General features: G+C 37.6%; 2 protein-coding genes across 4 annotated transcripts; one reads left to right on the forward strand and one right to left on the reverse strand.

Moving 5' to 3' along the window:
* The first annotated feature begins 4,853 nt into the window (after positions 1-4,853).
* DPP4 (dipeptidyl peptidase 4) lies at positions 4,854-46,981 on the forward strand. Its single transcript, XM_075028584.1, has 26 exons — positions 4,854-4,917; positions 4,989-5,073; positions 13,181-13,279; positions 13,852-13,946; positions 14,066-14,140; positions 16,112-16,164; positions 16,265-16,337; positions 17,499-17,619; positions 18,052-18,212; positions 20,136-20,239; positions 23,720-23,855; positions 24,000-24,044; positions 26,745-26,849; positions 26,953-27,020; positions 27,217-27,270; positions 27,738-27,862; positions 28,822-28,869; positions 29,383-29,481; positions 31,516-31,585; positions 33,172-33,366; positions 34,305-34,359; positions 36,449-36,548; positions 38,177-38,241; positions 43,452-43,524; positions 43,773-43,846; positions 44,708-46,981. The coding sequence occupies exons 1-26, from the start codon at positions 4,912-4,914 to the stop codon at positions 44,804-44,806; spliced, it is 2,283 nt and encodes a 760-aa protein (XP_074884685.1). The 5' UTR covers positions 4,854-4,911; the 3' UTR covers positions 44,807-46,981.
* Positions 46,982-50,281: 3,300 nt separating this feature from the next.
* SLC4A10 (solute carrier family 4 member 10) lies at positions 50,282-174,514 on the reverse strand. 3 transcript variants are annotated; one of them, XM_075028583.1, is made up of 25 exons: positions 174,434-174,514; positions 150,290-150,371; positions 137,457-137,603; positions 126,418-126,556; positions 118,381-118,541; positions 106,493-106,681; positions 95,116-95,204; positions 90,445-90,602; positions 88,562-88,649; positions 87,899-88,045; positions 87,168-87,268; positions 85,626-85,800; positions 85,313-85,446; positions 83,887-84,132; positions 72,050-72,155; positions 69,003-69,164; positions 68,642-68,755; positions 67,970-68,131; positions 64,933-65,184; positions 63,533-63,601; positions 60,985-61,158; positions 60,211-60,333; positions 56,708-56,775; positions 54,914-55,030; positions 50,282-50,348 (listed from the first exon to the last, which is right to left on the reverse strand). In XM_075028583.1, the coding sequence occupies exons 1-25, from the start codon at positions 174,512-174,514 to the stop codon at positions 50,282-50,284; spliced, it is 3,351 nt and encodes a 1,116-aa protein (XP_074884684.1). The 3 variants fall into 3 exon arrangements, with proteins under 3 accessions (XP_074884684.1, XP_074884683.1, XP_074884682.1); XM_075028582.1 differs by having other exon boundaries at positions 95,116-95,207; XM_075028581.1 differs by lacking the exon at positions 50,282-50,348 and adding an exon at positions 54,116-54,236 and having other exon boundaries at positions 95,116-95,207.
* Positions 174,515-249,416: the final 74,902 nt, after the last annotated feature.

Consider the following 249,416-nt stretch of genomic DNA (forward strand, 5'->3'; position numbering starts at 1 on the left):
CTCTGAAGGACAGGATTCCTGAGTTACAAATCCATTTTCCTGTGGTGTCTGTCACCAGTGTATTTGAGCACCTCCTGGTGATGGCTTTTTCAACTATGAAAATACTGTTTTCCCACATTTTTACAAATTATATGCTTTTAGGAACAGAAGGGTATAAATTATTTTCTCAAAGTTATGCAGCTTGGCTGGAACACAGCAAAAATATTTAATCTCTTATTTTCTGAGTCCCAATCTAGAGCATGAATCAAAAGACACCTTTTCTTCAGAAGTGAGATGAAGTTGAGCATGTTCCAGAAGTTCCAAATGCATGTTTTAGCTCAACAGGACTAGGACTTACACAACCTGAAATCACAGAGCAAGTCCATATGGGATCAAAAAAACTATGAGGTATGTGCTGGGTACTTCTAATATACACTAGATGAAATTCAGTGAATGGTACAAACACAGGGAGAAATAAATAGCAGTCACTTCTTCAAAAAGTGTCTTTACTAGAGAATAGCTACACATCTGCAGGCTGAGAGAGGGTAGAATAGCTGCAGCATTTGAGCCTAGAGAAAATTGCTATTTATGTCTTAATCTTAATTTTGTACTTTAGTAAGGGAGAATTCTAGGCCTTCCATGCTGTGAGTGGTACATTGGTAGAGAAATTTAGGAACAGAGCGGCCTGAAGATTCCTTTTAAATAATAGATGGTTTTCAAAGTCTTCAGGCAATGGAGCAACAGCTGTCAGTTACTATGTTGATTGCATTGTCTGTGGTGCTGCTGCTTGTATGAGGGGGCTTCAATTTGCTGTTGGCAAATAAAGGAAGAGAAGCGGGACTGCTTAAGGCAATCAGGCTCAGGAGCATGTTTCAGCATTACCTACAGGGCTACACCCTCATCCATTCTCAGAAACATTAATCTTCTTTTCAGTCAAGGACCCAAACTGTGTATAGCTTATTAAAATCACATGCCCTGGTGTATATGAGGGGTCTTGACTGACATGCTATAAAAGACGGCACTGCTGCAATGCCCCTCTGCACCTGATGTGAGTTTTAAGTCTACAAACGAGTTACGGTATGTGTCCCATCTTATTTGATATACACTGTAAATGTATCACAGATGCAGTTTATGGTGCATAAACTTAATTATTTTTTTGTTTTCATTCACTCCACACTGACTTCTTCACTCTACTAGAAAACTGAATCTTATGCCTTCTTTAAGCTGTATGAAAACAGTACCACTGGCCCAGATGTTTTGACTGTATGGTGTACGTGCACTTTCTACAATTCCGTATTCCATGAACACCCGTGTGTATCTGGACTCCTCTGTGTATTTGCACATGTGCTGCCTAGAACTTCCGGTTATAGTAAAAAGTGTTCTCAATATTATCTCCTTTAATAACTGTATTTTATATGCTGAGTGTGCAGCATCCTTCCTCTTCCACCCTATTTACTAAGTATCTGGAAAAATAAGCACATTGAAGCAAAACAAGACAACTAATTGGAATCAATACAATAAAAATGAACAGAAACCTGAGATACACTAACCATTCAACTGCGCTCTGAGGACATGTGGCAAGAATCTTCAGTGGCTGGGAAATTAATTTTATAAAGAAAAATACATAAACTTGAAAGAACTGCATGACAGCCGCTACTTGCCACATTGAAATGGTTGTCCCAATGACATAACCACAGAAAACAGGTTCTTTTCCTCATTTGCTCTCCTGATTTACAGTTAACACTCTCTTCACAATCTTCTCAAACAGAACCAGTGTAATGACAAATTACAAAACTGTCCTTATGCCATTTCAGCCTCAAAATGCAAAGAAACAAAAAGAAATTATTTCTGAAAAAACCAGACATTTTTAATATATTTGGTATCAAAAGACACACTTAGTTGAGTAGAACTCGAACAGTCCTCAGTGCTAACAGCACTTTTGCCTTCTCTTCCTCACAGCACATTTGAAGTAAGCCACTTGAATCAGTATAAAACTTTCTCCAGCACATATTTTGTCTCCCATAGGCACACATTGAGACATCTGGAACACATTGTTGCACCTGTAAAGTAGACTGTATACCTTTTAGTCACAAACAATAATTATATTTTTTTGTTCTGCAGAGAGCACTTATGTTTTCCATTTTTCCTGTTTGACTTCTCCAAATATTTCTGAGGAAAGACTCAAATATATAAACAGACTTATAAAAGTCTTGAGTTTCACTGAGGCTAGAAGTCTGAAGGGGACATCACATCTGGTAGGCCCACCAAGTGTTTGGAAAACCAAACTTCAGGCTGAAAGCTGTATTTTGGTTCTTTCTAGTAAGTAGCTCTTCTTAATTGTACAACTTCTTTATGAATATTTTTGTGTTCAGCATACAATATGATGAACAGCTATGGCTTCTCAAATTTTACTGTGTAGCAGCCACTGCTGGATATTCATTTCTTTAATCTCTTCGCATCATATTAATACACACCTGATTGCAAACGAACACCATGGTATAAAGTAATTTGAAATAATCAGCTGGAACAGCTTTTTAAGTCTCAGGCTATCACAAAAGACAATCTGACAAAGCACCAGAAGCACAACCATTACAATCATTTTTGGGACCATGGGTATTTTGATCAGACAGGAGGAACTTGAGATTCTTCCAAGGTGTAGAGAATCACTGCCAGGAACTATTGCAACTAAATGGAAAACATATTCTGCTATGTTGACTCTTACTGGATCACTCAGGTTGTTCTGAGTACAGAGTCAGGTCCCATAAGCCTCTCTGGCATGACCAGAGTCAGAAGCACTACAGATGATTAGACATTTTGGTCTAGATAGGTGAATCCAGATTTCCAAAGGTACTTAAAATTGTGTACCCACTGAAACTAGCAGATGCTAGGCATATGGTTTGTCAGTGTAGGTCTTTTTTCTTAGAATTAACCACTGAGAAGCATTAAAACCTTGCAGATAATATCTCAAAACATTATTAAATTGCAACTTGGCTACCAAAAGCTTGGTAACATTCAGGTACATTTTATCACAAGACCGAGATTATAATTTGACTGTACTATATTTTGAGAGACAGTGATGATCACTACTTAAATGTTTAGAAAACAAAGCATGGATTGGCTGAAATATATATATATATTGTGATTCCTACTCACTGGGGAAAGGAAAATTCATCCCTGGGGTGGGCGGGGGGTTGTTTTGTTTTTCTTTGTTATTGTTGTTGGTAAGACGAGAGAGTGCACAGTATACCAGATAGATATTTAAGTGGAGCTGTAGCTGTAAGACATTCTGAAACTCTGGTCGTGCATCTCACAGCACATATGGGATACTAGTTTGAAAAGTAATATAAAAGACTGTCATTTCACTGTGATTTTACTTTATAAAAGTGGACTTATCTATACACAGAAAATCATGTTAAGCAAGCTGTGAATTTGCAGCACATTAGATCCTCCGTTGTAAATTTACACTGAGCTGCATGGAACCAATGTCAGGGCACATTAATGGTATTCTTAAGGTAAACCGATATAGCTAGCACAGTGTAAATTTGTAACTAGTAGTAATCACTACCTTCAAGGAGAATGGTATACAATAGTGAGTAGAGCATAAGTTTGTATCTAGATGAAGTCTATTACCTTCCATATAGGCAAACCTTTAATATTTGTAAATACTTTGGGTTACTCTAAAGGAGATTATCTATTATAAAAAGTTACTAAGCCACTTCTAGAAACAGATTACTTAAAAAACAGCAGCAAAATGCTAAATGCTGTGCTTAATCTGCAGAAGCGGAATGAAGGAACAAGCAGCACAACTTTAATGAAAGCTCTGACAAGTATTTTGAAGGCAAGACTAAGAACATTTGCTGTCTCCCCCAGCTTCGAGTCTCTTCCTCTTGCTTTAGTGGATCATGTACGTTTTCTGTTCCATTTCTCAAGTTGTAAAATACCTGCCCTTCTCTCTGATAACAGCTAGTGTTCCGCAAGTAGAGGGGAAAAAAGCTAAGATGGGCCAAACCAAAAGCACAAACCACACCACTCAATAATTACATTTTGAGGCTAGAATTCTTCTCTTAAAATAATTCCAGAAACTCCCACAGCTTTCTGACTGCTTGGTGATACTCAGCTTTTTAAACAATCAAAGGCTTTACAGTTTTGATTCACAGGTTATTCTCAGTCTTTTCCACCAATTAGTCCTACTGTCTCAAAATTCTCCTTGGAAATGGAATTGTCTGATGTGATAACCCAGGGTCATCTTCAGAGCTAAATTTTAAACTTTTATCCAATACTTCGATTTTTCTGGTCTTAATTTAAAATTCCCTTTTGCAGACTTACACATCCACCTCTATTTTACGCCAAGAACCAGTGCCAAAGAAATAAATATGAGCCCCTCCTGCAATTTTTTCCGTCTTTCCGTGGCTTGATTGCCAGAGAAAGAAGTTCAAAGAGCAGAAACTTTACGAGAAATGCTGGTGTTACCAAAGCGTTAGGGGCTCTGCCCCTAGCGTCTGAAAGGCATTTCACCTCTGGGGCCTCCGGGCGGCCGTTACCCGATTTCCTACAGAAATCCTCTCAGTGTCAAAGCTCCCTCCTCTTTAAGGTACAGCCGCGTCACCGCGCTCCAAGCGTTTGAACCGAAGGAGAAAACCGCAGCTCAAACCCCAAGGCGCGAAGCTGCAAAGCCGGCAGGAAATCCGAGACCTCGCACGAACCCCCGGTGCCCGGCGCTGCTCGCTTCCTGCAAGGGACCGGCTCCCGCCCAGGCGCCCAGCGCCGCTCGCAGGGGAAGTCCCCGAGGGCAGCGGCAGGATCGCGGAGCCACCGCCCGGCTCCTGCGTCCGGGGCAGCGCCCGCGGCCCGCCCCGCTCCGCCCCGCCGCTCCGGTCCCCTCCGGCAGCCCCGTTGCTCCGCGCCGCTCCGCTCCGGCAGCCCCGCCGCGCCATGCAGGTGGGTTTTGGGGAGAGAGGGCGGGGGGGCTGCCGCGGCTGCCGCCTGACGGGACTGCCTTCTCCTTGCAGACCTTCCTGAAGTGGCTGCTGGGGATCCTGGGGGTCGCCGTCGTCGTCACGGTCATCGCCGTGCCCCTGGCTCTGCTCACCGGCGGTGAGTCCGCGGCGGGGCCGGGGGGATCCGCAGCCGCGAAGCCCACTGCTGGGGGCGGGGGAAGTTTTGCTGAAAGTTTAGTGCTTCGGGGAACGGGGTTGATAGAGCTGGAGGTCCTGGGAAGCTGGGAGGTACTTCGTCAAGAAGGTGTCTCACCTGGGAGGATGGGGGGCCCGGGGGGGCGTGGGGAGGGTGCGGGGGTGTGTGCGTGTAGAAAGTCCCTTGATCACCGTGTGAGCTGAGAAAGTAATTAGTTATAAGCATTATCGTTTTCAGCATTTTCCTTTCCTATTGCAGCTGCAGGCTGTAGAACCAGCAGTAAAATGCCAGTTAGTCAATTTTCCTAGGGTGCATTGAAGAGATAAGATCATATTCCCTCTAATTTGCTTTGTTTGCACAACTTTTGCTAACATTATTGAGTGAAATTATATGCACAGCACAGTTACAGAGGTCAGAAAAGTAGGAAGAGATCTGGAATGCAGTTTTGGACTCTGATCGGTTTGTACTTTCTAGGCTGTCCTTGTAGCTCTGGATGTTAATGTGAAACAGCATGGAATCCTAATCAAGCAAAGCATTACTTCCAGCTGGTAGGCAGAGCTGCAGGTTAATCACTCTTTTTGTGTTCTTACGGTTAACAGCTGAGCAGTTGTGATACCTAGAATTCAGCACTGCAAACTCTAAGGAAACAAAGTGTTTTTTCTAGACTAGAGCTTTGTCTAGACTCTGTTCGTGAGGTGCACCCCAAGAAGTGTGAAAATGTGTATGTTGATCTTGACAGCATGTTCAGAAATGAACACAGCAATTGCTTATGTGCACAGAAAGTTCTGGTGGCTTTTTTGTATGTCAGTTAAAGGGCCAAAGCTTGTGTCACTAGTGTTCATGTGGCGTAATTTATGTTAAACTTTCTTGCAGTTCAGCTCTGTCATTATTAATATCACAATCATTAAAAACTAGATTTTCAAAGTCCAGATATCTGAATGACATGTCTTCTGGGTTAAAACTTGCATCAGTGGATGCTGACTCTCTTTTCTGTTATTTTGGGGCAACTTCTTGCCACTTATCTCAAAAAAGCAGATTTGGGGGGTGACAGAAAATACTCTTAGTTTCAGAAGTTGGGAAGAGCAGGAGAAAGGGTCTTGATAACTTATCAGATGCATGTGTGCAGGCATAACACCTAGTGAAAGAATTCAGTATGCAGGCCTGAACTCTGCTGAAGAGTTGGTGCTTTTCTGCCTTAATGCCGCTGCTACATCTTACTGAAAATCAGATGGGTTTTCTTCTTTCATAAATTGTAGCATATAAATCCTTTTGCTGTAGAAGTAGCTGCAATTCAGAATCAGTCATTGAGTTATATAGTAAATAGATTTTACTTTAAAGAGGCACTTCTGTTAGATGACATACAGAATATCACCATGCTGTCAGCCTTGGCTTGCGTCATGTTGGTTGTAAAAGGGTAGGGCAATGCGTCACTCTTTTTACTGTTGGCTCAAATTAATGTGTGAGAAATTACCTAGCACGCCCAGGTAGTTCACTAGGCCTCTCTGGATAAAATAAGGATTGAGATGAAGAGGTGCTAGTTCAAAAACTTGAATTCCTATCTGTTCCCACATCAGGCCAGCAGTAACATCTGAATAACAACTGTGACCATTACAGTTCGGGAACTGCAGAGTGCTTTTGAATTTTTGATTGAAGGGTGCTAAAGAAATGTTTTCTCTTAGCTGAGAGTATGCAGGTGGTGCACTTGTAATTACTCCTTTACAGGTGAGACCACTTAATCACTGACGGTTTGATTATATGACTTTCATGAAGGACCTCGGGGCATCCAAGTCAGCTGAGGATGCCTCCTGGGTCAGTCAGTACAGGTGCTGGCCTGAGTACAAAATGAAAGGTGGCAAAATTGAGGGGTGGTGGGGAGGAGGAGCAGTTCACATGACTGTGATTATGTGAAATCATAGTCTGCTCGGAAAAAAGTCATTGTAATTGCAATCAAGTCTTTATTTCATGCCAATGGTTCAAGCATTGTGCAGGGAGTGAAAATGATGATTATTGATAGACACAGATAATTTTGAGTTTGGATTTCTTACCTTTGGCCTGCTGTTCTTCTCCCCTCCATGCTTCTCAATGTACTTTAATTTCTTAAGCTTAGTAGTCATGCAGCACAGAATTAGTTTGATAAATGGGCTTCAGTGCTGGGAAAGGTTGTGAAATTTTGCCACTCCAGAGGAGGTCTGGCCTGTTGGCTGGACTGTAGGCCTGGCAAGTGGAACTTCTGCTTTTTCTCTTGCAGCTGTTTATCACGGGCAAATACTGCAGACTTAAATTTGCAAAAGGGTTCCCTAATTTTGGGTGCAGCTCTTCACTATTTACCTTGAGGGTCTTCAGCCAGAACTGTGTACAAAATTCTATATTTTTTGTTTATAGCCACTGCCTATTTTGCTACCTTATTTTACATTTAATAACCACATGGGACTACTTGCATCAGACAGTTTAATGTCAAAACAGCCTTGGGGCTTGTGTTTGAAGTCTGTTGATGAAAGCATTGTTATGCTTTGAGGAGCTAATCAAGAGGTGACTACAGTAGCAAGTGGTTACCCTTAAAGCATGAGTATTTTTGAAAAAACTGTGGTCTGTCCATGATTCACTTCCCCATTTACTTTTGCTTCTCCCATTTTTTTCTCCTGTAACTTTCTGTGCAAAAGGCAGATTGAAACATCCAGTGGCCATACACCTTCACCTCTTCTCTAATAGCAGTTCTTGTTAGGGCCAACTGGGCAGGAAGGCCAGGAGCGAGAGGAAGAGTAGCCAATGCTGAGAACAGGAAGGAGACAGTGCAGTACCTAGTATCATTCTGCTGCCATGAGCAAGTCATAAACAGCCTTATAGTGGGGGGTCCTATACAACTGTCTGGTCGCAAACCAGATTCCTTTGCCCAGAGGTCTAATTCTCCAAGAGTGAGATAGTCACTAAATGAGAAGGCTCATCACTGTCATGATTAGATGATACTACGCGTGGGCCTCTGTGGTCTTTTGATAGAAATGTGCCTAGAAGAGGTGGGAAAAGCACAGCAAGAGCTGGGGAAGTTAATGACCTTAAGGTGCCTGAGGGTACTCTGTGAGTCTGATGCCTAACTGATCTGTTGGGAATTACTAGTGGCTGGTAGAAAGCTACTATAAATACAGATAAGACTTACTGGCAGCAGGAATCTGTTAAGTTCAGGTTGTCATCCTGGATTTGAAGTTGGAGAATGTTGGGACTGCTGAGACAGCTTTGTGCTTCAAGGACTCAGGTGAGGTTGCAGATCTTCCTCACAGCCGCGTTAATGTATAACTGAAAAGGAATAAAAGTCTCTGAAAGGCTGTCATCATTGTTCTGTTAGGGATGGTCCTATCTGCAGTCTTCCCCTGTTTATCCTCTCTGCATTCTGTCCTGAACTAAGCAAATTTGTGACTGGGTGGTGTGGAGGAGTATCTATTGCCAATGTCAACACCCTGCTCGCAACTGAACAGTATGTTTAAAATACAGAGAGGCTTCTGGCTGATAAACAACCATCATATTGGAAGACCTGTGCCATAAGATGAATGAATCTGGCAGCTGTCATCTGTCACGGTTTTCTTGGGATTAAGGGGTCATGTATTATTCCAGTCTCTGAAAGGCATTAGGTTTAAGGGTGTTTAGGGAGAAAGCTAGAAAATCTGTAAGGGAATTTAAATCTATGGATCAGAAATTGATCTTTGAAGTAGAACCTCTTTTAATCTATTTTCAAAAATTAAGGTTTAGATAAGAATCTTGACTCTGTGTGGGGTTATTTTTGGAGAACTGTCACATAAATGTTGAGCAGTAGTTAATTCCAGTAACCTAGCTTTGAAGGACTTCAAAATCATGGCTGAAATTCTCTCCAAAGTTGTGTTGGAGATACAGTAGGTTAATTGCCTTGTTGTGAGTATGCTGTAGACTTGTCTGACCAAACAGTCTTTTGGCTTGAATCAAACTGTTCTAACTATTCTCTTTTCCCCATGTATTCATGCACCTTGCACTGCATTACAGGATCCTTGTAGTCTTTGTGTTATGTGTGGGTATATTACTTTTTGAGCTAGTGAAGGAAAAGATAGCAAATGGAAGTGTTTTCCTGCTATATGTCCTTGACTTCTGTAACTGTCATTTAACTCGTTTATTTACCTTAATACAAATGTTGAGTAATGTAATACAAAAAAATTTACCAGCAATGGATTGCTATCTGTAGAACACTTCTGGTGTTTTTATTTCCTTGCTTTGCATGAGATAGGGAAAATTTAAGAGGGACTCTCGAGCTATTGATTACAAAGTTAATGATTACCTCCCTCTGGGGAAATCTCTGCAGCCCCAGAGAGTGATACCTGGGTGAGCTGCCCTGGGAGGTGTCGCAGTGCTCACCCATTGGTTATGGTCTCTCCTGGATACCCAGTGGCCGATACTCGGTATCAGGTGGGATTCTGGGTTAGGTGAACCTTTGGCCTCACCCAGCACAGTCATTTTTTACTTTCTTCTTTGCTGGAAATCCATTTCTGTGCTCTAATTGTCACATCTCAGGCAGTAACTGGGGGCTTGAGTGTAGGGGGGAAGGTTTTTGAGTGCTTTTTTACGCACGTTGGAAGAGAAACGGGAAGAAGGTTTGGAAAAAATAGCCTGAAATGTCACTTACTTTTCTGACTAACAACTGAATCAGTCAGATTTCCCTTCTTGCATCTCTCACGCTGCTCCTAAATTACATTCTTAGATTGCAGATCATTCTTGCTCTTGTTCTGCTGTCACTTAAAAAGGGTGATACTCATTCACCTTTTCTGATTTTTATCATTTCTCTGTCCCTTTCTTTCTCATTACTGCTGAGCATCATGCTTGTACTTGTCTTTCCGTTGCTGTGGTTCTTCCAGTCTCTCTGGGTAGTGGTGAAGATGCAGCAAAGGTTCTGTTATTACTGGTTTTATAGTTTTCCATCACTTTAAATTGGCTACATAATTTCTTGCTCTTTTTTATTATGTGTGGAAATTAGTAAAATGTGCCTTGACACTGGGGAATAAACAATACGTATACCAAAAGTAATTTGTCAACATCTTTAGGTTTTGGTATGGTGATTTGTCATACCATAAACCTTACACAATAGTTAACATCTTGTTTACTTTACACCTTACACCTACAGAAACTGACTGAATTTTTCTCTTGAGAAAGAGTAACATATTAAAAAAAAATAAATCCAAAATTGAAACAAAACTGTTTGTCAACTTCATATGAGTACTACTTATATAAAAGGTTAAGAGCCTTCTCCCCAGAAAGACTTACATATGTTTTTGCTGTTGTAACAGGGATATTATAATGTAAATATTTCCAGCATATCATTATGACAGTGGAAATACATATATGCTGTTGTGGGTGAGAATAGGGTAGAGATGAAGAGCTAGTCATTTGGAATTCAGAAAAATAAGTCTGTCTCTGGAATAGTCAAAAAAGAAAAATAGCAAGAAAATTCAGCCTTCACAGCCTCTCTGAGGAACCTAAGAGTGAAAGAAGCTGTTTTGCTAAAATATGAACATACATTGACCTGTATCCAATCTTCAAAGCCAGTAAAATGCTCTTGAATGTCAGCTACTTTTTTTTGCAAAATAAACCTGTTTGACACTTTTTTCAAATGGAATCTGAACAAGAAGCAAAATGCAGAATTCAATGTATCTTGAGTATCTTTGGTCGGTGGCATAGTGTGGTTGAGTAAGAATATACTGGTAATGGCCTGTCTCACAAATTAAGAAAATACTTCAACTGGGACTTTTATGGCTATACCCTTACAGCCTGGCGTATGTTTTCATATTCAGTTACTATGTGGAAGGTGTTGACAGAAAATGAAATTTTAATTTTATACACAGCCAACAAATCTTAATAGTGGCCTGATTTTAGTAATGAGACCTCAGCAAAATATGTATGTCACCAGGGGGAAAAACATTCATCAGTTTGGAAAAATCCCTAAACCTGTTCATCAGCCACCTGTCTTAAATTGCTCCTCCTTTTCCAAGAGAGAATTTTGTTGCTTTCTGAAGCCCCTCTAATGGAAAATGACACTTACTCAGTTAGGAAGGAGAGAAGTGATATTTCCAACTAGACAACTGTGCATGAATATCAAATGCACACTTGTTCATAATCCATCAAATTAAATATTCAGTTAATATAGAATAATTAACCTGAGGAATTAATATTCTCATGGAAACTTAATGAGCAAGAAATCTGGACTAGTAATTTTTTAGAGCGGTCAAATTTCAGGCAGAATTGAGCAAGCAATATTTTAACATTTGCTGAGCATCTTAGACTGAAATAATTGTTTGTTCTGGCTCTTGACTTTTATTGCAGCAATGGCTGTACAGTCTGTGCTGTGTACATGCAATGTGCTTATTGTTCGGAAATAAGAGTAAAACTGTGATAGCTAATATAAGTATCTTCTTGCTGTGTTCCAGACGTCTCATGTATTTAACTTGAAGAAAAATAACCTGAAAAAATTATTGTGAGATGTTATTATGTGTGTGTGTCCCCAAGGACTTTGCACTCTTTTTCTTCAGCATAATGAAAGAAGAGGCTGTCTGTTTAAAAGTATCTGAAAGACTGGGCCTCTCAGAATTGACAGGGCCAGGTTATTATCTTGGTTGATCAGTCACCACATCTGTACTTCAGTGTTTTTGTCAACTGTTTTTATCCTAGGTCTTTTGATTTACACTGGTAGTAACAAAAAAGAAATTATTTAGCCAGATGAATAAAAAATTGTTTCCCTTCTGGCCTGTGTAGATTTGTATGAGGATAGTTTTTTTTGTTTCCATTAAAAAAAAAAGGATGGGGAGGAAGCAGGGAGAGAATCACATACCTGAATTTAAAAGTTGTAGTCTTTGTTTTCAGAGGAAGAGATCATGAAGACTCACAAGCAGATGATGTTATTATGATTATGATTAGTATTATTGTTATTACCACCTTTCAGACTTTGGAAAGAGTAGCTTGTGCACTGCAGCCAGTAAGAAAGAAATATTTTTCATAGAAATTGACCACAGTGTGCTGGAGCTGATGACCAAACTCATTAGTTTAACTGAGTTCAAAGTTTCACTTAGTCTTTTCATAGTAATTGAGTACTTGGCTTTAATTTTGCAGTCAAAATAGTAATGTTGCAGTAAACATTAAGATACCTTGGTGAAAAACACATCAAGAGAGAGATAAATATTTAACCAGTTATTTCATCATAAGCTTATCAGTAAACGTTTAGGGTTTGTGGTTTTTGTTGGTGTGTTGTGTTTTTTGTTTGTTAGTTTGTTTGTTTGTTGGTTTTTTTTAGATCAGACCTTCCCTGAAAATTTTACTGCTCCTCAGATTTTTTGAGACATTTCTGAAATTTGAGTTTAATGATAAGCAGATGATTCCCAATTGAAGGGTTCATGAACAGGAACAGCAGTATTATGGAATATGTAATAAAGTACAGCAGCTGCTTTAATTTTAGGGTATCTTTCAAGGTCTGTACATCTATTCACATGGATGCCTCATTTCATTCATCTGGACAGCCTTGCCTGTCCAGCGCTCTCAAACATGAGCATGTACGTCTCTGCTTTGCCTGATCCACCCCACAATTGATGTCTGATGCAAATACTAGCAGTCAGGGCTCTGCAGTGAAGTTCCCAGAGTGAGCCTAGGGGGGGAAGGCACTAAGATTGCTTTTCAATTTTCGAGGAGTACACGTATGCGTTTCCTGAGATGAGAGTGCCAGCGGTCTTCTGTTTATTTTTTGTCACTTTTGTCACAAGGTATTTTCATTTACTCAAAAGGTAACAGCTGTTGTGTACCTTAAAGTAAAATAGCAGCAGAGAAAAGGCATCTATAATTTTTACATGAGTTTGCTGAGAGATCTCACTGATACCCCTTTATTTTATGCTTGCTGAATTTATCTTGCAGTAAAGCTATAGTGCCTTCCCACTACTAGTACTTTAGAGCTGGTTAGCTAAAACACATCAATAACCAGCAACAAAAACCCACTTATTTTAGTAGTTAGGTTAAGGAGCTGGGGTGGAACAATTTGCAGTCACATCAAAATCTCTCTTCTGTCTCTTTCTTTCAGAAAGTACCTCTGAGCCTGATTCACGAAGAACATACACTCTACAGAATTACTTGAACAATGACTATAAGCCCAGGACACATAATTTGCAGTGGATTTCAGGTAATTAGCTTCTACGTACAAAATGAATGTCAAGAAAATATGCTACCTTCAGTAAACATGTATCTTCATGCTGAGGTGACTACTGTATCCTGAAAAAAAGTTAAATTATTTAATCGTGCCATTATAGAAAGGTGCATAGCTCAAAGAGTTGTGATTTTATTGTGGGGGTTTTTTTCCCCCCTTAGATACGTGTTTGCATTCATGGCAAGCTCTATTCTCCCACTGCTAAAAGAGCATACTTACTTCTATGCTTTTTTGTAGAAGCATGTTATCCTCTGAAGTGTGCCAGCTTCCTGTGCATCAGGCTATCAGGGAACAGGAGGATACAGGGCGCTTTTCCTTTTGAATATGCCTAGTGCCCCAAGGGAAAGAGATGCCAGAAGGCGGTGGCTGTGAGTTCACTACTTCGTGAATGTTCTTGTGCTATAAGCACCCTTTCATTACAGAAGTGGCAAACACAACATGGACCAGATTTTTTAATTTTACTTCATGCTTAAAAACATAAGGGTGAAAAAGTAGTAACTGATGAGCATTTTACTTATTGTTTATTAGCATCTCTCTTGTTCTTCTAGGAAATCAGTATCTTCACAAAACAGCTGATGGGAACATCCTACGTATCAATGCCGACACCGGAACATCCTCAGTAATCTTGACAAATACAACATTAGTACGTTGACTTATGTATAATATATGCAGATGTTCAGAAAGTTATTGAATTTAACACTTTGTTCTGTGCATTTCTTTGGAAGCAGTGCTTAATGTGCTCCTTTTGCCTTTTGTTGACAGGCTGAATACAAGGCAACCACAGTTACATTGTCTCCTGATCAAATGTTTGCTCTTCTGCAGTACAACTATACAAAGGTACAAGTGCACTTTACTTCTCTGAGGATGAAACTGGGAAATAAAGGTTTGGGAACAACTGAGAGGCTGAGAGAATGTGAGGGAAATGCAGAAGGATGGATGGATGGATGAATGAGGTGGATGTCTCTAGGGGAACAGTGAAGTTGAGCAGGCAGGAGGAGGAGAAGAGAGACTGGTACTGTCTGTGAGCTTGGCAGAAGAGATATGACTGCCTGAGAAAAGAAGCTGGATTAAAAAGTGGATGGAGAGATATCACAAGGAGAGTGAGGCTGGATGGTTCATCTGCGAAGACAAGCTAGGAGAGTAGATAGGCATGACTGCTCAAGGAGTTGTGTGGGTAAGGAGAAGTGATAAGTAGATATGGTTGTATACATACGCTTGTACTTATATGCTGTGAATATATAGGGTTGTTACAGTGTGGTGTTAGGACATAAGAATTTAAAACTGAGGTGTATGAAAAGCAGCATGTGCATATAAAAGAAGACTGTCCTCTTGTGCTTGGAGTGGACTTGGGTGTCATTGTCCCCTACTGTCAGCAAGCACGTGAAAAACCTCCAGCATAATGGCTCATCCTGGCCTGGTGCTGAACCATGCAACAAAGGTCAACCTGCATTTATGCCAAGTGGCATGAAAACCTGACTCTGTGTGCCAATGGAGGACAGTTACAGAAACCTAATGGAGGTGATAATTTGCCTTACAGCCTGTGTGTCTAGAAACCAGTAACTTTGTTTCCTTTTTTTTTTTTCTAGTGAGCTGCCTGTTTTGGTTGTAAAAAGCTCAGTGCTGACTTGTGCAATGTACAAATGCTCAAGCACTGTGTCACTGACTTCTGTCTATGTGTTCTGGCTTTGCAGTCCAAGAATGCCTCTCACACTGTGCCAGCCACAATCCGTGCACTCAGTCATCACTTTTTTTCAATTTTAGCTTTCTTGCTAGGTACTAAGCCAGTTACATTTTGTCTTTCTGAATTGTTCAGAATTGTTTGACTTTTCACTGCATCATTAGTGGCCACAAAATGCCTCATGTTTTTCTAGCCACCTTAGAGATCCCCTCTACTCATGATTTATTGCTCTACAGTATTTTTGTTTGTTGTAGTCATTAGAGTTAACTTTATTTTAATGCTGAAGCAAGATCTTTTAACCTTTATATAATAGTGTGATAGAAAGTTATGTTATTATTAATCTTCATTGCAAGAAAACAGAGTAACAAAATGAATCATGAGGATGTAGACACTTCTTATGTAATAGCCATCTGGTTGTGTAGTACTAAGTTATTGTTTTATATCTTCGTACAAATCTTCAAGAACCATCATAGAAGGTAGCTTTATTGTGGCATGTCAACACCGTGGGCTAAATCAAACCTCTTCAGCCCCACGTAGTGAGCACTTTTAAATGTATCTGCATTATCATCGTCATCTTTCTCTCTGTCAGTGCCCACAGAGTGATACAGACTTCAAGAGGCAGGTTTCTGACAGAAAGTCTTTATTTCTGTGGCAATATGAATGGGAATAGGTCACCCTGGAACTGGAGGAACTGCTACAGAAATACTGCTGGGGCTTGTGAGGACTACTAAACAATAAGATGCCAAGTTAAATAACATAGCATGGAAAATGAGACAGAAAACGGCAAGTGCGCCAGTAAGGCAGAAGGAGGAGAATTAACTGTGCATAGCTACGATAGTCTGCCGTGTAGCTACAAGGATATTTGAAAATCTGCAACATCTCTGGCCTCTGTATCTCTGTCCTTAATCAGTCAGTGGCCTCTGTCATAGTATTTAAGTGATGATCCCAGAGGGGTGGCAATTCTTTAGTCTTTTCTTAAACCTTGCAGAGATCTGTTACCCTTGTACACTTACTGTGTTCTGTCTGTCTTAAGCAAAACCGTGAGGAGGGTTTCCGAGGTAATTCGAACTGTAAGAGATGTGAATCCTGGTGAAATTTATTTTCTTAATATTAAAATAATTCTTTTGCAGTTGTGGAGGCATTCCTATACAGCTTCATATCACATCTATGATTTCAATAGCAGGTCAGTAATTTTTGCACGAGACGTAGTTTTAACATTATTTTGCAATGAAATGACATTTCACTGATTTCTCTTAGCTGCATTTTGTTTTTGTTTTTTCCAGCTCTATCTTAGATGGCAAACTACTACATAATGATATACAATATATATCCTGGTCACCTGTTGGTCACAAACTGGTTAGTAAAGATAAGTGAAACTTATATAAACAGTTGGGTTTGTACATATGACATGGAAGCTCACATTGTCTGTACCCTTGAGGTTTTGGGACTTTCCTACTGCTAGATAAAGTAGCTGAATTAGTTTCCAAATTGACTACTGTTGCTGGAAAGACTCCAAAATCCCTCTGTGTGTTTTGTTATTTAATGAAAATGCATTCCTGAAAGTAGTAGTGGCCCCAGTAGTCATGCAATGCACAAATGCACAGGAACTTCATGTTTTTACAGTTGCAGAAAGTAGCTCATCCCTTTCAAAAGCAGCAGCATTACAATTGTCTGCTTAATCATCACTGTGATTCTTATCTCCTAGTTATACCATAATCAGTGAAGTTTTATTTGATGGATGCATGTAGCAGGGATTAGAGGTTCAAAACCTCTCTTGTGTTCTTTCCCACTGTCCTTTTCTTCCTCCTCTCCTCCCCAATCCATGGCAATGGTGACAGCCACTGTGTCTGCAAGGCTTGTGCATTCCCTATGGTGAGCATTGGATATGACTAAAGAGCTATCACAGGAGAATGTGGTGTTTATTCTTATTGCTTGTAGTATAGAGATTATAGAGCCCAACCACAGAAGCAAAGGATGTTGAAAAGAGCTTTCTGCATATCAGAGCAAAGCTCTGGAATAAAACGGTGTTGTTCAGTTGTTGCAGAGGAAAAATGGGGGTGATTAGAGAGTCAGGCAGGTGCCAAAAACTAGAAGAGTTCTGAGCACTACTGAAGTAATGCACCATCTTTGCAGATCTGTTGGCAATGCTGAGACCCCCATCAATGTTTTACCAAAGTACTGGTAGTTTTCTGTGAAAGACAAATTAGTGAAAACAATTACTACTGAAGATAAGTTCCTATCTCAACAGAAAATGTATCAAGTTTTGAAAACCTTGCTATTCAGTAATCATGTCATTTATCATAGCTGACTGTTTTTTGCATCTAGGCCTGAAGTTAGGTTGCTACACATGATTTGTATTAGTAATTAAAGTTTGTTAAGTACCAATGATGTTTGGTGAAATGCAGCTTTCAAAGACAGTAATTGTCATCTGATGTAAAAGTAAATTTCCCAGTAGATGATGCAAAGGAAGGAAGTAGGATTTACTCTAATAGTGATTTTTATCACAATGTTTTGCAGGCGTATGTTTGGAATAATAATGTTTATATAAAAGCTTCACCAATAGCAGAACCTATACAAATCACTGAAAATGGTGTAGAAAATAAAATTTTCAATGGAATACCAGATTGGGTTTATGAAGGTAACTATGTCAAGCATATTTTACTTTGCATTATGATGTAAAAACTTTTGTTTTACTGTAATTATTTTATTATAACTTATCTCATTTCTTATCATTGGAAAATTCAAAATAATCTAAGTCTGTATTTTAACGGAAGCCTGTATCCTTACCTGAGCTTAATACCTGGCTAGTGTGAGTATCTAAGAATGGAAATGAGTTCACCTAATTTGCAGAGCATCCCTGGAAATCATGATGTGTGAATTAGCTTCATATGATAGATTATAAGCATTGATCTAATGTCTCATTTCAGAACCCCAACAAACAGTCTGCACTTTGGTATCTGAACTTAAAATTAAAAAAAAACCCCACCTATTAAAAACTAATGAGAATAGTACCTAGGATAGAAGAGCCAACTTATCTGTTATAACTTAAATGAGTTTGCATCTCTTTCAGAGGAAATGTTTGGCACCCATTCTGCTCTCTGGTGGTCTCCAAATGGCAATTTTGTGGCATATGCAGCATTTAATGATACAGAAGTTCCTGTTATAGAGTATTCCTTTTATTCTGAGGACACCTTGCAGTATCCAAAGACCATTAGAATCCCGTATCCCAAGGTCTGTGTTACTTATTAAACATCGTTGTTCTGCATTTTCATTAAGAGAGTAGTCTCATTTAATCAGTTTCTGGTAATGAAAATATTGTCTGTCTCTCCTCAACAGCTTGCTGTGATTACTCTTTTCTGAAGTCAACAGCATCTGGCAATGTTAAAGTATTTTATTATCTCCAGGGAAAAGCGAAAAGCAAAAACCAAAAAAAAAAAGTATGATTGAAGGTTTTGTTGTTTCACCAGAAAATTTTGAGGTAGCAAGTAGATGTTGAGATAAAAAAGCTCTTAGGGAATTGAAGTTGTACATCTGCCAAATGCTTTGTGCCATTGTGTTAGTGTTGTGCATGGTGTTGATAATGGAATCTTCTTCAAATAATGTAGCATTTTTAGTTGTTGGATGCTTCCTATATTGGGATGAAGGGGAGGAATCTGCTGATGGAGTATCTTTGCCCACACGTAAAGTTCTTAGCTGTGAGAGTGAAGCCTTTATTGCATGCAGCTCCTTCTCCTCCCTCTTCCTCTCCACGTGACTTTGTGCCCACTGCTTGTAGCACAGTTGTGACTGGACTAAATGGTGTGAGAGTCAGAGTCCAATATGCCCCAAACAGGTTCTTTCAGATACTGCACATGTGGAGGGTTTCGTGTTTAATACAGATTTAGCTGTGTGAAGTTATTTGACATTACATGGGATTTTGATTTAGCAGAGCGATGCAGCAATGCACTTAAGACACGATACAAGTTACACTTAGAATACAATTGCACTATACTGCTGAATCGCAATACAAACATGGTTCTCAATGCCGATTTCCATAATATGCTCGCTGCCACAATGCTTGGCTTCCCCATTGCTGGGAAGGAATACATGAGTTGAAAGCATTTCAAGCCCATCACTTTCTTCAGTTCTTTTTGTTCATCATTTGGTTTTTATGCTCTGTGTTGGGCTGAGGCATCTATATATCCCCCCCCAACGCTGGTCTGACCAGCTCAGGAGGGTATTTTCACTCTTGATTAATGGAGGCAGAACAGCTGATACAGCCGACTGATCACTCAACTGATGATACACTGTCTGGTGGAAAAGCCGCCCTCTGGTCCTCTTTGTGTTGAGTTCGGCTTTCTGTGCAGCAGCCGTGGTCAATCACTCGCTACCCTTCCCAAGCTTCAGGAGCCCATGGCCTTTGCTTGTCCCCTTGGAGCCTCCTCCAGAGGGGTCACTGATGCTCACAGCTGGGCTCATGGACAGCTGCAGGTGCCCTGGCCTGAGCATGGTGCTTGGGAAGAGACCTAGGTGTGCAATGAACTGCCAATTTAAATTGCACCTTTTATTACAAACCTCACTTGTTTGGAATGTTGCTGACTTCTCGAGGTGGGTCAACTACAGCTACCTAACCATTACAGTGAGGACTTGGCTCGTTAACTTCTAGAGAAGAAGCTCTTACTGACACAGTTACATTGCTGTCGGTAGCACTACATTAAAAGTAGTGGGGTGTGTGCTGCAGTCACATCGTTGATTGTGGTATAGGCAGCTATTATATGATCACTTAATGTAAAGTATCAGTTTTCATAAAGAAGCACTTTTCTGTCTGTTAGCAATGGATTTGATTCACTGTTAGGTACTGCATGTAGCATGTAGGACAAGATGTGGTCAAATATTGCTTTGGGTACAGCAAGCCCTGTGTAGTTATGAATGTTTCCAAATGTAGTAGTCTTTCTTAGGTAGAAACACATAACTAACGCTTTCATATAAAAAAATACAAAGGATAATTTATGTATCAATCTTAAGAACTGCATTTAGGAACTTGTCTTTTCACATGTTTGAAGTTAGCTGGTTCTACCTGACTGTCTGTAGTAATTTCTTCGTCTATAGTTTCAAATGCTTATTTCACCAAGAATATTCCCTCTTCAAAAGTACAATGAAAACTTCTATTTTTAGGCAGGAGCTAAAAATCCAACTGTGCAGCTCTTTATTGTGGATACCAAATTGCTTCCTCATTTCCGCTCTGCTGAAATTTCTCCACCTGCAGAAATAAAATCAGGGTAAGAAATTTGGTTAAATGTTTGCTTGTTTCTTTTGGTGGGAGAGGAGGAGCTTTTATGTGTGACCACCCTATATTCAGTGTATATGGCAGTTTTTCCCAGTTATGCAGCTCTGGTAGCAACAAGATTTACCAGAGAAAATCTGCACAGAGATTATCCTCCTAGTGATTATATATAGATGGCATATTCCATGTATGTTATATTCAGAATGTGACAAGTTCTTGGCTCATCACATTCAGTGGAGTCTAACTATGGTGAAGTCATTTCACAGTACAACTTTAATATGAGCAAGTTTTGGTATAATCAAATTATAATATATGTATTCCAATTCACTGGAGGGGGGGGAGGGAACAAAACAAAACCTCAATGGTAAGTGAAGATTTGATTTCATTGGAAGCAGACTCCTTGCTAAGGCAAGGTATCATGGTTGTCTTCAGATATATACTTAAAATGTTTGTTTTCTTTGGAAACATGGTGAAAAACAGCACCTCTCACAGTAAATGGAAAATTGTATTTCTCAAAATGCCACTGGAAATGCACAACATGATATAAATGTATTTTGTAAAGAGCAGCTAAATTGATTTAAAATGCATGCACACAGAATTTGGTATCCCAGATCTTGGGTTTTGTTTTTTTCTTTTTAACAGTATTGTTGAAATTTTGTAGAGGTTTGCACTTACAAACATGATGGGTATAGAAACACAGGTTATACTGATAAACTTCAGAAAAAACAAAAGAGGTCTGTTAGCTAGTGCATAAAACCAGCATTTTGTGCATGGTGGCCAAAAAGCTGTAACTGGAATATCAGTGCTATTCCATTTTAGTCCTCACCACAGTGTAACTAACATCTCTGTGCAAGTTTTTATGAATATGTTGTTCTTCGTCCTTTCTCTACAGTAACACCGCAATAACTAGAAGTTGTATAGCTGCTGTTTGCTGGTTTTCTCCAGAATTTCAGTGCCTTGGAATTAAAAGCCCTTTATGTTTTGGTCAGTTCTGGTTAAGATCTCTGCTGTCTTAGAGTTATATTTTACCTTTTGTTAACACCTAATAAAAGCTGAACAAGGCTGCTGTGTGACCTGGGGAGAATAACTGCTACCTACCTTCCAGCCTTGTACCCATCTGGTTAACACAGGCCTGAGGTATATGGAGTTGATCCATTTTTAAATTAATGTAACACTCTGTGTATCGGGATTAATACAAAGTTAAACCAAGTCTTGAATGATGAATTCAAGGATCAAAACTTACTCTTTCTCCCAACGGCTGATCCAAATAATGGTTAAGCCTCAGCATGTGTGTCCTGCAAACACTGAGGTGGCCAGAACAAGTCTTGGGGAATTTTGCAAGAGCAAAAGTACATGAGTAGGAAAAGGCAAGTGATGTGCAATGTTGCTGCTGGGTAGTTTTGCTCCTGGAAGCACAAAGTAATGAATATTTGCACAGTATGTGTATTTATACCACTGTATGACAGGAAAAGTTAATTTTGGTGGTGGAAAATTCTATTTTTACTTCTTTGGAGCTAAATTCTGAGTAAAACTAAGTTTGAATTGGAGGCATACCTCGCTCCATCTCTTGCCTGGGTGGGGATTTTGAGGGGCAGTGCCCTGCAAATGGCTGCCTGTTGCAGCACTATCCAGAGCTCGTTGTATGCGCAGCAGTTGTACCCCCACGTTTGAAGGGGGGCACAGTGCACTTCTGTTCCAGAGGAAAATCTTTATTATTTGTCAAGGAAAGCTGCCAAAATCTGGAATGGCTGTGCTTTGCCACATAAGAGGGTAGATGAAGCTTTTTGCACGAATGACCAGCATGAAATCCATACAGCGTTTAAACACTACTTTTAGCATCATGGGTGCAGGAGGATGAAGGCAATGGATGCTTCTTGTCTGAAATGATCTGTCCTAAAAATAAGTTGTCTTTCAGAGTAGAAAGCTCCAGAGGGTGATTGCAGGAATATCCCTTCTAAGCAGCAAATGAGGAAGGGCAATGCAAAACTACTGTACTCTATACTTGAGTTAATGCGGATAGTTAACATTTCAGGGGTCGTTAAAAAAATGAAGGTGCATTCCTAGTTCTCTATCATAACCTTAAAATATTTATTATGTTATAATAACAGCATAATAAATAATTTGGGGGGGGGGGGGGTTCCTTGTACAGTCTGTCTTGTCTGATGGATGATTTATAGTCTCCAGAATTGTTAACTTCTCTCACTTTGAGGGAACAAAAACTGTGGGGCTAATTCCCCTTTTACAAAACAAGGGAAACCACTATTATAGGTACATGAAGAATGGCAGTTTCTTTTTTTCTTTTTTTTTTTTTTAAACAAGCTCCTGCAGAGTACTTTTATAATATTATTGGTCTAAAATATACTGTTTGAAGCCAGTGACAGTAGCAATTAAATGACCTACCAACTTCCCAGTCAAATATAAATGCAAAAATAGACCTTTTTCAAACATGATTTCTAAACTGCAATCTAGAAATAAACCTGAATGTGGATGGTAACCAGTTGGCATATATTTTTAATCCATCCACAATAATTGTAGTGTTTTCTTTTTCTTTTTTCTCCGCCCCCCCCACCCCCCCCAATGATCACGAAGATACTCATTCTCATCACAAAACTTCCCACATGTTTTTGTTAACTAACTTTGGGGAAAAAGGGAACATGAACTTGGAACTAAGTCAAATGTGCAAATTCCAGTTAAAAATGTATGCTTGCCTTGGAGGGGAGGTTTGTTTTATTTTAGTTCGTAAGGCTTCTAGGAGATAGGAGGGATCTAAAATAGGAAAAGACGAGTACATCTAACAGATCACAATGGTAAACAAAACCAGTAAATTTTATGTGGTGCCTTTTTAAAATTAATATACAGGAATATTCATGAAAATTATATTTTTTTCAGATACTCCAATTCTTCATATCAACTAGTTGGTATTTTGAAGATGAAAGTAAAATATTCAAATAGTAATACCTGTTCTTGGTATGATCTCTCACTCTATTTTAACTAATGGAAATAAGTACTAAATTGAACAAAGATATATATCACTCAGAAAGTGCTTACAAGCGACCAACTTGAAGCATCTAAGGATAAGATTCCAAAATCTAAGGCCCATACAGCTTAATATTCAGAAGAATTTCCTCTAGATGCACACAGTACAAGATTTATGAACAGTCTGGAATAGCTATTATTTTATGCATTAGAGGATCGTGAGCTGGCTGTTAGGATTTAATTGCAGTCTTTCTGGAAGCGGATATGTACAAACCATCTAATTCTTTATTGAATGAATGAAGATAACCAAGGCATCTACAGCAGCAAAAACAATTGACAAAAAAATGGCTCAATTAGGTTTGCATCATTGTTTATTGTTGAAGAGTAGATTGAAATGAAAATAGCTAGATGAGTCTCATTCAGTGAAATGCTGAATGCTGTTGTATAGTATGCTATTACAGAGAGGATTTTAAGTATCTAATGCTATTGCTGTTTTCAGGGATCATTATTTGAGTGTTGTAACATGGGTGACAGATGAAAGGATCTGTCTGCAGTGGCTCAGAAGAATTCAGAATTTTTCAGTCCTCACAGTCTGTGACTTTGAAAGTGCTACTGAAAATTGGACATGTCCACAGGTAAGAAAAAATGAGGTGGGAGAGTTGCAGTGCTTGATAAATGAAACTAGAAAGGAGCAGAGTATCTCTGAATGTTTATCTTTGTAGAAACATAGCCTGATGTAAAATAACATAATTGTTGTGGGATTGTTTTTTCTTTCTTAGGAAAAACAACTTACCGAAGAAAGTACAACTGGCTGGATTGGCAGAGTGAGTGTTCAATTTCTAAAACTGCTACCTGTTAATAACACTGATAGTTAAGAAAATTTCACATGAGCCTCTTGCCAGTTGCAATGCCTCTTGTGTGCAGGCCTGATCCATTCACTTGTTGCATTTTACAAGTATAGGAAAAAATGGTCTCAAATGGAGCCGCTATGCCACCCCGCTCCCGGTTTTAACCTTTTGTGGGTATGGGGTTCTGAACTCCCTGGCTGGGCTGACAGTGCAGCAAGGGCTGGAGCTGTAACTGTGTCCTCTGTGACCTGTGCATCATATTCAGCTTGCCAAAAAGCGGAGTCCTTCCTGATTCCTTTTTAATTCTGACCTACTGCTTTGGTAGCGGTAGGTAGGGGAGTGCAGGAGCCAGGATTCGGAATTCCCTTTGTTATGGGGGAGTCATCAGCTATGCTGGTTTGGAAGCTCTCCAGTCTTCCTGCCACTTCAAGAATGATCTAGGGGATAAAATGTATTAAGAAGTGTATCCTATAACCTTTGAATTGTATTGGAGGAAAGGCATAGAGGACAAAAGTAATTTTTAGTGTTTCAGGTTGCAACAAACTATTCCAGGTTCTCCTTCAGGGTTTTTATTTATTTATTTTTCCCCCGCTCAAAATATCCATTGAAGAGAACTGGGGACAAGATGCGTATAACTGACCAGATTAAAATTTTCATATGCTTCTGCCAAACCAGTTGCTACTGTTTGGATGATGCTTTTCAAGCTGCCTCTCAGTCCTTTTGTACATGGTAGAGAGTAGGCACCTAATGAACTACACAGAAGATCTGGGGGAAGTGAAGCAGAGATGCAAAAGTTCAGACTTGGAGGGAGAAATGAGTTTCAGAGTTTTTGATGAGAACACTGAGTACACTTTCCACTCCCGCATTTTCCACACACTGATTATGCTTTAGTCACTAATTCACTTTTGAAGTCAAAAATGAAAGTTTAAAGAAATGCAAAGAGGGAGGCAACAGCAGGGATGAAATCATCCGCAGTATGAAGATGAGAGATCAACCCACCTGCTGTCAAATTTGATATGGAAAGGAAGGCCTTAACGCTGACACATTTTGCTTCTCTGCAGCAAAGGCTTCACAATTAGACAATGTGATGATCAAGCTGCAGACTTTGTAAACAGTTGTGCAAAATGAGAGGGCAAAATGCAAGTCTGTGCCATTAAACTAGGTTGTTGGGTTTTTGTTTCTTTTAAAGACACAACCCACATCTTAGGAGCTGTTGGAAGAAAAAGATAATCTCACTGTATGGTTCTTGGATTTGAGAACGGAGTGGAAAGTAGGGAGGATTGAAGAAGGGATAGGAAAGGTATATTTGTTCCTTTCTTTTATTCTTATCTACTTAGGGATGATAAAATACAACACTTGACTGATATGGGATATTTTTATATATCTATGTGAGAGACGGATATATACACACATATATGTATATACAATTCATATAAGTGTACATACAAAATTAAGCAAATTATACATGTGTGTAAAATACAGACATAGAGTTCTGTCTTTATATGTATCTATAGTGGTGGGGTTTTTTAAAAGTAGAGATGAAATGATACTTAATCTAAGAACGCTCAGAACAGCCTGTGTTACTGCATAAGGCTTCCAGGTCATGAGCTAAGTTAGAGCTTGCCAGTTGAGTTGAAGGAAAGTCACACTTTGAAAAAGCAAGACTGCTATAAGGGAGAAGCTAGCAAAATATTTGCCAGGTTATTTTTTGCAAAAATATTGCTAGGGAAGAAGGAGAGATTGTCTGGAGCACATGGGTTAGGAAGACTCAAGTTCTATCATTGCTTACTGAGTGACCGGAGGCAAGTAACTTCATCTTTCTGTTTCACTCTCCATTTCAAAAATGGGTATAGCATCTCAGAGGTAATTGCATTGTGTCGGTTGGCTAATTAAAATTTAGATGTTTTGGACATTTATCAAAGAAATAACTTTTTATTTCATTCATCTCAATTTCATTCCTCTGTTTTTCTCTCTACCATGTGGAGCACATCCAAATGACAGTCAGGAGAAGGAATCCATTCATTTCCATCACTCCGAATTGATAAACAGATAGTTCCTTTGTGAAAATATCATTCCAGTTTGGGTTATCTGGCATTCTGTAATCACCTACTTACTAGCAAAATTTCCTCTTGGAAAGCAGCTTGTTTTCTTTGAATAAAGGGGGGACATTTTTCACTGTTAAGCTAAAAAAAAATAAAATTAAGAGTTCAAAGAATTTGTTCACAAATACATGTTTTAAAATGAGAAATTCAAGGAAACCATGTATTTGCAATTCTTACATTGCTATAGGTTACAGCTGCATGTTGGCGTTGGACAGAATAAAACAGTGACTTTAAAAGTAGATGCACATATTGTTTCCTAAAATGGTAGGAAACTAGGAACACCTGTGGGACTTCAAATTCAAGGGAGGTAGGAGGGGACATTGATCATTATGAGGGCTAATGCTCAAGAAATACTGCTGCCTAAGGAGGAAGAAAATATTTTAAGTGTGTTTACTTTCAGGGTAATGGCTACAGGTTCTACCTACTAGGTCAGTAGGCAAAAATTTTGCAGTACGTTCAGCGATGCATTGTTTTAAGTATTGAACCTCCTGTTTAGAGATATCAAAATCTAAATTATGATTTTGGTTTTGGAGTTTTGTTGTTTGCTTTGATAGACATCTCTCTTGTGTTCAAGTTTCAGCCATCTGTCCCTCACTTTGCACCCGACAATGCTACCTACTACAAAGTCTTCAGCAATATCGTAGGTTACAAGCACATCCATTACATAAACGGCTCACAGGTAAGTAATAAGGTTTGGGACAGTCACTACTGACTTGAGTTTCTCCTGGTGATCAAGGAGCTTCACTTTCTACTTTTTGCCTTGCCTTTTCCCCCCCATCCAGGCTGTAGTACCTATTACTTCAGGAAAATGGGAAGTAATCAGCATAGAAGCTGTAACTAATAACTTTTTGTAAGTATTGTAATTAAGCTATTGATTCCTATCAGGAGGGCTTGTAACAAGGGTTTAAGCAAGCAGGGAGGGAGAACAGGAAGAAGGTGTCATTTAACTCATTAAAAAAATCTGATCTAAACATGTAAGATAAACCTGTAAATATTGTAATGTACAGTAAATGTTTTACCAAAACCAGTATGTTTTGCTTTTATAGATACTACATTAGTAATGAAAATGGTGGAAAGCCAGGAGGAAGAAATCTTTATAAGTAAGAAATTTTTTCTGCAATATGAGTAAAATATTTGTTAATGAAAAAAGAAACTTTAAGAAAAAGCATTGCAAAATAAATGATTAGGATGTTCACAGTCTAATGTGGGATCCTATATAGGATATTTAATGAAAATCAGTGTAGTAGTATAAACTGTAAAACTAACTAAAATATTTTCTGTAAATTTAGTTAATAAAGGGAGATTGTGAAAAGGAATAACCAATTCTCAAGCAGCAAACCCCTAAAGAAAACCTCTCATGCTTTTTATGCTATGATTATAATTCCAATATTAATTGAACTCGAGTTTAAAGTCTGTTTTCTCTAATTTTTAAATCAGTTAGGACTTTACTGCTGAACTTTAACCTATTTCATTCGGTCATCTTCCTTAAAAAGCATACTTTTGTTTAGCATAGCTTAAAAAAAAAAGAAGTCTTTCATGTCTGAAATGAAGCTCATCTACTTTACAGAGTGCTCTTGGAAAGCAGTCCAAATTCTCCTAAATGTGTTAGCTGTGAACTGAATCAAGAAAGATGCCAGTATTATTCTGTGTCCTTCAGCAAAGATGCACAGTATTATCAGCTAGATTGTCATGGTGAGTATATCCGGAATTAATTGACATAAACATGACACACTGATTAGTTGGGTGGGGAAGTTCGCCTCGTCAAGATCTTGATATGCACTGCGTAACAATGATATGTGTTGATATTGTTGGATAAATGCATTGGCAGTGGAAAAACATATTCTGCCCTAGGCTCAAAAGCACCTTGACAAAAATTACAGGGATAAAATTTGATAGTTCTGTCTATTAGTGAACCCGAAAGAGGTGCAAAACACTCCTGTCTGTTGGGCATCTCCTCAAGAGCTGCATGGGGAGCTCTGTAGAAGGAATTTGGAGGCTCTGGGAGCAAGGCGAGCAACAGGCTGGGTAAAGAGAAGTGCTCTATGTGTGGGAATAAAATTAAGATAGATAGTGCTGTTAAAAATCTAATGAACATAATCATAAGTTAAGCAGCGGGACTCTAGTCTGTCTCTGACCTCTAAGTGCTTGTGCTAGACAGTACAAGGGATAAATTAATCAAAGGGTGGGAAAAATAAATTCTTCTCTAAAATTTCCCTTAGATTGAAAGGTATGTTGTTTTTTAAGATGCCAAGATCTTCCTTGATCTATGGGCTAGAAGGACAGACAGACAGCAGAGAGGGAATAGTTCTGTCAGGTTGTAAAAATGGCGGTTTGAAGAAGACTGCTGTGGTCTCTGTGACAAGGCTTACTGATTTCCAAACCATGGTCCACAACTGATGGGTAGACTTTGCTAAAGAGTGTAAGTTTAATTCTTCAGTACCTCACAATCATGTGGTTTGCCTGCGTGATAGTCTTGAGTATTTTACGGGATCCTGTGGCTTGAGTCTGGGACCTGCTAACTTAAAATCCAGCTTGTGCAGACTGGAGGGAAACAAGTTCTGAGCTTTTATGATTCACCCACTTCCAGTTACTTTACGGGGGTTGTGTTTTGAGACAGCATGCAAACATGAAGGTTTGTGCTCTATCAACAGGTCCTGGCCTGCCCATATCTACTCTGCACAGAAGCAGTGATGATCGAGGTATGGGGTTGTCTTAAAATATAATTTGCATTGAGCCAGAAAATTGCACTGTAAATTTATTTTAATTTTGTTCTCATTGCTTAGTATACTAATTTAAATGTCAGTTATAAAGGGTAAATTTAATTTCAGATAATTACTCTAGTATAGTTAACCAGAAGAATAAATTATATAGCTTGGCATACATTTATTCATAGTTTATTTAATACTATTTTACATTGTGCTAGGAAACAGTGAGTAATGTATGACTGACTGACTGGGTAATTGTTCAGTTTTTCTGAAATTGTGTTGAGATGAAAAACGGGGAAACTAGCTTTCTGGTTACTTAAATTACTGAAGGAAAACTATATTGTAAACATTGAATCTGAGAGGAAAAACAAAAAGTGCAGTAAACTAAGACTGCAGTGTAGGTTGTCATCATCTCAGATTGAATTTTTAAAGTGGTTCATAATTAAAGAGCAATGCATTTGAAAATAATATATTTAATCTTTGACTCTTACTAACTCTGTTATTTAGTCCTCAGATACTTGGAAAATAACACTCAACTGGAAAATTCATTGAAAGATATTCAGATGCCTTCAAAAAAAATTGGCTCCATTAGAGTAGGTGGATACAGTAAGTTCAAAAACATGTTTTACCTTTCTCTCCCCCTTCCACCAAGTGCTTCAAGGTCTTCTGCTGAAAAGCATGACAGAAAAGATGGGTGTATTGGGGATTATTGCAGTTACTCAGCACTCAGAGGCAAGACCAGAATTTTTATTTTTGCATTCTGTTTTTTTGTGAAATCCCAAAATTTTCTTATCTAAAACATGTTTTTTCCCTAGTGTGATATCTTGATGTTTTCATGATGAAGTGGTTCATTTTTTCCTTGATAATTACCTGAAAAACCAAAGTCCCTACCACATTAAATAAATAAACAAGAGGAATGGGAGGTGGGGCGCAAAGCTTGTAAGCATTGTTGAATTTAAATTAAATTCAAGTAGGTCTTAATTTACAGGTACCAAGTCCCTTTGGTTTGTGTTAGTAGGTTGGGACAGTGCAGGAGAAGTTCAGTTATTATAAAAAACCAGACATAGGATCTAAATGGAAAAGCTTGCAAAATCATTTAGGCTACATTTCAACAAGATCGCCTTTGACTTTGTGTAGGGGAATATTTGGATGGAATAGTCATGTTCTTAAAAGCACATTCACACTCCAAGACTACATAAACCTCTGAACACAGACGAGAACAAAATTCTAGAAATTGAACTGCTAATGCTTTGCTGGTGGTGCTCCTCTGAATTTGCATGTCCGGGTACAGAAGCTTTCTTGGTGTGCTCCTGGGATGGGGAACATCAGATGGACCAGCAGTGGGAGGCCTGGTACCTGTCTAAACTGTTCTTGTTCCAGCCTTTGCTACTAGCTTTTCTTTTCATGACAAACTTCCTCTTGATAAAATGAATTAATATTCTTAATGGCATTATATTTTACAAACTGTATTGAGTTCTGCTAGTCATTACCTGTTCTTTTTGATGCCTCCTTCCTTCCACTGCTACCTTATTTATATAATAACTCTCTTTATCTTTGTGTTTTCTGTCTTTTATTTCTGTCACGTTTTTACTAGGGCTAAAGATGAAATCTTGCAGGCAAGATGGAGGTTTAAAGATGTTCTTCATGCTATCAGTTGTATATTCATCTTTTATTCCTCTTTGTTCTTACTACTTCATCTCTTCAGGGTAAAAGCTTTTGGGTAAGGGGACTCTATTTTTAATGTCACAAATAGGAGAAATAAACCTATTTATGTAGTCTTACTTCAAGTTCCACGTCTGCTCACAAGTCCATGTATGTTACCAAAGAAGAAATCCACTCCCATGACTATAGAGAATGCCAAAAATTAAAATCAGTATTTTCATGTGTTCAGTTTAGATTGTTACTTTTTCAGTGTTTTAATGTCTTGCATATTCATATCTGGACAAATTTCTGTAAGGCTTGCACTCTGGCTATTACTGCAGTGCAGTCAATCAGCATTGCTTCATGCTTTCTTTGTATCATCAGCTCTTTCAAAATTCATGAGTGAACAATTGAGCCAATTGGTTTGCAGAACTTACATGGTGTGCATTTAAAATGTTCAGCTAACTCTCAGCCAACTTGGGTGGAATGAGTAACATGGATGGAACCGGAATCAATGTTTCTTGAGAAATAATAGATATTTGGATATGTTTCTGGGATGCTTTACAAAAAATGTCATGCAAAGCCTATCTGGCAGGTTCAAAATATTTAAAATTTCTTTTAAGTCCTGGGAGAGAAATTTGCATAGAGAAACATTTTTGAACTAGTGTCAGATTTACCACTGTAGAGACTTACCAAGTTTTACATGTAAGCTTATAATGTAGAATAACGTTACAAATGTTACGAGACACATGTTGAATCCCCAAATTTTATTATTATTATTGTAGACATTTCAGTTCCAGACTTTCTGTTAACTTAGCTGTAAAACATAAAAAAAAAAAAATTAGCTAGGAACTTTTACATGTATATATTAGGACAGTTCAGATGAAACTACTTTTTAATTTTTAGGGGGTGACTCAAATGTGCTTTTGTATGAATTGCAATGCATGTCAAATTACTTCACTGGAGAACTGACCTAGGTCAAACTCTTTTCACTTTTAGACCTGTGGTATCAAATGATATTGCCTCCCCATTTCGATTCATCAAAGAAGTACCCTCTGCTGCTTGATGTGTAAGTCTTCACGTTACATGGCAATGTTGTGTTAATAATCACTTTCATCTACTTCAAATGCTCTTAATAAGATCAGGAAACACAAAATTGGCATGTTTTCTAATTACTTCTTGAAGTAGTTTTAAGAGGGAATGGAAAAAATGAGGTTTGTCCCAATTTTGTGGTAGTCCTGTACCATAAGATGATGTAATGCTTGACAAGCACATATTTTCTGGTGGCAGTGAGGCAGATACATTCTGACTTAAAAGCCAGGATGTTAGCGTTAGCTTAGCTCCTTCTCTGCTCTTCTAAGAGTTCATTAGGAATAATATTCAATGAAATTATATTCCAGAATGAAACCTTGAATAAGCTGTGTGTCCTAAAGCTGAAGCAGTGAGTGTGATATTGCATTTTCTCTGTGATACTTGACTGTCAACTGGTACTGGCAAACTGCACCCTGTGGTCAGGATTGCATTTGCTGTTTTTTCATAAATTCAAGACCATGAGCACGTGCTGTTTGGTCCATTCTTCCTCAGGAACTTCTGGTCATGCTGGTATGTTTTCTTCTAACTGGAAATTAGTGACATTTAGCTATTCATTAAAATAGAAATGTTAATATTTTCCTTTTTTTATGAAAAGCTGAATCCACAAGGAAGTTAGTTGTTAATTGTTAGATACATCTTTATATACATAATTTGGTAGCACTATAATACTTTTCAATATACCTATTGATCATTTTAATGAGCAGCCAGTGGTTTTTGCTTCTTAAGACTTATTTTGGTTTTGATTCTATTTTTATTGACTTAACCTGGGCCTTTGTCAGGATCACCTCTGCTTCATGGTGATCTTGGTATCAGAATTTCCTAGTAGTTTTTTCTTTGCTTTTAAAACTGGGAAAAATGGGTAATAGAGCCATAAGAGCCACTCTTCCATTTCTTACTCTGTTGAACGGTGTCTAGAGAAATGCACTGCAAACAGAATTTTACCATCCAGGCACTCATGGAGTGTCATTTCGTAGTGCTCAAGTGCTTTCGAATATTTTAAAATAAAAAGTTATAATTTCAGTTTTGTTTCCTTTTTCTCAGCCTGTATAAGAAATAGTTTAGATTGTAGGAGACACTGATGAGACACTAAAAATGCAGGAAAAGATCTTTTTTGTTTTCCCAAATGAAGGCTGTATGTTGATTTCAGACTTTAACCAAATAAATTATGGGTAAATGGAACGGAAATGGTTAAAGAGCATTGCTTTGAAACTCAGATGACTAGATATGCCAACACAAAAAAGAATTTTGTTTGGATTTCTGTTAAGCTGCTTAAAGTCAAGATAATGGAAGTTTCTTTTTAGGGCAGAAAGCAATAAAAAAAATAAAATCTAGTCTGCTTTCTTGATTAACAGTTGATGTTTTAAAAAAGCATATCGCTTTTAGTGTCGAGGCAAAGCAGCAGTTTGGAGTCAGTTGGTGATGCTTTTCTTCTTTGCTCAGTTTAATTTAAAAGTTTACCCTTCTTCAGTGGCTGAAAATTGTCAGCAATAATTGTATTTCAAATGCTTGATGCGAGACTATGTGGAGAGTAAATGCCTGAAATCTGTGGCTCTTTTCACCCAGGTATGCAGGACCCTGTAGTCAGAAAGTAGATTATTCTTTTCGGATCAGCTGGGCTACTTACCTTGCAAGCACGGAGCAGATCATTGTGGCCAGCTTTGATGGCAGAGGAAGTGGATACCAAGGGGATGAAATTCTGCATGCAATAAACCGAAGGCTGGGAACATATGAAGTGGAAGATCAGATAGCAGCAGCCAGGTGAGCTACAGTGAAATGGTCAACAACCTGTTCCTTCTTTTCTGTGCTTATTGTGTAGGGGGGAAAAAAAGGTGAAGGTTTTGAATGGTCATCTTGAAATTACTGGCAAAAACATAACTGAATTCTACATGAATTTTGTAAGCTGACTTGTGTCATTTACAGGCCAACCATCATTTTACGCTTAAAAAGAGAGAAGCATTAATGCTGTAATATAAGTTTACTATATATCTGGTTTTATAGAGATGATAAGTGTCGCATTAGTACAAGAGCATACTAACAAGGAACTTGGAGCTGGAAGGTTCGCTCCAAGCTTTTTGCACGTTTCTGTTGTGATGGAGTTATTTGTGTAAACTATTCAGCCTTTACATCATAGTTCATGTTCGTCACTTGGTTTATGCTTGTAGAACCTCACTAAACCGAATAGTGCCAGTATGAATGTCTCAGAATCACAAAGAAGTGATCTTACAGAGTTTGCTGTTGGGGATTTTAAAATGTTAAGGGGTTTAAAGAAATAACATTTCAGGATCTTTCTTTTTTAAACTCTGACTGGATTTACAGGTGTCAGCCTGCCCCCTTACTACAGCAATTTGAGTGTTGCTGTTCTTTCTTTAAAACAAAAAAAAAAAAGAAAAAGGACAAAAAAAGGGTGAGGCAGGTTGTGAAATCTAACCTAATACAATACAAATGTCAGTGAGTGTGGTTTGAAGGCTTTTACAGACTGTCCAGGTTTTGGTTTTTCCCACGCACAGATGTTTTCCTGAATTTCTTAGACGCACGTGCCTGAAGTATTGTATGTTTTCATGTGCAGCCACTGTGATGAAGTGGGAAATGCTTATTTGTACAATAGAAAGAGGCAGACATGATGGAAAATAAGCACATCTGTATAATGGCAGATACCTGCAATTCATTAAGCATTTAATTATTCTGTTTGCTTTTAGAACATTTTCTGAAATGGGCTTTGTTGATAAGGACAGAATAGCTATTTGGGGTTGGGTAAGTACTCAAATAAATTTGACTGGCTTATTATTTAATTGTAACAACTGTTTGTTGTGCTGCTGTGTGTGAGGTGCTGGAGTACTTAGTATGAGGCACCTCTAGAGTCATGGCACAGTCTAATAACTGAACTGACGAAGTACATCTTACAAGTGCCTGTATACATTGTCCCTTTGCAAGCATTCAGGAGCCTTTGAAACAGAGATTAGGACTATTAGAGGGACTAAAAACAATTTAAAGGGATACTGCCAAGTTCCTGTGTACTAGATGAACCAATATTAAAAAAATAAAAATTCTAAGTATATATTCACTACTGTCTCTTTATATTAGTTGGATTACTCTAATTTTTTTAAAAAAGATGTAAAATTACATGTGAACCAGCTGCATGGCACAGTTGTCATGTTTTCACTAGCAGCCTGAAAATACTTAAATCTGCTATATTTTTGTGCTTGACTATATTTTATTTCAGCACTACTTCCAAACAGAGACCAGATTTCTCTGACTTGACGTGTCTTTGAAACCTGCCACAGTAGAGGGGAGTGTTTAATAGCATATACATACCCCATAGAGGGGAGTGTTTAATAGCGTATACATACCCCCTCAGCTGCCAGGCTAAGTGCATATGTACTGTTATAGTGATATCTATTTGATTCAAACTCTGAACATTTCTCTGTCCCAGGCTGCTGTTTCACTGCTTTTTCTGGTGTCACAGGGAGTATTCTTGCATGCTGTGTTTAAGCATACTATGTTTAAGTATATGCAGGATTGCATGCAGGATCTTGAATTAAATGGCTAGCTGAAATTTGGTCACTGCTAGTGACAGGCACCAGTGAATAAATTGCTTGATGGCAAGATGATGATGTGCCTTTAGTAGCTTTTCTTGTGGGGGTAAACATCTCTGTGTTGTATAAAGTCAAGTGTAGTAGTATTAACTTTAGTGGGAGGGAGATTCTTTCTGCAGAAACGGAGGCCTTAATGCATTCCCATATAACTGCTCATGAGCCTCAGGAGGAACAGTTGAAGAGCAGTCATCTTTGGAGCTCGGTTGGCGTTATGCATCATGGATACTGAACCTGTGGGCAAACAGATTTTCTATATCTCTTGAGTTTTCAGATTGTCAGCCTGCCACTGTGTACATTAATTTTGTTTGCCGTAGGTTTAGCAGTAATATCTTGACTGTGGCCAAGTTAGGCAACATATTTATACATGGATTTAATTACTAAGTACATGCATTACTTGCTGATCTCATTGGGAGGGCCTAAGTATTGAAGTTGGAGCAAACATTTAAGGACTTTGAACTAAGATACAGTTCCGTTTCCCTGTAATCTGGTTTCAAGACAGGAATGAGATCCAAAAATTGCTCTTCTTTTTGAATGTGGGTGGGCACATTCTCCGAAATAACCCCTTCAAACTATAGTGAGGGCAGTCATTTGGGCGGTCGGTGACATTGTTTAGGTATCTTGCTGCCTGGATGCTCAAGCGCGTCAGATATTTACTCATCTGTGTATCAGGCTAGACTGCAAGTGAATTTTCTGTGCACCGCAAGGAGTGTGTTGCTGCACAGTTCCTCCCACAGACTCAGCAGAAGATCCTTCACTCCCGTCACAGTCTTGCTCTCGACGCTTGGGAGGAGAGTTAGCAAGTGAGCTGCCGTAGGCCTGCTCTGAGGGAGTTGTAAATTTTCAGATGCCCTGGTGCAACTACTCATTGGCGCGTTGTGGGCCCGAGCTCTGCTGCCACCCACTCCCCCAGCACTGAGAGGGACGCAGCGGTTCAGCAGTGTCTTGTTTCCTGTCTTTCGCTGCTGCCTACAGTGCTACCAAACACTGTCATCCTTAGCTGAGTCACAGTTCAGCAGCATTTGCGCCCTTTTTCCCCAGCAAGTTCTCATTCATCAGCGCCACAGCTGCCATGCGCTGTTTGATGCCTGTTTCCCCGACTGAGCAGGCTGGGTGAGATCTGACCCAAATTCAGAATGGAGTTCATTAATATGAAAAACGCTGAGCCTATAAACGTCTGATGAACCGTTCAGCAGATGGGCCCCATCCTTTTCTTTCCGACTAAAATAACAGCAATGTTTTCTTCTCAGTCTTATGGGGGATATGTGACCTCCATGGTGCTTGGCTCTGGAAGCGGCGTGTTCAAGTGTGGAATAGCGGTTGCCCCCGTGTCACGTTGGCAATATTACGGTATGTGATGGCTTCCTCGTTACAAGGATTCCCATATGTCTTGCAGTGCACATGCTGCAAAGTGTTGATTCATAGCGCAGAACTTTGATTATCTACTAGATGCCATGTAAATGCCACTTGGTCTGTTTTTATGAACTCATGGGTACTGCATTTCAGAATTAAAGCAATTCCCTAAATCTTACTTTCCATTTTAAAAAGTCAGATCCGCAATTCCAGGTAATCTCTTTAACCTTTAATGAAGGCTAAATTATTTGTTATATTTGTAGTATTACTGTAATGTGTCTGTGTTTGCTTTCCAAAGCTGCCACATGTTCTGAGACCAGTACCGTGTGTCAGAAAACCATCGCTATTAGACTTTGCTTCTCGAAAATGCCACTTCTCTTATAACAGTGAACTGTGAGACTTAACATAGAACTTGCATTGTAATTTATTCTCTCAAAGTAACAGAATAGGATTTGAATTGCCGCCTTTTTTTTTTTTGCCTTTTAGAGCATAAAATTTGGATTTTATAAATTAATTAATCTTAAGAATAGCTTAATGTGAGGAAAACCTGAACAAGTGGACAAGTCTGTACGTGCTTCAAGCTTATACTGTGTGATGTTGTAGTTGCATGGGGCTATAAATACAGTTACAGGGGCCATCCTCCCAGATTAAAAAAATTATATACAGTTAAAAATATAATATGTGCTGGTACAGTGTGACCACATTTTGACATTTTTCTGGTTTTGATTTGTCCAAAAACATTCAAGGGTAAGCTTTTCCTGGCTAAATTAAGGTATAATTTATCACTCTGCAACTAGCACAGAGGCTGTATAATAGCATATTATGTGCTCTGGCTAATTCAACAGATCAAATCATACTGCCAGGTATTAGCAGTAGTCTGTTGAGGACGTAGGAATGTTTTCATGATGTCTGGGACATGAATATTACAGTAAGGCAGGAAATATTTTTTTTTTTATGAAGATCAAGATCTCTAAAATTCCACTTTTAGTTGGTTAGATAAAGGAAAGGATTATGGAAGCATTCATATTCACCATCAAAAAAACCCAGTGCAACAGCACTGATAAGGAGTCAAATGGACATTAGAATATGGTAACAGAATGTTGATTTGTATGGCTTAAAATAAAGCAACAAATCTGCAAAAATGTTAATATGATATCATGCTGAAAAATCTGTGGAAAATCAGAGATACTTGATTTTTACTATATATAACATCAAGCCAAGCGGAATCCTAAGCTACTGCTACATTTTCATTTTATAGATTTTTAGTAGTAAACATTTAGATAAAATATCTAAGACTTTTTCAAATGCTAGTCATTTACTGCAAGATATTCTGTAATTTTCTTAGGATTACTGAAAGAATAACAATAAGGTAACATTGACACAAAGTACTTTATTAATATTCAGCATTCAGGTGTCCATGGCAACAAGAAGATTAAATATTCTGAATAATGATGGTTACCTACATGCCTCATTGTGGAAAACCTGATTTTTTTTTAATTATTATTTTATTTTTTTTTATTTCCAGTATGCATTCTTATTGTTTGTATCGGTGGGTAAAATTTCAGATAGACAGACAGACTGAAAATTAAGTAGCAGATTCTGGTTTTGTTTTTTTTTAATTACAGATTCAATATACACGGAGCGATACATGGGCCTTCCTATAGCAAGTGATAATCTGAAGAACTATAATGTAAGAAAGAAATCACTTTATTTCATTTTTTTAAGTGTGTTGTTTCTTTTCTAAGCCACTCCATTTTTCTTTATACAGTCTACTTCCTTCCCTATGGGAAAAAATAAGTTTGTTTCTTCTTTCCAGCTATAACTGTTGCATTGTGTTTTTAGAGGCTGTAGTCTCATGCATGTTGATTTGCATGAGGCAGTTACTTCTTGCTGTATGGTGTGGGTTTTCTGTTGTTTGTTTGGTGTGTTGGTTTCGGGTTTTATTTTTTTACATTCAGTTCCATTTGGCTACTTTGCAGACTGTAAAACAAGCTGTAAAAACTGTTTCATTTTAATCACCAAGAAACAAATTTGTTTTTAAAATTTAATATGCTCGTGGGCAAACTATGCTTTATCTTAAACAACATTTCCACCAAAACAAATGTACTCCAGTTCTTTCTGAAATGTAATTTTTAAAAAATGGGTATTGTGTAAACTTCCTTGCTTTAGGAATCTGCAAGATTTTTTCAGGGAAAGCAAAATCCCCTAAATATTAGGAAACTTTGACAGGTAGGCAAGCCTGTCTATACTGTGATCCTATCAAACAAATTGCAGACCAACTGAGACACCGGGTGTCCAAGGTTTGGTCTAAAATGACTAATGTTTGCCCAGAAGTGAGGGAATTTCCAGGTGTTCTAATGGGAGCAAAATACCTGTAGATAGATTTTCCTCATTATGGCATGATGAAGTGTTTGACTTGCTCTTCCTTGTGCCAGCTGCTTTTTGTTGCCTCAGGGGCTTTTTGAAGTCACAGGTAGCTGGGCGTAGGGCAGAGCAGCCCAAGCCTTCTGTAAGGTTTTGTTAAATTTCAGATCTAGGTGGAAATAGAGCGGCTTTTGGAGAATTGTGAGGGATCTGAGGGGTACTTTGTACTCTGGTTATTGGGATGTTTCACAGAGGTGTTCAGCCATGGCAATGCTGGAACCAAACATGGGTGTTAGATGCAAAGAGATGGGGCATTCTCCGTGTCTGAGTTGGTAAATAGGCTAGAAGACAGTTTAGCACTGATTGTGTGTCTTGATGTGTTAAAAAAAAAACATTGGGGGGGAAGAAGGAGGGTGTTGCGTTGATTTAAAAGTATGGTAAAACATATAAATACATATATATGGGACTGAAACATCTGTTTTGACATGTCAGTACAATAATCTAGTTTTGCCAGCTGCTATATCAGGCGTTCTGGTCAAAATTGAGGACAATGGCAGTGACTGCTGGAAGACTTGGTACTGCATCTGCCTCTTCTAACCAGCGAGCTGCTCAGGCCCACTGGGGACTGACCAGCAGCCTGCAGCCGCCTGCCTGCCTTTTTTTCAAATGTGTTTCTTTAAGGCAGTGGGAACAGTAGGAGGTCTGCGAGGTAGCAGTGTAAATAGAAGTTACTGTCGTCGTGCAGAACGAACGTTAACGCTCTGGGTGCACAAAGTCATTCACCAGCTTCACGGCACAGATGGCAACAGAGGACTGTTTAATCCTTTCAAGCCAGGAGTCGGATTTTCTTGGCATAGTATCCATTGCTGGCAGTGGCCACGTTGAAACTGCCAGTACCAAAGAGCTAAAGGTTTCAAATGTGTTACTCAGAGGACTAATTGGGGAGAATGGTGGCTAGATGGAGGAGGGGTAGTGGCACAGATCAGATTGTCACACTTCACTGCTGCTTCTAGAGATAGGAAAATGCAACTTAAGTCCTCATTTGTTGTTAAAAGCCCCAAATAATGCATTACTTGGAATTTACTTTTCCATATAAACCTGGAGGGGTGGGGTAGCTTGAGAAGTGAGTTTGTTGCCTCTCATGTAGCACCAATGGAAGTGGTGTGGGATTTTGTTGTTGCTGAAGATCCTTGCTGACTTCAGCCCAGCACGTTCTGGCTTACAGCCCCTTTGTTCAATGTCCCAGTCCCAATAGCCAGCCTCCTGGCCCCTTGTTGCTGATGAGAGCCGTTTTCTGAACTGAACGTTTTTTAGCAAGTAGATGCAAAACATGTACCGAAAGCTTTCCTAGCTGAAGCAGTTAAAGCATTTTTTAACTGTTAACTTTGTACTGTCAGGTTTACGTGCTGCATTGTATATTCTCTATCCTACTGCATCCGCTCTAAAGCTGGCTTGAAAAGTGAAAGGTTGCATAAACTCTGTACTGTGTGCCCCAATTTAAAAGAAATGAGACTGTGTACGTACATGCTTAGAGAAGATATACATGCTGCTAGGTGCCTTCTTAATGCGCGGAGTATTATTAATGACTGTGAATGTATAGTCTCAAGAAACTAGTTGCGGTAAGAGGGGTACACCTTACCTTTGCACTACTGTGACATGAGGTTTCACAGTTATTGAAGGAAGAGAATCCGAGATGTTAAAAACTCTGTCAGGTCTGAGGGATGACTCACACTCCTCTGAGTAGGCTAACTAGGTCTGATCAGTGCCTTTTAAGGTAGTTGTGAATTATTAAAAATTAGAGCTTTGTAAAAGAAAGGAGCAAGCATGGGTGGAACTCCCAATATAATTATGTAGGGATCCTAGGCTGAATGGCAGAGAAGCTGTCTGCTGGGGAAGCAATGTCCCTGAGGTAAAAAAACTTGAGACTAAATCAGGGCAGAGCGCTAGAGGTCAGATACAGTAGCCATGTAAAGCATACCGAAGAGACTGTTCAACTTGTGAGAAGATTATTTTGCAGTTCACTCTGAATTTGATATGCTTTTGGCAAGTGTTTGAAACAGTCATAGATTTGGCAATCTTTTTCTAGCAGATTTGAAATGTTCAGTCCTTAAGAACTGCTGCATCATTAGGTTATGCAAAACAGGGTACAATTTTGTAAATATGCCATCTTGTACTGATTTGACATTTGTTCTATTATCTGAGAATATGCTAAAGGGAGAAAGACCTTCAGTTTCAGCCAAACCTTAACTTGTTTGTGGAGTGCTGGTAAAATGTTGACTGCCGTGTGATTTTTAGAAAAGCCAGTTACACTCAGCAGGGCCCAATTCTCAGTACTTGTACATGTTACCTTTTCAGAGCCTTTGTCCCAGCAGCGTTGACTATGAAACAGAAGGGGTGAATTCAGTTGTATTTATTTGCTGTCCATGTGAGGTTTGTTCAGCTGATGTAGCTGTTGCTTTGTGCTGTAACTGTGCCTAACTTGAGATTGCTCCCTATCTTGCAACCTTCTTTTTTGCCAGAAGTACTGTGTCCTTAAAGTATGTTTTAGGGAAGGGACTCTTCATGTTGAGTATGGGTACAGGTTGCAAGTGATAAAAAAACCTGAGAAAGTATCTCCTTTGTGTGCTCCTTCTTTCAGAAGTATTTTACAAATAGCTTTATTTTGTTTAATGCTTGGAGGTGGAAAATAGTGACATCCTTTTTCTAAAAGTGCTTTTGGAAAGTTGAGTTCTCGGAAGCATAGCTCAAGTCAGGGTTCCACTCGCAGAAGGTTTGCTGTCCCTTAAACCAGCACTGATTTGCTGGAAGAAAGCTTATAAAGGCAATCTATCAAGTCTCCCTCTGCACATGTGGAAAATGATTCACTCAAAGGACACTGCTTGGTTTTTGTGAGGTTGGTTTCGGGGCTTTTGGGGGATTTGGGGGGTTTTTTGTTTGGTTGGGTTTTTTTATATCGCTGGGCTATTACTTTCTGAATCGTTCTTTTGGTCAGCTGCTGTACCAGTGCTCCTCACTGAATCAAAGTGCTCCCTCCAGATTTTGGCACTCTCATAACTATCTGTTCTCACTGTGTGATACCAACTTCTTTCAATGGATAGCGTGTATGGATTTCCACATATTAGATGGGATTTCTGGTGCTCTGCAACCTTTCACTATCAAAAGAGGGCAATTGCAGTGTCATGGATTGGAGGGTGGTTTTTTCTCTCTGCTGAACTTGTTTTTTAAATTTGGTTGAATAACAGCAAAGAACTCATTTCACTTACAAGAGGGTTGTGGTATGCTATTCTGCCATGACAAAAGGAATTTAATATTTATGGTTGCTTTAAAGATTCATGAGTGTACAACGCATAAGGAAATTAGAACAATTCTGTGTCTTAGTAATATAATGTATTTGACTTTTTGGGGGTACTATATGCAAATCCCTGTCTAAGGATACAAGCCTTAGTACAAGGTAGGGAAGAAAAAAAACAAAACAAAACACAACACCACATTTTTTTTCTAATTTTTACAATTTTTTTTCTTTGTCATGGTAGCTCTTAAGTTGCTGCAATATAGAAAAAATTTCCGCATTATTTTCAGCAGAGAACCCCTATAATGTTGCTCATAGAAGGAAATTTAATTCAATGTATATTTGCCCTATTATGCTCATTGTCTTATCAAGCCTGAAAGGGCTTGTCTCTTGTCCCTTTTCTTCTTCCCACTCTCATGGCAGAGCACTATCCTATTCCCTTTCCTTGCCCAAATTAAAGATCTTACCTGCAATCCTTACTTTCCTCATTCTTTAGTACCTAGTCACACTAGCAAGTCAGGTGGCTAGTATGTTCTAGGGAATATGTTGTTACTGTATTTTTAAGTTTCTTGATTAATCTTGGTTGCTGATTTTTTTATTTTTTTATCACTATATTGTGTTTCAATTCCACAAATGTAGCTTGATTTCTGTTTATAGTTTTGGTCTAGTGTTTTTTTCCTTCAGGCATTTCTCTATCATATTTGGAGAAGAGCATTGTGTTAAACTTCTTGTCAGCCATTTTTAGTTGAGACTGATGAAATATTAGCTCTGTTGACTTACCTGCAGGTAAACTAGTGTACATTTTGGTGGAGAAGATAACGCGTGTGGTCTCTGCAAGATCTACTCCTCGCTATCATAGAGTGCACTGTTGCCATGGCAACATTTTTTAACTTGCCTGCAGTCGCACAGGAAACCTATGGCAAGTGGTGTGCTGCAGGCTAACAACATGTTAGCAATGCATTAAATGCGTATCTCACTCACAAAACTCTTCCCCTCTGGAAATGCCTGTTACTTTGCAGACATAACCCTTGGTAATAATTGCAGACCGGTGCAGAATGGTTTGAGTGCGAGCACAGTGCTGTTGGGTATGTGAACATGCTACTTAGGCGTGTGAGGGGGAGCAGGGGTTGTTTTTATCTGAAGGACCCCAGACTGTGTCAACAGGAATCAAAGTCAGTTGGTAGCAAATCATCTTCTAATAAATAGCACCTTTTTTCTTTTTCTTTTTTTTTTTCCTTTAATTTCAGAGTTCAACAGTAATGGCCAGAGCTGAAAAATTCAAGGAAGTTGAATATCTCCTTATTCATGGAACGGCAGATGGTGAGTTGCAGTTAATTAGACATTTTAGTATTACAGACAGGTTCGCAATTCTACTACTGACAAAACAAAAGCATGAAGGGGCAAGGCTGTTACATTTACGTCAATAAAATAATACTGCTTTCTGCAACTAATTTGTGTTTCAGTCAGCAGTGCTGGGGAGTTGACTGTATTCATTGCTTTGCTTTTCCCCCAGAGTGGTATGGAAGCAATTTTTTGTTTACCTTTTTCTTTTTTCTTCCACTTTTCAGATAATGTTCACTTTCAGCAAGCAGCACAGATTTCCAAAGCTCTTGTTGATGCTGAAGTGGATTTTCAGGCAATGGTATGGTTCTGTTTTGGTTTATCATCATACAAATGAGTTTGTATTATGAGAATAATAGCAAAAGCTCCCTGTTGTTAGGTATAAATCCATTGCTATCTTAAATGAAAGTTCACATACTGGCATTTCGTGTTCAGTAGCTGAAATTTTAACGTAACACACCCGTGTGTCTTCTGTGTAAGAAAAAATGTAAAGCAACTCCTTCTTGTATTTGACCCTGTTTACCTAATCTTTCATTTTGTTAATTTTTTTGTGTTCTCAGACAAACAGCCAAGCCAATCCCAATCTTTGTATACACTGAAAGTCCAATGAATAATATCTTACGGATAGGATATAACTTCAGCTAAGTCCAAGATAACCTGTCCATCACATTTGGTGTTTCTCTATTGAACTTGTAAGACAAGTAGTTATTTGCCCCTTCTTATGCTGTACATGGAAACTCTTGAACTAAGGTGCAAGCTCTTCCTTTTCTGCCTTCTCACAGCCCTTGGGGAGCAGTGCTGAAAGGGATGAAATATAGAAGGAAGCCAAGTGCACCAGTGCATGGTTGTCCTCAGCCAAACTTGCACGGCTTAGAGGGTGCAGAGATCAGGCACCACCCTAAACTAAGGAGCTGCATCTACCCTCCATGTGGACAGGCTATGTATTGTACTTGTACTTTTAGCATGAATAGATGGTATATTCCACACACAAAGCAGGGACAAAAGTATCATAGCAGCTTGCTACCACCATTATGTCTTTGCCTCCACCCTGAATTAGCCTCATGCTGGGATAATTTTAAATGGCTGCACGTGGTTTTGTGTCTGTCATGTTTGATTTAGATGTAGCTAGAACTAACATTCTCTGTATTTTTCTTTCCCACAGTGGTATACTGACAAAGACCACGCCATCACCGGTCAAGCACATAAGCATATTTATACCCATATGAGCCATTTCATAAAGCAGTGTTTCTCACTGCCCTAGCACCAGCATTTTGGTTGTTAGCAATGATACTTCTCCAGAAAACACTCTAGCTAACGTACACCGAGCCAGTATAAACTTTGATGAATCAAGATGAGATAAGGATCAGCTCTTGGGATACCTGTGTACACAATGAAATGCTAATCTTTATAATGATTTCTGTTGCCAAGCAACTATTGCATTTTTATTGATTGTGTTTAATAAGGTCTTAAAATCACCAGAGTGTAGGTATGTTGCAGACTTCTAGAAAGCATGGTACTTGCTTGAGTCAGTACCTTTTGATATTTCAGTCTAAAAGAGAAACAGTCCAGTTTCTATATTAGGGTAATGAATGATGAAAACGTCACAGAGGAACCAATGTGGAGGTCAGCTGAGGAATAAAAATAATAATGTTTCCAACAAAAAAACAAAATGAACCCTGTGATCGTTTCTGTGAAAATACTGATAAAACTTCAACCAGATTTTGCAGAAACTACCTAATGCTTGATCAATTATTAATTTAGAAACAATATCAGTAATTACTGCAATGTTAATATTTTCTATGCAGAATGAAACACTGTTTACTGCGATTCCTTGAGTTAGTATTTTCTCTGCAATCTCTTGGATTACAGTTGTAGAAGTCTTCCAAAGAAAGCATGTAACCAGCTTTCATCACAGATTTTTGAATGATACCTATTCAAACCAATGGCACTGAATTTCTTTGTTTCCTATCATTGTACTGTGATTTTTGCTTACTTTATAATCAAAAAGGCCGCTACTGTGGGAATCTGCATGGGTAAGATCTTATCTGGGAACTCTAGCAGCCCACCATTGTTTCTCTAAGGGACAGAGAAATTTTTTTAGAAGTTTCCTGTTTACTGATGAATAGGATATATTCCTTGCACTCAAACACAGAACATTACAATGCAAACTAGGAGTCACTTACTTAAAGCAAGGGCTGGACTGTAACTCTCATGTGAACATGCTATTTAGCAAACCTGCTCTTCCTTGCAGCCTACCAGTAAATTTCTGCTTTATCTTCAGCACTCCAGGTAGGCTTCTTGATCTGAAGATAAGATTAGTTTTCTTAATGTCACATAGGTAGAAAAAAGGTGCAACCCACTTGTGCTACAACCTGTGCTCCTTTAAAATAATAAAGACATTAAGTTATGAAAAGTGTAGTCTGTATCATTAAAATGTTGTTCAAGAAACTAACTCCTAGAATTTTACAAAAAGCCATTAATTTTGAGAGAAACTTACAATGACGTTTCTGCTTTTGTTTAATGGTATCATGTAATGGAGTGTGACATGATTATCTAACAGTTAGCTTCTTGCTATTAGATGCCAGCATGTGATTATGTATGTATTGTGGGTTATTAGTGACATTAGGTGTGAATGTAGAAGTACTCATACAGACAGATAAAGCATGGGGAGAATGTCAAGACAGTTGGTGCAGCTTGTCCTTAAATGAGAAAGAGAAGGGGGCCTGAGATGGAAAATAAGGTTTTGGGTTCACAAATAAACTAAAAACTCCTTGACTCACAAAATACGGGTTGGGGGGGGCAGAACAAACTGGAGATGGGTATTACAGCTCTAATCTTGGGCTCAATGCATGAGTGGTTCTAATGTGTTAAACTGTTCTGTTAAAGTTCTATAGGATACAGGCTGTCACTTGTCTCTAAAAGGTTATAGTATCTGTGTCTCTGGATTCTTTTGACTCAAGGGAAAGTAACGTAAATCAGTATAAAGGTAGATCACAGCAATGCAGATAAGTTATAAAAAAGATGATCATTGTGAACTTCTGGATGGCTTGTGTATGCAGGGGCAAATAATCGGGGTTTTTTTTTAAATGTTATTACAGACACCATCATATAAAGTTATTTCTGTAATCCAAAAGCTACATTAACTAGCCTCTCATTAACTGCAAAGTATTCCCTCAGTGTAATCAGAGAAGGATAAAAAAAAGAAAACCTTTCTAACTAAAACTAAAAATTATATGGTCTGGATACATCTTTCATTAAGTAAAGATTCAGTTCTTTGTATCTCACCTACCTTACTGATTGCTAGCATCTCACTGGGAAACTCTACTCTCAAGACATAGTCCTGTTTTAACTGTCTAATCTGTGAGGCATAACAAAGTACAATGCTAATTATCTTATTTGTCTGGAAAGCACTTTCTAAGCTATGCTGCTAATAAAGCATGATGCAACTTTTAAAACAAAAAAAATAATGTTTTATTTCTATAGTAAGTCTCCTAATAAACATCAGTTGTGTCTAACTTCCTCTCTGGTAGATCTCCCTCAGCTCCAAAAATAATTCAGACAATAGGACAACAGAGTGGCCTCAGGGAACTGACAACTTCCTTGAATGCTGGAGCACAGGTAAATACCCAAAACAGGCCAGCTCATTTCATTAATGTACAAAGCCAGCCCTAGGAACCACTTGTGCCTGAAGTAGTACCACATGCTAGAGTTAGTTAGGCACCTACCAATTACCTTTTTTCCTCTGTAGTTTTTTCCATGCGAAATGGATGCTTAAGTTTGTTGTACAGTACACTTTGTGCTAAATCCTAACAGAAGCAGCTGAATCCAGAGGTGTGAGAACTGTTACCGTTCCCAGGCTGGGAGGCTCCCTGTCTTTGGTTTAAAAATTGGTGAAGAAGATTAAAGGGATTTAGTAAGATGGAGTCAGTACTTTAAGTATTGGGTTTTGGCAGCAGTACTAGGGTTTAAGGCCTAAAAGTTTTTCAGTAGCAGAAATTTAGGGTCCTGAGAATAGTAGAAGCTCCCACCAATAGGCAGTCGACTAAGCCGCTGTTCAACTATTGGACACTTTAAATATTGTAGCTTAAATTGTATGACCTTACCTCTTGAACAGTAAAAAGACCCAACTACTGCTCCCTGGTCCACATAATCTCTCTCAGGAGCAAGGGGAACCAGCTCGTGACCAGTAAATCAGATTTTAACTCCCACTCTCTTTCTAGAGCAGGCCTGTTATGTGCTATCCCTAACAGCACGCTCACTTACAGTTAGAGACAGACCAAGTACACCGCCATCAACTACACACAGCAAGCCAACACTGACGGCATTGCATGTTTCAATGAGATTCCACTTGGAAATGAAGCAGGACTGGGCTCTAGAATTCATTAACATAGGAAGCACATTCAAGTGTCAGGTAGACATTTAAAATACCATACCCATACTGCATGCTTGATCTGGATTTTGCAGTGTAAAAATAAAATTGAAAATTAGTTAGGATAAATATTTATTTTCACATAACATTTCTTAATTGTGAAAAACACAATAGTCTATTCACATGTACACATAAAGTTTTGTAATAAATTACATCCAAGAAATTGAGTAATTTTGACCAGGAATATGAAATTAGAAGTAAATATAGCACTACATTTCCTTTATATTGTGTGTGATTTCAGAATGTTAAGATTAACATTGTAATAGCATTTAAATTCACACAAGAACAGAGTGACTGTTTTGAAATAAAACCACTCTGAAATACTGAACAGAAATACAGAATGCCATTGAATACACCGATGTCTTAATATTCTAATGGTTGGTCAAGTGAAACTAATATGTTTCGATTGTATACATTATCTGTAACAAAGCAACATATTAAAACACCACCAGGCAGCTTCCGGGACAAACCAGTATTGAACTGCTATACTAACCTTAAAACAATTGGAATCTTACAATTTATCATCAAGTACACAAAACAAAGCATTTAACCTTAATGCATTAGCATTTTTTTACTAAATTTACAAATACAAACATTTAATTCAAATTCAATGTAAATCCTTCTTTGTGTCCATTAGATTTTTTTTTTCTCCATAAAAATGACCTTTAATGGGCTTTGATAATGCTAAGTCAAATTTAAAACAGTGACCCTATTAGTTTGCAGCAAAATGCAGTTATCATTTATGGCTAAAGTAGTAAAACACACTCATACACACAAAAACATTAGAAGGAATACTTTAAATGTGCTGGATGTGAAAAGTTGCTCACATGAGGTCTACAGAAGGATTATTGTATTTTGGAAAGCTGGGGAATGTTAGAGCCCTGTGGATGAGTTGTTATAAAGATTACAAGACTGTAATTCTTAGTTGTAGGATTCAAAGTAATAGCATAATAATTGAGAGTTAGCTTTCATTTAATAATTTAAAAATTTATTTTAAAAAAATTTAAAAATCAGTGAATTCCAAATAACGCAATAAAACTTTTGCTCCACATGTCTATTAATTCGATACCTGATCTCGCAGTCCTGGTTTTACACAAAAGAACCGCTTGAAGGATCAGGCAGTAACAAAATCCATTATGAAAAATGTCTCTGTAATGGCTTTAAAGGCCCATTTTTCTTTGCAATGTTGTTTTTATCTTTCAGTCAATATGTATGTGATGGAATAATGAAGAGCTGTAACTAAACCAACAGCAAGATACCCATTCAAGTATTATACACAACTAATCTCTGAAATTAAGAGGTTGATAGTTGTTATTAGAGAGAAGACAATATAAATACGCCCTTTATGTGGCTGTATTTTAGCTAATAAAGAGGAAGATCATTGGGCAGGTAATATAACTGCATGTGGGGTAGTTTGTATCAACAAAATTTTCCCTATTATAAAATAATGGATTGATTAATGACATAATGCGGTTGTTTGGCCTACCATGGCAACATTCATACAATACAAGATAAAATACTGTAATCACAGATTGCATTTTAAGAAATACTGTACCCCTGTTTCACATCAAAGGATGTGGTGGTGGTTTTCAACTAAGGTAAGAGAATGTTTTAATATATATATTTTAATATATATGTATATATATATATGACTATGTTCCAGTTACATACAAATTTGAATATTAAATACACTGTATTAAATCAAGGAAAACTTCACAAATACAGAATCTGACCCTGCAATCCTCATTGCAAGAGTAATCCATAACTGCAAAAGGACAGCTTGAGGAAGAAAGGATTATCCTTGTTAGTTTGTTCACAGGGTCAGATCAGTTGTTGCTTTAAAAACTTCTTTAATGTTTGCTTGTCAGTTTGGGTCTCCTGAAATCATTTACTCAAGTTCGGTGATTTAAAAAAAACAAAAAAAAAAAAAAAGAAAGAAATTGGAACAAGTGGTTTCAAGTTCATCTTGAATGAAGATTATTAAGTATTCTCACGGAAAAAGTAGCAAAATACAGTACAAACCTATTGACAGGAAATTTGAAATAAACTTTGCTTGTTGAATTTATGATACGAATACTAATAAATGGCGAATATCAGCAAAGAACATGAAGATTTTTTGCATTGACTACTGCAGACTTTTTCACAGATACTAGACAATGTAGACAAGGTGAAATGAGACAAATATTGCACTACATTACCTGTGCTAGTTTGAGATGAAAGACAAAAAGTTACAAGGTCAAATCATTTATATTTAGTCATTGTGGCACTCCTTTCATTTGTTTGTAAAAAAATTAATTGAAGAATAAGTCATAGACAAGTCTCCCGGTCAACACCTTTCCCTGAGTCAGCTTTCTTCTCTTTTCTGATTTCAGCACTAGGAAAAGAAGGAAAAAAAAGTGTTACAGCAGCACTATCATATATATTAATCATCTGCCCGAAAACCAACATTGCACTGGTATTTTAATTAATTTTTCATGCTGCGTAGCACAAACTGGGAAGCAAGTGAAAGTTGCTGTGCTGAATGGTGCAGAAGACATCAGCCAGCATTTTAGTAACAAGGTAGGTACAGAACTTAAGATGTACAGACAGACAAGTCAGCCAGCATGCAAGCAAAGATAGCCACTTTTTTTTTTTTCTTGGTTTTTGGCAAATACAACTGTTAATTGATTAAATAATGGTAATGGTACAGTTCTCAGACAATACCAGCATTTTCTTAAATGGCACAAACAAGAGGTCACAATAAGTATTTCTTGTCTTTAAAATGTATTCTGTTGCTTAATGTACATTTAGAAGGAATGTTTCTGAACTAGAGCAGTGCAAGCCAATTTCCAACTGTAATATTTGGCTTTCAGTCTTGACTGGGGAGAGCAGGAGAAGGCCACGGTGGTGAGGAGTGACAATATTCCCCATTTGGAGCTTGATATATACTTCTTCATGCATACATTATAAGGAAATAACTTTTTTTTTTTTAAAAGCCTGAAAGATCATACAAAAGCCATATCACTAAGAACTCTGAAGCAGAGTTCAAATTTGGATTCAGCATTTTTCCACTTAAAACACTGTTGATTTGCCTACAGAAAGCAATATATGTGCAAAGCAGATGATTTTTTTTATTTTAGTGAAGAGGGTCCTAATTTACAACAGCGTAAATAAATAAAAAGTCATGTTCTTGCAATGAATTTCAATCACACTAGGAAAATGCAGAGGCTTCCACAACACAGGCAAATCAAGCCTTCAACAAAGAGTGGCAGGGTATCTAAAAAAAAGATGGTTCTGAAAACAAACCTGTATCAAGCACATAACCTACCAGGTTTCATGGGAATAATTCCTTAACTAGAATGAATGAGAAATAGGCTGTTACACAAGGCTTAAAGAAAGCAAGATCAATTCTCAAATTCTTAAGGTGATTCATGCACAATTTTACAATCATCTGACATTTTTCTTCACATAAAAATTGCTTTAAGGATACAATTCAGTTCAGCCAAAGCTTACTTCTAACCCTGTGGCAGCTTCCAGAGGTGTTAATGGAAATAGCTAAAGAATACCAACTTCTGCCACTTCAACTGCCAAATCTGTCACCTTCTGTAGAACAGTGATAGAATTGGGTATGTTACACTTTTTGCACACAAAGGGTATGCAAACAAATTCCTGGGGGGTGAATTTAAAGTGCAGCAGTACAGCAGGCAGTTACCTGTGCTTAATAAAAGCAAACACTGAGGATGTGTTGTGTGCCTTACAGTCTATAATATTTCCACATTTCACATGCCTCTGTGATACCAGGAAAGTCTTACTTCTATTTAGGATTTACATCTCTGAGCATCTCCTGCGGATGTGGGCTTTAATGCCTCAAGAAATTTGAAAAAAAGAGGACAAGTCCAGTCTTCTACCAGTAAAACACACATAACTGGTGGATCTGTAAGGGACTTAGAGCCCTCTTCCTCCCTACCAAGGGAGTAGTCTAACAAGCCTGAGAAGGAAGGTTTGGGATGTGGGATTTGCATATCTTCAGGTAGAAAGGGGAACACATACCATCTACAAAGTGATAGATGCCTCTTTCTCCAACATTTTAAAAGACCAGCTAGGACTACCTTCTACACATCGTCAGATCTTCTGCATATGTTTTGGAATTGCTATCTGAAGGGCTTCATATTATAAGCAAAGACAGAGGAATACTTAATTACATGTACCAAAGAGGGCTATGTTTCAGATAGGTGCCTTGGTGTTCAATTCTACGAAGACAGGCTCAAAAGCAGACCTTTAGGTAGGTCCCTAGGACTTCTAATAATGAAAAATTAAGGTTGGAAAACTGTAAAGTTCATGTGCCTCTACGGTTAGACAACAGTTCACTAAATTTAAGTCCCCTCTTCAGACCCTTAAATCCTGTTAAGAGTCTGGGATGTTAAGAACTGTCACACACTACACTACTACACAGAGCCGGGGCAGGGCAGAGCTTAAGATAGATACTATCCATGCATCAGGCTAAGAAGTCGTTTGTATAATTGGTTAGCTTTTCATTGGCCAAGTCAACTCAGTGTTTAATTAGTATGAAGAACTTCCAGATTTTATGTATTCCAAAAATCACTCTATGTATGTTGTTAATCAATCAGTGCCTTACATAAAAGGCATTACATGAAATCATAGTACAGTATCATTTAATTATCCCCATTTAATAATATTTTGTGATATTTGTATATGAAAATAGATGTGACAACAGGAAAAGGAGTACTAAACACTTCTGTAGTTGAACTTGAAAAGGCATCAGTAAAATTAATTTCAAAACAATGTGATTTTTTTTCCCCTATGGTAAGATACCCTTCACTGCAGGCAACTGTGTAATGTAATACTGGTGATCTTGATCATTTGCAAAAATTATCCTTATGACTGCTACCATTCCAAGCTTTCCTTTTTCTCAGTACTTACTTAGGATTGAATTATATCTTCATGTAATGATACATGCATTTAGGTATATAATGTTTTTTTAGCTCTGTCTCTAATACGATTTAAGATTAGTATTGTCTATGGTTTTGCTTATCAGAAAGCAAGCCTTCCAGGTTTAAAGTTCTTTGAATCTACTTCTGTCTGGCAATCTGAGACAAGTTAGAGCACACGAAAAAGCAGGATTTCAGATTCTTTAAGAGCTTGTTTCCTTTACAACAGAACACTCATACCTAAAACCATAAAACCTGTGATCCCTTAGTTCCTTTTCACCTGAGTGTTTGTTTTCATGAGCAAAGATACAAGAACAGATTGAAAATGAGCTCATTAGAGAATAAGTTTCTATTTTACTGCAGTGGAAAGGCCAAATCACCTTTTACCAATGTTGTCTGAACCAGAGTCTATGAGGATGCTCTTTGCTCAAAGCATCTTTGGAAATTTCAGGTAAAAACAGTACATGTATACATAATCTATCATAAAATCAAAGCATGCAACATCCACCAGAAGAACTACAACTACTGCACAGCCAGTGGCTGTGAATGTACTGCATCAGTTTCTTCTTTGTCCAGGCTGTGAAAGCCTGGACAACAGAGGCACAGAAGGTAAGAAAACCCTACTGTACATCCTTCTCCCATGCACCACACTGATTTCACTGTGACAGGATCCTTTTCAGTCCATGTTTAGGGTGGAACACCAATCAGAACTACACTGCTATTTTGATCGTCGGTGAAATAGCATTAACATGATCACATAAGTGGGCTGCTCCATGGGTGTCTGAAATGAAGATTCTCTGGTCATCAACTGTTCCATCTCATTTACGCTGTTTCAGGAAAGGAACAACACTGACGGGCAGCATGCCATTTTAGGGTAACAAAATTTTAAAAACGTATTTCACTACAAAATTTTTTCTCTTACTGTATCTTTTCACCATAAAACAATGACTAGCTGTTTCAAACATGGAGCTTGTTTTGAAAACTAGATTTAGAAATGGGCAGAATATAATTTTATATTTTTAAAAAGTCAAAGAATTCATGAAAAAAGATTCTAGGAATAAATTCAATTTAATATTTAAATGCACTACATCTACAGTTTCTATTTTTAATACACAATAAATTTCAAATTTTCATATTAAGGACTTTAATGAAGACATTTTACATTCCTATTTGAAATTTCTTTTCATTCTATCTCCACCCAAACTACACAAGGTCAAGTCATTTGGGTTGCTAGGTGACACCATTTTGAATTGCAAGATACAATCAAGGAAAAGGTTGGGGGACAGCGTCTTACCTTTGGGCAATCAGCTTCTAGGGTGATTAGGAAGGGGGAGCTTATGATAAAAACGTGATATGAAACAGTTAGGTAGAAAATAGTTAAATTTAAAATTTATGGGAACAGAGAGACAATCACACTTGTGCTTGTATATAATATTTTCTTATTCCCACAATAATTCTGTAGCACAGATGAAACATCGTTGCTTCATTTTACATTTGTCTGGACTAAATTTTAAAAGTCTTTAACTGTTTTGAGGACAAGTGAAGTAGGCAGAAAAATGAAAAGTGATGCAATCTTAAAATTATTTTCATTCCAAATATTAGTAGATTGCATTCAGAGTACTGGGTTCTTCATACAGATATTTCCAGGGCAGTGATGACCACTTCTTTTTCAGGAGGAAAGAACAAAAGCAAGCAGATCAAACACAACAGCTGTTGTGCAATATCCAGGTGTAGGCTGGTGGTTCATTACACAAGCATCAGGCATGCCCAACTTCATTTTCCACTGTAGCATAACTAAGTAGCATGCAAATACCTGTGATTTTTTTTTTCCCCATAAATAGTGTGTTTGTGTTTTGAGCTCAGAATATTATGACTGGACATAAATAAAAGGAAACCTCAAGAAATAAAACTGCAAGATGCTAAAAATCTTTCTAATCCCTAGCAAAATATTCTAATACTGGTTTGACACCAATATATTAAGTATAATGCAATAAAAAAAAAAAATTAAAACCTTTTAGAAGGAAAGCTTGACTCCTTATCTTTTGCATTCTCTGAGGATATCAACAATGTCTTCCACACAGCAGTTTTTGCCATTTCATCAGAAATGTTTATCACAGATGGGTCATCTCTAAGCAAGAATAAAAGTAAATACACAATAAAACAATGAGCAATCAGTCTTTGTTACTTATTAACTCTATAAAAGTCCTTGAAAACTGATAGTGATGACAATAAATAAGTGCAATGTAAGTTAAGAAATTGTTAAACCTCAAAAATCCTGAACAATGACTTAAATATTCTCTTAAAACATCTTAGCACTTTAGTATTTTCCTCATCCAACAGCAATTCATCACAGTAACATCAATAAAATATATCGTGTCACTTCCAACTAACAGACAGAGAAAAATGAGGAACCGTGAAATTAAATATTGCCCAGGATCTCACAGCATGCCAGTGGCATAGTTGGATTAAACAAGAATTGTAAGAGCTCCTAACAGTTCTCAAAATACTTATGCTCTGAAATTCCACCTGCTTTTAAAACAACTGTAATCAAAAACCTTGACAAAGTCAAAGATTTAAGAGATCTAATAAAAATGCCCCAATTAAACAAGCTAATCAGTAGCTTTAAGCAGCACTTTGTAGCCATTATGCCCTTAGCTTTACCTAGACTGCTCCAACTATGTATTCGTACACTTAAGAATGATAAAGTCTTAAATGTTTTAAGGGCCTGCCTGTACATTATTCCTGACTTCATGGTTTACATATGGCTTGATATTCAGTAAGCCGTCAGTAAACTTGTTTTCACAATGTTTTGGGGAACCTCTTTATCAACCAATGTCCTGACTCTTCTTTTTAGCTGTAGGACTGTGACCCTTACAGTACAGAAAGTCAGATATTATCCGGGCAACTGTACCTAAATAAACACACTACAGATCAATACAGATCACACCCCAAGATAAATGAAGCTAAGTATTGCTAATATAAAACAGAACAAAAGCTGTGGACAAAAGAAGAAAAAAACCAGACCATTAGAAATGTGATGAATCAAAAGTAAGAAATAGGCTGGGATTTTTCAGAGACACAGTTAGTTGTTTGCCTTAGGAGACATTAGGGTAACTTCATGTTAAAATGTAAGAAAGGAGGCCACTCTGAGATAGTGTTCCTATGAACTCACATTAATGCAGAGGTTACTATTACCAGATATTTCAAATCTTTATTAAGAACTTTATTTCTGAAAACTGTAAATGACAGCAAGTGCTTATGGGCTGGCTACATGTTACTACTATCTATAACATAGGTTTTCACACTTTTTAAGTTTTGTCAACCCTGCATTATGCCTTATCTACCCTGGACAGCTCTTGATTCACTTACTATCTCACATAGATAGGATCTTAATTAGAATGTTTTAAAATGTTACACTGTAAGAACCTAGTTTTTCTGTTGTGTCTTCAAAACCTTTCCTGGCTCCCTGTTAGCATCAGGGTGAAGGGTTTGACCTGCTCTACATCTTTGTTTCACACTGTGCATGTCAGAGGCCAAGGTTCATTATGAACAACCTGATCCTGCAGTCCTGCCCAAGGGAAAACTTCAGCTAGTAGGTCCTTTTCCTAGGCACTGTGAGAGCACGTGGAAACACTAGAAAAGGGCTGAGCTTATTAAATGCTGCAGTATATAGTTCAGTTCACCTATCTGTACTCTACTACCAGACAAACATCCTCCTGACATTCAGTAAGCATTAAGAATAAATATTGTGGCATGTTTATTTGTTTAATTGCAACTCACCTAAAAGAGGAAAGGTATATTTTACCTGTAATGTCCTTCTAGTGGTAACTGAACAGTCCCTTCCTCTTCCATTGCTAACATACTTTGCTCTTCCTAGAAGGAAGAAATTTAGACGTGAGACAGGATATGATGTTGTGAAAAGTGAAATTTATGTACTTTAATCCTCTTCCCCCTTCTCTTTAAGTATTTATCTGAAGTTCTTAAAGTAAGGTACTTTTCAACTCTTAATTTAAATATTTGTCATTTAAACCCCTGTATTTTAAAAGACTTATCTTCACTTAATGTTATTTTTCAATGTCAAATAGAGGTGACACTTGTAACAATAAAGAAAGAGAAAAATTAGTAACACTGAGTGAGCAACTGTATGGTGAATTTTAAATATCATGCATAACAGCATATATACATTACAATGTTAACATGCAAAATTAGGGAAGTCAAGTTTGCACACACACAGTTTTAATACTGATAAAAGTTTTATTGCAACAAAAGGTAGTGAAACAAGACACCAAAATTAGTTTTCACTTGAACAGGGAAAAAACTTCTGTGAGCAACAGGAAGTGAAGAGAACTAGGAGACGTATCTACCAAAAATCTTTTTGTGAAATAATTACAACTTTAGAAAATCTATTTTAGGGGGAGGGGAGAACAAAACAATACCCCTCAAGCACCATGTCCTGCCTGCAAGAACAAAGGAAAACAAGTCTCTGTCTTTCAGACATCAACTCAAGGCTCCACAGGAGGATTCTCAAGGCTTACACCCCTGTCAGGTCACAAAAAACACAGACAGGAGGTTAAAGTGCCTTCACATGAATGTAACCATCAAATCCTGCCCTAAACTGTTGCACTGTGTGCGTGTGAGCATTAGCAGACACCCAGAGACCTCCACATCTTTCTTCCCTTTATTAGATGGCTTTGTAACAGTTTACCCTGATGCCTGTTTGAAAGTGTGAGTTGGCTCTTCCAAAAAGAGAGCTCACCATTTTTCTGGTAGACCACCCAAAACCCTACATGCATCACACACACACTGGTAAGTTGGTATTAGTCGGAAAAGCCAGTACAATTTTCCAAAATAGTAGAATTTAAGTCCTCTCTGCACAGAAATTTGTTTCTTCTATGTTTTCCTATTATAACTATTTTAAAAGTCACAACAATTTTTTCTCCAAATGGGAGAAGCCACTTCGTTCATTCCTGTCTCAGGAAGACTTAATTGATTAACATCAAAGTGGCTTCCAAAGGAGGTCTGTGAGGAGAAGGCATGTATAAGATCCACTATAAATGTACAAAGCCTTGCAAAAACATGGCCTAAAAATATAAAACAACTTAAGTGATGAAATTAGGATCCAATCAAATAAGTTCCAGATCTTGTCAACTATATTTCTGAATATTCTTGTGGGTAGAAAACTTCTATTTTTAAAAGCCGTGTGATAGCAACTCTCCAATTAATTCCTTAGGCTACATGTCAGAAGTTTTATTACTAGTTAATTTTGTCATTTCCAGGCTTCACAGCTTCATAAGTTTTTGACAGTTGAACAGTTTTAATAATAGCTCCAAATATTTAGAAATGCCAAAATATGTAAAAATAACCTCTCAAAATAGACAGTGAATGAAATAAAGTAACACCAGTACATTTTCCCAGTTTTGTTTTCTGATGCCATCCTATCAAGCATGGGAAGGAAAGTGACATATAACCAAAACATAAGGATAACAAGGAATCTTTCCAATAACCAGACCCACAAGAAGAGAGCTACCTTGGTTACTTTTGGTTACTCTGAATTGTGATGACAACAGATAGTGTGATGAAACAACTCTCTGGTCTGCTTCAATTCAAGGGGGAAAACAATGACTCATGTATTTTAATTTCAGCCTGATAGTTTTAAAGGCACATACTAAATAGTAAATAATCCTCATGATGTTTATCACCTAGGTAAAACCTTTTCCCCAAAACATATTCTATGAAAGTATGTTGAATGTGTCAAGGAAAGCAAAGTTGTAGTTCTCCAGGTTTCAGATGAGGCAGTGAGTTGTCAAAGGTCACAGAAGAATCCTAAAGGCAGAGGAATCTAGTTTTCCTAGCTACCTGTTCAAATTATTGGTTCATGTTCTCTTTCTGCAAATAGACTTACCAGTGGGAATCCTTACACACACCATTTCACTGGTCTCAGATCACATCTCAGGGCATCCCTAAGGATAAATTACTGATTTATCCATTCACATTGTCTAGTTTCTGCAGTACCCTTGTACTACCAAAAGGTTATGTCTTACAAGTCCTGGACTTTTGCAGAGGTCTGCAGGGCATCTTAGAGGTCACATGCACAACTGTCCCCAGAGCACTCCCACCTAGAAGTGACCACAGCCTGCCAAGACCGTGTGGCTTCACCTCCCACTGCCACCACAGCCTCACACCATGCTACTATTCACAAGTGCTGACACAGGACACACGACTCTTATTTAAAATAACCTGGCACCAACATATTCTACCTGCTGCTCCTGCAGTTAGTGTTTCCCCATCGATACTTGTCCCTCATTCATTTGGGCCCAGTACTGAGGTTCCCTAACAGGTGACATTGATCAGGTGGCTAATAACAGGGACAAAGGACAAAGACATCCGTCCCTTACACATACAGTTACTTTATGTTCCAACAGTTTTATATCATATGCAAACAAGCAATTCATGAAGCAGCAGCTAGATGAAAATACTATCAAATAGATGCAAAACTGTTAGAAAGCTACAATAAGACAAATAAGTGTTTCACTGTCAAAATATGGGAACATTCTGAGTAGAAATGTGTAAGAATCTGTCCTGTATCAAGTTTATAAGAAATTATCTGAAATGCATATTCTTTGAAAGGAGATGAGGAGTCCAGATCTGAAACAGTCAACTGGGTGGTAATGCCACAGGCTGTAAGTAGAAGTCAGGATTTGGTTAACAGGGGTAAGCAGCGTCACTGACCTTTTCATTAGGAAGTGGAAGTAAATTGTTTCTGCAGCAGCAGAAGGAAAATGCTGGCCCAGAGTGTAATAGGGATACTGCACAGGATTATGACACTGCTGAGCGGAGAGGGCACAGAGTGATGGTGTGTGACCTATGTATGGCTCAGATGTAGCTGGACATGCCATGCCCCTCAAATTCTGCAGTGCTCTCCTCAGCCTCTCCAGCAGGGACGAGACCAGTCCCAACACAGCATCAAAGTGCCCCAGGCATCCGAGGGCTTTCCTACAGACACAGGTTCATCCCTGCACATCATCTGAGTGGGTCTCAGGAGCAATCCCCAGGAGCTCTGTAGATACTATGTTATATGACAGTATGGCAGCATAAGAATCTACATCTAATAGACATCCCCACCTAAGCCTATTAGATTTGTAACCTTAAAAGGACTTATGTAAAATATGACAATATTACACTTTGGATACTGTTAACAAGTCTGCCTGTTGCATGGAATAGGCCTTATTTACAGAATGTTCTCTAACTGTCTGAAGGAGAAATTGATAAAGTGCTACACAGCAAAAAAACCCTGAAACCATGACCCACCTCTTTCTCAGCATCTTCCAGTTTCTTTTTCTTGCTCTCAGGCATCAAATCATCTAACCAACTGAGCTCCCGCTTAGTAAAAAAAAAATCCATGAGTTTTCGGACAAATACCAAAGCTAGGACCTGTAAAGATGTTAATTCAAAGAATTAGGAAATTAAGTAAGTAAAACTGACAAATATGCTTGTAGAGGAATACTTTCAAAAGTGACCACAGGTTACAGTTAGAATTTTATTCTTTAATTTGGATATGCCAACAACTGGTCTTCCTTTGTTCAGATGAGTATGGCTTTAAGCATTTAACAATCACTGAGATCAGTAGATATCCTTTATTTTCAACTAGTGAAATGATCAGAGAGAAATCACTTAAGAAGCAGAACAGATTTGTCTTTTATTTCCAGCAAGACACAGAACTATCAGTAAAGTTCCTCAGTGCATTGAACGATCTTCCTTAATGAATGTTATTTCTATAAAATGATTAAGCACTACTCCTTAAATAAAAACATCAAATAATTTTTTAAGAGAAGAATTTTCCCTAAGAGAATATACAGTTGGGCTATCCACACATTTAAACAGAGTGCAACCTAGACTATATGTTATAAGACTATAGGTTATATGTAGAATTTTTCCTTACTTAATACAGTATGAATTGTCCTTGAACATTGAATCAAAGCAATACTGTAATTACCTGCCCACGTTTAATTTTTTTCTTCAATAATAATGATCCACAAGTGAAAAGAAAATGGATTTTTAGAGGAAATAAAAAATATTTCATACCATCATAGGAAAGACAATGGCAGCTCTTGAAACCTTTATAATCCACAGAAGCACAAGACAACTCAGCTGAATTACAGTGAAGAGATGGACCTTTCTAAGAGGAACATGCCTCAGATAAATAAAATCTGGCTGATGCTTTGCAGGCATCCAGAATAACTTTATCCTGTCAAAAAGCTGGAAGAGAAATTTTTAAAAGTTTGCATCAAAATGAGCTGTAGGATCATCTATGCTGACATTCACACACTGCCTAAAAGATCCTGAATATCTAAGAATTTGGCATGTTATTCTAAAGGCAAAAACTATGTGGAACTTCAGGAGCACAGAAAAAGACTACCTCAGTTACAATCATAAGCCATGAATCTATACTCGTCCAAGGGTGTTATAAGGACTCATCTCTCTGGCTGAGCCACCAGAGTAAGAATGAGAATTGTATTATTTAAGTAAAGTTTAATTATTTGGTTAGTCATACTTCTTAAGTTCCTTTCAATTTTAATACACATTTGTCTCCCTAGGTATTTCTATAGCAGATGTGCTGAGATATTGGATTCTGCTGAATTACATTCTGTATAGTCATACTCCAGGAAACATCCTGCTCATAACTGCATGTTATACACAAAGAAAATAGTTACTTTAAAATAGTACTGCTAAGATTTCAAGTCAAGAACCCTTAAAGTTAGGCAAAGTCAGACTTCAAAGTAGACGTGAATCAATCGTGAATCAAACTTAATGGAAGCTGGTTGATCCTGTTGGGCATATGCACTATTACACCACCTTTCCAATACATTCTAAACTTCTGGTTTTCAACAACTGAGCTCTGCTTCCTTTAGCACACAAAAAGCTGATCATGGAGGGATCTCTTCAGTCTTTTATCTCCTGTGGATGAAACTTTTTCTTTCCCCCCAGCTTACTTCACCAGACACTTTATCCCAGGCTGTTTTCTTTTCCCTATTGCATTTTCTTCACACAACCAGGAACAAAACCAAAAAAATAAAAAAAAATAAAAAAGAAGGAAGGAATGCCAGAAAGCCAAGTGTCATGCCATCAGGAACATACATGAGAGGTTCTTGTTTTTCAGACCTATTTGGCACACTGACCCGAGGCTTTGTGTCAGCTGCTATGGCACAGTGATGATGGTGATGCACCATTTCTCCCTGCATGGATGAGCCATGCTATATTCACACAATCTTCAGGAATTTCAAGTTTCAGGAATTTTTACTGAGCATGTGCAAACTGCATTTTTTTAAAGGCTTATAATTTGGCCAGATTTGAGCAGATTTCATTTTCACAGAAACAGCAAAAAGCACATCCTCCCACAAAAGCCATCTTATCAAATCTCCATTCCTCGTCCCAGCTTGGGGGAGGGAAAAAGGGAGGGGGATGCTATCACTTTTCCAAGTAAAGATAGCCAAATTTTAGCATGCCTTAAAAACACTCCTCAATAGTGTACTTTCTCATACCCTTGTTCTGAGAAACAGCTGAACCATATTAAGTTGAAATTATCTAAACCTCAGTAAAAGCCAAACTATCAACCCAAATGATAAGAGCTAGGTAAAGTTACAAAAGAAGTCTCTGAATAGAAAACAGCAGTCAAAAACCAAGAGATGTTGCCAGCTTCGCCTATAAATAATAGAGAGGTAAATAAAGGCAAGACATTTTTAACTTGCAATCAAAAATTTAAATATAATGAAGGAAACAATCAGGCATTTTCTTTGCTCTTTGTACTTAACAACCTTTTGCACAGTGAAATTCATGTTTTCATCATGTGATTGTTCTTTCTCAATTGTCTTGGAAGATGTATCAATACCTCAACTTTCAATAACAAAGGCACACCTGAAAATTTGAGTCTTTGTGTCAGATGGGCTAAAAGATTTGACACCATGACATTTAATGCTGCAGTCATCCAGGAGAAATGGTACATGGGATACCATAACCAACCCTGACCTGAATGCTGGAGCACCTGGCTTCTGCCAGGGGCTCCTACTTAAGGCCACTGCAGGAATGCTGCTCTTCCACTAGACTTGCCTTTCATCCCTGAGGCCAGAAATTAAGTAGCATGGGACTTGCAACAGTTCCCCCCTGCCTAGGGCATTTATTTTCACAGGAAAAACTTTCAAAGTCTTGCCTATGTTCGTTTGAGGGCAAGTTAGCCAAAAGCCTCATATAGGCAAAGTTCAAGATCAAGTGTACCCCTACAAAGGCACTTACTTAGAAGCTGAAAAGGCAGCAGGCAAGCAGGTGAACAGCGAGGCAGGGGAGAGGTAAGATAGTTGTTACTCAGTTTTTATGCTCAGCCAAAATTCCCTTGATAAGAAGGGAGAACAGAAAAATCGGCACATAAAAAATAAAAAATTGGAGCACACTACCTAAGGGGAATAGTCTATTTAGAGAGAATCCATTTTCCTTTTTAAGTGAGTCACTTTCAAGAATTTAAGGTTGGCAACATTCTTTTAAGATTATACATAAAAGATAATAAAATAATATTATAAGAATAGCTACAGATTTTATAGAAAGCATCATCAGTAACAGATTCTTCATAAATCCATTTTACCTGAATTCCCTTTAGAGATGAAGCACCCATGTAAAGAAATACTCCATAAAGTACTGGCATAGGAATAAACTGCACAAACAAGCAGAGAAAGGGAAGAGCATATTAAATACCATTTAACAATTTTAAATGCTTCTAGAAAGACATTCTAAACAGTTGAAATTCAAAGTGCCATATGCCTGCATTAATCAGACAAGTTGTAAATTCAGAGTCACTCAATTACAAATTAATAATGTTTCTCAGAGTATAAAGCAAAATGAGAATCTGGCTCTATAGTTTTATTTTCCTCTCACGGCCAGTTACTACAATATACTTTATTCACTATTAATAAAATTAACAGAACTACACAGAAAATAAAAGTGTTTGATACATACTTAAATTCTTTACTTAAAAGACTGTGCAGGAGAGCATCTGAATAGTAAAGCTATAATCCTCAGAAAAATATTCAAGACACACACAAAATACTTCATACTGCTAAAAGAAATGTTCTGTGCTGCAAGCATTCAAAAATGGGTGAATTACTTTTATAGAATGACTTTATAAGAGCCTATTTTAAATGTTCAGACTCTCAGTATACAGTGTGTAGGTAAAGGAATATTTCCATAGATAAGTATCTATTTTAAATACTAAATACACAAAACACATATTCCGTGTGTTTTCAAAGTGAAGGTTTTTGATATACTTAATAAAATACTACTGGGAAGTACAAGTTCTAAGGGCTTATTGCTTTCACTGTGACAACATGCAAGTCTAAATTCTGGTCTTACTGAAGCCAGTGGCAAAACTCTCACTGATTTCACAGAGGCCAGATAATTCTTAAAAACAGTAAGTATTATGTATATAGATTGTATTATACATGCATGTAACTAGACACCCAGTTTCAGGACACTGGTGAGCTGTGTTGAGTATACTGGGAGCATGAGACAATTTTCATGTTCATTTCCAAGAAATGAACACAGAAGTTCTCTTGCAACTGTGAAAATATTTTTAAATTATCCAGAAATCACAAAATGTTTTTAAATTTTCTAAATAGATTTACTTACTGGTATAACTTAGCAAGACTGTTTCATGATAATTTGCCACAGGCCCAAAATATAGACAAAGGGTGAATCTTCATATACAGGTCAATGGCAGAATTCCCTTTGACTTCAGTTAGGCCAGATTTTCATTACAAGGTTTTTGTTTTAAACATGTTAGATGTCCCTAGTTAAAACATGTGTTTTAAACATGTTAGATGTCCCATTTTATTACGCAAAATCAGAATTTCACTTTAGATTATCATTGTGTAACGTTATGCTAGTTAGTAATGTGCCTGGAAAGGGCACTCATTAAACAATACCGTAACAGTGAAATGTTCAGTGCGATGCGGTATTCTTTAGCTTTTCCTTACTTCCCCAAATTACCTTCAGGATACTTGTCAAAAAGACAGATGAGCCCATAAGGATAAAAATCATGAGCCCTGTGACTCTTTGCTCCCGGATTCCAAGAAACTTTGGCTGCTCCCCTGGAGCGGAGCACTCTGATTCCAGTTTTAAGCTATTCACATGGGAAATAGAGAGGACAGTGGCTGCAACAAACCATGGCAATCCCATAATAGAGCACACTCCAAGCATGACTGCCACCATGAGTAGGTCGAGATGGTATCCACATCCTTTCTGTTAAAAAAAGTAACGACAGCAAGAAGATATAAAATGACATCTGAATTAAGGAGAACACTCCTGGCAGGCATTCCTAATGAACACTTAGAGACAATTAAAAAAATCGTGACTTGTAGGAAAAAATAGCTTTCTTCTATGTGTTATCCAGGTTGGGTCAGTAGTGATGGTAAACTGGTTATCTAAGGGGAATTCCTACTAGTTCACAAGAAATGCTTAATGTTATTAGACTCATTCCAGTTATGAGTTAAGTGTACATATCATAAATCCACTTTACAATGGGCAGCAAATACCCTTCCTGCTTATAAAAGAGATACTAGTAAGACAATGGAAAATACATAAGTTTTCTGTTTTAACTAAATCCCTCCTGTGGATAACAGTAAGCAAACATCCAGCTGCACTGCCAACTTTCCACTGCACTAATCTTAATAGACCCTCCATCCATCCTCACAGAGGAGGCAGAAAATTTTGATTCTTTCCTACACAAAAATTCTTAAGTTAATATTTGCAGTCAGTTTATGCTATAGAAGGCCATAAACCCACAATGATCCTTTTAAAGTTTTTATAGATGGTAAGCACAGGATAGTAGTAAGTTTTCACTAACGTACTTGCATCTTATCTAAGAACAGATAGCTAGAAATGAAGAGAAATTAAACTATAATTAAACTGTACATGAAATTAAATTATAAAATAATATTCATCATCAGGTACTGTTTTACTGGTTTCCCTATTCAATACTTGAAAGTGGCACCATAAACACTCATATGAGAAGTCGGTACAAAACCTTTGGTGTTGGATCATCTCTGTAGTAGTCAAATACTCTGTAAATTTACCAACAGGAGGATGTTGTTTTGCTTTTGTAGTAGTAGATAAAACTCTTTGGTCAAATCTCAGATGTATTTAAAAACCTGCAAATACAACCTGCACTTGAAAATGACCAATGATCTGCATCAAGCTTGGTTGCATACATATCTGTTACCATAGCTGAGAGGGATACTTCTTTTCAATTTTAGTAAGCATCCAGGACCACCACACAGCTGCAAGCAAGAGCTCAAGCTATTTTCCTTTAAAAAGTCAGGTATTTAGTTATCTCCACAAAATTTTGCAATATGGCAACAAATCCAGTGTCATGGTCTGATGAAACAGTGATGTTCATGCAAACAATGTGAATATGTTGAACCATAATTTTGCCTGTAAACCCATGCAAATGCCTTTTGACATAAAAAAAGTAACTAAACTAAACTTGGAAAGGTTTGCTACAGAGACTGCCAAAAGCTGAAATGTGCACTATTCAGAATTTGCTATGGGAAGTATAAAAAAAGAGGGGAAAACGAGTTGGAAGCAAACAAATCATTTCTTTCTGAAGACAACTTTTACTTCTAAAATGGGAAGCGTCTGGGTTTATGAAAATGTAATCCACATAGCGAAATGAAAATGCCATCTTATTTGCTTACATTATTTAAAAAGGGGAATTCATATAAAGTAAAGAAAATGAAAAGAATCAACTCTAGCAACCTTCCCTCACTCCCCAAAAGTGTTTATGAGTCTTATCTCCAAGACACATCTTGACAAACTCAGAGATGTGTCAAACACAGATATTAGTTACATGCACAATGCACTCAAAGAAAGAGTTTCATTCTAAATCCTAACAGAGACACCTTTTTTTACCTTCTGACACATTTATGAGGAATGTATCTGCTAATGCATACAGAATCCGAGAGCATTTCCTCACATTCATACATGATCTGAGGAACCTGACATATGGGAAGAAAAGGAAGCATAGCAACAGGTGATGCTACACCAGACCCCAGCAAAACTAAAACGCAGCAAGACAAGGGGGCAGCCAGGAGGACCATCTGACTCCCAGATGCCAGTGCTGAAAAAACACATTCCAAAGCTTGGCAGCAAATTCCTGCATCTGTCAAGTTAACCACATGCAATGCTATGGATTGACATGAAGAGCCAGGCTGACAAAGAGGGCAAAAAAAGAACATATCAAATGTCACAATCATCCAAGAAGAGGCAGTGCAAAGTGAAGGTTGCAAATGCATTTGCTAAAGCAACTTGGGATTGGATTGCTGCTTATTAAAAGTATGTCAAAAAAAGCCTAAGCTCGCTGCATATACATGTACAGAAACCTGCTGCTAGATTTTGCCCAACAGTTTTTCAGAGGGGTGATGTCCCTTTTTCTCTCTCCATCTGTAGGCAACTAAAGTGTTAGAGAACAGAGCAGGAAGCTGTCCTATGTTGTTTTAAGAACCCATTGTGCCTCTAAAGCTCAGTTTTATTCTTCTCCCTTCTTTAAGATAGGAAGGGCATTAAAAAAAAAAAAAAAAAAAAAAAAGATGGGTAGAACCACAGAGAAGGATAAAGAGGGGGGGAAAAAAAAAAAACTTACATTACAAAATAACCCCTGACTAGTTTTTCAAAATCCAATCCAGTAGAACAACACTGTCAATATCTGATGAGGCAATTAATATTATGATACTTCAGGAAATTATTAAATTCCAGATTTTTTTCTTTAGGTGAATGGGTATCATACTTCCAATACAGCACAGAGGATAGCACTTTTTTGATTCAGAATCTCTGTTCCAAATTACATTCATGAAGTCTTCTGTAAGGCAGCAAATCACTGACACAGGGCACAGTGTCCAACAGAGAAAAAGCATAACAATTTAAAGGGGTGCTATATAACATATAATAAACTAGCATACTCTAGATGAAAGTACATTACATAACCTGAAGCAGAAAACAACAGTGAAAATACAACTATTTGACTGAATACCTTTAGTTTGTGTTCTTTTCTATTGATAATGACAGCTGTGATCTGCTGGTCCATAAAGATAAGGATAGTGCAAAGCAGGGCCGGAATTACAGCAGCTATCACTGTCCACCAAGGATTCGGCCCCAAAGGAGTAATAAACCAGCCACGATCATCTCTGGTGGGCTATAAAAAGAGAGTCATGCATGACCAGTCAGAACTCTAAGGATTACTTACATTTTAACTTCATAAGAATACATACAAAAACATTACTAGGATATGATTTCCTTTAAAATCAATCTATGTACGTAAGAGCACAGAAAAATGCTAAACTTCCTATGATACCAAAAAGAGAAATTACATATAATAAAATCATCTGGGATATTACAGACTTGGTTGTATTTGATACAATGAGCCCAGAATTTGGAAGGTGCCCCAGAACATTTCAGTAGTCTAGGATTTGGGTAATTTGAGCCATGTTGGTCCTCACACAGAAGACATTAGGAAGCGTGGAGGGGCCTGATGGGAAAGGCTCACTTACATGGGCCACTAATCAGAGAGGTTGCGTAGTACTTGGTGAACATGAAAAATTCAGAGTAGCATCACTACTCCCTGATGAGAAAAAAATATAATAAACCCACGACAGCACACTACTTTGTGAAAATAATAAGGCAGTGCAATTTATCAACAAATTACCTTAAAAGCGTTTGGAACCTGAAGTTTTGGTGATGGAATCCCAATGGCATAGTCAATTAAAACCATGGACAAAATAGTGAGAAAGACAGCAAAATCGCTGACAACAGATCGTACCTATGATTATTGAGAGAAACAACAATTTTAACTAAAACATTAATGTATGACTTAGGATTTATTTTTCTTCCCTGTTTTAAGCCAATTTGTGCTTACAGCTAAAACTGTGCTTATTCTGATACAATTTTCTAACAGAGAAAAGATGCAGTGTCCACTACACCAGCAGTTAATTGAATTTGCAATGCAGATGGAATTCATGCTTACACCTGACTAATGACAACTTTTGAATTAAAAAAAAGGCACATACCTTTGTTGGGAAGTATCGGCTAGTTTTGAACTGCTTCAGTGTGGATGACAGTGTTACCGTAGAAAAGAATAAGATGACAGACCAAAAGAGGACATCTGGAACATAAGGGCCATGATGACCACAGGCTCGTCCAACAAACTCTCCATGAAACTTTTTACATTCCTATCAAGGAGAGCAAAGTAGTATTGTTCTGAAAAATATCCATGCTTACACTGATATTTTCTTTCCAATTACCTCCCTAAATTGCAAGCAGATTGTATTAATAGAAATAGTAAAATAATTTTTAGATATTTATTCTTTTTAAAATTAAAACTCCTAATGTTTGTATCTAGTCTGCATGGAAAACTCTCAAACCTTCAAAAGAATCTCTTTTTTAACCAGTATTAAATGATGAAGTCACTAAGAGATACCATAAATAAAGTCATTAATATAAAACCAGATTTATTTCAAATTGAACAAGTATACTTATTTATTTTCTGTTTACAAACACAGATTTGCACTTCTTAATTCCTTCCAAGAGAGGAAAGTGAAGTTCAAAAGCTACTATGAGGAAGGCTGCTCGTGGTGCATTCTCAAGAACTGATTTTTTGTTTTAACTTCACAGGCCAAGCAATTCATTAAAAACTTACTTAGAATGTACAGTATTAGCCTAAAATGAGACCAATAAATTTAATACCACATGGGGGCAGCACATTCCACAAATTATCTTTCTTAAAAAAAACTGATCTGATAAAATGCAGCAAAACCCAAAATCTGTAACATTACTTCTATCCAATATATGATCAAATATGCAGATACAGTAGAAAACATGTCTAGTAGTTCTCCAATACCATCCTTAGTTGTCTAAAATGATACTTGTTCCAAGTTAACAAGCACAGAATTAAAGAGTAGCTCTAAAAATGTGAGTTACAAGCTCTAGACTCACAATCCTTTCCTCCTTCTTCCCAAATCCCTCCACACTTACTAAGCAAAAAGAAACACAGCACCCAGAATCACAGATTTCAAGCAGCAATATTCTGCCAGATCAGGATCTTTTAGTATCAAATGAACTGGGTCATTGACTCATCAGATTCACGTCACAATACTGTGGTTTGACATGTTATGAGAAACCTTGGCTTTGAACAAAGGCTGGCAAAAAAAAAAAACCAACATACAGTTGCTATTTGATGACTGTGAGACAAAGGAGTACAAAACTTTTTATACTTGTAGAGCAGTAAACCTGGCATAAATATGATGCACTTCTGACTGATGAAATAAAGGTTTCAGGTGGGGAAAAAATTTTTCAGGAAATCCAGAAGAAATTCTCAAGATTCTGGGACATCAAATAGAAAACTTGTCCTGGCCTGAGCTAGACCTTGATGTTGGCACAGCAAAGGGATGAATTTCATCACATACCTACTGAAAAGGATTTTGTCACAATCAGAATAAACATTTTGCTCACTCTCATTTTGTCCTAGATAGCAAAAAAAATTGTTGGTCCTACTGTTGTTTTTAAGAGAGAGTGCCAATCTAGATCTTCAGAAACCTGAAACTTAAATCAGACACAAGAAACAACAGGAAGAAATGAGCAGTAAAAAAGACAGTGGGGTGAGACTGACCAAATATTTATAGACAACTAGGTCTAATCTTTTACCGCAATTCTCTAGAACAGGAGAACTGAAGTTTCCTGATGATGCTTTCAAGAAATAAATACATGAAAGTATGAAAAATTTCAGTTATTTCTTTGACAACTATAGGGACTCATGGGGAAAGTCGGTCAGTTATACTGCTACCCATGTAAATTCAAGTTTCAGTAATAAGCTTTTACAGAAGTTTTAAAGGGTTTTACATAATGCAGCCGGTCTTTTACATTTATAGTTAAAACAAAATCTGTTATTTTAAATCTCCTCAGCTGCAAATGTACTCTGAAAAACACTGTCAGAGATCTGAGAAAGTGAGAGGAGGAGTCTGCCCCTGCACAGATGCTCTTAAGAGTGTGCTGCAATTTTGAGAATATTCATTCTGGATTGCTGGAATCCCTCAGGCCAGCAGTTCTCAACTTTCTCTCTGCTGTTGCCACACCAACAGAGTTGAGGAGCAGTCCTTGCTACCAAGACAGGGCAGCCATGGAAGGCAGCTCTTGCTTAACTCATGATAGGAAGACACCAGTTCTTCTGCTTTCCTGCCTTTAGAAGAAAAAACAATATCTGCAGGAGACAATCCCCGAGATTGGCTTTTAAGCATTTCATTTGGTTATGCCTATAGAGGTTAATTCAGTTACATTTTTGAGAGAACCCTCCAGTTTTGTGTCTTTTGCACTCAATTTTCTTTGACTGTGTAATGAAATGATCTATTTGTGAGAAAAAGTGGTGGCCTGATCTCAATATGACATTTTAATCAAGTTGTAAATGTTGCTTTGAAGAAGGCAAACCTGAAGTAATAAATCTTTTAAACCTAGAGAAGTATACCATTTAGAAACAAGTTACATATATATCCATGCAAGCTCCCCAAACTGCTTGTAGCTTGTTCCCCCACTCTGGAAAAAAAAATTACAGAACGAAGACATCATTAACACTGAAGGCCTACGTAAAGAGAGAAATTTGGTCACTGAACAGAAAAGGTTACAAAATTTCTCCCCTTCCTCTCCTTTATAGCCTGAAAAGCTGTAAGAATGTTTTAGGGGAAATAAATGCTTTTGAGTCTTTCTACACAAGGGAACTTTGGTTTTGCCATCTGGCAGAATTTAGGACAAATCCGTTGTCATTTGACATGTTTAGACTTAATCTCAGTCAAACTCTTGTGCTAGTGTATCAAGAAGTTTCCAAAGCAGGGCACAAAATGCACATACTTGCTTTAATGTGTACCACCAAAGGCTACAAAATGCTTACAAAAGGAGATAATGCTACACAGTCTATGTTAATCTTTGTTCAGTTAAATGTATTTTATGCTTTATCTAAACAAATATCAGAAAAAACCATGGCATTTTTTCCAATATATTTGCTGCAGTAGGAGAGACAGAATTATTTATGCTTATGCCTTTATTTATTAAGTTCCAATATTTCACTTACTGACACAGTTAGGTTCCCCCATGGCACATCAGATGCAGATATATTGTAGTCCTGCCAGTATTGTAAGGTTTTATTGCTAGGATGTTCTGGTTCCACACAACTGCATCTGAAAAGACAAAGTAATATTTTTTTCCTTAATAATAAAAATTTGGATTAATATCTGATACATCTATCAACTTTATGACATATTGAAATTATGCTCTACTCTGCCAGATAATTTTAGTTCAAATTAATTCAGTAAACGCATGCTTTGAAGCAGTCTGTAGTTCAGTAGCTAGCGCTATTACTAGAGTATAAATTGCCGTGAGGTGCATGTGCATATATAGTACGTAACGTGACATATTTAAACCACTGTCCACAGCAAGTTTTTCCACCTATTTTCTTCCTATTTTATTGATACTTCAAGCACAGTTTGTAACACTGAGAATGTGCCAGTCCTGTTCCACCCCCTTATACCTAACACTTCCCTACATGGGGATTACATGCTATGCACAGTTCCAGGCTGATCCATTTCTCAAATGCAAACTGTATGTATCCTCTTTCTTTCTCTTTACCAGAATGCCTTTGCATGCAAAACTGCCAAACTGCCTGGTCAACCATCAGGGCTCTGCAAGACCGCCAGCACCAAAGGCTCTGTGAACTTCTGTGTCCATTGTTTTTCCTTTCCCCACAGCTGCTTTAAAAGCGTGCTTTTCATTTTAAATGGTGTATTTTAAGATACAAAACATGATTAGGTAGTGTGGGAGGACAATACTGAAAATAGGCAATTTAAAATCAAAATTAAGTTCTTAAAGCCTCTGAAGCAACTGTGGGAGGCTACTCCTTTGACAAAGGCTTCAAAATATGCAGGATACTCTGTAGGTTCCAAGATGTCAAGTGTGCTTTGCAGTTACCTTTAAATTAATCCTACTTTTAAAATGTATAGTACTATCTATCCTGCTAGTATTTTAACATACTTATGATGGCTGTAAATAAATTCTGTACTCTCCTTTATGATGAAGTTTTCAGGAGCAGCTGGGGACAGGGTAACATCTGACTATAGAGTGGAGAGCCATTAAGCATACATTCGCATTCCAGTTCTAGAAAAGTATCGGTTTATTCACTTACATACACCATGTATTTTCTCTGTGGCTGTTTGTTTCCACAAAATGACAATTCTCATCCAGATTTGTAATATTTTCTATATAAGAAATTCTACCACCTACACTATGAGTACAGAATAGTGCCATTGTATTTCAATTACAATACTATACATGTGACAACAGCTGCATTTTATATATACATAGAGAGAGATGCAGGTTGTCTTTGTGCAATTCCTTGCTTTTATTTTAAATGCAGCTATTTATAAAAGAAAAAACCTTACAGCCCATGAACAAAAACAAAAGAAGAAAGAAAAAAAAAAGCAACAGCATTCAGAGAAATAGAGGGCCTGAGCCAAAAGTTCTTGATGTAGACTGGACCTTTCAAACATATCTGATATGCTTTTGATCAGGCCCCAAGTGCAGAATGAATGCGTGTTCAATGAGTAGTTTAAAATACTACAAAATGGGTTAAATGAAGCACATCACTACTAGTGAGCTACGGTAGCATAATAAAGTCAACAAACGGTATGTCTATGTTATCGCAAGGGAGTATTTGAAGTTCATGCAACAATAGAGAGGTGGCTATTTCGGGTTACTACTGTTTCCTGTGAGCACAGGAGCTCCCTGCCCCCCGATGTCCATCGCCGATCGCAGACTGGCCAGATGCTGGGCGATGGCCCACTGGGGTTTGATTACAGTAGGCCAAGGTGACGTGGGCTGTTCAATCACAGTCACTTTCTCACTAGAAGGGAAGACTGTGCATGTCACCAACACTACATGGTACAGTTACACTTGCTGCAAACTGCAAAATGACATTTAAAAGTTAGAGAAGCCAAAATTTCTATTCATTAGTCAGAAACATGACAATTGAAGCTATAGTTTAATACAGCTCAAGTAGTTCACCTTCAGATGAGATCATCACCTTGTTTATTTCTATCTCAATACCAATTTCCTCCTTCACAGCATTCCAGTATGGCCTTTACCGAGTTTCACAGGCATTTACCAATGGCAGATAGTTCATCAGCAAGTAAGCAACTTGTGCAAACTCCACCCATGCAGACCAAAATCACCCTGCACCCAGCTTTTGTCACTGAATGGGTGCAGAATTAGGCCCTAACTGTAAAGATCAGATCCTGCTTTCTACCAGAAGATCATTCAAACAACAATCTCAGTGTTTTGATATATATAACATTACATTGTTTTCAATATTATATGTCTTTTGGCAACACTGACGTTTTGATGTGAGACTGTATCATGGTAAAACTGCCTTCCAGCATCACACTAATTGCTTAACATTACAGAAATAAGAGATAGTAAGACACTCCCTGTCCAGCCCAGAAAACACAATTGGAGGTACCGTTCAGTGCCAGAACATAGAAGATTATCTACTAAAATGTGACATTTCATGACAGATGTCATTGCTTCAATGATGACTATTTCCCAACACAACCAACCTGCAAGGAGAAACTCACATTAGTGAAATAAGGCTTTCTACTTTAATCTTTTAAAACTTTTAGTCTCTTTCACTGTCATTTTTTACTCTAAGAGGTCAGGTCTCGGAAGAAAAAGTAAAATACACTGAATTGTTAACAACTAACACATCTTTCTATTTTCTTGATAAAATATTACTCAGAAGGTTGGAATAAGTAAAAATGTATTGCCTCTTGGAGGTTCAAATGCTCTTAAGTTCTCATAAAGTTGTTAAAAGTGCTGAGCACTTGCCCACTACAAGAGATCTATATGGAGTTTATGCTATTACCAATGAGCAAGAGACTCTACATACACCTGTAAGTATATTTTCTAAGCAACTTATTCAGCTCCAAATACAGTACCAACTTAGCAACGTACTCCCATGCTTTTTAGTGATAAGGAGTCAGCAATCATCTTCATTATGCTAAAAGATACAGAATGATTCATTTGATTCTCTTTCATCATGGCTAGGAAGAAACAGCTTTTTTTTCATGACTAGAATATAGGCAGGGAAGAATCTGACATTGGTTGTAGTGGCAAAAGCATAGGTGTCACTATAGTGAAAAAAAAAATCTCTGCTGCCAATCTCACAATATACCCATTTCATCACACTGACGACAGAACAATTCTTATTGCATCTTTACACTTTTGGCTACTGCAAGATGTTCTGATCTCCTGGGAGCAATTCAGATGTCAAAACATGGGTGCCTACACACCCCATGGTATCTGTGACATCCATGATGGGTTGGCACTTATGTGAGAGGGTCTATGGTGACTCATACCTTTGTTTTCACAGCAGCTGGAGGCTGAGAGATCTAAAATGGCACTAGATACCCAGTCACAGGTCACTCCCTTCTGTATTTAAAATGTCCGTATTTTGCGACTAGGCAGAAAACAGTGGAGCTTGCTTTCTCCTAGGGTATTTAAACATCTAATACAGCCTATTACAAAATGGCTTATAAATCTGAGGTAGACTAATAAACCATTTCAGATGAGACAGTCTTCAGGAAATTGCTGGAGAACTGTCGTAAGATTAGAACCAACAAAAGGAGAAAGTAACAGAAAAACAATGGCCTGAAGCTGCTAGCTAGAAAAATAACCAGAGCAAGGAGTCCTTATTGCCTTCACATCTTCCAAGGTACTCAAGAAATCTCTGGCAAATCAGGATGGGGAACAAAGGTAGATTAGAAATAATGAATTTTAGAACTGGCTAACAAACTGGTATCCTCTGGAGCTTGTACCTCTCTTCCTTTTACAGGAGGATCAAGACTTCAGCTAAGTCTTCAGCACCAATCCAACTGTAACAATATAGGCACCATAGGTCACTGATGGCACCCCCCTTCCCTTCCTTGTCCTCCCAACCTCCCCACATTTTTCCTAGCTCTTTTTGCTTTTCTTTTGTAAGTCTCAATTTCATAAATCTTTCTTTGGACAATGGGAAAGGGAACATGGGTTAGTAAATTAGAAATGTGTTATTTTATATGTAAAGCTGGGGAATAGTTTTCCCCTCCTTTGTAGATCAGCAATAAAAGATAAACATCATTGTTGCTCAACTACCAGTCAGGTGAAAGGTTCTGTATTAAAAACACTTTCATCCTGACTGTAACTTTCTGTTTACTGCAAAACAAGAAACATGTTTCCTAGGCCTATTTGTTCAACTGAAATTAACCTGGGTCTGCTGGGGGAATTCCTCTGATCTCCACTTCTTACCCTCCATTCTTCGGGCTTGTTCTTCACCATTTTCTTCTCTTTAACCTGTCATGCACGCTCTCCTCCTTGCACAGACTTCAAACATGCAGCACGGTGCTAGTCCATTCTGCTGCCATTACAGCCAGAATAAAAGCTTCGAACAAGAGCTTTGCACGGTGTTTTTGTCAGTAAATAAAACACACCTAAATGGTGCAGCTCCTTTGAAAGCCTCATGGTCATTCATCCCTAGGCAGTTGCCATTTTTCAGTATGTGTTTTCAAGAATAGGAGGCACTTACTATTGATGATTTTATCCAATTCATAAGGCACTGTTTTGGAGCTCCTGTTTTTCCAGCATGTACATGTTGCAAGCTACACCTATTTAGTCTAGGTAAAGATCTGATCTATAAAAGATGCAACTGCAGCTTCTTCATGATTAGCCAAGATACCATTTCCCCTTCCTAGAAAGGAAAAATCTCTTTCTGGCTCATTTAAGGTAGAGACTGAGATTTGCTCTATATGAATATTTATATTATTTAAAAAACAACAGGCAAGTATAACAAATAAGTTACAAAATGTGCTTGTTTAAACAATGTGTCTCATGGAATATCAGAGAACATATTTGGTAATATGAGTAGGAAGTTTTTCCCCTAAGACACAGAGTATGCTCTATGAGAGTGCTGTGCACTGATCACATAACAGAGACAGATTAAGAAGATGGTATGAAATGGAAGGTAACATCACCAATTTTCTTTTAAAAGCAAGGTATTAGAATATATGCATAAGTATTATTTATGTTGCATTTACAAGGTTGAAGGAAAGTACATCAATAGCAGAATGCTATGCATGTTTAGGTTGTCTCCAAATACACCATCTTCATCTGAATTATGGGCACTCGCAGAGTCTTTCTGTTTGTCTAACAACTTGTATGGGAAGGGGATGACAAAAATATCATAGATGACTTTTCTCTGCTGTCCCATACCTACAACACCTGTATATCCCTGGCATTATTTTTACCATATTCCTTCTCATGTCAACATTCAGAATGATGAAATCAAAGTCTCAGTGGAGAAGAAACTGGAAACAAAATAATTAATACTGATGGGAAATGGACTTGTCAGATAAGTTCTATTCTCAGTATCACAAAACCCTTTCAAAGCACAGCTGTCACAGCAAGACAAGATTTTTTATTCATTTATTCATGAGATCTGCCACCCTGAATTAGACCATTGAGTTAAGTAGCCCATCTCTGACAATCACAAACATCAGTAGGCATCCATGTATATTCTCTTAAGTTGGAAGTCTATGTAGATTAGTTGGTGAAGTTGAGGAGGAAAACAGAAAAGCCTATAAAAGTATCTAGACAATGCACTCAGCAGCACAACAGTTTCACACACACACAGAGAGAGATAAATCTGAGAGGGGGAAACTGATATTAGAATGAAGAAATCTCAAAGAATCAGGTTTCTTTGGATAGCACATCAGGAGGAGAATGTTGTTCTGTCAAGGGGAAAGTCTAGAAAACAGATTTATAATCCCATCGTACTTTTGTTAACCTTGCCTGTCACTCATAAAGGTTGGTCTTTATTAGCTGCCTGGTGCAGTATGCAGTCCATGCATTCTTAGCAGCATTATGGTATGTACCTGCCATAAACAGAAGTTAACGTGCAGAAAAGTAGTGTAATTACATGGGACATTGACAATTCATCTGAAAGCTTTCACTGAGAAATTGTCTAGGATGTCACTTTACCCTGCTTCCAAAGTTAAAAAAACATGCACCTGAAGAGAAGAGATTCAGTATAATGCTGGTTCAGAAATAATATATTGTAATATACTATAATGCTATATGGTCAGCTTAAGTTTCTATTGTTCAGGTGTAGTGTATCAATACACATAAATGTCCTGTAACAAAACCACCCAAGGATTTTATGTAAGCCTTTCTGGATTTTGAAGGCATTGTGTAGACCAGCTATCAACTACAGACTGAATGCTGTGGAGAATTGCTTAATGAGAAGATCTGTTTCCAAAGTGGAGGGGATGAGTAGTAGGAAAGAATGGAGCAAGGTGGGCACTCCCTGGGCTCAAAAGAGAGAGAAAGAGAAAAATTAGTCAATTGGGTTGGGCAGACATAGAGAGGTCCTTGATAAATACAATAAAGAAAAATAATTTCTGGATTCCAGGGTTTATCAAGAAGCAAAAGGGAACCAGCAGTTAAACTCAATGATGGCAGTTGCATAATTCTGGGAAGAAGAGGGACAATCTTAGGGAAAAACACACACGATACAGCACAGTTACTTAACTGCTAAAAAAAAAAAGAATACCCTATAAAGAAGGGAAAAGAAAAACTATATTCATATCTAAGTTCAAAGAAATCATTACAGGAATTGGAATTCAATTGCACGCCTGGGATCCTAATGAGAAATTCTGTGCTTATCATCACTGACTCTTCTCATTCCACCTGCAGCTTTACACAGGGTATAAACCAACATAATTTGCATCCAGTAATAATGTATTTAGATTAAGTTATATAGATAATGAAAGATTTAAAACTTGCTTATGTAAACAGTGGTATGCACAAAACTAATCTTCACAATGACTTCTAGAAGCAATGCTTTCTATACCCTGCAAAAGATACTGAGATTGACATGAACTTGGCTCCTTAATTACATCAGAGTGGGATTTTCTACTTCTAATGCTTAAGTGCATGTCAATACCAAGACAGATTGCAATATGCATATTACTATGCCAAGAAATCACTTTAAAATTATTCAATGTAATCTGTTAATAATTGAGTAACTTCTGGTAAAGAATTATTAAAAACAACATGAATTCATCACTCTGAAAAAAGAATTAATAAAAAACAAAAGATATATAAAGTCCCAAGATCTAAGCAACCTCACACTGAGAAAGAATTGATCTTCTGTATTCTGAGATAACTATCTTAAAATGCTTGGTTTTTAAAGAATACTGGATTGCTTTCTAAATCATGTTCCTTTCATCCACAATGCTTATTTTGTTTTCCTTTTGAGAACCTCTGTTTCTAATCCACCCAGTTGTAGGGTTCTCCTTTCCTAGCAAAAATGGTATCCTAATGTTTTATATACACATTAAAACTGATATGTATCAGTGTTCCAGACAGGATTCACTAACTGAAGATATATTTGCTACAGAGTAGGAAAAAGCAGGAGGAGGAGAGTACAGAAATAAGAGAGTTGCTATGCCAACCTACAAATGCTAATGGCATGACAAATACAAAAAGGTCACAGTAAAAAAAAAAAAACAAACCCCAACCAAAAAAACAGATCAAAAAGTATGTGTATTTTATGTAATAAACAATGCAGCTACTGTATTTAAATTCCTTCAAAACAGTGCAGTTTAAAAAGAAAAAAACTGCAGCACAGTAGCACACTGAAAATCAGGTTGTCTTTTTCCTTCTTTTGATTTAGCTCTTAAATGCCTTATTCTTTACTGTCCATATCGTAAAGTTGGTGTTTTAAGAAAAAGTTACATATGAACACTGAATGGGTTTGCCTGCAAGTAGATCACCTGATGATTAGGGCCAATATTTCAACAGAGTAACAAACAAGTATAATAAAGAAAATGAGTAAAAAGTGCATTAGGACTAGTTCTACATTAATTAGATCATGGAACAAAAGATATTTTTGTCTTTTTGAGATAGATTTCTGTAACGAACTCAAACTCTTCTCTTCTACCTAAAATGGTAAATACAAATTTTTAAGAAATCTTTTAGGACACTTTCAGGTGATTTTCAAATATTTGGGTCTGCTTGATTTAAACAAAAAATAATCATCCCAACTGTTCTGAATGTTCTTTCTATAGTCTTCTAAGGTTTGTTATGGCAGATACTAGTAATGATTCGTATACTCTTAAATATAAGAGGAGATGCATGCAGTACAGCCTTTTACATCAAACTCCTGCAACAGAGACTGTTTATGACAGAATTCAAACCCACCCAAAATACAGAATGGGTTTTCTTTCTCACTTGGAATATGGTTCCAATCTGGTTGAAATACCAACCATTTTAAATTACTATTTTCTTTGTCTCTCAAGTACTCCAAAGGACAGTACTAACAGCGTGCCAATGACTTTTCCTGAGTCAAACTCATGTCTTCACCAGGGCAAAGGCAACAGGACTGGGATGTAGACGCACCTGTGGACATCAGAGCATCCTCGGAAAGCCCATGGCAGAAGAGATGAGGGCTGGGCCACAGCATACACTGGAAGCTTCAAATATATACAGTGTCCTGACCTATTTATCATCAACTTTTCAAGTGAGCAACAGACAGAATACAGAAAACACAGAAATTTTACAGTATAACCTGAGTTTTCCAGCATAGAATTGCAGATCCAAGATAAAGTTTTACATAAGCTTTGGCTCAGCATTCAAAGAGAAATGAGTTGCTCAACCTTTTGAAGTTCACCCATTGCTAATTAAAGAACTGCCAAGGCTTTACTAACAATTAAAAACTTGTCTTTAAAATCCCCAAAGAGGAAAATGCAAACAGCTGTTTTAATTAGCAAAACAGCAGATACTAATTAGCTTCTGTAACAGAGTATGTTGGTCCTTTAAGGACAGGACCATTTTCAGCCCAAGTTTGTTACCCATTTAAACTGCAAGTAGAAGGATTGGAGTCAGATGCTGCAGAAAAAGCTTCTAATTCCTTGTGAAAGGAATATTCCCAACTTCAAGTACGCAAAGAAACAAGATTTTTTTTTTCAAGTGAGCTTTTATGCTTATTTGTCTTCTAGTTTCTGATTTTTCTGGAACTGAGACGTGTGCAGACATTTGAGCAGGGACCAAGGGGTATTTGAAATGTCTTGTCTTGTGGTGATCCCATGGGGATGATAATTGTGATACCTTCATGTTCTGGGCAAATGGTTACTGTGTCTGGACAGAGTAGTATGTGCATATCTGCACTGTGTCTGGACAGAGTAGTATGTGCATATCTGCACAGCAAACCTATGGAGTTCAGGTTGCACCAAGCCTGCTGTCAAAGCACTGGTCATTTGGGCAGCTGATTTAGAGCTGCTCCAACAGAGCACATCTTTCCATTCTCCCAACTGTTGGGGCAGTCTTGAAGAACTAAGAAAAACTCAGCTGAAGGAGAAGGGAAGGGAGAGAACAGAAGAGGCTGGAATTACTGCTTTGCTGTGTTCAGAGCACAAATGCTTGGAATCAGCAGATGTACTCTTACAAGATAATCGGTATGTGTAGTGGTGTTTCCAACAATAAGTTTTAAGGTTAAAAAAATATAAGCCACATCCCATAAGAGCTATGCTGCCTATAACTATGTCTACAGCTAGTCAGTTTGGTATTAGTGGGGTCAGTTCCCATGGACATGATATCAATAATAAACAGGATATTGCTGAAAGTAGAAGATATAACATAAATGTCAAAAGTGAAATGTAATGCAAGAGTTTAAAAGTCAATTTATTTGTACTATCTACACAGAGTGAAAGAATAACTGAGAATATAGGTATGAAATGATGACCCCATAAATAACTACAAAACTATTATATCAAATAATTTTGATAGCTATATATGTGTTTGAAACCACCAGGCAGTGGTCAATCTTTCTTCCAAAGACACTTGTCCTTCAGGAATTGTGTTTGGAAAATCTAACTCATGTGCTGGTATTCCAACACTGTAGGACAGGACAGGTCAATAGCTGCAACTGGAGGACAACAATTGCTGCTCTTATACCATTCTGCGTGCTCTGCACGTTCTACATTCAATGAAGACAATTACCAAGGGCACGCAGCAAGTAAACAACACACTTCAAAAATCAATTTGGGATTCTGATTAATGAATGGAATTTTAAATAAAACCAAAAACATTTATTTGCAAACATAAGGACTATGATAAAACACTTCCATAAAATACAGAGATACCTATCACTGTGCCCCTGTACAATTAAGACTGTTAATCTTATTTCTCCAAAATCTCAAGCAATATCACAGGATTCAGCTAACCATGAATAAAGCTAACTACCCAGGAATCAGTATTTCTATTTGTGTTTATGCTTTTCATTACATATTTTAACATCTCAGCTCTACCTGCTAAATGGTTTCTGAATATTTTTTTGTCTTTGTATAGTATTTCAACATCATATGAGAACATTGTATTCCCTTTCCCTTTGAGACAACTACTTTCAAGTGGTAAAGGAAACAAAAATAATCCACAAACACTGTGCTATATGAGGCTCTTTAGGATAAAATACTGACTTTATAGAAGTTAAGTGAAGTTAAATAAGACCAGAATATAACCTCAACAGCATGCATGGTCTATTCTTGATGTTTATTGCTCTCTCTTCAAATTAATAGTCCTTTGTCTACTGATTAAACTATTATAGAGAAATAGTATTTTTTTCAGCATGATGAGAGAGTATGTCACAGCAGAACTATAGTTTCTATAATTTAACTTGTTCTGTATATTAAGGTATATAATGTGCATTCAGATTCAGGATTTGCTAACTATTTTCCTAGTGATATCATATACTAAGCTCAAATGTTTTCTCTGTTGCTGCGTTTTGTTTTTCCCAGCTTAAAATGCAAATGAGACATTTGGTTGAGACACTCCTGTTTTTCCAGTGAACAGAAGATGTGGCACTGTTCAGGCATTGTTCCTTTTGGGGCCCACCCTGCTCATGCAGAGGGTTCAAACGGGTTCAGTGAAATAAAAAAGACATTTCTGGAGGGGGTTCTTCTCTGAAAATGCTTTTTAATGACATTTGAGTTGCTGAGGTCATCAGGCTTAACTGGCCTCAGGACAGACTAGGATCTTGTCCTTTACTAGAAGAACATTTTTGTTCTCATATCAGAGAAACAAGTCTATGAGTTTTTATTTCTAAATGAAACTATACTGATTAAAGCCATTCACGTTTTTATTCCCCAAGTAGAATACTACCTGTCAAAACTCCACAATAAAGTAAAGCTGCTTAAATGGAGTCATATTAAAAAATCTTGTTATTAAGAACAAATTGATTATGACAAAATCCATCACTGCTGGGAAGCACCTAACAATTCCAAATCCACTTCAGTTCTTGGAGCTTGAACTTTAACTGCCAGAGAGGTTAAAATAAAGGAGGTACATCAAATTATATCCTTTTTAGATAGGTCAATATTTCAATTTGGGAAAAAAACCCAACAGATAAATATGATATAAAAGTGTTGCCTGAACACCCAATAAAATATTATAAATCATCAGTACAAGGTTATAGTAAGAGATCACTGACTTACACTTCACTAAATAAATATGTGAATAAAGACCTAAAGCTGAGGTCCCCCCAAGTCCTATGTTTTATTCTAGGACTTCCAAGTTGCGTGTGTGTAAGCTTTTCCAAACTCCAAGTCAAGATATTTTTACTTATCTTAAGTAAAATTTGTACTGCTTGTACACATACCTCCAGTAACTACTGCGTCCATATGCCAGCATCATGCCTAACTCAATAGCTTCCACATGTTAAGTTTGCAACTACTGCAAACCTTTCCTGCTGTGCACTGGTTTGCATCCCTCCCAGAGAAAACATAACCTATGAAAAAAAACCCCAGTGTTAACAGAAGAAATCTTACTTACGAGTACTTAGTCAGCAGATCCAAATCATTATGCATGTTGATTGGATATGTCTCACTGAGATGAAATAGCTTCTCTAAGGCCTCATAAATGAAAATGATGCAGATAAGAGAAGCAAAAGCTTCTTCAGTAAACCGGGTAATGTAGCAGACTAGGGAGCTTGCATCAGTTGCAACAAGGATGATGCACAGGATTGCAGTCCACAGTCCAATGCTAGCTCTCAGAGAAAGGTATGACAGCCCATACTCTCTAAAAAAAAAAGAAAACAAATTAAACGCAGTTTATCTTTTGTCCAGCCACAGTAAATCGAGAAGAGGCAGCTCCAAAATTTCCTTTGCCTAGGGATGGGAGATTCTGGGGACAGTCTGAATGAGAAATTATTTACCTATTGTGAACTGAAGATACTGTCAAGTCACCTCTTGACCTGAGCTCTCCTCCCAATTAACAGGACACAAAGAGCTTGCTCTCTCTACTAGAGTGAACAAGTGGCTTTGAGAGTAGTCACACACATGAAGTGTACAAGCACCACCCATTTTTTATCCCATATCCTGCCTTGTGAAGAGGCAACACCTGCCAATTTCTTCTTAAGCTGCAAGAACAGCTAAAACAAAAACTTTCATCGAAATCCTGTTTGCTTATTGAATATGATAATAGAGCTCCAAACACAATGGGTGACATTAGCACAGAGAACTGAAAGGTCTACCTGAAGGTGATAAAAGAGCTTTTGGAGTGCTAAGCGAGATCTCCTACTCTGTTCAGGAGATCTTGGTGCAGAAGTCCCCATCACAGCAATAAAGCAGAAAAGCAGAAAGGATCAGAGAAGCATGATGGTTGCCAAGATGCAGAGATAATTTTTACCCACACTGTGGCAGAGGTATGTCACGTACAGCTCATTAATATAAATGTGGGAATATGCTGTTCTGGCATGACACTTCACCCCTTCTCTGTTCAGGTGGAAGAAGGGCAGGGTCTATATTAGTGACTATTGAAAGATGGCACCACTGCCACTGCACTTGCTTCCTGGGTGAGAGGTAACACCTTCTGCATGAGTTAGGGATGAGATTAACCACAGATCTAAATGTATTGTGTCAGAGTAGAAAATGATACAATTAAAAAAATAAAACAACCAAACCACCATCCTGAAGCTTGCATTCCCTTCAAAACAGGTTGGGGTTTGTTTTTTTTTTAAAACAAACAAAAAAAACAACAATTAAAAAAAAAAAAACCCAACCCAAACATCAACCTTTCTGCATTACCACCAATTTACTTGTCTCGGTCACTGCATAATTTTCAGACTCTGAAAGCTTAAGCAATGCACTCCAAAACAAACTGCTGATCTTACTCTGCAGATGTTGGAACTTTGGGATCACTGTCTCTACTTTTACCTAACACCACCTGAGGGATGATGTATATCATGATCTTCACTTACTTGCAAAATTTGAATAAGATCTTCTCAAATACTAAAACTGGTCCTGTGCTGCCAAGTATAGTGAGAGGCTGTCCACCAAAGAGAGAGTAGGCAATTCCAGTCATGGATGCTCCAAACAGCGATTCTATTGCACTCTGAATATGAAACAAAGAGAAGTGTCCATAAATTTTCAAACAGGTTCTTTTTGCAATGTCTGTAGCCTTCTAAACATTGAAACACCAATATTTAAAGGTGATTCATGCAACAGTAAGAAAATACTAAACACAAACATAGGAATTTAAGTTTGTTTTAAAAGTTCAGATTTAACACATACTATACGACCTTCAGTTGCTTCTCCAAGCAGACCACCAAATGTGATGACAGGAGACATGCAAGCACAGTAGAGAAACAAAAATGATGCCAGACACTGCAGACTGAGAGCATCCCTGAAGTCACTCCAGAAGAAGGGAGCTTTTCTTTTTATATCTAAAATCAATCCTCCAAAAAATCTAAAAAACATAAAACATATCAAATTAATGAAAAAGGCATACCAAACTTTCTTCCACAGTACTGCCTTAAATATACTGCAGAGAAGCTATCGTTCCTTGATCAAATGATACATACTCTTATAATTCACCCTTCCCAGCAAAAGTTTCTGGGAACCCTTTCTTGATAACTTTCATCAGGAAATTGTGCTTTTAAAACAAACTAATTTGCATATTTCTTTTATAAAGTCTCCATCTAATCATCCAGACCCAAAACTTCTGAACAGTTGTTAGCTCCCACACGTAAAACCCTATTATTTATTATGTGAAGTGATTCTTTGCATTTGTTTAATCAGAGCTACCACAGTGCCCATTTGCCGACACATCTACATATAGAGCTTCACGTTCTTTATTTGAGAACCTGTTCCTAAATACACTTGATGATAGAATTAAATATAGGCCACAATTCTCCAAGAACAAGAAATGTCACCTTTTGTCATTTACACTATGCTAACTACAATCAAGTATTTAGGAACAGAGTCTCCCTTACAATATACCATACAGTTAAAGTAAATATCCCCGCAATGCTCTTTTTCTCACAGGCACCCAATATATCAGATGTTGCTGGGGTAAAGAGGAAGATGAAGTGCCACCATCTTCTAAATATTAGAACGATCATTTGAGCTGTCAATCACCAGGTTCACCACTGAGGGAACGGCTTACAGCCAGACTAGCGATCATCTCCTCTGCCCCACTGTGTACACTAACACTGCACCTCAATCTTTAGCCTTATGCAGGTAGGAACGATATTCTAATATCAAGAGGCAGCAAGGTAAAAGAAAAGTCTGTCACACAACTACACTGCACTAAGGCAACCACTAACAGCTGATGCACTTAAGCACACCACATTAGACCAGAGAACATAAGAATTCCTTGGGGCAAATTTTTCCTTCCAATGTATGTATACAGCAGCCACCATCGTAATCATAGCCTCATGTACCGGGACATATCATGGCTTGCTGAGGTAAAAAAGAAATGCTAGAGCTGCACAACCCTTACAAAATAGTTGTAAGCATTCCTAATATATGGCATAAGACTATTCCCAAGTTTCCCTTCATGCTGTACAAAAATAAGAAATGTTAAACTTTAACAGAGGTCTGACCTTTATAAATAATAGAGAAAGGAGCTTGCAATAAATACAATGTGAAAACTCAAATCCTCTTGCCCTCTCCTCCTCTCTGCAAGTTAGCATGTATGTGGTATGCAAATCAGAAAAAATGCCTGAAAAAATTCATATGCCAAGGCAGTCACTTGAGAGAGAACCAGATCATCATGGTTCCTTTGGAAGTGCATCACTTAGAACACTTGAGATTTTGCACATTTTCACTAACTTTCCAGTGCGTTGCAGTTCTGGTCCAGAGTGTCCTCCAGGTTGTTCTGCATCCCCATGGGCTGCAGTTCCATTTGGCACTCCCGGGATCTTACGCTTCTCCTACCAGAAGGAAAAGATACTTCTCATGTGTCTTAGTAACTAAAACATAATTTTAGCAGAGGAAAACAGGCTTTGAGAGTTGAAAGACTAAACATGTAAATTTTATTGTAAGATTCATCAACATAACCTCTTCATAAGCTGTAGAGGAGTTCTGTAACAGGAAATAGTAGAAGGAATTGTGGTCTAAGAAATTTAAAGAATGGATCACAGAAAATCTTGTATCAGAAAACATTTTAAAGAGTAGCAAGCCAGGTTGCTTTGACCAATTCTTGCAATAAGCTTAAAACAAAAGCAAACCATGGCTGTTCAGAATAATCAAAGATGTTTATGACCAACTACCCCTGAATTTAAGATCTTTAGATGCAACTATCTATGTTTATTCAGGAGAGAACTAGTATTGAGCTACACAAAATGTCACCACTATACCGTATGCTTGGAAGACAAGGGTTCTCTTAAAGCAAATTAACAAAAAACAAAACAAACAAAAAAAAAAAAACAAAAACCAAAAAAAAGAGCATGCAAAATGTCTATATAGTGACTCTGCTAAATGCTAAATTAATGAGACTTAATTCTACCTAGCAAAAATTCATCACAACGTTTAAAAGTGTCTGAATTTTGCAGTGTACAAACCTGAGAGGGAACATTTTTAGGTGGTTCTATTCGAATTGTCGGGTCCCACTCTCCAGGAGGGAGAACAGTAACCTGATCAAGAAACTCATCAATTCCAGACACCAAGTCATTGCGGTCCTTTGCTTTGTAAGCAACATCATGGAACACCTGTGAAAAATGGAGAAGTGTATGTGGGAGGAAAAAGAGATGGAGAAAGGAATACTTTCATAACATTTTTTTACAATGGCCTCTTTTCTCTGAAATAGAACACACTTCCTGCAGTACCCACCAAACAAACAAACTCAGCTTCAAATGACTAGAGTTTCTGGTACATAGTTTTCAAAGAAGCTCAAGCTGCTATGGAAAAAAATGCTTATGGGTGCTAAATGTTCCAGAGATTTTACAGTTTAAAACACAATTAATTCCACTGGAAAGTAACTGTGTAAAATGGAATGTTCTCTGTGAAGATATCCGTGCATGTGAATATTGTTTCTCATTTTGTTAACTCCTTATGGCAGCATAATCTGGGCTGTTACAGGATCATGAAATGAACTAGAATGCTATTTGTGCATCATCAGAATGATTAGCCACGTTTAATCCGGATGATTCCACATTGGAGATTCCCTATTACACACCTCCTCAGTCAGTATAAAATGACTAAAACCAAGCCATGAATAAAAATACCTCATCTGTCATTAGTGTTGCAATTGACCTTCCAATCTCATGGTATTGTTGCCCTTTACCCAGTGGTCCAAGAAGAATAAACAAAAATCTACAAATAAAAGATAAATAAAAAAAAAAGTGAAAGATAGATGGTTGAAAGTAACTATACATACTACAGAAATACTTATTTAAAAATTAGACTAGAAGAACCTCCAAGACAAATATTATATATAATCTCTTTCAAGATCCTCACACATGCATTTAAACATGAAGCTCTGGTTAGAAAAAATGTGAAAATAACTTCCAAAAATATATCATAAGCTTCACAGTAAGACTTGATTGAGACTATCAAAACCTTGTTATATAACAAACCTTATCTTACATAATAAATATATGCAATTATAATCTACGTACAGAACACATTATTTAATTCTGTTAATTCAGCAAAATCAACTGGTTTATGATGATAGTATTATTGCAATATTGGGGAAGGTAAATTACCCCGAATAAAAATCATTTTAAAATCATTCTTATTCCCATTAAGGCTCTAGACAGCCTCTATCTAGGCTTGGGGCTAGTAGGGTTCTATAAAATGCAGAGGACAGGTTCAAATGAAATAACTGAAGTTCTCAGTTTTGCTAAAATGCAAAAGACAATTTTTTGACTAACATTATTACCTTTTTTTTAATAAACATTTTTGCAGAAATTCTTAATTATCCTAATTTTTAATTATTTAATTTTCTTTTGGCCAAAAATCAAGAAATCTGTTGTTTTCCTTTTGGTGGGGGTTTTTTTGTGGAAAGTTGGGAAAGGTTACAAGGAAAGGCTTCAGAAGATTTTTTCAAAGTCAGCTCAGTCCCTCAATGTTCCTTATACACAGGCAAAAATTAGAGAAGACCAAAAAAGTCATATCCAAACTAACTACAACTTAAAGAAAATTTTGTACTGTTTATCTGACTGGGAGCAAAGATCTGAGTCTCAGCATTGCATTTCATAGCATAACACTCCTTCCTGAGTGTCACAAACAACTGGAATACAATACTGCCTTCTGTCGGAATTCTACTTTTACAGAAACTAAAAGAGGGAAGGTGAAAGAGAGACAGAATAGGTGTACAAACATATGCACAAATACAAAAAAAAGTGAGAGACTGCAATAATAGTTAAAGCAGTGAATTCAGATATGGGAGAATCACTTCGGAGTTTTGATCTGAATCAGCCCCCGCAGGAAACCATGTATCTGCAGATCTATTTAAATGCTTTCTGTTTGACTACAAAGTCTATTTTAGATTTTTTTTAAAATTCCTCATAATTTGTTCTCAGAACCAAAGTACTTCATCAGAAAAAGTTTCAACTTAGAAAAAATTAATCTAATAAAAATTTATCGTTAAAAGTCACATTCACTACCATGCAAGTATCTACAAAGTAACTTTTAGAGGAGCATGATATTTACAACATGTTTTTCATCCATTCACTGTCCTTAGTGAATAAAATCACAGTTTGTTTCTTCCCTTTACTCAATTCCTTCTTCATTTTTTTCTTCTGGATATACTTATGCAGTATCACACAAGTAGCTTCAGCAGATGAAATATCCTAAGAAGCTGAATATTTCACCTTAGTATTTCATCTGCAGTATTACCAGTTTGTATAGGATAAACTGTGTATTGTAACCTAACAAGCTATCATTTCTACTTCTGCAAAGAATGATTATCTGCACACACAAATGGCATGCCTCTGAATATACCCATACATCATTTAAAGGATAAGTGGAAAGATGTCTCTAAGAGATATCTTTGTTAAAGAAGGAACCAAATTCATAACTCAATAAATGACAAAGTTGAAGGTCACATCACCCTGTCTCCACAAGGTACTCAGAAAAACATGAAGAGAAATAAATCCAACTGTACCTTGTTGGAATCGGAACTTCAGCTAGTCCTGTAAGCAGCACTGCAGGAGATAACCTAACAAAAGCAACAACCGCACGGTCCAGGAACTCTAGTTCACCAACTAAGATGTTTGATGCTTCAGCTCCAGGTGGTATCTTTTTCATGAAGTGTAGGTCAACCTGGGAAAGTATATTAAATAACAACCTGAAAGTTATTCACAGGGACTTTTTTCCACCTGATTTGTTGAAAGAAACTTTCTGGTCACTGCACTATAATCTTAGTTATTTCAATTATATGGTTTCTACTGTTCTTGTCTGTCGAGTAACCTTTTTTAAATAAAAATGTTTCTCAAAACCAAGTAACTGCTCTTTCATTATTTGACTAATTTTTCTTGGAAACATAGTTAAATTACTGCAAAATTAATTTATGAGGACAACAAATCACATTCAAAATCTTGTTAAGAATATAGTATTAATTTCCTAGTAATACTTTTTATCAATAATCGTAACAGCATCAATAATTTGTAACAGAATCAGTAAGTCATAACAGTAGAAGAAACGCAGACACTTTATTTTTCCATAATTAACAATTCTGGTGATCATGAATCCATAGTTGCTGTATCCTAATTTCAATGAGAAGAACAGGTTCCACTACATGTAATTTTCCTTCTACTACACTAAGTGGGATGTATTTTTGGTTTTGGATTTAATGGAAGACAGTTGCCCATCTGCTGAAAATAACAGAAAATAAGCTATGACCGTGACCGTCTCAAGAGAAAACTGAAAGAACAAAGCAGAATAAAAACCTTAGAGTTTTAAGGCAGTGATGTTGACTTTTGCAGGGGCAGTAGGAAAAAACAGAGAAACAGCTTCATCGTGACATTGCTATACAAGCTCCAGGTATTTGCCTAGGAACGTGTTAATTTGTATTTATTTCCTCAGCAGCAGTCTAGAGCTTACTCTGTAACAAAGATTGACATGGAGTAATAGAGTATATAATGTATGTTTGATTTCATTATGCACGAGTATTGTCTACATTTCAAAATGCATGAATTTTGTCATTTGCTTTCCTTTTATTAATCTAAACACAACAACAGCAACCAAATCCAATATAAACTGTTAAAGTGGACCATTTTAATGTCTATCTTACAGCCATCTGTCAGTACTAGTTTGCATAGTTTTTGGTAATATTTAGAAAATTGTTTTCTTGCAAATGGCTCTGGCACTAAATCAGAATTCAGATATAACACAGTTGCCTGTGTAATGAAATCTTATTTCCCTGAGATCACAAAGAGATGTCTAATGCTACCCTAAGCTAATCTAGAACAATGACCAAACACCTCACAAAGTTAAACAAGCATCAAATCAACCAGGAAGATTGGAGACCAAGTACTTTTTCAAGGTAAAGTATCAGCGAGACAAATTCTATTCCCCATTCAAATCACAAAATAACTCGTCAGGATTAAATACAAAACCCAAACAGATTCACTTCGCACCTAATTTTGGTGTCATAGGTCATTTATAGTTGAGAGAAAGGAAATAGTCTTTCAGGCACATAGCAATGTGCGTTCTGTGCCGATTTTACCTTGTGAATGGATTTAACATTTAATAACTAGTGTCTCACGTACGTGCTACAGTTGTCACCTTAATGTCCCACTAACATACCAATCACAGGATCAAGATTCAGATCTGAAAGAAACATTCAGTCTCCTGTCTACCAGAAAGTATTTCCAGATATGTTTCCTGTACTATTTATCAGCTTGAGATTCCAAAATCTTTTAGGTAGTGAACAGAGCCCCAGTTAAAAGAAAAATAGCTGACAGAGAAGCATCAAACTGGGCAAATACACCTGAACCCCGGGTGTTGCTTCCACTACACATTGAGAGCAGAGGTGGCCCTGGAGTGAATCTGGGGCAATGGCAGAAGCTACATCCTTCAAATGCTTCATCTAACCTATCCATCATACGTATCTTATCCCAAGAGGTCTTTAGCTGGAGAGAGCTCTCATGCATCTTAATCTGCACTCTAACCTGAGCCACATTCATGACCTGGCACTAAATAGTCCCAGTAAGCTCCAATTAAACATAAAACTAAATAACTAATGTGGAGGTCATTCCCCTCCAGGGCAACTCAAGGACTGAAAAGAGTGGTGGAGACCTCCCCCAGAAGCAAACAAACTGACATGAGGACAGACAGAAGATACCCAACATCACTTCTTAAGAAAGCCGTGACACACATTAATCAAATTTATTTATAAGCAGGGCCAACCAGTATTCAAAAACAAGTCAATTATTTCACATGGTATTTGAAAGACCAAACTCTGTCAGTGTGGAACCAGGGTTTGATTCAGAAATACTGTTTCCACGTGGAGCATAGGAACGTTGCCATGAGAACGGATGCGGGTGCAGTCTCTTTATAAATTTCGTATTTCAGGACAACTAGGGTTCCCTTCAGCCTCTGGCATAAGAAGCAGAGACCAGGCAGCTGCAGTTGTTAAACTGCCATCCCCATCCTGCTCAGACATGGGATAAAGTGGTGCTGTGACAGATCATATCCATATCACCCCCCAAATACAAAGTCCTCACCTTGTCCCCAGAGAAAGAGGAGTGACACATTTACAAGTACAAGCATCAGAAATGATGTCTCCCTCTCTGTGCTACTGAAGTAATATTCAAGACAGCTTTTAGTGCCATGTCTCACATTATTCATAAACAGATACCAATACAATCAACACAGTCTCAGTGCTGTACTCAGATTAAGTCAGCTTTTTGAATCAACTCCAAAATTTGGAATATTAGAAGTAGCCCATGGGAGACAGATTAGCAAGAAGATAATATGTGAGGTAGTCAAAGGTGCTTTTTTGTAGAAGATAAATGAAATTAATATGTGGAACAAAATTGGAGCAAGAAATCGCAATACTCAAGAGAAAATTAGTGCACTGCTCTACTTTCCTCTCAATCTGTGCCTATAATTCCAATTATAACCGTTGGGATTTACTGCAATAGCACATTTCAAGGGGAAATTGTACTTTACTTATGCATCTTCAAAAGGATAAATGGATCTTTTTAAAGGCAGTCAAAAAAGGTATTTAGATTACAATCCTTTACTGTTATTTCATTCCTGCAAACAAAAGTTGTTCCCTTCATATTCCTGACAACCTTGTTGGTATCTAACACTGCCGAGCTAGCCAAAAGAAGACATGTTGATCTCTGCTCAGGCCAGTTTAATTAGAAGAGCTCTTTTGATCAGCAAAGCTGCAGCACTACAAAAATAGTGAGTGAAAGATCAAATGATGCAGCCCCCATTCTTGTTTAATACAAACATCATGCAGCTAGATAACGGACTGGGATTTTGATCCTACAACACTCAAAGAAATTGGGGAAAAGTCCAAGAAAAGCACTACTGAAAATCATGTCATTCCCTTTGGGTTGTTATGAGCTTCACCTCTGCACAGCTTAATTTTGAATAGATAGCTTTATTTATATTTGATATCCTTTACAAAATTTTACATCTTGATATTAGAACACTTGCCAGAACAATCAGTTTTAGTTAACACTTTTAATATAAATATCAGGAAACCAAAATCATACTTGACTTTTGAAAGCATTATAATCTTAGTTTTAAATATTTTAAAAGTATTAGCATTAAATTTTTAACAACTTGTCACTGTTTATGTATCTCCTTCCTACCTCTGCAGAACTGTGGTCCATAACACATCCCCAGCCAGCCTCCTTTCTTCTCACTCTCTTTCACAAAAAGATCTGTTTCCCATCTTTATTTCAGCCATATACCATTCCTAGTCTAGCATGTTCAGTCAAGAATTCAAATGGTGCAAATAGCTACTGCTGCTAGGAAATAAGTCTGGCACCAGATGGAGCAATCGCATAACTCTACTTTTAGCTCAGTTGCACTAACATTAAGATTTAACAGACTCAAAGTGCTGTTCTTCAGAATTTTGGTTTAAATCACCTTTCTTCACTTACTCAACCTTTGTTGTATTAATGTGTCAGCCGAAGTCATCTATCCCTGTCAGGTCTGTCATCTGTATCTAATGTGACAGTTTGTTTTAGGTACATACAGACTTCTTAAACAAATTAGGATTCTCCTTTACATTAAAGCTGAGAAGCTGTTTGCTTTTCTTTGCTATCTAACATTGAACTGTCATTGCAATCTCCACTACTGAACAGTTAACATCTTTTGTGAAGTGTACTGAAATATCTTGGCTCGCCAGAAGAATTAAGTTATAGGTTTACAGAAACACATTCTGTTTGAGACATCTGGAATCCACGAGTTCAGGTTATAAAAAGCGTAGTTTGCATTCATACATTACTTCTACAAAAAGTAAAAATCTGAGAGGTAATCTGAATTATAAGAATTCTGAATTACTTTCCTACTTAAATAATTTTCTGTTAATTTGTAAAAATTCCCCCTACAAATATACACCTATGACATTGTCATGCAATAAATTTATCTATGTTCCTAAACTGTGATTTCCTGTTACCAGTAATTTATCGAGAAAATGAAAAATTCTTTTTTGTTATATACAAACTGTGTTGCAGTGCACACAAAACTTTAATGCTGAAGTAAAATTTGCACTTCACAGCTTTTCCTGATACACATGGATTCATTTTATTTAATTTAGAAAATCTATTTGGTAGTCAGGAAGCTCTCTTCACCATCAGTGAACACTTACCTTGCTAAAGTCAACAGTGCTGTTTTCTCTGCTCACATCATTTTTGTTTTCAATACAGGCTGGAGCAGACTGTGGGGAAACAATCTGACCTGCTAAAAAAAGTACCGTTATTACAGAATACTAACAACTACTTCTATAAATAAAGCAACATCTAATGAAATAGCTGTTAAAGAACTACATACATTTCATATCATATGCGTATGAAGCATCTAAACATGGCATTTTAATTAAAGACTTATTTAGAATAACACATTCTCAAAAGACAGAACATTTATCACATGCAGTTAGGAATGGGAGAACATAATTTAGAAAATGCAAAAGATACTCTTGAATACTGGAAGACAAACCTTCTATGCCAATTAAAGCTTACAATTTTTAAGATATTACATTTGAGGAAAGTCCTGCATTCATATAGTTTTTCTAAGTAATTTGAGGAGCTGCCAATTTTGGGCAACACCTGTCTACAAGAATACTCCTCACTGAGTAAAACAGGATTACTAATTTTCATAAATTTACGCATAAGAACATCCTGATTTTAACAACAGCTATAAACCTGAGCACAAAAGTGGGCTGCTATAAAAATAGATGTATTTGAAATTAAAATGATTTAAAAATTCAGTATTAAACAATGTGATTATTGACATGTGTAAAACAAATGTTTCATCAGACACATTTTCAAAGAATTCCAGTGAGGATTTAGTATTTTATAGAAGTTTTTAAAATATCTCAAGATGAGAAGTCTTTAAACATGCCTCAGTCTTGTGTAAGCAAACAGTAAGCCTTGTGACCAACAAAATTTTGCCAACAAAAGCTCAAAAAGAAAAACAGGATTAAGTAACAAGTATATGTCACATAAAGCACATTTTTACTTAATGCGAACATTGTCCCTGTGCACGGCCAGAGGCCACCACGCACACACCGAGGGTGTGGGGCTGGCAGTAGGGCAGCACACAAACCCCACAGGGTGACAAGCCATCCCCTGCTTGCCTTCACTCTTCCACCCTCCCTGGCATGGCAGGAGCTGTGCGCAGCTCTGAGCACCACAACAAAGTACAGGAAAAAGTACCAAATATATGAGCCAACTATCTCTTACTGCCCTAACACATATCCAGGAATAACTACAGAGTCCAACTGGCCCAGAGTCAGCATCTCGTGCCCAGCATATATTTGTTTCCATAGCAAATAAAGTCTCTCATATGACTGAGAAATGATGATGTGAAAACATTGGTTCTGGTGAAAATCAACCTAAACTTGCACAGTAACAAAGACCATATGTTCACGGTACTTGAAGATGAAGACAGTCAGAAAGTCCTAAGCTAGGCACATTGTCTGGGCAATTCAAAGAGCCACGGTGTGTCCCCTTCACACCACTGTCACACACACTTGCAGTCCAAGCATGTCCCCAGCCACAGCCAGGAAACAGAGTGCTTCACGGGAGCCAGTCTGGACAGGACAGGAGACTTGCAAGAGTATCTCAACCATTGCCAAAATACTGAAGTATCCAGCTTCTGTCACAGCTGAGCACTACAGTATCCCCAGTTGAAACACTTGCTCAAGGAAAAGGTTGGTTTTCATGAAAATCAACATCTCATTTTCCACTAGACAAATCTCCCATGACACAAAACAATTTTTAGACTCTTGTGCTGCATCCTGGTAGCATAGCCAGAGAGATTTCACTTTGATTAGGAAGTACAGAACAGAATGTTTTAAAATGTATTGCTAGAAATCTTATTATTAAATGTATCACTTAAAAATGTAAATATTTCCATTTTCTATTGACAGATCAAAACAAGAATAGAAATTAGGGCTTTTGTTCAGCACTACAGTGAAATAAACAGAGAATGGCAAAAAACCAAACATGACAAGCATGTTAACCCAACGAAGTAGATAAAAATAAATCAGGATTAGAATTTACATATGACAAGAATAAAGGCTTGATTTCAGAAAGCAACGTATTAATGTAACATAAAGGAATTCACATTAAAAAAAGACTTAATTCCTAAATGTCACAGGAGACAACTTTTGCAAATCGGAAGCCGGAAATTACTAAGTATGCGAGATGCTTATAAATGGTCATTCAGTTTGTCTGTTTTAATTAGAATCTAAAGGAAAAACAGAGTTTCATCATTGTTACACCATCACCTTTACACTATGTATCCCCATACACTACTTCGCACTGTAATTTTTCTCTGTATTGTTTATTTAGCAGTCTTAGATTATTTTACAGGAATCATCCTGTAGTATTAGAATTATTAAAAATAATATATACATTTTATTTCTGTACTATAAGGGGAATTACTTGTAATAATTACTCATACTAATATACATATGTTATGAAGATGTTACAGGAAAGCAACAGAAGTAGTAGTTCATTATCTTTCTGTTGCTAATTGAGGATTTACTTCTTTTTTTTTTTTCTGGACCCAAAAATTCAAGAAAATGAGAGCAGGGATATCTGCCAGGGAGATAAAAATATTGACCAACAAAGGAGTTGGAGCATGGACCACCTGTTATAAATACTGAAGTTTTAACATAATAATCAGAGGTGTCAAAAGCCTCTAAACAATTAGCATAACAGTCCAAAGGCTAACTTTTAAACATTGTGTCCATTTTTCTTTTAGGAGAAAAATATGTAAAAATATACACAGTAAGAAATAAAAGCCACAACCAGTAAGTATGTGAAGTTTATAAGAATAGCATATGTTCTTTTTCTGTGCCAACAGAAGACCTCAAACTTTGATATACCCATATGCTGGAGTAATCTGAAAGAACACAAGTTTTACCTTGAGGCAGTAAGAGATGTTTAAATAGCTCTGCAACTTAAGACAGCTTTCTGGATCTTGGAACAAGAAGTTTGCTTTTTTACTGTATTGAATAACAATCAAAAATACAAGGTAGGGAAGACAGGTAATTTCACTTTTCACGTGACAGTCATGGGGAAAGTTTTTTAAAGAGCATCTTAAACACACTGCAGGAATGCATGTTTCTTATGCACCAATACAGTCAGTAAAATGCAAATCTGGAACTTGGTCTCTGTGTGGCCCTTCAGCAGAAACATAAGACAAGGAGTACCGGTTTTTGGAGAGATTTTTGCTCCTATATACATTTAGTTTGTTAAATGCCTGTATATTTTGCACTAGATAGTAGACAGATGTAGTGCTATGGTGGCCCTCTCCATAGGAGCAGGACTACAATCCTACATGGTTATTTTTATATTTGGTAGCTTCCTCTACTTCTGAGCTATGAAGCCATAAAAATTCATAAATTAATTTAATTTTGTGTGTAATTTCATGTTGACTTAAAGGAGATGTTTTTGGGATGAATACTATTAAGTACATGAGCAATTCCCAATGGGGAAGGACCAAAAGCATACTGATGGCAACACCTAGTGAACACTGGCATCACCACGCTACGCTGGTTTTCCAACATCATTAAAAATACTCAGTTTGCTAAAGCATGTTGGCAACTATACACATGCTTTATCCTCAAGCCACTTTTGATTTCAGCAACTGATTGTTTCCTCTGAATGAAGGATGCAGTTATTGGCACCATGATGGTCCCATCAATTAAAGAGCTATGTGAATGAAGAGGGGAGCTGTCACATCATACCTAAACTAAAACAAACAAACAAAAACAAAATAAAAAAAAAACAAAACCAAACAAAAAAAGCATTTCCTTTCTGATTTCCACCAAAACGTCAACAGTCACCACTGCAAACTGCCTCTGGGATACAGGTACATTAAATCCAAGTTTTCTCCAAATTTTACCTTTATGATATGGGAGCCTTCAAAGTATTATGAGCAAAAGAAAAAAAAACAAAAAACAAAACACAACCACCACCAAACAAAAACTAACACCAAACAAAAACTAACACCAAACAAAAACTAACACCAAACAAAAACTAACACCAAACCCTAGCCAGGCTTTAAACATCTGGTCTGAGAAAAAACACTTGCGATGGTTTATTACTCTTTGAGTTGGTAATATGGGGTTTAGGCTGGTAGGAATGGTGAAGGCATAAACCATCAACTGCCTATAAGAGGGAATAAGAGCAGCAACAACCTTGCCATTTTATTCAGCTCTTCCATGCCCTGTCTTTGACAGTTCCATTTCAGCGCTCTCAAGCAAAATGTTTATTTACACATTGTATGGGGTAAATACAGCATTTTATTTTTTAAGAGTGCAATGTATTACTTTGAGTCTTTAAAAACCTTGATTTATCCTGCAGTCTATCTACATTAAGCATCTGAAGAGCTACATTCTTGGAGAATTCATCACAGAGCCATTCAGATTTTTTAAAGTATCAGTCAGACAAATGCACAATGTGGTGTCATTGAAATATCCAGCCTACATACAAAGGAACTTACACCTAAGAGATAAAACCACACTGAAATGGGTGTTAAGGCTTATCTATCTATGTATTAAAAAGCCAGTATCAGCACACTTTTTAAAATCTTATTTTAAATTGTTGTACATAAAAAAATAGTGGGTTTTTTCAGATAATATGAAATTGCCAGAGCTTTGAATAGAGCAAGAATTCACACAAAAAAATATTATGTCATGCAAAGCCAAGCCACTTAAAAATCAAAATCCATCAAAATAAGGTCCATATTTGTTACACTAATAGAAGTTTGCATTTGAAGATAGAGCTCAGCATTTTGAGACTATTAGTCCTGCCAAATTAAAAAAAAAATTAATCCCGGTAAATTAATGTCACATGCAACATACTCTTACTCTGTAAAATTTAAAGCTCAAGACCTTTAACTATGTGTATTGTACTTATTAATAAAAAATCCAAGAGGTCTCCAGAATGCCAATGACAAAAACCAAGAACAATGTATTCAGGTACAAATCACAGTTAATGGAAACAAATGGATGCAACTGACATATCAAACGAAATTAAATCAGAAAAGAATTTGCTTATATTTCTAGACCATATAGATTTCTTCTCATTCGGAAAAAAAAAAAAAAAAAAAAAAATCTGATTTGCAAGCCAGCTATAACAATCTTCAGACTTTTCACTGCAACTAATCACCAATTTTCCAAATCTAAATGGACACACTGTCCAGATCAAAAATCAAGGACTGAAAAACAGTAAGTTTTCCTAAGTATATGGTAAAATTCTAATATAACAGAGCAGTGATACCATCTTTGCAGGCTGAATTGTATATGCACCTTCAGGCCTCTTGGTGCATAACATTTTAAAACGGTAGAGAACCATGTCACGCCCATTGTACCTGTGTAACTGCAAGCAGATTTGGTGCTTACTAATGATACATAATTTAAGAGGATGAGGAAGAAGTCACTTTACCTGTTTTTCTAATGCTACACCTGAATCTCAAGCATAATTCACATGAAGTCATGCAGTTTTAACTAAAATGCTATGATATGCAGTTTTACAAATTGATGTAAGAAAATGAACTTATAAAGAAATAGCACTTTTTTTCCCCAAAAACAATATAATTCCACACAAGCTTCTCTTAAGTGTGCCCCAGCTGCTGACAAAGGCCTGAGGTATTTTTTAAATCACTATAGCAAGAAGTTGCATGCTGTCAAGAAACTGAGATGAAGACATGGGTGTACATTTGAAATGTTCTGAAGCCCAAGCAAGAATAGGTATTTATACTACCTCTGAACCTTCAGGGAGTTTACAGAACCCAAAGGATAGGAGATGAGGAAGATACAGAGATGAGATGAGCCTGTTAGAGACAGACACAACAAAGACAGAGCAAAATAAAGAAATACAAAGATGAATGATACAGTTTTATACATATAGATTACACATTTTATCATGGGTACAAGGAAGTGTGGAGAAAGAAAGAATAAATATCAGATGAAAATGTTCATAAATACAAGTTATATTTCAGTAATATAAAAACCTGGGGATAATACAAGTTGATTAAATTATATACATTTGAGAAGAACATAAAACAAGAAATACAGCATTAGCTAATCTAAGCTAGAATTAACCATCTTTGAGTTTGCCTTCTCTTCAAGGAAAGCTGGAGCAATCCACCTGATCCAGATCCAATACTGCCAGAAAACTTGGGTATATATATGGCATTCACTGTGACTTCTTCCCAAAATGAAGGAACACGGTCATGTACCTAGGAATACCTCCCTACCCTTTTCGTATGGCTCCAAGTAATGTCAGTCTCTCTCCACATCGTAGCATTGACGTCAGAGTTTCACATGCTGTAAGCTAGCTCTGACTTACGGTATAAATGCTTGAACTGATGTTTAGGAGAGATTGGGAAAATGAGGAAAGTAACGAACAACATCACATAACTGGTAATTTAGACTTACTGGGATACTAAAGCATACTGTCCTAAATTAGACACCCAAGCACAGTCTTAAACCCCTCCATGTGTGCTCATACTAGCATAAAACAATCAAGAAGTCCAAACCAGCCCATCATACTAACTGAAATAACTGGAAAAAGGCTTGCAAAAGAATATGTCAAAATGAACTGCTCCAGCAGCTCATGCTGTTAACTCTGAAGATCCCCAATTTAATATGCCATTGCTTTTCTTCAAGCTCTTTGGCATATTGATAAACTTCTCCTTGGAATTTCAGAATTTCTCAAAATCAGACATGATATATAGCATAATGCAATTTTTACACTAAAAACATGTCTGCTCTGACATCAAGGGAGAAGAAGCGGTTATAAATGGCATATGTATGGCACAGAAAACAGGCACAAGATCATGTTATTATGGATAAAGAATACTTCAGAAAGGTGCATGGAAATATAATTTACAAGTCACTCAATCGGCCATGCTCCCCTACTTCCTTCCTCTTCAACTTTTATCAGTAAAAGGTCTATTAGATCCCATTACCTATATATATACACACACACACACACGCGCGTGCTCATACTCTGAAGCCTAGATTAAAAGTGAAACAGCCAGTCAAAAACACTTAAAAAGTTTACATGATGAAAACTTCTTTTCTGAACTACATTTTCAGCACATCAGCTACTTTTCCATGCCACACATGCTTAAATTCTGAATTGCAGAACCCTTTATAAAAGGGGAGAGGCTTATGTAATTATTTCAGCATTCCTCTAACAATAGAAAGGTATTATATATTTGCAACTGTCATTAGCTTTTTAGACCATGTCATAGGAATTTACAGGCACAGCTCTCAGGTGTCAGAGTGAAAAACCTATTGATCTCAATAAAAATAAGTTAAATTGCTTTACAAACCAAACTTTCTAAAGATGATTTACTAATGACAAAGATTCATATTTTTACCTGCCTTCTACAGTATTTATACTATAATTACTTGCCACCCTCTACTTTGGGTATTTGGTGTCAAATTAGATTTAAAAAAAAAAAAAAAAAAATCATTTTTCCTGCTCTTATGCCAAATTTGACTGTCGGTTTTTATTGGAACATCAAAAGCAGGCTTTTAATTCTCACAGTTTTGATGCTTAATGAAAAGTGAAAGTTAAACACAGCATGGCAGCATAAAAAATGCATGGTAAATCCATAGCACCCTGACATCTTAGCCCTGCAGAGGATGTGAAGAAAAGCCATTGTAAACAAAAGATAATACTACTAAATACAAAGCAAATTAATTAGATGGTCTGACGGACTCTTAAACAAAGAAAAAATGGAGGGAGAACATATGTACAACTATCTTCCAGCAAAGATATCACAGTGGTCTGTCAGCAGCACAGCCATATATTGAATTTAAGTTTTTGTCTTCATTTTCAGACTTTGCTCCTGAATATCTGGAAATTGATACATTAATAAGCTAGCATAGTCAAGAACTTGGACAAAGAAGGGGGTTTGCAACCTCAGCTGTACCACACAACCCAGATGGCAAGGACTTACGGCTCTGAACCACCTATTTTACTTTAAACTAGACTGCTGAGGATTGTTATCAGTTAAACTATCTACACTAAAACCAAATTTAACCAAACTAAGAATTTCCTTTTGTGCAGAAAAAGCGTCCAAGTTCCCCTGCCTCATTTCAACAGGGGCAAATAAGTGGCCCTTCTAAAGCTCTGGCACTTGCAGTTTCTGAAAACTGATCTCTGATAGGGGTGAACTGAGCTGTAAGCTCATCAGTAGTACCTGACATGATCTGGTTTTCTCCCTGCAGTTTTCTAGGAATTAAGCTTCTCATCCAGAAAGTAAAAGCGATAACAAAATATTTTACTATTTTAATGCAGTTTTTTTGTATTAAAAAGAGAGAACAATATTGCTACTGTTGGCAATATACAGAATATTTTATGTTTAGACATTCTACACAATGTTTGTGCACAAATGAGAATAAGCAGACTAAAATGATGTCTTGATTGCATTTTACTAGTTTGTCCTCGGGAAACAAAGATGTGTCTCACAGCACATTCTTGACAATAATATAAGGTATTTACATCCCTTAATTTTACTTTCTTTTACACACATTCAGCTGATTTTTCTTTCTAACCTGATCCAGTTATTTTTTAACAACTCATTTTTGTATTGTTATGAGAAGCTTGTACAGACGCTCCGTGGCAATCGAAAAAGAAATATATAGCTGCACGGAGCCTAACACTGTAGCTGAACCCTAGCATTTGGGTCATAAGGCAATGGCAGAAGAAAATGATCAGAAACCTCACTGCTATACCTGGTCAAGCTTCTAAGGATAGCAGAGTTCCTGAAAGCTGAGCATTTCAGCGTAGATTCCTGCATAATTTACACACCATGTACTATGCCAAGTTACCCAGGGTAAAGAAATACCTAAGAGTATGCCAGAAGAGGTAGCAGTCAGTGTGCCTGAAATTAGGCAGCTCTCCAGAATCATCTCTTTCCCCATTCCTTTAATCCTGGAGTATTGGGGCAATAGCTGCCACTCAAGCCCATGAGCTACTTATTTGCTGTTGTCTTGAAAAGGGAAAAAATTGTGATTCCTTTTAAAACCAAAAACTTCAGACTAATTTTTCCTCTTCTAAAGCTAATACTGATTTTAGTACAGTTCAGGCAATAAAATAAGATTCAGACTTTTTAATGTAACAGGGTAATGGATGGTAAGAGAGAAACTTAGAATAAACAAATACCTCTTTGCTTTATCACAGGGCCATCATCTATTTGAAGAGGTCAATGCAGGAGACTGCCAAATGTGCATTAGCACTTAAAGGATGCAAGTAGAAGAGCAATGCTTCAAACTGATTAAAAGACATCTGTGTCCAAAAAGATTGAGTTTGGAACTCTTCACTGTAATTTAGATAAAAAGCTGATTTACTTTTATATAAATGGTCCTGAAATTATTTAGATTTGTATTGTTTATGGTGCATTTAACTTAATTTAAATTAACATAGTGAAAGTGACTAAGTGGTTTTTTTAACCAGGGCTTGGAGCGCTCTGAGGCATCTCTACATACGCATGTGAACTGGAATTCAGTAGTTTTTCATCTTGCAAAATAAGCACAGACAAATGAAAACCTGTAAGAATGTGTCTCCCTACTTACAGAATCGCCTAACCACTGAGTATATAAAATTAGTGTGTTTAATATGGACTTAGATGCTGTGCTGATCAGAATCTATTTGGAGGGGGGGAATTAGATAGAGAAACTTAGGCAAAAGTGAGATGTTTCTGGAGTGAATTACTGCATCAGTTCTACTAACAGACACAGAAAGTTACTGAAATTGAGCTTATGACACTTTCACAGCTTGCCCTGAGGGGTCTTTTTAAGGACACCTACTGCTTATTTGTTATGTAAGATCTAGAGCAAAAAGCTTACAGAATGCAAGCTGTCATCTTGCGTCCTGTGGAAACTGAGGAATAGAAATATTATAGCATTAACTTTCTTAAGCGTATCCTTAATATTTGTTTGAAGTCATCAGCAAGAGTTGCACAAATCAACAGGAATGTTGCCTTAAAAAGGATGGACAATCATCCTACTTACTTTTACTCTTATGCATCCATATGCATAATCACACACATCTTAATAAATATTATTTTTTCCTTACTCTTAAAATGATATTTTGGCATAATTAATATGTTTCTTTTTAATATCCTTTTCAGATGAAATCATATGTTGCCTTGTAGGTCTGAGAGTCTTCCCCAGTGAAGTGGCTAGATTTAGAACTACCTATTAAAACTATACAGCAAACAGTGAAACAAAAGGTCCTTCTTTGAAACCAAAGTTAATCTTTATACCAACAGCCCCATCTTTCCAGATCAGCTGCACTACTACTCCTTCCCCCTCTGCTCTATGCCTCACAGCACACAGGTGCCTCTTGCACCCTGCACCTTCCCTGTGCTATGGCTGTTTCTTCACTCCCCACCTCTCAGGGAGCTTCCCAGGGGAGCTCGGTAGGGCCCTGAACCAGAGAGACAGCAGAAGGGACTAAGATTTCACTAAAACTAAGGTGATTTCTGGAATAAGAGCCACTATAGTCCAATGGTGTTAGGACAAAAATGTTGTGGGTATCGTGATGATATGGGATACAGAGGCTCAGTAACTCTGCAATGTATAATTCTAATGAATTAATTGTAAATATTTGCAAAATTTGGCTGCAAGTTCCATAACACAGGCCTGTGTTTATGTAAATAAGGAAGGGGCAACAAGAAATATCTTTCATTATGATTAACCTATAACAACAGCACAACTTATAAAGGCTTCTGTAAAAGCAAAAAAGAAAAAAGTTAAGCCAATATTTTACTGTAGAACCGCTCTGCAAATGTGCTCTCTCATTTTCATGAACATGATTTTCCAAAAAGTGATTTTCTGAAAAAACAAGGTACAGTTCTTGCAGCATCTCTCCAACAGTGTCATCTTGAAAATGTTTTTCTCATTTTCCAACCTCTCAAACTCAACTATGAAATCTGAAGCACCAGCTGAACAATAGCTAATGCATACACTGTCATAGACCTAGAAACTATTCCAACAATCCATGACATTTTAACTAAATAGGCCCTGGGTAGTCAACAGAAGTCAAAAATAGACGTATCACATTTCTGGCACTAATGGAGCATGTCCGCAGTTCAGAGCAACACTGTGCAAAGACGTTCAAGCTCCATCCAAAGGATCGCACAGAGTGCCTAAAGGACAAGTGTTCTCACGCTGTGCTGCACCAGGGATAATGTGCCATGGCAATTACCCAGGACAGAATGGCATGCTAACACACCTAGCCTGCTTCCAACACCTGAGCTAGTTCCCTTGAACAGCTCTGCACAGCCCTGAATTGTGCAGCATACCTGAATTTCAAATTTAGACAGGTATGTTACTGAATGCATAAGAGGAACCACTCTCATGTAAAAGGTACCATTTTTACACAGTAGCTTTGCTGAGCAGAATCACACTGAGTTGTACAAAGCACATGCAGTACTGAACAGGCAGATGTTATTGAAAACTCAAAATGCAAAACAAAGCAACACGTTACCATTTTTATCCATGGAATGGGGCTCAGACTGCTTCTTTCCAATATCAGCAAAGGATCTCACAATTGGGATCCTGTTGCTCAGCTTCTTCTGGTTCTGATGGTGATGCTGTTTTAGTAATGCCTCATGCACTCTGTGACGAACATCCTCACTGAGCTGCCCAGAACCCACCTGCTGGTCCAGAATCATATCTGAAAATATATACATAAAAATAATAGAAGAGGGGAAAGAGGAAATACTTTATTTTTTTAAATTGCAATAATAAGAATTAGTACCCTACAGGATTACAAATGAAAGGTATCAGTTCCTTTAACACAACAGAATTAAATGGTGAGTTTTATCTAGAAGTGTTTCACACTTGGGAGAAAAAAATCAAAAAGGATGCTATTAATGCAAAAAAGTCAATCCCTCAAAAGATATGCAGTTCCCAAATTAAGGTCACCTATGTAACTTTGCAGTCAGTCCCTAAGCACTCCCATACATAATGTATTTAAACCCAGTATTATGATGTGTATAAGGTGTCTTTTTCTTTCCAAATAACCCCTACCCCATTTGCTACAAAGGACTGGCATGCTGTGAGGGAACAACTTTTTTATTCCCTTTATACTTACCACAGGAGATCACAGCCTAGCTCTTTATTTCTTATAACTATAATACTTTCAGTACAATATAAAGAAATCTCGGTTAAGACAATACAGGAAAATTTGCTGCATTATTTGCAAATACTTAATAGGATCTCATTCTACTGCCAGATGTACATGTTCCTGCAAGAGAATCATTACATGGAGGTGTCAGTGAAAATGATCCCCTGCTAAGAAATTACAACAATTTTTGCAGTCCACTGGCAGAAAATATTCTTACATATTCACATTCAAAACTATTTGTAAATACGTGCATTATATATGTTTCAAATGGGAAAGAATTGTTGAAAATTTTGTGGGATTTTTTAAATTATTATTTTTGGAAATCCTGCTAGCAACAGTAATAACGCTTTAGAGAAAAAGAAAGGAAAAAAAGAAATTCTGTATCAAAGCAAGTAAAACAGCATTTAAGTACACACTGTCCTTATATAGCCATTGGAAGAAACTGTACTGCACAAAAATAGTGATATAATAAGCTGAGTCAAAAACTCCTTGTACTGAAAATTCAGACAGCTAATGATTCTGTGCTGCAGTCAGATTCATATCTACCAGTAAACTCTGTGGCAAAGCAAGCAGATGAGAAAAAAATAAAAAGCAGATGCATCATCAGTAGAGACATAATTTGTCAGGTCTTTGATTATTGCCAAGAGCAAGAGAAAAGAAGAGAGATAATAAAAGGCATTAAATAGTTATGCTGGTTAAAAGCAGAGTTTAATTGCTAACAGTCAACTATGCACTGTATATACATTTAAAAAACACAACAGTTTTTCTGAAGTTCCCAATATCCACATAACAAGCCAATGTATCATATACATAATGGCTTTAAGAGCTGAACAACAAATTACCTGCATGTTTCACTTACTATGAAGAGGCTACCAACAAATCTACATCTCTATGACAGCACACACACAAAAAGACAAGGCTCAGTCCACATATAAATGCAGCTGCCAACAGATGCAAACATGAGCAGTATATCTGCATCCTGCAACTGAGTGATGCAGAGGTTTTCGACGTTGCCTTTGACCCTCTCCAGCAATTACATTCTGCACAGTATTAACAACAGTGTTGACCGAACGGCTCATACCAAAGAGTAATACTGCCTGGTGGTGTGCCTAATCTAATAAAATGTCTTTGGGGTGCTTCGCCTGACTCTGAAGGGAACTTTTATCTCCAGGGTTAACTCAAACACCACCAGGTCAGTTATCTCTGCACTCCCAGTCTAGACAAACACAGTTTTTCTATTACTATCAATTCTAATAGAAGAGAGAGAGAGAGGCATAGCAGCAGGGTGAGTGACAAAAAGGCAAAAGAGAAGGTAACACAAGTTCAAGAGAAAGTCTTCAGTAGAATTTTTTCAGAAGGAGCCAAAAACTTGTAACACGTGAGAAAAAGAAAAGAAAGCTCCAGCTCGAAAAAAAAAAATAGTCATTTTCCTACTGAACTCTACTGCCTTTTGAGGAACTGCCTCTGCCCTGAGGATAAGATTATCTTCTCTTTAGATAGCCTTAGTACATGAATTCGCATGTCACATTTCCCAAAACAGGCCAGTACTTTCTGTAATGTGACAGGGTTCTTTAGAGGAAAAAAATAAATAATAAATATATAACTTAGGGCATCTGTGCTATAGCACAATTGAAATTATCTTCTCCCCACTCCTTTATAATTCTGCCAACCAAAAGAAAAATTCTAGAAGATGCAAAAACAAAGATTACCTTCTTTGAGTTGCTCTAAGACAGAAATCAAAAGGAAGAGCTGAAAAAAAAGTACTCCTCTAGAACAGGCAAAATTAGGGTTGTGGTCATCACCTTGCTTACAGATCAGTGGAACTCCACTTGTATGGTGTCACTCCTGGAATTACAGTATTTTCCATATTAAATATTAAAATATATTAACTGCTGAGGATATCAATATTTAAGATGATCCACATGATGAGACAAAATGCCAGGAAAAAGAAAATCATATCCCTATCCTCTTCCTTGCGTAAATGCTCCACTAGACTAGTTAACAGTCACACAAGTCATGGAGTTAGCACCAGCCTGGTGACTAATGATTTTTATTTTCTGCCAAACTGAGAAGAAAGTGGCTTACCTTGAGTTTTCTTTTTTTTACAACAACTTCCCCTTTACTGTAGCACCTCTGCCACATGTAAAAAGGGAAGATGCATTCAGATTTGGGAAGAGTGAAGACGTGTTTTCTTGCCTTGATACTCCCCCTCCAGTTGTCATTCCTTTAATACAGACCCACTTGCAGTAGCAGCTACAGGAGTTTAAATGCAGTCAAATTACTGCCATATTGCTGTATTTTGACCTTTTTTTCCAAGACCTGAACAGATTTGAACAGTAGTAAGAAAGACTGTCTCCATCAGCACCTATCATTATGGGATCCCACTTCAGTTTCTTCCCAAGTTTTTCAACTATCTGTTAAAAGTCCAAGCCTCTGCAATGTCAGTGATAACACTCTTGATTGCAAAGATAAGCTTGAAAACAAGAGCAACATGGTTAAATTCCGAAAGTAAGTAGCAAACAGGAGCATTTTAAACATCTCATTTTCAAAAGACTCTATTTCCTTAATTCTGTGAGAAGATGATCCTACATGTTCCCACCAGTTAAAGCTGCACCTACTTTTCTCTGCTGGTTTTGGCTGGGATAGAGTTAATTTTCTTCATAGTAGCTAGTATGAGGCTATGTTTTGGATTTGTGCTGGAAACAGTGTTGATAATGCCGAGATGCTTTAGTTACTGCTGAGCAGTGCTTACACAGAGTCAAAGCCCTTTCTGCTTCTCACCCCACCCCACCAGCGAGCAGGCTGGGGGGGCACAAGAAGTTGGGAGGCAACCCAGCTGGGACAGCTGACCCCAACTGACCAAAGGGATATTCCAGACCATCTGATGTCATACTCAGCATGTAAAGCTGCGGGAAGAAGGAGGACAGGGGGGACGTTGGGACTGGTGGCGTTTGTCTTCCCAAGTAACCGTTATGTGTGATGGAGCCCTGATTTCCTGGAGATGGCCTGCCAACGGGAAGTAGTGAATGAACTCCTCGTTTTGCTTTCCTTGTGTGTGTAGCTGTTGCTTTACCTATTAAACTGTCTTTATCTCAACGCATGAGTTTTCTCATTTTTACCCTTCTGATTCCCTCCCCCATCCCACTGTGATGGAGGCAAGTGAGCAGCTGCATGGTGCTTGGTTGCCAGCTGGGGTTAAACCACAACATTTTCAAAGCCCTGTTTTTCACTCTTGTATCTACAGCATATGGCCATTTCTCCAAACTCCATATGACAAAACAGAGTAAAGAATACGGACCTGAAACTTCACAGCACTGTATCTCAGCTACAATCCTGTGTAACAACAGAGACTCTCCAGGGTTTCTATGCTCAGCAGCAAAGGTTTGGGGATAGTTTTGTTTGTTTGTTTTAAAGAATTTTCCTCTTGAATGACCTTTTAAATTCTGCAGAGCCCCCTTCTAGCCAGACACAGCTTACCATTAGATTTTCACAAGGATGCTTCACAACCATATGGAGCTTTCAGCAAGATGCAATGTGTGGAATACCCACCAGCATAGTGTTACCCATTCCATTAATTGCTCACACCATACCACTTCTGCTGACACCAGGAACACTGAAGTAGGATGTTTCTTCTGTAAGGAATCTTGAGTCATACTGGAACCATGAAATCATTTTTTCAAGACAGACATTCTTCCCGCCCTGGTCATTTAATAAGATTCAAAGAAACTTGGGGTTTCATATAATTTCAAGAATGTTTTCTCCATTCAGACTCAAGTTACAATACGTCATTTACATAAAATTGATTATGTGAGTAAATGTGAGCAATGCGAGTACTTAAACAAGCTATTGTAGTAACTCACATGTAACTCCTGATCACCTGTGAACAATTTACCCAGGCTGTGAATTAGAACATCAGGGGTGCAGACACTTCAAATCAGTTCAAATGCAGTGTGGCTCATGCGTTGCCCAACATAGCAAACTGCATCTGTCCCACCTCTAGGGTCAGCAAGGATGCAAAAGCAGGTTGGCTGCTTCCACTCACTCTGGAGACATCTATTACATACTGCAGCTTTGTACAGGGACATGCAGCCAGATCCACTTGGAGTCATCCCAGGTCCAAGCAAATGAGCAATAAGGAGACACTCAAGTGTGGCCACAGCTCATTCCCCATTGCTCCAGCTTCACAGTGTGCCCATCACTTCACATGCAATACTACATGAAACTCCCAGGTGAAACACTGAATAAATTTACAGAAGGTATACTGCATTTGCATCAAAATACCTGTGAAGTCCAAAAATATATTTTTAACAGATAAACAGGCCAAACTGGGCCTGACTTTTGCAGTGGTGAGTAAAGAAACAAGATCCAGAGTGCTTTTTTTGTTTTGTTTTGTTTTGTTTTTTAGCTGTGCACCAGATGAAATATAAGTTTTGAATTGCTGGGCTCATATTCTCCTGATATAGGTTGACATTGACAGTTTACAGCAGAAGAAACTGAGCCCAGCATATACCAGCAAAGTTGCCAGTATTTACACCTCTCAATCTTCCAAATTTTGTAACTGTGCAGTTGCAGGACAAAATGAGAGATTAATGACAAAAAATATAAACACACGGGCTTTTGTGTGCATCATAATTGCAGTGACAGCTGACTACAAAACCTAATTTAAAAGCCAAGGTTTGTTTGGTTTGTGGTTGTTTTCTTTCCCTTAAAGACACAGAAGAAGAAAACAAAAGCAACCCTAAAGCAGTGCTTTACGGAAGACATTCAGTTGAAATGCTGTCCTTCATCTTAACCTGTCTCTAATGGGAACCTGAATGTACACTTCCCTAGTGAGTTAGGCACTAGAAGCAATAGAAAACTAACAAGTAGGATTCTTGGGCTGCGTTTGTGAACCAAGACCCGTTTACAGTGTTTACAAGGGTGATTATAAACAAGCTATCTAAGCCAGCAGATTTAGCCCGCTCATCCAAGGAGGCAGAGCATTCCAGTGCACTGAGAGACAGATTCTATTTCCAGCTCCACCTGAAATTACTTTGTTCAACTCCTCAGCTGAATGACTTGAAAAAGAAAGACGGAGAGTGAAAAAGGTCTGCTTTTTAAAGAGCAAGTATTTCACAAAACTGTCAATACTAGAGACGAGGCTAAAATTCCCAACTTACAGCTCAGAGAGCAACCACAGTTGCCACAGTGAATGCTACCAAAAGAAGAACAGAGACCTCATAAAACAATATATTTTGCACCTCTAAACAGAACAAGAGCCATGAGTTACATTGGTTCTGTCTCTAGACACAAAATGAAAGCTGAGGTTGACTTGTGCAATCTAAAAAATTCCCAGATTTGTGGCTAACATGGGAAGATACCAAAAAAACCCACCATGCTACTTAGAAGTTGGTATGAGATTTACAATTTACCCACAGACAAAGGAACAAAACCTCATAGAGATTTCTCTGTAGGGGTAATCACCGCATGGTAAGCTGTAAATAAAGAAAACAAATGCAAAAACCTGGGTAAGTAAGAAGGTGAAAGCTGAACGAAAGACAGGTGTTGGGTCAAACAGAGAAACAGACTGTTCACAGGCAACCCCATGCTTTGTTACAGTGTCTGTAATAAAAGTTAAATTTACCATAAAAGCACTGTCATAAACATAGCACAACATGGGTGTTGCAGCTGAAACAAAAGGCTCCAGTGAAATAAAATCTAAACTGGAGCCAGTTTAAATATATCATTATTATGGAGTAATATAGCTTAAAGCAAACAAAGGCTTGTTCAGATTGAAAGCTTAACATGATATTACCGAAATCAATAAAATTGCACACTTGGGATGTAATGCCCTGAGTTGTTGAGCACAGACTCCAGTGACCTCAATCACAAGATTAAGCTGTTACACAGATTGAAAATTCAATCGTGAGGAACATATGAAAAACTGACTGCTTAGGAAAAAACAGTCAGCTCTCTGGATTGGAAAACATGGGAATATTTAAAATTTAATTTAAAAAATAAACTATTACTACATTTAAGCTATTTAAAATAAATGGGACTATCTATTTCAAATGTGCAAGTTGCCAAAGCACCACTGTGCAACACTGAGGCCACAGTTTGTATCTGACAAGGTTTGACATTTGTTCACAGTACACTCTGCACAACTACAAGAAAATGCGAGATCTGTGATTCATGTTGTAAAGAAAGTATTGCCATTAAAGGCTGGACCGAACTGTTTTTGAACCAAACAACAGAAAATGGCATCATATGCTAAGTAGAAGAACCTTTTGGGTTCATTCAGTGGTTACAATCAAAAAACCAGATGGTAATCTGAGAAACTACATTGCTTCAAAGGAACTAAATGAAAATATCAAAAGAGAACATTTTCATCTGCCAACTTGAACAACACAGTGAAGCTGCTCTCTAATGGTGCAGCCAGATTCTGGCAAATACCTCCTCAAGAGACAAGTTCCAAAATAAATTGTTTTGATTACATAGATTTTTCAGACTTCCTTTTAGCATATGTTCTATACAGAAGTGATCGATAAAAATATTACTACATCAAATGTTCAAAGGAATTCCTTGTGCATGGTGTGCTAGCTTACCGATATAGGAGCCTCTGCAAAGACATATGAAAAAAGAATGTCACATACTAAAAATAGCAATAAAAAACCCTGAAATATGTTTAATAAAAAAAAAATACATTTTTAAAGAGGATAAAGTACAGCAGAGGAATTGAGCTCTTTTCAAGAGAAAAGTAAAATCCATCTTGCAAAAATTTAAGAACAACTTGAGAAACTTCAGGAATAAACATGCTGTTTTGCTGCATGATGACAACATTGGAAATTAATTTCAGAAGTCTCTATTATGATAAGATATTGTCTGTGAATTCAGCATCACGGGTACCAATAAGCTTTTTATCAACAAAGAAAACTGGGTGGCTGTCCAAAGAAATTTACAGTCTTTTAGATCAAGTCATTTTTTAATAAGACAGTTGGAATAAAAAAGAATCTAATAAAGAATGGACATGCTGGAAGACAGGATGATTTAAAAATTCTCACCACATCACTGGTGCCAAAATATTTTTACACAGAACCATCAGAGTTTCCAGGGATGGAATAAAAAATGTTCTGAAAGCCATGCAAGCAGTATAAAAGATGTTTTTCATCTGTAGATTTTACCACAAGCCCATTCAGGTCTAAAACATAGACTTTAATAACAGAAATTTTCAAGGGCTAAGTGCTGAGAGTTTAATGCCCTAGTGAATAAGTGTTTATAGATTAAAAGCCTTGACTAAAACAAATAGGAAGTCTTTGTCTGAATTTAGCAACGAAGATTAAGTATACCTCTTTCAAGGATATGAAATCACTGCATTTACAGAAATACAATTTGATATTGGATTATAGCCCAGACAGCAACACATTACCAACAAATACACACACCACATTTCTCCCTAACAAAGTGTTAGGGCAAGCAAAAAGAAAGTAGGTGTGCACAGTTAGTTTACTTGTTCTCAAAAGATATGATGCGCTACAGTAATGCAGTAAAATTTATCAACAGATTGCATTAAAAACCAAAACTCATAGTAATAAACTATGAATCAGAAGTACAAGAACCAAAGTTAATTTAAGACAACAAGGTATAATCTATTTTTGCAAATTCTCCAACATGGGATATACACAGTAGCATTGAAAAGAACAACCAGAAGTGACCATCAGGATCACTGGACCAGCCTAGCATGAGAATGGCTAGCAAGCAAAATAAGACAACAGTTAAATATTGAAAAAAAACTGAAGCCAACAGGTGAGAGCAACCATTTCTTTAAATTCTAAAGTGTCAGGACTGTGAGATACAACTGGAATACATACCAATTCCAGGGTGAAAACAATGTTTGCATTGTATAGCACACAACAGTAGTATTGTAACTACTGACAGTGAAGAGCAACTGAGTAGAACAGACAAGAAAGGATTTCCTGAGAGACACAAGTTCTGCCTAATCTTCAGGTCCAGCAGCCATTTATATGGAAAAAGAGCAGCCTGTCATATTATTTGGAATTATCAAATTTCTAACATACTTAGCACACCTATCTTGGTGGTGAGCTTGTCACTACTACTATTAGTCTCTCCTCCTCCCAGTGCTGCCCAATGCCTGGCACATTCTTTGTAACATTTTGTAAGCACTGGAGAGCAGGAACTACATATGTAGCATCAGAGTAACAAACTACAAAGAAACTTGATTGAGGAAAACAGCACTACTACAACACAAATAATAGTAATAGAGAAAAGCAAATGGAATAGGAACTTTATTGGGGGGGGCAGAATAATCTCTTCAAAGAAACCTGACACAGAACGTGGGTAATTTACAGAATGATTCACCTGTCAGAAAAACCTGCTGCAAAGTTGTTCAAAAAAACCAAATACCCTCTCCCCACCCCAGCCCAAAAAAAACCAAAAAAAAAAACCAAACAAAAAAACCCTCATTGCTTATTGAATCTGCAGGTGGAGAAAAAAAATCCTGTCACAAAGCAAGACCCATGCAAACCTTATCATGTGTCAGATTACTTTATCAGAAAGGGATGCCTGTCAGTTCAGACAAATAAAACAACAAATGAAATACACCCAAATCTGCTACAACAACAGATACTTTTGAAGTTAAAATGGTACATGCCAATTCACGAAAGTCATCCTAAAGCCCCTTCTCAGAAGAAACAAGTTGTCCTAATCAAAAAATCAAGATATCCCAGAAGTAAGACTGATTCAAAATAGCATTATAGTAACTCATCAAATCCTCTACTGAAGGACAACTTATGTTTGTGATGAGTTTCAAAACAAAATTAGTATTGTGAATGCTCAAATCCTTGGACACACTAACTAAACAAACAAACAAGATGACTACAACTAACTAGGGATTAAGACATTATAAACACGAATTCATTGTGGTGTCACTATACAGTATCTTCCAAAAACAGAAAAAAAGGAAGTTTGCTGAAGTTATTTTTATTGCATTAATCCTTACTTTTTTACCTACTTAAACAAAAACAATTCTGGAAGGGATCTCTTAGCTGACTACAGAAGTTGAGTGATTTCTGGATTAAAAATGTAAAGCTCAAGCTTGAAAATCCTAGTGTACTATTTAAGCAAAAAAGCAATAAAAGAACATCAACTTGCTGATCTAAGTACTTCTTGATTATTTTTTAAAAATCAATAAATAATAAAGCAGCATACTGATAAACACCTTTATTCTTTCAAATCAGCTGTTAATTCTTCATGTTTATCTTTTATCACCATCAAGGCAAGTTTTGAAGCTCTGATTCAGACCATGATTCACGGGAGAATCAGATCTCCGCACAGCAGAAACCCACACAAGTTTCTGCAGATTTGGATTAATAATATCTTGCGTCAGTTTGACATAAACAATTTGGGAAAGGTAAATGCAAAAAGCAGCTACCACTATCTGAGCCGATTTTAATTCCACTGTTAAATACAGCCCACTGGACAATATCTCACTTACCTGATACTGTAAATAACTAAAATAAATTTTATGTGGCCCTTACACCGACCTATATATCACCCATAAAGCAGTTTTCTTGATAATCCTGAGTGTTAGAAAATTTTCTTGCTCTGCCTTTTGTACCTTTACATAGACAAAAGTTTTCTATTTTCATTTCTGTATGTTACATTTTCTGTTAACACGCTACCTTGTGCCTGTGACAAGCCAACAAGGCAGCCCCAACAACCACTCATGCACCATTTCTCTGTGCGTGTGCTCTTTTCCTAAATTTACATCTATTAATCATGTTTGATCTTCAAGCAAAGTTTGCAATATGGAGAATACCATAAATCTAATATAATATTTGTATAAAATAGCAATATTTGTATAATTTGTATAAAATATCAAATCTATGATTTACAGATACAGCATCATTTTCAGAAACATTGTGAAATACAATAAGGTAGAAGCAACATAAAACTTTTAAGTAGATGTGAGATATGCAAGGATACCACTCCAATAACCATCATGAGCATGAGACTACCTCTTACTAAGGGTAGATAAACAGAAAATTAGAGACCTCACATTACAACATAGTACAGCTCTTTGCTCTGTGCCTTTTCTGCTAGAAGGGACAGATATTTTTAAACAGCAGCAGCAAGGACACAACACTAGAAACTTGCTAAAGCGCATGAGCCCTTGGAGAGGGTCTTATTTTAATGATGAGTTTTGAACTCTAATGTAAATATATTTATAACACATACATTATCCCTGCCTTGATAGACTAGAGAAACTTACTTTATCTTCAGTTCTTGTCTACTAACAAATTTATTTATAAATTATCTAATTCAAATTAGCTGCTATATTTGGGAAGGGAAATAAACATATCAGACTGTACTGCACGATTCTAGCATAGCCATGCAACCTTTTTAGTTTTAGGACTCCTTGAGGCCGTGCATTACAGGTCTGTACTATACAGCCCCTAACAACCTGTTTTATTACAGTAACAAATGCACTACCAAAACAAAAAGTGCCCTGCAGTAATTAGTTATAGCCTTTATGGGAAACACCAGGAATGCAGAAAATGGCATTCAGTCGCAATCTCACTTATACTTTTGGAAGACAAGACTCATCCATTATGTTCTCTCTTGCTTTCTGCATCTGTTGTTCTCAAAAGCTCTAGAACTGCAACTGCCAAATACACGTTTACTGGAAAAAATGCACTCAGCTTTAATTAAAGACGTTTACGTACCTTAAAATTTTTAAAAACATACACTTAATACTACTGTTCTTGATTTCATTCTCAAGTCAGAGACATGTTTTTTAAACTGGTCTGTCTTCATGTTACATAATTATGATGAATACTTCCCTATGATTTAATTTTTTTTAAGCTAGATTGTCTGCAATTAGCATAGCAGTAGATTCAGTTTGTGGAAGTTAGCACACACATCATTCACAATGTGAGGTGGCACAGTAGAAGCAGAGAACATGCCAGTTCTAATGAAATGTATCCAAACTGTCCTCTCTGCTCCATTTTAATTTTCTCCTTTACATAAAAATTGATTCTGAAGATAGCAAAGTCTATACAAAAAATAAAAAATATTTACCAGTTGTGTCAGACATTAGATTATTTTCTAATATAAACTGAGTAAAATATTTCCTAAGAGTTTCTAAACTGAACTGATTATTATGCAATAGCTTTCTTGTAAGCAGTCTTGTAAGCACTTGATTTTTATGATTAATTTTCATAACTAATAAATGCAACATCAATACATACCTGCAATTTCTTCTATGGAGTTAGCTCTCATGTCCAAAAGAACTGTGCCATTCAGGATACAGCTTCTCAGCTCAAACAAGCTGTGAAGTGACAGTGTGGCAACATATGGTTTGCTCCACCTCTCTCCACCATCCTCTACATCTTCCTCAAACTTCAACCACCTGTACAAACAACCAATTTTATAACTCCATTGTGCATAAGAAATGAAAAATAAATTAATTCCATGGATATTGAAAGATCATTGTTAAACTTTATTCTTTCTTTGTAGGAAATACGAGAAACTTCCCTTGCCTGCTTCTTCCCACATAATGCTGTATTATGCCATCTTTTAAGATAAATTCCAACCACGGAGATGAAGAGAACTGTATTAAGTAATCATTATTGTATTTTGAAAAAAACTTTGAGTAGTTCTTTGGCATACAGTGATATTTCTATGATAGAACTAGTATGAAAAGGATAGAAGAGAAGAATTTGTGGTAGAGAAAAAGAAAAGCTATATGTAATAAGAACACTAGAGACAACTTTCTCCATTTAGTCTTCACTTTGGACTAAACACAACAGAGAAGAGACATTTTTCATTTAAAGTAACTATATTGACATATTCACACTTCACAGAATCTGCAACCATTATCACCACCACAATGTTTTCACAAAAGACACTGTTACAATCTTTCTTGGTTTAAGTTAGTTAGTTACTGCACTAAGCTACTCATAAAGGCAGTAAAACACTATGCAAAATTTAGGCTATTTTTCATTTAAAAGTTCAGTCAATCAAAATGAAAAACCTCACAGGCACATACATGCACACACAAGCAATATGCAAACACTTGTGAACAGTCTTTCAAGCCCCAGAATATGGGCCTTATTCAGGTAAAACAGCCACGTGAATGACATGAAATAGCACTTCAGAATCTAGTAACCACATCGTATCTCACTATTTTGAGTGTCATTTGCCTGTTCTCAGGTTCAGCGTAAAACTGGACAGATTTCAATAAAGTAAAAGGGTACATGAAACTGGCATGAGAAGATCAAGTCTTTTCTTACTAGCCAGCTGGATGAACTTTCTTGCGTGACTTAATTGTTTACTGATAAAAATTACACTAAAAATGTTAAAAGAATACTAAACAAACAAACAAAAAAAAAACCAGAAAAGTCTGTTGACACATGCAAAAGTGTCTTAAATTAAAGTTATTAAGTCTTTCAAGCATACGCAGATGTTGCTGCGTGAAGCCATGCAGCCTGCCAGCTTGGCAAGGTTTGAACAGCTGTGGCCACTGCACAAGCCTCTATCACTTGACTCAACAGCACTCAGCTATTTTATATGGACCAGAGATAGCAGAGAAGTCAAGCAGAGTCTCACACCTTGACAGCACCTTCACACTTATTTCCAGACAGCAGGGAAGCACAGAGCCTTAACGCCCCTAAAGCTGAGCAATTTCCAGTTTTACCAAGCCTCGCAGCCCAGTAACACAGCAAACACAGCTGTCCTGGCTCACCTGCCTGGCTCTGCTCCTACTTGTAAAACAGCCTGTGCACCCACATTTTAGGTACTTTCCTCCCTTCGGTCCCTGCGTACCAGATACCTCCCCTTCTAATGCAATCCTGCAAGCAGCCACCACTTCAGTGACCCACTCATCACCAGCATATCTGCTCCCTTCGCAATACATTCCATTTCTTCTAACTGTACCAGCTGCCTCCTGATCACTCTCCCATTATTTGCATAGACAATTTGCCCCTAACTCCTCAGCTTCTCCAAAATCTCCAGTCTCCTGTGTCTAGCCCTCTCCTCCTCTTTGTATTGAAACATTTTTCCCTCCATTTCTCCTGTGCTGGCCAGTTCCTGTATCTCAGCTTTGCACATGAGAACTCCTTCTCCATCAGACTTCTGTTCTCCACTCCCTTCATTGCAACCTCTCTTCTCTTCCCAGCCTAGCCAGGCTATCTCCTTTACCTTTTCATTCTTCCAGAGAAGCAGCAAGAGGGACACAGCACACATAAAGATTTGCTTCCACAGAGTTGAACTGTGAAATTGAATTTGCATATGCAAATGAGGTTTTCCAAATAGATTTTCAAAGCAATGTCCAAATGGACATCAAACACAAATTAACAGACCCCATCAAATTCAAAGCCATGGTTTGAAAGGGATGAGCTACAACAACTCAGGAAAGTTACCAAGAAGCATGTGAGAAGGAAAAAAAAGTTCTTCATTTTTTCCATTTTGCAATTGCACTTGAACTCTGTAAGAAGATACTGCTCCTAGCTTACTCATGGTGCTCATGTTTCCAAGCTAAAAATATGCTAGACTTATTTGTGGCCATAACATCACAAACACGGTGCATTAATTGTCCTGCGTAAACTATTGCCTCCTAAGACACTGTGAAATATCTACATTTTTATCTTCTCATACCTCTGGTTTTGTGTATGTTTCTAATCTCATGAGGAGTTTTATAAGATTATGACCTTCGCGCTTGGGCATTCCCAATTATTTCTGATGTAGCATCATCTTGGTTTATGCTGATTCAAAAAAAGTTTAAAAATCATGCTACGTATAGCCTAAAAACAATGATCCAAGCACAGATTCTTACAGAATATCATCAGAAACCCCATACTGTCATTAGCTTCTGTTCATGTAAATAGGCTTCAACATTGCTTATCTGATTATACTGCTGCAGTCTGTCCTTGATATTACCTATTTTGAATATACTGACCAATTCTAAACAGATTTTAAATGAGAGATAAAAGACAAACATGTTCTTAAGAGTTTCATTAAGACAGGTGACTGCACAGAGGCAGGCTCATAACCAGAGCTTGTAACTTACTAGGGACACATGGACAAGAAAAGTCTAAATCATAAAAACAGCTTTAATTAGAGTTTATGGTGTCAATCAGATATCAAAGCTTACGCACAACATAAAAATCCATAGGAAACTATTGCTACTGCTCAAATAATCATACTTGACATCATGATCATCTTCATCTGAGTTTCAATCAATTTGAATAGTATAATTCTATGGGTTGCGTCCAATTTCCTACTGTTACTAAAACTTATGTGTTTAAACACATTATTATACATTGTTACTTAATGAGCCAACAGGCTAGTACATAAACATAAATCATACTCAGCTGAGAGAACTCTACATTTGGAATTAACTTCTGGTTTGATTTCAATAAGCATTACATGAGTTTACTCATCAAGGGAAAGTCATGTTTATCATCTTTTATCTTTTCAGAAATATTCCTCTGTTATGTCAGATAATCCTTATTTAACATATCAAATGAGAAACAGCAGCAGAAAACAAACAAATCTCTAATCTTACACATAGTCATTCAATTCTAAGTGTTCAAGTGGTTTTAAAAGTCATAATACCTTTTTAACAACCCTCTGAATCCATGTACAAGATTCTAGAAATGGAATCCAGATTCAAGTATGGATTCCAAGTTTTTTCTACTCTTTTTAGTTTCTCAGAGAAAAAGACAAATTAGAATATATTTACTTTTGCAGTTTAACCCCTTAAACTGATATGGTTGATAAATAAAAGCCTTTCATAATTTCCCAGAAAACAACACCAACCCCATTTGTATATTGAGCTCACATGCATCCCATGTGCCAGTAATACATTTAGAGCTATTTTAGTTGTGTCTGATCACACAGAAGAGGAGCTTCACTCATGATTTTCTTTGACTGGTAAATACCACCACAGGTATATCAATCATACCATTTTAGTTCTTCTCATAGCATACTTGCTGGAACAAAACATGCCAACAAGAGTTTCAGCGAGGTATGTTACTATAGGAAAAATATTACTCAGATGTGTGCGTGTACACATACACACAGATCCATGTGTTACATCTTCTAAAGTCATCTCCATCAATTTTTCAAGAGTCAATAAAAGAGTGTGCACACTTCACTGTATACTCAGTTACAACATTTTGGTGCACAATACAAAGTGCTGAGTTGAACATAATCTATTTTACAGTCTGTTATGTCTGCAGCAGCGAGCTGGAGTATGTACTTACTCACAGCCTGCTCAAGAGTCAATGTTATTAATGTAATCTTACAATCTGTATAAATTTCCATGAGCTTTTGCCTGCCTATGCTGATTAGAAAATGAACCAAAGTAAACAAGCATGTCAGAAACAAAGCAGAAGTGACAAACCTAAGTTTTTTGTGACCTAGTTTCTTTGGAAGAAAGTTTTGACCCAGGGGAGATGCATTTTCACTTCATATTCGTAATTTTTCCCTAGTACATCCATTTTCTAGTCACTATTAACAATTTACTTTCTAAACTATGGACAGAGGTTTGTTTTCATAACTGTACTGTTTCATTAAAATTCAAGCCTAAACACTTTCCTGTTGGGTCCAAAGTGTCTATTTCTCCCTTACTACATATTCTTTTCTGTTCCAGAAATGTAGTGATATTCTCCCAAAATTTTCATTTGATATTAGCAGATAAAGAAGTCCCAACAGCTTGAGTAACACTTGCTACTAATCAGGCACTACTTTCCAGCCATGACCACAAGAGGCTATTAGGACAGATTTGAACAAGAATTGCTTTCCTAATAGCTGCAATTTGCACTATTGTGTGTATAAAATAAGCCCAACTGTTACGCCTCAGTGTGTTTCTCCACAAACTTACTGGAACCATTTTTCTTGGAATAGAAACTATAAGTCATGCATTCTCTACACAATTGTACAGCTGGGCCACATAAAAAAATTATTATAAGACTTACTATTGATTTTAAAAGGTATGTATTTCTTCCGGCTTGAAATCAATTAATGGGGAAAAAATAATTAATTTTATCACTACATCAACATAACTAAGCTATTCCATTCTGCTCACTAACTAATTCCATGGATGGGACAGCCTAAATCAGATTCTGGAATGGAACAGGCGGTAACAGCAGTGCACTTTCTTGCTCCTACTAATTAATCTGCAGGAAAGTTTTTGCTCAATGTTATGGGAACTGGAGAATGGCAAACCTTGGAGTCCGACTGGAAACTGCTGAGTGAAAAAAAAAAAAAACCAAATAAACAAACAAAAAAAAACTAGAAAAGGACTTGCTCTTCCACACAAATGACATAGGAATAGAGATTTACCTAAAGAACACCAAGCATCAGTCAAATCTTATCCACAGCTCCCTTTGATATGTAACTCTTTTGATAAACCAAGAACAAAATGTCTCACAGTTTCATGCAGTTTGCTCAAGATATTTTTAAAAAATTTAAGGCTCAACTGTGCATGCACTTTCAATCAAACTGAAAATAAGAAGATACAGATTTACTGCATCAGAGTCAACCCAACCTTTCAGTCCATGCAGAGCTTGGTGACATGAATACAGAACCACTTAGTGCCATCACTCACATTAAATACAATTAATGACCAAGTCTTCCTCTGTATTGTCTGCATTTAAATTCATCTACCTGGAACTATGTCCAAAGCCAGACAGTAAGATTTACAAATACTTCCAGTGGCATTATCCACACAGATGGAAAACATATAATAAGGCTGGAACAGCAACAAACTTGGGGTGTATCCTCTCCATACCATGCTATTAATCAAATCAATATTTCTTAAGTCCTGGATCAACCCCCAGTATTGAAAGTGATCCTCTGTATTAGTTCGTAAGTATATGATCTTGCATATTAAACACCATCCCATTTCTATTACCCAAAGTCACCGTGTTCTTTGTGTATGGTATCTTTATCTAATTCTACAGTAACAATACCTAATTTCTTATCATCAGTAAGTTTCATTACTACAAACCTATTTTTTGTCATTAAATAATAAAGCTATTTACTAAGACTAATTCTTCAGAAGTTAGTTGTCACTACCTTCCACACTAATAGTTTAATCTTTCAACGTGACCTGCTGCACCTCTTCAATTTTCCTTACCCACTAATAAAATTTTTACACTAGAACACAGTTTCATTGCTGTATCATATCAAATGCTTTACATTAAAAAAATTAGATCCACTGGTTTTTCTTTGTCAGAAAAACAAAAATCAATTATCTGATTAAATAGCATTATTAAGTTAGTCTGACATGATACACCATTGTATTGCATTTTATCCAATTTTCCACTTAGCTCCAAGTCTACAATTATTCTTTCCTTCAAATATTGTTCTAAGCCATGCATAGCTCTGAAATCTGACTATCAAGCCTGTTTGTTCCAACCATTTTTATCCTTTCTTGAATAGTGTTTCTGTGTTTGCTATAGTATAACCACCCAGCTGATAGATTCACAGTAGACGTGATTTACCATAATCATGAAACACATGTTCTTTCAGCTTTCTAGGATGGAAATTATTGCACCCTCTTATTTGCACAGATAAAGCACTTTGACTCTTGCCTTTGTCATTTGGTTATTTCACTGCCATCTTCTCCTTTTCTAACAGCCAGCCACCTCATATCAAATGCTGTCTGAAATTTTTTGATCCAAACTGAAAAAGATCATTTATTTTGACCAGTTCTTTCTGCATGGCAGCCCCAATCTTTGTTTTCACCTTTTTTCTAAAGCTAAAGAAATTTTTACTATTAGCTATTATACTTCACTCTTCTATTTTCTGAGCTCCAAAAACACAGTTTTCTTGGCTGTTTTTTCCTGTCCTTTGTCAAGAATCTCATCTCATTTCTGTTAAACATTTTTGATTCTTTTGTTCCCAAATGACAATTGGAAAGGCTGTACATTACAAACAGATCAATCTAAATAAAAATTCCTTTATTTCACCTATTCTTTTCAAACTCTAACTTGATTAAATGTTTATGCTAAAATTGTTATAATTTTTCAGAAACACAATTCTTCAATGATTTGCAAAGGGACTTTTTTTTTAGTTGAACTAAAGAAGCTGCTATTTCCCTGCTTAAAAAGAACATAAGCCACAGTGATTTTTATTTTTAATCACAATAGAAGCTGATACCCTTCCTAGCAGAGGTTCTATATATTCCTCATCAGTATGAGAACACTGCAGACGATTAACTTGATTAGATTTTTCTCTCTCTGAATATTAATAAGATTATTTAGGAACACTACTACATTCATTTTAGAGCACAATCTCCATATGAGAATTTTCTACATGTAAAGATCTGTATTTAGCATCTGTCTATGCCTCCTATGGACACATAAGGGAAGGGAAGGTGAGAAAATTCTGTGGCCCTCTCGGACAGCAGGAATTTGCAGTAAAATTACAGGGAAAGCTAACAGCCATATTCATGCCAAACAGCCCACATACGTAGGTCCCCACAAAATCCATTCAGAAATTCCACAATTTTTATCCTACTGACACCAAAAGATGTGGTCCACAGACTTCTGGACACCACTGAGGAACACTGTCAACAAATACTGGCAGGGAAAGAGAGAATTAAGGTTCTAAGAAGAAAAATGAAGAAAGGATTGCTGGGAAAGGTAAAGTCTTAATGAAACTAACCAAGTCATCTCCCATTTAGGTGCTCAAGGAAACAAATATTAACCAAAAAAAAGTTCTGCTCCAATATTAATTTTTTTTCAGCAGAAATGCAGTCTAAACAGTCTTATCACACTAAATTTGCAGAAACAAAATAATCCAGCACTGAATACTCGAAGTCTCAAAATCAACTGTTCATTGATAGTTAGAATATGTAAAAGTTTTATTGCTCCAAAAGTAATCACATTCCTTGCTTTAATCATTTTATAATGGTAATTTTATCAGTTTCTTGAGGATTCAAACAGAATATGAAGTTTGAAAGTTTCTTAAAATGATGAGCTAAAGTATGAATAAACCCAGTAATTTTTAATTCATATATATGATATGTTTACTTTGATTTGTTTCCCTTGATATTCATTCTGACCTATATTTCATAAATCCAGATGAAAACATTTGGCTCTGGGAAACAACAAATGCTGTTGTAATACTAGCAGTCTAAGGATTAAAATTATGGTTTTATTTAAGCTTTATATCCAAAATCTGTTCCTGAGCTTGCCACAGCTTTGAAATCATTCCTCAATACAGCAGCAACCAATAGCTACAGATAATTTTTAAAAACTCGTGAAAACACTCACCTTGCTGTCTCCCTCCACTCTGCGTCCTCTCCTTCACGCCAACAAATTTCATCAAGCTCAGTAAAGAGATCATGAGGAATGTGTTCCTCATCATCATCTTCTGTTCCAAGAATAAACTGCACCCTTTGTGATGGGGTATCTGGGGAAAAATAAAAATATCAAATCCAGAACACCAATTTTTTTGCCCTGAGCAAGCAAATACCTAAAATTTCATTAGATTATCCAGTCCAGACTCTTTCATCTGTATCACTTACTGCCACACAGAAAACGTGACTATAGTTATGCTGTAAGAACATTCATACACAAACACCTTCAGACTGAGACCTCTTTATTTACTGTAGTTGTCTAGTCTGCTTAATTAAACAAACTCATCTAAAGATAGAACATGATGTACAGAAGTAGTGACTACTGGAAGCTGGAATGGTATCTCACAGAAAAAAAGGCAGCACAGACAGCAGCATAGATAGAGCTGATAAAAGCCTTTTACTCCAGTGTTATAAAAACTACTTTGCCACATCATAAGTCTAAATCTACAGATCTAGCTCAGCTCAGAAAGCTGGTATACTAAATGTGCATTCTTTGTTTTACCTAGCAGGAGAAAGACACCATAAGAAACCTCTCTAATGTCAATATACAACTGGAAACTTCAAAAAGAATACATCGCTATCTACACCTACCATCCCCTGCCCCTTCATAAACTGTTCCTACATGGTTAGGCTGTTCCAGATGAACAAGGTGTGTATCTGTCCCAACTTCCCCATTTTATTCTTCCTGTCTCTCTCTTCCCTTTACATTCCTCTTACCAGTTATTTTTCTTCATAACTTTTCAGTGCAGACCACTAAATATATTTTGGAGACATAGTATTCTTTTTTTGTATCACTCAGAAAATTTCCAGAACTCACAGAGCACCTTAACCTATGTGTATATTCAGTGTTCATAGCTCAAATGTTGTTAAGTCTTAAAAAAAAAAAAAAAAAAAAAAAAAAACCAAACCTATTTGCTTATTTAAATGCAAATCTCAAATGAACAAACTCTAGATGAAATCCAGTGTCTCTAGAAATACATAGTTATTTCTTCTGCTAATGTATTTCAGATTTCTGAGAGAAACCAAAAGTCCTTTGTGAGAGCCAATAGGGGCCAGGCTGCCAGTCAACTGAACAACTGATTATCCAGCAGAACAGTTCAGCTATTCCTTAACATTGTCTAAATGAAGGTCTGTTCTACAACCATATCTGTAAAACAAGGTAGAGTATTTTCCATCTAGCAGTGTACAGCATCACTGCATAGGATCCTCAAGCTCTCTGAATTTTGGAAAAACTGAGATTATAGTACTCATTGAATGCTAGTTAAAGAGCAAATACAGCACTGATCAAAAATAATTAAATGGGCCACTGATACAGGAGATTAAATTCAGCAGTAAATATACCTTTTTGGTAGTAAACTTGCTAGAGCAATGAAACACAAACAATACATGACAGTGTTCACCTGAGGTCTATTTGCTTAAACAGAGTGTAAAGATGGAGTATGGTCAAGCCTACTTACTCCTTCACAAAGCAAGGAAATGAAACCCAGGAAGAAATACAGGGGTGGAGGGAGAGAGACATGGGCTCAGGTACTGCTAAGCTCTAGAGACTGGAACTGCAAGGGGACAGAAATTACTTTTGGTAAATCATTAAAGAACCTCAACAACCTCTTCCACTTCACCCTTTCTTTTATTATTCTTCTCACTGTTCAGTCCTCTTTTTTAAGACCATTTCAACCTCTATTCTAGACCCCCTTCCAGCCTCTCTCTACCTTTTTTTTTAAAAAAATTCTTTATGTTCCTCACATCCACATGTTGGTACATTCTAGAGAAGGATGGAGTAAATACAAACATCAAGATTTAATCTGAGACTAGAAAGTACATTCCAGTCAAGAAGCGTGCAACTTGTTAAGACTATTTCCCAGAAGGACAAAATTCAGCAAGATATGAACTTGCAAACGACAAGTGCACATGTCTAGTGACAGAACATGGAAAACAAGCTACTTTGGTAGAGAGTTGGACTGCAGTAAGGATCTGAGAATAAGCATTGCCAGGAACATCCTGTACTCTTGATAAAATCAGCACTAGAACTGATTTACAGCAACAGCTACTGTTAAGTAATAAATGAGTATCTTTGCACAGCAGAGCTGCAGTTTTTTGACAGTTATGATACTCATGCAAATGCACGCTTTCAGTGTTGGAAGGAAAACAGAGGACCAGAAATCTCTTGAAGTCAGGTGAGTAGTAACAAGGAATCACCTTACTGCTGTGATTTGCTCTTACTGGGTCTTCTGTGTAACATACAGCTACTTGACTGACAACAGTGAAGAATCTATATAAAAGACAAAATATGCACTAAATTCTCTTCTTCCTTGTTAACACACCAGTAAAACTAGCTGCTAGATTCTGGCTATCTTTCTTTGGTGCTGTAATTTGTATTGGTGTCTGAAACCTGCAAACCACAGATTGATTTTCAGATACCAAGCTGGAAACCAGGAAAAAAAAAAGTTATTGTTTGCTTTATAGTACAATAATTTAATTTCATTTCAAGGACAAAACTCTAGGAGAACTAAACAATAGGGACACAATAAAATAAAAAAAAAATCAGATCTGTTGGTTCTACTTATAAAAACTGAGTTAACAGGATTACTCATATGAGCAATGCCAGATGGATTTGGCTCTTATTCATAGGAGTAATAAATACCAAATATGTCATCAATGTGTTATATGGAAAATGAGTAATATGCGATTCAAAAACAGTATGAAAGAATACTTCAATTGCTGACTGTCAAACTGTGGGAACTTAATCCTCAGTGTAGAAGCATATTTGCAAACTAGGACACACAATGTTTTTTGAAGTCTAGGAAAACAGAAATTGGCTTGAATATTATCTCTGTCTATCCCTATTTCAAGTAGTACAGCCAGCATAAAAAAAAAAATCCTTCACATTATTATTGCTTTTTTAAAAAGTAATGAAAGTAATCTAGATTAAGCTAAAAAAATTAAAGGAATGGGACTAATTGGTTACATTAGTATTTCTATCACTGCTGCTGTTTTATATCAGAGCACAGAGATATTAGAAGCAACGTGAATTTAAAGTTCCAAAATAAGCAGCTGATGATTCTCCCAAGAAAATGGCTCATCACCAGTTCAGGAAATCCTCCAGGACCAGCTGGGACTGGGAAGAAAGTCTGGTACAGGAAAGGAGCAGGAGTAGCATCCACAACCACCCATGCTTGGCTAATGAGTCATCTCAGTCAGGAAAAGTTGAAGCAGCTTTCTGTTTGCTGTGGCTCCACCAGCTCATGGAGCCTCCTGCCAGACTTTGTGTTATACCTGGGTTTCTCTAGGCTTCTGCTCACATCATTCGTGCAGCCCTCACACAGACATCCAAACTACCTCTGATACCTCAAATTCACTGCATGCATGGAAAACCTGAGTATTCCAAGTTTAAAAATCTGTAGAACTCCACTGTACTGTTAAAAGGGTAAAAATTAAGACCTGGCGGATACACTATTGTTGAAAGCACAAATTCACACGGGGATTCAGTGCTGCAGAAAGTAACCCTGCAGCAACCCGACATACTGCTCACTACTATAACTCTTTGTAAAGTCATTAACATCCCTAAAACAAATGCAAGATATGGGCACAGACATGCCAAAACAGCAGTACTGAAAGCCAGAACTGCTAATAACCTAATTCCCAGAGGGCAACCTGAGGAGCTGCCCCCTTGAACAGCGCTGAGTGCAGGCAGGTGGGAATGGTGGCCTACATCACTATCCCACCTTGCAAAACACATGTAGGAAAGAACCGTAACTGGCACTTCCCCCATTTAAAATGTCCCTAAGTGCAACCACAATTCTGGGTCAGGACTGCTCCCTCTTGCCTAAGGGAACAAGGTGAAATCAAGACTTGGGCTGGGGTAAGAGAGCAGGATCATTCAGTCCCTCCACATAAATTCAGCCCAGCAGACAACCTGCTCCACTGCATATTCAGAGTGATCCACATCTCCTCCTCAATGCGTGCCAGGATTTCGCCTGAAACAAACTGCCCTGCCATCAGGCAGAACAGCAGGCAATCTGTCCAAGCCACACCTCAAGCAAAAACACAGCCTTGGGTAGGTATAAAATGTATCCAGATTCTGTCCTCTGCTCTTGATAAACTCTAGAAAGACTGCAAAGATGTATTTCTGGTAACACTCTATTAGCTCAATTGTCAGAACAGGTTTCTGTATTTCTAAGCCTGTTGAGAATCTGCATTTAAGGGTAGTAAGAGTAGGCTAATACTTCTTATTGGGGTCAGTAGATGTAGGGGTGAAAAATTACTTTTTCTACATGCTAAATGTTAAAATAAAATTTACATTACAGAAGTTCACGTAAGATTGCAAACATCATAGACAAGATTTAATCCATGCCTCATGCTCTTGTACATTCACATTACAGTAATAATAAATATACAAACTTTTTTTTTATTGCTCACCGCACAGGACAGGCTGCAGACAGGGTGTGAAGTGGCGTAACACAGTTTATATCTGTAATAACTCCTTTCAAACAAAGGGGAAATGGTGTGAAAAATTCACAGGATCACAGAAAAGAAAGGATCATTTCACACAGAGACAAAACATTCACCAGCCTCTTGCTTGCACTCACTAAGAAGGGGTGGATGGGGGCTCCCCGACACCTCCTTCCTGTGCAGATTGGACTTTGCCCTTCAGCTCAGCAACCAGTAAAGGTAGGGATCATAAATTACCTTTTTTTTTTTATTAGAAAACATGGTAAAAATTAAAACAAAATTTAAATTACTGAAGTCCACATAAAACAGTAAATGGCCATACAGCACACTTCTGAAAATCTCTCCACAGACCTTAGAAACCATGTGTTATGTTGGGAGAAATTATTCCCTTGCTAGCTCCTCTAGCACTTTATCCCTATATGTATAATCTTGTTTTCAGGAAGTCCTCTCTGCATTTTCTTCACATGAATTGTTTTCATCACCTCAGGGCTATGACAAATAATGTTATCTTTTGGATCTGACAACATAGACAATTCCCAAGCTTCAATTCTCTTCTTTTTGTTAGACTCTTAAAACTGCAGTTATGATACATTATTTTAATCCAGATTTGCTGCAATCTGTTCCACAGCTGCCCAGAGATTCAAATTTCCAAGTTCATCCTTCAGCAGACAAAGTCCATAGTTAAGGGTAGAAGAATTCTCTTAACAGCCATACTCTTCACAAAAAAATTAGATTTGCCCCATTAATACCCCTTCAAGGTTTGAGGTTAGCTACCAAATAGTCAGCTGAGTCCTTTCATTATACTTTCTTCAAGCCCCTCTAGTAACCAAGAAAAGTGCCCCTTTGCAATTCACTTTTTCACTTGCATTACCTTTGGAAAGCCTTTCCTGAACCGTGCATACAGTCCTCTGTTAGGCTTACCTCCAGGGCTGCTCAGCTTCCCTTGCCACATGCAATATCATGAATTACAAATTTAAGCCTCTTTTAAAAGTAGAGATTATTAAAGCCAGATTTCTTAAAAGAACCAACCAAACCTTGCACAAGCCCACAGTGCCTAGTCCTAGAAGACACCACAGGAGGCTGAAATCAAACCCCAGTCCTCTCAGCTGTATTCACTTCACCCTCACAAAACCTGGCCTTAAAGACACCCTGCTGAGAGCTAAAGTCTTCCTATTCTACCCCATTTTAAAACAGAAACATAAATATCTTTAAATTGTTAATTGCAAGTACAAGAGAGTTGTTTCACTGGTTACAGGCAAAAAACAGACATCAAAAAAACCACTGAAAATCGCCACTGAAATCCACTTGCATACCAAGCCAGAGCAACCCTCCCAGCCAAAGGGAAATCTGCACCAGACTTTCAGTGCCACCATGACCCACAGTGCTGATGGAGCAGTCCCAGCCAGCTTGTGGCCCTGCAGCCCAGCAGGGCTGGCACCCATCGCCCCCCCAGTAAACAGCACCAAGGAGCTGCTCTAGGCTAGAAACAGCTTTTTTGTCAAACGAGGTTTAATTTGCATCAATTCCCTAATTTAACTCACAGAGCAGCCACAATACTTGCCCCACAAGAAGAGCTGGGGAGGAGAGGAGCTTAAAGTGGGCATGAAACTGGAACCTACATTACAACAGCAGCATTTCAGCTGGGAACGGTAAATCTCTTCAATAAAGCAAACAGCATTACTGCATTTTTAATTAAAGTGGATAATTTCACTGGATTTCTCCTTTTCTTCCAAAAAATTATGAGGCAAGGTGGTGGAATTCTAGATCTTAAAATCACTTCATTTACAATTTTTACTACCCAAAAAAGCCTCTCCATGAGCAAGCCATGTAATCTGCAAATTACGCAGTTCAAAGGCACATCATCATGGCAAAATGGAAACAACTTGTACAACCTCATCTCATCAAGAGCCAACAGACAGACAGCGAGAACCAGGTGTGAGGAAAACAAAAATAAAACTTGAGTAATTGATCTGTGCCCCCAAAGGACAGGACTCCTTTTTGTTCCACTAACTACATATTCTACATATTATTTGCCTACAAGTGCTGAATCTGCACACTGAGAATACTCGGGTTATTTTTGAAAAGTGACAGTAGGAGATCAAAAAAAAAAAAAAAAAAAAAAGCTTATGAGCTGCCGTCAGAACATTCTAAAGAATCTATTCTCTGCAAAAACTTTCCCTCAGAAAGCAGCTGGTACAGCTTTCCCAGCCAGGATTCAAAGGGATTACCAGGAAGCTTCCAGCCATGGGTATTACATTGAATACAGGTGTTTTCTAGCAATGTTGATACAAAGAAGACTGTTTAAGAAATTGTTTTTCACCAGACAGGAACCAAGTGGCACCTGTCCACTCTGAGTGGGGCCTGCACAGCCCCACAGCACTACATGCACCATGCATCTCCCTCAAGCAGCGATAGCAGAGCAAGATCTGTGCCTAATGGCACTTCACAGATGAAATAATAAATTGTACAGTTACAAATTATGACAAAAAAATAATGTTTCATCCCATGCTTGGTTAACTGAGCAGTCTGGAGCACTTCATGTCTGAATATTTCAGGCCTTTACTTGTTCCAGCATCTCTATTATTCAGTTGTTGCATCTTTGGCTTTTATTATACCTTCTTTTACTGCACTGCTTCAAAACAGTGCTAATTTATTCTCTTGTATCATAAAAATCCTAATGCATTTTTCTGACTTACTTCAAAGCATTGGTTTCTATCAGCTGGTCTCGCACTGCTTATTTTCTCTATCTTTCTTCTTGCACCTGCTAGTTGAAATGTTTTTTCTTTCCTCTCCTCCCTCCCAGTTCCTAAGAATACAGCCTCCTACTATTCAGCAGAAATGGGTTAAAAGGTGTCTATAGAGAGAGGGAGCTAAGCATTTCTGCATGTTCAATTCAATCAGAATGATTCATAAATTAAGGGACTATTTTGGATCTGCTCTCTTAGGTAGCACAGTCCCTCATATGGAGTTATGCATGAAGAGTAGGAATTGCATTTGTCTTCCTTGCAACTTCCTTCAGCCTCTGGGTACTGTTATAACCTTGGGGTCATGGGGAATAAGAGCTATTGATGTTTAGTGGATTCAGATTTATTGCGGGAAGTATCTGTTGCTCCCTCTGTGTAAATAAAGCATAGAAAAACTATGCTTATATTGTCTCTAAAGGCAATGCTTCTCCCCAGGCAGCACAATAACCTGTCTGAAACTCCTGTAAGGAAAATCCATACTAAAAGCAAGGATATGGATATAGACTACAATTAATCCCTGTATAATTTTGTCTGCTTGCTCTGACTGTGCTTAACCCCTCCATCACTGTACAATTTTCAGATTTGCCTTCATAAGCAAATCCCTTTCACTGTTGCCTATGGGATGCCACATTTCTGCCTGGATGGACAGATGTCAAAGCTCAGTCAAAGTCTGGTTCTCTGACCAAACTTCCAGGAGTCAGATAGCCAAGGGGAAAAATCCTCAAATTTTATAACTTAGATATTATTTCAGGGTGGAAAAATTTGATATTTCCAGCTTTTTCTGAATGTTTGGTAGTTCTGTCTTTGGCTCCTTTCAATCGTTATCACCCAGGCATTCTGAAGAGTATCTTTAGCATTCTGGATCCAGAGAAGACTTGCATGTTTCTGGCCTATATCTTGTCTGTCCTGGGCTTTAGAAAAGTAATAGTTTATGTGACATGACCTACACACCCTTTAACTGGTAGTTATAATACCTTTACAAGTGAAAATGTGACTCACAAAAGTGCAGTCCTGCACTTACGTCAAACAAGTAAGCATGTAGACAAGTGCTGGGAACGCCAAATGCACTTCAAAACTATCTTTTTCACATTGCTGCTATTCTACTCTTGGAGCTCTCTTCAACATAGGCTGATTTTCACTTAACACAGAATTGTGTTGAACAGTGCATTTTATTTTATGTACAACTGTCAAAGGCTATCAAGGACAGCTTCAGCCAGTTAATTTCTTTTTTTTTTTGTATTGGTTTTATGTGGCAAGGTTTTGGTAGCAGGGGCGGTTACAGGGGTGGCTTCTGTAAGAAGTTGCTGGAAGCTTCCCCCGTGTTCGAGAGAGAGCGAGCCCATACCAGCCAGCTCTAAGATAGACCCGCCGCTGGCCAAGGCCGAGCCAATCAGTGATAGTGGTAACGCCTCTGTGATAACATTTTTAAGAAGGAAAAAAAAGTTGGGAGAGGGAGAAACAGCCGCCGGAGAGAGGAGTGAGAACATGTAAGAGAAACAAGCCTGCGGACACCAAGGTCAGTGAAGAAGGAGGGGAGGAGATGCTCCAGGCGCCGGAGCGAAGATTCCCCTGCAGCCCGTGGTGAAGACCCTGGTGAGGCAGGCTGTCCCCCTGCAGCCCAGGGAGGTCCACGGTGGAGCAGATCTCCACCTGCAGCCCGTGGAGGACCCCACGCCGGAGCAGGTGGGTTCCCGAAGGAGGCTGTGACCCCGTGGGAACCCTGCGCTGGAGCAGGTTCCTGGCAGGACCTGCGGATCTGTGGAGAGAGGAGCCCACGGAGCAGGTTTTCTGGCAGGACTTGTGACCCCGTGGGGGACCCGCGCTGGAGCAGTGTGCTCCTGAAGGACTGCACACCGTGGAAAGGACCCACGCTGGAGCAGTTCGTGAAGAACTGCAGCCCGTGGGAATAGCCCACGTTGGAGAAGTTCGTGTAGGACTGTCTCCCGTGGGTGGGACCCCACGCTGGAGCAGGGGAAGAGTGTGATGAGCCCTCACCCTGAGGAGGTGAAGCGGCAGAAAATAACGTGTGATGACCGTAAACCCCATCCCTGTCCCCCTGTGCCGCTGGGGGGGCTTGGTGGAGAAATCCGGGAGTGAAGTTGTGCCCGGGAAGAAGGGAGGGGTGGGGGGAAGGTGTTCTGAGATTTCGTTTTATTTCTCATTACCTTACTCTGGTTGATCTGTAATAAATTGAGCTAATTTTCCCTAAGCTGAGTCTGTTTTGCCCGTGACGGTAATTAGTGAATGATCTCTCCTGTCCTTATCTCGACCCGCAAGTTTTTGTTATATTTTTCTCTCCCCTGTCCAGCTGAGGATGGGGGAGTGATAGAATGGCTTTGGTGGGCACCTGGCATCCAGCCAGGGTCAACCCATCACATTTTTTTACTTGTGACATCAGGAAGGACACAAGCCTAGGTCTCCAGAAGTTGAAAGAACAGAGCTAAGTTCTCAGCCAAAATGCGTCACATACTGGCACTTAAATAAAACCAGATGACTCAACAGAAGACACTGCTTCATAGTTTAAGATAACTCACTTCTTGGCTAATGTAACTTTCAATTGTTTCTTTTTAATCTGACATTATATGTATATATGCATATTCTTTTTGAAAACTACTTTAATAATTTATGAACTTTGTTGTTTTCCAAGAAACCGGTTTCAATATAGTATTGGGTCTTCATACATTTGAAATACGTTCCAGACAGAACCACCACAGCCAATTTTTTCTTCACTGTTCAGTCTTCAAAACATAACTCATATCTACTAAGTTTGAAAAAGTCTTGACTTTGTTTCATTCTCAGTATAATTCATTGTGAAAGATTTGAGTATTTCAAGCTCTTTACAATATACTTAACCATCAGCACTTATAATCTACTTGCTCCAAAGCTTTTTACGTACATAATACAAACCTCAGATTAAAAGAAAGTCTTATAATTACTATTCTGTAACCTGAAATTACATTGGCACATTTCCCTCATGACTTAAATACATTCTTCTATTGCATACTGACAAATTGTTTTCTGTACATGCTTCCATTGTATTTTCAACACTTACTACAGCCTTGGACATTTCAGCACATGTGCTTTTTATTTTTGAACAGCAAATAATAGTCTCATGTTTTGAGACAAAGCTTGACTAATTTATTCATAACTACCTTTTTCTGTTCTCTGTAATATTTTTTTAATTTAAAATTTTGAGAATTTAAGAGTTCTGTATCAGGTTTGTTTATTGAAAGGTATTTTTTTGTGTTTGCTCTCAAGTCCTCAGTTAGCTGACTCATCTCACAATGGCACACTACAGGGTCATGTAAGGAAAAAGGCAAACATGAGCTGGATCGCAGTTCATATCTGATAAAACACTACAGCTTCAGTAACATCAACATTATTACAAAACTAATTGCAAAGAACCACAACTCCTCTATGCTACATTTTGGGGCAAATACTCCAGAGCCTTCACTGAGGGTAGCTGGTGCCATAAAGCACTCACCCCCTCTCAGTGGTGGTGGCAGTCTACCTTTACGAGAACACTTTCAGACAGTCTCCTACAGTGGTAGAAATTACAGAGACTTCTCCTGTATTGACTACCACTGGCTGCTGCCCTTCATCAGAGGAACAAATCTTGGCTCTCCAGCAGAGACTGGAGAGGCTCTGGAGGGTTCTCCAAAACCCCACTGCTAATTGTGTCCAAGCCGTAACAGGACAGAATATGCATAATCATAGTGATGTTTATTATTAAAATATCTACGCCAAAAAATTATCTTACCAAAAGGAGGAGACTCTCTCCCATCTTCTAATCCTGAATCTCGCTCTCTGTCTCTCTTTCTGTGCTTATGTCCACGGTGCCTATGGCGTCGGTGACTTTTTCTTCCACCCAGTGGCACGTGAACTCCAATGAACAATGTCCGATGGCCTACAGGCAAAAAAAGTTACCTTTTAAAAAGGAGCTATGGCAACATAGTAACCATATTAATAACCATAACAGCATTAGTGATATAATAATTATTATAACTGTGTAATTGTATAATATTGATTAGTCTAAATGTTAATAGTTGTAATATTATTGATTACAATAACAATGATGTAACATCACAGATATACAACCCCTTCATACAGGACAAAATCCCATTATTGAAGTCTTTATGATAGAGTGCCAGATTTCTTTTCTTTTTCCTTCAAATTTGCATCTCTGTGTGTGAACTTTCATTAATGCCAGACAGGCGCTCTGTAAAATGTCTTCCAAAACAGTAACACGAAGAGACACATGGATCTCTCTGCATTGAACATTTGGTAAGTTGCTGTTTGCTTTGTGTGTACAGGAACTTTACAAAACTCATTGCTGTTTATGAGACAAACCTTGACAGAATTCTTGTGGGAACTTCACTGAAGGGAAAAGGAAAAAAAAGGAGACCAAAAAAACAATAAAACACTATGGAAGCTAGACTGCAAAATCCCTGTACAACTTTATGAGCTCATATCATAAATACACTGCTGGTAGCTTAGGGTGTTTTCATTTCTTCTATTTATTTTTTAAAATATGTAAGAAGGTACACATTGCCATGCCTGCCACCATCTTTGAGCCTGAGGAATTTTATGTTGCTGATCAAGCGCAAAAGATTTAGCTCTCTTAGCTATGTGGGCTAACAGGATCAGAGCACAGTAAAGCATTTAGAAGGGGGAGAGCACGGGGGGAAATATGCAGAAAGTACCACAAAACACAACAAATGGAAAGTAATCATGACTCAGTACAGGCAGGTCTCCTACATTTATTTAGCAGAAAGACACAGGCTAGATTACTCATCTCAAATAACATTTATTTTCTCCTTGAAATGAGCATAACACAGCTAGTGGATAATTGCTGCTTTGCTGTAATCATTCAGCAGTGTCAATCATCTGAAAAAGGTCAAGAACACTAAGCTAAGGTAGCACGTGATCTCTAATCCCATGGAGACTCCAGTGGGGGCAGAAAACACAGCAAGGCAGCATTTGTCACAATACATCAAAGAAATTCAAGGTTGACAGGAACTCTCTGTAGAGGCAGAGCTAAAAAAGCTGGAGAAAAGGCTCTGGACACCATGCTAGTTACTTCCTCAACTTTGATTCATGTAGAGGAGACTAGAAAGCCGAGGCATCAATTTTGGGGAGACTATTCTTGTAGAGTCAGGAGATTATTCTGAAGCAAACGCCACAAGTTGAAAATTTTATTTATTTATTTATTAGCTACCTCTTTCTTCTTGCTTATTACATTTAATCCAAGAAATGATTTAAAGAGAACTGCTGCCTTTGGTGTATTTCAAATGTATTGCAATCAGAGGTGCGTAAAACAAGGAAAAATGTATTCCATAGAAAGAAGTCATTAAAAAGATACTGAAGGAACAGCTGTAATGTAGTACTCAACACTTCCCTTCCCCCTTCCTTGGGTAGAAAAAAAACCAAAACAACATTTTGAAAGGAATGGAGTTACCCTTCCTAAGACTTTAATAATTTCCAGAGGTGCAAATAGATTGCTTTTTTAATTTAGTAATTTAATTCATTCCTGCTGCTTTGTGATAGAAGTGGGTATGCTTATCCTAGTTTTGTGCCACTTCAATGCTCAGGTTGTACCTGCATCAGGAAATGGAGATTCAGGTTCACACTTCAATTAATTCCCAGGGCTGAATGCAGGACTTAAGTCCAGACTGTTCTTTATTCAGTAAACCAGGAAATGGGCCCTAAAATGCCAGAACATTCATGTGTGTCTGAATACCACAATTCTTCCTATACAGACAGAATCACTTCACACTGAAAAGAAAACAGGAACCTGGAAACTGAAATGGATAAGCAAGAAAAAGCAAAATGGATTTTATTCCTTCTGTGTGAACCTACTGAGGCCAACAGAGTTCTACCAAGGCATAATTTCAATAAACAGAGAGTAACCTAGGTCCTTGTAACAAGGTTCAGGCAAATAAGAGGAAAGAAGAGAAATTGACAGGGGAAAAGGAATAGATTTCTATAGAAAAATGATAGATCAAAATGCAAAAGTAAAAAATCTAAAAGAGTTAAGAAGTTCTGGTTTATTAAAAGACCACAACTGTAGAGCAAAAAAAAACAAGCTGGGAACAAAAGAAAAATTAATGAATTCTATATTGCTGGCAAAATGACAGTGAATGATAGAAAGAGTGAAAAAAAAATATGAAAGACAAAAGAAATCCAATGACTAAAATGACCTTACTTCAAGTAACCTTTTGATGGTGAAGATTATAAACTAGTGCCTGAAATGTAAGGTCCTTTTTCCTGTACAAGTCGACTGAGACATTACTAAAGAAGAGTTTCCAGTGGGCTCCGTAAATTTCCCAAGCCCAGAATGCCAAGCAGGAGGCTCCCCTGCAGTCTCCAGGATAAAGCAGGGCAGAAACACCATGCTTTCTCTGACAGACAATTTCTTGTGCCTTACTCTGGAGAGGAGCATCCATGCCTGTTCCAATGAAGCTCTTCAACAGATTTTTTTTCCCCTACAGACTTGCATTATTTGAATGTGAGAATAATTTGAAGATGAGAATAAACAAGAACTCTGTTTAATATAAAACTTCTAACAGAAATACCAAATGAACCTTTAAGCCATAATTCTAAAACAAGGTTTTTTCCAAAACAACTTTTTTCCAAAAATTCTACGTTTCAAGAGGATCTAAAGAGGATTTGCTTTTATTCCCATAGCCATAAGCAAGTCCCAAGAATCAGCTAGGCTCTGTCATTTTAATGTTGTGCACAAAAGCAGTTACTAGAAGATTTCTGTCCCAGCATAACATGAATCCAGGCTGCGGATAGCTCCTGAACATCACTGACACCAGTTCCAAGTGACACCAATGGAAGCACATTTCCTCCCGAAAAATGCAAAATTGGGTAAAGAAGACCTTTTCTTCTAACAGCCATTTTTATACCTTCAGCACCTATATTTACTATATGGGTTAAACTGACTAAATTCTCCAAAGAAAGATCATCTATAATTTCAATTTGGCTGAAGTCAATTGCAGGACATCCAATAGGATTCAGATTTGTTCCTTATAATTTATAACTAATTGTATAAGGGCATTTCTTTCATTTAAGAGCTTTTTGTGTGTGTTTTATTATTTACTTCATCAGGATGCCATCTAAAAATGCCTAAATATTGCTTAAATGTTGTAAAATAATCCTGCTCTGCTGTACATTTGCACAGCACCTAGCTTAATTAGTTCATAATTTCTCATTCTTTTGGCAAGGTTACAAAGGCACTGCAGTGTGGGAGATAGTAACAACTGTAAGTTACATCAGGGTACATACTGTCAACATCAGGTACAACCTAGGAACCATTCTCACACAGAATTTATACACGGTTTTAAGAGGTGAGCATAACAAACAATGGATTTATAACTCTTTAAAGCCAAGTCTTCAAAAATACTATGCTGGGCATCACTTTTGGACAATTTTATCACCTACGCTGCACACCATGTGCTGTAGAGTCCCATCACCCGAGAAAGGGCTAAAGTTGTTAGCCAAAAATCTACAAATGGATTAATGTTTTGCGTTTCATTGCATGTTTACAAAACAGGTTTTTTCAGTTGTATTTTTCCAATGCTTGTGTTTTCTTCCAAAAAATGTTAACAGCTGAAGTGGTCAATTACAGTTTATTTTATTATTACTGTATTCAGTCAGTTTGGTTTGCTTCTCCCCTCTTCCAAGGAACTGTCCTATAATGGGAAAAATCATACTTGAAACATTTCTTTATTCTGTACCTCTCAGCCAAGGACTATGGTATGTTGTAAGATATTTTGTGCATGCACGCACAGTGAGCCACACGTAATCAGGTCCATGGAAACATATACAGATGAAATGCACTCAGGTACACACATGCAGATCTGTAGTTCTAGACACCCTTAAGAGATTGGCCTATTGTCCATTCTCAGAAAAAAATTTACATCTAATACATCAAAAAGGATTTCTTCTGCTGATTCTTACTTCAAAATAAATGAAAGAATTTCTATGCTGAGAAAGGTTTATTCCTCTCCATGGTTTATGTTATGTTTAATTTATGTTATACTTTTAAAAATAGGAATTAATTTAGATATCAGTGAGCCACAGGACTTATGTGATCTTCCTGAGCTTTTTCAACTAACCTTACATTAACATCAATAGAGTTTTATCACAGAAAGACTATGATTTTGTTCCTGCAAAAATACACTCTGAACTAAAATGTTGATTTATTCAAGATGTGCCGCTAGGAAAGCTAAACATAAGTGCATGCATAAATATTTTCAGTATTAGGATTTAGGAGTGAATCATTTTTAAAAACTGAACCTCTGAGAAAATACATTAATATACAATGATTATTTATAATCTGAAAGCTTATTAAAGAAATGCAATACACTGAATTGATCTGCTCTGCAATGTCATCTTTATACAATGCTACACATCCACTGTTAGATTGTATAAATATTGTTTTGAAAAAAAAGACTATTCTTAATCAAATTGCACATAGCTGGGGAACAAAACCCAGAATATACAGTTAGTTCAAATCTATGCATTTATAGTGTAAGAAAGAGGCTTTGGCCCCTTGTGGTTTACCTTTGAAGCATTAAAACACTCTTTAAGTAAAAATATTTGAAGGATTAAAGAAATAATGACCTTTGTTATAAAGTGTTCTTTTTAATTTTTACAGGATTACGTTAATAAATCCAAATTATATTATAAAATATTTTAAAGACATCCTGTTAATTATATTTAATTATATTATTTTATATATAAATTAAATATATTTAATTTTCAGACAGATGAAAGCACATATAAGCAGATGTAAAAATCAGGATTTCCCCCAAACTTTTGAAGAAAAAGTGTATTGTGCTGTAAATATATCCACTTTGTGGAGGTATGAATTCTTTGCCCCAGAAAAGACAGATATGAAACATACATTATTAATATGAATACCTTTTGCAGAGACATTTCTCAGAATAAAATCTAAGTAGAAGGACTCTTTGGGGTTACTGTATTCTAAAGAAGAAATCCTTCCTTATACCTAAATTGTATTTTAAGAACCCAACAGCAAATTAACCATCTAAAAAGACAACCTCAGAAATACAAATATTTTCTACATAGCCCTTGAAAATGACAGATGTAACATCTAAAAAAGGTTTTCAGAACCTGGCATTCGGGGTCTTTAAAACAGAAGTTTGTTCTAGCTACCTACCTTATTCATTAAATAAATGGAAAGGAAAAGAAATGTAGTGGGACTTCCAAAGCTTTGAAAACATATGTCCCATTATAATTTATGGTGCCTGACAACTTAACTTAGAAACTTCTGGAAATCCCATTACAGTTGTCTGAATGGATGTGACATTGCAAGGGAAAATGGAGATGGAGAGAAAGGAATTGTAAATGTTTCCCTTAATTTAGAAGAATTAAGATCTTTTTAATGGAACACTAAGAGTACAGATATTTTTGCCCCAGTGCCTCCCATTCTCCTTCCAATGAAAATTTTAACACAGAAAACACACACCCATTTGGTAGGAAGAACACACATACGAAGCACATTCACCTTCCCAGTTCCCCATCAGCAGAGGTTCCAGAGGCCTCCGTGCTACACCAGGCACGTGGGACTCAAGTGGGTACTTTGAGAGTCCCTTAATGAACCAGCGAAGTCGGTGCCTACTGCATAAAAAGTGACTGTCCTGGATCTGAACATCCACGAGCACCAGGTGCCTGCGGTACATCTGCCTGTGCCGCCCTCCACCTGGAATGATCCACATCTGCCTTAGGCACCTGCTGAGACCAAGGCTTTCAGATCCCTGCTCACAGGCGTGACGGACGGGGGCAGATAAGGGAACAGATGGGTCTTGAAACATCTCCAGAAAGAGCAAAGGCAGGCTTCTGTGACCTACTAAGGAAACATTGCGAAGTCAAGATGCCTTGAGAGGGAATATTTTGCCAGTGGTTCGAGCCAAGTCTCAAATGACTGCTGACCTCAGCAGGACTGGAGGGGTTTCACCCTCCTCTGGAAAACACTCAGTGCCTTGAAGCCTCTTTTATGTATTACCAGCTAGAGCTGAAACAAATGCAATTTTCCATCCTCTCAAAAATGAACAGTGTGGTAGAGACAGAAAACCAGCAGTCCACGTAGAGTTAAAAGAATTGCCTTTTTGCTTATAGGAGAAAAAGTGATTATGGTGAATTGTGTAGGAGTAGAGAGTACATGACTCATGATCCGTTACTGTAGTGCAGAAGGGAGGCAGAGCTAAAAAGAAAGCAGAAAGGACAAAGGCAGTGCTTCCTAAACCAACAGTTTACATTGCTGTTTGTGGTGATGGTTTGCTCAAGGGACATTTTTCACCTTTTTGCCATGCTATAATTTGGAGGAACTCTCCTTGAGAAAGCCTTCACAAATTTTTTAGATCATACATGTACCTTATGTATTGGGTTAAAGTACAACAGAAATTATATAGAAAAAAAATTAAAATTATATCCATGGCCTAAGAAAGCATTAAGGAATATTGAATATGGAAGATAAGAGCATCTCACTGAAATCACTAAAGTTAAGGACCTTTTAAAAAGCCCTGACAACTGCTCTCCCAACAAATCTCTCCTTTTAACAAAACATTTTTCCAGGTTGTGGCTGGGCTAAAAAGTCTTTTTAACTGCACTTAGGTTTGTTCCCTATTTCCCTACATTGCTTCAGAGGAGTCCAGAGGTGTTGCATGCATGGTTCTATCACGACATCAGGTCTCAGACCTTGCCACACAATAGATAAAAAAAAAAAAAAAAAAAAAAAAAAAAAAAAGTCAGCAGACACAGAATGTAAGAGAGACACACACACACTTTCCACTGATGGAAAGTGAAGCTGTAGTTATCGGAGGGAAGAATTTGACCTATATATCTAAATTAGCAACAAGCAAAGAAAAAAAAATGCAAGCTCAGTACCAGCACAGCTGTATGTTAAAAATGGAATGTTAGTCTTCTGATGCTACAGTTTTGCAGCTTTCACCAATAATGGCAAGTTGGTTTATACCAATTTCATTTATCAGAATTTCACAAGGTGAAATATTTGGAAATACTAGTCCCCACAAATATTGAAAAGGTTTCTTGTCAGTAAAGCTCAGAGCAAAGTCAAACTTCAAAACCCTAGGCTTATGATCAACAAAAGAATGTGGCACTCAGCCAACACTACGTGGTAACTTGTTTGCTTTCATTATTTCATTATTCTTCATGTGAACTTTCAAAGAGATTTTGTGAAAATGCCCTGCACAGTTATTCATGAATCTTCAAGGTGAACCCCCTTCCCACAAATATGGGAACACCTGGGAAGGGACAAGAGACCCATGCAAGGGGACCAAACCAGGCAGCTGCCAAGGTAAGAGTGCAAGCACAGCTCAGGAGAAAAGTAAGTGAGATCTCCAGGAATATTCAGACATAGGAAAAAGGTGACAAAACAAGATGAGAGGCACTACAGAAAGATGTGCCTTAGAAATGACAAATGGAACCAGCTAGAGCATGTAATACCTGGTAGGCAACAAAATGAAAGAATTCTGTGCCTGTAAAGCCACAATGGTTCTTTTTAAGAGACCTTTTTGTAGAGACCTACAGCTAAACAACCACATCCAACATTGCAGGCGTAGACTAACCCAAATCTCTGTCCAACTGTTTATACTGGAGCTCTTCCACATCTTATATTCTACCCCTCTAAGTCTAATGAACATTGCCGCAAGGGGCATGAGATAGGTCAAAGTGAACATCAGGATGAATGGGGCACCCAAGGGAAGCAGAGGCAAGGATGCTTGGAGCAGGCGATCTGTACTGACAGAGTAACAAATTATTTGCAGTAGGCTGTAGCGTCCTGGCAGCCAAAGGGAGGGGAGACCTTGGTCGATGTTCCTGTCTGGCCAAGCAGAATTCGTAGCTTAGACTTGCTTCTACATGGGGGCAAGGCTGAATCAAGGCCAGCAGGTTAATAACATTTATGTTCTTTCAGTCGTGTGAGCTGCTAGGTCCTACTAATTTTCAGGTAAATAATGTCAGTGGCAGACAGGTCCACTATTATGTTACTTCTATAAAAAGTGTCCAGTCTCTGAGAATAAAAGCTCACTTCAATATCTGGAGCGACTCAGATTTTCACTAAATAATATATGGAGATTAGAGTTCAATCACAATGAGCTTTTCCTATATTAACCCTAACTGTATATAATCAAAATTTCATGAAAATAATTTTTAAATTACTGTCACACACTAACAAATCTAAAAAGAAATAATAACTAAAATAACCATTTTTAAAAGAGAATAATTAAATACTCTGGGTTTTCTCTTTTTTTGGTCAGCAGGACATCTACTATCAAAATTAACCTTTGTGCAGTTTTTTAAATACAAAACATCTCTACAAGCACACTAACATTTCAAATTAATTTTTGGTTTATTAAATTTAAATCCTCGGCTTCCGTATCATATTCAGTGTTGCACTAGTGATGTTTATTTCCTAATTTAGCTTGAAGTCTTCTGTGACTTTCAGTAATCACTCCATGTAATCTAAATTTTGTCAAAAGTGTCAGAATGCATATTCTGATGTACAGTGATTTATATACCGGATATGGTGTTTTATGTATCCTGAGAGATGTGAAAGATACAAACAATTTCCCATGAGACAAATTTTTCCCACACCACTTAGGCAGATAAAAATGTATGAAACATGAAAAGCTTAAGCAAAATCTTGACTTCTCTGAACCAAGGATCATTTTGCGATTTCCTCCAACAGAGCCAGAATTCATCCCTGATTCATGCCTGGACCTCCACCTAACAATTCTATCTCCAGCCATCTCCCCATCAAAGCTGTTTCTCAAACCAGGCCACAGTAATACCCACAGCAGTTCTGAAATCCTGCCACAAAAATCCAGTATCTGAAGCTGACCACCTCTAGCAAGGACAGCCATGGAACAGTCATTTTCACTCTCAGCTGGTACAGAGGGCATAAGCGAAAGACCTTAGTCAGAGTGCACTTAGTGCCAATTGTATTGCATATCTACATAGTCCAAAAGTCTCGCGTGGGATCTGAGAGACTCTGAGATCTCCAGACATCTACAGATCAACCCAAATATTTTTAACTTATGAGAGAAAAAGTAGGTATATCCATTTTGTTAGAAAACTGTTACTACTGAACATGCATTCAAGCAATGGCAGATAGTCAGAGACAACAACATGGAGTAAGCAAGCTGTCCGAGTGCAACTGGTTGTTGATGTGCACATCTGTTTATGAAAACTTGCCTACCTGCTTCCAGCACAGGTACATGTACAACCTGTCCTTTTGCAATTAAGTACTTTAGCATCCAGAATCAGTGCCCAGTTCTCATTTAGGAATTCCACCACTGATGAAAATAAGAGCATATTTATTTCAGTAGGAATTTTGTCTATACACGCATTGAAAGATAACATGCAAAATATGTGATTATAACCAGGGGAGATGGGCTTCTTGCTTTGCTTTTAGAAATGCTTTCTCTGTCCCTTCATTAATGCAACAGTGAGACAAATAACCTGTTTGGTATTAGTGCCTGATCTTGACCTTACAACTTGGGAAAAATGAATTACTTGGAAAAATCATTCATGCTGAAAATATGAATGCCAAAGCTTTGCAAACAATCCACCTCTGAAGCACTACAAAGCTTAAGTAGAAAGATACGATCTGAAGTACACATTGCAAGTATCATTACTGGTACTAAAACGAGCACCACATCTCTTCTGTTCCCAGAAGTACTGCAGTTCCTGTCCTATCTCCCCAGACTTTTACTACATTGCTCAGGGAAAGAAAACACTGATCTAGAGAGACTGAGGCAAAATTCTGGTCTTGTGGATGTTCTTCCAGGCAGCATTAATCACCGTGATATTTACATGCTTTCAGCAAGATATGTACTTGCAATATATTTGCACAATGGCTGCCCCAAAATATGCAAATACAAGTATTTGCTCAGCCAAGAAATTTCAGACGGAAATTTTAGTACACATTTAAATCAGTATCGCTGACATTTGAATGTTGATGATCTAAAATTTAAAAATAGCAAAATACTTACAATTTTAAGATTTAATCAGAAGAAACTAATACTGATTTTCAGATTTAAACAACCTTTAGTTCTTCATATGAATTGCAGGTTTTGGAATGTTGCTGATATGGTGCTATTGAAACCTAAACCCTGACAAAACTAGTCTTTGCTAGAATATTCAGTAACTAGCTATTTACATTTTTAAAACATAAACTCAATTAAATGTCTGTCAAAGAGCTAATTACATAATACATATTAATTATCTAATTATATGATTTTTACTAAGCTATGCAATTAGCACCTGATTATATAATTTCCTATTTTACAGTTGTTATGTCATTAGGAAAAAAGGTAAGTTTTCAACAAAACCCAACACAATGTTCATTGGACAAGAATAAGACAGTGACATTTGTGAGTCACATCCACTGTTTCCAGATGGAAAAGTGCCTAGATGTGCTGTGAAACAAATGGACATGCTATTAACAGCAACTGGATATTAAAATGTACAATCTCTTAAAATCTTTTTATGTCACTTGGTATTTCTGGATGCAGTGATTATAAATTTAAAGACACTGATCTGATCTTAGAGTGGACATGAAATTTATCTGAGAAAGCTAACTGCATTATGAAGGATTCTACATTGAGTAATTCTTTTGTTAGAACATTATGAAGCACTGTGATTTTACTTTAAAGGAAAGCAGACTCACTAGCTAACTACAGAATTTTTCAGTGTTCTAAACAATTAAAATTGATGGAAAGATTGGGGGGTGGTCATTGTCATATTCCAATTTCTATTGATAACATCATAGGAGCAGATTTTTGAAAGAATATTTTCACTGGTATTTCACAGGAGCAACTCTATACATATAGGATAGTGGGGAAAAATAGTAATTAAATAGTTTTCAAATTACGTACTTCAAATTTTGAGATGAGGCTTTAGGTTCCATGTAGTCACATGTGAAACATCATAGTAATCCTGATTGCCTTAATACTTGAGTCTACCCATGTGACTGAGCTTAAAGTTGTCATTCTCCAGAAAGTTGTCCATTTTTGAAATGCCACCTTACCATCATCAGTAAAATGACTCAGCAAAAGGATATGTTTGGGGGTAGGCTCAGCCCATAAAAAAATCTGAGAGTCAGTATCATGGAGAAGGGAAGGCAGGGAGCATCCATTCTTCTATCAGGTATTTCTCTAAGGACAACAGATACAATAGTTTCACTTTGTCCGAGGATGCGATCAAGGAACTGAAGACTACAGAAGACTAAGTGCAAGATTCAAAAAAGGGGATTGTGTGCCCAAGTCCAAAATTGTCATTGCCAGCCTGATCCACTGACAGCCACTTACCCCTGGAGACACCAAAACCCTAAATGCCACCCTAGATCTTCCCTTGCATGTACTCAGACTTGCCTCAGACTGAGCAGAGAGCTACCTACCTCATATATGCTACACTGCGTGACATTTTACATCCTTCTGAGAGAGACCACCTCATACAGACTAACACAGCCAGGCCGCCTTTCAAAATGCAGCCATGTCTGCTTTTTGAGGCACGGCTGAGGGAAGCATTAACAGGGAGTTGCTGTGCATCATGTTGACATTTACATGAAATCATCAATATGGCCATCATGCAGCAGAGAAAGCAAAATTCATACAGCCAGATAGAAAAGGGAAAAAAAATGAAGTAATCAAGGGTAGACATTTAGAAAGCTCAGGTTCATGCACAGATGGAGAAACCTCTCTTTAGACCTGAGGCAGGTAAGTTTTCAGATGTAGGATGTTGAAATACATTCCAGATCTTAGTATTTCTTTTTGGCTATTCCTGTGGCTCTGTATGACAAAGACAAGAACCTTCCATGTCCCACCACAAGAAGCTAACAATTAAAATCAGCAAGTTCCAGTCTCAGGGATGGGACATCATATGTGAAACAGAAATACAGTTTCATCCAATAATTATGACTTGGGGGGTCACAAAACTCAATACAAGAGTGCAAGTACAGTAGTAACCAGAGTAAGTTTGGGATCCACTAAACAAACTGAAATGCAACTCTTTCAGAGATTATCTGAATTATTAGGCCAATATCATAAGACAGTTCTCAACTTCCCACTTTCTTACCCACGGTGATGTTAGGTGGTTTCTGCAGTGTATATTATCAAGTATGTGTCCAATCTGTGACACTCCAGATGTTTTTGTTCAGCTGAAAATGTGGCTAGGCAGCTACATGAGGGTTGTAAAGGAAGTATAGAAGCCATTATAAGTACTAAATCATCAGTCCTGCTTGCATTTACATATTTGGAAAATTAAAGGTAAAAAGACTTATCTAAAGTCATACATGCATGTTTTACAGGACTTGATTATAGATCACTGAAAACTAGCAAACTGCTTCCACCTTCATCTGTATCTGAGCACCACTGTGAGAAAAGAGTAGTATTTCTCTTTCTAAAATAAATTATGAGATTCTACTCTCTTGTTCACTCTCTTTGCATCCCTGCTCAAATCAGTAAGTTTACACATTGGAATTGCATTTCAGTTCTTTCAGAAGAAAGAGACAATGCAATGCACAGAAAAATAATCTCTCACCTTCCAGATCTTCCTTTTCAAAATGTGTTTTGAGAATGGAGCGAGTTCCGCCTCTATCCACAACAGCCTCTTCATCATTTCTCTGCAAAACAGAAAAAAGAACAGATAAGCTGCTTCTCATTTGGAACCTATTGGCAAGATTGTATAGTACTAAGAAACAAAGATGCTTTTAATATTTATTTATTTACTCTTCCTACTCGGGAACAAAGAAGGTTTTAAGAATTTAATTTTCCTTATTAAAATCTATTCCTTTTCGCATCAGTTTTTACTGAGGTGTGATTACAGCTAACTTTGACATGAAGAAGTTCTCCTGTTAAAACCCGCAAGATGATGAGTAAACACTGGTTACTGGGAACTAACAACATGAGTCAACAGGACAACGAAAGAGATGAGAGAAGAAATGTCTGGTTGAGGCAGCTTTATTCTTGTACTCTTGAAGAAAGGCACTGCACATTATTTTTGTCTTTAGACCAGGAATCTGAGCTACATGCAGAATTCCCAAATTATTAGCACTAACACTCCTTATACTTTGGCAAAGCTAGAGAATGATACTCAGTGACAAGATAAGAAAGAAAACTTTAATACCGTGAAAACAACTGGCTTCACTTACTGGTGATTGCAAAGCTTTTGCTTTTCTTTACAAACACCAAGCTGTAATTACAATAAAGGCAGACAGCACACACTAATAGCAGAAAACAGAAAAGCAATTCTTACTCAGCATCATACATTTCATGTTTAATTTTACACTGTAGTCATACATGCATTTTAACTGTATTCTCCACTGCACTATAAACATATTATGTGATGAATTAGTGTATTGTGCTCAGGCTAAAAAAGCTACAGAAATTAGTGATTCTGGTCACTTCTGACATGAAAAAAAAAAATCACATTTCCCTAAGTAGAGAAATCTTTTGGGAGTTCAGCAACAAGGCACTGGATGCTAAGCTAAAATGAACATTGGCTTCACTATGAGTTTGACATCACCAACTGCAACAAAAAGAAGTTGCTAAATACAGCCTGTATTTCACAACATGATTTAGAGTAGTTTCCAGTAAATGATGATGAAGAAAAAACGATGCATTATACAAAACCATCAATTAATATACCATGAATATATATTTACTTGTCATTAGTGGAAGGGTTTTAGTAAGTGATATTAGAACTAGAACTGCTTGATTTCAATATATAAAATTGGTATATCAATGGAAGTCTGAAGCAAGGGGATTTGAATACCAACATTATATGCTAAATATATATCTGTATATAGAATGCAATAGAATATAACAAGAAATTAAACTACAGGAGCACCTCTCCTTAAAGAGCAGATGCCCCAGGCAAAAAAATTAGCATCTAGAGCTGGATGTCGTGCATTCTGCATATAAGTTTTTGTTTCAGGCTCCTCTCTTTTTTAAAAATAGCTGTCATGCTGTAGCTCTCTTATATAGAAAAATCCTAGGAACGTGTCAGCGCCAAGCATCTGGGCTGTTAAAGAAAGGGAGACTGAGAGTGTTACAGTGTCTTTATTAGAGCTTTCCAGCAGATAATAGTACGTAACTAAAATCTGACAATGAGGAAAGGCCTTCTGTTGAAACTGTTCTGTCTTTTAATAATTTAGAATTAGCTAATAATCTATTAAAATGTACCAGGGCAGTACAATTTCACGCAAACCATTTGACCATCCTAGGTAAAATGAATCCATTATGTTAAGCAGTTAGACATAACTGGGCATATTTGTCATGCTGGCATGATGCCATGCCCCTGGGTGAATGGTTAGGCAGGATGCCAAAGGCCAAGTATTACAGCCACATCAGAAGTAGTGCTATTCCAGCATAAGGCATAGCCATTGGTATTTTACTGATCCTGAAAAGGCCTTATGGAAGCAATATTAGGGGAAATTTACAATGGGGAAAATATTAAATTGCTGGACAGTTTATAAAGCCTTTACAGATCATCTAAGTAAACTAAATACAAATTAATTCATTAATATTTATCAAAATATGCTCATACACTTTGACTTCTCCTTTCCCATGTGTTCAGCTTCTGGCAATCTTTTTCTTCCCTGCTTCCTCTTCCTGTAATGTCACAGCAAATCTCAGCCTCACCTCATTCTCAGAAGTGGGTTTATTCCATTAATATTACAGGGAAAAAAAAGCTTAATTGGGAGTATTGTGTTGTTGCAAATTCACATGTCAAACTCTGAGCAAAGTCCAATTAAACAGGTCTTGCACTGTACATTCTCACTTCCCAGGGAGCAGTATGAAAGCCACCTTGCATTACCAGTACAAGAGTCACACTGCATTTAAGCTAGAAGTAATTTCTGTGATTCCTGTACTGCCTCCTTGGAGGAGGAGAGAAGGGAAGGAAGGGCTTGCAAGTAGTTTAGTGCAATTAGGTCTTAATCTCACTTGTAGGTAAGCACTATCACAATACAAGTAACAATAGTGGCAGATGCACTCTACTTTCCCATGATGACAAGAGACTAGAAACTTAATTTCAGTTGGTAATGCTCTGCTTTTTATTAGCATGTCAGGAAAACTATGAAATAATTATTTTTAAGTGTTGTAATAAATGAGAGTTTGAAACTGAAAGTATAGGCAAGACTAACCATAAGACAGTCCTGGAAGATAGAATTAATGCTCTGGATGACTTCTAACATACCAAGCAGCCACAAACCTCCACACTAACATCCTCAAAGCCATGAATCCACTGCATTTTTGCCCATCAGTTTCAGCAAGATCAGAATAAGGCATGAAAACTAAATGTTTTTCACAGCCATGCCACGTTTGCGACAGAATTCTACCACTTCTTCCTTTCACCCCATTTGAAGATGACGAAGGTCAGAAATTTTACATAGTGCACAAATCTGCTAGAACTGAGGTATTCAAACCACACTGACATACTGCAGTAGTGTGCAAACAAATGTGTGGACACACTGACCAGGTATGAGTCCTTGGAACTGTCCATTATTGCAATGAGTTGCTTGCTGAGTCCAGTGAACACTGTGGTCTACTGCTTAAAGCATGGGAGAGGGATCCAGGAAGTCCCCAAGCGCTAATCCTGGATCTGCCACTGACTTGCTGTGTGGCCTTGGGAAAGTCACTTAATCTCTGTGCCTCAGCTTCCCCATCTGTAAAATAGGGATAATAATACTTACTTATCTACCTTCCTCACCAGGCTGCTCTGTGCCATAATTAATATTCACACAGCATTTCAGAACTGTAAAGCACTACAGAAGTGCTAAGTCATTCGATTTAGGAAAGTGCGCACTTTACCCATGTGAAGAAATGATGATAAGAAACAACAGACTGATGAAAATCAACATTTAGGCATAAAATGTTTTTTTGACATCAAATCAATGTATATTAATACCTTGTAATAGTTTTACAGTGCACAGCTTTGACAACTTAACTGGACAAAGTTTACATAAAAATAAATATACTGGGCTTACTTTCTGTTGGCCTAATAAGAGCAATGCTACAGAAGCCAGTGGAATTTTACTTCTGTGAAGCTGCAATCAGAGTGCAATAAACTTCTCATATATTTATAAACAACCTAACATTTCTCTCTTTTTAATTATATTTGTTAATATTCTATGGTTTTATATAGTTATCACACAATGGTTTACCTAAAATGTAGGCACAAAACTATTTCCCTAAAGCAGTAAAATATAAGCAAACACACAGCAGAAGAAATAATGTATCTGGGATAATAGAGTAAGAAAAACCTGAGGCTTTCACATGGAAACCACAAGCTCCTTAGAGACCAGGGCTCAGCAACTCTACTCAGTCCATGATTTCACCTCTTACATTTTCCAAATGAATGCTGAAATGACATTCACCACACAGCAGCATCTGCTGCACACATTTCACAGGAAAAATCTATTTTAATGAAAGAGTCTTATAAATACAGTTGTTACTATTTTTGTCTCTTTGTACTAGAAGTTTAAACACACTAGTAAGTATAGAAAAGCAGACAGTAGAGTTGTCCTCTGCATCCTTCACAGTGCAACCGCACATTATAACATTGAAACACGTATTTGAAGTTGAACAAAATTAAAATGAAATAAACCGCCTTCAAAGATACTTGGCTTCTACTTTTTGGTACGCCATCATGAAGGAAGAAGGTCACCACGAGTGCTAGGAGTACTGACTTTCAACCCTTAAATCAACAGCCTGTTTATCAGAGTATAAAGTGAGGCTGCAGTTGTTGCCAGGACTTGTAAGTGTATTGGTTAGAAGGAATAAAAAGGCCCATGGTTCAGAAGCCAAAAGCAAATGTCTAAAGTGCCCTTTCTACCAATGTACTGATAAAGCTCACTACCCAGGATATTCCAAAACTAGATAAATGACCTCCTGGAAAGCTTCCCAAATTGACGCTGTTTAGCTATGATACAGCCATAACTGCAATTCATAACGTGTTGCAAAGAGGCTGATCCTTAAACCTGTCACTTCCCAGAACTGTGCACTGCCCTTCCACACCTCAGATCAATTTAATTAATGGAGAAACTACACATTTTTAAAAGCTGAGAAATATCATTTTATGACAGATGTTTTCAGCTGGTTTTAGTTATAGCTCATATAAATAGTCTATGCTTTCATCATGTGGTAGATGATTGAGTGGAAAGAAGAGGAAAGTAACTCCCTTCAAGGGTGGATCCATAGAAAGGCATATGACACATTTTTAAACACATGTGCTAATGCAGACACATACACTTGTAGAACTTCAGTATACTTCCGGATGATGGAATTAAGGCATACTCCTTACATTCTGGATGACAAGAAGGTAGATTAAAGTCTAGGTGATGATACACAGATTTGAAATTATCTATACATAAAAGACACTTGCATATATCATAAAAGCTACCTGAATATTGCACAAAAATTTACTGAAGATCATCTGTGCTGATCGCTACAGTAAATGAAATAATAGTGTAACAATACATATACATTAGGAAATGGGAAATTGTTAGGACAATAGGAAATTATTAAATAGTTGCAATGAATATGTCTCGCTGTCCTTCCCTTGGTAGGTACTTTGCTCCATTGGTGTGACATTTGGTGCTAATGTATTTTGAACAGACAAGTCAAAATGGATAACACTAAAATTTTCATTTTACATGGAAAACTAGAAATTATTTCTTTTCTTAATCCTTCTTTCTATCTAATTTTCTTCATTTTCTACTTTTATTTTCTGTCTGTGATATTTGGTCAGCATTTTCAAAAAACTGGATGATAGCTTTTCTTTGAAATACAATGCAAAATCAGCCTCAAAGAGTATTAATATTCCAGAAAGTTTTTCAGGGTTTTTAAACCTTTAGGTAAAATCCTTTCCCTTTTTAATTACATTCTTAATACACCCACAGCACAAATCACAACATAACCAAAAAGAATCCTTTTTCAGCATCTTTCTCTCTGTAAAATATATATCACAGCAGAAGCCATTTTGATTTTTTCCACACTAGAAATTATGCATATGACACACCTGCTGACTCATAAGGAAAATAATCATGGTATTAATTAATTCTCCATATAAGCCACTTATTGATGATTAGACAACCTACATAATTCTCAAATGCCATCTGGAACTCAGGAATGCCTGTCAGCATAAAACATTAAATACTGCATTCCTATAAACAATAGAAAGCTGTAATATAAAATTATTTTAGTTATTTTACATTATCAATAATTACATTTACTTAAAAATAGAACTCTAATATATTCATTTCAGTTTATATATTTTATCATAAAGTTAGTGGTATAAACCTTGTGTATTCACCTTTCAACTAGTCTGTAATGAAGTTCTAAACATTTATCCAGACATCGCATACACACCATGATTGCCTTCTCAGTCTGAAGATATTCCAGCATTATCACTTTGTGTTGTTATTTATTTCACAGACCCATTAAACAATATTTGTATTTTTAAGATCATTTTGGTTAAGTTCAGCTTGGCATTTCATAAAGATGGCATTATTAAAGAAACAGAGAAGTGAGTTACTTGAACTCAGGAGCTGCCAAGAGCATGTTGGATATATCTTGTAAAGACAATTAACCTAAATGGCTAAAAAACTGTTATATGTAGATGGATGCCTCCCTGTTGCAGAAGGCAAATCACTGATGACTGCCATGTTCAGCCTTGTCCTTTAAACTGTCCTTGAACAGACACAGTCACACAAAACTGATTTAATGCACAATGTGTACGCCCACAATTTAGATGCTACAATTCTTTTCTTTTTCTGAAGACAAGCATGGGGGGGGGGAACTTTTTTGAATATTATTGTGTTTAATTGCTTATATTACATATAATCATATTTAGCAATCTTTTGAGGTGGAAATTACAATGAATTTTATCTTTTTGATGAAATATAATTGCTTTTCCATTCCACTAGCTACACTGTATCATCCTTTTCCCGTCTATCCACCTGTCAAGGAAGACCCATCAAAACACATTTATAATGCAATAAGGTCTGTTCCATAAGGTCTGAAGAATTATTTTTTAAAGTGTCCCTTTAATTGTACTATTTTTGTGGCAGCTTTCTGCAGTAATCACTACTAGTTAGCATAAACCACATATTCCTTTTGGTCAGCTCTACTCCACATAGTTCAGGCTATGCAACAAAGTAGAAAGCAATTAGTTTTCATTCCAGATTTGCATCTTCCCCAGGGCTGCATGTCATATGCATAAAAGCATTCTTCTCTGTCTCTTTTTCCCTCTTTTCTCTTTTTATAGCAAAAGCCAAGATAGTGTTTAGCATGTCTCAATAAAGAAATACCATCTTCTGCAATGCTGCTAAAAATTGCACTAATCGGCACTGGCTCCAAAGAGCTGATTTGTTACTGACCTGAGACTGAGCACACGTTTAATACAATAATACAATTCCTGTAACATATAAACATTATCCTTACAATATAAACATGACTTTACAGATAATCATTGCAGACATTAAATCTAAGCACATACTATTGTTGTAAAGTTAATGAGATGAAACACAAACAGAAAATGCACGCACGAATAAAACAAAGCAGTTTTACCAACAAGTAAATGCTCACTAATACATGTAATTCCTGTGTTTATCTACATTGAAGCATCCTGTCCTGGTTATATACCATTATGTACAATATAGCCACTATGAATGCATTTATGATGCATAAATGAATGCATAATCACTAAAATATTTCCTTGTCATTTGATAAGAAATCTTCTTTCTCAGAAAAGCCATTTTAGGTAAAAACAACACATTTCTTACATTTGCAAAAGCAAATATTTACTTTATCTATTCTTCACACACCTATCCAACTGAAGACAAGATTTCTATTTAAAGAAGATAAAACAGAAATCAAGGCAAAATAGTAACTTAATTTGTTGCAGTAGCTAGATGCCCCACTTTGTGCTCTCCCACCAGAAAAGGACTCTGTTGTACTCACAGCTACAGAAACAAAACAGGGCAGGGGGAGAACATTCCCACTCAAAAGTCTTGATAAACCTGTTGGGGCATCGGTTACATTGATGAAATAATGAACTGTTAAATTCTTTCTGGATTCTGGTACCTGTTTTAAGCACCTGCATTTAATTGCAGCTGTGCTTGCCATGTTTTGTACGCCTTGGAGTAAAATTATCAGGAACGCCTAAATGACGTTAGTGCCTTACAAAACCTGAACAAGGCACTTAGGTAATTGTGTTCCTTTGAACATTTTCAGTCGTGGCAAGATTCTCATAACTGCTCCCCTTCCCTCCTATCATATCATATCTGCTGGATTTGTAAGCTAATCTTTATTCAATTGCTAGTCTTAGCCAGACCTCTGAATAAGTAAAAGACAGTGTTCCTTGCTACTAGTTAAGGGACATAGAAGCTGGGTCACATCTGTATGACTGAAATTTTATTCCCTTTGCTTCATATTTTTCTCTGCTACACTGTCAAATACTTAGAAGTTATGGAGGCAAGAACACCACAGATTTGAAGCTGAGGCGTGGTTATTTTTTCCTCTGTGGTTATTACTTATGTCATCCTAGTGCAGTCCCATTAGCTGAAATCCTGTTTTCTCACTTCATAGCAATGGTTTTGTCAACTACTATGGAGAAAGTTGAACAGCATGAAGATGGATGTGAAGACTTTATCCAAAGCCCAAGTGAGATTTAGCTTGTCTGGGCTCTCTCTTGGCCCAATGCCAGGTGAGGATAGGTCCAGGATAACAGCATTATTTAGGTGCAGTTAGAAGTTAAACATGCCGAGTTTAGCCCACTATGCAATAGGATATTAGCTGCTGGGCAGCAAATGGAAAGAAGTAAATTATGTTGGTTGCTGGTTTCTTAATCAGCCGTAAGATATATTGGTTTTTAAGTTCGATACACTTCCCATCTCAAAGTATCTGCTTTCAGCCTCAAAAAAGATGGCATGTTTTCAGATTTCTTTACCTAGAAATAGGGTCAGGGACAAGAATCATAGAAAGCAGTCTTCTTGCAGCAGCTACTGATGTGGAAGTAGAAAGTGCATAGAAGAAAAGAGGTCATGACCAAGTTATCAGAACTTGTTTTAACAGCAGCTACAACACAGAAGAGAGGACTTTTTCTCTTCATTTACAGCCACAAAAATGATGTAGTCTGGAGTCTGCACCTTTTATACAAAAATGTATGCCAACCATAGTTCAAAGCGTCACCTTTTTTTTGATATTGCAACCCAGCATGACCAATAATAAATTGACTCCCTCCCTCAGAAACACCAATCAGTGTGTTCAGTGATTCTTCTGTTTGTCAGACCTACCCACGATTTTCATTTGTATTTGACAAACACCCTCTACAGCACAGTACAAGGATTAATCAAGGCAGCAAGGAGGACATCCCAGGAGAGAGATATTCTAAACTCAGATAGCCAATGCACAGGATAAGCAAGACCTTAGATAGACTGACTGTCACTGAAGATTGGCTGAAAATTGTTGAGACCTAGGAGAGTCCAATTAGGACTATCTGGAGAGACAGGACAGTAAACTAGATGGATTGTTAGTTTGATTGAGTGTGACCATTCCTACATAGGCAAACTCATCGCTAACCTTCCAAATAAGTTTGCCAACACTAGTAATATTGTTGCTCTACTAGCAGTGAAGGTAGCCTGACTGACCAAATCTAACTGAAGTGTTAAAAAATAGTATGGCCTTATTATCAGCCATTGTCAGGAAAAAATTAACTTAGATTACCATATAATTTTCTGTTGCATGCCCAAAGATTAAATTGGATTCCTTGTGGTCCTTCAGAGTTGTCTTCTATATGATCTATTATCCCCCAGAAAAGAAAAGACAATTGTGTTTGGTTTGCTTGGTTTTTTTAAACTGAAACTTGTAAATAACTTCCTTGAAGACAACTGACAAGTCTTTCTTGGCCAAAATGTATAAATTTAAATATAGGGTTCTCTGAAGAGTTCCCAAATCATCTCTATCTTCAGAGAGTAACTTCAGCAGAAAATGGATGACCCAGTACTTCTCATCTCCAAAGAATTAGGTTGATCTATATGATTTTGTTGTCATCAGTGATTTTGTTATCAAAGCAACTGCAATTGATGTGATTGAAAAACACGGATTTGTATCACGCAAAAATGTTCTGCTGCATGCAAATGAACAGTTACCCAAATGGAAAGTGAGACCTTTTGCACTGTCTATATAGTCACAGCGCAAGACAAGAAAAAGTCTCCATCTCATAATTAGACAATGACATTCTGATTATCTTTGCTCTCACTCTTTATCTGTCTCGGGTCATCAGTAAGCCATGGTGACCAGGGAGGGCAATGCCAGAGAAAACAGTTAGGACCCACACTATTCACAAAGAAGATAAAAAATAATTATGACCTCCAAGCCACTGATGATATGATCTCCTGTCTGGAAGTTCAGGTAGTCTAATTAATTCATACAGGATTAAGAAAAGCAGTAAACAGTGCAAAAGCAGTGGGGTGGGAAAAGAAGAAAAACAGAAAAGAAATCAGTGAGACAATGAAATTGATAATGTGTTCTGGGAAATAACAGAGCAAATAAACAGATTTCAGATACTAAGTCTGAAGTTACTTGTGCATCACTTCTGCCCAGAGAATGAAATACTACACTGTAAAGAGAATTTTTATATCAAAGACTCACTCAAAATATATTGGGAAAGTGATCATGACAGTGGACTAGACAACGAGGGATTTGTATAGTTTAAAAAGCCTAGACAGCACAAGCACACAAGATATACAATCAGGAATTTGAAATGTGCTGTCAAAGAATTAAAAGTAAATATGAATTATAAATAGTAGTTCAACTGGTCTTCCTACCTCTGAGAGATCTAAGAATTACACTTGTACAAATTGCTCATCTGCTGGAAGCTTTAAACATCATCATTTCCGTGACCACCTTGTTCTAGACTAGTCAAGATGTTTCACAATAAAAACAAGCTAAAAGTTAGAAACAACTGATATGACTTTAAGTGTGCTTTATGTTGAAATTACAGAACATAACTTTTGGAAAGGAAAAGGGACAAGTATTACTATAGAGTAGAAAGTAAAGGTGAACACAGCATTACCACCTTATTACATGTTTTGTCAGTGCTTCTATATGAAAGGATTTTGTTGTTAGAAAAGAGCGTTATTATTTTCATTGTCAATTTTCTTGTAATGCCACTAAACTGATAGACCCACATGCAGCTGTAGAGAAGAGCAAGGGAGGATACAACGATGTCCATCAAGGCTTTGAAGGATATTAGCTATCCTTTAACTATTGTCTGTCTACTTCAGGAATTTGTGAGTCTTTTTGGTGGTGGGAGCTATGATATTTGAAATAGAAAGGCTGTCAGGATTGCATTCCTGTTTTGGTAGGGAAGCTTTTCCAAGGCAAAATTTTTTTTCAACTCTTCTCGCAGGTATAGTATTTACCTGTTTGTTTATGTATTTACTAGATAACTAGTATCACATTAAATATCACCATTCAAACTCCATCTCTTTGATCTAAATGTCCCCAGTGTTCAGTATCTTGAGAAAATGGCAGAAATTACTATATATCAAGTTTTACTGGCGCAACACAAGTAATGAAATTTTTGAATTACATATCATTACTTGTATTTCACTATACTGCTCTAAAAGTAAAAACAATTACAAGCACAGTGATGAAAAACAATATCCAGCAGATGATCTTCATACCCTTCCTTGCCAAGACAACACTATCTCATTTTATTAAAGAATGGATTTTTTTTGTGGTGAACACAAAAAAGAAAATTCTTATCATTTAAGCATTATGCCGCAAGCTACTTGGATCACTCTTTTATTTATTACAAGTTTGTACCAGGCTTAGTACAATAGGCTCCTCCTCTTCTGGCATGATCTCAATGTAGGTATTAAACAAATAATAATAATCTGCTGATCTGTATTTGTCTTATAAGCATCCTTCTTTATAACTGCAAATTCTGCCTACCTTTTCTTTAACTAGCATTGTTATTAAATATGTATGTGTATGCATGGGTGGAGAAAGAACAATAGTGTCTGTGGGTTCCATTGACATACACACTGCAAATATATGCATGATGTGATAGTCAATAATTCAAATAAATGACTTTATTTATAACTATTTCAGTAGTCATACAATTTAAAAGACATGTTATACCTTGTAGGTATACAAACAATAAACAGCCTCGGGTTAACAATACTTGGCAACCTAAGTATAGTAAGATATGCACAACTAACAAACCTGCCCAGTCATTAACAGGTTATATTTAACTTTACAGACTACAGAATGAGTTTTGAGGAGGAGCTTCAACGAAGACTGGGCACAGCAAGAGAAAGTGCACTAATGACTGTAAGATGAATAGCAATTCAGAAATCAAAACCGATACTGCCAGTAGAGCAAACAAAAAATTCAACTTTGTGGTAAAATCTCTCTCTTGGAAGGAAAAGGAGAAGGCAAGTTTCAAAGCTTTTAAAAGAAAGACTAGAAGTTTGTATTTGAGAAGATGAGTAAATAGACTTTAAAAAGCAAGTGATGTAAGGCAGAGGGCTAAGTGAGCATTATATTAACACCAGTAATCAAGAGAAGCAAAGCTGTAAGTATTAACGTCAGACAGGCAGATGAAATCATAACAGTCACAGTGTTGAGATGAGCAGGCCTTCAACTGATTTACGGCTACATGGACAAACAGGAACTGTCAGACCTCAGAGCTGCATAGAGCAAGGGCACATCAGGAAAGAAAAGAAAACCCAGGAATTGTTTCTGACATGATTATATTCAGGTGACTGCTGAAGACCAAGAAAATTTTCTGAGATAGGTAGAGTTTAACTGGAGTGGGGGAAGACCACTAAAAAATAAAGTAGTGATGCCTTCATAAAGGTTATGCTTATGGCTATATTATCTGAAGTAAGGTGTGGAGGAGGATGCAAAGGCTGAGGATGGATTCCTGAGACATCTAAACACACACCTACATACAGTAAGAGGAGGAGGAGATGGAGGAGAGGAAGACCCACCCCATAAGAAACTGAGTCTGAAAAGAGAGAGAATCAACAAGGACAAAATGACAAAAGTCCAAGAACAAAAAAATTTAGTGAAGACTATAACATAGCATCACAGAGAGATGACAGATGGAGTGGAGGAGAATAAAGGACAAGCCTGGAATTCCTCCAGGAAGAAGTGGAAGATTAGCGAGATCAATTTCAGTGCAAAAGATAGAAATCAGAAATGTGCAGTTCTAGAAAGGCATAAGAAGACAAGAGATGAAGACAATTGTACAAAGCATACTAAGGGGGTGGGGAAATGAAGGAAGTCTAGAGATAGAGAGCTGGTGAATAGAAGCTTCTGAAGTTGAGGGTTCTTTTGTGTCATTTTTTTTTTTAATATGATGAGACTCAGACATATTTCTTGTGTATGGGAAGGAATTCAAGGAGAGAAACAGAAATAAAAGAACAGCAGAAGGTCAGAAGGTGAACAGGGACAGGTTCAAAGACTACCAAACAAAATCTTAACGTCTGTTTCAGTAAACGAGGAGAAAGCTTGAATTTTGACCTTGGTTGGTTACTTAGTTTTAAGAAGTTCACATGGAGAGAGGGAGGAATAGATAAGCTGAATTAATAAAAAATACAGATCAGGCAAAACTGCAAGCAAAGATACTCATAACAGATGACAAAAATCCCAGAGATTAAGAAATACAGAAAATCAGCAGAATCAAAAGATTTTCACCAGACATAGTCAGCAGTATCTCTAAAGCATGGCAGATGGCATTAGGAACTGAGAAACTGGATACTGGGAGTCAGCCAGGACCATGAATTGTCAGAAGGGTTTGGAAGTGTATGAGAAGAACAAAAAAATAGAGCCTAAAGGGAACTGATAAGCTGATAGGGGAAAGGAAAGTACAGAAGAATACAGGAAATAAGATCGGAAAAGAAGTCATCAAGATCAACAAAACAGAAGTTTTACAAAGTCCCATTCTTGGAGAGAGAGAGAGAAAAAATGTTGTAAAAGTTCAAATAGTTACAGAAAAGGAACTCAAGAGAACACAGTGCATAGAGAAGACCAACTCAAGTGTGTAGCTGATTGGCACATGGTATACAATTAAAATCAGAAACAGCAGCACCAGGGCAGCTACAGAGTTGGATGGTTATTCACATGGGAACTGAAGGCTGAGAAATTATGAATGGAAGAAAGCTGCAAGTCAAAATCAGACAGAGAGGTGGGAATAGGTAGAGCTGTGTGCATGCAGACCATAAAAACATTAGAAAGGAAGGCAGAAGGAAATTCTATTGTTATAAAAAAAAACCACAGGAAAAAAAAGATAAAGAGCTAGGAGCAGGCAGAGCTTAAGAACAACAGCACAGATGTACCAACTTCTTTGACCCAAATTCAGAGTGGATGTTGTTGGAGATAACAGTCTCCACAGAAAGGACCACAGATGAGGCTGCATTAATAAAGAAGGGAACAAAGTTCTGTGGGCTGGAGGAAACTGCAGGAGGTAAAAAGACAACCTCCAGGTTCTTTGAACCAGTAACATTCCAAAAACATCAAGAAAAAAAAAAAAAAAAGCAGATAATGGAGGAGATGAGGAGTTTTGCACCTGAAGGAAAAAAGGGAAGCGACAGGAATGGCAGAGAGGAGGCTGAACTGGAGGCAGGGGTAATTTAAGGGAAGAAGGAGAGGACAGAGAATACCAAAAGAAGTGTAATCTGGACATGAGTTGATATAAGAGCATGAAAATCATCAGAAAGCACAGAGAGAAACAAGCACCAATAAAGCAATCAAAAATAGCATGAGAAAGGAAACAGCACCATCCTGATTGTTGCTCTTTCATATAACCTGAAACTTCTGTTATCTGAACCCATTATTTATACCCTCTCTGAAATACATTAGTTGTTTTAACAAATTACATGGTGATTTAAAATGCTAGTTAATAAGGATGATTTGTGACAACATAGTTATACGAGGAAAAGATTTAATCCACTGAAGCTTACATTACATACCAAGTCCATACAAGCAGTATTGGTCCGGGCATTTTATACTTGTACACTCTGTAACTATATTAGAATTTCGTGCCAACACACGCTAATAAATTTTTTGTAATGTAGAACTGGACTAATCTGAGCCCTATTCTCCCAGGAATTTTAATCGTATTTATGGATCCTTTGCCAGAACAGCGTACTGATTGCTTAATTCTTCTCAAGATATAGTACACAAGAGAGTAAATAACATCACTGGTCAAATGTTCTTTTGCATTCTTGGATGTACAGATGTCTGGGTTCTTGGGGAGGGAGTGTTTGGAGTTTTTTTAAGGAGCTTGTTTTGTTATTTTAAGCCTACTTGTTCTTTTCCAAGCCCAACATAAGAGCTAATGTGTTTGATACTTTACCAACAGTTGTTTTCAAGTACAAGACTTCTGAAGGCAAAGGACTGTAAACAGAACAAGGCCAGCTACTGTATTTTAAACCATACCTATCCCAGGAAGTTACACAGGGCTTTTGGTCCCCAAATAAAGGTGCAGTGAGGCCTGCTATATATGGGAACCACAGATTTCAGCTAACACATTAAAGCTCTAGGAGTTAATCTGCCTGAGAATTAAAAAAAAAAAAAAAGTGAATTGAAATCCATTCCATCCCTGTCACTCTGATACGCTATCCAAGTCACAAATATGCACACTTAAAAAAAAGGGGGAACCAACATTTAGAAAAGGATTAAGAGTTATGTGTAATAATTTTATTTTCTTCGAGACGTTTATGCTCTAGTATAATTTCATCTCCTGATGTATACATGGCAGAATTCAAAACTCAAGGAAGCAGGTTTGTAATCCATCAGAATTACAAATCCATTTCCAAGTGATGGAATTTTCAGTAGACTGGATCATGGCAAGCAAAGATGTCACTCCCCAAAAGGTATGTGAAATCCTACATTAACTTGTACCTTGCACAACTCCTACATAGTCAATTGGAATGAGCAGGATGGAAGCTAAATAAGATTCCAGGTAATTTTTATTTTAAACTATAGCATTGCTGTGGACTTAACGGAACACTTTAAAAAGTGCATATCATAAGAGCTTTCCTCTGCCTAGAAACAGAACAAGCATACTTTAAACTGGGACAGAGCATAGAAAAAGTCAACAAGAGACTAGAAGCAATAATAGGAAGTTAGAAGAACAGAACTGAAATCTCCCTTGAACCTTTATCTCTCCTTCAAACAAAAAAGTCCCAAAGCTTTTATAAGACCACTAAAGACTGAAACTGTGTCTCCCTGTACAGATTACATTTAAACTGAAGAATTTTTCATAGAGGAAAAAAGAGAGAACCAGAAAAAGCAAATGTCCCCACTTCTCCCCTTAGCAATGGATCTGATTTGCAAAGGGCAGTCAGGAAGCCTGCCATTCACCTCACAATCACTGGAACAGCTAGTTTAGCTTAACTAGCACTCTATCTATGCCCGTTTATTATTCATGTGCTAAAAAAATAAGGGGGGGGGAGGAGTAGCAAGTGACATTTAATTACTAAGTAAAAGGTAAGAAATGTCTCCTTTTCAATAGCATAAAGATAATGCCATTAATAGATACCACTATTATTCCATTGAAAATTTTATTCATGATTATTCTCATTCTTGTTCATTTTTCATCACCCTGAATCACAAAAGTAATGCTTATGCCAAAGAATGATAAAAGATTAGCAAAGGTGTGATGACATTTTTAATCTGTCCATGAACAAATGGAAACTCTATGTGACATTATTATCTTGTATTTGTCTGTCTTGTGTTTTAAACACTTTCTGAATGTTCCTGCTTCCTCGGTTTTCTTGTTACTGTTATGCTGCATTACATTTCTGTGGCGATCCAGCCAGCCTAGAAGTAAAGAGGTATTAAATTTCCATATCATTCCAACAGAATTACTCTCAAGATATTTTAGTCAACAAAACCCAGTTTATAATCCCACGTTCTACAGGTGAGACACTGAATGTGGTATGTAACATCCTTACTTGAAATTACCTCTGGTACCTTTGAACTGGATTACTTGAACTCACCTTTGAACTGGAAGACCACACATATGATGTCAAGTTCTAAAAATATTTCCAAACAGCATTTGTAAACAATCAACCAGTAAGCCTATTGCTGGCCATGGGCAGATTTAGGGAATCTATTATAAAGAACAAAATTACAAGGCACGTGAGTAAGTATGATATACTGGAAAACAACTGATCCTGTGGAATGTTCCAGGGAAAGACATGGCAACTGAGATATCTGAAGGAGATTTGCAGTCCTGTGCTGAGATTGATCAAGAGGTCCTCTGACAAGGACTAGGAAGTTATAAATATACATAAGTTCAAATTGAGCAGAATTGCACTAGGAACCTGATGAAGCAAAGAAAACCCTGCCTTCATTAACACAGACATCTCCCAGAGTGAGGGCTACTGAGCACAAAGTGCTTCTTGTCTTGGAAATGATGTAACTCCCTACCATTTTCTGAGAAGAGCAGTGTTGTTCCACAATTGTCTGCTATGTCAGCGTACATCACTATGCCTATCCCAAATAAGTAAACTGTAAACCAAGAGAGGAAGATATATGGTGATGAACATGCTGAGAAGGCAGGAGCATCCATTATGGGAACAGCATCAGCTCCAGGGCTTAACCAATTTACTTTATAGGATCCCTGCAGCCCAGCTCTGTATAGAAGCAGGTGCCAAAAGCGTCCAAAGCCAAAGAGCCTGAATCTTGTTTGCTATGACTGAATAAATAGCATAAGAGATTCTTCAGTTCACCTGAAGAAATTTTATGCTGTGCATAGTAGAAGATAAAGGTACTATTCTTTACGTTCCTATATTAAAGTAGAGATCTACAGGCGTGTACAGTGTAGCCAAGCATAGACAGGAAAATTAAAAGGAAATTAAACTAGAAATTGATAATGACAATTTTATGGACATAAAAGGAGGCCCATGATGGAAACAAAGTCTAAGCGATTACCAGGGAAATCTGTTTATAGCTGATGATACAGCCATTGCTAAAAATGTAAATTTAATCCCTGTCTCAGCAACTGCAAAGGATACTAAAAAGGAAACAATTTAACACTTCTTATCTGTTGAAGCAGGCAAGAAAAGGACCCAGCGCATGTCTCAGATCTGTGCTGAGGTTGCTGCTGCTGTAGATGTTCAGGACACAAGGCAGTGCTAGTAACTACTTCTGACAGCATAGATTACATCTCTCACTGACATCCACAGCAAATAGGCATCTTTGCATTAGAAGTTAGATGGCTGAGAAATTTCAGCACATCTGCACCCTACAAAATAGAAAACCACTCAGGAAAGAGGAGAAGAAGAGCAGAAGGCAGACTGGGCAATAACCAAGCCCAGTGAGTCACTGCAAGACGCTCTCTAGCAGCAATGAGAAATTCACTCACAACTACGTGCAGAAGAACTGGCGACAGTACACTGAGATCTAACAGAGGGGACAAGTCTGGCGAAGGCAACGAGGCAACCAAGTGCCTGGAGAAAGAGGTCATCACTTCCTCCCGGAACAACTGAAGAATGCCAAGACAGCTTTTCGTTTTGGTATGTTTCACATTTCATATGTTAGGTACACTTAACTGACAATATCCAGCCACCTCCATTAAATCCTGTGCCCTGGTCGTCGAAGAAGTCTTATTTTTGACATGTATTAGCACAACTACCTCAATGGATATTCTAAAGATAAGATCCAGTCACAGTTAGCAGACACTAAGCTTCATCCTTAGTAGCACTCACAGAACTAGGTCTACACTTGCCATGTGCAATCTAAGCACCCAGGAATAATCTTCGGCAGAAGATACAATGCTATACGAAATCACTATATTACTGGCATTGTTATGAAATGATCATTTTGTATTTTCCATATGTATTACATTTTTCTAATGATCATTCAGTGTACTCCATTAAACGTTACATGCCAGTCAACATTGAGCTAACACCAACCAACCTCCACGTTCTTATATACTAAGAGTTGCCTAAATTTAAATTTTGTGATACGCGTAATTGCTGTTTAAGACACACATAAATGCATGAAGTCTAAAATTTTATATTCACCAAAGTGTATTCCTGGAACAGGACTAGAAAAGTTAGACAAACAATGGGGAGAAGAAAAGGGGAAATGGAAGTCTGATTTTTTTTTTTTTTTCCAAGTTTAAAGTATTTCAGATAACCTTAGCAGGAAAATAGAAGATAAACACTTAAATATCTTTAAAAATTGAATTCAAGAGTGACATCATCTGGTATAACCGACCTGCATGGCTAACTCTCAGGCAGAAACCCCACTAAAGCATAATTATCCGCCTCACATAATAAGCTTGACATGAGGTCTCCACCATGCAAATTCCTATCTCCAGACTTCACACCTGAATAGAATTGCTCAATTGCAGCTCCCCTTACTAATGCAAGGACAAGGTATTTTTCTGCTGTTCTACCTGCAGGATTCAGGCATAAAAGTGACACTCCTTTTCCTGGAAAATTTTAATCGCAGCATTGGGACATTAAACTGATATTGCTTTTGTTAGAATAGTTTTAATTGCGTTAAATGTGGATGCAAACCATATGGGTACGATTTCTTGCACATATTTTAATGACTCTGTATGTCTGCATAAAATCTTTAATAAAGAGAATTCAAACAAGTGAACTCATTACGTTATCGGGAGAGCAACAGATGAATCTTGAATCACTGAAGGCTCCTATATACATTTTTGTTTTATTTAAGCAGCCTGGGGGGGAAGGGAGAAGCTATTACAAAAATGAGCAAATTTTTACAATACCTTGACACTCCCTCATGTCACTAAATGTCTGTTTTACGTTTTCATTCAATGCACCAAGCTGAATATTTTTTATCAGTTGATGGTTGCTGCATCAGTTGAGAACATTTGAGAGCTCTGTGCCTGCTCTGAGTTTCCACTAGAAATTAACAAATCATTTTTGGTGAGTTGACTAAAAACACAACTTATGAATCCCTGGAGTTCATGTTCCCCATAGTTTACCTTTTCTTTTTTTTTTTTAATTAGTTATATCATACTAGATGATATCTTTTTATTCAGTTACTTTAAAAATTGCTTAACTCAAAATATTAAAGCTTAACCTTTCCCTTTAGGAGTTATTCCCTGCTTTTATCAATTGGCATTGGGGAACATAGATTCCATATAAGACATTCCAAAACAACAGGAGGTTTCATCACTAAGACAACTGCTATAAATTAAGCAAAGCTATTTTCAAAGCTTTTCTTTTCCATAAGATTACCAACAAGTATTAGTATTTATCATTTTCAGTGCATTCAGTCCTCATTTTTTTGAGGATTCCTGTCCAAAGTTTCCCATATTTGACTGACTAGTTAACAGACAATCCAAATTTCCTTACCAGATAATGTGATTCTGCCCCTCTACTCAGCCTTGTTGAGACATAACTGGAGCACTCTGCCCAGTTCTGGGCTCCCTTCTTACAAGAGACATGGGCATACTGGAGTAAGGCCAGTAAAGGGCCACAAAGGTCACAGAAGGAGAGCGTGAGAGCGCTGGGACTGTTTCAGCCCAGAGAATAGGCTCAGAGGAGTCTTATCAGAGCGTACAAATACCTGACTGGGGAGAAAGTAGCAAAGGCTTGGCCAGACTCTTCTCAGTGGTGCCCAGTGACAGGGCAAGAGGAAATGGGCACAAATTAAAATATGAGAAGTATCACTTCAACATAAGAAAAAACTTGATCCCCTTAATAAAATGGAAATAGCAGTATTTCTCCACCTTATCATCAGTCACATCTTGTTATCTCTTACTGGTATATACATTTTTTTTAATTATTCAGGAAAGTGATGCTCTCCCTTTTAGGGTCACACTGAAATCAGTATGGCATAATGGAAAGCATTATGTAGCTTACTCTGTAGTTTATATTGATTTTACTAATTAATCTATTGGAATTTACCAGAATTATGGATCAGCTTCTACTTACACTTAGCTTCTACTGAAAGAAATTATCATGAGACCAAAGACCCTGACCACAGTAGTGTAACAGCACTCATGTTAATGTTTTTTTATTAATAACTTTTATTGAAAAGTCAAGCAAAATAAACATGGTCTTGCAAGGAAACAAGAAACAATATGAACAAGTTGTATTATTTACAAGAGAGAGAGGAAGAGAGAGAATGAACCATAGCTGGGACTGCTGCTTCTCTCCAAAATGCCATTCTAAGTAATGCATAACCATTCTCTTTCACTGCATTAATACAATCACCTTCCCTTCTACTCCCTCTTAGGTGGTCCCACCTCTATAGGAATCAGTTGGGCTAATTATGACTCTATTTTATTTTTTTTTAACAGATTACTGTGGCATTATTGTTGCGATTTATTCACATTTTCACATTGCACCCCAGCAAAACTCATTCAAATAGTCCTTATTCAGAATGATCACGTGGTGATATACTTGGAACGCTAAATGGAATAGAGCATCCATGGAACACTCATCCTTTAGCTATATATTTTGTGACCCTGCAGTTAGCTATATTTATGCTATGTTACTTTATGTTTTAGACCTTTCTGATATGCTTATACTAAGCCTTCCCTAATTCAGGTCATTAGGCCCAATGACTTGGTATATGAATTAAAGTACTAAACGAGGAAAATTTGACCAGAGAATAGGATCATCTCTCTGGAGGGAGACTAATGTAGGACAAAAGGACTTTAATTCCTTCAACTCACTCTGAAAGTACTTTTTGCTTCTAGTGTTGTTTTGCCATTTGTGAATGTTTGGCCACGATCTCCTATTTGTCCCAGTGTTGCCATTTCCTTAAAAACTGGCACTATAGCATATGAAAAAAGTCAGTAGTGTGGAATCAGAACAGCAATCAGTAATAAGTAAAAGCACAACACAACTGAGTATGTGCATGAGTGTGAGCATTCATGTTTAGAATTGGTAAATGACACAAATACTGGGCTTCTTGCCCAACTTGCTAGTTAACACTGTTCCTAAAACATCCATACAAAGCTTTGTTTCTTTCTAAGACCTTTATCATCAAGTTCTGTAAATAGGAACGTTTAAAGATAGGGAAACACATACTCACAGATGTGTATTCATTATGCACAGTCAAGGGGAAAGGATTCTTTAGTTAGAGAGATCCTTCTTTATGCAGCATTCTTCAAATACTGACAGTTGCAATCAACTTGGTTTGAAGAGGAATGGTATAGTTTTAAAGAAGGCATAAAAAAAATTCTTGTTGATACCACTGACACTGCCACTGGATTCAATGACTCCAAATTTGTGCAACATGTCCAAATATCAGCAAGTATATTTTAAACCTGTCTTTTTTGGGTGACAGGGGGGAGGGTTAAACAAGCAAAATGGTTTGTAGTTTTAAGTTTTCAGATCACTTCAGTCCGATTGCCCGCTCTCGTGTATATCTCTACTTTGCTGCAATTCCTCCTCTTACAAAAGAACTTCATTTCCTTAATACATTCCTTTGGGGTATTATCCTCTAGTCCCTGCAAGTGAAGAAGGACCTGTAACAGGACTATGTCCTTTGAGTGAAAAACATATTCAAACTCACTTGCAATAGTAATAACGTAATAACATTGTTTCAAAATGGAATGACCTATACACACACTTCCTCAAGCAAGCATTCTTCACCAATTTATTTTCCTCAGTAGATACAGTTTCCATTCTAAACAGGCCGCAATGGAAGTCTATTGCACTATCCGGAGATAATTATCAATGATACCTCTCAAAAACATCCACAGAATGAAGTTTGTAGAATTAATATAAATGATGAAACACAGTCCAAGATAAGCACATGACATACTGCTACAGCTTCCAGTTACGCAAAATTCCATGGGGATCTAATTATTTTAAATGAGCAAAGGAGACTTCAGGAACAACAACAAAATACAGGTAAGTCAAGATTTTAAATTATACTTGAATAAGGAAAACAAAGAAGCTGGGGGGAGGATTGGTCCTATTAAAAAGTCCATATCCTGCAAAGCACCAAAACACCATGAAACCAATACTTTCAGGAATTTCATTCCAATGCCAAGAAACAGAATGTACTCATTGTGACTAATACATTAAAATACTGAAAATAAATTCTAACAGATTAAAAAGATCTTGTAGCAAGTGAAAGGTATAGTTAAACCATTCCAAACCTAATCAAGCTTAAGAGTAGGGCAGTCTTTCCCCATTATTAATAAGAACGTAAGCTGGATAAGTAGACTGGGAAACCATAAATTATGGCCAGTAAAAGTAACAAAACATTTTTTACAAATAAGTTTTTAATTAAAAATGAAAAGACAGCCATTTTTACTGAAGCAATTTGCTGCATATTCTTAAGTTTGGTCTTCTGTGGTCTCCCACACACATACGTTTCCAACAAAATGTTATTAAATGGGGGTGAAACCAGAATACAGTTCTAAATGCAAAATCAAATCCATGTTTTACATGTTTACATTTCTAGGCAGAAATATGAAAATATTTTTAAATCTTGATCACTTAATGCTGTGCTTTAGGGTCAGGAAATATCGCTCACTCCTGCCAATCTGCAGTCCAGTTACATGTGAAAACTGTTGTTCCACAAGGGGAAAAAAGCAAGCAACAGAAAAATTGCACACTACTTTCAGGCTTCAGCTGAGCTTTTAAAACACATGGCCAAACACGTTGCCATGGAAATGTTCTGCAAATACATCCAGAATTTCTTAAGATGGAACTGAATATCATTTTTAAAAATAAACTTCTACCATTTCAAATATAATTGCTCTATGATGTATTTAAGGGAAACAATGGCTATTATCTAGCATTTATAACACCTAGGTGATAACAGTGTCTCCAATTCCATTTTGTGCTCGATACATGAAATTAGGCCACTATCTTCCTATGTAAAATACCCATACACTTGGGGTTTATGTACTCTTGACTTTCCTATCCATCACCACAATACATTAGCAGATACAAAAGTATCAGCCTTGCAATAAAGTTGGCAACAGTTAAAAACAAAAAGGATGATGCATGCTTCAGTAAAACGAACTTGGTTTTAAAGAACATTCTAAATATTTAAGTTATTAATCTTCTCTTTTACAACCCATTAGTATTTGTATGTGTCACTGAGTGTAATAATTAAAAAGGGGAGAGTTATCTTGCCAAACTTTCACTGTTATGATCACTGAGCTATTTTTAAAACTGATTTGAAATGAAGAAAAAAAAAATCTACTACTGCAAAATGAAGCAAGATCTGTGCCTGCAGAATAGCTCAGTCCTGTTATACAATGTCATACGTTGTTTTAAATAACCTGCCACTGTAGGTAAACAGTTGCCTTATACTGCGTTTCATACCACAAACACACACATTCACAATAGCTTTGCGTGCCATGTAAAGATAAAGCAAAATAAAAATGCAATACAATCTTGTCATTTTACTTTACAGCAAAGGTATAACCTTTTACCATGAATTAGTCAAAAGAAATCATATTCACAATAAAAACAGGTTGAAAATATATATGGAATAAGCTTACATTGTTCAAATAGCAGTTAACAACACATTAGATTTCCAAGATATACATTGCTCTGCTTATGTAAACAGTCTACCCTATAAATCCTGTAGCAAATGCAACATGAAGCAATTACACAGACAAAGAGATTGTAAATGACCTAAAACTGTAAAACAAACCCTTACGTTAGAAATATTAGTATAAACTATGAGGTCATACCTGATGACTTAGAGACTGTAATGTCTCACCGGTTCCGAGCTGCATGACCTTTCTATTTCCAGAGACCCCCAAAAATTGCATTTCCTGTCTTACAAAAGTACATCACAGACCCATCTATCTTTCAAAATCTTCTGGGCTAGTGAAGAAAGCATTAACAGCCATTCTGTCTGTCAGTAAGTGCTGGAGTCATTACCCTCAAGATATCAGATCTTAAATATAGTTTCCTCTGCGCGATTACAGACATCCAGTAGTCAAGGAGGCTGACACAGCTATATCACTGATGCTGCTAATGCCATCTGAAAACAGTAAGCTTACTGCTTAAAGCAATCCTGCATCATCCAAACAGAACAAGCCACATCCTTCAACTCCTCACTTGCGTTTTTTTATAAAACCTAGCGCTGCCATTATAGATTTTGCTTTCATCTGTGGTCAGCTAAAGGAGAAATTAGATATTATGCAACCAGCTTTGCATTAACAAAAGAAAAACAGCAGATGAAGTGACATATCGAGGTTATCAAATTTTGCTTGCATGACCACTCCTCAACGAGCACTATCACCGTTCAGGAGAAGCATCGCAATCTGATCCAAAGGAAAATTACCAGAAAGAAATTACAAACAATTCACAGGCAGCAAGGCATTTAAATACCTCTGTGGTACTGAAACAGGCATTTTATGCAGTCTTATGAATCCTAGTTCCTATTCAATTAAAAACATTGCTTGCCTAAGTATCTTTAGTGTTTATTTTCAATAAATTGCATGATCACTGCATTGTTTCCATTACTCCCTGCTAGCAGCCAGAAAACAGCATGCCTTGAAAATGTGCCAGTATTATGACAGCAAAAATGTGTTTTGATATCAAACAAAACAATCATGCATGAATTTCTTCTGATACAAGAGACCTTTCAAGCTAACAAATGTACAGTATCCTCTTTAGTATTTTTTAAATTATTAAGACTACAACATAATAACTGGACTTTTTATTAAAACACATACTTGATACAAGTGAAATTGATTATTACAAATCATTATTTATATTTATTGTTGCTATCATTACGGCAATAAACTTATGCAAACAAAAAAAATCACTTCACAGAACTAAGACAAAACAGTGCCACCAATAAAGTGGAAAAAGTTATCATTGAATAGTTCCTCTGAATTCTAGACCCACAGAAAAATTACTCGTGTTCACACAGTGAGAAAGCCCTGTTAAGGCACTCAGTCCATATGCTTCAACACACAGGAACATCCCCTCAGCACATATTGAAATATATTGCTACCGGTCGAATTTTACAGGCAAATAAAACTTGGAGGAAAAAATCTTCCCTAATTTAACTACAGCTGCATGTTATTCAAATGAATTTGGATGTCCTTCATTTCTTTGAAATATAAGCAGAAGCTGCAGCTAGAAGTAAATGGTTCTAAATTAATTCACCCAGATCCTATTCTGTTAGTTTAGCATTATTATTATTATTATTATACTGTTGTAGTAATTGCTCTTTTGAGTAACTTAATCAAATTTAGCTTATAGTCATTCACATTATAGCACTGATAAAAGCAAACTGGTCTCATCCATGAATATCACATATTTCCCTTTAGAGACAGAAACTGTCTGCTATCAATTTTTAATTGATTCACTTTATACAGTGTGCAACTGCCTCAACGTAAGGACGCTACACCTACAGGGAAAGGAACTTAGCCACACATTTGCACAGGGTCTCCAGTGATGTGTCCTGTAGCCTAGCAGAGGCCAGTCAGTGAAGCCCTAGGAGGCTTTAAAGCACAGTAGGGAACCAGTTCAGGCCAGACTTGACACTGCTTTTTATATTCTCCAAAAGAGTTACTCTTGAGGCCCAACAACCTGACACTGTCTTTTTACCGCTGATGATAGCAGCAGTCTGGGTGCCACTTTGAACATTGTGAATGTTCTCAAAAGCTGCCACTCTTAAAGTTTTTCCTGAGTAATTCATTAATTCACTTTCAACCTAGAAAATATTATTAAATCTAAGTGCACAGGATGTAAATACATACACACAAAGATACAAAAGTCTTTTCAAAAAATAGACATGGGTAATTCAGCAGTAAAAGAAGGGGAAAATAGCCTTCCCTGCATCAGTGTGAAATGGGAGTATCTCCCAAGGTAATATTTTTATTTCCAATGGTAATTAAAAAAAATATATATATACATATACCAGCACCAAACTCTAAGTTATTTACTCCTATGCAAACATTCAGTTCTGCAATACTATATTCCAATCAGTAGCTACTTACAACTACGTAAGGGAGTACAACCTTGCATCTGTAAGTTGCTGGCAACCACTTCCAAGTCCCCACAAGCCACCTAGGTAGGATACGAAGGCCAGCAAGATGGTAAGAAGTAACCAAATAAAAAACATATGTTGCCAAGGCACCTTTCATAAATATTAGGTAGGCTCTCTCTGTGCAAATCTTGTACTACATTATGATCTCCACTCAAAGAGCGAAAAACACAAAGCTAGGAGCTATAACCACAGCTGTCAGAAACATCACTTAAGATTTTCTGCTTACAGACAGTACATAATCTCTCCCCCAGCTGGACATTTGAAGAATTCAAGAGCTAGCAAACAACAAGACAGAATACTATTTTCCTGAGTTAGGTTAAGATCTCAGTACAAATTATAACTGCACTCAGAAATATACAGTTATTTTTTTCATGCATATTATCCCAGCTAGTGGAATCTTTTACCAGAAGTTATTCCATGTTTTTCCTCATGGCAATACAATTACTATTTTGCAAAAGTGAAAATTTTAACATTTCATTAGCAATGTTAAAACAGAGATAAACATCTCTGAGGGTATAAATACAATGCTATTTTATAAAGTATAGTTATTTATTCTGAGAGATGTTAAAGCAAAAATCTGGTATTACATTCCCTTTAGAATATCAGCAGGTATCACTTTATACCATACAAAACTCAAAAACATAGTTTGCTTCCATTTCATTTTTCTTTACAGGAAACAAAGAAAGAATAAAAAAAAGAAAAAAGCCAATTCAGAATTCCTGTGGACTATGCAAGGTGAAATAATGGTCACTTTGAATCTATCACAGATCAGCTTCATATCAAAAAGACCTGACCTAAGCAGTGAGTGAGCAAACAACAGAAGCTCTGTCACTCCACTTTTTAAATTAAATTTAAGTCATGTTTGCTAATACTAATGAATACGTAGAGAATGTTTGAGATTAGTGAAAAGTACTGTAGATTGTAAAAGTAATATTATAAAATTAAAAAAAAGTAATGATATAGTGCTGTACCAAAAGAGCTAGAAGAACAATACTAATGCATATACCTCAGCAGCATTTTGGGGGATCAATTTTACTGTATATTTTTATTAATGACCAGAGCACCATTTGGGTTTGTTCAAAGATTTCTGATACTGGAAGGCGCTGATAATATATGAGGAATGGAACATCACCAGGAAGACATGGATTACCTTTAGGACCACAAGAATAAAACTGGGGTAAAATTTAATAATGCAAAATGCAAAAGATGTGAACTTATAAATTATTAAGTTTCTGCTAAGAATTGAGAGCTCAGCAGTTGAAAATTACAGTGGATGAAACTGTGGAGACAAAGCTGATCACAGAGTATTTATGAGCTACCAACAAGATGTCCCTATGGAAATGAAATCTTAGAATTATCAAGGAAGATATTTCTAGTACATCAACGTCAACATTAATGCAATAACTTGAAGCTCTATTAAAATCTTGATTCTGATCATCTATGCCTAAAAAAAACGAATTCAAACTGCAAGAGATAAAGGCTTCTACAATGGTCAAGAAAATTTTGAGAAGAAACTGAAAACATTTCCTTTGTTTAGCTTAACAATCAAAAGACTAAAGGGGAGATCTGTATAGGTGTCAAGACAGAAGTGCCAAGGAAGAAGAAAAAATATTCAAATAAAAGAACCATTTTGGAACAAGCAGAAATCCATACAAACTCGTCATTAATGTTAGGGGGTTTTTTAACTATAAGAGGTTGAAGGTCTACAAGAGTGGAAAATCAAACTCAAAGATCAAGAGCATGCCTTTCACTCCTATATTTCTACAAGAGACAATCATGAAAATGCAGACAAGAGAAGAAAAAAGAAGAAACTTAAGGTACAGCAGAACTGGTACCAAGAGCAGCACCTAAGGAAGAAACAGAGATTGCCCTGGAGCTCAACGCTGATTGGAAATAAATTTAGAATCCTGAATCAAAAAAAGTAAACAAAAAAAAAACCAACTCGATTACAGTTGGTTTCTCCTGTACTGAAGACACCAAGCTTTCATCTCAATATGTAGAATGGTATTAACAATATAAATAGCTCAGCAATTTCTCTTAACCAAAATAATTCATCAGTACTTAAGTTTCAGCTGATTGCTCACATCAACACAGATTAAAAAATATCTTTGTACTTGAGTGGAATAAGCTCAAAAGTAATTAATGATAGCCCATTCCCCTTTAATCCTAATGACAGGACTGTTTCAATTACCTTTCTCTAGTCTACGTATGTATCTATCTAGTTCTCCCGTGAAATTATTGGGAGGTTTTTGTTATAAAGTGTAAATACCCTTCTCTAGACAAAAAGGAATACCATTTAAAATATACAAGTTTAAATTTAATTAACTGAGTAAAAACTTGTTATATTTTATGGACATAGTTACTATGTTCTCTCAAATGAGATACTGTTCAAAGACTCTCCTTTTGTGATTATTTCAACAGGCGTTACGTAAGTCTAATCAGCTCATCTGTGGATAACCATGACTGTGTTCAAAGGAAACTCAAAATATTTATAAAACAAAACAGGAAATGAGCAGAGGCAGACCTGAACCATGGCTACATAGTCAAAATTTGCATATGAACTGCTTGGTTCCAATTCTGCCTAAAAGTCAATGTAGCTGTATCAAAACCTGCCTTTCCAAATACCCCACTGTCAGTGTTGCTGTATCGTATCACTAAAACTCAAGCTTGTACCTCAGACCAGTCCCTGATGATCGAGATCACTGCACTACAGGTTGCCAACAAAGTGGAATAAATGTATAATACACAGTTTAAAAACAATGAAAAGAAAGGAAGATTTCTATCCAGTATTTTACCTTTAAAAACAACTTTAAAATGTCCGGCATCCCATTTCCCAAAAGATAATGTAGAGAAAACAGACATCTCCTTTCTCTCAGACTGCTGAGGAGCAATCCTATACTTAGAGTGTATGTAAGACATTGGTTACTTATATTTGTTCTTGGAAAAATACAGAAAATAAAAGAGTACAAAATCTCCTTAAAGTTTGCAATTGCACATTCATTTTCTTAGCAAAATTATATTTATGTAAATCATGTGTTCTAGAAAATTATTTGCAAAACCAGATTGAAATTATAACTTTTAAACGTGTGTCTAGAAGGTGAATAGGTTATATTTAAAATGACCATGCCTTCCTTTTCCGACCTCAAAGAAAGCGAAGCTTTCCACCTTTTTAAGCATCTCAGCAGTACTGTAGCTTGTGTCATGGCCTGGGAAAACCTTTCTCCTTTTTCTAACTAAGGACACAGCTGACTAAGGGCTTAACTTGCAACCATTGGGGATGCTAGAATCCATTACAGGAAAACACTTTCCTCAAAAAGGTGATGATGGAATTTGGACTCCATGTTGTACAGCACAACAGAAATTTCTTTTCCTGATATACAAAGAAATAACAATTTAATCAAAAATGCTGGAATATGTTAGCAAAGCAAGTGCTACCAGCCTTCCCACAGAAGGAAGAGCAGGACAGGTGATGCTGCTCTGGGTATCTCCCAAATATTATACAATACTGAAGCTGCAGCTTAGTTACATTGCACACCTCTTACCTTCCTTTCTTTTGATCCTTTTAATCTCTCCCTTGTCCCTGAAGAGGAAGAAAAACTTCTTTTTCTTAAGAAAAATTTGTCAGTTCACTAATCCTAGCTTCTTATCCGCCTCAGAATAGATCTGACTTTTCTAAATATTTTGCATTAAAAAGTTCTCTTTCAAAGAAGAGAAATGTTAAATTTTGACATATAATTACCATTATCCTCTCTGCTAGCAAAAAATGATGGCAAAATGCCAACTTGCTTGTCTGCTACAGATAAGACATTTCCAAGCTTCCATCCTTCCCTTTAGAGAAAACAGAAGGGGAAGACCAGCCAGGAGAAAGCCTACCCTGTCAGCTGATCCTGTAAGAAATAAAATTAATATTCTCCTAGCAGAAATCATTTTCCTCCGAGCCTGAGGTAAATGATATGCCTTACCATATGTTATGATGGTCCTTTCAAGAATGACAAATTTGATGAATTTTTCCTGGATGGTCTTTCTCTCATCCAATCTCTTCTCATCACCTCCAGCTTCTGCTGCAGGCAAACTCTCAAGAGGCATAAATCAGCATAGCATCACCAAATTATATAACTCCTACCCACTGGGGATTTAGCCTTTTCTATTTCAGACTTAGCACAAAAAAGTGTCTGTACATTCTTCAATAATCTTTTCGATCTGTGTAAAGCTTCAGAGAATTACCCTGACACATTGCTGAGCTTCGACACCTATACAGCCATTGTGTGCACTGGATTAAATTATAAAATTAGAGATACTAACTATATAAACTAGACAAATTCATAGATACTGATGGATAAAAATGGGGAAGAATATAATTTCTTAGAACAATTCAAAATGCTTTAAAAATCTAATTGCCCATATACTTTTTAAAAATATTTAAAACACAAACTGAAACTTTGCTTCAGTTCAAACAAGGGCAAAAAAAGGCAAAAGACAGGTTCAGGCAAGTCTCTTGACTGTATATAAAAATACCAGCATATTGTTACTTTGATTACAAACTCAGCTGTGCACTTCTCTTTAGTTTACCTATACTTATAAGCAATCAAAATGTTTGAATACCTTTGCAAATCCCCAGATACCAGCTTACTTGCACATCATTTGTGCATCACGGTCCTTTTGAAAGTTTTACTTTTATCAGTAAAATACAGACAGGCAGAATAGATAGATATAAATACAGATGTTTTAAAAATCCATGTACCCACAGTTAAAATTTTCTCATTTGCTATAAAATATACTGATTCCAAATTAGAATGAGAATAAATAAAGATCAATTTCAGCCAATATTACTGTCAAAACTCATCCAAAAATAAAACTGCTGGACAAATCAGTTACCCCAATATTTTCCAGGCTGTTTTAAATGCTTGTTTCAGTCACGTAAAACAAGTGGTTTTGTATGCTTAAATATGAGAAGACAAACCTAACATTGGTTATGCAAAATACCATTTGGGGTCTTAGAAGATTATAATGTGGGATGAGAATTTCAAAGGTTGGGAGGGAAGGTCACTGCTTTGAAGGGAGGCAATGGGGGAAAAGAGCTGTTACAAGAGTGTAACTTAGGATTAGGTTAGTAGTCTTGACAAAACTACGATGGGAAGAAAGCAAGACAGTAAAAAGTGCTTTATAAATGCAATTTATCGCATAAATATGTAACATATCAGACAGATTACTACCTAATTTTATCACTTCTACAGCTAAAAAAATAAATAATAAATAAAATTATCAACTACTTAATTCCAAAATCAATTCTGAAAAGTGAGCTCTGAAACAAACATTTGCTTTCTTGTGAAGTTAACAAAATGGTGCACATGGAGAGCAAACAGACTAAGATTAACTGCACCCTTCCTCTGGGTGGAGACGCAGAAAAGCTATTCAAGCAGCACACACTTCACTATAAGCTGTCTTATTTATGACTGTCCAAGGCCAGGCATCCACAGCCTAAACAGGCACTGGGTTGGGGGTAGCCACCCTCTGGTAGATGTAGGAAGAACACAGGAAAGGGAAAAGAAAGAAAAGTCCCCCCAAACTAGAGGCAGGCCCCAAAGCTGATGTTGGGATGCTCTGGATTAAATTATAAAATTAGAGATACTAACTATATAAACTAGACAAATTCATACATACTTATGGATAAAAATGGGGAAGAAGATATAATTTCTTAGAACAATTCAAAATGCTTTAAAAATTTAATTTCCCATATATTTTTTAAAAAATATTTAAAACACAATTTTACACCCAATAATGCAAGGACATAGATAAAAATGTTAAGATCTCAAGGAAGAAAAAAAAAAGCCAATGACTGCTTCAAAGATAGAAAACTGGGACAAAATGCCCATTGGAACATACGGAGTCTCCCGCAGGAGCTTCAAAAGTCAGACTGTGCCTGCTTTTATATTTAAACTGCCTTTCAGCTAACTACTTCAGTACAAGACACTTGCAAAAGAGTAAAAGTGTAAAGGACAAAGAAAGATAAAAGAACACTGAAATGAATAAAGTGTAATACTTAGACACATTCCAGTCATGGGGACTTTCCTGGTTTTGAAGGTGGTTTGGTGATTTTTCTATATGCTTGTCTTACAATAATAAGCAACAGTAAAAAAAAAAAAAAAAACACAACAAAAAAAAAAACTTATCAATTCTTGTGACTACTAGTTCTATTAAACACTGTTTCCCGCTTTAAGTAAAGGGAATATTGCAAACACCAGAGTGAAATTGCAATACCTGGAGTGCAATAGCAGGTCTCTTGGAATAGCCCCATTGTAAAGACTCTTTACCCTTAAATAAAAATATTAACTATGGTGCTATGTAAATATTAACTTTTTTTTTCTTTTTGCCAAAGGTGCAAAGACTTTTATTTCCATGATTCTTCATAGTCATTCTCTCTCCATATACATAAACGAGGAAAGTGTATCATTTCTCATCCTAAACTATTGCATGAACTTGGACTGCGTGACAGATTTTTTGCACATTACACACAAAACATAGTTACTGTTTGACAGTTTAAAACCTAACTGACCAGATCTATCGTGGCTAAATATACCCAGGATAATAAACCTCTCCATTTGTCCTGAAAGAGAAATTCAGCATCAGCCAATTTCACCTTTTCTTTTTCATCTCCCTCAGAGAGGGAGAAAAACAGTGGTGGGACTGCCTCCCCAGACAGTGACATGGCAGACACAAGATTCCTGAATTAGACAATTCCTTTCCTACTCTCATCTCCCTCCAGTGATCATCAGTGGAACCACCATACATCCACCACAGCCCTCTTTCAGGCCTTCCTGCTCTCTTAGAGACTTACTGTTTTCTAAGTTAGGGAGAAAAAAAAAAAAGCAGATGAGTTTGGAAGGAAATCCAAGGCTAAGTGAGAAAGAAAACATGTCAGTCTGCTCCTGCAAGCAAGCAATCATTACATCCCTTCATAATCTCCCCTGCTCAAAACCCCTTTTCAAACTTCCTCTTAGGTTACAGCTATGAGCCAATTTCCATACAAATTTCAAAGAAAAGGGTAACAACAAAGCAAGGGAATTGTCACCACAAGATAGTTGTCTAGCAGTCTCATTGTACTCCTCAGAGGGTATGTGGCTTCAGCCTGTGCTATCTCCAATGTTTCAAAAGACATTACCATACATACTCAGACTAAAACCTCATCACTGAGTTCTCAGACCAGACTCAGGAACTAAATGAAGGCCCATACCAACACTAAATTTGTATTGATAAAAAGATGTGACATCAATCCATCAGAGAAATATTCAGTGACAGGATTTCCATTCTTCCCCTCATTCTCCAACATCCTCTCTAAAATACATGTCACTGAGGCATAAATGCTCTCAATGAAAAAATGTTCCCAAATTTGATACAAAAATGTTATGCTATTTTCTCTTTGTTAGAAGAAATATTGACATTTAATACTGTGCAATTCATGAAAGTACATGGTTAAAAACTGACTTTGAACTATGTCACCTGTAGAACAGTCTCTCATTGGGAAATGGTGCTAGCTCTACTATCTGGGACTTTCAAAACTCAGCTGGATAAAATGCTGTAAATCTCCTGCACAAAGCAACCTTTTGTTATCAATGCACTAAAAAATTGTACTTAGTGTCACACTTCATTACTTGTTTAGCCATATCATGTGATACACTGAAGTCTCAAATATCAGGTAACTTAAATACCTTACATGAATATGGGACCACATCACTGTAACACCACCAATCAATATAACTCCTTAAATTATTTTGGTTCTTGGATTGGCTTAAGGTAAAAAAAAAATAAATGCAGTTTACTATGAAAAAACTTTTAGGAAACAAATGCAAATTTTAACACTGCCTGCTGTTTGCAATTTTGTAATGAGATAACATCATGAAGACATTAGTCACATAGCATTGAATATTGTAACTATCAAGCTTGTTTTATATAAATTATTTTAAATCTAACAGATAACCTCTAAGTTCTGGATTTATTTCTAGTTTTATTACTTAAAAACAAAAGGTAATGAAATGTTTAAGGACATTAATTAGTTAATTCATTAACTCATTAATTTGAAGAGTTTTCAGATAAATTTCTAAAAGCTAGGGTTTTCAGAAGTGAAGCAGAAGATACAAAAAAACACATTAAGATTTGAGTTATTTTTAAATAACTGGAATTCTAACTTCATTAAGTACATGTAAGGAATAAGATTTTTGTTAGTTCCTCCCAAATCTATTTTTCAAGAAGTTCTTGACTGCCTTGACACCACAAATTTCACCTCAGATATAATCCCAAGAACACCTGTGTTATTTCAATAGTCTGATTATTCTCAGATCCCTATATAATACTTCTACATAATGATTCTTCATCAAGTCACGAACCCAATTTTTGTTTTTAAGGATAAGTTCTACAGTTTAACATGCTCCATGTTGTGTGCAAGCTCAAAGGAAAATAGTATGTAAACGGAGAATCATGAAAAGAATCACCTGACACACACTATTAGTAAAAGTTTTGAAGACTTCAGCTATCTACAGCATTTTCCAATTGCTGGCCAGAGACAACATAAATCTCAATTGCAGCCTTGTCCCTACCCTACAAAGAAAACAAACTTATTTTGAAAACAAATATATAGCAGCCAGCACCCACTTGGTAGCAAGTTGATGAGAGACCTCTATCTATTACTTCATAAGTTCTTCCTCATTTTTAAAGTTTTTACTTGCACGACTCATGCAAAAGCCAGTTTACCATAAATCATTTTAAATACCACAGCTATATGAATCCCTATAACTAACTCATTCAAGAAAGTAATTAGCAACAAAAGATTACAAAATTCACTGAATAGCAGAAGTATTTGGAATAAATGCAACAGAAATAATTCATGCTAATGAAAAAGACAGTACTTTGCATTATGAGCCAAGAAAAGCAGTTCAAACCATATCATAAAAAGAAAATTCTCATAAATGTTTCATTTTTTTTAAATTACTTTCTTACTTCACTTAGCCTCCAGCAGCCAATAGACCATAGTCTTATATATAGTCAGAATATTCTAAGTCATCAGAAACCACTCGTTCACTCAACAAGGAAGAAAGAAAAGTGGCTAGGGAAACCAAATCAGAGCTTGAATTTAAGGTAGTGTTTTATCTGGGCCTGTTGCCTCTTTCTCACCTTGAAAACCAAAAAATGTCTTTCACCATGAGGAGAAACAGAATTAGTCTGACTAGAAGACATGAGTTCTCTATTCAAATACATGCTCCATGTACTCACCTCATTACCTCTCCCAAGAATACAATGCCTAAAAATGCATTGTAAGTAAAAACCTGAATCTCTCATTCCTAGCACCATCATAATCTAGTTCAAGAAAAATGCATTGCTCTCACTTGCTCATGTTCTCAAGCCCCTCTACCAACTTGACATTCCTAAGTCTAAGCCTATTTTCCAGGTCATCAGTATGACCTTTGTGCAAAGCCTTACAGCCACTGGTGTTTATAGCTAGGCAGCATTATGCCCACATGGAAACTTACACTGTCTCTTGCTTTTGCTACCAGTAAGGTAAGCAAAGCCTTTGGGTCTTCTAAAAAGAAGTTCCAGACAATTTCAAGCTTTACAGAGACATCTTCATGTGTATTAATCATACAGGATATTTTGGAGCACTGGGCACTCCACCCAGATTGTGCACAAGGCAATGCCAAAGACTGACCACCAGCCTCTCAGATGATCAGGAAGCCAAAGATCCTCATAAGGTACCAAGCACAACAGGCCATTCTGGTCAGAGAAAACAGAAAACACATTGACATGACAAGAGAAATGCCTATTTCCACTCAGCTCAACCTTTTTTGCAGTTCCATAGTTTTTCTTGTACATGATTTCATTTCTCATAACCCAAGACATACTGAACTTCAGGCAGTTATCAGAAGTATTAAAATAGCAGGTTCTTTTTAAAATTCATTTTTCAAGCAGCTTAAAAAATTAGTATTCAACAGTTACCTTCCTGATTTTAATAGCTCAAGTGCAGAGGGGTTTTAAAGAAATACATGTATGGCATTTTATTATTATAACAATAATAAATAATAAAGGACTTCCGGTTTGAACCAGTGCTACCAGCAAAGCAATGAAAGGAGGTGAAAGGCACAAAAACCAGAAGACAGAGCCAAGGATTTCTTTTGCTTCCTCCCAGTGGGGGACCCTGGACAGGCTCTGGGACACCTGGCATCAGCAGGGTCCCGATTTCTGTTCAGGTTCATGCATTCTTTTCCCCCCAGGCAGAGCCCTCCCAGGGTGCTCCTCCTGCTCCTTTCCCAGCAGACTGCTGCTTGACCTTCCACATTGAGCACTACCCCTCTACCCAGTCTGTCAAGCTAGTCCATATACTAAATTAATAAATATAGACTGTACTAATTATTCATACAGTCCAGTCTGACACATTAGATTGAATGTCATGGTTATCCTGAAGGTAGAAAATGTTGAGTTTTACATAACATGTTCATTAAACGCAGTGAACTAATTAAAGTATGTTAATTAGGTAATAGACAAAAAGAACTTAGTATTTGGTAGAGACTGGTCACTGTTAATACCTTGTATTGTGTTAATACCTTGGCCGTATTTTTATGCTTAATGAGCAAAAGGAAAAGCTGATTATTCAGAAAAAGAAAAAAAAATCACATGTGTTACGTGTTGGAAAAATAGCCTCAGGTGACAGAGGAAATACATACCAAAGGAACTGGCACTCTAACAAAGAAAGTATCATTTCAAACCCCATAAACAACCTGCTGTCGCTGGGAATTTTACATATTCAGATTCTAGGAAGCAATACTTAATACTTTAAAAAGATGTTAATAAAATCGCAAAAATCTGATTTCATTTGCACAAGTAATCTGTTCTCTCTGTACTATGTAAACATTTTTCCCAGTTTTTTACTTTACATTATAAAAATTGAGATCAAGGCTTTCCTATCAAATGCTTTAGTTAGAAAAACAACTCAGAATCAAGAAATTATTAATTAAACTCCTACTCACACAGGGCAAATGTTGGTTGGAAATATATATACATATGCCTGGCACTGGGAATAAGGCCCATGTAATGCTCTATATGCACTTAAAACATACGCCGGGCTTATGTTAAAACTTTTTTTTTTTCATTCCATATCTTATCACCCTGCTTTTCACTTGATTTGAAAGGGCATGACCAAACCTAGAAAGCATTTTGATGTACATGTTAGAAAGAAAAAAAATCTAGTTAGCACACTCAATAAAACAAAGACCTGTACTTTCTTCAGAAGACAACTGGAATAATTACACTAACAAAGATGACAGACATTGGTGATAGTAAACCACTCCGGACAAAAGCAAACTACTTAATTTCTCTCTTAAACTCAGCAGCATACGTTCTGGATATTATTACTCAGTCATGAAAAAGTGAATCCTAGTTTAAAAGACTAAAAGACAGATTCAGAAAGGGAACCTCATACTCGCAATGAAATTTGTACAGACTTTAGATAAATTCAAAGCAAGTCTTAAGCTTAAAAAAAAAAAAACAACCAAACCACACACACACAAACATACAAACAGAAACAAAACAATCCAGACAGATCGGCAGCCACACAGGCCTAGAGGCCCCCCCCTCTTTTTTTTTTAATATTAAAGTTCCATTTGTAGCTAAAATTCTGCTGTGAGACATCTCAGTCTCAACAGAGCAAAGAAACTTGATGCCTAACCAGACCCTAAAACCAGCGAGGGCCTGGCCTCAAGGTGTTGCCCTCTCACCTCTGTGTGTCTGCTCACCTTTCTCTGTTGTTCTCCGAAAAACGTATATCCAATGCCACCTAGAATACAGAGATGACTGCTGCTTTGTTTTCTAGCAATACTGTAATGCCATCCACCCTTGTTTGTTCCACTTTACTACAGGAGATAATAGGTCTGCTTCTCTTCTCTGCTTGAAAGGATTCGGGTACTTTCTTCCCACACCTCTAGAAAATGGCCCCAATGGGAGGGGGGGATGAGAGCTGCTTCACAGTTGCAGCACTTTTCAGGGACAACAGAAACAGGGTTTTATCATTTTAAAAAAGGGAAAGGAGTTGAACTCAGGTCTCCCCGTGTCCTGCATAATTATATGAACTACTGAACCACCGATAGAAGGAAAGCCATGAGCACAGCCACCATTTTCCCAGAGGAGAGGGTCAGGGAGCTGCGGGAGGAGGCCGGCCCTCAGGTACCCTGCCGAGCCACCTAACCCAGACCCTCGCACTAGGCACCAACGCCTGCACTGAGTTCAGGAGTCTGCACTGAAAATGAAGCCCAAAACCTTCATCAATGCCCAGGAAACTTAGAAGCTTTAGCGCCGTCAAATGTCAGACACCTAGGTGATTTCAGGTGAGCTGTCACACCAGCACAACACCGCGTCGGCTGCCAGCCCACGAGCAGCGCAGCTGCACGCGTGTCCCGGCTTACTCAGGCTAACGGGATACTCCCCTGAGTAGACATAGTTAGCAGAGGCATGGTGTCATGCTGCTGCATGCCTCCTGTTCTGGGTTTATTTTATCCACACACAGTCAAAAACACACGAATCACATTTGCAAATTTTGCCCTAGCACATTTTTCCACACCAAGACGGCAGCCACCCTTCAGGCAAGGCCTGAAGAGAACTACTGGAACCGGCTCAAACTCACAACAGGCTGCAAGGTTCACAAACATTATTATCCCTAATGCTCACCGCTTAAGTGTAAGCTTATTAACGCCAACTTCTGAGTACTCGATTGCAAGGTCTTTCACCTCTCCCTAGTTATGACCTTTCTGAGGAAATTTAGGCTTAAGTAAACTTCAAGAACATACCACGCCACTGCCCAGCACTAACAAATACCTACTTAGGGAGGATAACATACTAAGTATGCAGGACAGACCATATTAACGTGAGTTACACTCAAATTCACAAGAACCACAACCGTTGTGTAAAGTTTCTTACCCTAAAAATTAACTGAGGTGTCTAAAGAAACAGCTTTTTTTTGGTTATGGTTTGTCCTCCAGAAGAATTCACGGCATTGGAACTGTAGAGCTTTTGTCAGGAGAAAGCTGCAACACTTCCTGTAACACATTTCTGTAACACATTAATAGCATCAAATGCAATTAACTGCTCTACCAAGAGTTCATGTATCTCTATGGGCCAAATATTTGCCTCAGCGCATGCACCCTTTCCAGTCCCTTCTCTCTGCACTTCACATAGTTACCTGCAAAGGATTTATTATAAGTGAGTCCAATTATGCATATAGTTATTATCAAACGAGGGCATTGAGTTAATGAAGCCCTGTGGATACACAAAAAGCAGAATGTGAACCAATTCCATGGGATGTACTTCCCTGGTGCATTTTCCATGATATATAAACTGAAATGCAATGAATGACTGTTTTACTGCTCAGCTGTGCAAAATAACTGCAAGAGATTTTTGTTTCAATTTTCAAAATCACCTTAACAATAAGAACCCAGGAAATCCAACAAGGAGTCTCCCATCATCGTTACACAGCATACTTTCTGGAATAAGTTAAATAGATGAAAGAACAATGATGGTTCTGCTTTTGAGAGACAATGATGTAGCATCATCCTCGTGAGGAGCTCAGGTACTAAGATGATAAGCATTACAATACTTCTTAAAAAATTAAAAATGTAGCAAATAATCTTTTAGGAAAAGCACAGTTCATTCCCACTTCCAATTCTGTTCATGTTTTACCAAAACCTGTGCTTTGACAGCTGTTTTTAAGTGTCCTAAAGGCATTTTACAAATCTGAATAATTTAGGCTGTAGGCCAGGATTTAATTTCTTAAAATTCACCTTTTGAATTTGGCTTAAAGACCCTAAGCAGGTGAAGAGAGGTATATTCAAATGCTCCCCAAAAGTTTCATGAAAACCAGACAATTAAGTGGTCAACAAATATGTTCATTTAAAAAAGAAGAGATGATGAACAAAAGGCTTAAATGGTTTAAGGAAAGATGATAACAAAGTACTATTTAAACTGAGGGTTGAGGAGAATGATTTAGGATGGTTTAAACAGGCATAATTCAAAACAACATTTGTAAGTTTTCCATTGTAAAATTAAAGTTAAACTTCAGCAAGAACTGTCAAACAACGAGATTATTAGAGGCTGTGGAACTCAACAAATTGAACAAAACTGAAAACCCAACTTTCCAGACACCCAGAAGTGCTAGACTGAACTAAATACAAAGTAAAAGCTGACTCTTTCCTAGTACAACTGCTAGAAACAATAAAGAAATCCTCTGCACTGTCAGAAAGTAAATATCCTCACTAATCTTATCCATTTCCCAGATAATGGCTCACAGCTAAATTAGCTTTTAATTGTAAAGGGTAAGAACATTTCTGGCCTAAAGGAATCAGGTAAAGAGACTCAATCAAATAATAATCAAGCGGACATTTCTTTGTGCATTCCTTAGCAGGAGATAACCACATAAAGGGAGAAAAATCTTCCTTGATAGGTGACACGACTTAGAAAACCAACCTAATCTTGTCAGCAAGACAAGAAAATGGAAATAACAAAAAAATTGCTGCAAGGATTTATATGAGGTTCTACAACTTCAGAAAGAAAATTAAATTTGGAAGTATTTTTGAATGTTCATAAATAAAATGTAAAAATAAGGGGATAATGTTACACATTCAGGAGATTTTCAGATGTCATTAAAAATTAATAAGCACCAACATCACATATGCAACATTAAAAAACCCTCAATCTTCATGTTTCATCATCTAAATTTTGTAACGAGTTGCTGGGGAATATGCCAAAAATCTCTGTTACTAGTGTATCAGAACAATTACTGCTGTGATTCTTCTACCAAAAAATTACTACTGTGATATTTATAACACGGAGACTAAATATAAGTAAGCCTCCAAGCCAAAATACATTATTCAGATGATAAATGTCTTTCAGTGCATTTTTTGTCATTTATTCTAACAACAGTTGCCCTATTTTCAGAAACTTTATATCATTCAGCCTTAACAAGTCTTTTCCAGAGGGACAAAGACTATTAAATCCATTTTCCAATCATACCTAGTTGGAGAAAATTCTGGCTGCTTAAGTGAACATAATCCTTCAGTATGTGAAGATTTTTTTTCTTTTAAAGCCTTGGTATTTATGCTAGGAAAATTACCATATTTTCCCTATGTAAATAATAATAAAGCCAATGTTTTATTCCCATTTTGAAACTACAGTCAATAAACTGGTGTCAAATTATGAACAGCAACAAACCTGTATCAGTTAAAAAAATAAACCTGGGAATATGATAAACATGTACACAGTATATACTAGTAACTTGGAAATGCTGCCCCTTCCTTCCATTTCAAAATCTGAATATAGTCAAAGTATTAAATTTTCTCCATCTAGATAGATTACTGTAATTTAATACAACTGATGATGCATGGGTGCAATCCCCTTTTTTTTGCCAGCAGTCTCTGATTATCTTCATTTATGCCATCCTGAGCATCCCCAGCCCATGATCAAGTTCTTCAAAATATTTACAGTCAAACCTAACTGAAGACTGTGATCCTAATCAAATCAAGTATATGTAGATCAAAGACTGAATGGCAGCCTATGACAGCGCAAAGACTTCAGCATGCTCTCTTAATGCCAATCACTAAGTATTTTAGGAAGGAGTAGAAAAATAATTGTGGCTGCAAATAATCTGGTGCTAGAATGAACTCCCACAGTAGGTCAGCCAAATCATGCACCGTTACAAAACTCTGCAAACAGGTCTCATTTAACTAAAGCCTCTCTACTCTAAAAATGATAGTTATAACACTGTACCTTCCTTATGTAATAAAAACCTATCAACAAGAAACATACCAAAAAATTATTTAAAAAAAACAACACCAAAAAAAATCCAAAACAAAGGGAAAAAAAACCCCACCACAACACAAAACAACCTTACAGGTTGATATGTACAGAAAGCACTCAATTAGGCTGTAATACTTCAGTGAAGGAAGATTCCATCAATTACTATAGTAACTGGATGAAGTTCCGTGAATTAAAAAGAAACTAATTAGGAAAATTAACAAGAAAAGAATCTCAACTCTCATGTAATCTATTATGCAACTTTTTCAATGCATTATGCAACAACATCAAACCTCTGCAATGCACCAGTAATCCCCATCCTGTGCATGGTACCATAAATGTCCACTAGCAGGTCCAGCCGCGATTCACTGGGGTGGATCAGTTATTCACCTTGGAAGTGGGGGATACCTGTTCAAGTGCCCTCACAGCTCCTGGAGAGAAACTGCAGCTAGATCACCTATGCTTTAAGGGAATACTCTGAGGTAAAAAATAGAGTCCCTCTACTATTTTTCCTGATTGTTTTAGAAGTCACCAAAATAAGACATTTTGGAAACACCAGTACAAATTATAGCAGCAATTCAGATATTATATTTCAGCAATATGACCTGAAATTTCCCTACACTCTGTAAAGAGTAAGAATTATGAAATACAGATGCTAATCACTTAGAATTTTAAGTCTTGTCATAGTGATCCATTCTGGTTATAGTGATCCAGAAGATGTTCTCAAGCCACAAATGGACCATTGAGAGTGTACTCCTATTTTAGTCTATGCTCATCTTTGTTACCTCTGACTTACACGTTTTAATATACAAAGAAGTAAATGACAGAACAGTAATTTTTTTTCCCCAAATGAAAACCAGTAGCAGAAAGTATCCCATTGGAGGGATCACAAAGAAAATACAGTTTGAGAACAGACTCATCATTGCTGAAGGGGATGAAAGCTAAAAGGTACCTAGAGAAACAAGCATCTTTAAGCATTTGACTAACCACATGTACAGGAAACTCTGCCACAGGCACCTTGCCGACATAGCTCTCTCTCCACGTTCTGCCCTTTTCCGCCCTAGGCAAAGCAGATCAATTTAAAACAAAATTGATACAAACATTATTTAAATGAGCTTGTAGGTCATTTTAGTTAAACAGACTATTGTAACCTTGTTCTGCAGTTAGATTTTTAGATACTTTCAAAAAAAGAGATCTATTCTCATTCATGAGTATAACACTGCAAGTATACTGAAGTGGAAACCAAGATATATTAGGTCTGGTCAGTTTTTTAAAGCCAGGAGGATTCAATTTATGTTTATATAGTTCCTTAGGTGACTGTACATTTCTTAATACATTATTTGTTCAGTGTTAATTTTGATTATTTTGTCAGAAAATTACAGCATTTAATTGCTAGTTGGTTTGCTGTTGTTACTTTTTTAATCAGAGAAGTTGCCCAACAGTCTAGTTCAGTGAAAATACTATGCCAAACCTAGTTACACATTTTTTTGAAATGTCAGTAGGAACTTCCATGTATTTTTGATGTCTAAATGTCTTTGAAAATTTGTGTGCATATCCTTTAAATTTCAAGAGTTAGATCTCATTTTCTCCAATATATTCCATATATATGTGGAAGAAAGGCTTTCTTGCTTTTTCAATTCCCAGCTGGGTTCTCAACTTTGAATGAATCCTGAATTGACCCATCAATCAGCTCTATCACACTTACACATCTGCAAGTAATACAGTCTTGGTTTAGCTGGCTGAAAGTGCAGACAGCTGAAGCAGCACAAAACCCAATGATTAGGATCCTGAGTTTCTAAGTTAATTTCAGGCTGCTGCCGTTGTAGCTCTCAGCTGTCAGGATTAGAAAACCAACATTGTAAAGAACCATATGCACAACCACGCCAAGTGGTAAACTACTCCTGATGGTGGGGACAATGGACAAAGAGAGAACCAAAGAAGAGGAGAAAAACAGAAAACAAAATGCAAAGGATGAAGATGCTAGCATATGAAAACAGGATGCTATTGAATGTTTGACTAAACAGTAAAACTACTATGGAAATACCCTGAGAGAGAGAGAAATCCCATTTTCAGCTTTTAATATTAATTTTTGGCAACTCCATTCGTTTCAATCAAGTTACACTGCATTGCACCTTCCTGAATAAAATTTGGCCAAGTCTTACAAGCCAAATAAACCAAAAAAACGTATGGAAAAACTTCTGTATCTAGACATTTCATTATTATAGATCAGATCCAAACATAGAGACTGTGACTGAAATATTGGTAAAAAAATTTGAGATTTTTTTAAGCCCAAACTTCTAAACCTGAGCATTAACCTTTAAAATAGAATTCAAGCTTTGTTTCTCAGCAAAACACAATAAAAATCTGAGAACTTAATTCTTTAATCCTGACACAGAGAATATTTTCTTAGATTTCCTTCTTATGAATGTTTCAAAACAGCATCTAGTCTCACCCGGTCCTGCAAGGAAAATGTTTCATAAACATCTCTTTTCTACAGATCTTTGCATTCAATTTTTATTCTAGCATCCCTGCACACTGTTTTAAATGTTATTTTTAAATATTTGCAGTGGTGTGTATTAGAAACTGGTTTTGTGCCTCTCCTGATCCATCTGAAGATGTACATGAAACAATGACCATGAATTTTGCATGCAGTAGTACTGTCAAAACGATCAGGAAGAAAATTGATTTTCCAACATATTGAGTGTTTACGCATCTGAAAAACAGATCTTACTAACAGTGTGCATGACCATATTGCTTGATTCTAGAGACCAGGATTCTCTTAGGTGAAATTGCAGAGTAAACAGAGACCAAAATCTTACCTCAATTTTGGTATCCAAAGACTGAAGCACCAAAACTAGCGGGGGCCTTTGAAAGCAACAAATTTTGTAACTCCCAGAAACACTACAATGTTGTTTTCCTATTACAACAGCCACCTGTTGTCATCATCCTGGCAATAAGCTCTCTTTGCTGGCCAAAGTAAAGCACACAACGAAGATGCAAAGAAAGCGTGCAGAGCAGCAGCAAAGCGACAAACTACATGCCATCTAGGGCCCCTTAGTTGAATAACACAGCTGGTACCCGAATGAATCAACCAAGCAAAATCCAATACAATAGTCTGCCATTACTACAATTGAAGTGAAAGCACCTGGCATCCCTCATAAGCTCCTTCAGTGACTCTCCCTGGCTCAGTGGCAGCCTTGTGCCTCCTTTGAAGTTCATAATTGAATCCGCAAAAGAATATACAACTATTTGCCCATTGTAAAAAGCAAGTACTTGGCATGTCCTGCCAAGCCATAGCCTATAAATCACTGGGCAACACACTCACAGTGATTGTTGAAACTGCTTGAAAGCAATCTGCATTAAAAAAAATCAGATCTGTAATGACAACCAGAGCTACAACGTTAACAAAACTCCTAAAATTCAGCAAAGGGAGGTGCTTTGGGAAGAAGGACAGCAGTTAGCAAGCCTGTGAAGATGTCCACATATGCTTGCATTTGCTTGCAAGAAAACAAGAATGTGTGGGCAGAGCAGAACAAGGTTCCTCTTCATTTACTACTGAATTAAGCAAGAACATAGTCTGACAGACCTCTCCCAGCTCATTGTTGCCCACTGCTGAAACAGCAAACATTTGACAAGTGCTACATTTTCCTACGTTTGGGACCCCTCAGTCAGGAACATCCTTCTCCTGAAATATCCAATCCAACAAAAAGATTTAACTGATCAGAAAGAAAATGAACTCTTTGGCACAAGAAAGTAAAGACAGTGCATGGGTGACCCCAACTCACTTTGGACCACCTGCTATTTTCAAATGATCTCATTCACAGATGAACAAATCATTGGTAAGACCAAAGAGAATTATTTCTCTTTCCACAAAAACATCTCAGATGTAGACCATCACTGCCAAGCTAACAATGACAAACCCAATTTCATGGGCCCTAGGAAGGAAAGCAAAAACAGAACTGCAGAAATCTTTGAAATCCAGTATCTTGTCTCAGGCTGCCTCACTACTTGGTTCTTACAGTACAAGAAAAAAAGGGAACTAGCAAACGGTCTTTCCTCCGGTATTCAGTCCCAGTTTCTGGTAATCAGCAGTTTAAAGTTTTCCTAAGCTGGTGATTGCATCTGTTGAATTAACATCATTGTGCTTAATTACCTAATTCCTTTCTAACCTATTTACCCTTATAGCCTCCACAATATCCCACATCACTAAGTTTTGTACTTGAATGCTGTACTTTAGGAAAAATTGTTTCTCTCGTTTTTAACTTAGTGATTGATAATTTCATTGAAATTCACTATTTCTGCTATAATGAAATAGTTAGGATTCATTCTGTGTTCACTTTTTCTTTATTTTTCATGGTATCACAGCCTGTCTCCTGAATTGCCTCATCGCGTTCCTCAGGTGTCAGTATCGGGACCAGCACTGTTTAACATCTTTGTCAGACAGTGGGATGGAGTGCACCCTCAGCAAGTTTGCCAACAACACCAAGCTGTGTGGTGTGGTTGACACGCTGGAGGGAAGGGATGCCATCCAGTGGGACCTTGACAGGCTTGAGAGGTGGACCTGTGTGAACCTCATAAAGTTCAACAAGGACAAGTGCAAGGTCCTGCACATGGGTCGAGACAATCCCAGTCACAAATACAGGCTGGGCAACAAGTGGATTAAGAGCAGGCCTGAGGAGGAGGACTTGGAGGTGTTGGTTGATGAGAAGCTCAACATGACCTGGCAATGTGCACTCGCAGCTCAGAAAGCCAACCATACCCTGGGCTGCATCAAAAGAAGCGTAACCAGCAGGCTGAGGAAAGTGGTTCTCCCCCTCTGCTCCGCTCTCATGAGACCCCAGCTGGAGCACTGCATTCACCTCTGGGGCCCCCAACATAAGAAGGACATGGACCTGTTGGGGTGAGTCCAGAGGAGGGCCACGAAGATGAACAGAGGGCTGGAGCACCTCTCCTATGAAGGCAGGCTGAGAGTTGAGGTTGTTCAGCCTAGAAAAGAAAAGGCAAGGCTCTGGGGAGACCTTAATAGCAGCCTTCTAGTACCTAAAGGGGGCCTACAAGAAAGCTGGAGAGGGACTTTTTACAAGGTCATGTAGTGATAGGACAAGGGGTAATAGCTTTAAACTGAAAGAGAATAGATTTAGATTAGATATAAGGAAGAAATTCTTCACTGTGAGGGTGGTGAGGCACTGGAACAGGTTGCCCAGAGAAGCTGTGGATGCCCCATCCCTGGAAGTATTCAAGACCAGGTTGGATGGGGCTTTGAGCAACCTGGTCTAGTGGAAGGTGTCCCTGCCCATGGCAGAGGCTTTGGAATTAGATAATCTTTAAGGTCCCTTCCAACCCAAAATATTTCACGATTCTACAATTTCCAGAACAACTCCTAATCTATGTAGCTTCAATTTGAACAGAAACTATTTCCGCACTGGTCAAGAAATGCTGAATGACACAACCTCAAAATATGATCCAGAGTTTACAGTCCTGAAATTAAAAGCTCAGGGAAAGCCCAGTCTGAGGTTGCCAGCACTGAGGGCTATCATCAATGACATTAGCTGAGACCATTCCAGGTGGTTACTGTCACTACCACATGAAAGCTGTGGATAGAATAGATAACATTTAGTATTCCTCATTTTTTCTTGAGGAAAGACAAAAAATATGCAGAAGGTACTCTGAAAGGTTTTTTTATATTGTGTCCATACCAGCAGCCACTTAACTCTCACCTGCCCTTAAACATAGGTGTACACTTGTGTGAAGCACAGGCAACAGAAGTGCAGGAGGAAATGCCCGAGTAGAGCACAGCATTGAAAAGGAGCACAACCTGGACAACAAGCATCCTAGACAGCACAAAGAAAAACATCTAGGGAGAGATGGAATTTGTTACAGAAAAAGGATACTGAGAGCCAGCAGTAGCACCTAAAAATCAAGAGATTGGCTCAAAAGATGAGATTTAAAAAGAAGCACACTAGGATGATTTTTGCCTTCTAGATTATCAAGACTGACATTTTCACATTTCCATCTCTACTATGAAAGCTAAAATCTTGCCTATTTGATTTTTACCTTTTAAATAAAAATCTAGAATGTAGGTGTTTTCTTGGCATTGGTGTTACAAGATTGCAAGATTATAGCAAAACCACAAAAGTTGACAATAATGATTCAATACTGAATTTTCTTTTTAATTTCTTGCTCTTTTCATTAGACTCACAATTCATATCCATGTCTTGGATCACTCATGTTCATAATATGTCTGTAATCTTAGCACTTCTAAATGATAGGAACTTTCCTATCATTTGTATTCCTATCCCCATCAATCAAGATACCTAAAATGAAACACTTGAAACTGAGACTTTGTGAAGGAATCCCATTGCTGACTGTGGGTTGAGTGGCTTTCCCATTCCAAATAAGAAAAGGAAAAATTTTTTTTTTCTTTTTTTTTTTTTTTAATACTACAACCAATTTTAAAGGCAGTTGTTGGAAGCTGCTTTAAGGCTTATAATATTGTAATAAATCTCAGTGTGATTTTCGTGCCTTGAAAAAGTTTGGTCATTAGGAAATGCTGAGCACCTGCCATCTCAATACAAAGCCTGGGTTTAGATAATTCAAATGAAGTACTACTAGTACTATAACACAGTATTAGTAACAAGGAATAACATAACAAAACCAAAGGAAAATTTATTTAGTCTTGTATTTCTTGGAAGATGAAAACATTCAGTTGAATTGAATATTTGCCACGAGGCAGAAATTTTAAAAAAGATTCCCATTAGAATGAAAAATATTTTCATATTTGCATATATACAGACACAAAAAAACACACCTTTCTTAATAGACAAGAAAAGCCTGCTGTAAATACACTAAATGTTAGCAGGAAAATAATCAGTTACATTGTGGACTAAACAAACTAACTAAATCACTCATAATAATTACAAATCAGTATTATTTTCCTATACAAAATCTTTCAGTAGCAGAAATAAACCCACTCTTAGTAAAAAAATGAGTTTTTAAAACCTGTACTGTAACTGTAAAGCATTAACAGTACTGCATTACAGTTTGCACAGACCATTTTTCAATTCTTTTGTTTTTGCTCAAGACAATCTTGCCAGACTTATTTTAATGACTTTTTTTACTTTTAAATGAATATTGATAATGGAAGTACTATGTAAACAGTTATTTCTGCAATCACTGTGAAATTAAAAATTTGAGATTCAAAGATCAAAGTATAGCAGAGAGCAGAAGAACAGTCTCTGGGTTACAGTATTTGAATGAGATTAATCATAATCCTCCAGAATTTTTAAATTTCATATCCATAAAACAGCACTTCCCGAATCCATAAAATTTGCTATTTGTTGTGTCAAGAAAATTAAAAGTTTTATTAGCCTGGAAAAAAAAAAACTAAATTTGGAAATAAAAGCACAGACTCTTTGTTTGTAAGACGTATTTTTAATTCTGTCCATTCACAATTTATAACTATTATTATTTACACTCTTACAACAAGCATTTTATGTGATTACAGTCATAATGGTTATGCTGCAATAGCTCAGTAATTTCCATGAGCAAACAGGAGAAAAACAAACTAAAGAAAAAGTACATTCTATTATTTTTGCACTGCCAGAAATCTATTTGTTTGCGATCATGCCAATAAACAAGTTTATTATTCATTTGTGTACTGTCCTAGCTCCTGAATCGGCCAGTCATAGACCAGGACCCTTTCATGACAGACCCTGCATGCACCCAGAACAAAAATAGGGTCCTCATCCCAAGAGGTTCACACAATTTTTTGCCTAAAAAAATAAACAAAAAATATAACCACCTCAACTCAGTGGCTCATTTACAGCATCTTATCCATGCTGTACTGAACTACTTTGTTTATTCTTACATGATACCAAGCACAAAGCTGATTACCCCAATGTTATCAAGGGTAAACCTACCTTGCATTTATGTAAGATCAGTGCATGCAACTAAAGAATCAGAAGAAAAGGCTCTTATGCTACCTACCTCACAGCAGGTTTTTTTGTACAGCCATCCTTTGTATGCAAGTCAAGGGAGAACAGACAGACACAAACAAACATGAAATAATGCATAAGTTCTGAAGAGTGCCACAGTTATCAATTTTAATAGCCTAAAAGTCACCGAGAATTGGTTTTGTAGAGATTACCTTTTTCTAATGTTGTCATTGAAACACTACTCAAAATTTTTATATGACAAGTTGCTCTAAATACCAGACAACTTCTGGAATCACAATTTCCAGACTTTAAGATGAAAAAAAATGGTTTCAGAACAAGAACACTACTTTCCCACTAGACTTTCTCAGGTCCTACATTGGATGCTTCATCAAAACCTACATTCTTTTTGTTGAACTACCCAAGACATTTAAGTGGTATGAATGTGCACACACCTGGATTGTACAGGTCTTGAGTCATTCACACAAAAATAAACAAAAGTCAAACAAAAAACCCATTTAGTCAAGTTTTACACATTTACATGTTTTGGTAATAACTTTTGCTAGATGTCTTCACTCTTAGTATTTCCATATATTTCTTTCAAAGATTCTTTTAAGAAGTTCAATCTGTTCTGCCTAGCTTAACTTTTTTCATAGACATACATATATTAACAAGCTTCATACTGATGGAGAAATTTGGGGGAAGAAGGCAGGATAAGGTAGCTTTGGGATTTAGGGGGTTTTGCCTGTAATGTCTTGGGATTTGCAAGCTATAATCCTGTTACCATGTACATCTCATTGTACCTGCTAATGGAAACATGGTTCCTGCAGCAGAAGCTAGTCCAAGGCAAATCCCTCATCATGGGTACAGTGGAGATATCCAGTTCTCAAAACCAACCTTTCTCCTCCACAAATCTGCTTCTGCTGGCTGCATGTCTTGTTAATACTTGTGTAGTCTTTAGTGACTTAATATTTTGCAAGGCAACAAAGTTTTTGCTGCTTGTTTTTTGCCCAAATTTGGCCAATGTAGAAGCACTGGACATAGACGTGGAAAAAAATCATGGTTCACAAATTTTTGGTGGAGAGTTACTAAGTTTTTGCTCATTTATTTCTTAAGCTTTTCTTCAATGGGTCTTCTCCACTCCAGAGGTAACTGCAGTTTTCTCTTGCTCTGGGCAATACTGGCTTGCATTTAGAAACATCTCACCTACTCTTAGTTATGGCTAGGCAAATAGAAGAAAGTTTTGATGTATTTGCTGGCCAAAGTAAATCAATTCAGATACAGCAGGCACAGACTCTTAAACTTTTAGGCAAGATGAAGTGAAACAAACACAATCAAACTACACAAACTATAGATCACTGAAAAACATTTCATCCTCTCTAAAACTGAATGTGGCTTTTTCTTTAAAAGTTACTTTAAAAGTCTAACCTTTTCTTCCAATGTCATTTTAGAGGAAAGTCCTGTGAGTTACATGAGGTTTCGGTGGGTACTCCATAGAAGGGTTTTTCTCAATCCATTTCCCTACAAGATGAAGACTGGAAGGGTTTATTCCAAAAGCAAGAGGCAAATTTGATTTTAATGAAGAAAGGCAGCTAGATGGCTACAGAAAAACTCCTTTCCATGAAACTGGTGAGGATAAGCATGAAGACTTCTGCACTGCTTAATACTATTTTTGAGAGCATGTTCACCTATTCTGGATTCATCCAGATGCTTCTCTCAAAAAAAGATATGGAATTCACCTATTATTAGGATTTTCACATGGGAAGATTCTCGGAAGAGTATGAAACACAGCTTTACGAGTGCTTTTACAGCTCATTGCCACATTTAATTTCAGAAGCTATTATAATGTTGCAGTAAAAACAAGTGGACATAGTTAAGTATTTCACTATAACACAATCATTAAGAGGAAAAACAGAATAAAGTAGAAGCTTTCTAAAAGATAATTATATAGTCAGTCAAGTGTTATGTTTGAGCATTTCTACCTTCTCTTCAAATAAAGGGAAAGGATGACAGTAATCAAAGGAGATGGATAATATGGGTTACAACCTAAATTATGAAATTTTCTGCAAAAACGTAAAGTCTCAGAATACAGCAGACTTGCAGAGACTGCATGAACATTTGTACTGGTGATCGGCATCGATTAGGCATGTAGTGATAGGACAAGGGGAAATGGCTTTAAACTGAAAGAGGGTAGATTTAGATTAGATGTAAGGAAGAAGTTCGTGAGGGTGGTGAGGCACTGGGACAGGTTGCCCAGAGATTTGTTGTGGATGCCCCATCCCTGGAAGTGTTCAAGGCCAGGTTGGATGGGGCTTTGAGCAACCTGGTCTAGTGGAAGGTGTCCCTGCCCATGGCAGGGTGTTTGAACTAGATGATCTTTAAGGTCCCTTCCAACCCAAACCATTCTATGATTCTGTGATACTTTTGGAACTTATAGGAGTCCCAAACAAGGTAGCAGTAACCTCAAAAGAACTGGGAACTGCAGGTTGTTTCCAAGAACATCATTAAGATGGCTGGCAACAACTGCTGCATAGATTTGTGGGTAAGGGAGTGGAAGGGAACACTACTTTTATTCTATAAATTCATTTCAAACACCAATAGATATAATATCTCTTCTGTTGACACAATAATGTACTGTACTGGGACACTCTGGTTCTATTTTGGTACTTGCCTAAACAGGTCACAAAAATGATTAAAAGAAATTCTTAAAGCATGCTGATTTTTCTGAAAAAGGATACAGGTTATCTACATTTTCATGAAAGCAAAGGTAGAAGAATGCTCACTCTTCCACAGGCAACATGAAATTACAATTTTTGTTACATACTTCATACTACAGAGCATACCAGGAGAACATATCCTCTTCCTTATGAATTTTCAGATCATAAACTTGCAATCTTTTCAATTTTGCATCAATATACTTGAGATGCTGGTGGTGCAACCTCATTAAAAACTGTTCTGCATTCTTAGGAGATGATATCAAACTTTATCAATTTCCACTCCAGCAGAACAGGTGAAAATTTTTTTTGTTAATAGGGACAATAGTGGTTCAACCACTTCTGCATGGCTGTTCAGCAGTCCTTCAGAGCAGTGTATCTATAAGCTCAACCTTGAATCCCAAGCTAAAGAACAAATCTCCACAGCAAATGACTGGCTAATACTTGCAATTCAAATCCTCACCTTACCGTTATTATCACTTAGCTGCAGTTCAAATGAAAAATACCAACTTCCTACATTTAGCAGAGCATATAATTTATAAATTTAGCTAAAAGCTCAAGATTCACTTTTGTTTTACAGCTGTTGTAATAGGCTTTGTCTTATGAGATAAGCAGATGAAATAATTAAACAAGAACGACAACTTCAACTCTATGAGTTGGGTCTTGAAAAAAGATGCACGTTTCTAGAGCTGGAGTTAGACTTTATTGATTGTTGCATGGGAATTTTTGTAACTTCCTCAAGCTGACTTTAGACATCATTATGCTGCTTAATTACAAAAAGAAAGTTTTCATACTTTCCTGTATCTTTTCAGTATGCATTTCCCAAAAAAAAAGTCAACACCTTAATTTGTGAAGAAACACATCGATATTTTTCTTAGTTGAATTTTAACAATACAACTGATAGGGTTCCTGTTTGGCTATTGGGAAACTGTCAAAGATACAGATAGACATATAGATGGACAGATGGATGTTGAAAGCAAAATCCTCTTTCTAGAAATACACTCTAGCACAAATTTATTGATTGCATCTTTGGTCCAACCAGAACTAGGAGAGACTGCAGGATCTTATCCTGGAATTACTTTTTTTTTTGTGCTTCCTTTTACAACAGAAATATAACTTTACAGAATGAAATAGTTCCATCTTAGTATTCAGAAATTTGATGTTTCAGTCCACTAACAAAACACAAAATTGAAAATTTTACTGAATTGTAATTACAAATACTGAGCACATCAATATAATGCAGCCCTTTTTAATTTCTGATTTGTATTCTACAATCATAAATAAAATTATTCAAATTTACCAGTAGCATTTTCCTGTACCCCAAAATTAAAATGCTTGAGAAGAAAAAACAAACCTGCAATCCTGAAGTTATTTTTTATTCCCCTGTGTATTCTATTCTTTGATTCTATAAAGAAAAACTATGAAAACTACTAGTCAGTACCAATAAAAAATCTAAAGCACTTATGATCTGATACACAATCTCCCAGATTGTACCTTTATTTCCTGTTGATGTTTACAACACTATAAACATCCTTAACACTACACAATCACCACAGAGTTTTCCCTGGGAAAGATCTGACATGAAATCACATTCTTGCTGATGGCTGCTTACTTCTAAAATAAAACCCTTGTACACACTCATATCTTGAAAATGAAGTTTACATGTACATACAATCTTCCTCTCCAGAAATGACATGGTATTTCGCTATTGAATTTAATGACATATTTGCCAGACTAATTACAGTTTAAGTATCTATTTGCTATTTTTGCCAGAATCTAATAGCAGGGTTTGGGGTTTTTTCCATCCTTACATAGTTTCACTGACTATGAATGCCTCTACAGAGAATTTAGCACAATTGTTAGTGACTGATATCTGGAACAATTCCTCAGAACAGTGGCTTCAGATCAGTTTTTCTTGATTTATAGCATTTTGAGTACTTTTAATATAGGTTTCCAGAAAAAACATCTCAATCTCTCTCCAAAAAGCAACACAAACATGCAATACTTTCTGGCATTTGAGTGTGATAGCTACAAAGTGATTGCTCCCAGTGAAATTTGTCCTGGAACTTCTTGCAGCCCCACTGATGCAGACAGACTCCTATGCTCTTTAAAAACTCAACAGGACTCAAAGAAGGCTTAAAAATCTACATTTAAGATTAGCATTTTGCGGATACAAATTCATAAATAATGTTACATTTTATATTTTTGTATGGTTTTAAAACCTGCTTGCAGTCACAAAACTGGATGAACAGTAAGCATTTTTCTTTTTAATGTACTCTTTGAATGTGTTTATAGTAAACGTAAATATTTATAGTACATTCAAGATTCAAGTGGACTTAACTGAAGGTATCAACATTTATAATCCAGGTAAACTGCTCCTTTCTCCTCAGTTTGCACATAATATATCATCCATCTATAAAACAGTCTTTCCAAAAAGACAAGAGTGAGCCCTTATCACAGAATGATAGGATTGGAAGAGATCTCCTGAGGTCTAGTCCATCACTCAGCCCTAAAGCAGCAGTAACTGTATATGCGTCTTTCCTGTCAGATATTTGTCTTACTTGTTTTTACAGATGGATAACAGAAATTCGAAAAACACGCTAGACGATTTGTTCCACTGCTTCATTATCCTTAGCACTAGATAGCTTTCCTTAACATCCTTTTAATACAGTCCCATAACCTGTTCTTCTTTTCCTATTTAGTAGGGATATAAGAAAGAAACCAGTCTTTTTTTGCAGCAGCAACCTTTTACATACTGAATGTGCATGTCTCCATGGTCAGGCTAAGGAATCCTAGTTTTTTCAAATCTTCTTTCATATTTTTTGGGCCCATGCTGATTTTTGGTTTTGTTCTTGAATTGCTCTGCAATTGCTATTCTTTTCTCAAAACAGAGCACGTAGTACTGTACTAATCAGCTAATACCTTACAAATGCCAAATATTACCTCACATACCTTGAAGACTTCATCTCTCCTAAATATCCTACTGTGCCTGTTTCTTTGCAGCAAGATCCTGCTCTGTTTGATTAAAACTGAGACCCTGCAAATCTTGACATATCTTTCACATCTCCACTGAATTCCAAAATCTACTTATAATCAACTTCACAATGTCTCATAAATTAAACAAAGCTAATTAAACAAAGTGAAAAGGCTCCAGTAGGTGAGCACGGAAAACAGCAAAGATATGGAAGAATCAGGATTCAAAATCCTGTTTTGCTCCAGCTGCACACGGGCATGAGCTGGCTTTCCTGCTTCTGTTCCTCCATTTCTTTCCCTGTGCCATAACCAAATCAATTCCTCCCCATGCAACTTAATCAGCTCCCTCTTTCCTTTTCATACCAGTCAGCCATAACCTCCTCAATTCTCCAAGTTTGCACAAATCTCTCCACACTCTCAATTTTACCCTCATTTCACCCTGCAGCTTCTCCCCCCCACCCCACCCAAGATGCTTCTTTCCTTCTATTTTTAGCAATTGCCTTTATCATCTATTCCAACTTTCACCTTGCCTATCCTAATCAACAACCTTGTAGAAGCGGGGTGGATTTTAATCATCTTTAAATATGCTAAGCTTATTTTTTCATTTCATGAGAATAGCTTTTAAACTTCACCAACACTGAAAATTGTGCTGAACATATTAAGTCCTCCATTAAGTTGGACAACATAAAAATGGCATTATTATTGCAAAGGGAGTCACAGTGGCATAAGTCTTCGAAAGGTTGGGTTTTTTACAATGCAGACCTGAACATACATGTTACAGTGTATTACAGAAGTGAAAGTAACATGCTATGCCTATGGTTTTCTCTTCTCATATCAGATACACAACTAATTGTTCAAGACGACTTACAGTGGATTAAGTTCTCCCTCACCTGCTTAAATACTCTCATCTACTGAGGTTGTAAACATTACTTATTTAAGAAGCATTAAAGGATATCAGTGGAAGTATTTTGTTTTAGAATTGATTCATATTTTTTCCCCAAAGGAAAAAGTAGAAAGGGAAGATGCAATTATTAGCAGAAGAAATTGAAAGCATATATTTAACAAATAGAAATTGTGGGAAGAACTCAAACCGTAGATGCATTGAAGTGGGAAGATTTCCACACAGTATTCATAGTTTTTCTTATTTTTGCACAAATATGTATCAGGCTGCCAATTACTCTTAAACTGTGACACCACAGTATACCATATGATCCAGAGGAGTCTTTTTTAATCATGACACTGGCAAATATGGGGCAGGGGGGAAGTTAAATAAATATGTGTCCCTGATTCTTATTTAATTTCATTCTAGCATTTTCCTGGAAAAATATTTATTTTTTTTCTTTTCACTTAGAACTTGGAATCAGGCAATAGAAAAGAAAATACCCAAAGCAGCAATTCAATCCTAAATTTATACTTGTAATTAGGTTTTGGGGTTTTATTTTCAATGGGGCCATTATCTCAGTACTCTTGTCTTGAAAATGTAATACTGCCTCTGTATTTTTCCAAAAGAATCACAACATTCCTGTAGTCTCTATAAACTTGCCTTAGCTGTTGCTATAATGCTAAATTTTGGTGAAGTGAACTGGGAATTAGTTCTGTTATACAAACTGTGGGGTCAGGCTCTGCCATCCATTCTCATAATGAGCAATACATTTCATCTGCAAGTCTCGTCGGAGGTCCCACTCAGCATCAACAAAAGCAAAAGAATTTGGCCTGTTAGTGTGAGCAGCTTCCCACACTCACCTGCTACATTAAAAATAGTTACTACCCAAGATCTCGCTATACCATTCTCCCACATACGGAAGCCTAAGCAGTAATAACTGCATGCCATTTGCAGCAGCAACAAGAGTGCTTGATACAGACAGTATCTTACCTAGTGCATACACATCATGTCAAACCATAGTGCATGCATATGCGTTATATATATCTGTGGACATATATCAACAATGCCATGCTTTAAGGTCTTGTATCTACCAGATATTAAAAATAAATGGACAAATAAATAAAACAAAGCAGCTTTCGAATTTTAAGGCTGAATGAAGAAGGCGAGAGAATATGAACTTAGGAAGAGTCAATTTGGCTTTACATATATGGGTTTTACTGTTACCTTCAGAAAACACAGGAAAGCAACACGTCAAGCATAAACATAGTTACCAAAAATATATGCACTCTGTCTATACATGCTCCTTATATCCAAAACATCAAACCTCTGTCAGATAACAACCTTGTTTTGAAAGCCAATTTTGACTTGCATACAAGAGAGATCCAGAATGGGCAGAAACAAATACACTACAAATAACTTTTGCTATGAATACACTGCCTTAAGTGACAATTTATACACTGCCTTAAGTGACAATTTGCGAAATAATTTACATGCAATGAGATTATACATGTATACAGACACACTAACAATATCTGGTCCTTTGATTAGAAATCAATAAAAGATCTCTGTAGAGCAGATCTGCAGATTGTTTCTCCCATTCTGTAAACAAATGATGACTCCTCAGCAATCTTTCAATTACTCACAGCTATTTTAAAGCACTCTGAATAATCATACTGAAAAAAATACACTCGATGACTGATAAATAAAACATTAGATGATACAGAAAGCATACAAGTCTGCATTTTGTTACCATGTTAGTATATGTATTGAACAATAAAAACAGGACTATATTTATGTTTTCAACAGCAGTTTGAACAAACTGTTTCCAGGTGAACAATTTCCTTTTTCATTTATTTCTACAATATTGCACTTACAGACAATTTGCAATAGATTTCTAATAATTTTCACAGATATTTGCCCACACTGCAGAAAAATTGAGATGCAGTAGCCTAACCACTAACAAAGGTGCTGTTGCTGTATAAGAACTGTTTCTAAAAGGAGTTCGTGAAAAGAGACTGATAAGGAAATTATTTAACTCCTCAGAACCACAGACAACAATGTATTTTATCATTTTGCAAATTGCTAGGGATTGGGGTTTTTAATTAAAAGCTTGTATAATAAATCAATAACAATATATGACTAACACTACAATAAAAATAGGTTCCACTTTGTATAGACTACTGGATTTTGGTGGGAAATTATATTGAGGCTTCAAAATCTTTGAGCACCTTTAGAAGATAAAATTAATCAAGAACTATATTCATTATCTTTTTACTACAAATAACAATTAAACCATACCATGTGTTACAGTTTCACAAAAAAAAAAAAAAAAATTTAACTCTGTTGCATATACCAAAGCCATTAGACTAAGCTCTTGAAGGAAACAAGCTCAGCTGGGAGCCTTTTCCTTCATACCCAGAGTCCACCTAACTGGGATGATGCTTGGGAACAGAACTATATCTGTTTTACAGCTTGCATTCCTGTTCCATTTGTTTCCAGTCAAGATGAGGACTGATCCCTAAAACAGAGGTGCTCTAAAGGTACTGCTACATCACAGTGTTACCTCCCACGCTAACAATGCTGAAGCTAGCACCGGTTCCTGCTCCTTAAACTCTGCCATGACTCCAGGTACAAGGACTCCCACCATGCAAAAGCCATTTCTGCCTTACCACATGCAGGGCTCTAGACATTAGACAGGCCGAGACTGCCAGAACACGTACAAACACTTTACTGCTTGACGCACAGAGAAAACGCCACCAGGACAGAGAAATCTCGAAGACTGAAGAAGCTGCACCTTTACCATCCCTGTGGCAGGAAAGCAACGTTGCCTTGTTGACCTGCAGAGGCCCTCTCAGAAACAGCAAGAGAGGACTGAGGAAGAGGATGCACCACAATATATACCACATGGAGTACAGCGGTCTCCCTTCCCTACCTGAAACAAACGCAACAGCTGCTGAACTAGTTAGCTGTAGTTAACACGGGTGGAAACCAGGCCACAAACTCAACGAGCAACAGCACTGATGGGGACCGGCAGCTCAGCAGACAGGTACTGCATCAGGGCAGGGCTCTGCCAGTCAGGGCTGCAAAGGGAACCAGAGACAATTCTCCCCTTACCAGCACACAAGAATTACTATCTTCTTTGGTCCTCTCTACCACAGCAACAGCCTTTTTTTCTGCGCACAGCCCTGGAGGAACAAAACTTAAAGCCAGACAGCACAAGGCAACCCTGTACGTTGCACCTTCTGAAAGCTGACTCCTCTGACTCCCTGCACGGTGGCCGTTGCACAACCAGAGACAACACATATTGACAAAGCGAGACCAGCACGTAGACTAGCAAGGTATGAGTGAGAGTGAGACTGCTACCGACTGCAGACTACCGCACTGGTGTGAAACACTGAGGACTAAGCCCTCCGCAGAATCAGTGCCCATGAACTACAGATGGAAACGGGATTTACACTGAGTTGTCTGTCTCTCTAAGGAAAGGAACTGGGCAGCCAGTCTGTCAGGGAAAAAGACAGGACCTTCTTCTACTCCAGTGTCAGAAACTGCAAGAGCAGCAAGTAACAAGAATTAGGATTCATAAAAGGTATCCAGAGAGCAACAGGAAAAACTGTCCCTGCCACAAGCAGAAAGGGGAGGCCAAAGATAAACTCACACGCTGTAGCAACCTGCCACCTGACTGCAAAATGGACCACATCGACAGACGATGGGAACAGACCCTAGGAAAAACTGGCTTGCCACAAGTGCATCTCATCAACCTGCAGCAGCTGAGACTTGTCTCTTTCAAGCTTTGTCAATGTTGTGCAGCCCATCCTGCTAACACAGAGCCATTTCAGGAGCCAGCAAAGCCTCTGCAGACCTCTGCGGTGCATTCACAGGGATGTGTACGCACAGTCAGACGCTCCATGTATGCACGAGAGACTTCTCCCTGCCCCAGACAGGCTGATTTCCAGTGCGAGACAGGAACCACCATTCACAAACAGAATCTCTGTGTGAGATCAAGATCGACGCCCACGCTTACACCTTGTGCGAGTCTGCAAACCCTGCATTTGGGGGAGGCCAGGCAGGAAAGAGGGTCCCCACTGATCCGACGGCGTAAAAAGTCCCCCACCAACTGAGCCCCTTCCTACTTGCTGAGGAAAAGCTGCCCAGCCGTAGCCGTGCAATCACGCTGTGCTCAGAGGCAAGGGTACTCCGCGTCCCCCCCCAGGCGACAATAACGCCACAGATTACCCTCGCAGATGAGCACAAGAAACTGCGACACCGCGGCACGAAGCAGAGACCGCGATCCGGAGGGAGACAGACCCTGCCGTGCAACTGCCAGACCTCAGCAGATTTCTCTGCGGTCTGGAAGCGAGGGAGGGCCAGGGACCTGCGGAGGCAGCCCCGGCCCCGGAGCGGGATCCCCACGGAGCAGCCCACAGGTGCTCGCTCCGCAGCACTGCCCCACCGCCGGGGAGCGGGGGGGGACAAGGGGCAGCCGGCGACAGGAGAAGTCGAAGGCAGGGGGATGCGGAGAGAGGGGGTACCGAGGGGATGCCTGAAGCGGGGGGAGCCGGACGGCAGGGGGCTTGGCCCGGCGGGACACACGCAAACAAGCACACGCACACGCCGCTCCATCCCCGAGCGCCCAGACACCGCCGCCGCATCGCCCGGCACCGGAGCGAGCCAACCTGTTTCCCCACGTACCGAGAAACCGGCTCCGACCCCCAGCACAGGCGGGCAGGAAGACGCACGCCCCGCCGCCCCCCCTCCCCGGCTGCCTCCCCGCGGGGCGCGTCGCACCCCCTGCCGCGGCCGGGGCCGCGCTGCGGCAGCCGTACCGTGGGCAGCAGCGGCTCCATCTGCGCCCCTTGGTCCTGGGTCTCCATGCGGCGGCGGGGCCGCGGCGGCGCCCAGCCCGCCCGCCCGCCGGGGCGCGCTCCGCGGGAGCCGCTGGGCTGCGCTGGGCTCCGCGCGCGCGCGCGCCGCCGCCGCCGCCGCGCTCCCTCCGCGGACCGGGTGGCGCGGAGGCAGGAAGCGCGCGCCAGTCACATGGCTCCGCGCACCGCCGGCCCCAGCGCGGGGGGAGGCAGGAGCCGGATCCACCTGCGGGATGCGGCCGGATCCTGCCGCCGCCCCCGGCGGGGCGGTAAAGGCGGGCGGACCTCGCCCCCGCACGGCTGCGCCTGCAAGCCGGGAGCTCCTCCGCACGGCACCGCTCCCCGCGGCCGCAGGGGGAGCGGGCTGCGTGTCCGAAGAGGAAGGCGCGGGGAGCGGGGGCAGCGGACCTCGCAGCCCGCCCGCCCCCCCACCCCCCCAGGACACTGCTGCGAGCACCAAGAGGCGGCTCGGGAGTTTCCCACTTTGCGCCGGGCTTCGGCCACGGTCCCCCCGAGGCTGTTGCTTCGGGGCAGTCTGGGGCCAAGATTCATTTTGATTTAATTCAGCGCCACATGGGCGCTGGAAAGCTGATCCTCTGCTCCGTCCTGCCAGGCTTCGACCCTTAAACACAGGCAGCACCTCAAAACAGAGACCTGTCCCATCCTCCACTAAAATAACCCCACTCCCCCCTTCTACCCGCAAGTTACAAACACCTATCCTTCTGGATACAGGTAATTTAATAGGAGTCTTACCCCCTTCTTCACCCAATTTTATCATTCAAGCAAGCCTGCGACACATTTAGCTTCTCCTAGTGTATCTGGCTCTGCAACACAATGGGTACGTGCAGCCATACCAAAACCCCAACAAGCTACGCAAACGATCGTCGAAGCCTAAATTTGGCTATCCCAGTGAGCAGAAGGACAGTTGGGCCCCCACAGCACTTGTATTATTAAGGACACAAGCACGATGCTGCCTACCAAGACAGCTGAGCTAGAGAAGTTCCCATATTCATCACTTCCCAGCACATCTCCCCCCAAAAACGCGCCCATCCAAACCTGTGTGCATATGAATCATAATGAAGAGAGATCTGACTAGGAAAAATAAGCTAACAAGTAAACTTCTATCTCCCTCTTAACACCCATTTCCTTGCCAAAGCAGCAGGCCATCCCCTACGTTTTGGATATCCTTTGCAGTCTGAAAGTAGATCAATAAATAGTTTCACTAGATCCGATTTAATTTCATCTGCCATGAGGCATGTTCTTCAATCCTCCTAAAGATCTTCCAGGTTGATTTATTTGTACATCAACCAAGCAAGACAGAGCCGGGGAGGTAGTATAAAGAAAAGGGGTGTCAAAGCTCGTTCTTACAAAGAAGGGGGCTATTTTTGTGAGACACAACTGACAATTTAGTCTTTGTACAAAGTGATACATACATGTAACATGGTGCAGAAAGACAGACAACACTGTGGTCCAGATTCTGGGACAGGAGCCAGATGCATATTTTCATAACATGATTACTGATCTACAGTAATTAACATAGGAGGTCATTCAGGTCACTAGAGGTAAGGCTGTGTCAGCATTTGTGCAGTAAAACCCTGGTTGTAGGAGCTTATAATTAAGCTATAAAAGTCATGATGAAGCTGGGAAAGGAATGTGTTTAAAAGTGATTTTCCTTCTTTAAAGAAAAAAGATTTAAAGTGAATATACCACTTGTGAAAACGAGAAGCCCAAAAACCTTCAGTCTACAGGCAGCTATTTCAATAAACATTAGTATAAGCATCCTTAGTCTTCTCTACCTAAATATCTCAAGCTTGTCCAAGAGCATTTTTTAAATAAGGTACTGCAAAACATCAAACTCAGTAGCATCTACGCACCTTTCGCTCCCCAAAAGATTCCCCCAAAACACGCTCATTCACACATACACATCTGAAAGCAAAGCCCAAGAACAAATCAGATTTTACAAAGACCACGAGGAAGGGTATCAGCTTACTGTGTACATGATGCTATTCCTCGACATTTCACGGTGAGAAACAGGATCAAGACCACGAGCACCATTCGCGTGAGCTACAGATAAGTTACTGAATGGGCCATCAAAAGAGAGTTAGGATCGACCATGTCATTGTTTTTGCAAAGGTTCTTTGTCAGAGTGCTTTACAGCCAGGAGTTTGCCACTATTGAATAATAGATTAAATATGGAAAAACTCTGTTAAATAACAAACCTCTCCAAATCATTCTGTATCATCCTGCTCCACTCACACAAAAGTATCACAGACCTCCATAGCTACAAAGCCACAAATTAATAGCCAAAGTCAAAGTGCAAGTCATTCTTTCGACAGCTGTGACAAACATGCTTCAATATGAAGATCCAAAATGTTGAATCCAGAAGCTCCAAAGCCAAAGGCTTTCCACACAAAAAAGTGGAAGACCATAAAGGACTGAGATGAAAGTTCTACTTTTAAGCAAACATAACTAAGATACTAATTTTGTTTTAGTGACATCCTAGCCATATATCACACCAAAGAGAGAATGAAGAGAAAGTAATATTTATTCTCTAATTGCTTTATGACTGCATTTGAATTGTTTTCCCTTTCTTCAAAAGTTGGCTTCTTTCACTATTGCATCTGATGTGAGCCATACTCCCAGGCATGTCCAGAAATTTTCTCTTTTGCAGTATTACTCTATTACAATAATAATACCACTTCTCATCCCAAAAGAATTAGCTTTAAAATCATGACGAAGAGCAGGCTTTAGCATAAAGTTTGAACTTTCAGTACATAACTAGGTGATATTTCAAGCTTTTGTACATGAAGGCTAAGGAAGAAAGCAAGAGGAGGTTCTCAAGTCATCAATAATTTGAGAAACTTGAACACAAGAGCAGGTGTTCTGAAATCACGACATGAAGATACACATAAGTTTTAAGATTTTAAGAATACCTAGGGTATGCTATTGAAATAAATACTTTTGTGGCATATGTCAGACTCTAATTTTGTCTTTGATTTATATTTCTAGTGCATTACATAAACGAAATAGCAAGGGCTTCTACATTTAGTTTTACAACGATAAAACTCCTAAAGCAAACTTCAATGGGAAAAAGGGGAAATATTTTTCTTGTTCAATAATGTTCTGAATTTAGGTCAGAAACTGACCTGATCCTTGCCTGGTGTCATCTTTCAGAAGAAAATAAAGACAGCAATAGTTGATTTTTATTCTTCTCCTTCCTAAAATTGCCTCTTAACCCTTTGGCCTGCAGCAAGCCAGTAACTCAGATGTTCTCCTGAATCATGGTCAATGATTTAAACCCTACTGAACAGAGGTTTCATCCCTTAAAATCTGCTCGCAAGGGGTAAGTTTTATATGTAAGGGGAAATACATTCAGAGGGCTCAGCCCATTCTCAAAGTACTTTGGAGGTATATAGCATAGATTTTGGAGGCATATGGCGCACACTTACCTACCTGGGTTTGACATAAAAAAGGTCAGGGATGTAAGCAATTCCTACTGGCTTGAACATCACTGACGTAGCTCTGTGTATACAAAAATAGATGCGTGATAAGATCCAGCTCCAAAATGAAGACCTAAAATTCGCAGAGTTCAAGCTCATGAGAGGTCTTGCAATACTTCTCTTTACTATGTCTCTGTAATAAAAGTTCTGGGTTTCTACCTAAAGAGTATTCCCTAATTATCAAGTGACAGGTACTTCATCCACCTAAGTCCCAAGAAGTTATTCTGATATAGTAAGTGACGCTATTTGTAAATGTATATTTTTACATATGCAAAAAAGCTGTCACAGAAGCCTAGTATCACTTATTGGCCCAGTACCGCTCACATTTTTAGTCATACCTTTCTGTCAGTTTTCATTTTGTGATCAATATATAGCTATAATTTAGAAGAAATGCTTTATTTAAAACATTTATCTGAACACAATTCCTGTTCTAGGAAGACGTCCTGGGTGTATTGGCTCTTCTCCCAGTTTAGCCATAAAATATGTCACTCTACCGGGGGGGGGGGGGGGGGGGTAGATAGCTACTAGGCAAGAGTGAACCCTTGATTTCCACCGAGTTGTTAGTTACGAAACTGAACATGAGAACTACTTTAAAATGTCCCCACAGTAGAAATATGGTTGAAACCTAATTCATTCATTTATGTCCATATCCAGTACTCTCACCATGTTCTTAATTCCAAAAAGAACTTGCACTCTGTCAGACCTAACAAGGTTGCCAGTAGATTTTAGCACCATAGTGAACAATTTCACAAAATATTCAAAATCAGAAAGGACTAGGGTTAAATCACTTTGCCCTCTCTTGACTCCTGCCTAAGCTCAAGCCTCAAATACACTGGTAAACAAAATGCACGCACAACACACATTAGTTCAAATGCTCATACTGTGCGTATTTGTCGTAAAAATATTTCTTTAATGAAGGGAAAACTTTTTTTAAAATTGCAGGTTATTTTCAGCGTGTTACAGATATTTCTATTTCAAGTAAAATTGCAAATTAATTTCTAAGCTTCAGGGGGGAAAGAAATCACTACCAAGCAGCCAAAATCCTTTTCATTCTATTTTTGCCTTATTGATCGTACAAGATGAAACAGTGACGGGTGGACCTCTCAAACTGCATTTCATGCTAATAAAAAAAGTGAACTACCTTTAGATATCAAAAGGAACATCCCATCAATACAACCTATTCCTAAGAAAATTTTTTTTCCCTGTAATTAGAGATTTCTGACAAAAAAGTAACAAAGGGGAGGGGAAAAAAAAAAAATAAATTCTGGCAGCAGTTTTTCCTCTCTCCATTCTTCCTCCCCATCTGAAAATAAATAACCATCTGGATCATTGTACTGCCTTTGTGACAGGTGGTACTCAGTTATGTTTCTCATTTCATTGGAAAGCGGTAACGGCTCTTTCTTTTGCTAATACACTCTGTCTGCAATTATTTGACTCTAAGTTAATTCATTTGAAATATGATCCAAAAAGGTTCAGTGCTGATTGGGATGTATTCTTTGATTGTGACATAATCTCTTTTTTTCTATTGGCATCAGAACTGAAAAAAAAGTATTCTAATAATTGTCTCACTAATATAACTTCTCGCATTTCTCAGCCAAAAAAAGCAATGCCAATGAAATATGTCTGTGTCCACAAGCCCAATCCTACAACTCCAGTAAAACAGTGAGACAATCTGTGTTGGTAAAGAGCACCAAATATTTGTTACTTCCTTAATTTTCCCCAAAATGGATCACCTACCAAAGGTTATGAATTTTATGGTATTCTGATTCTAAGCTGGGCCTTTGATTTTTGATATTTGCTATATTAATATTAGAGAATACTATTTTTAAATCTAAAATAAAATTAAGCAGTGTTAAAGACTCTTTACCTAATAAAATAAAATAATACATAAAATGAATCAATACATTAGCTTGCTAGTTATTAAGATAGCTACCCTTTCTAGGCTTATTTTTCAAGTGGAAGAAATTCCTCAGACATATCATCCATTTAATCTTTCTAAATAAAATATGTTGAATCAGGCTCTAATTAATCACTGACCTAAATAATCCTTCAGAAAGATTAAGCTATCTTAATTTAAAACCTGCAAGAGAGGGATAATATACTGTTTCTTGCTCAGTTATTCTAACAGAAAACTATAACTAAACATGTATCTTAACAGATATAAGACAACACTTATCTAGATTGAACTTCGAGTCATTGGATCTTGCTACACCTCTTATTTCTAGGCCAAGAAGTCCTCTAACATCAGGAATGTTTTCTTTATATAAGGCAGGTACTGTGTTAATACTTCTCTTCCTTTATAGTGCTTCTAATTCCTTACTGCAAGAGAAGACTTCGCACCTTTGTCATGGCTCCTCTGACCTATTCCAATTTGCACAGGAACACCACAATATTCCAAAACTTGGCTTAACAACGTAGCATTCGGAAGGCAGACTATATATGCCTTTGACCTCTGGATCATGCCCTGTTTTCCACATCATGAAACATGATCGTTTCCTTATGCATTGCACCACAAGGAGAGTTCTAACAGGGCCATCTACAGGGTCAGATGATGGTTATTGGGAAAGATGGATGAGGCTGGCTGTGGTTTTATTTGTTTGCAGTATTTCAAATTTGCAAATACATACTAAAGTAAATATTATGAAGTGCGTGTACCTACTTTTACCTTTTAAATCCTAATCATATCCTTTGTCTGTCACTTGCCTTAGACTATAAGCACTTCAGCAGGGAGTCTACCAGGCTCTGTAACAGACCACACTGATCACGCAGCCTTACTGTGATCGAGCAAACGGCGCAGAACTTCAGCCAGGAACTTTTGCACAGGGATTCATGTAACTGTAAAAAAAAAAAATCTATGCCTTGAGATGTGTACAATTGATGAACAGTAATATTTTGTGCGTGTATCTAAGACACGAAAGCTATCTGTGTTAATCCCAGAAACAGAAGCGCTAAGTAGACTCATCTGCACCCAAGCCACGTGGGTCCTTGAAGCAGTGCAGGGTTTGCATGGCGTCATGCCTGAGCAGTTAGCTTTGGACAGGGAATTTACACAGATATTTGGCTGTGTCTCACCCAGCTAGATAGTTAAGATTGCATATGAAAGGAATACCAGAACAGTATTAATGTGGTGTCATGGTCATCACCCCTTCAGGGAGCCTCAAATATGGGCTCTTCTTACCCTTCCTAATACATACACCTAGGATGACTTGCTTCCTTTAACTTAGCACAGTCCCAGGCCAGGGTCTCTGCTATTTGCTCCGAAATCGGATTAGCATGGAATTAACAAGATTCACACCGAAGGCACAGTTAATAGCTTCTGTACACAGGAGTAAACTCTAGACTTCCACACAGTTTCAGCAAAAAAGGTACCCAAATTAACTCTTGTGGTTCAGATTCGATTCTCAAAAATTCATCAGCTATTCAGAGCTAAGCTTTCTTAGTTACAAAACTGAATAAAAGAACTGCCTATATATTTTAAAGTGTTCCCATAGTAGAAATGTTTGAAGTCTACCTAATTCAGTCATTTATGTCTCTCTGATGCTCCCTCCACCTTCATAATTCAAAAAACAAAATGCACTCAAAAGGTTGCCAGCAGATTTAGTAGGAGAGTAAACAATTTCATACAAGACTCAAAACTGGACAATGAGAGGACTAGGATTAGTGCAAATTTATCAGAAAAATATTCCTTTAATAAAGAGAAACCTTTAAAAGATGGTTTATTTCTAAACTTTTACTGGTATTTGTATTTGAAGTAAAACCGCAAATTAATTTCCAAGCTTCAGTAACAAGAAAACAATGAAAGAAAATATTTCTGTAAAATGTACATACATTGATGTAAACCCAGACAAGCTTAACAATACCAAACAAAAGATGAAGTCTTGACTCTATGGAGTCCACAGAAATTCTGCCATCAACTTTTGTGGCAGTAAGATCTCACCTCAAAACTTTTATCTTTTTAAGTTTGTACGGATTACATTTTTCCTGTTACATTTTAAAAAATAGAGCATAATACGTGCTTTGGTACAGAAAACAAGTAAGGGCTGAATTATTTTTTGTCTCCTTGCAATGTTGATGGACCAACTAAACTCACATTTAATCAAAGGCCTGCTGGCATGAAGCTTTTGTAGCCTGGTCATATATTAAGGAAGGTACTTTTTCACCCAGGTGCAGAAGATTAGACTGAAACTCAGGAAACTTGTGGTTTATTTCTGATTATGCCACTGACAAGCTTAGAACCTCATGTACTAATACAGCATTTCCCCAAATCATTAAGTAATTTTCCAACACATTCCCCTTGTCAGATACTGGACAATCCCCACCAGAAGAGGGGAAAATACCATATCCATTTTTCTCCTTACAGCTTGGGTAAGAAGCATTATCCCAACTGCTGGGATTCTCAACCTTGTCTTGATTTGCAGGCAACCCAGGGGGGTTTTTTGCAACACCACTTTGGCGAAATCAATTACTCCTAGCAGAAAAAGCACCCACCTCCTCCTCAAGTTTTCAGAATATGAAGTTCAATCAACACAAGTCAAATCTAAAGGGGGGGGGGGGGGCAAACCCACAGAAAGTGATTTCTTAATTAAAATTTTGAAAACAAAGCTACTAAAGTTTCAAATATTCCAATAAAAATCCCACTCTGGATTGTAAGTAACACTGAAGTTCCTCAGTAATTAAACCAGTGCTACAGGTAATTTATAGAGCTGGCAACCCAGCTCCCTCTCTACCCATCACCTTTGGTAGGAACCTGGCCATGGAGTTCTTCTAGCAGATGCGATTATTTTCTCCTCCTCTGGGAGCATACTCTGAAATACCAAATAAAAATGAATGGACAATAACTCTTACTGCATTTTCTAATCACGCATTCCTTCCAGCCTGAGCAGCCTTCTTGCCATACAGAAAGATTTTTATAACAAATACTTTAGAAATCATATAACATGAGAAGTGTTCATTGTAAGCATGTTTTACTAGTTTCATAATTTCTAGCTCTACTGGCTTTTCACAAAAAATATATCCACATGTAACACATTACTGACAAAGATGACAGCATTGGCTTTAAAAGTGCTTCCTATGTTTCAAAATACCACCTTTGTCAGTTTTGCTGCTCTAACCACTGCCTACAGGAAAAACATTTGCTAATACTGACCTACCTACCAGTGAAATAGAAATACATGTCCTTTTTATTTTTCCACATGCTACATTTCCAGAAAAAATATCTTACCTGAAATCCAGAATCCAGGATCCTGACTGGCTTGCGATTTCACAAGACCAGCAGCTGGTATAAACTGGCACAGCTCCAATACAGTCAAATGGGCTTTAGGAGATGAAAGTGCATTCCTTACTGAAGTAGCCAAACTAAACCAAAAATAAGGATTTGAAAAGAATTTCCACTGAATTGCAATTGCTTTCTTTCATACATAGTGCAATAGTTACTACAAAGTAGTACAAAATAGTTACAAAGTAGTAACTATTCTCTTCAAAGAAAAATACTTTTCACTTGAGCTTTTAAATTCTGCAGAGAACAAGTTCATTCATGTTCCCCAATAGGCAGGTAATTAGGACACAGAAAGTGAAATCTTTACTGAATTACTTGCCTCACTGAAGTCAATGATAACAATTCCTTGGTTTTGTAAGAATTTCACCGCACTAGATTTCCATCAGGAAAACTACGCAGTACTTGATAGAGCCCTGCTTCATTATGTTTGATAATAGTGACAGTAATAGAAAAATACATTGGGGATCCCAATGCACCACTGTTAGCGATACATATTCTGTAGGCTGCAACATACTTCAAAGCATTTGTCCTCAAGCTCAGAACTAAACCAAGCATATTGGGCCTAGCCAACCTGACTGCCTACCATAATAAAACGGCTGTATTTGTGGGCAAGGGAATGGCAAGCACTGTCATCTACCTTGACATTAGCAAGGCTTTCAATGCAGTCCCCCCCATAGTATCCTTGCAGAGAAACTGAGGAGGTATGAACTGGATGGGTGAACCACAAAGTCTGTGAGAAGCTGGATGGGCCTTCTGGCCTGAAGGCTAGTAGTCAATGGTTCAAAATCTCACTGCAGCCAGCTACAAGTGGTGCCCATCTCCAGTCAGTCAATTCTGGGGCTGATCCTGCCTAATGCCTCAAGTGTTTAACATTGATGACCCACATGATGGGACAGAACAAGCCCTCCTGAAGCCCATGGAGAGGCACCCAGCTGGGGGAAGTGGTTGATACACTGGAGGACCAGGCAGCCATTCATGAAGATCTCGCCAAACTGGGAGAGTTGGCTGACAGAAACCTCATGAAGTTTAACAAGAAGTGCAGAGTCCTGTACCTGGGAGGGGTCAACTGTATAGGCTGAATTAGAAAGATCACAGCCAGCAGGTACAAGGATGTGATTATTCCCCTCTGCTTGGCACACACAAAGCCACATCTGAAATAACATGCCTCTGGGTTTGGGCCCCCACTACACAGAGGAAGATCAACAAACTAGGCTCTGTTCAAAGTCCATACTTACAGCATTGACAACCTAAGCTTCCATGAGCAATCTAGACTCATTCGATAGTTTATAGAGAGAAAAAGGCATTTCTCAGCTATAATTCATCTCACCCTAAGGTAAACATTTAAGGTACATCATAATCTAGGAGTACCTGTTCCTCTCCAATGACTTCAAAAGGATTTCATACAAATTGCTCAGATGCCAATAGCCACATTTGACACATCTAACACTGTCAGAGTAACCCCCCAAGCTGTCTTGCATTAGACCTGAAAAAAGAAAGGTAATTTACAGAGTAAATATCAGCATAAAGTCTGAACGCCACTTTTTATCCAATTTTGACCAAAGTTAAACACACTACCCACATAACTGAGCTCAAAACTTTTGCTTGGGAAAAGAAGGGAAAATTATGCTCAAATACAATTGTACTTTCCGTCTTGAGCTGGAAAAACATAAGATTAAAATTCCAGGTATAAAGAGAAAACTGAGAAGTACTAATATGGCAATATTAAAGGAATTATTTTTGTAACATTAAACACATAGATTAAATGGTTTGTACAAATTCTTACCAGAGCAGTAGAGAACTCTGGTAAGAGTTCTCAAAAAATCTTATCTGCATGTCTGTGGATCTCTAAGACAGGGAGCGTGGGGTTTCTGTATCTCATCTATTTATAGGGTCTTTAAGCCCATTAAGAGATTAAAAAAAAAGACACGCAAGCCATGTAGTACATGTAATCTCTTTGCCATTTCTGCAAATACATTATTTGTAGATTTGTAAGTCTAAAGACACAGATGTAAATCCCCTGCCTAGCCATTGCATTACACCCAGCAATGCCCATAGTAGTGCTCTAGTCTGAGGAATTGTTGACTGTTCCTAAAAAAACACAGACAACACGCTGACACAGGTAAAATATGTTGCCACCTGCCAGCAGGTCCAGAAGCTGCCAAAGCTTCCAGAATTCCTCTAGTACTCTCACTGCACACATGAAAACACATTAGAGTTAAAGTGTGAGGTTATCAGGATCACCTGAAGCATCAACCATAAATATCATGCTGACTGAACTACGCTGCTGGAAACGTACCTTGGGGCACTGCTGCATAATTTGGCATTGACATCAGGTTGTGTGTCCTGAAAACAGTGGTGGACTGATTAAAACCTTGACCAAAATTATGTCATAAACTGTGTTCAACATCTCGAACAACTTAGACTGTGGGACACTGATGTCTAAACTGTCTAAAGGACCAAAGACTGCTTCTCATCTCCCACAGTTCCCCCTCTGACATATCCATATCCAAACAAGACCATTATACCATTTCTCCCCCAGTGCCCTGGTTGCCACAAAGAGGAAACTATGACATGGGAAATCTGTAGTGTGCTGCAGCCGAGACAAGCGGGACACTAAGAGTGCAGGGCTTGTCCCAGATATACCATGAAGCACTCAGAGAGACTGGGAAGTGTGTAGAAGCCAGAGCCTTTTCATGAGAACAAATCACTCTGCCCTACCCCAAGAACCAATGGTCATCAAGATAATGCTACAGGTCACAACTGCAAGAAATTCACATCTCAAATGACTGGCATCATACCTGGACCACTTTTGTAAAACCCACATTTTGCTTGAATTTTGCTGCCTCTTGCTAGATCTAGTGAAAAGATTACAAGTTCAGAAGTATATCCATTGTTTTCCCACCACACTAAGAGAGGTGTTTCTTCTCCATACAGACTTTGGTTTCTCTCACATCCTCAGGCCAAGCTGCAACTACACAACGGGAATATATTAAGTCACTTGAATTGTATTCAGGGTTGGCAGGAAGTTAACCTGTTTAGGGGAAAGAGCACTTTTATGCATGTCAATGCTCCTAGCATTGGAGATAATTTATATTTTATTATATTTCTTGGTGTTATTTCAGAGAATGCAGCTATATTTCTATTGTAGCAGCATGCACATTTGTACCTCAGCCATGCCTAAATTACTAAGCTATGATAATGCTGGCAGTGGAACTGTGGTAGCACCAAGTATGCTACAAGTTTAATAGCTGTTTCCTCTGGTGGAATTGGTAGTATTGGAAGTCTAACTTCCATTTGCCTAATAATGACTATGACAGGCTAATACATGTACGATATGCTGAGCATAACTGAGGAGCACGTCCCTGTAAGATCTTTCAGGATGCTTTGTTTTGAGATCATTCAAAAGGAGCAAACAAAATGATCACACCAATGCATTTCCATATGATTCTGTAGGTCATCTTCAGAAACTTCAAAAATTACTGAAAAGGGGTTTAACAAATTCAGCATGGAAACTTTGCCATTTCCCCATGACAAGGAAAACTGTAAGGATATGATGATATGTGATTATTAATATTGTATTTAATACTGAATTTTTATAACAAAATTTAAACAAATTTTCTAATAACAGAAATGGAAAAAGCCTGTATCTCAAAGGGAAATCTAGCCCAAGATACCCTTGTGAGTATTATTGTCTCAAGTTCTGCCATTTCTTTTTAGCTCATGAACAAACCCTCAGGTGAGAGGAGCACATTTTCACCTCAGCTGATTGCTGCTGTTTGTCCAAATCACAAGGCTACCATAAATCAGAAAAAGAATATAATTTAATGCCTAGAGGTAGTAAAAAACAATTTAATGGAAGACATTTTTCTCTTCCTTGTGAAATGCCTGTAATAAATTACCCGTTTTCCAGGCAGAACTATTCAGGAATGACAATGTATCACCAGGCTGGCTTAAATACAAGAAAACCGTTCACACTGTGGAACAGTAAATAACTGTTTGGGGATATTAAATAGAAGGAAGGTAAAGAAAATTCTCCAACTACTAATGAATTTGCAGAATTTGCTGTCAGGAAAGAAAGAATTCAATATCCAAATTTCGTCTGTAGAAAGAGAATGAAGAACCTCTGAGACACGAGGGATACTGCCAACCATCTATAGTCATTTAAAGCAATTGTGATTACATCTCGGGTACAGCTTGTCCAAATTTGCAAAACATATTTTGCACAGCTTTTGGTAACTGTGCGCAGCCACAAGCCTTAGAGCATAGAGCCTTAGAGTCACGTGAAAAGGCAATTCCACATTCGTCTGAAACTCCAAACACTGGTGAACTACCTGAAGCATGACACACAGAGCTACAAGAATATGTCAGTCGTGTAACCACAGATGGAGGCCCAACGAGTTCATCAGAACACTTGACATAAGGGTCCTTGCAGTAACTCTCATCTGCCACTGCAGAAGCAGCAAATATCAAAAATATTCCCCATTTTGAATAGGAACTCAAAAACAGTCATGCAATAAGAATATATGAATGAGGTTTTCCATCATATATAACTGATCCTGAAACTTTATCTAGACAGTAACATTAAAATAGGAACCTTGTCTGGTATCTCTCTATAATCCAGACTCCCTGTTTAACAGGGACCATCATCATACGAGATTATTTTTATATTTATTTATTTATATAGTTCTCTCTTTCATCCCAGCAAAATGCAACAAAAACATACAATCTTTGTGGTGTATGAATGCAAGGCATCAAGTTAACTGTTCTTCCATGGCACTATTATGGGATGTTTTCAACAGAAAATGTATTGGTCACTGGTTGTGCTTGTGATACTTGCTAGCTAGTGGCCAGACACTGCAAAAGAAGTGGTCAACTTGCAGAAGGCCCTTTCCATACTGCTGAACAAGGTTCAGACATGGGAAACGAGCACCAGTCTTATCAAAATTCTGAAGTCTCACCCTCCCATATCTCAAACACAGAGCCAGTGAGAAAGTTAATGCAAACCACAGAGTTGAAAGACCCTATGGTAGATTAAAGTTGATTTACCTTCCTCTGATAAAACTCACCTCAGAACACAGCAGCCTTTTAAAATTACAATTCCACCTTAAGCTATGCTTGGACATGAAGTTAAGGTGTTTCCTCCTCTAAGCGTAGATAGATCATTATGGAAACTGTTAATTTTTCCAAGTGATGCCAGCTTGAGCTGACTCAGTTACATTTAACTGGAAGCTCTTACCTGCCTCAAAGTGATGTGAAAAAGCGAAGCAGTGCCGCGGTGCACAGTTGAAAGGTGACAAAAAGTAATGCATGCCACTGAACTCCCCCCACCCACTTAAAGCAACCCACCTAACAGCCATATGCCAGCTGTGAAGAGAAATAAGGTACTACTCTGATTAGTAATGCACAATCTGATTAGTGACTAAAGAAATAAGGCATGCGACTTTCATACACAATTCAACAATTGAAGTAAATGTGATCAAGTAAGAAAAACAGTAAGATGCTGATATTACCATATGCCCTGTCACTCTCCAGAAAGGATTAAAAGCTAAAGTCGATTCTATGGGAACTCAGAAATTGACTTAGTGCACTGACATTAAGTTTCAATGGCTGCAGTGTCATAGGGAAAGATGGAAAATAAGTAAAGAGAGGACTGGAAGTGATTTTTATAGTTAACTTCATTTGCCTGATGTGTTTGCTGTGTCTAAGTCACACTTTGAAACAAGACCACCACGCTATGCCTGAAGTTGGTGGGTTTCCCCAGAGTTTCACTTTTAAGCACATACTACAGCTACACCTCCAGCATTTCAGATCAGAGCCAGGAGTACAGTCTTGTCCTCAGCACAATGAACAAGGGCAATGTGCCAAATCTGGCCCAGACTTGAGCTCCAGTAAAAATTGTTAAACACAAAGTGCAACTGTCTAAGGTCAAGTCCCAGGTGTTTTGTTCAAGTGAAGCACGGATGATCTTGAACTCTTAAGAAAACTGAATGCAACATTCACGTCACGAGCTAGTCACAAAAACAGTGTTCCTACGATAAAAGCAGGAGCTATTTTTTTCAGCTTTGATCAAGCTGTACCTTTTGAATAAGTAGGAGCTGGGTCTCAACTAACTTTAAATTGTACAAAATTTCACCAGAACAATGGGATATTGCAAAATATTAATTACGGCCCACAAATAACTTTTAGAAAAGACATCAAGGTTGTTCAGTAGCACTTACAGCACTGGGCATTTCTCCACACCTTCTCTGAGCTAAACAAACTGAGAAATTTTTTTGAACTTCACATTGAAATAGGACTTCCAGAGGAATGGCTTGCTTTTAATATAGTGAACCTGCTTGAAGCTAAGAATTAAAGTCAATTAATTTAAAAAAAAAAAAAAAGTCGGTATCATGGTCAGAAGAATTCTTCAACCGTTTCAGAATGATCCCTTGCAAAACTTAAGATAAATTCCTCCTCAAAAATAACTGGAGAGGCAACATGTCCAAGATATGTAATGCCTGTTACAGGTCTGCATCTATAAAACCTCTTCCCAACCATACAAAAACCCTCTCTTATGTTACCTGGTCGTTTGCCTTCTCTTGAGTTGAAAGACCCTATTCTGGAATGCCTTCTGTTGTCAGTGACATGGGCTTTAGTGCCACTCAGTGTTCAAATGACACAACTGCAGGGAGTTGTTGTACCAGAGCACCCAGTAGCGTGATACGCAGTGGAACGATACTTTATTAATTTGTAGAAAACAGGTGAATTTTAGAAGAGAGAATGTTGTTGATTCTTCACTTGATCTCATAGTCAGCCTCAATAATTCTGTTTTGGAAAAGCATAAAAGTCACAGTGGGGTTTTCAGAGGAATTTGACCTTCAGCATGAAATGATACATAAACTAGTAAATTGTCACAGCCATCAAGAAGTAAAAAAAATCAACAGCAGAGAAAAAGGGACAGTGAAAGAAGTTTGCAGGACACAGGAGATGAGACAAAGTGAGAGGGAGCTAGAAGAGACGTTTAGCAAGTACATGCAAGTGAGAGAAGGACAAAGTGAACACAAAGAGAATGGGACAACAAAACAAGCCATTAGGAAAAGTCAGGTAGGCTATCGCTGTCTTTTGGCTCACCTGGGGAAAAATTCATCTTCATCGAAATGCAAATCTTGAATTCAGAGACATTACAGCCTAAGGGATGAGAAGCAATCCCATATACTATATTCCTTTTTTCTCCCTCTTTCTCCTTCCTGATTCCCATTAATTATTTTTGTTATTTTGGGGTGGGGTTTTTTTCTTTTAACCTAAAAACCCACTCAGAGAATACACTTTTGAAACACCTTGCCAAAATAAGGGTTTGCTATCAACATCCTTAGTAAGTGAAAGGCAAACAACTTGCAGGGGAAGAAAAAAAACAAAAAAAACCATTATCTGTTCTACTGACAGTAATTCCCATGAAGAGAAATATCTTACAAGAGCTTTCCATAATATGAATAGAAGCTGCAATCAGACCAGGAAAGATATCCTCCCAGGCCAATAAATGTCAGAAAATTAAAAAATGTAAATGAAAACAAAAATTAAGTAGGAGATACTGCTTATTGTGAAAGAAAATTCGATTTGCCCAACCAGAATAAGATGAAGCTAAGAAATACACTGAGAAGCAAGCTAGCCAAGAAGATCATCAAATACCAGAAACAGAGACCACATTTTGCACAGGGATATTAAGACTGTCCCTAGCTGGATGCTGTCACTCCCTGTCCTGCCAGCCTCACCTGACCTACACAAACACCAATTCTGATGAGCGGAGAAACACCAAAGGGCTGTATTGTTATTTACAATACATCAGGGAATCATTATCACACACAACAACTAGCATGCAACCTTGCAATAAAGACAATTTCTTCAACAGATTAAGCCCTCAAAAAATTACCAATCTCAGAAATACAGAAGAGCACAGAGAGCCCCCCTCAGCTGGCCTGAGGACAACGAATGTCTACCAGAGGAGACGGGTTGCTGCAGTATGGCATCACAAAAGGGTGCTGAAGGAACACACACTGTTTGGGGCTTGTATTCTCTTTTCTGCTTGAATTTATTTAAATTCCTAATGAATAGAAGTTAATTAGCTACACTTAAGACTGATACACAACTACAGCCATAGGGAATAAACAGGTTCACCAGCTGCTGTATTACTCCAACTACGCTGTAAATTGCTGCATGCTATTAACATACTCTCCTGGCTTCAATAAAGAAAATCTTATTGAAATCAGTAGCACACATTTCCTATTTCAGTGAGACATTGCAAAATTAAAATGATATGTAGTAAAAACAATATGTGTGAGCCACCTGCTTACTGTATGATAGAATAGATTGGCATAGAATGACAGCTGCTGCACAGCCAACATTTCAGATACTGTACTACCTTGCCAACTGGACTTAAATTCACACATGATTTCCTTGACTAGCACTGAATGAATTTTTGCTGCTATAAATATGCATTGGCAATTGTGATGAATCAACCTGGATACTAAGGGTCACTGTTAATTCAAATACATCAAGAACTGTATCCAGTGCAAAAAGCCACCAGAGCAAATATTGGCAAGTCAGGACTGTTTTGATGACCTACATGTAAAGAATACACCTTGACCCATGATAAAGGGCTGCCAATAATGAAGATAGCCCCTGCAGAGCTTGCTGGATACTCATAGCACAAAAAGCTATATGTTAAAACCAAAGAACTAATTAATCATTGCATGCCTCCTCATGCTAGCCTGGAGTCTGTGAGAGTTACCATAACCAAGACCTTACAGCCTTATATAGGCACCTAGAGCCAGATTCAGATAGCCTAAACTCCACTAAGTTCTTACACCTATCCTAGGCCTATTCTACACCTGCATTTTGTTTTTAGCAGACTCAAGGCAGGTGACAGCTCTACCTGTTGATTGGGCTTTCTCAATCCCTCTTCAGACTCATGTGGTTCTCAGTGCTGCTCACTCACAGTGGTTTAGTGAAAGGCAGGCTATTTGATATTGCTTCTAATTCCCACTGATTTCAATTAGAGCCATGTGTCTAATTATGTTTGCAGATCTGTTTTTGCTGGTTTTGTATTAAGGGGATATCTAGAAACAGTAAATGTTTCTTTTAATCTAACTTCCTATGCTAGCAGCTTGTGTCTAAAGTCAGTGCTGACAGGAGCTCTAACAAGGAACCACTGCTTTAGATTTCCCTGATAATAAAATACTCTTTGCATATGTAATAATAAATAGTCTGGGTCTGCAACAGGAAATAATTTTATAAGTATGAATACTGTTTACAGTTCTTCAACAAGCAACAATACTGTAGTGTTCATAAAAGTGCAGGTTTGGGGTAAAAATCAGTAATCTATTTTAACCAATACAAATGCCAATATCCCATCTGCTAAGTCTCTTTATTTTATATCAGTCTGCCATTTTCTCTTAGTGGTAGCATCAATAAACATTGTTGGTAATCATCTGCCTGTGCTCTAATGTGGCATATTCAGTTTCATTGAACAAAGCCAGGCTGAAGATCCCTGAAGATATTAAAAACACAAAAAAAAGTGACTTGTTTAGCTGGGATTCAGACCCACATCTCTGATTTAAGAATGACTCAAAGTTGCATCATCACCAAACATGAACACAAATAGTTTTTATCCTATACAAAGCTAAATGCTAATAGCAGCTATGTGTTATTTATCCCAAAGAAATGTTCAATTACATGGGTTTTTTCCTCATTTTGCCAAGTGCAGTGGAACATTTAAAAAAAAAAAAGCCATCAATTTGAGGAGTTCACCAAAACAGTATTTGTATCTGATAATGTGTAACAGGATTCCAGCTGGAGAATACCACTTAGATTTAAGAAAGGGTTTGTTTTGCTTTCTCTCCTTTCAGGTAGATTTGGAATTCACAGACATGAAAGGCTGGCTAACAAAGCCTAGATTCAGGCTTTCCTTAGCCAGTATTTGCCATAAAATTCTCAAACATATCTAGCACTAAAACACTATTACAAAGGCATGTTTTGTTTCTCTGGCATTGTAAAACTACAGTTACAATAATTTAATTAATCACAGCCATTCATAGTTAAAACAGGCCTGATAATCAGTGGTGGAGGGAATTGTAATAGGCCACTTACTCTAAAAAACTAGATGATATGCCCTGGCTTGCATGGTAACTTCAAACCCTCACAGTTTTTGAGTTTCCATCAGGCTTCTTGGGCTTCTAACAGGAGCAAGGGAACAAGAAACTTGCATCCTTCGGCCTTAGGAGGCTTATCAGTAAAACGGGGAGGATCTGAAAGTGTCCAGTTGTGAGATCAAGCTGATACACAGGTTACCAAAAAGGTGGAAGCTGGAATACCAGACTGGCAAGGAACCCTCTGGCAATCAGCTGAGTTTCTTGACTTTCCTTGCTTCTTCAAACAAACTGTCTCCATTAAAAATGCCACTTTCAAAAAAAAAAAAAAAAGCATTCTCTGATGTGAAAATGTTCCATTACAGATTATTGTCAGGACAGGCAGCTTGTCTCATGGGTCACCAGTCCCTGAACAGCCCCGTGCTCCTGGAGGTCCTCTACATACACAGGTGGAGGACACAGAGCTCAGCACCACCGAGGACCAGGAGCTCCAGGTTAGGCTCCAGAATTAGGCTAGTTCTGCCATCAGGACATATCCTGTAAAATGAAAGATTCTCATGCCTGTCAACTAATACTGTACCCTGCCCTGTGCTTTCTGAAGGCATCATTTTTGACATCAGACGTAAAACCACAGATTTGTTGTTTCTAAATTTGACATACCGATCTTGAGTTTGGGGAGGAAACAGTAGCTTCTGCTAACAGGAATCAGAAACGTCTTTTGGGAGGTGGCGTGTAAAACTATGTCCTCAGAAAAGAAGTTTAGCTTTTAGCGAAAACTCTGATGTTAACAGCACTGCTCTCCCAAGTGACTAGGACCCACTTTTCAAAGGAAAGACTGCAAAAGTACAAATATACTAAGTTCACAAACTATCTTCTTGTACGTTTGAGTCATCTGTATAGTCACTGATGACAAAAAATGTATGACCTCAGCAGAGAACTGCTGTCATGGTATCAAAATCACCTAAACAATCTACTACATTTATTCTTCAAATAATATTATTTTCTATAACATTTATACTGTGAATGAGGCTTATATTTTACACAATAGCACTCATAAAAGGCAAAACAAATACCAACCGTTGGGGGGGAAAGAAAATATTTTAAATTTTTAAGTTAAAATGTTCAAATATTGTTGATATTATGTAATTAATTCTGCAGACGTGGCTTGACAGTATACAACGTAACAGATTATTTAGAGCACATGCACTGGCAGGCCCACTGAGGTCCCAGCTGGCCTGCTGCCTGCAGCCTGGGCTATACACTTTCTGCGCAAGGAATAAATCCTGCTTTAAAATATTACACGGGTCTGAGATTTACTATTCGGCAGCGTCGCCTACGCCGATGTTCAGACAGAGCGGCGCAGCCCTACCGAACAGGGTGGGAGCGGGAGCAGGCCCGGCCAGCAAGCCCCGCCGGAGGGCCCACTGCTGCCCGGGCAGGCCCCAGGAGCTGCAGTGGGGAACGGCCACTCCTGCCTCAATGATGGCGGTAGCACGTTGTCCCCATCCTCTCCCCGGCGAAACGAATGTATCATTAGAAGCCGAAAAAGAAATCTATATTAAGTTACTGCTAATGTTCTAACAAAGTGACACAAACGAGTTACACTGCTAACAACTCACCTTCTTCCTACTCTAGGTATTTATAGCAACCTCTGAAATTCTACTGATATACCACAGTCTATTAATTCTGCTGGTCCCCCCCCAAAAGAGTAGCATAAACAAGGGACAAAGTGAAATCTCTAAAATAGAATTTCCTCCCCACAGTTTATTTAAGTTAGATATTTAGGACTGAGCTTATCAAGCCAACTGGTAGGCATCCTGCACATGGCATAGCACCTCGCACCAGCTCTCTGCGTGTGCTGAATCATGGCGACTGATTTTACAGAAGCCACTGGTACGTTCACATGTTACAGAGCAGGAGCAAGCCTTTCATTATGACAGTCTCTTAAATACAAAGTTGTTAATAAAAAAAGTTCAAAACCAGTTGACCAATTATTAAATGACCTTAGAATAAAATATGCTGTTACTGTACTTGAGCTAGCACAGCACCAGTAAATATCTCTCAAAGAAAAAGCAAAGTCTTCTATGACAGAAACCAATTTGATATGGAAATGGGTCAACAGTTGCTTAAGATGTAGCACAGTTTTGATTTGATCTGCTATATTTGGACTCTGTATGAGGCGCTTCCAGTAACATCGGTATTGCTTATACATGAGACTTTTGCATAATCACTGTATGAAGCATTAGAATTCTTCAAACCAAGAATGATTTTCAAAACGACTATACATCTATGTTAATAACGTGGATACAACAGTATTTGCTGAAGAAAAAGAACAACTGTTTTCTAAAACAATCAGGATTCACAATACATCGCTTGGCAGACTATTGTTCAAAAGCCCACACAGTCCTTATCAAAGAGAAGCCCAAACACACCCATGGGCACCAAGTTATGCATAACACTGAGCTCAGAATACACGCTGGTCAAACAAGGAAAAAATATTTTAAAAAATTGGACATACATTTATTTTACAAATGAACTCCTGTATTTGTAACAAACTGTTTTTTATATTGTTACTTTTCAGATACGATCACAGTTTGAGTTGTTCTTGTCTTAAGAAAACAACCAGATTTCATTTTAAGATTTTTCTTTCAAGGGTATTGTATAACCTTGTACTTCCACATACCTCAGCTGTCAGCTTTCCAGCCCACCTTGTTATTCCTATGCAGTCCCTAGTAATCCTTGTTATCACCACAGGGATAGTGGTGATTGAAAGCCAATTTCACTCCTGAAAACTATAAAAGATCATTTCACCATACTTACCACCATGTTAGGGAACCTTACCCAGCCAGCAATGAACTCTCCTTCTTTTTACTTGCTTGGCCTCCACTCACATATGCTCCCGATACAACTGCATTGGTGGTTCTTTGCCCTTGTGTTCTGCTGTCTGGCCTTGGGAAGAGCAACACACGTATGTAACATCTTCCTTTAAGTATGTAGTAACAATGAATATAAGCATTCACATCCTAAAAGTCAAGTACACACATTGAAGATCAGCTATTGACTCCTGCAGAGCAATCATACAAAGGAACGTGACCTTGGTCACGGATGAGGTCCTGGCAGCCCTCACTGCACAGAGCTGCTGCGCATGGGCAATGTTAGAAAACAAAAAACTGTAGTGACCATTTTCAATCGACCTCTGTATGCTCTTTGACATCAAAAGAGGACACATTCAGATTATATTAGCATAGGTTGTAACATTAGCATATTATCTTTGCAGAGACATAAATGTGTTATTGTAGCCATAGTAAGCCAGAGGTTTGCTGAAATCTAGGGAAGTGGAAATGCTAGGTCTTCACACAGAAAACAAAATGAGACAAAAATGCACCAAGCTATTTGTGATTAATAATAATGACTCTAAAGACAGTCTATTTCCAATTAATAATAGTGACTCTAAAGCCAACATGAATTATAATTACAAGGGTTACTAACCTTTACAGAGTCGACATGAATATCCATTGGATTCCACTGTGCGTTCTGTGTCTTATATACCAATAAAGGTGATATTCTGAGAACAAAAGTCTCTACAATACATATCTCTACAAGGGTGCAGCCCATTCAGTCAAAGCATATTTTAACCTAATAATTCCTATAGCATATTGCAATTATTAGACTAACTGCTATTAGTGAAAACCAAACTACTCAGTCCTGTGTCTGGCTCTGTAACAGATGTCATACATAATGTTTAACAAGTAGTTCACGTCTCTTGACACCATTTTACCACTTGTAAAATAAGAATGCTTTGAGATCGTTGAATGGTAGACGTTATAGAAGTAGAAAGCACTGACTATTATTTGTTGTATTATTATTATTATTATTTAATGTAACATATGGATGCAAAATTCTGGCTTGTTTGACCAGAAAGACAGCAATATATGTTTAAAATTAAATTAGCATAGAAAAAAATTAAGCAAACAGACTATCTCAAATAGGAAATGAAATAAACAGTATGGAGCTCTTTAAATACATAACAAGTAATCAGCGAAAGGGCTATGAACGGAACCTGAGTGGGAAGCTTGTGACCAGTGAGGCTGATATTGCTGGAAGCCTGAATGAAAGTTAAAAGGCTCCATGACTAGGCCAGACTATACAGGCAATTAGAAGTGCTGAATGTTGCCAAGGCATCAGGCCAACAAGAATTACAACTCAACAAACTGAATGAAGGAGAGTAGGGGGAGGAAAAAAAAGAAAAACTAAAAAAAAAGGAAAGGCTTTAATTAAATATTTGAGATCTCACAAGGGATGGGGAAAGTGCCAGGTAACTGGAAGATGGTTAACTAAATGGAGGGGGTCTGTTCGCTCATTAATGCGTGGGGGAATTTACAAGTGTAACTTCTACTACCATTAATTGGAGCTACAGTAAATGAGTGATGCCAATGTATACTGGTGGGGAAAGGCTCTTGTTACCTAGATGGGTCTTACCTGGTAAGTGTTTATTGAAGAGTTTATGCATTGATTTTTGGATCTGAATGAAAAAGGTCACCAAGATGGAACTTCTTGAAATAAAAGTCTGTACTACTTTAAATGCAGGATGATCCTAGAATAAAGCAATATTTTTGTAAGAACTTTTCTTAGCAGCATCTTTTCAGAATTGTGCAAACATTTACTTCTCTCTACCCTACACCTCAGATAACCCAAAATAACCCTGTGGGACACACATCAGATTCAAAGTGGATAAAGTAACTTCATTTCTGCAGTTCCTTGTCAGAAGGGTCACCAGTTGGGATGATTTGATTGTGCCTGTGCTGAAATGAGACAGGGAAATCAAGCCAGCAGGTCACTCACCCGCAAAGAAACAGTAGGAAAGAGGAGAACAGAAGTACTTGTGAAAGAACCTAACATTGGCAAGGGTAGGGGAAGAACTGCAAGTGTACTTTGTCACTGGACCCAATTAGAAACTCTATAGATGTAATTACTTCAGATAAGCATATATACATTTTTATGCAGCTCCAAATTCCACGGTTTTCACAACATCTATCACATGCCAAATTTTAAATGCATGTTAGTTATAATACACCACTCTGCTATCCACTCTTCCTCCATTAAATCCGAAGTTTGCTTCAAAACAAAATTTTAAGCTTCATTGTTCCCACAGCAGTACAGTGAAGTCAGAAATTATTCACAGACTAAAAAGATTCGTGTTTTTTTCAGCTGCAATCAGAGTAGTTTTGGAATATGTAAAATATACTGTATTTTCAGAGCCCATGAATACAAACCAGAAAAGATAGCTTTAGTAACTCATGCAGGTACATAAAGTGGAGAAGTAAGAGCCAGGAAGCTTATATCAGGGTCCCATGCTGGTTATTTTATCAGTATTTCTAACTGAAAAGAAGAAACCATCAGAGTTTCAGAGCATGGTATTAAAAAAAGGGCAGAATTCAGCATCTGTTCTCCACATGACTATATATCATAGGATGGTTCAGAATACAGAATCTATTTAAAAAAAAAAAATCCACAACAAAAAAAGGCTTATAAAGAAAAAGGCTATAAGCCTTCACAGTCCTGAGGCCACATAAAAACTTTTTAAAACTCAAACTGCCCTCATATGTTCAAGATATTTCACTTGAGAGACCAAGTGAACGTGTCTATACAAACATATTTTAAAAGACTTCGTATTCTCAACTTTTACTAACGCTTTACCAGAAAAGTGGTCAGGTAGCCACCTCAGTAAGTCCAACAATTTTGAAACTTATAGACCAATTTGAACTTGGACTCAAGTTGAATTATTCCTTCATTACAGGAATAATACCATATACCTTAAAGAGTAAAGGAAAGCTTTAGCACAATAAATTAAGACTACAACTAACAGTAAATGAGAGAGATATCAATTAAAGTATTTACTGTTCTTAAAGACACAAATCATTTCATATCATCATCACAGGGTTACCTTATAAAAAGTAATTGCCAAGAACAATTCATTTTCTTCTCTTGCCTATCCTCATGAAAATATGGACATCTGTAAAGGACAGAACAGATCCACATCTACAATTGCTATGAAAGAGCTTATTTCAAAAGGACATCTTTTATGGCCATAACAGAATTGAATATTAGACAACAATCAATTCACCCATTATTTTTATATAGAACATAAATGCTGACACAAAAGCCAAAGTCAATATTACTAGCCAAATCTGTTAAATTTCTCAAGATTAAGATGGGAAAAAATGGAGAATTTTCACATTAAGGTGGTGGGCTATACTGTAGCTTAATTTATAATTTCCAGGCGTATAAGGCAAGCATAGACAGACCATATGTCTTTTCTTGGCCTTTAAATGCTCCTATTTTCCACTAGACTTGCCTTTTTCTCCATCTATTGGCAGCCATACCATTTGCTATTCAGGTGATTGGCTGTAATGAGCCAACTCCTGTTTCCGTATGAATAACCACTTTTTTCCCCAATTACTTAAGCTGCCAGCAAGTCACTGGTGTCATGTTCTTTGATGCAAATCTGACTGTCAATAGAGAACAGGACTACATAAAGAGAGAATTTATGATGATACCCTTAGCTTAATATTTTTCGTAAATGCTATTCAGTTTAGCTTCCAGGGAATATGGAGAAGGCAGCAATGGTCCACAGTAAGAATATCTTTAATTGGCTTTGTGCTCCACATGCCCTTGTAATCAGCCTTCCCATATGGTAGTCTGAAATAAATTTATCAATCTCCATTTATGTATTTATGTCACTTTAAAAGGTCCATTTTAGTCAATATCAAAATCTATAAAAATGTCACATTTAATTTTAAAACTGTATTTTAAAAGTTAGAACACTGAATACACAGTTTGATATTTACAATTTTTGGAAATAAGCAGACACACAGAAAAGCATGGGGAGAGGGGAAAGCTTCTGAGGCCAACGAGCACCAGTTATTAACAATACGAGAACTAAATATATCATTTTAACTCACTTTTTTGAAAGGTCATTTTTTATTAATCTTCCTTAAATGGGCTTGGATATTTTTCACTTAAAGGGAAACAGCTTACATTTTGCAAGCCAAGAGACCTTCTTGGAATCCACCACAATAAGTATGATCATGGGGCAAGGAGCAGATTCCTTCCTGGTGTTAGCACTCCTGATTGCAAACACCATGTTTGACAGTAAATAGCTACAGAACAAAATTATTTTCCATCGAAAAATTGCTATCTTAAAATTCTAATACAGAACAATAAAAGCAATGCTACCCAGTATTCAAGGCCTAGTCTATTTATTACCTACCTTCAAACCTGTAGCATTTCAGGAAGCCTCCTCAGATCTCTAACAAGTAGATTTTCCAAGTGTTGCCCATTTTTTTCCAGGTGACTCCAATTAAACACCATTTTAAGCCTCTGAGCAATTTCTTGAACATCTGCTTCCACAATATAGATACCAGCAGCCAATCTAAAGAGAAAGACATTTTCAGTACATATTAAAAACTGCTATTGAGCCTACAAAACTCAGATTCAGTTCTGCATGTTCCCAGGTGCTCTCAGTCAGGACTTTACCTATGAACTAATTAGCTCCTGTAGGAGGATCTTTTATAACAGCAGGTGTCCTAAACAACTACTGCACTTTTGCTGACAGGGTTTCTGGGTTGGGTTTTTATCATTAAAAACAAAATAATAAATTATTGTTTATATAAGGTTACAGCACTTTTCAGAGCTGAGACAAAACAAGAAAGCAGCAAAGGGAAGACAGGTAAAAAGCAAAATTATTTCTTTAATGGTCTGATAAGAATTATATCATCTTTGATTGTGCTGATTTACAAACAGGAAAGGTCCTGTCTAATCTCTGTAAAGGAAGAGGAAGAGAAAATAGCTGCTAAACCTGAAATTCATTAGTGAAATGCATTTAATATCTAAATGAAACATGCAAAAATACAAAATTTTTTTAAGTTTAAAGTTGCTGTTTAATGACAGCCTGGTTTTATTATTATTACTGGGCTAAAACTTGTTTTTAGATGCCCACATAAAATCAGAGCAGCTCACAGGTTTCTCCAATTATTCAAAATCAGTACTGGATTTGACTCAGTACTAAGCAAGGGGGGTTTTGCCCACGTGCTGGAATAGCACATAAATAAAAATAAATGAATGTTGTAATTCATTAACTTTGACACAGGAGCTAACTAGAATTTGTACAAATAATTTTATAGAGGTTTTTTTCACCAATGTATTTTAAAAGGTGTTTTAAGACCATTGCCCATTATATACTCAAGCAAAACTGGCTGCCACAAACTCTAAAGGAGCATTACTGATCAGGTAGCAGGTCAAAGGCATTTAGACCCTGGAAGGGACAACTAGATGCTTGATTGGATTTCCAAAAGTTAAGGTACCTACCTGCTCTCTAGTTGCCTAAATGCTTTCAAATCTCTTAATAAATACTAATGGACTAATACAAGGCACAGAATAGCTGGAGCCTACATTTGAAATCTGCTCTCAAACCTCATTTGCAGATTGGCCAGATGGTAATTAGTGTGGAGGTGTTCTCCAGGCAGACTTGCTTTCAGGGCAGGGTTTTTTAAATCTTATTGGGGTTGGGGGAGGAGGAAAGGAAGTCTTTTTTTTTTTTCCAGTTAATATTAGTAACAGCTAGGAAAGGGTGAATAAAAGCTGAGCTACAACAGAATATTCTCTAGTTTGTTATATTTAAGAAAGTGCTTGCAATTTAATCCAGAGAGACCAATAAACAGAAGACTAAAATAAAAAGGCAGAAGGTTGCAGTGTCAAAGTGCTGTTAAAGTACATGAGAAAAGCAATCCACTTGGGGTTCATTGTAACACTTCTAATAATGAGCTTCCCATATTTAGACACAAGAGATAGCAAATTCAAACCCCCTGGAAAGGATACAATACAGTTATACAACAACACAGCAAACTGTATTTGTTTTGTTATTACTACCTCTGCACCCTATGGTTTCTTTAGGGAAGATGATATGATATCTTTATACTGTGGTGTGTAAAATAGTCTGAAATCTCTTTCTGACACCACTAACTTACCAAAATCCTTCCCAAATTGTGAAAGACCTCCAACTTGATGCTAAGCTTGATCTTAAGCGTCACTAAAAAAATAATATGTTTTGTTACTGCATTTCTCTCTGAGAGGTTTTCAAAATCCTTCCAGTCAGTACATGAGATAGGATACATATTGTCGGGGATAAGTTGTTAAAGTGAATTTGAAATGTGCTTCTCAAAATATCGTTTACACATTTACCAGATGGTAAAATAAACATGTAAATTGTTATCGAGTATACACCAACTTTATACTACAATTTTACCCACTGTAGAAATGGTGTAAAAATGTTGAATATAGTGTTACTTGTTCATTTAATAGTTTATTAACATTTTAAATACATTTGGAGAATTACTTCCAAAGAAAAAAATTACTTACAAAAGCCTCATTTTAAGCCATTGTTCAAGCCAAATTAACCTACTTGCTTCAACATTTATCATTTACCTTATCAATAATATGATTAGCATAATTATAGTTGGTTTCTAAGTATTTGCCTATGCATCAACATTATGCATGTTTAATGAAATGCATTTTAAAAGATAAATTTAAGTTGAACAAAGTGCTAAAAAGGTAAGTAATTTCAAGAAGCATAGTTACCAACATCTTAGTTGTTAAAGTAGCTGTTATTAGACCAACAGGTCATTTTGCCACAGAAATTTACTCCTTCATGAGCCACCACACACGTTCAGAAATATAAAGATGTGAATACTTTATGTATGACAAAATAAAAGGTGTGTGCTAACAAACCCCTGTATCCAAAGAGCCTAATGTATGCACTATTTAGCGATATGCAGGAATGAAAATCTTCCAGCTCAAAGAGTAACCCTTGGCCTTCTCTAAAATAAAAGATCCCATACATGTAATCACTTGTTAATGATCCTGGTAGAAGACAACAGATGAAGGATTTTGATGGAAGACTGTTGCTTGTACTACCTGTGATTGTTCTCTCCTTTTGGTGTTCTACCAACCCAGCACACTGTGCTATAGGATTTTCTTTCCCACCTTTCAGACTATGCCAGCTCCTTTTTTTAAAAAATAACTTCATTATTTTGCTGTATTAGATTTATTAACTTTCCTCATCTATGAGGACATATATTCACTCAGCATATTTTATTTTTTGTCATTCACCCAGCAGACTCTGACCTAATTACTCCTTAGAAATGAGCATACCAACTAGTCTTCAAAGTATCCAAGGACTTTTTTGGTCAACCCACAATAGGGTCTTGGATTCTCACCTGAGTTTTGTCTGAATTATTTTTTTCAGAGGCTTTTCACAGCTTCTAAATTCAATCTCATGCCAGCCATTAAGCTTCTGTTTACTATTACACTGCTGTTTTACTATCATATGCCCGCGGCAGTTAAGGTGTTATCACATATATACAAATAATACAGGATTCTCAAAAGTAACAGCACAGAGTTAACTTAAGAGATAAGTTAACTTTATAGTGAATTCTGGAGGAGCTTGCATGTCCAACCAATATCCTGTATTGGTAGGTGCCACAACATAAAAAACTCCCAACCAAAATTATCTTTAAAGAATGTCCCCCCTGTACAGGGAGCTAGCACAAAAGTGATAAATAATAAGCTTTAACAAACCTGCCTGGTTTCTCTGACTCAGACTATGGAAGCTTGTGATTTAAGATTCAGAAGTCCTGCTGAAAAACAAAGTGCCAAAAGCTGCTCCACACTGGGTGGTTGATCAGGGCTCCAGCAGGATCTTCTAGGAAAAGATGAAAAACAAACCAATTTGCATGTGAGCACTTTTAAAACACCACTTGGAATTTGCTGCTTTACCAACTTACCTTTTGGATTACGCTCTGTAGCTGAAGTATTTTGCAAAAAGAAATATTTGATGATATTGAAGACATTGCAGTAGTAAGTTTTTCATATGGGAATAAATAATAACATAACTTAACTATATACCCCCGACATCTCTGGAAAGGGCTGGTTTAGAAATCATTAGGCAGAAGGACAAGTTCAAACTTAAAAAAATAACTTAAGTGGGGCAGGGAGAAGATGGACTGATGTATGCAGACAAGAGGTGTCCAACAGCATACCTGCAATTACCAGTATACCTCTATATACAAATCAAGAAAAATGTGAGGAAGCTTAGAAGTCTGACTAACAAAATCCCTAGTGCATTCAAGTCATGTATTGCCTTTGGTGTACAAACATGTACTGTAGACTAAAACACTAAACACGAGAGGGAACTGATGAAGAAAGCATTGTCTTCAGAGCCTGAGCCACAGAGCACCAAACACCTCTGCCAACTAACTTTGAAGCAGAACCTGAGCCAACACTTCTATAAAAGCAGGGTGAGGACTGGAAACTTGTAGCATATGCTGCTATTTACATAACTAATTGTAGCATGCACAGTCAAAAAACAGCCTCTAGCTTTAGCATATACACGCAAAATAATTGATTTTATGTACAGAAAATTAGAAACTGTCGGAAACAAAGCCACTAGTAACAGCCATGAGGAAAAATTTAGATGCATCTCCTAGATTGCAGAGGCTAATCTTCACACAGTTGTGTGGTTTACAGCTAGAATATAAATCTAGACAAGATTCAATGACAGCTGATACCCTATCCAAGCTTTCTGTAAAACTGACATGCACCATAGTCTGATGGTGGAGACGCACAAGAAAAATTTTCCCAGTCTCAGACAAGCTGTGGTTTGTCATTGCAGATATTGTAATACAAGATGAAACTTTGCAAGGGATATCGCAAATATAATAATAATCTAATCTTACACAAAAAAATGGAGGAAAAATGTGATGGCTTAGAATAAAAGCACTAGCCGAGTTGCTCCTAGATATCTGATGAAAAATAGAAGGACACCAAGATGTGGAAAAATACAGAAGATGGATGAAAGCTGCATTATATTAGCTACTTTTCTGTGAAAAACAAATCAAACAAACAAACAAAAATGCGTAAAACTCAGGATTTCTCAGGCAAAACTGTGTTTGTGTAACCCAGAAAAAATGCATATTGGTTCTAGAATCTTCTCCTATTATTCAGAAATAACATTATTTGAGACAACATTTAACCCTATAGATTAAATCTATATTGGCTAGACATGACATACTTACTCTTGCAATTACAGAATAGACTAGAATTTGTTACAAGTTTAAATATTTTTATAAAAGAATAAATTTTAAGCAGGTTATTTTACGATATCCTCTGGCCAGTAGTCTTTTGGAAAATGGTGTTAAAATTGTAAAAAAAAAAAAAGTAAAAAAAAGATTAAAAAAAGCTATGAAGAATCAAGCTTAGATCAGCAGAGGCCCCATAAATTATAATGCAACACCCATAAAACTAGGAGTTCACCTGTTACATGCTACTTAAGAAAAAAACCCAGAAACAGACATCCTCGTTATGCAACTACAAATGCAAAAAATATTTACATTGTAGATTCTTACAAAATGTGTCACGTTAAATGTTTTATATGAGTTAAACCCTTTAGAATCACAAGAAACTATATGTAAATGTAAATTTAAAAGCTTGGGTACAAAAGAGAGCATGAATCTCATCCTCTTCATTAATCCTGAGCAAGGCTTTCCTTGTTTAAGTATCCACCACAGAAGGAGTTAAAGGATAGAGCACTCGTCTACATGCTCAAGCTCTAAACAGAACAAGCCACAGAGCAGCCAGTGAAGTGCCCCCCACCCACCACCCCCAGTAAGGAAAAGGATGGAAAAGAGCAAGGCAGAGGCTGGAGCTCATGGGAAGCTTTGGAGATCTACAAGCAGAAGAGACCCGAGGCTACCTGAGGACTACTGGTGTATTTGTATCAGCTTGGAGCTCTGCTGTTTCATCACCCAGGACTACAGCGATGCATGCATTACCCTAAACAACTCTCTGAGGGCAGGTTTCAGGTTATAGATAAGCTCGTCTCATACCTACCTGTGACAGGTATCACCAGCTTCCTGCTGTCCTGCCTTTGCACCCACCAGCCTGGCAGCCTTTCCCATGCAATAGCACCACCACCATCCAAGTGACTTCAGAGAGCTGAACTGACAGCAAACCAACCCCCGTGAAAAGGGTTGGATACACAGAACTACACTTAAAATCTCCTAGATCCTTATCCTGAGGCAGCTGTAGATATCAAAATAAAGTCAAAATTAAATATAATTACCGCTCAGCACAGTGTGTATTTAGCACAAGCATTACCCTTGTCCCTCTATAGCTGGGAAATGTGACCAAAGTGACAGAACTGCATTTTAATTACCAAGGGAAAAAAACCACCCCAAACCCCACAACAGATAACACTGCTAAAGCAAAACAGACTTAGGCCCTGATCCTGCAAAGGCTTACGTGCACGTATATGCTAAACTTTACACTGTCACAGGATGATTATTTGTGCTGTTTCTCCAGTTATAATGTATTTGGAAAATAAGCATATACTGCTAATGAACTACCATGGGGTTTGGCCTTTTAGGTTACATCTGTTTAAATGGCGTACAGGGAAATATATTCTTGAAGCAATCTTACATCCACATGTTGTTACAGTAAATTTTTATGTTAATTTTTAAAGGCCCATTTTTCATTTCTGTCATTGCACTTCACATTACTTTAGTTTACATCTACTTATACAAATGAATCAGTTTGCAATTAAAGATCAATTTTAAAATAATTTTCATTTATATCAATGATCAGAGAAAAGTTATAAGTGAACAATATATGGAAACACAACTGAAACTGAAGTGTTTAAAAATACAATACTGAATGTTAACATCTGAGGGAGTTTATAGTATTTACACAAAGGAAAAAAACAAGAGCTACACTAGATAAGACTGCAAGTAACGTGAAAAAGATTTGGGCATTACAAAATCCCAGACACATATAAGAAGGACTGGAAATATCTCATTAATTTCCTTCCATTCAACTTCTGAACATTTCTCTTATATTAAAAGAATAGAGTTGGCCTAAATATTGCCCCTTGAAAGGGACAAATTCTTGTTTAACCCACACCAAGCAAACTGGTTTTGATTCAATTATGAAGACAATTAAAGCATCAAAATCAACCTTGACAACAAGCAGAAATGGAGCTTCAATTATTCTTATAATCTAAACACAGGGAAATAAAAATCTAAGTACAGTAAGATATTAGTTGATGCTTTTATAATTAACACAGGAGAAACAAATATGTATATCAGATTAATACTTGGCCCTATTCATTCCATCAAACAGCACCTGCTTTGGATAGTATCTAAACCACAAGAGGAAACAATCCAATGATACAAATCAGTATTGAACCACTGAAGCCAATGAAACAACGTAATTGTACACCAGCTGAGGATTTAATCCACAGTGTTCTGACCCCAACTCCACGACAAATACCAGTCCTCAATGAATATCTGAAAAAACAGCTCGATAATGAACCCAAGAATAAAATTATAAAAAGTGTGGAAATCATTTAGAACAGCAAGCACTGGAGATTTTTCAGTGAGATTTTCATCATTTCTAAACACGGGCTACTAAACCACTCGGAGACTTCTGAAAAATGCCCCTACCCCTCATCACTTACGGTGGTTTCCACAGGAAATTCAGGAACTGTCAAGAGAAAGCAAAACCTTTTACCTCTTTTTCAGTACCTTGCATGTAATTCAAGTGACATGTTCCCTTCTCCTAATGCAAGAGTAAGCTGAGCTACCAGAAGAGAGCTTACACCAAGCTTAAAGCAATACCTATGTACAAAACCATCATGCTTTAGAAGTATAGGGGTAAGGCGGTGGCAACGCGGGGAGAGGAGAGATGCTTTAAGGGTTTGCTGAAAGGGGATGTAGCATGGGCAGCAGTTATTGCTCTGCGTTATTGCACCACAGATCTAATTTAGTAAAATGTAGGCACCGATCACAGAACAACAGGCATGATGGGAGGTGCTGCTGCCAGGCCCTCGGGTGGGATCCCCAGATGATATGGGGTGAGCACCAACTCTCCCCAGGGCCAGAGAGCAACCACGATATTTCCTCAGCGTCTCCAGCAGAAGGTCTATGGAAGACAGAGATGCGACAGTCTAGTTGTAGTCGACTCCCGATAAATAACACCTCCCCTTCAGCAAACATTTCCACAAAGCTAAATAAGCTTTAACCAGGGTGTTGATCAATCACCAAAAGCATTTGTTAGCTTACATTTATGATTTCAGTTTAATTCTCGGTAGGTGGGTGTCTCCGTCTAAACTAGGACACCTTTCAGCAACCTAAAATTTCTCTCAACTCAAAATATTGGTGTTGCTCTCTTACCCTTAAGTCCCAGACCAGTATTATCCGCTTGTGGATAAACAAAAGCAGTCAATGTGTAACTAAATATAATTCAAGGAAGAAGCCTACTTACAAAAATGAATTCCATTAGCACGGCCCATAGAAATTAAGATGTGACTTTTAGAAAGTTTAAATTCTGTGTCAGTGTCATCACTTAGGAAAAAAAAAAAAAGGAAAGAAAAAAAAAAAAAAAAAGAAATTACCCAAACAAGCCAAAAAAATATATTACAAATGATTGAAGTGGGAGCTTGTATGATGCGCTTTGGTAACTCATCAATGCAGTGTTTCTACTATATTAAAAAAATCAAATTATTAAGTGTATTCTAAATCAGTCAGTCACTTCAAGGTACACGACTATCACAATTATTGAAAAAGGCCTTGATCCTGAAAACATTTATGTCTGTGAATTTTTAGACAAGTGAATAGTCTTTGTAGGACTGACCTCTTACTTTACGTTATTCACACATATGAACTTGCATGCACGATCAGAGACTAAGGCAGGAATACACATTTACAAGCTATCAACATTTTACCTAAAATGTCTCTTAAAACAGATTCAAAGTAATTACCAGCTGTTTCTTATTTAAAGCTTAAGAAATAAGTGCTTGCTAATATCAAATATAGTATAGTATAGATAGTTTTACATAGAAGTAATGCAGTTTTCATCCATTCTGACTTCAGTTAAAAAAAAAAAAAATTTAAATTGACCTAAAAAGTCAACTTAAGACCAACAAGATCATTCGTACTCATATCAGTCCCTTAGTGTTAGAAATACTGCAACTATGAGAAATTGCAGTCATAGCATGAATAAAACATCACAGATTTTATTGTGTAATGTATTCTATAAGGCCAAAAGTTACATCTAATCAGCAACGGCAGCCATGGATCTTTACGAATTAATGATTATTCTACATCTGTAAGAAGGAAAATATTACGTATGCTCAAAAATTCAAGAGTTATATATACATGTATATTTGAACCAATTTTTTTTTTCAGGTATACGTATTTGAACAAATGGACAGCTTTCAAGTGATCACACTCTGAAATAAGCAGTGCTTTTGTTTGTGCATTCCCAGATTAATATGCATTCTGATAAATGCATGAAATGTTATCACTAAGCTGTGCGGCTCTCTAGACCTACCACAAATATATTACATCTCTTTAGCTGGAAAGAACGGGGTACTGAACACAAACAGTCTGCTGCCTTCCATCTACTTATCACTCCACTATTTCAATTTTTTTTCTTTGACTTTGCCCCCATATCTTACCAAGTGACACATTCCCCACTAGAGACCACATTCATGACAAGTTTTAATACTTAAAATGAAAACTTGTGTCCATTCTGCACAGAAACAGTACCTGGAAAGCATACTTTCATGCAAAATCCTTTTTTCTGCTTTTCCCAATACACACACACATTCTTTTTTTGTATCACAGCAATTTTAAAATTGTCCTATGTAATTTAAATAAGATTTCAAAAACAGTAACCTTTTACAGGGATAAATCAGAGCATTTCCAGTAATTTGCAAGGGACATACAAAGCACCTGAAAACACAGACTGTGAAGAAAACCATTTTAACTGTAGCAACAGCACTCACTGCATAATGTTATAAGGAAAATTATGCAATTAGGTCTCTTATCAGACTTATGAAAATTCAGATTTATGCCAGTTGGGGGGAAAAAAAAAGAAAAATCATTGTTCACCACATCTCCCTTGAGCACTACCTAAGGGAGGGGAGTGATGACCAGACAGCGAAAATTAAGAAGAACGTGTCCCACCTTACGCCTATTCTGCCAATCTGTCGCGGTTGTTCTTCTAGCTCCATAGGTTTACATGATTTTTTTTTTCTAATTTTTTTTTTTTTTTTTTTTTTTGCTGACAAGTAATACAAGACAGATTCTTGCCTTCTTAGGATCTTGCAATCTAGTTTAGACATAGCACGTCAAGTGGTGATGAAAGAAGGTTAGGGTGGGTTTGAAAAGATGAGGATTCCAACAGTAAACGATGCAGAGACATCAGTTTGGTAATGTACACATGTTTTGCATGATTCATTGGACCAAAATGGCCAAAGGAACTTAAAAAGCTGTCAAAGGCATCTTTACCTCTGACCTACCTAGTCATCCATCTGCTTCCTCATACTGTCAATCAAAACCCTCCCATCCTTATCACTATTCTATTACACACATTTTCCACAACCATTTCTCCTCCAGCTCTTAAAAAATATCTTAGCAAACATTTCAATCAGTCATTAAAAACCTTGTTAAAATATGCAATGTGTCATCAAATATGCATAGCGTACTTGTGCAAAATCTGCAGAGCGTAAATCACTGTATTACATTTGATATAGTATTAATGTGGAACATCGTAGAAAGTATTACCAATAAGAACTTTGAATTACTTTCTATGGATCGGACCTTGATTTTGGGTTGTATCAAATAAAGCGAAGAAAGGGCGACCAAACAGATTATTTTACACAATAATTGAATTAAAAGCCCGTGCAGCATGCCTAGAATGATAATACAGATTATACTTCATGTAAAATTCATGCAATTAGTTGCTGGTCTAACAAATTCATCCACAGGGTTTTGCTTCGACTAAACCGAGCGCGCTGCAAGTATATTATCATTTACATACACCGGGTCAAAACCTGCATGTTCGATCCTAGGTGAACGCAAACATTTTAATGTGTCGGTAAACATACATTTAGCAGATACACAGGTGCGCCTCTAATAATAATAATAATCTAAAAAACTGTAAGAGTAATAAAGTGACCTACCGACAGGAAATAGCCTTTTTTACTTCTGCAGCCCTCATCTCTTCCAACCTCTCGCAGAAATAGTTACGGAATTATCCTGTCGAAATAGTTATGGAATAACATTAACCACTCACGCTCAGGGAAGGATTTTGTTCAGACCTGTCACGCGTTACGTGTTTATTCCAGACCCGCTGGAAATAAAGCCCCGCACGCTCGTTTCGGACAAGCGCTCTGCCCGAGCTGACCGCCCGGCTGGCGCTCCGGCGGGAGCCCCCCGCGCCCCGCCGCCGCAGCCTCCCCGCTGGGCTCCCCGCCGCGGAACGCCGCCGCGCCTCGGCCCGCTCCCTTTAGCCCTCTCGGGGGGCAACGCGGCGGGACGGGCAGCGCCAGGAGGGGCGGCTTTTGCCGCCCGAGAGCGGGGAACCAGGTCCGCCAACGTTTCACGTCTCACAGCCTCGCTCCCCCGGCTACGGAGGGCGCCGGGGCAGCCCCCTCACCCCGCCGCCGAGGGGGCAGCCGGGGGCCC

The sequence above is a fragment of the Buteo buteo genome, chromosome 5 (genome assembly GCF_964188355.1).
Source record: "Buteo buteo chromosome 5, bButBut1.hap1.1, whole genome shotgun sequence".
Classification (NCBI taxonomy): domain Eukaryota; kingdom Metazoa; phylum Chordata; class Aves; order Accipitriformes; family Accipitridae; genus Buteo; species Buteo buteo.

What these genes read in the sequence shown, in the direction of transcription:
- DPP4 (XM_075028584.1), top strand. An exon ending in GAATAGCTATTTGGGGTTGG is followed by an intron (nt 34,360 to 36,448) that starts GTAAGTACTCAA and finishes TTTTCTTCTCAG; the next exon opens with TCTTATGGGGGATATGTGAC. An exon ending in TATTCATGGAACGGCAGATG is followed by an intron (nt 43,525 to 43,772) that starts GTGAGTTGCAGT and finishes TCCACTTTTCAG; the next exon opens with ATAATGTTCACTTTCAGCAA.
- SLC4A10 (XM_075028581.1), bottom strand. Translation starts at nt 174,514, where the DNA reads ATGCAATTTTTGGGGGTCTCTGGAAATAGAAAGGTCATGCAGCTCGGA. An exon ending in TGAAAAGGAAGATCTGGAAG is followed by an intron (nt 137,604 to 150,289) that starts GTGAGAGATTAT and finishes TTTTGCCTGTAG; the next exon opens with GCCATCGGACATTGTTCATT. An exon ending in CTAAAAATGTTCCCTCTCAG is followed by an intron (nt 87,269 to 87,898) that starts GTTTGTACACTG and finishes TCCTTCTGGTAG; the next exon opens with GAGAAGCGTAAGATCCCGGG.